Source organism: Neofelis nebulosa, chromosome 10 (assembly GCF_028018385.1).
Source record: "Neofelis nebulosa isolate mNeoNeb1 chromosome 10, mNeoNeb1.pri, whole genome shotgun sequence".
NCBI classification, from domain to species: domain Eukaryota; kingdom Metazoa; phylum Chordata; class Mammalia; order Carnivora; family Felidae; genus Neofelis; species Neofelis nebulosa.
This window is the reverse complement of record NC_080791.1, coordinates 39,325,679-39,614,036: the sequence shown is the minus strand read 5'-3', so window position 1 is coordinate 39,614,036 and position 288,358 is coordinate 39,325,679. Positions and strand designations below refer to the sequence as shown.

General features: G+C 43.2%; 3 protein-coding genes, 3 long non-coding RNA genes and 1 pseudogene across 8 annotated transcripts; 4 read left to right on the top strand and 3 right to left on the bottom strand.

The window, feature by feature from the left end:
* Nucleotides 1-16,257: 16,257 nt before the first annotated feature.
* Nucleotides 16,258-23,460, bottom strand: LOC131486548 (cardiolipin synthase (CMP-forming)-like; annotated as a pseudogene).
* Nucleotides 23,461-51,094: 27,634 nt separating this feature from the next.
* Nucleotides 51,095-132,594, top strand: HEPHL1 (hephaestin like 1). The gene is made up of 20 exons (XM_058687454.1): nt 51,095-51,300; nt 65,806-66,050; nt 73,155-73,367; nt 74,045-74,224; nt 76,769-77,023; nt 80,352-80,520; nt 83,026-83,165; nt 83,319-83,450; nt 85,288-85,499; nt 91,615-91,765; nt 94,858-95,070; nt 99,999-100,212; nt 105,200-105,339; nt 108,531-108,671; nt 112,750-112,856; nt 123,862-124,084; nt 125,628-125,767; nt 130,327-130,489; nt 131,184-131,246; nt 131,343-132,594. Exons 1-20 carry the CDS (start codon nt 51,131-51,133, stop codon nt 131,543-131,545), a joined length of 3,474 nt encoding a protein of 1,157 aa, XP_058543437.1. The 5' UTR covers nt 51,095-51,130; the 3' UTR covers nt 131,546-132,594.
* Nucleotides 132,595-137,730: 5,136 nt separating this feature from the next.
* PANX1 (pannexin 1) lies at nt 137,731-183,918 on the top strand. The gene is made up of 5 exons (XM_058687451.1): nt 137,731-138,144; nt 166,315-166,454; nt 181,158-181,381; nt 182,471-183,129; nt 183,679-183,918. The coding sequence occupies exons 1-5, from the start codon at nt 137,964-137,966 to the stop codon at nt 183,756-183,758; spliced, it is 1,284 nt and encodes a 427-aa protein (XP_058543434.1). The 5' UTR covers nt 137,731-137,963; the 3' UTR covers nt 183,759-183,918.
* A 490-nt stretch (nt 183,919-184,408) lies between these two features.
* On the bottom strand, nt 184,409-279,303 carry LOC131487135 (uncharacterized). 3 transcript variants are annotated; one of them, XR_009249625.1, is made up of 6 exons: nt 279,109-279,303; nt 224,876-225,024; nt 202,675-202,830; nt 198,209-198,503; nt 194,017-194,254; nt 184,409-184,516 (listed from the first exon to the last, which is right to left on the bottom strand). It is a non-coding gene; the product is annotated as an uncharacterized LOC131487135 (long non-coding RNA). The 3 variants fall into 3 exon arrangements; XR_009249626.1 differs by lacking the exon at nt 279,109-279,303 and adding an exon at nt 279,000-279,092; XR_009249624.1 differs by lacking the exon at nt 279,109-279,303 and adding an exon at nt 247,133-247,604.
* On the top strand, nt 185,094-187,893 carry LOC131487134 (uncharacterized). The gene is made up of 2 exons (XR_009249623.1): nt 185,094-185,829; nt 186,078-187,893. It is a non-coding gene; the product is annotated as an uncharacterized LOC131487134 (long non-coding RNA).
* LOC131487136 (uncharacterized) lies at nt 186,052-190,071 on the bottom strand. Its single transcript, XR_009249627.1, has 2 exons — nt 189,286-190,071; nt 186,052-188,671 (listed from the first exon to the last, which is right to left on the bottom strand). It is a non-coding gene; the product is annotated as an uncharacterized LOC131487136 (long non-coding RNA).
* On the top strand, nt 250,126-254,125 carry IZUMO1R (IZUMO1 receptor, JUNO). Its single transcript, XM_058687453.1, has 4 exons — nt 250,126-250,407; nt 251,409-251,597; nt 252,489-252,624; nt 252,772-254,125. Exons 1-4 carry the CDS (start codon nt 250,270-250,272, stop codon nt 253,038-253,040), a joined length of 732 nt encoding a protein of 243 aa, XP_058543436.1. The 5' UTR covers nt 250,126-250,269; the 3' UTR covers nt 253,041-254,125.
* Nucleotides 279,304-288,358: the final 9,055 nt, after the last annotated feature.

Below are 288,358 nucleotides of genomic sequence, written 5' to 3'. Positions count from 1 at the left end.
GCTTTTCTTCTGAGGCTGTATTAGCTCCCCGGTGTGCTTCCAATAAAAAGGAATTACAAAAAGTCCCAACAATGAGAACCGATGAGTTTGTGAGAGCACTTGTAAAGTAAAGACTGCTTTTGACACGGAGAAATGCTAAGTAATCTTTTAGATAGAATGCTAGCAGCTCTGCCTGGACAGATGTCTGCTTTAAAACCAAGGGGCCTTTATTGTAAAATGCTTTGGGCAAAGGAAGGCTTTGATGAAGGTGTGTTCCTTCTACAAATGACATGAAAGATGGCATGCCAGATGTGGTCTCACACCACATCACACGTAAAACAAGTCTGCAGGAAGAAGTATCAATACATGAAAACCCTATTCTCTGTCTATACACCTCTTTCATTAGGGCTCATTAGAGCCCCAGCTGTTCAGTCCTAAGCATTCACCAGCCACAGCGGAAAGTGGTGCTGGGCGCAGGCACACAGCTGTTCTGTGGAACGTACTAGCAGCTGGGGACACAAGGCCCGGGCCTGGGGCTGCTTGCATGAGAACTGTGGTGCAGAAGTCGGTGGCATCGACGAGAGCAGCAGCTAGACAGGACTTAAAGGTCCAAGGAATTAGGCAAGTGAGGGAAAGCGGGCAGGACTGACATTGCTATGGGAAATCTTTCCGGGAGAGCTGGATTTTGAGACCCATCTCCAAGGGGTAGACGCTGTAGGCCGGAGGAGTGAGGAGATTTAAGGAAGGAGTGCTCGAAAAGGAACAAAAGCATAACGACCCTGATATGAACTTGGAGAAACATTTGTTTGGCTCAAGCACAGACGGCACAGCAGGAAATGGGTACGAGATTGCAGAGGTACAGGCTGTCGGGAGGCGTGGGCTGCATGGGACTGACCCGTGGCTGGGAGCCGTGGCTACAAACCGAGAGGTTACAATCTGATGTGACAGGTAACCGGGAGGCACTCGGTGGAAAACTGCCATGTGAAAAACAGAGTTTGAGAAGGGACTTTCCAGCACAGAGAGATGATGGAGCAAAACTCGGAACCACGGGGGCGTTGGAGACTGACTAGGACACTGGACTCATTTTAGAGCTGTGCCATCCAGTAGAAATAGAATGCAGGCCACATACGGAATTGTAAATTTCCGACAGTCACGGCGAAAGAGTGAAAACGAAAAAGTCAAGTTAGTGCAAATAATATGCTTTATCCTGATGGATTGAAAATGTGACACGTCAACACGTAACCAATATACAGATTATCAATACACTATGGGACAGCTTTTGTATCCCCAGCCTTTGAATTCCAGCGTGCATTTAGGTTTATGGCACATCTCAATTTAGATCTTAAATTTTCATGGAAGTGTTTGATCCGTATTTAGATTTTATAAAAGTTACAGCTGAAAAGTTGATGGGCATACTCAAGTTGTTCCAAACACATTTAAGCGTTTCCCAGTAACTGAATTGAATATCAGTTATGAAATTAAAATGAGTTAAAAGTAAATAAAAGTAAAAAAAAAAAATTCAGTTCTTCCACTCCACCAGCCATATTTTTTTTAAGATTTATTTTGAGAGAGAAAGAAAGCATGAGTGGGGGAGGGGCAGAGACAGAGAGAGAGAGAGAGAGAGAGAGAGAGGGAGGGAGAATCCCAAGCAGGCTCTCACTGCCAGCATGGAGACTGAGACCGGCTCGAACCCATGAACCATGAGACTATGACCTGAGCAGAAATCAAGAGTCAGACGCTTAACTGACTGAGCCACCCAGGCACCCCTGTACCAGCCTTATTTTAAGTGCTCAATAGCCTTATGTGGTTTGTGGCTACCCTACTGGACAGCCGAGGTGGACAGATCAGAGGCCTGATCACTGAGAGAGGACACAGAAGCACATTCCTGCCTGCCTGTCAGGGGCTCTGAAATAGAGAACGTTAAACAGAGATTCAGAAAAGTGAGCTCAACAGAACTTGATCTGAGAACTCTCTCCCTTTTCTTCTTTTCTAGTTCTTTTTCCCTTCCGACCCCTGTTTTTTTCTTCCCTTATATAACGATTAATCTCTGAAGTAGGCACAGAAAGTTGTCCCACAGTATTATAAAAGTCGAGATTTCTGACCTTGTGCTATGATTTCTGCGGAGAGCCTTGGTCACTGCTCTGTGAGAGGGCAATGGTCAGATCAAGACCCCACAGAAGGTGCCCCTGACTCTCATCTTGGTGAAGACAGGAGTGAGGGGTGGCCTTGACACCACCTGCAAGGCCATTCCCATCACTGGTGGGCCCAATTAAATCACTGTGCCACCTGGAGCTTCCCTAACTGGTTTCCAAACAGGCTTCATGTGTGAGATACATTTTTTACACCTCTTTAAAGATCTTTTTTAAAGTACAGTTTTGGGGGATCCCGGGTGGCTCAGTTGGTTAAGCAAATGACTTTGGCTCAGGTCACGTTCTCACAGTTTGTGAGTTCGAGCCCCACGCTGGGCTCTGTGCTGACAGCTCAGAGCCTGGAGCCTGCTTGGGATTCTGTGTCTCTCTCTCTCTCTCTCTCTCTCTCTCTCTCTCTCTGCCCCTCCCCCACTCACACTCTTTCTCTCTCAAAAATAAATAAACACACACACTAAAGTACAGTTTTGGATTTACAAAGAATAATTGAATAGGTAGTACATAGAGTTCCACGCATCCACCTCCCTCACCCCGCCACACCCCAGCATAGTTTCCCCTGTTCACATCTTGCATCAGTGTGGCAAGTTTGTTAAAATTAATAAACCAATATTAATACATTTTTCTTCACGGAAGTCCATAGTTCACATCAGGGTTCTCTTGGTGTTGGACACACTATGAGTTTTGACAAATACGTAACGATGTGTAGCCACCATTATGATATTGTACAGAATAGTTTCCCTGCCCTAAAAGTTCCCTGTGCTTCACTTATTTAAGAAATCAAAGGGGCGCCTGGGTGGCTCAGTCGGTTGGGCGTCCGACTTTGGCTCAGGTCATGATCTCGCGGTCCGTGAGTTCGAGCCCCGCGTCGGGCTCTGTGCTGACAGCTCAGAGCCTGGAGCCTGTTTCAGATTCTGTGTCTCCCTCTCTCTGACCCTCCCCTGTTCATGCTCTGTCTCTCCCTGTCTCAAAAATAAATAAATGTTTTAAAAAAATTAAAAAAAAAGAAATCAAAAAGACAATAATATTTCACTACATATGAAAATTGTGTGAAACTCAAATTGCAATGTTCATGAGCAAAGTTTTATTGGGAAGCAGTCACACCCATTTGCTTACATATGATCTATGGCTGCATTGGCTCTACAGTAGAGTGGAGTAGTTATGGGGGGGGCACGTGGCCTGCAAAGCTGAAAATATTTACTATCTGGCCCTTTACAAAAAAAGTCTGCTGACCACTAATCTAGACGATAAGTTCTGGAAAGTTTGAATCGTCACCTCTCAGCACCTAGCAAGTGGATGTGAACCTAGTAGCTTTCTGCTCTAACCTGACTTTTTTAAGACAAAAATGTCCCGTCTGGAATGTTAGCAATTCTTACCACAGTCAATTTTCTCCCTAGAATCCCTTCTGCCATTTTGTTATGGGTCTTTATCACTTACGTCTAGATTTTTTTTTTTTTAAAGGTGAATCTCTGACAAGAGGTGTTCATAAGTTGATATGTTCATAAGTCATAAAATTGTGGATCAAAGAATTTATTCATTTGCTCCTGTGGTGTCCTCCCTCCTCCCAACAAACATTCAGTTAGTATTTGCTTTCTGTTGTGTGCAGTCCTGCTTCGTAAAGGTTAAAAAAAGGAGCCCCAGTCCTTAGGGAGGTCAGAAATGACTCCGGATAACAGATAAAATAACTCCACCACAGTGTGGTAAGTGCTGTAATAAGCTTCAGACACCAATAACAGAATCATAGGCCCAAGAATCAAAGAACCACCAATCATTTATTTAACAAATGTTTACCAGGTACCTGGTAAATACCAAGTACCGTGCTAAGTGTTGGGAATATTATGGGGGCAAGACATCTTAAAGAGCTCTTAGTCTACCTTATATTTATCATAAATATAGGAGGGATTTTTGAGGCCATGTGATGCAACCCTCTTATCTGATGAAAGAATCCTCGCGATAACTATCTTGGCAAGTGTCACGGACATTAATGTGGTCTATTCCAGTGATAGGAAACTCATGGACTAATTTATGTCTGATGATAGACAATTATAAATGTTGGTCATTATGCTTTATTTGAGTGAAACTGTGCCTCGGTAGAAATTGTATGTTTCAGGGCTCAAAAGCACCTGCTGAAAAAATCTATTCTTTTAAAAATATTATTTTATTTTTTCATCATGATAAGTGTACCCTTTAATCCCTTCACCTATTTCGCCCATTCCCCACTCCCCTCCCCTCTGGTAACCATCAGCTTGTTCTCTATAGTTAGTTAAGAGTATTTCAGAGTACCTGGGTGGCTCAGTCGGTTAAGAGTCTGGCTATTGATTTTGGCTCAGATCATGATCTCACGGCTCATGAGTTTGAGCTCCAGGGAGGACTCTGCGCTGACAGTGGGGAGACAGCTTGGAATTCTCTCTCTCTCTCTGCCCCTTCCCCACTTGTGCACGCCCCCCCCCCCCATCTCTCTCAAATTAAAATAAACATTAAAAAAAAAGACTGGGTGGCTCAGTTGGTTAAGCTTCCGACTTCGGCTCAGGTCATGATCTCACGGTTTGTGGGTTCAAGCCCTGCATGGGGCTCTGTGCTGACAGTTCAGAGCTCGGAACTTGCTTCAGATTCTGTGTCTTCCTCTCTCTCTGCACCTCCCCCACTTGTGCTCTGTCTCTGTCTCTCTCTTTCAAAAACAAATAAACATTAAAAATTTTAGAAAAAGACTGTTTCTTGGTATGCATATGTGTGTCTCTCCTTTTTTTCCTTTGTTTTGTTTCTTCAAATCCACATATGACTGAAATCATGGTATTTGTCTTTCTCTGACTGACTTATTTCACTTAGCATTGGACTCTCTAGCTCCATCCATGTCGCTGCAAATAGCAAGATTTCATTCTTTTCATGGAGAGTAATATTCCATTGTGTGTGTGTGTGTGTGTGTGTGTGTGTGTGTGTGTGTATTACATTTTCTTCATCCATTCTTCTGTCAATGGACACTTACACTGCTTCCATATCTTGGCTATTGTAAATAATGCTGTTGTAAACATTGGGGTGCATATATCCCTTTGGATTAGTGTTTTGTACTCTTTGGGCAAATAGTAGTACAATTGCTGGGTCAAAAAGTAGTTCTATTTTTAACTTTTTGAGAACACCCCATGCTGTTTTCCAGAGTGGCTGCACCAATTTATGCTCTCACCAACAGTGCAGGAGTGTTCTTTTTTCTTCATATACTTGCTAACAACTGTTGTTTCTTATGTTGATTTTCGCCATTCTGACAAGTGTGAGGTGGTATCTCATTGTGGTCTTGATTTGCGTTTCCCCGATAGTGAGTGATGTCGAGCATCTTTTCGTGTGTCTGTTAGCTATCTGGTTGTCTTCTTTGGAAGGATGTCTGTTCATGTCTTCTGTCCATTTTTAATTGGATTATTTGGATATGCTCTATCCAACAGACAGAGCATCCGACAGATATGTCTTTCAACAGACGGAATTTAATATAAGGAATTGGTTATAGAAAAGACGAAAGAGCTTAGAAGCCAAACATGACATGAGACAATCCCATGATTAGTAACAGGATGTTTAGCTCCATCCCTAGGCCGAGCTCGACAACAGAACAAGGCAGCCTTGTCAGAGTGCGATGCTGGAACTGTGTGGCCGGAGTCAGAAGCCATTCAGAGGTGGGACCACGAGAAGTCACAGAAGCTGGGGCTCAGAGGAGACGACTACTGCCAGAAGTGCCACCCAATGTAGACTGGAAAAGACACCATTATCTTGGTTTCTGCTCTCCTCTGCCAGGGAATCCAACTGGCCTCACCACCCAGAAGCCAGGAGACAAGGGAGTTTGTGAAATGCGGAGAACGGGTCTGAGAGCAAATCGGGAACTGGCCAGCTCCCTTAGCATTCCTCCTGCATGTTGCATGCTTACAAATGGTGCCGAGGGAGTGCCCCTGGGCTCAGTGGTGCCACAAAGCTTGTTCCACATTTGCTTGCGTGTTTCCTCAAGGTACCTTTGCCCGTCCTTATCCAGTGACCCTCCTGTGCCAAGAGAGACAAGCCTGTGGAATGCCTGCACACTCCAAAGTCTCCAGAGTACAGGCTGGAATGACAACTGGCCACAGAAGGTATGAAGAAAGCTTTAGCCCAAGTTTTACCCCAAGGTCTATTAGCTCAGCAAGTCATTTAAGCAGTTGATCTACCAGGAGGATAAAAATGAATAAACACTCTCGTCTGCTTGCAGGAAAGCAATGAGACAATCTGTGTAGAGTCTGATACGTGCTCTATGTGCAGGGTATGGTAACTATTATCATTCATTTACTTACACACACACACTTAGTGCCTATCATGTGCCAAAGTCTGTTCTAGGGTAGATGTTGTGAATAAAGTGATAACCAAAAGACAAGATTCGTGTCCTCTTGGAGCTTACATTTTAGTGAATGTTAATACCTTTTTCTTTCACTTGAAAAAGAAAATGAATTTAGATTTGCTCTTCTCATCTCGCCTTGTTCACACATCGTTCAGGTGAAAGACTTATTGACACCTAGCACAAGGTGATGCCTACTCTCTGGGCGTAGGGAGGAGGGCATATGAATACGTTCTGAACCAACCAGTCAGACCACAAAATGGCCCTCACGTCCCAGAAATTGGTGCCTGGAAGTAGCCATGGGCAGACAGGTAGTAACTGAACATTCTTTCATAGACTCCACAGATGAGGCTAAGAATTTGCCCCCCCCTACACGTTGGTGTGGTGTACCCTTTGCTGCTCAACGATCCCACCAATCAGAACCATCAGCAAGCTCTGGGAGTTGGTTAGAAATGCAGAATTTCAGGCTCCAGCCTGGCTTTACTGAATCAGAACCTGCAATTTAACAAGATCCCCAGGTGATTTGTATGCACATTAAAGTTTGGGAAGCACTAGTGTAATTCATGAAGTTAAGACTTTGTTCAGCTGGTATCACAGGCTTCTATGTGGGATTTCTGATCGTGAGGCACAGTGTGCTGTTTTCTGGCGTGGAGAAATCTTTCTGGGTTCCCATGGAGTGAGCTCATCCTGCTTTACCTCTCAGACAAGCTAAGAAATTGGACAGCTGGAACATGTTCCTGGTACTTCTAACAACAATGGAAAGAGAAAGAAAGAAAAAGAAAGAGAATGAGAGGAAGAAAGAGAGAGAAAGAAAGAGGGAAAGGGAAGAAGAAAGAAAAGAAAGAAAGGGAGAGAGAGAAGCAGGAGGAGGAAGAGGAAGGAGAGGAAGAAGAGGAGGAGGAAGGATGGAGGTAGGGAGGAAGAAAGAAGGGCCACGTTTACCTAGGAAGAGAGGGCTCTAAGCCAGAAATGCCCACACTGTCCAGGGGTGAATCTTACTGGGTAGCTGCACAGTTCTGACACCAGCCTTTCCTCTAAAGCTAATGTGGGCCCAGGATCCTATGGATAAGCAACTTAAAACTGCCTCTCTCTTGCTGTCAGATTTGGGCAGTGGGCAATGGGTCAACTCTTAACAATCTTTGAAACAGTCAAACTCTGATTTTAATTCCTTCTTGCCTTCTCTGACGGCATGGAAATTACTATTTATTCCTAAAACTGAGCTTAAGTGCCAACTCTTCTGTGATTCCCTGAATATAAAGCTTACCCCAGGCCTTCAGGACCCTTCTAGACTGACCTTCCAGGGCATGAAGCTATGGTAACTCTTCCCTTGCCAGCCTCCTCTGCTCCCTCTTATAACTCAGGCTAGCCTCTTATCCTCGCTGCTCTTCCCAAGGAGTAAGGTGCCAACTAGATCATCAGATAAATGGGTCATGCTTCGATGCTGTGGGAGAGAATTAAGGGTGGTTCAGGTGTTTATACAGAGGCCTCCTTGAGTCCTTAATGAAGTCTACTAACTACTTGGAGGAAGGCTTCTGTCCAGGTAGAGAGAAGCAGTAAAAAGAGGAGCAGAGAACTTCCTGTGTATGCTTCTGGACAGCCATGTTGCCTGCATGCAGGGCTTTGTTACATGCAAAATTAATTTGGCAAAGATGGGTTGTTTCTTAGCCTGGATCTCTGCCAGGCAACACGGGGCAATAATTCATTTATCCCATAGCTATGCGCATGAAGGGTGAAGAGATCCCTAAAAACTATAGCTTTCAAGCCAGGGATGGGTTGGGTGTTGCAGAGGGGGGCTGTGCACACATGTGGGTGTGTATTTCAAACCTTACGGGATGCACAGAAGGACAAATGGGCTTGTATATTTGGGGAAAGTTTCCTGGGTGTTTCCCAATCATTTACCCAATGATAACCACCTAAACCAATCAGTTTCTCTCATTCATTGCGTGATTCGTTCATTCATACAGCAAACATATTATGATGCACACATACAGAGGTTAATAAAACAGTCCCTGTCTTCTGAGTGCTTACAGTCCTGCTTGCTTGGACCTCACCCATTTATGAATGAATTCAATTCTTGTCTGTCCTGCCTCCATCGCAGTCCTGCCCTGGGAAGACTCCGCGGTCCCCTTCTCTTGTTTCTAAATTCGTAGACTTTATCTTATTATTTTTTTTTTTTAGCAGTTTTAAGTTTGCAAACAGTTGAGCACAAAGTATAGAGAGGCTCCCTCACTCCCCACCCAGCCTTCCTATCATTAACATCTTGTGTGCATTTGTTGCAAGGGATGAGCCAACATTGAAACATTATTACCTAAAATCCAGTTTGCATTAGGGTTCATTCCTGGCGAGCATCCTATGGGTTTGGACGAATGTATAATGACATATGTTCCCCATTACAGTATCATATAGAATAGATTCGCTACTCTAAAAATCCCATCTGCAGCCCCTTTGCTCACCCACCCTGTTCTTCTCCAGTCTGCCTCCATGCCTCCCCTGCCCACGCAATAATAAGGTAAGATTACACTCACTTGGATTGTAATCAAGGTGCAGAATATATTCAGGTTACCTTGTCCCGCCCCTGATTTACCAGCCAGACACCACTAAATCTTCCCCAAACTTGACAGGAAAGATGTGTCCTACCCAGATCTCTGCCTTTCCACCCTGCCTACCCAGTGGAAAGATCCTAAAGGAGATAGGAGGAGGCCATGTCTCTAGGCACAGAAAGTTACAAAGAATCCAGTCGGCTAACAAGACAATTTAATTTCCTGCTGAGCAGCCTCGGGGAATTTCCCAAGAAATGCCAGGATTTTAGAAATGGCTTTTCTTTAATCTGGATGACTCATTCCTCCGGAGCCAGCCCCAGTCCTTTAATGGTGCATTTTGCAGATGTAACTTTAGTGGTGCTACAACGTGTCTAATGAAGTGATAATTTATGGATGCGCAGAGTATACGAGGCAGCAGTGGGGGGGGGGGGGGGGGGGGAGGCAGTTTAGCCAGTGCAGAAAGGAAGCCAAGGAATCAGCCCCGCCGAGAAGCTGCCCATGTCCCAGGTCCCACTGGCTTTGCCGCATGTTGGGTGCTGGGAAACCTGTGGCTGGGAACGACCCTGACAATGTATTTTATCCTTTATTTTTAGAATCATTGCTCCAGGAAGGCTGCAGGGCAGACAGTGGTCATTCCAGTTTGCAAGATTATATCTGAATCTGGGGGCAACAGGTTCAGTAGGGTTGGGAACTGTGAAGTTCCTCCTTAGGACACTGATCTTTGGAAAACAATGATAAAGTGACATTCCTCATGGAGGAATGATAAATGATAAGTGGGGTTTCCAGGAGGCCAGGACTGTCCCCAGTTCTCTCCCAAGGGCTCCTGATGATGCTTCTCCTCTATTCCAGATTGCAGTGAACTGCCATCTGATCCTGTCTGGCAACCTGTCACTCCTTACAGCCGGTGGTCCCGCCATCATGGAACTCTTCATAACCCTTTGTCCCTGTCTCCTTACTTGTCCATAGGCCCCACTAGACCGTATGCTCCCTTTTTACCCACCGAGGTCCGGACAGGCCACACAACAATGTCAGCAAAGAATACAGGTTACTGGTACCAATGAATGAACTGAATGGTCGTGGTGGCTCTCCATTAATGGCACCTCTGTGCTGTAAAACAGAAGCCCCTTTGCTGTTTGAAGTTCTTGCCTTTCCAGCATGTGCTCGTTCCATTTGGTCACCAAGTCCTATCAGTGTCAATCCTGAAACATCTCTGGAATCCTCTTTCTTTGTTTCTACTGAAGTTAAGACTCAGCATCTCTTGTCAAGGTTGCCAGATAAAATGCAGAATGCCCAGCTACATTTGAATGTTAAAGAAACCATAATTTTTTTTTTAGTGTAAGTATGTCCTAAAAATTGCATATGACATACTTATGTTAACAAATTCATTGTTCATATACATCTCAAATGTAATTGGGTAGTCCTGTATTAAACTCTTTTTTGTTGTGACAAAATACCCACAAAATTTAGCCTTTTTAGCAATTTTCAAGTATACAATTCAGTGACATGAAGTGTATTCACAATGTCGTGCAGCCATCACCACTATGCATTTCCAGAACTTCTGCATCATCCCAAACAGAAACTGTACCCACTGTAAAAGAACTCCTCACCCCCCTCCCATATGCTCTAGTAACATCTACCATATTTTCTGTCTCTTATGAATCTGCCTCTTCTAGGTGCCTTATATCAGTGGAGCCATACGATATTTGTCCTTTTGTGTCTGTCTTACTTCACTTAGCATAATGTTTTTCAGGATCGGCCATGTTGTGGCATGTATCAGAATTTCATTCCTTTTCAAGGCTGAGGAATTCGATTTTATGTACCACATTTTGTTTATCCACCCTCCTACTGATGGACATCTGGGGTGTTTCACCTTCTTGTCTATTGTGAATAATGCTGCTGTGAACGTTGGAGATCATAACTACCTGGAGTAGTCTCAGCTGTAATTGTTTTTGGAATTCACTAGAAGTGGAATTACCCAGTAATTCTATGTTTAACTTTTTGGTGAACCATCAAACTGTTTCCACAGCAGCCACATTATTTTATATTTCCACCAGCAATACACAAGGATTCCAATTTCTCCACATGCTTGTCAACATTTGTTATTTTCTGTGCTTGAAAAAATTTATTTTTAGAATAGCCATCCTAATGAGCGTGAAGAAATACCCTGTTGTGTTTTTTTTTCCATTTTATTTTATTGTTATTGTTTAAATTGTAGTAAGAACATTTAACATGAGATCTATTCTCAACATTCTATAAGTGCATAGGTCAATATTGTTAACGATAGGCACAACGGGGGCGCCTGCGTGGCTCAGTCGGTTAAGTGTCCAACTCTTGATTTTGGCTCAGGTCATGATCTCACACTTCATGAAATCGAGCCCCGCATCAGGCTCTGTGCTGACAGCATGGAGCCTGCTTGGGATTTTCTCTCTACCTCTTCACTTGTACTCTCTCTCTCTCTCTCAAAAATAAACAAATAAACTTAAAAAAAAAAAAAACCCAATAGACACAATGTTGTACAGTGGATCTCTAGAACATATTCATCTTGCATAACTGAAACTTGGTATCTGTTGAATACCATCTCCCCATTTCCCCCTCCCGCCCCTGGCAACAACCATTCTACTCTCTGCTTCTGTGAGTTTGTTAATTTTAGATAACTCATCTAAGTGGAATCAGGAGGTATTAGTCCTTCTGTGACTTATCTCACCTTACATGGTGTCGTTAAGGTTCATCTATATTGTCACATTTCACACAATTTCCTTCTTTTCAAAAGACTGAATAACATTCCATTGTATGTACATTGCCATATTTTCTTTATCCATCACGGACTTTTAGGTTGTCTTGTCTATTGTGAATAATGCTGCAGTGAACATGGGAGTGCCAATATCTCTTCAAGATTCTAATTTCAATTCTTCTGGATAAATATCTAGAAGTGGGATTGCTGGATCATATGGTAGTCCTTCCTTCCTTCCATCCCTCCTTCCTTTCTTTCTTTCTTTCTTTCTTTCTTTCTTTCTTTCTTTCTTTCTTTCTTTCTTTCTTTCTTTCTTCTTTCCTTCCTTCCTTCTTTCTTTCAGAATCCCCATGCTGTTTTTCATAGCAGTCACACCATTTTATTTTCCCACTAACAGTGTGCAAGGGTTCCATTCTTATATCTTTGCCAATATGCATCTTTTTCTTTTTTTTTAAATAATGGTCATCCTAACAGGTGTGGGGTGATATCTCATTGTAGTTCTTATTTGTATTTCCCTGATGATGAATGGTTTTGAGTATCTTTTCCTGTGTCTGTTGGCTCTTTGTGTGTCTTCCTTGGAGAAATGTCTGTTCAAGTTCTTTGTCCATTTAAAAAAAAATTTAATGTTTTTTATTTATTTTTGAGACAGAGAGAGACAGAGCATGAGCAGGGGAGGGGCAGAGAGAGAGGGAGACACAGAATCTGAAGCAGGCTCCAGGCTCTGAGCTGTCAGCACAGAGCCTGATGCGGGGCTTGAACTCACGGACTGTGAGAGCATAACCTGAGCTGAAGTCAGACACTTAACTGACTGAGCCACCCAGACGCCCCTCTTTGTCCATTTTTTCTATTGTGTTATTTCTTTGCTCTTGAATTTTAGGGTTGCCTTATGTACTTTGGATATTAATCCCTTATCAGATATGTGGCTTGTAAATATTTTCTTCCATCATTTCCCCCCATGCTTCATTGTCATTTTGATTTGCATTTTCCAAATAGCTAGTGATGTTGAGCAGCTTTTCATGTGCTTTGAATGTTAGAAAAACAATAAATAAATTTATGGCCATCTATATGCCTTTTGTGGGGAACTTTAAGTCCTTTGCCCATTTTTGAATTTGTTGTTGTTGTTGTTGTTGAGTTGTAGGAATTCTCTGTATACTTTGGAAATTAATCCTTGGTACCGTATATCAGATATATGATCTGCAAATACTTTCTCCCACTTTATGGGTTGCCTTTTCAGGGCTCCTGTATTTTTATTTGCTAAATCTGGCAACTCTGTGTGTGTGAGTCCATCTACCCCAGGGTTTCTCTCCTGGGGGTGACTTTAGCCTCAGGGACAATTGGAAGTGTCTGGAGATATTTTTGGGTGCTGCAGTGGGGGAAGAAGTGCCTCTGGCTGCTAGTGGGGGGGCCAGGGATGCTGCCAAACATCTCACCATGCGCAGACAGTCCCCAGTAACAAAAAAACTATCCAATCCATAATGTCATGGTGCTGAAGCTGAGAAACTCTGTACACTTCTGCTTATCAGCTCATCACTGTCTGGGATACTTGGAGTGGCAGCGTCAGTGATGATACTGCTCTCGCTGCTTTTCTCAGGGTCCTTTGAGACTTAGTTCTGCTGCTGTGGGTAGGGAAGGAGAAATTGGGACAGCAGAAGGAACCAGATCACCATGAGGAGTGTTTAGAAAAATACCCTGCTCACATGTTCCATGGAGATATGATGGCTGTGAAACTTACTTCCTTGACTCTCAAGGACCAGATCAAGTTTTATTTCTGATAGGAAGCATCCCAGACAAAAGAAGTACAGTGCTTCCCCCTAACACATGGGGGATATGTTCCAAGACCCCCAGTGGATGCCTGAAATCAAAAATAGTACTGAACGCTACCTATTCTGTTTTTATATAGATATAGATATGATAAAGTTTAATTTATAAATTAGGCACAGTAAGAGGTTAACAATAGCTAATAATAAAATAGAACAATTATAATAACAATACGCTGGAATAAAAGTTATGTGAATGTGGTCTCTCCCTCTCTCTCGAAATATCTTATTGTCCCATACTCACCCTTCTTGTGATGATGTGAGGTGATCACATGCCTATGTGATGAGACAGAGCAAGGTGAATGTAGCGTTAGGTGACCTAACACCTGGTGACCTAGCGTTAGGCTACTATGGGCCTTCCGACAATAGTCAGAAGACGGATGGATCATCTCCTTCCAGACCACGAATGACTGCGGGTAAGTAAAACCGTGGATTACTACTACTGTATTTATTGAGCACCTGTTCTCTGCACCAGGTACTGTCATGGTCACTTTCATAAACAATTATCTAATTTAATTCTCACAATGATCTTGGGAAGTAGATATCTCTTCCCTTTTACATGTGAATAAATTTTTAGGAAGGTTATAACTTTATGTACTTAGATTGGAGTGCATTTTTTCCTACCTTTGTACCCCCGTGCATAGCTTCTAGATTGGAGAATAGTAGAAACATAATGAACATTTGTCGAATAGGTGAAAGTTACATGGAGGAACAAGGCTTTGCCTTCCCAGTTCAAGTGTAGGCTCTTCGCGAGCTGGGATCATTTGCTATAATTTTAAAACTAGTTCCTTGACTGTTTCGTGTGCTAGTAAGAATATCATGGGTGTATAAATACTTGGTTCTTTGAACTAAAATGAACTGAGTTCATTTGGGGCGCAAATTCATCTCTTTGGAACCTGAATGTTCGTCTTGTTCTATGGGCTTTCCATGGATTCATAGAATCCCAGAGCTGGAGGATACCTTGGAAGTCATTACAGCAGCCAGCCCAATGGTAGGAGATCCTCTTTAGCAGTGGTTCTCAAAGTGTGGCCCTTGGATTAGCAACACCAGCAGCACCTGCGAATTTGTTAGAAAAGCAAATTATCTGGCTCTGCCCTAAGCCTGCTGAATCAGAAGCTCTGGGATGGAGCTGAGCAATCTTGTGGCTTAAGAAGCTTTCCAGGTGTTTCTGAGGCAGAGGAGGTTTGAGAACTGCTCCATTGCAATCTTGGCGGTGTGGTCTCTTTCTTGGACACGCCTACTAATGAGTTTCACCGTATTATCAGATTGTCATTCCATTTTCATGTCATTTTAATTGCTAGAAAATTTCTTTTTATTTTGAGCCCAAGTCTGCCGCGGATCCTACACGTTGCCTGCTTCTGTATCCTGGAGCTAAACAGAATGAGGATGAATACACTAAAATTTTCTCTATCCAGATGAAGATAGGTATCATTTATGAAATACAAATCTGGCATTAGAACAATGGGGGTAGGGTGGACAGCAACAGCCTCAGTTGCAACTCATCATGAGCGATTTGGAAAATGGCCCAATCCCCTAAGGACTGCCTAGGCTCAGATCAAGGCTCCAACAGCTCGGTCAGGATTAAATTACTGGCTTCAAAGCCTTTTCTTTCTTCTCTTCCATTTGATTCAGGTGTCTCTCTCTAACAAAGCAGTTCACGGGGATCTCTCAAGGGGATTTCCCTACCACCTGCCACAAACATGAAGCAACCAACCCTCGACTTTTCATAAACCTGAGCTTCACCTTCAAGCAGCCCAGAGAAACCTGTGTTGATGTGCTTCAACTCTGTCTTGTGTGGAATCTTGTATTCTTGCTGATGGAAAGAATCCTATGGATCATCTAGTACATCTTATAAACATAAAAACAGAGGCTCAGATGACCAAACTGGCACTTGGTCCTGGGATATCCGGCTCGAATCAGTTTTATTTTCAGGCTACCACTTATGATCATGATTTCCCAAAACAGCCTTACGCAGAAAATAATTCACACACACGCAGAAAATAATTCAAAGTGTACTGCTGGGGTTGGATCCACAGCGCGAGCAGAGACCCTGGAGACCCTGGGCAGACACACAACCAGTGCCGGCCTAGTTACATTCACGCCCGCCCGGGGTGAGCCACAGGGGCCAAAGGCAGCCAGTCACCGCGGCCGCCACCACGCGCCGTAGCAGCTCACAGCCACCTGCCTGCGGGCCCCGCCCCAACCGCCTGTCGCTGCCCAGGGAGCAGCGGCCCAGAAGGGCTCACCCGGAGGCACCTACCGGGACAAGAAGGTCATTGCAAGGAAGGTTTTGGAAACAGTAAAATGGTTCGATGTAAGAAACAGACAAGGTTTCATCGACAGGAACGACACCAAGGAAGATGGATTTGTACCCCAGACGGCCACAAAGAAGAATGACTCCAGGAAGGACCTTCGCAGTGCAGCAATTGCACGGACTGTGGAGTTCGATGTTGTTGAAGAAGGGTGCAGAAGGAGTAAACGCTACAGGTCCTGGCGGAGCCCCAGGGCCAGGGAGGAAATATGCCAGGGGCGGGCCGCTCGCCACCGCGCGGGGTCCTCCCTACAATTGGCTGCGTAAGTGCCAGAACAGAGAGAGAGGGAAAGAAGGGGAGATGGGAGAGTGCTACCGAAGGCCAGATCCCTCAGCACCCGCCCTTACTTGGGCCACGGTGCCCGCCTGACCTCAAGGAGACCCTATGGGCGGGCGTCAACCGCTGTCCTCACTCCTCCCGTGCAGGGAGAAGGGATGGGGGTTGCCGACCTGGGGGGTGCAGGAGAACAAGGTAGACGCGTAAGACAGAGTATGGACGGGGGTAGAGACCGTGATTCCGTAGGAGTCCCCGCGGCAAGGACGGCCTAGAGAGGAGGGCGATGAAGAAGGTTATGGAAAATCAAGGACCTGAGACCCAAGGTCAACAGACACCTAACGCTGATAGTACTGTGCCTTCGAATACCAACACAGACACCCAGGACACCCTAAACCACAAGATGGCAAAGAGACCAAAGCCGTCCATCCACCAGCTGAGAATGCGGCCTCTCCAGAGGGCGAGACTGAATAAATGCCAGCTTACCCTTTCTACTGTCAAGTTTAACCACCCAGCAAGAAGAAATGAATATGAAATCCCAGCAATAATAAATGAAGGAGGGGTGCCTGGGTGGCTCAGTCGGTTGAGTGTCTGACTTCGGCTGGGGACGTGATCTGGCTACTCGTGGGTTCAGCCCCAAGTTGGGCTCTGTGCTGACAGCTCAGAGCCTGGAGCCTGCTTGGATTCTGTCTCCGTCTCCCTCTGCCCCTCCCCTGCTCGTGCTCTGCCTCTCTCTCTCTCTCTCTCTCTCTCAAGAATAAATAGACATTTAAAAATTATAAGAAAAAGAAAAAGAAAAAGAAAAAGAAAGAAATGAACGAAAGATTGGAGCGGAAGACCTTAAATGCTTGCTTTTTACCTGTTGACCACGTAGCTAGAACAGTCTGCATTATTTATGCAACATGGGTTTTTTTTTTTTTTTTTTTACCTCAAGATGTATCTTTTTGCTAATGACAAATGTGTGGGGTTTTTTTTGTATTTTATTTCATTTTGTTTTAATTTTAATTTAATTTTATTTATTATAAAAAATTTTTTTTAATGTTTATTTATTTTTGAGAGAGACAGAGACAGAGTCAGAATGTGAGTAGGTTGGGGGAGAGAGAGAGGGAGACACAGAATCTGAAGCAGGCTCCAGGCTCCCAGCTGTCAGCACAGTGCCTGACACGGGGCTCGAACTCACGAGCTGTGAGATCATGACCTGAGTGAAGTCGGATGCTCAACCTACTGAGCCACCCAGGTGCCCCTTAATTTTATTTTTTTTAATGTTTATTTTTGAGAGACAGAGAGAGACAGAGCATGAGTGGGGGAGGGGCAGAGAGAGAGGGAGACAGAATCTGAAGCAGGCTCCAGGCTCTGAGCTGTCAGCACAGAGCCCAAAGCAGGGCTGGAACTCACAAACTGTCAGATCATGACCTGAGCCACAAACCTTAAGGTCATGAGCCGAGCCTGAGCCCAAGTGGGAGCCACCCAGGAGCCCCAGTTTTGGGCTTTAAACCAGTTTAAAGTCTGGTTTTTCTCAATACACCTTTCAAGGTTTTAGTATTGTTTCATGTCTGGTGGAGTTGAGATTTTAAGAACCCTCATTTTTAAATTTTGTGATAAAAGCTTACAACTTGATTTTTTTTTCAAAAAAGTCAGCAAACAGCAAGCACCTGTTAATACAGGTCTTAAATAATAAACAAAAAGCCCCAAACTATTCAATGGTTTTTGACATATTACTTTATTATTCTTTAAAAAGTGGTAGTAAATAGACGTAACAAAATTTGCTATTTTAACCATTCAAAAAACATTTTTTTTGAGAAAGAGTGAGAGTGTGAGTGGTGGAGGGGCAGAGGAAGAGGGAGAGAGAGAATCCCAAGCAGGCTCCATCCCTGTGTGGAGCCGGGAGCTTGACCCCCAGGGCTTGATCTCACCAGCTGATCATGACCTGAGCTGAAATCAAGAGTCCCACGCTTAACTGACCGAGCCAGGCAGATACCCGTATTTTAACCATTTTAAAGCGTAGAGTTCAGTGGCATTAATTATATTTACAACGTATGCAACCATAACCACTCTCTCCAAAGCATTTGCATTACCCCAAACAGAAACTTGTAACCATTAAACGATAACTTCCCATTCCCCCTCCCTCAAGCTTTGATAACCTTTAGTCTAATTTTTGTTTCTATGAGTTTTCCTATTCTAGATATTTCGTATAAGTGGATCATACAGTATTTGTCCTTTTGTAACGGGCTTATTTCACTTCGCGTAATAGTTTCAAGGTTTATGCGTGTTACAGTATGTATCAAGACTTCATTTCTTTTAAATATTTCATTGTCTGCACTACCTTTTGTTTATTCATTTATTTGTTGGTGGACGCTCGGGTTGTTTATACCTCTTGGCTATTGTGAGTAAAGCTGCAATGAACATTGGTGTACAAGTATCTGTTTGAGTCTGCTTTCAATTCCTTTGGATACAAACCCAGGAATGGAGACTAAAACAAGATTTTAGTGAAACACTTTTATTTTAAATTGGGAAACATTGTTGGGGCGCCTGGGTGGCGCAGTCGGTTAAGCGTCCGACTTCAGCCAGGTCACGATCTCGCGGTCCGTGAGTTCCAGCCCCGCGTCAGGCTCTGGGCTGATGGCTCGGAGACTGGAGCCTGTTTCCGATTCTGTGTCTCCCTCTCTCTCTGCCCCTCCCCCGTTCATGCTCTGTCTCTCTCTGTCCCAAAAATAAATAAAAAACGTTGAAAAAAAAATAAAATAAAAAATAAATTGGGAAACATTGTAAACATTGAGAAAAGTAGAGAAATGATAGGGATTACCAACACCCTATGAAGATAAAAAAGATATTAATAGTCTACCATGTTTGGTTTAAATATTTTTTAAAAGAATCAAAACATTATAGAAATAGCAAAAGCCCTACCCCCTCATTCATTCCTTTTCCCTAGCATTACCACTTCTCTAACCACTGTCTCAAAGTTTCTGTGTATTCTTCCCATGCACTTTGGAAACAATTTGACTATATAAATTTTTGTGTGTAGGTATATAAATATAGAAAACAATATATGTTATAATTTGAGGTATTTAAAAATATGCATAAATGTTATAATGTTGCAATATTGTTTTACATCTTTTTCCCCCCACTCAACTTGTGTTTGGGGCTTTATCCTTGTTGACACATTTGGTGCATTAATTTTAACTGCTGTATGATATTAAACAATATTTAATTAAATTTTAAAATATTCTGGGATTTCCTTGTAACTGCTAAGTTTAACCTTCTCGTGTGTTTATTTTTATTATTGATGTATGTAGATTTCTACTATCCTGTTTTGTTCTTTCTAATTTCTGTTTATTTTGAGTTTCTTTTCTGCCCCTTTCTTGTCTCCTATTAGATAAAATTTTCTTTGTTTCTGCTCTCTCCTCTATTGCTCCTTCTATTTCTTTTATTTTAGCAATTACCCTTAAATTTTTAATATGAATGCTAAACATAAATTCTACAATTGTTCAGTATCTCTTCTTTTGTCTCGAATAACACAAGGACAGTAAGTGGCTTTAACTGATTCCTCCCTCCCATTTTGTTTTATTGTTTGCTAGTATTTTAGTGCTATATTAAAAAAATACCTCCAAATTACTTTAATTAGTATTACTGTTGTTTTATTATTATTTCATTCAAACAATGCATGTTCAAATTGATCCTTTTTCCTCTTAATTTTGCTTCTTACATCTCATTCTTTCTACCTGGATTCAGTTTTTTTATTGCCGAAGTGCATATGTTAGTAGTTCTTATTTGCCTGAAAATGTCTTTTTTTTAATGTTTTTTTTATTTATTTGAGAAAGAGAAAGAGAGAGCATGGGGAAAGGGAGAGAGAGAGAGAGGGAGAATCACAAACAGACTCCACACTGTCAGCACAGAGCCTGATGCAGGGCTTGATCTCACGACCTGCTCACATCATTACCTGAGCAGAAATCAAGAGTTGGATACTTAACCAACTGAGCCACCCAGGTAGGTGCCCCTTGTTTGAAAATGTCTTTATCCTTATGTGATAGTTTAGCTGGAGCTAATAGTCTAGGTTAACAGGTATTTTTGTCTCAGTATTTTGGAGACATTTTTCTAGCCTCTCTGTTGATGTTATTAGGAAGTATGTTGTTAGTCTAATTACCATTTGTGGTGACCTGTCTGTTCTCCCAGGCTACTTTTAGAATCTCCTTTATGTCTTTGATGTTTTATGATTTTGTTACCAATGGGAGATTCTGTGTTGTGTGAATAGAGGTCTTGGTTCTGGGATGCCCTATGCTAGAATAAAGGCATCCAGAAGGAAAGCAGCAAGCCCAAAGCAGTTTCTTTGGGACAGTATACTCTCAAGATGGGAGAGTAGGCAGGAAAAGAGGTGGCAACTTCCCTGAGGCTACAGGGGTCGTGGACAGGGTGGTAGAGGCTAGTGGAGGCTGCCTCCAATCATTTGGAGGGGGGGGGGGGGCTCCTCCCACTGACTGGGGAGGAGTTTTTGATCCTACAAGGTTTGTATCAGAACATTATGGCAGCTTTTCCCCATGCAGGGAGGGAACTATAATTCAAAAGCATTATAATGAGCCTAGGGGTTACCCTGGGGCAGAGGTATAAGAGGAGCGTGCTTGTTCTGCACCTGTGGTTCTTGATCTGTCAGCCCTGGGATACTGGAAGCCACAAGGCCAGGATGATGAGAGCCACAAAATCAGGATGTTCCCTGGGGGTTCTAATGTATAACCCATTTTTCCCCACCCTTGTCTCCAGCTCTAGTCTGACTGCCTACTCTATTAGTTTCAATACAATTGGCCAGGATATGGACTTCTAAAATTCTGTTTGGAAAGGTAATGCTCTTTTTCTGGATTTATGTCTTTCATTAATTGAGGAAAACTTCAGCTATTATAAGTCAAATGTTTTTATTTCTTTCCTTCTAGAACATCTACTAGATATATATTAGACCCTATCTTTCTATCCCAACCACTCTTTCATATTGTTCATTTCACTATCATTTTGTGCTGAATCTTGTAAATAATTTTTACTTCCAACTCTCTTATTCCTGTAAAATATTGACAAAAAGACTCTCCGAAGTTTAAAACCTTTTAAAAACATATAACTTCATATTGTTTTTATATCACTTGAGTAGAAGCTCCAGTGTAATGTCAACTGACTCTGCAAGAGACACAGTATAAAGGCGTGGTGTACATCATTGTCTCCCAAACAGCAAAGGGTAATGGACATGCTCTCAAATTCCAATACCTGTGCTAATCGTTATCCCAGTACATACACTGATAGGCACCCTAGAGTTGGAGGACTTTTCTGAGTGTAAACTTCAACAGCTTCTATTTTATGTTTCATCTTATTTATTGTTTTCAAAACTTCCTGCATTTTAAATCTCTTTACAACTTTTCTTTTTTTTTTTTTTAATTTTTTTTTTCAACTTTTTTTTTTTTTTTTTTAATTTATTTTTGGGACAGAGAGAGACAGAGCATGAACGGGGGAGGGGCAGAGAGAGAGGGAGACACAGAATCGGAAACAGGCTCCAGGCTCCGAGCCATCAGCCCAGAGCCTGACGCGGGGCTCGAACTCACGGACCGCGAGATCGTGACCTGGCTGAAGTCGGACGCTTAACCGACTGCGCCACCCAGGCGCCCCATCTTTACAACTTTTCTTTATCCATAGCTAAACTTCCTTTTTTCTCTCCTTATCCTAAGCAATTAGATAATTGAACTATCGATGTCCACAAATCTAAAAATCAAACACAGAACTCTTCAGCCAGGTTGCATGAGATATATATTTAAACACATAAAATTCCCTAGTGCTTTGCGACTAATTTAATTTAATTTAATTTAATTTTTTATTTTAGAAAGAGGGAGAGTGCAAGTGAGGGGGAAAATAAGCTTTATCGTGAGGATATGCAGAACTTCCAATGTATTTTTAAATACAAGTAGAACTTAGCATAGCATTTTTTTTATTTTGGGGTTCTTGTTTAATTTACAAAACAACAAGTATTCCAATTATTATCAATCATTTTAAAATACATTAAAAAGAACACAGAAACTGAAATCATCACCTGTTTTAAGATAGAATTTAGAGGGGCGCCTGGGTGGTTCAGTCGGTTGAGCATACAACTCTTGATTTTGGCTTAAGTCATGATCCCAGGATCGTGGGACTGAGCCCCGTGTCAATGGGGAAAGGGAGAGAGAGAGAATCCCAAACAGACTCCACACTGTCAGCACAGAGCCTGACACGCTCAGCGTGGAACCTGACACGGGGCTCAATCCCACGATCCTGGGATCGTGACCTAAGCCAAAATCAAGAGCTGTATGCTCAACCGACTGAACCACCCAGGCGCCCCTCTAAATTCTATCTTAAAACAGGTGATGATTTCAGTTTCTGTGTTCTTTTTAATGTATTTTGAAATGATTGATAATAATTGGAATACTTGTTTTGTAAATTAAACAAGAACCCCCAAATAAAAAAATGCTATGCTAAGTTCTACTTGTATTTAAAAATACACTGGAAATTCTGCATATTCTCATGATAAAGCTTATTTTCAATGCACAGTACTTCAATTTTGATGACATGGTTTTTTATGACACGTCTTTTTTTCAGGCTGAGCACTCAAATGGGAAATTCCTGTAGATTTCCAAGTGGCCTTGGTGCCAGTGACGCATATTGCTTCCCTCCTAATGATGATGGATAACTTTCCTCGACATTTTTTCACCTGATCAGCATTCGGAGCATAATGCTAGTAACTAAGCTGAGGCAGCTGTGCTGCAAAATATCAAACACCGCGTCTGAAGATGAATCCCGTCAGCATAACTGAACGGCAGAGGTGCCAAGGAAGCTGCCAAAATCAACCGGGCTGCGATGTTTACTTTGCTGACGAACGTTGGCTTTAATTTAGCAGTGACGCAGCAAGGGTTGAAAAACTTAGCAACTGTTCTCAGCATTGGAAGAATTCAGTAGCGGACATAAAAATATTGGTAGCCACCAATATTACATCTGTGACGTTATCATATAAGCAAGTGAAACTGGAGTAAGACTTGCATAGATGGAGCTAATATATAGGGTGCCATTGGGATTTTACCAGCAAGTGGACCAAGAACGTTTCCCAAATTGACTCACAATTGTCCCAATTTCAAGCAATAAATCCACCCAACAGATCAGTGAACCCAACTAACGCAAAAACTCCTCGGGCAGCACCAAAACCTTCTCCAGTAATCCAAGAGCCCCAAACCGGGGCCAAGTTGATTCTCGTCATTGACAACATACGTGGAATTGTCCGTGGGTTTTCTTACAGGCTTGGTGGTGCTTGCCAGGCCCCATCGTCTGCCTGGAGCCTCAGTGGCAGTTATGAGGACCACCTTTCTTGTGCCCAAGCAAAGGCCCCTCCCAGGGGATTAATATCTCTCATCTAGTTGACTTGTTTTCTCTTCGGGTGTCTAACACCAGGTGTCAGGTGTCTGCCTCATCCACTGTTTACAGCTTCGATGACTTTTTTTTTTTAATTTTTAGAAATTCTACTTAAAAAAAATATATACCCATTGTTTTTCACAGTGACACCTTTTTATTAGGGTTTATTTCTTCATTAATTAATTTAAATATACTTATGTCCTATCTCCTAGATTTCAATCCCATTATCTCACATTTTTAGGGCTCAAATCCTGCTATTTACTGTCTGCTGACTTGTGCACGTGGTGATGTTTTCTTCATGTGTTTTTAAAATGTTGATTCTGAGCTCATCACTGATGAGCCTTGCTTGTTTTTCCTAAGAGAAATTCTTGTGGCCTGGCTTGGCCTCCCTCCAGAATTTTCCACTTAATTTTCTCAGAATTAAGTGAGCTATCACTGGCTTGGGATCAATTATTAGAATTCCTTGGCCTGGAGTTTCTGGGACCGTGAGAATAACCAAAAAGAAATACCCAAGAGAAAATCAAATACAAATCCTCATGAAATAAAGCTCCAGACTGAAACTATTTTATTTTTTTTTTCCTCACTTAGATTCTAGGTGAAAACAGAGATATTCTTTGCTATCATTCAGTGCTGGTGGATGGATTTTGTTTTTCTAGTTCACCTTTTTACTGAGCCTTTTACTTGTAGACGATTCTGGCTGTGTGTATAGGCCTCAGTGCTAACTTCTATTCTTTGCAGGACCAATAGCTCATTTTCAGGGCTCACCAGGTGGCAAAATCTAAGTGCCCAAGTTACTGAGTTCTAGCATCTTCCTCAGGAAGCCACAGGCTTTGTTCTCACTACTTACTATTCTCACTACTCTCCTTTATACCTTTCTCTTGTTACTGACATCTATATATTTCTTCCTTTTTCTTGTGAATTCATCTATGCATTTAAAATGCTATATTTTTGGTCATAAATACATTCAACAGTTTCCAGGGTAGAAGAGTGGAGGGTTTTCAGGTAGCTTACCTTTTTCTTCATATTGCCAGACTTGTAAGCCACTAGCAAGCTCCTTAATCCTTTGAACCTCAAGTCTCTCGCCTTTGAACCTCAAGTCTCTCACCTTTGAAATGGAGATAAAGATACCTATCTCAGCACCTTGCTCTGAGAGGGAGCTAAAACACCTGAATGCCTCATCTAGATTCTGGCATGTGAGAAGTACAAAATGGTCAAATAAGGTTCCTTTGCATCCTTGAACCCTAACACACTATGACTACTCTGCACAAGTAACCCAAGGAGAGATCTAGGGTCCTAAATACCAAGACCTCTGGAGGATTTATATTGATTCTGCTGCTGATACAGGAAGTATTTTGAAAAGATGTATTTTTAGTCCATTCTGGCAAGTAACAAATCAGAAGAGTTCTAGAAAGCCATTCTATTAGGCAGAGCTCAATGGTGAGAATAGACCAGGGACTACATCCAAGTGAGAATTTTTTTCTGTTCCTCTTCAAGCATTTCCAGGCTGATTTGTTCCTTGAGCCCTCAAGGCAGAAGGAGGTGTTTCTAGGCACTCTTAATCTTATCTATATACATTCCTTTATTCAAATTCAGCATTTAGGGGAGGGGAGGAAGAGGGTAGGCAATTATTGCCTAATTATGTTAATTGACATCAAAAACATTGTGCCAACATTATTAAAATTATAAATAAAAGAAAGAAGATATTCATACATAATCCCATGGTCCTAAAATATACTTTTAATTTTCCATGATCCTTTCTAATCCTTTTTCGTTTGTGTAGATTTTAGATTCTTTTAATTATAGTATAGATATAATTTTACATCATGCTTTTTCTATCAGAAATATTTTTTATGTCATTCCTTACTCCTTATGTTTGTAATTCCTTAAATCTTTTTGTTGTGATAAAATATACATAACATAAAACTTTCCATTTTAACATTTTTAAGTGTACAATTAAGTAGCATTAGGTGTACCCATATTGTACAAACATCACCACTGCCCATTTCCAGAACCTTTTCATCATCCCAAACGGAAACTCTGTAACGCCCTGAAATGCATTACCCTTGTCCTCCGTTCAAAGTAAAACTGTAGGTCAGGTGGGGTAGCTGGTTTCTGAGGTCTGCTCTCTACCATTACGGCCATCCAAAGTCTGCAGATAGGAAAGAAAGTTAAGGTTCCCTGACCATCCTAGCTCTCATTGTTCTTACTTCTCCACTCCCGAAGGAAGAAATGAGGGCAAAACCATTTTAGATTGATAATAAGTTTCCTATTGTCCTGATAGACTGTACAGCATGTTACAAAAGTAACAGTGATTGGAAATAAACACAATAGAAACTAAAACAACAAAAAAACACATCAATGAAACCAATATCTGGTCCTTTGAAAAGATCAACCAAATAATTAAACCTTTAGTCAGACTTCTAAAAAAAAAAAAAAAAAAAAAGGAGACAGAGAGAGAGAGAGAGGGCCCAAATAATAAAATCAGAAATGAAAGAGGAGAAATAGGGGCACCCTGTGGCTCGGTCGGTTAAGCATCTGATGTGGCTCGGGTGATGATCTCCCAGTTTGCGAGTCGAGCCTTGCGTCGGGCTCTGTGCTGACAGCTCAGATCCTGGAGCCTGGTTTGGATTCAGTAACTCCTTCTCTCTCTCTCCCTCCCCTATTCACACTCTGTTTCTCTCTCTTTCTCTCAAAAAAAAAAAAATAAATAAATAAATAAATAAAACTTTTTTAAAAAAAAGAAAGAGGAGAAATAACAACCAACACCACAGAAATATAAAACATTATGAGAATATTATGAAAAATGATATGCCAACAAATTGGACAACCTAGAAGAAACAGATAAAGTCCTAGAAACATATAACCTCTCAAAACTGAATCAGGAAGAAATAGAAATTTTGAACAGACCAATTTTCAGCAGTGAAATTGAATCAGTAGTCAAAAAAACTCCAAGCAAATAAAAGTCCAGGACCGGATGGCTTCACAAGTGAATTCTACCAAACATTTAAAGAAGAGTTAATACCTATTCTTCTCAAACTGTTCCACAAAGTAGAAAAGGAAGGAAAACTTCCTAATTCATTCTGTGAAGCTAGCATTCTCCCAACACTAAAAGCAGGTAAAAGAGAACTACAAAAATGGAGAACTACAGGTCAATATCTCTGATGAACATATGCAAAAATCCTCAACAAAATATTAGCAAAGCAAATCCAATGATACATTAGAAAAAATCATTCACCATAGTCAACTGGGATTTATTCCTGGGATGCAAGGGTCGTTCCATATTTGCAAGTCAATTAATATGATATATCACATCGACAAAAGAAGGGATAAAAACCATATGATCGTTTCAATAGATGCAGACAAAGCATTTGACAAAGTACAACATCTATTCATGATGAAACCCTCAACAGAATAGGTTTAGAGGGAACATACCTCAACATAATAAAGGTCTTGTATGGGAAAACCACAGCTAACATCATACTCAATGGGGAAAAACTGAGGGCATTTACCCAGGGTCAGGAACAAGATATGGAGGTCCACTCTCACTACTATTGTTTAATGTAACATTGGAAGTCCTAGCCACAGCAATCAAACAAGAGGAAGGAATAAAAGGAATCTAAATCAGTAAAGAAGTAAAACATTCAGTATTTGCAGATGGCATGATATAATATATGGAAAACCCTAAAGACCACCAAAAAACTACTAGAACTGATAAATGAATTCAGTAAGTTACAGGAAACAAAACCAATGTACAGAAATCCATGGAATCTTTTAAAATATAATTTATTGTCAAATTGGTTTCCATACAACACCCAGTGGTCATCCCAACAAGTGCCCTCCTCAATGCCCATCGCTCACTTTCTCCTACCCCCCATCAACCCTCAGTTTGTTCTCAGTATCCAAGAGTCTCTTATGATTTGCCTTCTTCCTTCTCTGTAAATTTTTCCCCCTTCCCCTCCCCCATGGTCTTCTGTGAAGTTTCTCAAGATCCACATATGAGTGAAAACATATGGTATCTGTCTTTCTCTGCCTGACTTATTTCACTTAGCATAACACTCTCCACTTCCATCCACGTTGCTGCAAATGGCCAAATTTCATTCTTTCTCATTGCCAAGTAGTTTTCCATTGTATACATAAACCACATCTCTTTATACATATATCAGCTGATGGACATTTAGGCTCTTTCCATAATTTGGCTATTGTTGAAAGTGCTGCTATAAACATTGGGGGTACATATGCCCCTATGCATCAGTACTCCTGTATCCCTTCGGTAGATTCCTAGCAGTGCTATTTCTGGGTCATAAGGTAATTCTAGTTTTAATTTTTTGAGGAACCTCCACACTGTTTTCCAGAGCGGCTGCACGAGTTTGCATTCCCACCAACAGTATAAGAGGGTTCCCGTTTCTCCACATCCTTGCCAGCATCTATAGTCTCCTGATCTGCTCATTTTAGCCACTCTGACTGGCGTGAGGTGGTATCTCAGTGTGGTTTTGATTTGTATTCCTCTGATGAGGAGTGACATTGAGCATCTTTTCATATGCCTGTTGGTCATCTGGATGTCTTCTTTAGAAAAGGGTCTATTCATGTCTTCTGCCCATTTCTTCACTGGATTATTTGTTTTTCAGGTGTGGAGTTTGCTGAGTTCTTTATAGATTTTGGATACAAGTCCTTTATCTGATATGTCATTTGCAAATATCTTTTCCCATTCCGTCGGTTGCCTTTTAGTTTTGTTGATTGTTTCCTTTGCAGTGCAGAAGCTTTTTATCTTCATAAGGTCCCAATGGTTCATTTTTGCTTTTAATTCCCTTGCCTCTGGAGATGTGTCAAGTAAGAAATTGTTGCGGCTGAGGTCAAAGAGGTTTTTTCCTGCTTTCTCCTCTAGGGTTTGGATGGTTTCCTGTCTCACATTCAGGTCCTTTATCCATTTTGAGTTTATTTTTGTGTATGGTGTAAGAAAGTGGTCTAGTTTCATTCTTCTGAACGTTGCTGTCCGGTTCTCCCAGCACCATTTGTTAAAGAGACTGTCTTTTTTCCATTGGATATTCTTTCCTGCTTTGTCAAAGATTAGTTGGCCATACATTTGTGGGTCCAATTCTGGGGTCTCTATTCTATTCCATTGGTCTGTGTCTGTTTTTGTGCCCATACCATACTGTCTTGATGATTACAGCTTTGTAGTACAGGCTAAAGTCTGGGATTGTGATGCCTCCTGCTTTGGTTTTTTTCAATATTGCTTTGGCTATTCGGGGTCTTTTGTGGTTCCATACAAATTTTAGGATTGTTCTAGCTTTGAGAAGAATGCTGGTGCAATTTTGATTGATATTTCACTGAATGTGTGGATAGCTTTGGGTAGTATTGACATTTAACAGTATATATTCTTCCAATCCACGAGCATGGAATGTTTTTCCATTTCTTTGTATCTTCTTCAATTTCCTTCATAAGCTTTCTATAGTTTTCAGCATACAGATCTTTTACATCTTTGGTTAGGTTTATTCCTAGGTATTTTATGATTCTTGGTGCCATTGTGAACGGCATCAGTTTCTTTATTTCTCTTTCTGTTGCTTTATTATTGGTGTATAAAAATCCAACCTATTTCTGTACATTGATTTTGTATCCTGCGACTTTGCTGAATTCATGTGTCAGTTCTAGCAGGCTTCTGGTGGAGTCTGTCGGGTTTTCCATGTAGACTATCATGTCGTCTGCGAAAAGTGAAAGTTTGACTTGATCTTTGATAATTCTGATGCCTTTTATTTCATTTTGTTGTCTGATTGCTGATGCTAGGACTTCCAACACTATGTTAAACAACAGCGGTGAGAGTGGACATCCCTGTCATGTTCCTGATCTCAGGGGGAAACTCTCAGTTTTTCCCCATTGAGGATGATATTAGCCGTGGGCTTTTCATAAATGACTTTTATGATGTTTAAGTATGTTCCTTCTACCCCGACTTTCTTGAGGGTTTTTATTAAGAAAGAATGCTGAATTTTGTCAAATGCTTTTTCTGCATCGATTGACAGGATCATATGGTTCTTATCTTTTCTTTTATTAATGTGATGTATCACATTGATTGATTTGCGAATATTGAACCTGCCTATAGCCCAGGAATGAATCCCACTTGATCATGGTGAATAATTCCTTTTATATGTTTTGGAATTCGATTTGCTAGTATCTTGTTGAGAATTTTTGCATCCATATTAATCAGGGATATTGGCCTGTAGTTCTCTTTTTTTGCTGGGTCTCTGTCTAGTTTGGGAATCAAAGTAATTTTGGCTTCATAGAATTAGTCTGGAAGTTTTCCTTTCATTTCTATTTTTTGGAACAACTTGCAAGGATAGGTATTATCTCTGCTTTAAATGTCTGGTAGAATTCCCCAGAGAAGCCATCTGGTCCAGGACTCTTATTTGTTGGGAGATTTTTGATAATGTATTGAATTTCTTCACTAGTTATGGGTCTGTTCAAATTTTCTATTTCTTATTGTTTGAGTTTTGGTAGTGTATGGGTATTTAGGAATTTGTCCATTTCTTCCAGGTTGTCCAGTTTGTTGGCATATAATTTTTCATAGTATTCCCTGATAATTCTGGGAACATAATTCCCTTGTATTTCTGAGGGGTTTGTCATAATAAATCAATTCTCATTCATTATTTTATCTATTTGGATCGTCTCTCTTCTTTTTGAGGGGCTTGTCTAGAGGTTTATTAATTTTGTTTATTTTTTCAAAGAACCAACTCTTGATTTCATTGATCTGTTCTACTGTGGTTTTTGGATTCTATATTGTTTATTTCTGCTCTGATCCTTATTGTTTATTTTCTTTGGCTAGATTTGGGGTGTGTTTGCTGTTCTGCTTCTAATTCCTTTAGGTGTGCTGTTATATTTTGTACTTGGGATTTTTCTTGTTTCTTGAAATAGGCCTGGATTACAATGTATTTTCCTCTTAAGACTGCCTTTGCTGCATCCCAAAGGTTTTGGATTGTTGTATTTTCATTTTCATTTGTTTCCATATATTTTTAAATTTCTTCCCTAATTGCCTGGTTGACCCATTCATTCTTTAGTAAGATGTTTTTTAACCTCCATGCTTTTGGAGACTTTACAGACTTTTTATTGAGGTTGATTTCAAGTTTCATAGCATTGTGATCTGAAAGTGTACATGGTCTGATCTCAATCCTTTTATACTTATTGAGGGCTGTTTTGTGACCCAGTATGTGATCTATCTTGGAGAGTATTCCATGTGCAGTCGAGAAGAAAGTATATTCTGCTGCTTTGGGATGTAGAGTTCTAAATATATCTGTCAAGTCCATATGGTCCAATGTATCATTCCAGGCCATTTTTTCTTTACTGATTCTCTGTCTAGATGATCTGTCCATTGTTGTAAGTGGAGTATTAAAGTCCCCTGCAATTACCACATCTTATCAATAAGGTTGCTTATGTTTGTGATTCATTGTTTTATATATTTGGGGGCTCTCGTATTCGGCGCATAGACATTTATAATTGTTAGCTCTTCCTGATGGATAGACCCTTAATTATTATATAATGCCCTTCTTCATCTCCTGTTACAGCCTTTAATTTAAAGTCTAGTTTGTCTGATATAAGTATGGCTACTTCAGCTTTCTTTTGACTTCCAGTAGCATGATGGATAGTTCTTCATCCCCTCACTTTCAATCTGAAGGTGTCCTCAGGTCTAAAATGGGTCTTTTGTAGAGCGCAAATAGATGGGTCTTGTTTTTTTTCTTTTTTTTTTTTTTTAACGTTTATTTATTTCTGAGACAGAGAGAGAGACAGAGCATGAACGGGGGAGGGGCAGAGAGAGAGGGAGACACAGAATCGGAAGCAGGCTCCAGGCTCCGAGCCATCGGCCCAGAGCCTGACGCGGGGCTCGAACTCACGGACCGCGAGATCGTGACCTGGCTGAAGTCGGACGCTTAACCGACTGCGCCACCCAGGCGCCCCTTGTTTTTTTTTCTTTAATCCATTCTGATACCCTATGTCTTTTGGTTGGAGCATTTAGTCCATTTATATTCAGTGTTATTATTGAAACATGTGGGTTTAGAGTCATTGTGACATCTGTAGTTTTCATGCTTGTAGTGATGTCTCTGGTACTTTGTGGTCCTTGCAACATTTCACTCACAGAGTTCCCTTTAGAATCTTTTGTAGGGCTGGTTTAGTTGTGATGAATTCCTTTCAAGTTTTGTTTGGGATAACCTCTATCTCTCCTTCTTTTCTGAATGATAGGCTTGCTGGATAAAGGATTCTTGGCTGCATATTTTTCCTGTTCATCACATTGAAGATTTGCTGCCATTCCTTTCTGGCCTGCCAAGTTTCAGTAGATAGGTCTGCTACTATTCTTATGTGTCTACCTTTGTAAGTTAGAGCCTGTTTATCCTTAGCTGCTTTCAGAATTTTCTCTTTATCTTTGTATTTTGCCAGTTTATGATATATCATGCAAAAGATCAATTCAAGTTACGTTTGAAGGGAGTTCTCTGTGCCTCTTGAATTTCAATGCCTGTTTCCTTCCCCAGATCGGGGAAGTTCTCAGCTATGATTTGTTCAAGTATAACTTCAGCCCCTTTCTCTCTCTCTTCTTCTGCAATTCCTATGATATGGATATTGTTGTGTTTGATGGAATCACTTAGTTCTCTAATTCTCCCCTCATGATCCTGGATTTTTTTTTTCTCTCTTTTTTTCAGCTTCCTCTTTTTCCATAATTTTATCTTCTAATTCACCTATTCTCCCCGTGCCTCTTCAATCTGCGCTGTAGTCACCTCCATTTTATTTTGAACCTCATTTATAAAATTTTTTAATTCATCATGACTATTTTTTAGTCCCTTGATCTCTGCAGCAGTAGATGCTCTGCTGTCTTCTGTGCTTTTTTTCAAGCCCAGCGATTAATCTTATGACCATTATTCTAAATTCTTGTTTAGTAATGTTGCTTATATCTGGTTTGATCAATTCTTTCGCTGTCACTTCTTCCTGGAATTTCTTTTGAGGAGAATTCTTCCATTTCATCATTTTGGCTAGTTTTCTGTCCCTTATGAGTTCTAAAAGCTTGTTATGTGCTCTGTGTCTGAGAACACTGCTATATTAAAGGGGGGTCATACACTGTCCAGGGCCTGGCCCTTCAGGAGGTGTTTTTTTTTTTTTTTTTTGGACAGTGTTACTTGTTGTCTGTTGTTTTGACTTCAGTTACTTTATCTCCATACTCGTAGTGATGTTTTGGACCCTCCACCAGGTGTGCTTTGATTTGTTCCTTGAAGTATCCCTGGAAAGGAAAACAAACAGACAGACAAACAGGAAACCAAAACATGCAAACACACAAACCAAGAAAACAAACAAACAAAGAAAAACAAAAAACCAAAAAACTAAAAACAATCCAAAAGCAAAAACCAGAAACACCAGCTACAAGCAAAGAACAGGGTAGAGGCAGTGCTGATGGAAGAGTGCATACAAAGAGAGAAATGACAGGGGTGGGAAAAAGTAAAAAATAAACATTGACCAGGAAGAGAGGCTAAAGGCCTAACCCAGAGAGAGAGAAAGGAAAATAAGGAAGGGGGCAGGAAAAAGAAATGAAGATAAAGTTACCCAGACAGAGAAATTATATGGCTTGGTTATTCCAGAGAGAGAAGGGAATGTAAAGAAGGAGGTGTAGAACATGTATCAAGAGAATGGATTAAATATGTCTGTTTAAACAAACCAATAACCAGAGTAAATAGCCTAGAGGAGGGAAGAGATAAGAAGGAGAAATGGAAGGGAGAATATATCCAAATAATAAGAATTGTCCTACAGTTAATCCAGGCAATGCAACAGTGCTGGAATGGAGAAGGGGACTGTCTGGTTCTACAGTGTCTATCCCACTTCAGTAGATATGCAGTTACCCATGGAGAGGGGGGTGGTTTGGTGTAGGCTGGTCCCGCCTCCACTGCGGGCCCCACTGACCAATCCCTGAGGCCCTGCCTTGGTGGTGGTGGGGAGAAAAATGGCAACCCCCCAGTCTCTTCTCCACCACCCAGTGTCCCAAATCACTCCTTTGGAGCTGTCCTCACTGTGCTGCAGGCACAGATGAGGCTGTCTGTCTCACTCCACTGACTCCCTTGCCCCAGTGCTTGGCTGGGAATTAAATTCCCACTCCATATGCCCCGGTACTGGGAAAGCGCCTCCCGATATGTGGTCCCAGCTGGTTTTGTCCTGTGTTGCAGCACTTCAGGGGAGGGGACCGGTTTCTCCTGCTGTGGACTGTGCCCTTGATCTGCCACCGAACCTGGAGGTGGCTCCCCTCTTCCCCAGGTGCGCGAACAGAGCAGCGGGCCCCAGTCCGAAGATGGGATCTGCAGTTAGAGATCCTCCAACCTGCAGTTAGAGATGAGATCCCTCTCTGTCCTGGTCCAAGGTTTTTTCTCTTGCCCAGATACAGTCCAACACTTCCCCAGCCACTCTTTGTCTTCCCTTTGTCTCTCTGCAGAAGGGGATCCCTCCCTTTTGTGCCTACGAGGCCTGTTTTATCTCCCCCAGTTCGCAATCACCCACCTATGGCCCCTCAGATTGTCCCAGTTTCTCCCCGGTAGACTAGTCTCTTTTCCTCCCAGACTCTTGGGGTTCAAAGTCCTTTAGCTTCAGTCCTTCTTTGTTTGAGAGATGCGGGAAGTATGGATTCCCCTACTTCTCCCCCATGTTGACTCCAGTCCAATTACATACCAGAAATCTGTGGAATTTTTATGTACTCATAATGAAGCAAGAGAAAGAGAAATTAAGGAAGCAGTCTTGTTTACAATTGCACCAAAGATACTAAACTACCTAGGAATAAACATAACCAAGGAAGTGAAAGACCTGTACCTGAAAATTGTAAAACACTGATGAAAGATATTGACAATGATGCAAACAAGTGGAAAGATATTCCATGATCATGGATGAGAAGAATAAATATTGTTAAAATATCTGTACTATCCAAAGCAATCTACAGATTCAATGCAATCTCTCTCAAATTACCAAAACATTTTTCACAGAACTAGAACAAACAATTCTAAAATTTGTAGGGAACCACAAAAGACCCCAAATAGCCAAAAACAATCTTGAAAAAGAAAAATAAAGCTGGAGGTATCACAATTCCAGATTTCAAGTTATACTACAAAGATGTAGTAATCAAAACTAACATGGTCCTGACACAAAAATAGGCACATAGATCAATGGAACAGAATAGAAAACCCAGAAATGAAGCCACAACTATATGGTCAAGTAATCTTCAACAAAGCAGGAAAGAGTATGCAATGGGAAAAAGACAGTCTCTTCAATAAATGGTGTTGGGAGAACTGGACAGCAACATGCAAAAGAATAAAACTGGACCAATCTCTTACACCATACACAAAAAGAAACTCAAAATGGTTAAAGACCTAAATGTGAGTCCTGAAACCATAAAAACCTAGAAGGGAGCATAGGCAGTAATTTCTTTGCCATTGGCTCTAGCAATATTTTTCTAGATATATATCCTGAGGCAAAGGAAATAAAAGCAAAAATAAGCTATTGGGACTATATCAAAATAAAAAACTTCTTCACAGTGAAGCAAACAACCAAGAAAACCAAAAGATAGCCCACTGAATGGGAGAAGATATTTGCAAATGACATCTCTGATAAAGGATTAGCATCCGAAATATATAAAGAACTGATACAACTCAACACCAAAAAAACCCAAATAACCTAATTAACATATGGGCAGAAGACGTGAATAGACATTTCTCCAAAGAAGACATACAGACGGCCAACAGACTCTTGAAAAGATGCTTAACATCACTCATCGTCAGGGAAATGCAAATCAAAACCACAATGAGATATCACTTCACACCTGTCAGAATGACTAACATCAACAACACAAGAAACCACAGCGGTTAGAGAGGATGTGGAGAAATAGGAACCCTTATACACTGTTGATGAGAATGTAAACTTGTGCAGCTCCTGTGGAAAACAGTATGGGACTTCCTCAAAAATTTAAAAATGAGGCCTACCCTATGATCCAGTAATCACACTACTGGGTATTTACCTGAAGACTGAAACAAAACAAAACGAAACACTAATTCAAAGGGATTCATGCACCCTTATGTTTACTGCAATATTATTTACAACTGTCAAGATATGGAAGCAGCCAAAGTGTTCATCAATTGATGAATGGATAAAGAGGATGTGGTATATATATATATATATATATATATATATATATATATATATATTCATTCAATGGAATATTATTCAGCCATAAAAAGACTGAAATCTTGTTATTTGCAATGACAGGGTTGGAGGTAAAGAGTATGATGTTAAGTGAAATAAGTCAGTCAGAGATGGACTCATATGTGGAGTTTAAGAAACAACAAATGAGCAAAGGAAAAACAAGAGACAAACCAAGAAACAAACTCTTAACTATGGAGAACAAACTGGTGATTACCAGAGGGGAGGTGGTGGGGGGGATAGGCAAAATAGGTGATGGGGATTAAGGAGTGCACTTACCATGATGGGCACTAAGCAATGTCTAGAATTGTTGAATCACTGTATTATACACCTGCAACTAATATCACACTGTATGTTAATATACTGGAATTAAAATTAAAAACAATAAAAAAGTAACAGTGATTGAGACCATATAGCTTGCAGTTTAAGAGATTCATCAGTGCAGTAGAGTAATAGAAAATTCAGATATTCAAAATTGTATAGAACTTTATAACATAGTAGAAACAGTATGACAGCAGGGAAAAGGATCATTATTCAATATGCTTTGTAGAAACTGGATCTCAGTAAGGAAGAGAATAAACTCAGAGCTATACCATAGAATAGACACTCAATAAGTCAAAGAACAAACTATTTAAAAACAACCTGTCAAAAAAGGAGCTTGAAGTAAAAAATTCACGTAACTGAATACTATGGAAGACTGTCATGGGACAGCTTGAAGGTCCGTATCACTATGTTGCCTGACTACAGGGGCACCATTCATGTACAAATTTCTGTGATAGCAGAAGATGTTGTAAGTACATATTGGAAAGAAAAGACATAGGTTGGGGAAATTTTATATCTGAATAAGTGTAAAAATTTTATAGAAATGTATAATGTTCCCATTTGGATACTACTTTGAATGTAGTAAAAAATGAATAGATGTTTTGTTGCTGATGGAAAAGATGTTGTATCTTATCATGTGATAAAATGTCCATCCATGCTAGTGATTAAAAACAGACAAATAAAAACAACTCAGAGATACTATTATATCCCCATTAAAGTAACAAAACTAGTGATAAAATCCAATGATGACAAGGTTGGAAAGAAATAGTTTCATGAGAAATTGTATATTAGCCCGGTCTCTTTGGAGATCAGTGTGGTGATGCCCCTAAAAGGTTGTAAAGATGTTTATAAGTTTTGACCAGATAATTGCTTGCTGCCACAGGGAAGCACTTATTGTTTAAGGCCAAAGATGCTCATAAGAAAATCGATTATAAAAACATAAAGGATAATGAATAGGCATGTCTATAGCTGTTAAAAATGGCAAAAGCCTAGATGATGTAAAGTGAAAGATGAGAACGTGAACGATTGTTCTCTGCTGGCTACTATCATATAAAGCTATGTATGGACATTGATAGATATCAAGAGTTAGTTCAGTTTACAGAGTACTTGCTAGGAGGTATGCTAGGCTCTCAGAGACAGAGGAAAAAGACAGGCATAGATACCCAGGTAAGTGTGCAGATATTTTCATTGTAGTAAGCGATACCAAAATAAATGTAACAACTAGCATTTAGGGCATAGTTAATACGTCCCACGTATAATTCTAAGCACTTTACATAAACCTCAAGTAATTATCCTGATAACCCTTGAGGTGGAAACCATTCTTCTTCTTCTTTTACAGAGGAGGAAGCAAAGATAAGAGAGGTCAGGTCCTGTGCCCAAGGTCGTATAGCTCTGAGAGAGGTCAGCCTAAGGTTTTGCCAGAGCTTCAAGGTGGAACAGCTAATCCGAGCTGGGGAAGACCAGAAGTGTTTCCGGAGAAGGTGATACGTGCTCTGAGTCCGGCAGGACAGGAAGACAGATGGGGCAAGGGCATTGCCAGCAGAGAAACTGAGTGAATCAAGGCAGAGAGGAGAGGCAGTGTGGCATGGTGCATCCATGGACTGCTGGCAAGGCGTATTGCTGGAACACAAGGTTTCATGGGAAGAGGGGCAGGTATCAGATGTGGGCATGCATCAAATCAGTAGGGTTTTATATGTTGTGATGAAAACTTTGGACTTAATTTTGTCGAATTTGACTTCAATGATGGAAGAGAAAAGTACTAGCATTTATTGCTTACTACCATGTGACAAACCCTCTTTTATGTGTTTGACAAGGGTTATTTCAACAGATCACATTCTTTCTACAAAACTTTCTGTATTAATAAGAAACAGAGAGCACAGGTTATTTTCATCAGCCCAAAGGCTCTGTGACAACCTATCCCATTTCATGTTGGCACCATAAGAAAGATACTGCCAGAATTAATGTTACAAAGTACTGTTTTAAATGGGAAAGTGATAAGAATAATGTCCATGTGTTATTTATACTAGATAAAAGCTTTATAAATATTATATTATTAACCTTAAAGTGACGGGAACAATTAACCAGAAACCAATGTATCAGAACTACAAATCATCTTTTTTTTAAAAAAAGTTAATTTGTTTTGAGAGAGAGAGAGAGAGAGAGAGAGCAAGCAGGGGAGAGGCAGAGAGAGAGGGAGGGAGAGAATACCAAGCAGGTTCCATGCTGTCAGCCTCACTGAGAGGCTGGAACCCATGACTGTGAGATCATGACCTGAGACAAAATCAAGAGTTGGGTGCTCAACCAACTGAGCTACCCAAAAGCCCCACAACTCATCTTTTTTAAAGGTATTTTTTTAATTAAGTTTTTAATTCTAGCATAGTTAACAAATAGTGTTATATTAGTTTCAGGTATAGATTATATGATGATTCAATAATCTATACATTACTCAGTGCTCATCATGATAAGTGTACTCTTGAATCCCCATCACCTCTTTAGAAACATAAATCATCTTCTTCTCACCCTGTGATTCCAGTTTGGACCTTCCACCAGGTGTGTTTTAATTTGTTCATTGAAGTAACCCTGGAAAAAATGAAAAAGGGGGAGGGTGGAAGAAGGCTTACCCCATAGAAAGACAGAAATGACAGGGGCAGAAAAAAAAGACCAGGCAGAGAATCAAGGAAGCCATAGGTCCCACCAAGCTGCCTCCGTACACTCGTGGAGATGTTTCTGTCACTCTGTAGCCTGGATTCCTGAGTTCCAAGGGTTCTGATCTCAATACTGCTGTGTTCCAGGGACCATGTTAATTCTGGTTCCCCTACTTCTCCGCCATCTTGGTTCTCCCCTCTGTGATTCCACTTTAAGGAGAAATAAGCAAAAGACAAAAAAAAAAGTTGTTTTAGACATATTAAGAGAAAAACCAACTTCTGAGTCAAGTCCTAAGGTCAACGAACATTCATTCCGATTCACTGTCTCTACCCTGCAGTGTGTACAATGAGGCCTGGTGTCCAGAGCAAAGACCACTGACCCTGCAGGATGGCAATTATCAATTTAGTTCATTGTGCTATACTTAATAAAGCAGGGGAATTTAACAGACAGTATGGAATAATTTTTGTATGGGGCCTTTCCAGGAGCTGGAGTTTTCTCCAGAACAAGGGAGTTCTTGAGCTGAGACATGAGATATGGAGTTTGTCAGGTAGACAAACAGGAAGGAAGTGTATTCCAGTTTGGGGGCCCTGAAGTCCCACTGCACGTGGTGGGTTTGCAGACATATAAAGAGTTTTCCACAGTGGAGGGTAAAGTTAGCAGGAGGTGTATGAGGTGGTGAGGCTGGTTTGTCCTCAGGGACCAGATTACCAAGGGCCTTGAAGAAGGTTGAACAGGATGGATCAGGATCAGATTCATGTAATCGAAAGACAACTGCAGAGGCAGAGTGGAGCCACCATGGAGGGGACAAGAAAAGCCCCGAGACCAGTGAAGACATGAGCCATCTCCAAGTATGAGATCACAGCTGTCTCAACTGTGGCTGTTGAAGTGAAGAGGAAAGGTAACAGTTGTTTAGGGAGACGGTAGTGGTGAGTGTGGCAGAAAGTGAGAGGAGGGGGTAAAAGGAATCCAGGCTTCTGGCCTAGGTCCCTAAGTGACGGCGGGACTTGTAGCTAATATGGAAGCAGGAGGAGCACGATTGGGGGTTGAGATGTAAATCCTGGTAACACTAGTCCTAATTTCATACTTTAATAACTACAGGGACAGGTTATTCCTCCCAGGCCCTGGTGATGGAACAGCTCAAGTCAGATCAGTCCTTGACAGAACTGAAGGAGTCGTGGGCCTACCACATGGCAAGACACCATTTTCCATTTCTAAGAAGCAAAAATGGATCCCACTCACTTTTTTTCCTTTTTAAAAAATAATTATACAACTTCTATGTGACCATAGGCCTGTCGGAAAAATTCAAGTTTTGTAATTTTCCTTTGCTAGGTTTATCAGAATAAGTCAGCGGTCCTCAAACTTTTGAATTCAGGACTTCTTTATACTCTCAAAAATTATTAAAGACCCAAAAAAGCTATCATTATGTGGATTATACCTATTGATATTTACACATTAGAAATTAAAACAGAAATTTAAAAATGGTTAATTTATTTTAAATGAATAATAATAAATGTTCACATAATACCTATTAAATGTTAACATAAATAACATATTTTTTAAATGTTTATTTATTTTGAGAGAGAAAGAGCACATGCACATAAGCAGGGGCGGGGCAGAGAGACGGGGAGAGAGAATCTCAAGCAGGCTTTGTGCTAAGAGCACAGAGCCTGATGCAGGGCTCAATCTCATGAATCGTGAGATCATGACCAGAGCTGAAATCAAGAGTTGGAGGCTTAACTGACTGAGCCAGCCAGGTGCTCCTAAATAACATATTTTTAAATAAAAATATATTTCCCCCCAAAATACTTAGCGAGAACAGAGGCATAGCTATACAGTTAGGCTAACTTGTTCAGAGACAGATTGATATTCTCATATACGCTTCTGCCTTCAATCTGTTGCTATATCATACATCATGCGCCTCCATAGAACTTCCATACGTACGTGACAGGACGAGAGTTACAAAAACATAGTCTCGACCTCACAGATGCCCTGAAAGGATCTCAGGGACCCCAGAGGCCCCTGGACTACACTTTGAGGATCACTGAACTAAGCACATTAAGGGAGGCATCACAGCTGAAGTGTAGTTGGGTTTCAGTGAGGTGCCTGGCGGTCTCAAGAGAGACATCTACCTTCCGACCATTCAGCTTCTCACTAAATTTAGCTCTGCCTTGGGGCAGCTTTGGGGCATTACATGAGTCATGCAGCTCTCTGTGCCTGGCTTGCACCACCTGTGAGATGCAGTGGTAAGACTAGAACATCTCCAAGGACTCTTCGTGCTCTAAAATTCAATACATTTATGGGGCTGCCTGTAGCAGATGCTCAGTACACATATTTTGAATAAATATGTGAAAAGTTGAATAAAGAAAGACTGCATGATGTTGTTGAAAGGACTTTGCGTTGGGTGGAAACTTGTACCAGAATTCAAGGGTCGCAAACACACACACATTTTCCATCCAAGTGTCCTGAACAGATGAAGTAAACAGATGCAAGACGGTGAGGAATGGTTAGATCTGGGATTAACTGCAGGGCTCGTATCCTACTTAGATGAAATAAAGTTCAGAATTTGTAATAGGCACTATTCTAGACCAGCTACACAGGCTGGGTGTGGCCTGTGGGCTGTGGGTTACAACTTCTGAACCAGATGGTCACTTGGATTCCTTCTGATTTACTGGACCTCTTCCTGGAAGACCAGGTGCCTTGTGCCCCCTCCCTTTTTCCTCCCAATCTAAACCTATTCATGGGAAAGGATCTAATAAACTCATTCAACGAAGGCAACCTCAACCAGTGAGACCAATACCATGAGATATATTTACATGTTTACAGTGTTAGTCTTAAGCCAAAATCGGGAAGCTCTGATGGTGGAGTTGGAGCATCAATGATGAGACCAGAGCAGGGAGTCTTGGCCATGGTCCAGAATCCATGCTGCATGTGCCTACATGCCCCAACTTGGGAGCTGGAGCATTACCTATAAAGATCTTCTCTACAGAATCACTAGGTGCTTTGATCGTCAGAGACATTTCTCCTGGGAATCTATGTCCCAGGGAGGTCTCAGGTGAGGTATGCCTCACCTGGAGCCAAGGCCCTCCTTTCTAGTAGGAATTCACTTCCTGAAGCCACCCACACCCAGACATTTGCTACAGTTAACCAGCATCTTTGATGCCATATACTGGGGCTTCCTGAATAGGAATCTTCAGGTGGGGTTTTTCAGAAGTGTTGAGATGAGCCGTCTGCTACCTTCTCAGAAAACATGTTGGAAAGTCGATAAACCCCTTTCTGAGTGCCCTTCCCTGCTCCTCTGCATTCCACAGAGCCAGGTCACCAGGGGTATACTAAGGACAGCCCTACTGAACCATTACTGGAAGAACAATAGAAGGGTAGGTGAAGGTAAAGGGGCTTTTCCATCTCCTAAAAACGGGGGAATCTAGAGTCTGGATGGACTTTCAACCAGTCAATCCTATATAGCAGCTTGATTTGCCAAATGCCTTCACACAGATATCACTCTGAAACCCTCGGGCTTCAGACAAGAGAATTCTAAGTCTCTAAGACTTCTTCGGTCGCTAATGATTCAGGGAGTTGGTGTTTTCTCCACTGGTATAAATCAAGACCATCACAACCAAGATTATTATAAAATGAGCCTCAAGGCTCAGGGAGGACCCACCTATTTTAAGAGAGTATTGGACACACACAAAAATTCTAGGTCTCTCAAAAGAATCCCGAGACTTTTGTTGCAATGGAATCTGTTACCGACCACTCAGCTAACTGTCAGACCATTGTCTTCTTAGTTTATGAATTGTGCACACACAGGCAGTCTCAAGAACATTTAGAGATTAACTTACAACAGAGCTGGCCATGAGATCTGAGCATGAAGGACAGCAGGGCACAGTCATGATGTCACAGAGATGGTGAAGGATAATCCCTGACATGGAAAGAGATAGGGAGTGGGTCTCTACCAGCTCTTTGCTCTTGGTTTCCTCTTTGAATGAATTACCTTAAAGGGCCTAGAAGTGTCACTGAGATGTTATGAAAACACCCTAAGTCTAGACCACAACGCCCAGACTGTTCCACTCCACTCCCCGACACACACACACACACACACACACACACACACACCTGGAGCTGAGGGAGAACTGAACCCAGTATTTCCTTGGACCTGGCAACAGAATCCCTGCTCTGAGCCCTGGCCCTTAGGAAGTTCCTTGTTTTCGAGAGACTTCCTCAAAGGTGGTTTCCCTCTGGTGTCTGAGACTGTCTGGGCCTAGCAGTGCCATCTGGACAGGGCACCTTGAGCCCAGACAGGAACCTACATAGACTTTGGTCTGTGGTCCCATATCACCCTTTTGGGTGTCTCCAACCCTCTAGCTTGTGCATGGGGTTGACCAGATGCCACCACGGGCTCTAGGATTTGCTTTTACACAGTTATCCCATGTGGCCTGGTGGGCAGATTGCTCCTGTTGGCAGATGTGACATTTCTTTTGTGGGATTGTGTAAGATTGGCTTCCAGAAGGGTGCTAACACTCCAGTTCTTCATATTGACTTCCTCCCTACCCTGCCACACACACCCGAGGGGCAGCCCTGTGTGAACCCATCCATACATCAAAGAGGCACTAGGGGATTGAATCATCTCCTCCATCTGTGTTTGTTTGTGTGAAAAAAGGGGAAGACAGTGGAGTCTGAGGAGAGAGCAAAGGGAAGTCCATTTCCTCTGCTCTTCCTTTGACTGTATCTGTGATTGAAGGCTGGCTTTCTTGACTCTCTGACAGCAGAGGTTTGTCTCAGGCCTGTGGGAAGTGAGGTATCATATGGTACTTCCCTAGTGTAGGAACAAATGAGGCCCTGAAAGTGGAAGTTCCCACTGGGCAGGTATGTGGCCCATTAACTTTCCTCCCAGAACTCAACCAAAGTGTCTCTTAGGTCTGACGTTGGGTTTTTTATTGTTGTTGTTGTTTTGTTTTTTATGATGGCAGTGGGTGCAGCTTCTAGGGATGGGACTTCGATATGCTCTATTCCACCCTATAAAATATAAGCATGCTTCAAGAACAAGCTACTAGGCCACCTCCCCAAGCACCTCACACACCTCCTGGGTGCGGTCCTGATATGCTCCCCACACTATTTCTACTGAATTGAACTTGAACCTCACGAACTGAACACAATATTTAGTTAATATTTTGAATTAGTATTTTAAAACTTACTTCTTTTTTATATTCTGTCTCCCTCACTAGAGTATAAACTGGTTGAGGGCAGCAACCTTGCATGTCTCATTTCTAGTTGACTAGAACAGTTAACAAGGTAGATGCTCAGTAAATATTTTCAAATGGTTGAATGAGTGATGTTATCACTGGACTTTTGTGGACTAATTGTCCATGTACATTCTATACCTTATTCTGTTTAAATTCTTAGGTGGTGTCTATATATGAAGGAACTTCTTGGGGCGCCTGGGTGGCGCAGTCGGTTAAGCGTCCGACTTCAGCCAGGTCACGATCTCGCGGTCCGTGAGTTCGAGCCCCGCGTCAGGCTCTAGGCTGATGGCTCCGAGCCTGGAGCCTGTTTCCGATTCTGTGTCTCCCTCTCTCTCTGCCCCTCCCCCGTTCATGCTCTGTCTCTCTCTGTCCAAAAATAAATAAAAAACGTTGAAAAAAAAATTTTATATATGAAGGAACTTCTCATATATTGCTAATGTGTCTTTCCTTGAAATGGTCTGCTGACCTTGCCTTAACTTTCAGCCCAGTGCAGTCCCACTAACATCTATTGAGTTTGGCTGTCTGGAATGGAAGCTTCTGAAACAGGCAGACTGAGGAGGGTTTGAATCCTGGCTCTGCTATTTTCTACTTATGTGACCTTGGACAAGTTATTCGCCTTACCAAACCTTGGTTTCTCCATCTGAAATACAAGGACAAAAATATCTACCTCAGGGAGTATCATTGTAAGATAAGTACTGATCTTACTGCTCAGTAAGTGAGCACACTGCCTACCATATTGGAAATACTACAGCTGTTAATACTGTTTTCTCCTCATTGCCTACTGCTAACCACTGGTCTGTGCTAACCACTGAGGAGATGAACAAGATGCCTTTTAAAGCTCCCAATCCAGACAAGAAGAGGCCTGAGCAGCAGACCGGGGCATGAGGGTGAGGCAGGACTGGCTTTCAGGTCTCAGAGCTTGGAGCAGAGGCATGAGTGAAAGATAACACTGTGGGAGGGAGGCAGCAAAGAGAGAGGGAAGGCCAAAACCCCAGCCTAGGTGAGTCAATGGTCCAGAAAGGATGGGTGGGGTGAGACTGTGGGAAGAGTGAGTGCAGAGGCTGGGCACCCTGGGCGGGGGGCAGGTGGAGGCTGGAGCTAGTCCCTGAGCTGCAGGTTCTTTCTTTGATACCTCATGTGTAGTGTGAGAGAGGTATTAAGGGCTGGTTGGACATTGCTGTCTAGGAGTTTAGAGACTAGTAAGGAAGACCGACACGTAAGCAAACAATATTATAAACAGTGTTATTAGAATATTGTATGCGCGCCTTGTCCAGAGGAAGCGCATCGGAGGGAGTGGCTTATGCTGTGGCCTGGGAGGGAAGGCGTGGTGCTTGTGGCAGCAACCAAGGAAGGCTTCGGAGACAAAGAGCTTAGGAGGATTTGGAGGATGAGAAAGAATTCAGTGGGGGTGAGAAAAGGAGTTGCTGGAGGGTCGGGATCTAAGATGGGGGAATGAAGCAGAATGGTGTATGTCTGGGTGTTTTCAATGTTCTGTAACAAATTAGGACTTTACCTGGGCTGTCGGGGGTGCATGGATGGGGCTGGAGGCGCATCTTGGGATCCTTTTCCAATGGACAGGTCGGGCTCATGTTTCCTTACAGAGAACGGGTCCCACTCGGTATGAAGCAGGCCACCATGATCGCTGGGGCACCCCCCTCCTGTTCTCAGTCTGAGTGAACGGGGTAGGAATACTGGCCTCGGAGTCTCACAGAACTCTGCTGTTCACCAGCCGTGGGGCACTGAGCAAATCACCTCACCTTTCTAACCTTAGAGTTTCCTCATTTGGGAAACAGGGATGAAAATGGTGCACCCTTAATGGGGTTGTTTTAATAATTAAATAATTTAACATTAATTTTTAATTAATTTTTAATTTAATTTTTTTAATTTAAAATTTAAAAATTTAAAAAAAATTTTTTAATGTAATTTTTAATGAAATATTAATATTTAATAATTAAATGAGATGGTGCATGGAGAGGGCTTTGTATGGAAACCACTGCACAATACACCTGGGGTACCTATCGGTAAGCATCCAATCATTCATTCACCCATGCATTGGTTCATTTAACAGCAGACACAGGGAACACAAATACGAGCAAGGCCCAGTCCCTGCCCATAAGGAGCCCGTGCTGAGTATTTGTGTGGGAAGGCAGACGAACAAACAGGTGATTACCATGTGTGTGACAAGTGCAATGGCAGAGGCACCCACAGAGTCTTGACAGAAGCACAAATGAAGGGCACACTCGTTGCCATGATCACGATCATCATCAGAGCATGGATGAAGGGTTGAGGAGAGGTCCCAGTCCCCAGGAGTCAGATCAGGACCAGCCTTGAAAGTCAAGTCAAAGCTGCCAGCCTTATCCTGAAGGCCACAGGAGCAAACTGAAAAATCTGAAGCGGTGGGGGGATGTGCTGCTATCTGCATTCAGGAAGGTCACTCTGGCCTCAGGGAGAATGGTTAGGAAGCTATAGAATTCCAGGTGAGAAATAATGAGGTGCCGTCCAGGAACTGAGGGTCCTGATGAGGCCCGAGAGCCACAACCTGGCAGGGGAGTAAGACTGATGGGAATTTTCAATCCGAGTTTAGGATATCAAGAATCACTTAAGGAATGTTTAATGTAGTTCCCAAAACACACACAAAGCCAGAGAAGGACAGGTATCATATGTTTTCACTCATATGTGGATCTTGAGAAACTTTAACAGAAGACCATGGGGGAAGGGGAGGGGGAAAACTAGTTACAAACAGAGAGGGAGGGAGGGAGGGAGGCAAACCATGAGACTCTTAAATACAGAAAACAGACTGAGGGTGGATGGGAGGGTGGGGGAGAGGGGAAATGGGCATTGAGGAGAGCACTTGTTGGAATGAGCACTGGGTGTTGTTTGTAAGCCAATTTGACAGTAAATCATATTAATAAAAAATACATTTTCCATTGTCATATTGTAACTGGTTTATTTATAGAAATTTATAGAAAAAAATATTTATAGAAAAAAAATAAAGAGTGGGATAGCCAACTTTGTCTTTGACCCTTTATTATTTAAAATGACACCTCAGCTAAGGCTAGCTAGAATACTATTTCTCTGAATTGGTTTCTCCCATGAACGGTTTTGTTGTTTGAATATCCTGTACTCTGTTTCAGAGAAATCTGATTTGATGCAAGACTATATTTCTCTTCTATCAATGCATGCCATCAAATTGGCCGTATCTCAAACCTGGTGAATGTATTGAGGAAATAATGGACTGTCATCTCACACAGCCAATGCTCTATAAACACTGGGTTTCTCTCCTTTATTTATGTATGATTTGTGTCCAAAGGAGTTGAAAATACATGTCAGTGTTATCACTCACAGATTTCCTAATCAAACGCCAGACACTGCCCACCACGTCTTGTATTTAACTTCGGGTTCTCAGAAATGAGTGTTATAGGAACACTGCATTCACTTACACCAGTTACTTCCCTTTCTTCTAGCTCTTATGCAATTTAGTTCCTTGCTGAGCATCTTCGTTGTCCCAGGGTAAAGAAGAATTTCAGAGTGTTTTCCAGATGCGATTTCACTGCTTTCAGTAAACTGTTTCCCTGTCTCTTTTGCCCCTCAGGAACCACACTCTTAGCTCCGGACAGATTGAATGCCCCGGTCCGCTGCCGGAACTCTGGGGCTTCGGGTCTCTTGTATCCTCTGTCAAGCCTTGGTGTGAATCAGAAGTTAGGTGATGCCTTCCTCAGGGACTCAATCGCATGCATTCAGTGTCCCAGGTAGGAAAGTTAACTCTTTTGTGTTTTCGATCTGTGCCATTTTTACCTCTATTTCTTCTGCCCCCCCCCCCCCCCAATTGCGGTGGACTATATCCTAATGAATTTTTTGATGCCACATCAAGCCTGTCCTGTTTGACCTAAAATAATCTGCTTCTGGGGTGCCTGAGTGGCTCGGTTGGTTGAGCATCTGACTCTTGATTTCGGCTTGGGTTATGATCTCAGGGTTGTGAGAGCGAGTCCTGCATTGGGCTCCGAGCAGGGCATGGAGCCTGCTTGGGGTTCTCTCTCTGCCTCTACCACTTATGCCAAAGAAAGAAAGAAAGAAAGAAAGAAAGAAAGAAAGAAGGAAGGAAGGAAGGAAGGAAGGAAGGAAGGAAGGAAAGAAAGAAAGAAAGAAAGAAAGAAAGAAAGAAAGAAAGAAAGAAAGAAAGAAAGAAAAAGGAAGGAAGGAAGGAAAGAAGGAAGGAAGGAAGAAAGAAAGAAAGAAAAATAATCTGCTTCTCTAGGGTATAAGCACAAAGCTATTTGGCCCAAGACATATCCAGATTCCAAGAACTCCTGAAGCCCTATTTCTCTTGAGGCCATGCTCAGATTCACCCTCTGAGTCCTTCCTCTGTAGTAGCTATTAGTGACAAACTCACGCAAAGCTTCCAAATGCATATTGAAGAGTAGATTTCAGTTAAAGGGAAATGTGCTATGGCAATTACTCTGTAAGTGGCTTGACGTAAAAACAAATCAGTATGGCCAAGACGTTAAGAGTCTGGTTATGAAACAGAATACTCAGCATGTATTTTATCAGCTAATATGGATGTTAATTCAAAACTCATGCTGCAGCACATCTCTGAGGTATCTATAATTTAAAGAAAAGGGACTCTCTTACTTGAGGCTTGTGGGAGATATGGTGGATGGGACTCCTGGGAAGAAAGCAGAAGATTGGAGATGGCATTCTGTCATCACAGAGGCTGAGGGAGTCTCTCTTAAGGGGGTGTGGATGGGGAAGAATGAATTGAACATTTATTGCACACCTACTCTATGCTGGACCCATGATAGGAACTTTGCAGGCATCTTTTAAAATATATATATTTTTAACATAGATTGTCTTTTTTAGAGTGGTTGTAGGTTCACAGAAATGTTGAGCAGAAGGTACAGAGCTTTCCTACACATGCTTAGCTTTCCCTATTATCCACATCCCCCACCATCATGGTTCAGTTGTTATAACTGATGAATCACATTGACACATCACCCAAAGTCCATAGTTTACATTAGGGTTCACGCTGGGTGTTGTGCTTTCTATGGGTTTAGACAAATGTATAATGACATGGATCTATCATTATAATATCTTATAGAATATTTTCTTATGTTCTATAATATTATATACATAATATAGTATATAATATAAATTATATAATATAATAATTCTTATATTTTATAATATTCTTATAGAATATTAGCTTGTTTCCTTTTAATGCTGCATAATATTCCAGTGTTGGGATGTGCCATAGTTTATTTACTTACTAACCTACTGAAGGACATCTTGGTTGCTTCCAAGGTTGGACGATTATGAATAAAGCTGTTGTAAACATTCATGTGAAGGTTTTTGTATGGACATAAGTTTTCAGGTCCTTTGGGTAAATATCCAAGAGCATAACTGCTGTGTCAAATGGGAAGAGGTTTTGTTTGTTTGTTTTATTGAGGTCTAATTGACAAATAAACCTGTAAGATATTTAATGTGTGCTGTATATTTAGGTTTTTTAAAAAAGTCTTTTTGAGTTTCTTGGGATTCGTTTTGTGGCCTATTCGTGTACTCAATTCTGGAGAATGTTCCATTCGTATGTTTAGTTCCGTGAGAAAGTGCCAAAATGTCTTCCCAAGTGGCCGTATCATTCTGCATTCCCACCAGCAATGAATGAGTGTTCCTGTTGCTTCACACGCAGCATTTGGTGTAGTCAGTGTTCCAGATTTTGGCCATTCTAATAGTTGCGTAGTGGTATCTCATTGTTGCTTTAATTTGCATTTCCCTGAGAGCATGTGATGTGGAGCATCTTTTCCTATGCTTATTTTCCATCTGTATATCTTTTCTGATGGGGTGTCTCTTGAGACCTTTTAGCCGTTTTTTAAATCAGGTCGTTTGTTTTCTTGTTGCTGAGTTTTTAAAAGTTTTTGTATACGTTGGATAACAGTCCTTTATCAGATGTCTTTTGCCAAAATATTTCCTAGTCTGGAGTTTCTGTTCTCATTCACTTAGCAGCAACTTTCACAGAGCAGGAATTTTTACTTTTTGAGTCTAGCTCAGCAGTTGTTTCATGCACTATGCCTCTGGTGTTGTATTGAAAAGCTCATCATCAAACCCAAGATCATCTAGATTTGCTGCTCTGTCATTCTTTACATCTCCTTAACAGTCCCTCCATCCCTGTTTTACAGATCCAGGCTTAGAGAGGGCGAGTGATTCTTCAATGCCACTACGTGGTGGGACTGGATTCAAACACAGGTCTGCCAATCTCAAAGCCAAGCCAGAAGGCTGTCTTCTTATTCCATGGCTGCTGCCTCCAGAGCAAGTCTCCATGGCGATCAGGTTGGCGCTCCTCCAGGGTTGGACAAGGTCTCTGTCAAGATTCTAGGTCACAGATTAGAGCACACAGAAGAGTAAGCCTTTTTTGACTCAAACACCTGCTACAGAATTTTGTCTTCATGTGCCTGAACGGTACTCCTCCTGCAGCATTTTCATTCATCCTTACAAAGGCAGCTCACTGAGGGTGATGACCTCTAAAATTTTGGCTGAACTGAGTAATTGAGCTCCTCATTTTTGCTGGTAAGATTTGAGAGAATTTGGGGGAGATGGTGCATGACCGAATGGAGAATTAGTGAGGTTTTACAATGTTGTTATAAACTTTATGATGTGAGTTGATTGTTTCATGTAGCCTCATAAAACACGTTGGAGATGGCGGAGGGGGATTACATCACTCCCTCTGCCCTCCCATCAGAGATGAAGCTTTCTGTAGTGCTCAGGAACTTGCCTGATGGTCCACTCAGGCCAGCCCAGTTTTCAGATTTTAATATGTTCCTATAATAGGTGTGGAGAAAAAACGAGGAAGAAGGGAGGAAACCCATTAGCCCAACTTGTTGCACTCCCATTCCTGGCAAAGATGAATGACTAATGTCACAGCCGTGCACCAAAACTTACAGAAACAGGCCTGTTTGGCTTGGGTGCTAAATAAATAAGCCAGCTACACATTTCTCGGATGGCAGGCAAACGTTTTGTCATCATCGAACTCCCCTCATTGTTCGCGCGACTTACACAAGTTGTCAGTCTCTGTCCCAACCCCAAGCCACCTGAGGGGGAGGAGCTGGGCCTCATTCATTCCTTATTTATAATTAGCTTCAAGTGAGGGGGAGGGACAGGCAGGGCTGCCTCCTGTGCAGGCTGCTTGCCTGCGTTACATCCACAAATGCCTCGGAAGCAGCAGGCTGACTGCGTCTTTCTCTTCACATTCCTGGGTCTGTCTGGGCTGGTTGGTGCAGTTACCAGAACATACCACATTGGGATTGTGGAAGAATACTGGAACTATGTGCCCCAAGGAAAGAACGTTATTACTGGGGAAAGTTTTTCAGAAGACAAGTGAGTAAAGTTGGGGTTCCCGTAGACTCCTAGGTTTGGCTTTTTTCTTGCCTCTGCATGGAGGTTATAGTCCTTGGGTGGTTATAATGGGGAGGGGTTGATCTAAACTAAGTGAAGGGGTTTTGTGTTGGTCTGGAGGGCCCTCACAAGGGTGGGCATGTAATGTAGACATTCTTAGCCCTACCTATTTGTTGAGCTGTCTATTCACAGCCTTCTCTGTGCAGCACTCGCTACACAACCAGGTGTTTTCAATAATGGCTCACTCTATAAAAGGACCATTTTCGCTGAGCACTACTAGGGACTTCCAGGGGGTTCTGGGCTCAGTATGTTAAAAAAAAAAAATTAACAGCGACCCTTGGGATGAGCATTTGAGAACTTTTACGAATTCTTTACCGTTAAAACACAGTGTTTTCTAAGTTTTTATTTTTGGAATGAAGACTGGAGATAAGTAAAATATGCCAGAGGTAGTTATGTTTTGTTTTTCTTTTGCAACATTTAAAAGAGGGGCTGGGGCGCCTGGGTGGCTCAGTCGGTTGAGCATCCCACTTCGGCTCAGGTCACGATCTCATGGTTCGTGAGTTCGAGCCCCGCGTCGGGCTCTGGGCTGATGGCTCAGAGCCTGGAGCCTGCTTCCGATTCTGTGTCTCCCTCTCTCTCTGACCCTCCCCCGTTCATGCTCTGTCTCTCTCTGTCTCAAAAATAAATAAACTTAAAAAAAATTTTTTTTAAAGAGGGGCAGTTACAATAGATTTGGCCGGTATTTTAAGAGTTTCCCTGAGGCTTTTAGAAATGGCTTTTTCACTGGTGAAAGGTTTGTTACAGCCACCTCAGAGAAATATTCTAGTCCCCAGGCCTGTGGCATAGCTGCGTAAGATGGTAACAGAGTGTTGTATTTCTCTGGTTTTTAATTTTTTTGCAGAAAATAGCCCTCGCCCTTCCTTTCTCTCTCAGGGTCCAGTGTCTTATATCTCTTATTTGTTCCCCGGAGCTCCCTCTGAAATTAGCTCCCGGCTTTAGAAGCTGTAATTCATACTTTCAACTTCGTGGTTCTTGGAACATCTTATGAGATGTTCTGGCAACCACTGTTGGATATACAGACATACTGGCTTCTTTCTGATAGGCAGAGCTCAGTACGCTCAACATCCAAGTTCTACTTTCTAAGGATGAAGTTAGTTGCTAACATTCAGGAATACCATGGAGTCTCCCAACAAGTCTTTAAGGCTTGAGGAAAGACCTCCCAACAAGGCTCCCAACAAGGCTCCCAACAAGTCCCCCTGCCTTGAGGAAAGACCAAAGAGCCAGTTGGCTTAGACACACATCTTCCGGGTTTTCTAACAATACAAAGGTGGCCTAGTCATGTTTGGTTGGAGAAGGGTAAAACTCATGCCAGCCAGGCTGCCGAGAAAGGATCTTCCTAAAGCCTTGAACCAGGAAACTTCATGTCCAGGGGGCTGTTTCCACAGAGAGCTCTTGACTTCCTTTAATCTCATATCTGCTGACCATTGGCTGTGGTAGTGTTTACTGTGACAAATGGATATGGGAGCGAGAGGTTACCCTAACTGCCAGTAACCTTTCCCAAAATAGAGCTCTGCTGTCCTCAAAAAGAACTCAATAGGAAATCGTTATTGTGAGCGGCTATTGAACATGAGACTGTTCAAGACGTGTACAGTGAGAGTAGTGAATATAGTCTTTAAGCACGATGTGGTATTGGATTGCCTTTCCACATGGTTGAGTAAAAAGCTTAGAAGTCTATCTTTCTCCTAAAATGTCAGCAGAACTGTTTGTGAGCATTTATTCTGACAGTGGAATTTCACCAGAGACTTTCTTTCTTTCTTTCTTTCTTTCTTTCTTTCTTTCTTTCTTTCTTTCTTTCTTTCTTTCTTTCTTCTTCTTCTCTTTTAATTTATTTTTGAGAGAGAGAGAGAAACAGAGTACTAGTGGGGGAGGGGCAGAGAGAGAGAGGGAGACACAGAATCGGAAGCAGGCTCTGGGCTGGCAGCATAGAGCCCAATGCGGAGCTCGAACTCACAAACTGTGAGATCATGACCTGAGACGAAGTCGGACGCTTAACCAACTGAGCCACCCAGGTGGCCCTCACCAGAGACTTTCAATTCATTATTGCTTGCAAATGTTATTATTCCCACTTTACAAACTGAGAACTGAGGTTCCGAGGTTAAGTATTGTTGGAGTTTACAGAGTGAAGGCAGCACCAAACTCAACATTGCTCCAGAGCTCGTTTTTTTGTTTTTGTTTTTTTGTTTTTTTGTTTTTTTGTTTTTTTTACCATACAACCTGCTTCTTGGTAAAGGTAATACTCTCCCGCTGAATTAAACTCAGCTTTGATGGCAGCCGGGGATTCCAGCAGAAGGAACTTTCTAGAAAGTCCCAGTTCTTACCAAAGGTAGGCTTAGTCCCATGGGTTACTCTTCCCAGAGAGATATTGAAATGATCACTGGTCTTGGTGGCCAAACTGGTTACCTGGGTTCATTCAAAAACCCAAAGTACTTTAAATACCCAAATACTGCAATGCTATTTCCACTAGAGCGGAGTGCGGGAAGACGTTAGGGACTCTGTTGGTCATTTCAGCCAGAAGATGGTGTTTTGAAGAACATACCATAAAGCATTTGAAAATAATTATGGTGAAAAAGAAAAAAGATAAGGCATGGCTAAGTCATGGTTCGGTATCAGTTTAGAGTGGGGTGGTTTAACAAACGCTGTGGCCCCCCAGGAGAGGACTCTTGCCCTTCAGGCACAGCTGGCTTTCTAGACGTCATGCCGAAGTCCCCAGATATTTCCTTCTCATGGGTAAAGGGGTGGTGTTTGTGCAGGGCGGCTTCCTGATGCTTAAGGGGGAGCCTGGGTTACACAGTGTATACCGGCTTTTATTAGCAATCATGTCCAGAGGCCACCGGTGTGACAGGTGGCCCAGGGCAAGCCCCTGAGAGGGAACACTTGGAGTGGGCTGCTGACTCTTGCTTGAAGAACACAGGACACATGTCATGATTCACATGTGTCATAGCTGCCACAGGTGTCACGTGTGAAGATGCCACAATTGTGGGACATAGGGAGTTCAGTATGCGTATTCTATTTTGTGCCATTTCCCCAGAAGCAAGGAGTCACCTTGGATACTGTGACCATGCCTCTCACTCAGCCTCCTGCACTTCTGAGGACAGTCTGCTGTTGAAGATATTCAGATCCAGACAAATGCCTGATATTTAGGGGTCCAGGAGAGCCAGGGGTCTAGGTCCCACTTTGAGTGGAAGGATTCTGACATAGGAATCAGGAGACCTCACTTCCAGTCCTTGCTCTGCCCCCAACTTGCTGTGAAACCTTGAACATCTCACATCATCTCTCTGAACATCAATTTCCCTAATTTGTATAACCAGGTAGTTGAACTATAATCCCTAAAATCACCTGAGAAGCGTAATTGTAAGGAATCAAAAATAATTTTTGAAACCGAATGAGAAACATCTTACCTGGCTCACTGGTTCTAGAAAGATTTTCCCAATGGTGAAAGAGGGAAGATTTGCATACATTCAGTCTAGGAATCAGAGTTGGAGAAGGTCTGAGAGTGCGGATGTGTGACAAATTTTGAAATATTGTATATTTTTATTTCTCTATCTATTTTCCCCCTGTTCTTTAAGAACTATCTCCACTTTTTTATGCAAAAATATTTCCCTGCAACCCTGGCTTATTCTGATCTGTTTCCTTCCTCACCGTTCACGGAGCTTGGTGTCTTTCTTAAGCCTGGGACACAGCGTTTTCTTCTCCCTGCATTGCTGTGTGGGTGTTTGAGGTACGCTGGTCACCTCTGCAGCTGAAAGAAAAGTGCCACAATGGCTCAGAGGAAGGCCTAGAGTATATGTAATAATGCCCCTCACCCACACAGAGCTTTGCTGGTGACAGTGATTTATGGAGGACTGAACACAAGGCTATTCCTTTGGAATCATTAAAGTAAAAACTAACCCCTTTGTCAATTTAGTTATTGGGTTGCTTGATCTTTGATTACGAGGATGGGGAAAATTAGGGGGATAGAATGGTGAGTGCCAAAGTTTCAGTGATGTGAAAAAAGCTTGGAAACCAAAATTAGGCAGCGCCAAGAGCCTAATAAATCCTGATTCATAAGGATAAAATAGGAAATACACTGACATCATTTTTTCCAAGACTCCATAGAAGTCAGATGGTACAATTTCACTTCCCTTCTTGGTACTTCTGCTTAATCATAGAGTTCAGAAATACAACAGAGACTGTAAGCACTAATATTTCCTAGAAAGCACAAAATTTAGGAGTTATATTCTATTTAGAAATATTTTATCCAGATGAATATATTTCCCCTGTTCCCCTTTGGGCCTAATGGGGACACCGGGCTCCTTTGATTTGCCTGGGGATGGTGTCAGCATTTGATCCATTCATGCCCGTCCTGTTCGGGCTCATAAAGCGCTTAATTAAGGTGTACCTGTGCTTCGGTGGTAAAGCCTTGTCTTTAATGGAACCAGAGTGGGGTCACCTTATTTAAAGCTGCAATTCTCACCAAAGACCTCATTAGGCAACCAACACACATGCAGGACTTTTCTTCCCAGTAACGTGGGGGTTTTCATGGGTGCTAACTCACAGGCAGAACCCATCCTTGGCCATGAATGAGGCTGACCACTGCTCAAACCCCATCCAAGTTAGTTAGCATATAGTGCAATAATGATTTCAGGAGCAGATTTCAGTGATTCATCCTCTACATATAACACCCAGGGCTCATCCCAACAAGTGTCCTCCTTAATGCCCCTCACCCATTTAGCCCATCCCTCCACCCACAACCCCTCCAGCAACCCTGAGTTGGTTCTGTATATTGAAGAGTCTCTTATGTTTTGCCCCCTGCCTGTTTTTCTATTATTTTTGCTTCCCTTGTGTTCATCTGTTTTGTATCTTAAATTCCATGTGAGTGAAGCCATATGATATTTGTCTCTCTCTGACTGACTGATTTCGCTTAGCATAATACACTTTAGTTCCATCCACGTTGTTGTAAATGGCAAGATTTCATTCTTTTTGATTGCCGAGTAATACTCCATTGTATATAGATACCACATCTTCTTTATCCATTCATCTGTCGATGGACATTTGCGCTCCTTCCATACTTTGGCTATTGTTGATAGTGCTGCTATAAACATTTGAATGCATGTGCCCCTTCGAAACAGCACACCTGTATCCCATGGATATATATCTAGCAGTGCAATTGCTGGATCGTAGGGTAGTTCCATTTTTAACGTTCTGAGGAACCTCCATACTGTTTTCCAGAGTGGCTGCACCAGTTTGCATTCCCACCAGCAGTGCAAAAGAGATCCTCTTTCTCCACATCTTCGCCAGCATCTGTTGTTGCCTGAGTTATTAATGTTGGTCATCCTGACAGGTGTGAGGTGGTATCTCATTGCGGTTTTGATTTGTATTTCTCTGATGATGAGTGATGTCGAACATTTTTTCATGCGTCTGTTAGCCATCTGGATAACCCATGATCCTTAGCATGTGACTTGATTCCTTAAGGTAGTTCATGGTCACAGTATGGCTGCTGGAACTCCAGCCCTCATGTCTATGTTCCAGGAAGGAAGAGAGGAAGGGAAAAGGTAAAAAGGGCACAATTCCTGCTGCATTATCCTGTTAGCCCTTTAAAGGGCTCTCATGGAAACCCCAGACAGTCAGTTCTACGTACATCTCACTGGATACCCAAAGCCACAAAGGGGGGTCATAAATACAGGCTTTTAGTTTTGGGTTTTTCTTTCTGAGTGAAAGCAGACTTTGATTCTGTTACTCAGAAGGAGGGGAGCATAAAGATTGCAAGGCAGCAGGCAGTCCCTGCCAACCTTCCCTTACCCCATTTCTCCGTTTCCTTCCCATCCATCACAAACACCCTCTTGGTCCCCCTCTGCCTTTTCCCGCCTCCAGATGTGGGGGGGGGGGTGTTCCAAGGCCTGGTTAGTGGGATTTAAGAGAACTCACAGACAATATAGTTGCTAACCGTCACTGCGCCCTCACTAGGTTCCAGGCATTATTATAAAAGGTTTTTATGCCATGCAGTGGGGTGACCAATGTCCTGTCTCAGGTCAGGGGGACCAGGAGTCCCAGGGTGGGTTTCCCTAGCCAAGTGTAGTCCAGCAGTGGTCTAACAGAGATGCCAAGGCAGCCTGGCTGGCTGGGGAAATGTGCTCCGGCATCACCTGGCAAGCTTACAGTTCTTGTTTCACCAACAGAGTAAGTATCTGAATCTCTCGTTGCCTCAACATGCTCATCAGTAAAATGGGGATAATGATAGCACTTGCTTTGGGGGTATACGAGTTCCCTGTGGCTGCCGTAACAAATTATCACAAACTAGGTGGCTTAAAACAACAGAAACATGTTCTATCCTACTCTGGAGGCAGAAGTCTGAAATAAAGATGTTGGCAGGGACACACTCCCTCTGGAGGCTGAAAAGAGAATCCATTTACTGACTTTTCCAGCTTCTGGTAGGAGCTGCTGGCGATCCTTGGTTGTGCCAAGGTGCCATGGCTCCGGCTTCTGCCTCCCTTTTCCTATCACTTTCTCTATGTGTGTCTCATCTTTCTCCTCATCTCAAAATCCTTAACTTGATCACATCTGCAAAGACTCTTTTTCCAAATAAGGGAATCAGGACTGGGACTTGTCTCTGGAAGCCATTATCAGCCCACTCTGGGGAGGAGGGGATCAGGAGGCTCAGATGACATAGGATCCGTGAATGTGCTCAGAAGCGGTGCCTGGCACTGTGGGTTTGCGTGCAAGAAATGCTAGCCATCATGGTAGCTCTCCTATCTTGAGGGGTCTTTGGAGAGCAGGAGTTTTGTGGGAAAGAGACTGAAAACGGTCATGTTTCCCTCTTTCTAATTAGAGCTTTGCCATAACTCCCACCGACTGAGCACCCCCCTCTCCCAGATCCTCTGCAGGGGGCTCCATATCGCCTCCTTTTCTCCTCATGATGGCTCTGTCATGGTCACCAGTTTTCAGCCAAGGAAACCGGGGTTCAGAGAAGTTGCTTCCCCAAGATCTCACAGCATCGAGTAGGGACGCTGGGATTCAAGTCTCCTCTCTTTTCCCTTTACTGCAGAAATCTGTTTTTAGCCCACCTGGGTGTGTTCTGAGGGGCTTCTGGGGACATGAAGTGGGAGAAGGAAGAACTCAGGACTTGAGTGGTGCCAGGGGAACCAGGGTGAGAGACTGTGTAGAGGAACGCATTGATTGGATGGCTTAAAATACATTAATTAGGGAGGGCGTGGCTGCACCCAAGTGTAAATGCGCATAGTCACCATCATCACCCTTCCTTTGCCAAGTAGCACTTGCCCCAATCTGGTCCTGTTTTCTCAATGTCCCTTCTCAAGCTCAGGCAACAACGTTGCTCGTCCTTCTTGGGATCATCACGGTCTCCCGCATGTTTGCTCTGACCACACCCCCTGCTGCTGCTCTGACCACACCCCCCCCCTTCACCCCATCTCCCCTCCACACACTCACACCTGCAGGGTCTATATGGTGCAGCTGTCAATATAGAAAACTGGGGGTTGCTATTTACTCTCCTATCTACGTTTTGGCTTCCCAGCCAGATAGTAAACCTCTTGAATGCAGAGACTGACATTCACACATCTTTGCCCCAGTTTCTAGTGTAGTGTCCCATTTAAAACGGAGGTTTATGGGGCGCCTGGGTGGCTCAGTCGGTTGAGCGTCCGACTTCAGCCCGGGTCACGATCTCGCGGGCCGCGAGTTCGAGCCCCGCATCGGGCTCTGGGCTGATGGCTCAGAACCTGGAGCCTGCTTCCGATTCTGTGTCTCCCTCTCTCTCTCTGCCCCTCCCCCGTTCATGCTCTGTCTCTCTCTGTCTCAAAAATAAACAAAAAACATTAAAAAAATTAAAAAAAAATAAAATAAAACGGAGGTTTAACAATTGCTCAGTAGTTGAATGGATGGGGGAAAAATCTGACTGAAAGATCCAGGTTGTCAGGGACAGAGGTGCTGGTGAGGTGCACATATGCTGTGAGCTACCAACTCCTCAGAATCTAACCTGGAAGCCCATCTCTGCACCGGTTAGATGGTTCTCGAAGTCAGGTTCCTTCTCACAGTGGTTAATCTCACCTGCTCCTGGAAGGCGTCTCCCTTCACGGTATTACCTGTGGCCTTGGCAATGTCAATGTTCTACATGCTCATTTTGTCTTTCAAGCAGTTAATCATGAGAAATTTTCCAGCCCGACTGGATTTTTTCACAGCATAAAATACATACTTCCTCAGTTTGAGTCAAAACGTCAGAATGTTGGTTAGGGATGAGCCTGAGTGGTAGTGATTGCTCAGTCCCTCACAGTAGGGCCATCCTGCGGCTACACTGTAAATCATACAAAGTCCACGAGCACAGACGCTCCAACTAGTGCTCTCTAGCTGTGTCAGAGGCTGCTTTCTGTGGACGGCTTCCTTGAGGTCACCTTCTTCTGGGACAAGTAATAAGCGGGGCTGCATGGATCTCGAGGCTTCATTATCTTCACTGTAAGCTTTTCCTACAGCAGAGGAAGTGAGGGGGTATTGCAATGGCAATTAAAGTCCCTGGCCCAGAAATGACACATGTCACTTCCACTCACAGCCATTTGCCAAAATCTCGTGGCCCCACCTATCTGCAAAGGCTCTTTGCTCTCCCCTTCTGCTGGGAGGAAAGAAGAATCAGAATGGGTAAGCACTGGAAAGTTCCGCCGTAAGAATCGTTCAGTGAACTTAGGAAAAATAAAGATGCCACGCCAGAAAGTGTGATTCGGTTGCCCTGAAGTGGGGCCTGGGGGCCCGAGTTTTTGGCAAACGTCCCAAATAATTCTGAGACAGCTGATACTTGGCTGGACATCGGGGAACTACTGCTTTAGAAACCCTGATCCTGTCTCAGGGTGACTATCGGCTCCCTATGTGGGAAGACTGACACGTCCAGGAATGTGCAAAGCAAGTCAATACATACAAGTCAGTGCTAAAATATGCAGCATATGTAATAGGTACTGTGGGAAGTCAGCAAACATTCGCCCTCCTTCCGATATGCTTGCCTCTTGTTTGGGTGGCTCTGCCAGACACCTCGCGCCTGCTCAGGAACTCTTGCTCAGCACGCATTTGCGTGTGTGAGAGCGCGCATGCGTGCCCGCGCAGGCTGGGAGCCAAGAGTAGAGAAGCGGGGAAAATCAGACGTCCGTCTTTCCCTGCAGACCCTGCTGGAGAGACAGGGCCCTCCCTATGAACGACCTTTTTATAGCCTTTTCCCCAACAGGCTGAGCCTACAGAGGACGCCAGTGATTCCATATCTAATCCTTCCTCTGTCGTTGCCTTCCTGGGTGGTCCAGTGTAAGCTATAAAGCCAGGTAACTCTCCTTCTCTGGGGCCAATTAGCCAGCCTGAGGATGACTCAGTTCTCCCCCGCTTCTTTCCCCTCCTCCTCCTCCTCCTCCTCCTCCTCCTTCTCCTTCTGAACAGCCTATTCAATTAGGACTTATATTCAGCTGCTGGTTAACAGAAGCCCGAAAAACGCTCAAATGTATTTGTTGGTTTACTCAAGAGAAAGCCAGAGGTTGGCAATCTTCAGGGTCCCAGATGCCTTTGGCTTTTCACTTGCCCTTCTGTAGGGTGTGACCTTCTTCCCCATTCTGTCAAGATGGCTGCCGAAGCTCGTCATCGTATCTTCATTTCAGGCAGGAAAAAGGGGAAGGGCAAACAACTGCCAGGGTCTGCGCCAGAGGAGTCCAGAAGAAGTATCATAGAATGACACATGCATACATCTCATTGGCTAGAACTGTGTCACATGACCATCCAAGCTGCAAGTGAGGCTGGGAAATCTAAGGGCTCCTATCCCCAAAGCCCCAGTGTCAGGCGCCCAGACTTTTTATCCTATTCCCCTGCACAGGGAAATAGGCTTCTGCCTCACGGAACAGAAGAGGGTTGAACGCCTGCTTAGGGGCAGACACACACAGGCTCGGTAGATACACAGAAGACCGAGTGTTTACACACGGGGTCTGTGCCCAAGTTCTCAGTCTCGATGCCTGAGCGAGGACCTGTCAAGCCAGAGAGGTTGGGCAGTGACTGTCTTCCCTCCAACTCAGGCTGCAGGCGCTGTGCTCCCTGCTCAGGGCGCCAGTACCCCTCCCCCCCCCCCCCCCCAAAGTGGAGGAGAACTCACTTGAAGAACAACACCCCTTGTGGTGGCAGCTATGTTTTCGGAGGGAGAAGCCACATGAGAAGAGAAGTTTGGCTCCTCAGTTGCCTAACAGCCTGGACCCTCTCTTCTAAATAAGATGTGAGCTTGTTTTTTTAATTAAAGGTTTTTTTTTTTTTAATTTTTCTAATGTTTATTTATTCTTGAGACAGAGACAGAACGCGAACAGGGGAGGGGCAGAGAGAGAGGGAGACACAGAATCTGAAACAGGCTGCAGGCTCTGAGCTGTCAGCACAGAGCCCGACGCGGGGCTCGAACCCACGAACTGTGAGATCATGACCTGAGCCAAAGTCAGCTGCTCAACCGACTGAGCCACCCAGGCGCTCCGATGTGAGCTTGTTTGTATTATGAAAGTAAATAAAAGGTATAGAGTCAAACACGCCCAAGTACCGAAGAGGGTGAGTAAACTCATTCCTTCCCACTCCTGCCTGTGGCCTCAGCCCATGGCCCAGTGGTTACACTTTTAGGGTTTCCGTGGCTACTTTCCAAATGTTTTCTTTGCATATGTGTAAATGTGCATATTGTTTAAAAAAAACACAGAAATGAGATCATACTTTATGTGCTGATCTGCAATTTGCTTTTTTCATGTAGTATGTTGGAGACTGTGCCATATTGCCCCCTGTAGAACCTCCTCATTCTGTTGTCTGGCCATGTGGTCTGAATATGCCATAGTGTATTTAACCGGTCACCAGTTGAAGAACATTTTCGTCTTTCCAGGCTTTTGCTACCAAAATCACTGTGGTAATACTCCAGTCCTTTTGTCAGGATTCCTACCTTGTTAGTCCCATTATTTAGGTGCTGAACCTGGCAGGTTGGGGATAAAGAGCCTTTGCTGTCTCTGGGAAGACTAGTCCCCTGGTCCCTGGCTCCTCAGAGGGGAGCCTAAATCCATGGATTTCCCTTCTGTCCTAGGGACTTCCCACCTACTGACTCCACACTAAGGGCAGGGCAGGGTTGACACATGTGGGTGCCTGGCCAGGCTAGTAATCTGGTGCTCTGGGAAAATAAATAATATTGGGGCTCCTTCAACAGATACTTGCTCAACTCTTATTTGGAGGCAAGGCTGAGTGCCGAGGAGAGAGGAAGGTGGCCTGGTGGTGGCAGTTCATACCATCCCCTTGGTCACCAGAAGAAGGAACCCACTCTCCAGGTCACTGGAGCAATCCTTCTCGGAAGGGATTTTGGTGACCACCCACTACTACGTGCACCCATCCCCGGGGGGCTCCTTCCTCCCACCTCACAAACCCCATCTGAAGCAGCTGATTCTTTCTGACCGTATACAGTACTCACCACCCAGAGAAGTTCTAGAAGTTGCAATTCTCTCCACTTCCAATGTCATTTCCAGTTAATTTTATCCCTCTGGCAATGCCTTCAGCTCTACAGTGATGTGGCAATGCCCTTTAGAGCTGAGGCCTAGCTGCTCCACCCCTTAATTTGGCTTGGCTGAGAACTCTGGGAAGTTCCCTTCTTCCAAGGCCAAGACCAGTCTCTTTAAAAGGGGCTTTATTGGGGTGCCTGGGTGGTTCAGTCGGTTAATCGTCTGACTTCAGCTCAGGTCATGAACTCATGTTTCATGAGTTCAAGCCCCTTGTCAGACTCTATGCTGACAGCTCAGAGCCTGGAGCCTGCTTCAGATTCTATGCCTCCCTCATTCTCTGTCCCTCCCCTGCTCACACTCTGTCTCTGTCTCTGTCTCTCAAAAGTAAAGATTTTTAAAAATTTTATTAAAAAAACAAAAAGGAGGGCTTTATTGCTGACAGGTGTGACCATGGTCTGTGATCTGGAGTAAGCTGTATGTCCTAGCTGGTTAGAACAAGGAAGTAATGACGCTGTGAAGAAAATGCTATTTATTTATTTATTTACTTATTTGAGTCGGTGGGGTGGGGGCGGGGGAGGAGATGGGCAGAGAGAGAGAGAGAGAGAGAGAGAGAGAGAGACAATCCCATGGGGCTCAATCCCATGACCCTGAGATCATGATCTGAACTGAAATCAAGGGTCAGATGCTCAACTGACTGAGCCACCCAGACGCCCCAAGAAATTGCTTTTAATCTGACTGGAAAACCATGCTATGTTCTGTTTAAATGCTTTTGTTTTAAATTTTGTTGTGCTGTAAGGATCTGCTTATACATTACAAAAAAGTAAGATGGCTGTTTGTCAGTAGGTCCTTAGGAGAAAGAAAACAGTCTTTGGGGGGCGCCTGGGTGGCGCCGTCGGTTAAGCGTCCGACTTCAGCCAGGTCACGATCTCGCGGTCCGTGAGTTCGAGCCCCGCGTCGGGCTCTGGGCTGACGGCTCGGAGCCCGGAGCCCGTTTCCGCTTCTGTGTCTCCCTCTCTCTCTGCCCCTCCCCCGTTCATGCTCTGTCTCTCTCTGTCCCCAAAATAAATAAACATTAAAAAAAAAAAATTAAAAAAAAAAAAAGAAAACAGTCTTTGGAGGACAGGTCAGCAAACCAAATCTCATAAGGTCACAGGTTGGATTTCAGAGATATTCACTGGATATTTTCTGGTGTCCACAAACTCTTCCCTGGACCCAGCCATTATTGGATAGAATGTATTCTGTATTTTGGCCGCAAAGGGACCTGAGAAACAAACAATGAGGAGCTCATTCCCTCACTATTGCTACTACGAGAGAACAACTCGGTGTATGTTCTGCCAGTAGTGATAGAATTCTGTCATCTGGTTGTAGAGAAGGCCACACCCGAAGACCCCAAAGTATCCCGTTACCTGGCAGTCTGTGTAGAGCAAAGAGAGCAACCAAGTATGCCTCCAACCCCACATCCACGGTACACATCCCGAGGGGTTCATGCTTCCGCCTGCTTGAACTCAACCTTGACTTTTTCCCCTAAGCAGTCACTACCAATCAATCAGATTTGGTGCACAAGTTAAAACCTATTTGCCACCCCTGGCCTGGAGAATACTCAAAGTCAAGTATGGCCACATACCCTTTTCTGCAACTGTAGTTTGCAAAATTACCCCAGTTTTAATCTGCCAATCTGGGGGCAAATTCAAGGCTTTTCTTTTTCTTTATTTCAAAGCCACTAAGCACCAACGCTTCTTAGGCAATTACTAAGCATTACAATAAAAAAAGGTATTTGAAGGGTTTTTGTCTTCAATTAGCTCACAAACCGGAGATGTACGTATCTTACTGTGACACGTTTTTGGCAAGTGTGTGATTCGTGCATGAACAGAGCACTGTGCGCGTCCAGAAGGGGAAAGGAGGAAGAGTTGCGACTGATTCGGAAGGGTGCTTGACAGGTAGAGAGTAGGGAATAGCATCCAGACGCGGGGAAAGAATGTGTGCAAGTCTTGGAATGCTGGAAAGGATACAGTGCATTTTGAGGAGGCTGAACGTGAGGCCTGGCAGAAGTGTAAGGTCAGGGGAGGTAGGCAATGAGGAAATGAGGAAATGAGGCCGGGGCAGAAAGCCGGGCTGGATGTACCAAAGAACACTGCTCCTGCTTTGACTTGAGCCACTGGATCCCTGTCCCCTGCTTGACCCAGACACCCTCTCCTCCATCTACCTACACCCCTATCTGCTGCTCCATGGTGGGCTGGATGCCTGGCTGCTTGACACGCTGATATCTGGCTCCATCATCCTGAAGAGCCTGCAGGGTGGGCAAAGCTACCATTCATACCTGAGACTGCTGGACAGCTTTGTGGTAGGAGCTGCTTAGGGGCTTCGTATCTGAGTCACTGGTATGCAAACACTGGGTAATCTCTTTGAGGAAATGAGGACGGAACCCTGCAAATGTCTTGTGTCTTTGGCTTTTTGATCTATAGTGCTTTCCCCAACCTTAATGAAGCAAACAAATCCATTAGTCAATACTGAGACTCTCAGACCTGGTGTGACTCCGTCAACTCAATTGGTACTTAATCACATACTGCTGTATGTCATTACCTGATTTTTCCATTAGGTCATACACTCTTTTGTATCCCTCCCTAGCACACAGCAAGGCGCTGGGAACATGGTCAATACATACTTAGTGTTTGTTAAAAGAAAATTGAAGGGGAACGTGTTGAACCCAAAGGGGCAAATGGACAGTGTGATTTTAGAGCATTTTGGTTTAGTTTGGTTGTGAATATTATTTGTGTCTTTTGGCTTGTCACTTAGTCTCTAGCCTCAGTTTCCTCAAAAGTAACTTAAAGATAATCTCACCATCTCTACAGAGTTTAGAGGGTTGTGTCCAACACCTTATAAGAAATCATACACTCAAGTACTTTATGAACTGTTAAAATAAGCTATTAGGATTTCTCTTTTAATGTTAATTATAAAATATTTTCTTTCTTATTTTTAGACTTGCAACCTTATTTCTCGAAAGAGGGCCCAACAGGATAGGTAGTCTTTACAAAAAGGCTGTCTATAGACATTACACAGATGAGACCTATTCCACGGAGATCCTGAAACCTCCCTGGCTCGGATTCCTGGGCCCTATCTTGAGGGCTGAAGTGGGTGATGTGATTGTCATTCATTTAAAGAACTTTGCTTCCCGACCATACTCTTTGCATCCACACGGCGTTTTCTACAACAAAGATTCAGAAGGTAAATATCAATCCTGTATCATTGGTGTCTTGTCTGTATTCCATAAATAAGGGAACTGTCCATTTCAGTTAAAGGGATCTAAGAGACAATGATCACACGTGTTCATTTGTCTTTTCCCGTCTCCTCTCTCCCCATCTCCATCTGTTCCCCCTGATGTAGAAGACTTCGACAACACTATCAACCACCTTGACCTAATGGACATCTATAGAACATCTCATCCACTGACTAAAGAATGCATCTTCACAAGAGCATATGGAACACTCCTCAGGGTAGACGATAGACTTAAAAGAAATCTAAATAAGTTTTAAAGAACTGATAGAATGCAAAGTATATTCTCCGATGGAATTAAATTTGATACAATCAATAAAAGAAATTTTGCAAATTCTTACAAATATTTGGAAATAAACAGTATACTTCTAAATAATCCATAGGTCAAAGAATGAATCACAAGATGGATTGTAAAATATTTTGAAGTGAATAAAAATGGAGATAAACCCTACCAAAATTTATGGTATACAGCTAAAGAAGTATTGAAAAGGAAATTTAGAGATTTAATCACTTCTGTCAAGAGAAAAGAAAAGTCTCAAACCAATAACATAAGCTTCCACCTTAAGAAGCTAGAAAAGGAAGAGGAAACAAAACCTAAAGCCAGCAGAAAGAAGGGAATTAATAAGGATTGGAGCAGAAATTCATGGAAGAAAAAAAACCAGAAAAATAATATAAAATACATTAAGCCAGAAGTTGGTTCCAATAACATTGAGAAAACTTTATCTAGCCTGATGAAGAGAGCACAAATTACCAAAATCAGGAATGAAAGATAGGACATCACTGTGACCTTACAAAAATTAAAAGGATTGTAAAGGAGGATTATAAACAATCTAATGGCAAAATATTAGACAACTTAGATAAAATTGACAACTTCCTAGAAAGACAAGATTTACCCCAACTGACTTAAGAATAAATTAAAAATTTGAACAGACCTACAAAATGTAAAGAAATGGAATTGGCAATTAAAAATCTTCCCTCAAAGAAAAACCCAGGCTCAGATGGTTTCATTTCTAAATTCCATCAAATACTGTAATAATAGTAATAATGAGGATCCTTTACAAAATCTTTCAGGAAACAGAAGAATACTTCCAAATTCATCCTATGAGGCAAACATTATCTTGATGCTAAAGCCAGATACATACATCACAAGAAAACTACAGACCAATATTCCTCATGAATGTAGACACAAAAATTCTTAACAAAATTTTAGCAAACTGACATCAACAACATATAAAGAGAATTATACACCATGGCCAAATGGAATTTATCCTGTGATTGCAAGGTTGGTTTAATACTAAAAAATAAATGAGTGTAATACAACATATTAATAGAATAAAGAACAAAAACCATATGATCATCTCAAAAGGTGCAGAAAGGCATTTAACAAAATCTAGTACTTATCAATTAAAAACTTCCAACTAGAAACCGATAGGAACTTCCTCATCCTGTTAAAGGTTATCTAAGAAAAACCCACAGGTAACATCATGGTTAATGGAAGGGATCTTGAATGCTTTCTTCATAAGATTGTGAACAAGGTGAGAATGTCTGCTCTCACCACCATTATTAAACATTGTCCTGAAGATTCTAGCAAATGATAGACAGGTCTTCTAGCAACAAACTCAGTCTTTGTTTATCTAGAACGTCTTTACTTTCCCTTCCTTTTTTTAAAGGGATAGTTTGCTGGATAGGGTATTCTCAGCTGGCATTTCCCACCTCCTCACCCCAGCACTTTGAGTTTGTCTTCCCACTGTCTTCTCATCTCCCAATATTCAGATGGGAAGTCAACTGTTAATCATGTTGATGCTCCCCTGTATGTGATGAGTCATTTTTCTCTTGTTTTTAACGTTACATCTTTGCCTTTTTTCCCCCTAACAATTTGACAACAATGTGTCTGTGTGTGGATTCTTTGTATTTATTCTACTTGTGGTTCATTATGCTTCTTTGATGTGTAGATGAATGTTTTTCATCAAATTTGAAAAACTTCAGGCCATTATTTCTTAAGAACAGATTTTTGTTTGTTTGTTTTTTGTTTTTTGTTGTTTTGTTTTATTTTTGTTCTGTTTTGTTTTTTTCCTGTCCTCTTTTCTGTCTTTTCTCCCTTGGTGGACTACTACTATGCATATGTTAATACACTTGGTGTTGATCCACAGGCCTCTGAGGTTCTGTTTATTTTCTTCAATCTTTCCCTCCTCCTCTTTTTCAGACAGGATAATTCTGTTGATCTATCTTCCAGTTCATTGATTCTTTTGCCATATTGAATCTGTTGTTGAGCCCCTCTAGTAAACGTTTTATATCATTTATTGTACTTTTCAATTTTCTATCTCCTTGAGGATGTTTTCCATTTGTTGAATCATTTTGTCCTACTTTTCTTTAATTATTTAAACATAGTTTCTTTTAATTGCTTGAACATTTTTATAATAGCTGCTTTAAAATCTTTATCTGCTAAATTTAACATCTAGAGGCACTTAGAGATAGTTTCTATTGGCTCCTTTTTCCCCTGAGAATGGGCCACATTTTCTTGTTTCTTTTATTTTGTTGTTGCTATTGAAAACTGGAAATTTTTGAGAATATATTGAAGCAACTCTGGATTGGGATCCCTCCCTCATCCAAGGTTGTTTTTCCTGTTTGTTTGCTTTATTATTGAGTAACTTATCTGGACTAAATTTGTGATATCTGTCTTCCCTATAGCGTGAGGCCACCAAAGTTTCTGCTCTTTCTTTTTTCTTGTATTTATTTTTAAGGCTGGTTGCTAAGGGTCACCTCTACATCTGCTTAGCTTTGAAGTCAGAAAGTTATTGGACAGAGGTTGTGTTTAAGCATCAGTAAATCTTCACTTCTCTGCCATTGAAATTGTGGGTGGATAGAAAACCCATTCAAAGTTGTGATGGTTTTTGTCTGCCTTGGATTTTAGTTTTTGCTGGGCTCTTTGCTTCTCCTCTTTACAAGCACATAGCATTAGAGTCAGCCAGGAGTATGTGTATAAACATGTGCAATAATTTTTCAAGTGCAAACATTGCTGGGTACCTTGATTTGATTTCCAGAGCACTGAAATGGTCATTTTTCTCCATTTCTTTCAACTTTATGATTACTTTTGGGGGAGAGGATCAGCTATCTCACTCTCTTCTAATGAATTTTTCTCTTGGCTATAGTTGCATGCCTGCTAGTCTTTTTTTTTTTTTCTTTAAGTTTATTTATTATTTTTTTTGAGAGAGAAAGACGGAAGAGCAGAGAGAGAGAGGGAAAGAGAGGATCCCAAGCAGACTTTTTGTTGTCATCATGGAACTTGATGTGGAGCTCCAATTCATGAACTGTGAAATCATAACCTGAGCCAAAATCAAGAGTCAGACATTTAACTGATTGAGCCACCCAGGCGCCCTGCAAGCCTGGTAGTCTTGAAGTCCCTGCTCAGTTCAACTTAGTGTTTACTGTGAACTAGACCCAGTGCTGGATACTGGGGCTGTAAAAATGAGTAAATACACACTTGTTGCTTCCAAGATATTCATCTGGGGAGAGGTAGAGGATGAACTCAGAAGAAGTAGGTAGGTGGGACTAACATTGATTAAGCAATTACTAATATGCCAATGCCTATGCTAGAGCTCTTACATGCATTATCTCACTTAATAATAGAATTAACTAGTGCTTTCTTGATCTCCATACGAATATAGTTAAGTATCAGGACTATTTACAAACAAATTTTATTTTTATCTTTTTAATTCAGAGAAGAATAGAGAAGGGGAAAATATCTTACATTCTGATTTCCTACATATCCACTAAAATGAGTTCAAAATAAAAAATTAAACAAAAAGTAGTATGTGAACATGGTTAGAAAATTTTAAGAGTACAGAGAAGTATGAAAAGTAAAAATTCCTCCTACTTGTCTCTTACCTGAAAAATGATCGCTTTTAAAAATGTCTTATGGGGCACCTGGGTGGCTCAGTTGGTTAAGTGTCTGACTTGGGCTCAGGTCATGATCTCACGGTTTGTGAGTTTGAGGCTGGCATCGGGCTCTGTGCTGACAGCTCAGAGCCTGGAGCCTGCTTCAGATTCCATATCTCATTCTCTTTCGGCCCACACCCCACCCCCCCCACCCCCGCCCCAGAGTCTCTCTCTGTCTCTCAAAAATAAATAAATGTAAAAATTTCTTTTAAATTAAAAAAATTAAAATGTCTTATAAATTTATCTTAGAAAATTTTCTATATATATATATTTGTGTGTGTGTGTGTGGTTATGTGTGTATGTGTGTGGTTATGTGTTTATTTGTACAAAAGAGATTATACTATCAGGCTGCTATGTATTTCCTGTTTTTCATTTTTCACTTCATCTTGGAGAGTTTCTCATATCATCACACATAGAAAGACATCCTTTTAGCACTTGTGCAATATTCCATTGTGTGAATGGACCAGTTTGGTATTGACGATTACTTTGGTTGCTTTCCGTTTGGCGTTGATACCTGCACATTCCCCAATGAATATTCCAGTTCCAGTGTACAATATATTCCAGTGAGTTTTATTTGTTTTTTAATGTTCATTTATTTTTAAGAGAGAGACAGAGCATGAGCAAGGGAGGGGCAGACGGAGAGGGAGACACAGAATCCAAAGCAGGCTCCAGGCTCTGAACTGTCAGCACAGAGCCCAATGTAGGGCTTGAGCTCACAAACCAAGAGATCATGACCTGAGCCGAAGTCAGATGCTTAACGAATTGAGCCACCCAGGCACCCCTATTCCAGTGTATTTTCAAAAACATTTTCAAGGATATTTCAGGGGTAAATTCCTAAAAGTAAATTGCTGGTTATACTCATATTCCTTCTTTCCTTCCTTTCTGCTTTCCTTCCTTCCTTCCTTCTTTCCTTCCTTCCTTCTTTCCTTCCTTCCTTTTTCTTTCTTTCTTCCTTCCTTCCTCCCCCTTTTTTCTTTCTTTCTTTCTTTCTTTCTTTCTTTCTTTCTTTCTTTCTTTCTTTCTCTTTTTTTCTCTTGCTCTCTGTCTCTCTTTCTCTCCTTCTTTCTTTCTTTCTTTCTATGGGAACTGGCAAGTTGTCCTCCAAAAAATTGCACATTTACACTTCTACCATTTGTTTATGAGCTGGCCTGTTAACTCCTACAACTTCACCAGTCCTCAATATTCTCAAATCTGATGGGTGAAAACTTGTATATAATAATTTCTAAAAACTCACACAGTCTCAAGTGCATAAAACCAAATGAATGTTTTAAAAATACTCTTATATTGTTAATGTTACCACTGCTCAAAACCTTTGCCAAATCAAAATCCCTTCCTGGGGATAACCTTCAGAACAACTTAATAAGCTACCCCCTCCCAAATCACTTTTTACTTTATATTCATGGTTTATTTTGCATCCCAAATGATCTTCCTCATCTTGAGTGCTGACACCAAGGATTTGCTTGGGGACTCTAGCCCCTCCTTTCAATAATAGTCATCAACACCTCCCAGTGATAATAAGCAAAAAGAAAGTACGTTAAATAAATTGTGAATATACGAATCTCTGGGAAAATTTCTACTGATATTGATTTGTATCATATAATCAAAGCAAAATGGTTGCTCTCAGTTGAAGTTTCTAGACAAGTCCACCACCCTCCCATCCTCCCCCAGCTACTGACCTTCAGTAAATTCAGAAGCTTCCAAGCCATGCATTTTGTTCACAGGGCTTTGGTGTATGGTGTATACTCATGCCACTCATTCATTATTTCATTCAACAGATGTTTGATACTGAGCACCCACTATACCAAGCACTGAGGTACATCTTGAATATAAAATTATGAGCATAAATAAACTTGGTTTGCATGGAAATTACAGTCTAACATGAGAGACAAGTATCTATCAAACATTACAGACACAGTATTATCCATGTATAATTAAAAACATGGGCAAGTGCTATGAATAAATAATAGCTGATATTTACTGAATGCTTACTATATATGAGGGGCTGTGATAAATGTTTTGTAGATCATATGTCATGTAAGCCTCAACAACTCTATGCCATAAGGAGAATTATCATCCTATTACAAATAAGAAGCTAAGATTCATAGAAGAGAAGGAAATTGCCTAAATCACAGCTAAGAAGTGAGAGAGAGAAGATTTGTTTTCAGGCAGTCTAGCTTCAATGGCTGTGAACTTAATCATTGGCTATTCCGCCCTTCTCTTTATGTGAATGCATTTCAGAAAACTGACCTACTCCAGCGAGTTCAGGATTGCAAGTTTGTTGAATGAATTGGTGAACAAATGAAAGAATGAAGAATGAACCTGGAATGTGTCCGCACCCATGTCCTTCTGGGCCCTTCACCTTCCAGCCTTCTTCTCAGTGCCGTCCAGTTCCTCCCCGTCCTTCCAGGCCCCTACCTGCTATCCACGTGGTTATCAAACTAGTTTTAGCAGTGGACTTGCCTTCATTGAAAAATCTTGTGCCGTGTTAGTTTATATAACAGAGGAAGGGAATGCCATGCCCATTTGCCCCTACCCGCTCTGTGGTAGACCCCCACCCCCACCTAGCTGAGCCCAAAATTTCATTCAACACATCACTCTATTTTACTCTCCAGTTGTCCTATATGATAACGATTCCTATTCTGGTCTGCTAAACAGAACCGTAGGCTCTCTGGAGGAAAGATGAATGTCTGACTCTTCCTTCCTATCTTTTATGAGACCTCAAACAAGTGCTGAATCAGTAATAAGTGCCCAAAAATTTCATTATTTCTTCCGCCCTTTCTCCTTTCCTTCTTGAGGTGATGTTAAATGGAGTGGATTCAAATCTTCCTGACTGGTACAAGAGGACCATCAGAAGGGGTCCTTATGAACATTTATTGAGCGTCTGGTTTTGTTTTGTTGCTTTGTATACATTGTGCCATCTAGTTTTCACATTCCTATGGGGTCGATATCCCCATTCTAGCTTTCCTGATAGGAAACCGAGGCACTGAGAATTTAAGTAACTTGCCTCAATCCCACAGGAAATACATTTTTATTCATATGTGTTTGATTCCAAAGCTCCGGCCCCGTCCACTATAGCATGTGATCTCTGTATTTTAAGTACGTTTTATCTTTTCTTGGAAGGAGCTCTATACCCAGATGGAACATCTGGAAGAAATAAGGATGATGATATGGTTCCTCCTGGCAAAAACTACACCTATGTCTGGCCAGTGAGAGAAGAATATGCCCCTGCTCCAGCGGATGCCAACTGCCTGACCTGGGTGTACCATTCACACATCGACGCTCCTAAGGACATCTGCTCTGGGTTAATTGGCCCACTGCTAGTGTGCAAGGAAGGTAAAGAGAGCCCCCTCCAACGCACACACACACACACACACACACACACACACACACAGAAGTCTATTCCCAGAGGTGTTGAAAAGTGTATCTAAATTTCAGGTCTTGTTTTGCCCACCTGCCTTGCTGCGTATGGAATGTGCCTTTTCTTCCAAGGTTTCTGTAGGATTCGGGAAATTCTTCTAACATAGAAGGTCAATCTGATCCCACAGCAGGGGCAATAATTCAGACTTCAAGCATCATAGCATTCTGAAACTTGCATGCTTTTCTTTTTCAAACAACAGGGATATTCCCTATTGAGAGCCATTCAGGCCACCCTGACACCACACGTAGGCAAGTGAAAAATGCAGCCCAATGACCATGGGTGCTTTTGTTTTGTTATTTCAACGGCTTGATCATTTTGTGATTTTGTTCCCTATTGCTGTCAGTAAAGCTGACTCCCTTTAGGAGCAAGATTTTCAAGTCTGTGGTTGTGAAGACTTCCGTTTCATGACTTTTCTCTTCAGCTCTGTCATTTCTATTAAAATCCTTTGCTGCTTTCATGTTGTGGTTACTTCTGTACATGTAAATCTTGATGAACCTTTACACTTACCTGGTACCACTGGCAAGAAACAAAACTCAACTTGATCTAATCCACTTTGAACTTTTTTCTCTACTCTTTTAAATGTCCCCGATAGGTATCCTGAATAAATATTCAGGAACAAGGACAGATGTGGACCGAGAGTTCATTATAATGTTTACTCTGGTGGATGAGAACCAAAGCTGGTACCTTGATGAAAATATCAGACATTTCTGCACTGACCCTGATTCAGTTGACAAAAAAGATGCTGTTTTCCAAAGAAGTAACAAAATGCATGGTGAGTATTTCCCGTGTTGTCACGTATGTACCAAATGCCTTTTGTGTATCTGATATATGAGGGATGCAAAAACACAGAAGTGTCTAACCTGGTTTTCTAGGATTTATAGCTCAGGGATAAGAGTGATTAGAAAGTGATATGAAACACAATACATGTCAGATCCTAAAACAATCTGAGAAGGGAGAAAGCGATAGTTATAAGCTAAATTGGGTATGACAAAGCTATGATATAGAAAATGGAAGGATTAGTGTTCTAATTAAGAAAGAATCAGGAGGTGAGCCTAGAGAGGATGGATGGGTTTATACTGATGGGAGAAAGGAGAATGAATCATCATCATATAACAATCCTGTGGTTTGCAACCTTTTGCATTTATCCAGTAACCATTTTCTGAGTGGCTGCCAAGTTCAAGAACTATGCTATATGCTGTGTTTAAATACACACTGCTGAATCTGTTATGTTTCCCAGGCCTTCTTTCAGTCAACATCTATTGAGCATTCACGATGTGCCAGACCCTGTATTTGTTGAAAATAACGAATTTCTATAGTTCCCCTGTCCATTGAGACAGAACACGTACCCATTTCTGTTTTGCAGAGCAGTGGCTTAATACAGAATTTTAGGACTTGGGGATTATTAAGCAGTCTCATTCCACTGTTTTCCCAGAGAGTTCTAGTGAACGGAAAGAACATCTTCAATGTAAACAAACTCTCCATGTCATTCATTGATAAATTTCCTCCATATTTGCTTGTCTGTCTCCCAGAGTCATCCTAACCAAGGCAGCATCAATGTAGTCATAAAATCATAGGAGAGAGGGAAGGAGCTGACGACCATCTGACCTCCCCCATTTTACAGATGAAGAAACTGAGGTCAAGGGACCATCAATGACTTGCCTGAGGTCAAAGTGGTGATTAGTGCCAGAGTTGCCTGACAGAACCTGAGAGAGAAGTCCCGTAGCAAATAAATTTTAGTTTGGTTGTGTTTGATTCCAAAGTGTGCAGAAGTGTGAGTGTCCCTGTTCTGACTGTTTCCACTGCATCACACACCCTCTCTTTTCTTCCTAGTGGTATTTCAGCCACCTTGTGTGATGTGGATGTTGGGCAAATATTTTAGGAAGGAAGAAGTAATGGAGAGAAGGAGGGAGGCAGCGAAAGAAACGAAGGATGGGATAAACAAAGACTTAAATTCAAATCATTGCTGTGTCCAGTCAACTTGTACCCCTATTCCTTACGAAATGGTAGCGATGATCTCAAATCTTGCTGAAAACTACTAACCGTGATGGTTTACGACTCAGCTGTCCACATAATTCTTACTCTTTCAAATGAAAATGTCCAACAAACGAGAATGAACCGCATAAGCAAATACAGGCTATATTTAAAATAAAATCCATCCTGGGTGCAGAAGTAGGTGTTTGTAAACAAGCAGTCCTTCTTCGAGCTGGTAAAGGAGACCCAATGATAGAAAACAGAAAAATTTAAAAAACAACAAAAAAAATGCTTAACCAATATAAGATTTATTGAAACATTTATTTAAATTTACTAAAATTATTCAGAATCAATTGTGCTGCCTTAATCATCATTATCTTAGTAACAGTTGCTTCTTAACTCAGTTTGAATTTAGGAAGTGATGTTGTGAGGGACGCCTGGGTGGTTCAGTCGGTTAAGCGTCTGAATCTTGATTGTGACTCAGGTCATGATCTCACAGTTCATGGGGTTCTCTCTCTCTGCCCCTCCCCTGCTTGCTCTCTCTCGCTCTCCCTCACTCTCTTTCTCTCAGAATAAATGAATAAACCCTTAAAAAATAAAAAAATCCTAAAAAAAAAAAAAAGAAGAAGAAGAAGTGATGTTATGACTCTTTAAAACCCTGAATCAAGTTTTCTTCCGCTCTTGGTCAAGTCCTTGCTGCCATTCAGATGATTTGAAAGAGTGGATCTTGGACTTCCAGTGTCAGCTCAATCAGTAAGATTCTGCCCCAGCAAGACCTAGTAAAAACACTGGTTTTTCTCCCTCATTTTAAAGTAACAAAACTTGAAGGTAACATGTCTTATAGGTCCCTTCTAGTCAGCTCCTTTTCTTTTCCTTCTTGTTGCAAGCTTTGGTTACTCAAGTTAGGTAGCTACGAGGTGCCAGCTTTTCTGCCAGGTCCTGACAGCTGTGAAATGAGTGAGACAGAGTTTCAGGAAACAGAGCCCTGTAGGGAAGTCAGGTATGAAAAGGAAGGGTCTCGGCAGGAGATGGGGGAGCCATCCTGAAAGGCTGAGCAGCGCTCCGTTTACTCCTGACCTGGGTGCTGTGTTCACATAGCAGCTCCAAGGCTGTTTCCACGTGTGCTCATCTCCACTTTTGCTGAGCGCTTTTCTCTTGAAAAACCTAATACCTTTCATTCCTTTCTGGGACCATGTGAAAGGAGCCGTGCTTTTCTGCACAAAAACCCTGCAACCGATGACCAGTGCTAACTCTTCAGCTGTGCCGGCATATGTGTTACCATTGTTTCTGGCCCTGCTCGCCTCTACGGGGGAGTCTCTCCCACCAGTGTGCTTCTGTGTTTCAGCCCTCAATGGATACCTCTTTGGAAACTTCCCGGAGCCTGATATGTGTGTTGGTGAATCGGTGTCCTGGCACCTATTCGGGATGGGGAATGAGATCGACATCCATTCCATCTATTTTTATGGTAACACCTTCGTCAGCAGAGGGCATCGGACTGATGTCGTCAACCTGTTCCCAGCCACTTTCCTGACAACGGAAATGATAGTCGAGAATCCTGGGAAGTGGATGATAACCTGCCAAGTTAGTGATCACCTGCAAGGTAAAAAGGACAAGGACCAACGTGTAGATGCTGAGAGTTGTACAACTGCACCACACAGTCAATGGTGTTCACTCAGTGCCTGCTGCTAGACAGATGCTTGCATTACATTTAATTCAATATGGAATACATAGGAATGCACGTGCTCATTTATTTGCCATCCTGTCACCAGGTATTTAGTGATCACCTCTCTGTGAGACAGGTGGGAGGTGAACGCAAGAAATGGTAAGACTTTCAAGGAGCCTATAGTCTAGTAGCTAGACTTAGACATTTACAAAATGAAAAAATTTTTGAGGGAGAAAAATAAAGGTTCTTTGTGCACAACAGTCAATTCTCTGGAACAATCAGAGAGACTTCCTGAGGAGTCGGCTTCTAGTCTGAGTCTTGAAATATGGGCAGGAATTGAACAGACGAAGAAGGGGAGGAAGGCTTTCCAAGTAGAGGAAGCAACACGAACCAGGAAAATACATGTTCTATATGAGCAACTCTACATAAAATGATAACATTTTACCATTGGAAAGAAGTGTATAGATAATCTGGACCCATCCACCATCCAATTCTTGAATTTCTTTTGGGACTTCTCTTTTAAGTAATCATAGCAGCCCATTTCATCTCTGGGCCACTCTGTTAGAATGTTCTTCCTTACACTGAGACAAGATCCAATGATACTTGCTAAATCCTAGCATAGGTGCATGATAGAATATTTTTTTGACTTTAATGCCTGGATAATGACTTAGCCTTGGTCCCTTGGGACCACATAGAATCGGTCTCTATTCAGCTGGACCACAGGCTTATGCCAGAGGAGTGATAGGAGAGAAGCTCACGGAGGCAGAGCCCAGTGGGAGGAGCTTTGAATGGCAAACTGAAGGAAGCAAGGCTGTGTCTGGAAGGCCACAGTGAGTGCTTCCAGATCCTTTGGCACATCAGTGACATAATCAGTGCAGCAATTTAGGAAGATAAATATGATACCTGTGCACAGAAAGGATTTGGTGGAGAGATTCTGGCCCCTGGATGTTAGTTAACAAGCATGGTAACAATAGAGTTATGACATAGAAAAGGTCTGGCCTAAGATAGTGAAAACAGAATAGAAAAAAAAAGTGTCAATGGAAGAGACACAGAAGAAATAATGTGTAATTATTGACGAACTATACACAGTCACCAGCAGGTACAGGGATGAGACTCTCCAGGGCAGGCTTTGATGACATATTCTTGTTCCCGTCCACCTTATCTTGCTGCTGTCAGCCTCAAGCAGCTAATCTTAACATTAGTCAGCTGGATTATTCCAATTCAATTCAATTCAACAAATATAGAATTAATCAGTTAGTATGTGCCAGATACTGTTCTGGGAAGACACAGATTATGAAGACAAGATTGCTATTCTTATTTTCTCTCAGTTTCATTGAGGTATAATTGACACATAGGAATAGTATATATTTAAGATGTGCAACTTGATGTTTTGATATATGCATACATTGTGAACTGATCACCATACTCAAGCTAGTTAATATATCCATGACCACGCATAGTTAGCTGTGTGTGTGTGTGTGTGTGTGTGTGTGTTTGTGTGTGTGTGTGTTAGGAATACTTAAGATCTCAAAGAGTACAAAGTTTCAGTTATGCAAGATGAATGAGTTCTGGAGACCTAATGTATAGCATGGTGACTATGGTCAATACTGTACTCGAAATTTCCTAAGAAGGTAGATATTAAGAGTTCTTACCACAAGATGCCTATTCTTAAATGTTATATCTGGGGAGAAACAAATTTTAAAATCAAGGTATTAGCAGCCATTTGAGACTAATAAGATTACTAAGCTTGGCCAGTGGTTGTGGACATAAGCTGGTGTTTGTACATTACTGAAATTTGATATTTTCTAAATTGTCCAAACCCTCAAAAAAAAGTTATTGTAAAAAATTAGAAAATACATTTAATTTTTTATTTTACTTTTTATTTATCTTAAAAATTTTTTTTTAACGTTTATTTATTTTTGAGACAGAGAGAGACAGAGCATGAACGGAGGAGGGTCAGAGAGAGGGAGACACAGAATCTGAAACAGACTCCGGGCTCCGAGCTGTCAGCACAGAGCCCAACGCGGGGCTTGAACTCACAGACTGTGAGATCATGACCCGAGCTGAAGTCGGACGGTCAACCGACTGAGCCACCCAGGCGCCCCTACATTTAATTTTTTAAAAGTTTATTTACTTATTTTGATAGAGGGAGAAAGAGAGAAAGAGAAAGGGAGAGAGAGAACAGTGGGGGAGGGGCAGAGAGAGAGGAGAGAGAAAATCCTAAGCAGGAGGCTCCGTGCTGTCTGCACAGAGCCCGAGGCAAGGCTCCATCTCACAAACCAGGAGATCATGACCTGAGCTGAAATCAAGAGTCAAGCATTCAACTGACTGAGCCACCCAGGTGCTCCAGAAAATACATTTAATTTTTAATAACAGTAATCCTGTCTTAGGATAACGGTATCACATTTTGAGGAATATTCTCCCTATTTTCTAGACTTTTATACATAAATGCATGTTATTTATAAAATGAAATTAATCTATTAACACTGTCTTTTATCTTACTTTTCCCGCTTATCAATGTAACAGAAATATATTTCCATGTCAGTCAATAGAGACCTACTTCATCATTGTATATCCTCCCTGTGTCCTTTCAAGGGAGATTACAATTTACCTAACCAATACCCCAATGCTTAACATTTGAATCCCCCCTTTTTTGTTTTTATAAACTATACTAAAAACCAGGAATTTATAGGTATATTACACCTTTGTCTGACATATCTTTAGGAAAACTCTTAGACTTAGAATTCTTGGGTAAAAGTGTTTGATTTCTCTCTTAAAGCTATGGACGGACATGCATTGCCAAATTCTCTTTTATTCTTCACCCTTAGTGTGTGAAGATTCCCCTCCTCCCATTCATCTGCCAACACTGAGAATTATTAGTTTTTCTAATCTTTACCAATCTGATAAATGAACAAGAGTGACGCTTGATTACTATTAAGGTTGAACTTTTTTTTCATGTGCTTATAGTTAGATAGTATTTACAGAGATTTTGTGAATAATATGTTGATGTCCCTGGCCCACTTTCCATTAGGATATTTACTTTTTTCTTTCTCATTTGTCAAATATATTTACATATTGATCTGTCATCCTATGCATTAAAATATCTCCCAACCCACCATTTACCCTTTACTTTTAACTTTGTTAAGGTCCTATTTTCTGTACAACAGTTTTAAATGTTTATGAAGTCAAAGCTATCAGTCTTTTCCTGTCTGATTTCTTATGTGAGCATTTATAGCCCGGCTTGTGGTTTTCCTCTGTTCTGCAGCTGGCATGCTGGGGCAGTACAATGTTGGTAACTGCAAAGGTGGTATTTCTCATCCCAGGATGACGGGTCAACAGAGGCGCTACTTTATAGCAGCTGAAAAAATTCTTTGGGATTATGCTCCTCAAGGCTATAACAAATTCAGTGGTCTTCCCCTAAATGCCTCCGGCAGGTAAGCTCTCTTTGCTGGCATTTCTAAGACTCTCATAAGAGAGGCACCTGTTAGACTTTTCCCTGTGACCTCATTTATATACACAGGAGTTCTGAGCCTCGTAATGTACATATTGCTGAGAATTGGCAGAGTATTTATTGTTTCATGATTTGCTGGCTAAATCAGCACTAGGTTCATTCATTCATTCATGAAGCATTTCTTGAGCACCTACTGTGTGCAAACTGCAATGCTAAGTGCCATAAGAAGTACTAAGCTGACAGAGAGTAGAATAAGGCCTCTGCACATATGGAAGAGAGAGTTTTGAAGAGAGAAGAAGACAGGACCCTCTCTCACTGGAGGTGAACTGGCCAAGGAAAGTTATCCTTTTTGGTTCAAGGACAGCCTGATAGGTTATGACTTCTCTACCCAGAATGTGCTTGTCCTACCTATCCAGCAAAATGTTACTTTTTCTTCAAATTCTAATGTCACTTCCTAAGTGAAGCCTCTCCTGACTCCTGAGTCATTAGTAATCGTTTTCGCTCCCAGAGCAGGTAGTATTTTTCAAATTGAATCTAACAATTCATTAAGTGGATGTGGACTCCTGTGACTTGTTATTATAGAATTCTGTGTAATGGTGTCTGTGAAAGCATTTAAAATATATGGTATGATACAAGAATGATTACCCTATGATCTCTTTTATGTCCGAGGGAATGTTTTTAAAATTTTCTTTCTGATTGATAAGACACCCTTTGTTTCTTTCATTGTAAATTTCACTCATTCATTCTTCCACCAAACCAATGCACCTGACCCCAGCCTAAAGAATTTGTGTGCAGCATTTATGAACGTGTTCGATATCAAAACTCTCTTTTGACCAGTATTTCTCCATAAACAGAATGAGAATTAGCACTAAGAATTCTGTCTTAGAAGCCTTCCAGGATTCTGAAGCACCTTACAAAATATAAAATATTGAATTATATTTAACTGATATTTAATGTGATATATGAAAGCACAACATAAAAAGCTATGGGAGAGTTGCAGGGAGGTGCCTAAGACAGTGTTCCCACTCTCAGGTCGGAAAGAAACTGCATGCACAGGAGAAGAGAAGTAACTTTGCAAGTTACAAATAAGATTAAGATGAGTTGTCCAGACAAGTGAGTTCTCTGGGCACTTAGAGAGCACTAAGATAGCCAGGGAACCCTTCACAGAGTCAATGGAACTTAAGCAGGGTCCTAAAGAATAACAGAATTCATGAAAGTGAATAGTAAAGAGAGAAATTTTATTTTATTTTTAATGTTTATTTTTGATAGAGTGAGAGAGAGAGAGAGCAAGGGAGGGGCAGAGAGAGAGAGGGAGACACAGAATCCAAAGCAGGCTCTGAGCTGTCAGCACGGAGGCTGACATGGGACCCGAACCCACAAACTGTGAGATCATGACCTGAGCTGAAGTCAGAAGCTTAACTGGCTGAGCCACCCAGGCGCCCCGAAGGAGAGATATTTTAGACGCAGGGGTTAGTTAGATCAAAGTAACTGGAGCGAATATTTGCATAGAGCCATAGGAAGAGAACTGGGTAAACTGGATCTCAACATCCTTTTGAACTTGATTTGATTGGCATTTGCATGTGAGTGAAGATGCTGGGGCAGGTAAATGACTGTGAATATTACCATCTTGGGGATTAATATTATAGTCGTGTGTATGTTGAAGGGAAACTCCGAGTGAGCCAATGGAAGAGGGAGGGTGCCAAGAGCACAGTCGGAGCTCCGTGTAATGTTGCCAACACAAGGCGACGAGGGCGGGTACTGGGGTTGCAGCAGTGGGAAGAAAGGAAAGGAAAAGACGCCAAAAGGGCACAGAAAGGAAGGAAGCAGCAAAAGGCTACAAAATAAGGGTGAACAAGGTAAGGGGATGAGGCAGAGAAAGAGGACAAAGTCAGCCCGTGTGACTCCAAGAGCGAAGGCACCATTGGCAGAAATAAGGTGTCTAGGACAGTGCTAGTCAGAATGTACGTTACCGTATTTCACATTTGGAATTTGGCTTTTCATGTATGTCGTTCGTGCGATAACTCCACCAACGAAGCTATTTGATGAACTAGACACTTCATTCCTTGATCATGCCAGATATGAAAGAGCTTACTATATGCAAGACTATTCATACTGACATCAGCAAGAGGTATAGAGGGATACTTACTCTGCAAAGAAACCAGTTAGCTCTTTACTTTGTAGGACACCATTCTGGGACTCTGACGCCGGTAAGTAAGGAGTTCACCTGTGCTTTCTTCGGTTGCTGGACCTCCGGGGAAGAAAGTACAGTGGCTGAGAGAGGAATGAGCTTGACCACCATCCAGCCCCCCGGAGACTTTCAAAGCTGGCTAATTATCCCTGGGAACTTAGTTGAAGATGGTTCTGTCTTTCCTGGGGAGATACCTGGGTGGGTGGACGAGCTAAGGACAATCAAAGGGAGCTCCATAATTAAGGCATCTGGTGCATATGTAGAGACGTGCTCTCAGCCAGGTTCCTATTCTTTACACAGTGACTCCGAGCTCTACTTCACACAAGGGGACAACAGAATTGGAGGAAAATATTGGAAGGCTCAGTATATGGAGTATGTTGATGCAACTTTTACTCGAAGAAAGAGACTCTCTGAGGCAGAAGCCCATCTTGGAATTCTTGGTAGAATAAAACCATCTGTCATGTTTTGAATGGGGGGAGATGCTTTAGTGGGGCATATATGTCTACGTGGAATGACTCTTCCTCTCCTGCCTATATTCACTTCTCTCTGCCTCTTTTCATCCTCTTCTCCCTCCTCCTCTTGATATTTTTCAGGCCCCGTCATCAGGGCTGAGGTGGGTGATACTCTGTTAGTGACCTTTGCCAACAAAGCCGACAAAGTCTACAGTATTTTGCCTCATGGCGTCATCTATGACAAGGCCTCTGATGCAGCCCCAAACGTAGATGGTGAGTCTCAGCCTGGCCTCTGGGAGGAAAGAAGATGAGTAAACAGAGGACTTAGAAGTGGGTAGATTTGGTTCAAGTCCTGGTCCCTTTCCTTACCGGCCCTGTGAGCTTGTGCCATCATTTAAACTTTCTGAACTTTATTCTTCTCCCCTACTGAGGCAGGTAGTGACACTCACCTCACAGGGCTTCAGGACGAGCTGGAGAGAATTCAGGGCAGGGTCTGCCCCACAGTAGGCACTTAGGAGATGTTGATGCCTTTCCTTCTCTTTCAGCAATGTAATAAATCTCAATGTGGGCTATGTTCACAGTCACCCTAAGATGGAGAGATTTTTAGCCACGGGTTGTGGGGATTCTGTGGGTGAAGGCTGAGGAAAAAATCCAATTTCCAATGTTTGGTTGTCTTCAAAATCTTACACATGGTCTTTGTTCTGTCTCTGTTGACAAATATTTATTAAAACCAGTCTTTTATGCCTACCATCATATATGGCCTCTCCTCATTACACAGGAGATAATAGAGACTCTACATATAAGAAAGGCAGTTTCTGCCCAGTGGCTGCAGGAACTATCTTCCACTCATGATATTGCTCTTGGGAAGCTCCTGATATCTTTGGAAGCCTCCCCCATTATGGCAACAGACATCATGAGTTCGGGGATACTTCTTTGTGCCCAATGATGGGGCTAGGCCCAGTCCAGAGCAGGTGTGAGGTGATGGGGAGGGAACAGAGAAGGAAGGAATGGAGGGAGAATTCCCCCTCCTCAGACCCATCATCACTCTCCCCACCTGGAGCATCATCTCTTGTACCTGCACTTCCTTGGTCAAATGGTCACAAGCACTGTGTGTGTGTGTGTGTGTGTGTGTGTGTGTACGCGCGCACCCAGAAAGAACACCAGTGATAGCCCAAATGTCTATATTTTCTATTGTTTAACTTAGCAAACTGATTGGGCACCTTTTTGCAAAACTCTGAACAATATGCAGAGAGTTTCTGACCTCAGTCTAGCTGGAGAGACTCAACGTGTTCATTTAGCAATATAGTATACAGGTCGAGTGCAAAGTCTTGGGAACCAGACAGTGCTGAGTTTGAATCCCAGATCTGTCACTCATCAGCCTTGTCACCTTGAGTATTCACCTACCTCCTCTATCTTATGATTATGTGGGGTTATTTTCTAGTTCAACCTTCTAGATTTCAAATTCTATTTTTTTAAAGATTTTTTTTTGCATTTCCTTTTTTTAGTGTTTATTTATTTTTGAGAGAGAGAGAGGCGGGGGGCAGAGAGAGAGAGGGAGACAGAATCCCAAGCAGGCTCCCTGCTGTCAGCACAGAGCCCTATGTGCAGCTCCAGCTCACAAAGCTGTGAGATCATGACCTGAGCCGAAAGCAAGAGTCAGACGCTTAACCTACTGAGCCACCCAGGCACCTCAAGATTTCCAACTCTTTAAAGTGAGGTCTCTTGCTTAACTTTCTGGGATATCCTCGTAGTGCCAACTTTAATATATTCCACATACAAAGGCGCTCAATGATATTTTATAGATTTACATTTAATTGTGAAATAGGCAACTGTCACTCTTTTAATATTTGCTAAACCTAGTATTTGAGTAAGAAATAACATCTATGAAGGTACTAAATGTAATCTCTGAAGAAGATCACCCTTTGATCCAAACTTTTCTCTCATAAAACATCGGACCGTGGCAGTGGTCTCCCTGGTAGCATACACACGTGGGAACAACTGTCCTTCTACAAAATACATCATCAGAGAGAGACCCAGGGCTGGAAGACCCAGTCCAACAAGTTTAATGTCGTTGGCTCTGGCTTTGAGTAACTTTCATTTACCTCCTCAGGATTTCTGAAACCAGGGGCACATGTTAAGCCGGGTGAAACCTTCACGTACAAATGGACGGTGCCTGAAAGTGTAAGCCCGACAGCCAGTGATCCCCCCTGTCTGACCTACCTTTACTTCTCAGCGGTTAAGCCAATCCAGGACACCAGCTCTGGCCTTGTGGGGCCCTTGCTAGTCTGTAAAAAGGGCGTTCTCAATGCTGATGGGACACAGGTAGGCCATCAAAGATCACCAAGTTCTTCTCAGGGTTGTATGTGGGAGACACCAGGAATATGGCTAGGGATTAAATAGTAATAAAGGGTCAGGTACGAAAAGCAGTGCTTCCTCCACCCTCTTAATGTTGATTTCTACATAATGAGTAATTTATTTTATTTTTTTGTAAATTTAAGATCTGAATTTAAATTTAATGTAATCTTAATGTGAAGTTAAGATCTAAAACTTACAGATGCCCACCCAGAAACCCAGGATTTCTGCTCGTTGCAGATGGGATTCAGTGGGTCCCTTTCCCTGTGCATTGTTTTGATTCTAGAATCTTCGGAGGTCCACATGGAATGTGAATTGGGGCCCTTTCTTCTTGGACGGGGCTTCTCAGACTTGGCCACGTGGGGAACCTTTTAAACATCTTTTATTCAGGCACTCCAGACCACTTAAATCAGAATCTGCAGGGGCTCTCCAATGTGCAACCGAGGCTGAGAACCACTGTAACTCACCGCTGTAAGCCGAAAGTTAATCGCTACGGTCGAAGGCACAAGAAAGCATGTAGATAAATTCTTACAAGTCCCACCTTTGAGGCTCCCCTGGTTGCACTGACTAGTGTGGCACAGCACAGCACTTCAAGCTATGTCTACATGATATTAAACACACTGATGAGAAGAGGCAAATCTAATCATGTCACCATTGTGGTTTACTTCACCAATCAGAAATAGCAAGACTATTTATTTAAGTGGTGTATTATATGATGTTTGGCATTGTAAGAACCCACTTCTGGACTCAACGGGATTTCTAGGTAGAGGACACAAAGTGTCTTGGTCCGCCTCAGACTTGTACTTCCCTGCACAAAGTTCCAACCCTAGAAATGTCTATTGGAGGCTGTGTCCCTGGCCCTCGGAATTGGCCCTCGGTAACGCACGTGCAATAAGACTGAATACAGTTGCACTGTACAACAAGAATCATATAGGGCAAAGCAGAATGACTATCCTTATTTTTTAACTAAGATGTTTATTTATTTGGAGAGACAGAGAGAGAGCATGCTTGCGTGCACAAGCGGGGGAGGGGCAGAGAGAGAGGGAGAGAGCGAATCTCAAGCAGGCTCCGCGTTCAGCACGGAGCCCAAAACAGGGCTCGCTCTCACAACCGTGAGATCATGACCTGAGCCGAAATCAAGAGTTGGCAGTTTAACCGACTAAGCCACCCAGTGCCCTAACGATCCCTATTTTAAAGCCGAAGAAACTGAGGCTCAGAGACAGTGAGTGACATCCCAAGAGACACCCCTAGTAAGTAGTGAAACTCGGCAGTAGAACGCGGGACTTTGAGCTTCCAACTTTGTTTGTGGTTTTGTTTTTGTTTTTTTTTCCAAGACACCACCCTGCTTCCCCTAGCTCAATACCTGAGCCCAGGAAATTGAGTGCCAAAAAACTTGTGTAAGGAGGCCCTGATTTTCCCCCAACTGCATCTATTTAATGGTGGCTTGAACGCTTGCTAGAAGCACCTTATGGTACGTGGGGGGGGGGGGGGGGGGGTGTTGCCTGAGCCAAACACCATTCGTGGCGAATCCATTTCCACCAAGTTCATGAAAAAATTAACCGTAACCCGAAATACTCCCTACTTGGGATTTGGCCGAGCGAGGAATCCATTTGGCCAGACAGAAAGTTATTTTCAATGCAAAAAATACTTAGGAAACACGTACCGAACCAGGCCCTCTATAGGTAAAAGCTTACGTCTCTCCTAGGTAGGTAGGTAGAGAAGGTGTTTTCATCTCTTTCCAGTAAATTCTCCCAGAGGTGAATGGTTGTCACAGAATCTAACCAGGTGCTATAGGGCCCTTTCTAACATTTATGACCTTCTGCAACAGCCACTTAAACTCCCTGTTTGTCTATCCAGCTGTTTATACCGCCCTTATATTTTTTTATTTTGAATAATTCAGTTTCAGATTTATGTAAAAGTTGCAAAGAAAAAAACCCCACAAAGACTTCCCATATATCCTTCGCCCAGATTGCCCAAATGTAAACATTTTATCTCATTTGCTTTCTTAGCCTTCTCTTTATTTTTCTGGGTTTTGTTCCCCTAAACTATTTGAGGTAGGTTATAGATATGACGTCTCTTCAATGTGTTTCCTAAAAGCAAGGTCACTTTCGGACATAAACACAATGTAATTATCCAAGTCAGGAAATTAACCTTGATACTGTACTATTATCAAAGCTGAGTACCCTTTAAAATTTTTCTGTCTTTATCCTTTATAATAAAAGGAAAACATGTTTTTCCTCGACCAGGCTCTGGTCTACATCATGCATCATCGCTTCAAGCCCCTCTTTCTCCTGTGATCGGTTTCATCACAGGGAAGCAAGTGTGACTTTTTTTTCTTTAAAAAAAATTTTTTTTTAATGTTTATTTTTGAGAGAGAGAGAGTGTGTGAGTTGGGGAGGTACAGAGAGGGAGACACAGAACTCAAAGCAGGCCCCAGGCTCCGAACTGTCAGCACAGAGCCTGACACGGGGCTCGAACTCACAGACTCACGGACCGTGCGATCATGACCGGAGCCAAAGTCGGTCGCCCAACCGACTGAGCCACCCAGGCGCCCCACAAGTGTGACTTTTCTAAAATGCAAACAAGATCACGTAATATCCATGTTAAACACCCTCCAGTGACTTCCTATCACGCTTGGCATAAAAATCTACATTTCTTAGCCTAGACCTATGTCCCCCGGCCTCCAACTCCTTTGATGTATCTCACACACTCCCTCATGCCTACTTATACTCCATCCACATAAGCCTTCCTGTTCCTTGAACAGGCCAAGCTTATCTTTGGCTTAGGGCCTCCTTACTAGGCTCCCTCTGCCTGACATGCCTTCTTCTGACCTTTGCGTGGCTGGCTCTTCCTGTCACCTCCTTAGAAGAGTCTTCCCTGATCACCAAGCTAAAGTCATATGCTATCACATGACCCGATTTTAATATCACTTACCACCAGAGGACATTTTCTTTGTTTACTTTTGATGTGTTATAGAACGTTTCTCCTCACAAGAATGTGAGTACCATGGAGCAGGAGACTTGTCTGTCTGATCTTCCTTTCCCAGAACAATGCCTGGTGCATTGTTGACACTCGACCAATATTATGGTTGATGAATGAAATACAGGGTAAGCATTCTCATCTTCAAAGTCATTATTAAGAAGTTTAGTTAACAGAAAGGGCCACATTACACACACACTCAAACACTCCATGTGTGGCCTGCAAATAGACACTAAAAATTCCAGGACAAGCTTATTTGCCAAACTCCCCACATCCACGTTTTAAACACTCAGAGTTGTGTGAAGGACCATGGTTCAGACATCCCAGCTTCCCTACTGCTGTGGGAACCTAAAACATAGTGATGTTAAGTGCTTTTCACAGAATAGCCTTGTGCTGCAGACGCTAGCCATCACTCAGGTACCTTCCATGCACGAGTGCAGGTTGGATTAATCCAAGTTCTCCAAAGAAACAGAACCATAAGGATGTGTATGTAGACAGAAGCAGACTTATTATAAGGAGTTTGCTCACATGATTATGGGGGCTGACAAGTTCCAGGACCTGCAGGGAGAGTCGGCAAGCAAGAGACCCAGGAGACACAAAAGTCCAGAGGGCTCAAAGCCTTTGGAAGAGCCTCTGTTTGAGTTTGAGTCTGAAGGCAGAAAAAAGTCAATGTTCCACTTCAAAGACAGGAAGGATTCTCTTTTACTTGTGGGAGGGTCAGATTTTTTTGTTGTATTGAGTCTTTCAACTGATTGGATGTGGCCCACCCACATTGGAGAGGGCGATGTGCTTTGCTCGTCTACCATTTAAATGTTAGCCTCATCCAAATACACCTTCATAGAAACACCCAGAATAATACTTGACCTAATATTTGGGCACCTATGGCCCAGTCAGGTTGACACATAAAATGAACCTTCACGTGGGTTATCACCATGTGGTATCACCTACTTTCTAACCTTTTCCTGGGTTAATTTCCCACCCTCATAGACCTAGTTACCTTCCAACTGACTCTCAGGTGATGAGGTTCTTCAGCTCAATGCCTTTCAGTCATTCCTTCTTGTCTTATGGACAGTTGCAATTGCAGCTAATAGTCACAATTAACAATGAACACTTAGTATCTGCCAGATGTTGTCTTGAGTGCTTTACCTATATTATCTATTTTAACCTTCACACACACACACACACACACACACACACACACCCAGGAAGTGGAGACTACTCTTATTCTCATTTTTCAAATGAAGGAATTAGAGCTGAGAGAGAATAAATCACTTGCCCCAGTTTTCACAATGGATGTGTAGAATAACATTAGCACCCATAGCCCATAATCTTTTAAAATATCTTTGACCTCTTATTTCTCTCCAATTCTTCATATTTTCCTTTAAATATTGCAAGCCTACATCATTTCTTTTCATATCCCATGATCTTAAACTACTGCCTGCTAAAACACCATGTGATAAAAGCAGTAGGTGCATATAAGATATGGTGTGAGAATAAAGCAAAGGGCACCCACATCTCTGATGATGCATTAGGAAAGCATCACAGAGGTGGGACAGCTAAACTGGCTCTTGAAGTTGGATTGGGGTGGCATACCTTTAAGTTGAAGGGATGCATGCACGAAGGACAGAGGCCTACGGAACACAGCAAGTTCAGATCGCTGCAAGGGACTTGGCCTCACTTTGGTCAAAGTGCCGAGAGGGAAGGGCTAAGAGCAGGTAAGCAAGAACGAGATCACTGTGAGTTTAGACTGTATTGTCCAGTTTCAGAAAGAGAGAGATGTGATCTGTGGCAGTTCTGGGGATTCCTCCAGAGCAGGCAGCGGGTTAAAGGGTGAGTTGGAGGGGAGTACATTAGACATAGGAAGATGGTTGAGGGACATAAAATACAGTCACCTCTCTGGTTCAGCTTTAAAGAAAAGCATATTTCGGCAATGCAGGATGTTGTGTGTTGTGTGACATGCTCGGACAGATAGATTAGGAATATACATAGTGGGAAGTAATCCATGGTGCCCTCCATTTCAACTTACATTAACGTAATTTAGCAAAGTCTGATGGGTTATGTGAATTCATTATTTCACTCAAAAACATGTAGAGTGTCTGCTTTTCCAGACATTATTTTATTTTATTTTATTTTATTTCATTTTATTTTATTAAGTTTATTTATTTTGAGAGACAGATGATGCAGGGGAGGGGCAGAGAGAAAGGGAAACAGAGAATCCCAAGCAGGCTGCATGCTGTCAGCACAGAGCCCAACACAGGGCTTGAACTCATGAACCACGAGATCATGCCCCAAGCCAAGACCAAGAGTGGAATGCTTAACCATCTGAGCCATCCAGGCTTCTCTCTAGGCATTTTTTTAAAAGCCGGGGACACAGAGAGGAACCCAAAACTTCCCTACTCTCACAAAGCTACAATGCAATGGGACAACACTAAAAAAATGTAAGTTCACAAATGAAATATAATTTCAGGTGGAGTTAAGTACTATAAAGAAGAGTGAGTTGGGGGTAAGTGAAGTGAGTTTGCAGGCAGGGTGGGTGCTAGGTGACTGTTTTAGACAGGGTGGTCAGGAAAGGGTACTCGAGGAGGTGACATTCGTGCAGAGAACTGAATGGAGTAAGGGAGTGAGCCAGGAAAGACCTGGGAGAACCTTCTAGGCAATGGAAACAGCACATGAAAAGTCCCTGAGGCAGGAGTGAAGTTGGTGTGTTCACAGAAGAGCAAAAGGCCAGGGTGGCTGGAGTAAATGAGGGGCGAGTACAAGGAGATGAAATCAGAGAGAGAGACAGCCCAGGGCATGCAGGCCCTGGGAAGGAGAATAAGATAGTGATGACCAGACTGAAAATAGGAGTCCCACAGTGTAGGGAAGCTTCTGAGCAAGGACCCATTTCCTCTGAGCAGATCTCATGGGGAGGGATAAGGATATAAACAGAAAGATGAAACGTTAGGGTGTAAAATGAATTGATCAGAATCATGCTCAGAATCCTGATTTACAAAATGACCCAACTCACGTTGGTCCTGATTTATTTGTGTTCATGTTGAAAGTGAAATAGAGATTAGAATTCCTCCAAGCTGTACTTTTTATACAGTTATGTTCTTCTTCTCTTTAGAGAGGAATCGACAAGGAATTTTATCTACTATTTACAGTCTTTGATGAGAATCTGAGCAGGTATCTTGATGAAAACATTCAGAGGTTTACATGGCGTCCCTTCAGTGTTGACAAAGAAGACAAAGATTTTGTGAAGTCCAACCGAATGCATGGTATGAAAAGTGTCTTTCTCTTCTCTAAGGATTTGAAGTGAAAATATTTGGAATGTTTTAACTATCTTGATTTTGGTTTCTTGGACATTGTTCTTGGTCAAGAGTAAATTGTTTCATGACTTCATCTCACAAGCTCTGGTGAAACCTCCTACCTCCCGGGGACGTTGTGCAACTTAATTAATACTTCTGAAATACTTCATCAGCTTTAGATGAAGCAACACAAAACATGAACCAACAAAGACTGCAGTACTTTATAAATGTAGAAAATGACTGACAAAATGCCCTCCCTTGGGTTCATAATAACATCATTGAGGCTAATAATCCAAGTGATAATTGGAGATAATCATTAAACAACAAAGTGTCTCTTATCAAGTTGCATGAAGAACTGTCTAAACTGATAATGTGTAAAATACTAGCGAATTCCCATCCCAGATCTTATTTAAAAGGAATTACTTAATTCTCCTCCTCTTTCTTATATCAGTTGTAACAGTGGCAAACCACCTCATAATTGGCGTGACTAACACAGGAGTCTCGTTAGTCTTAGGCACACTACCCTAGATGGCAGAATAGTGAGCGAGAGCCCAATCCCAAATAACTATGAGAGCATGCAGTCAAAAAGGAGCTGAAAGCAAGCATTGTAAGATAACATGTGCTAAATTGCTTGTTTTAGGACCAAGGACAACATCTATTTATTGTTTTCAAAACATTATAGGAGAATAACAAAATAGACCCTAATCTCCTTTCCCCACAAGGAGGTCAAGAAAGTCCAAGGTTCCAAGTGACCCACAGCAACCAGCTCACAGACTCCGATGGTCCTGGATACTCCATGCCAACAGTCTCCTCTTGGACCAATGGAAAGCATAGAGTAATGCATTTTCAATACCATTTTCTACAAAATGTTTGTTATAACTGAATCATGAAATTTGTTTCCCACCCTCCTAGCAGCCAAAAAAATAAAAATAAAAAAGAAGAAGAAGAAAGTAGAATGAGGAAACATAGCAATTCCTTAGTGGAGAAGCTAAGTCGCAAAAGAAACTTATCCTAAGAGAGGCCCTTAGGATAAAGGATAAAGAGAAAAGATAAAACAACCCAACAGACCACATCACATCCAGCTCCATCCTGATTTGGCAATGTAATATACACTTTCATATTTTCGACATGGAGAGTATGTCATCTTTAAAACAAAATGCAAGGAAAACAATGTATTTTAATTTAAATTTTACATTAATTATGAATTAAATTCTATCTCCAGTCTTGCTTGCATGGAGTATGAGAGAAAATGACGGCAACAATACCAAAGAAAAAGTGCCTCTCGTGTTACCCAGTGCCTTGCATTACACCTATTATGTGGTCTATATGAAAAGATGTGGACCTCCTTTCCTAGAGGGCATCCTCAACGGCTTGTGAGCTATCCTTGGGGGTCTTTTCTGATGAAAAAGAGGCATACTTACAGTAGTTCTTGGGTTAGTCAACAAATATCATCTGGGTTAGGGGACAAGTCTACACGAGAAGGCAGAACAGTGTAACTTCTTTACCAGACCTTACCATGGGCTTTGACTACCTTTATCTGACACTATAACCAGCAATGACATCATTCTTTCAATAAATTTTTAGAGTACTGTTAAACAAGCAAACAAACAAAGGTGTTTGTTGAATGCATGAATGAATGTTCCAGAAAGAGAGAATTTAAACTAGAGTTCCAAGGCAAGAGAAGATTCTCTATGGGCCAGTCAAGGACTAAATCATTAGTACCCCAATTTACAATATCACTTTAACATTCAATGGGCAGGATTTACATAATTTATTTGCAAAGGTATTATCAAAGATTTTTTTTCAGAAAATGCAATGTTCTCAAAGCATCCTTCTTAGATTTTCTGCTAATAATCTCAGATATCTGAGTAAAATTACCAAGCACCATTGGTTCTGCAGACACAGAAATAAAAAGCAATTTTATCTGGCAATGGGATTATAACAGAAGGTCACTTATGTGTGTGATAGCTGTTCTTTCCTACTATGGGCATTAGTAAGAAGTGGGAGAGGATAGAATCTTTATCTCTCTACGGGGCATCACGCATAAGACATGTGTAGTCACCCCTCAAACAATGCTATTCAGTTAATGCATTCATCCCACACAGAGTGGGGTTCATCCCACACAGATGTGGTTTCTAAATTCTTTTCAAGACATTGCTCCAGGGAGCCACTATCAATGGATTGAGGTTGATATAAAAGAGAAAAACACTTTTCATTTCTGGAGATTCAGAAGGTCTTCATATCTAAGTAACCATTATTCAAAGTTCCTTCAGTTATTTTGCTGAGGCAGGGAAATAAAACTTACCAAAAGGCAAAATTATTTAATCAAAGGCTAGCCTCTTATAGACTTAGCGTCCTTCTCCCTCCCCCCCTCAAAACAATCCCTCTTCACTGACCAGTCGTGCAAATACAATGTCAATCAATTGCAAATCTTTCAAATGATGCCAGTTCCATGAAATCAGTAATGAGATGTCTGATAACTTCTGGAATCAAATGTAAATCCATTGGTAAATGAAGATCTGATGAAATTAAGTGAATTAATGACCGAAGAAGAGACACTTAAGGGAGATAACAGAATAAGAACCTCAAAAGAAAGTGATCTTCAAATCACGAGCTTTGGGGAAAATGGCGAAGTCCATAAATATTTTCACAAGGACGATGCTCTTTATAATCTGCAAAACCAAAATGTGAAATGAAGGATATTGTATTACGCTGTCAAACAATTTTGTCAGAAAAACTTATGCCAGAAAACAACCTGATTTATTCCTTATTGATTCTTAGGGTTTGTGCCCTTGTGTGTACATTGTTATACATAATATTTTCACAATTTTAGTATATTTTCATTATTCATTGTTCCTCTTAGTCTCCATTTTGGATTGGGTCACTGTGTGACTTTTCTCTAGTGTGTTTAGTCTCTGGTAGTAAGGATCTTCTGTAAATAGTTTGAACTTGAGCAATTGAACAGACTGCCCCCACACACTGATAATCTTGTACTAAAATGGTGTGTTTTCTGTATCTATAAAATCGTACTGGGCTCTGACTATCTTTTTCCTTTCATTTAGCTATTAATGGCTATATGTATGGCAACCAGCCAGGCCTAAGCATGTGCAAAAAGGATAGAGTTTCCTGGCATATGATTGGAATGGGCACTGACACTGATATGCACGGAGTTTATTTTCAAGGGAACACCATCCACCTACGAGGAACTCATCGTGACACCCTGGCCCTGTTTCCCCATACCTCCACAACGGTGTTCATGCAGCCAGACCATGCAGGTAAACTTGGCAGGGCCACCGCAGGTGACCAAATTACTGTCTTCAGGCATATACCCTTAGCGTCCTCCCCTGGAATAAAATGGTTGAATTTGGGCACTTCAGAGGATGTAGCAAGACATACAGTCTTGGTTACAATCAGATAATCCTAACTATTTTATTCCAAACGCACAGTACAAAGGACAGAGGAGAAGCATCTAAAACGACATAAAGCATCTAAAATGACACAAAGAAGAAGTCCCCTAAATGGCCTTGCCACACAAATCTTAGGAGAATGCTCTTGATTCATTCCTAGGAATGATTCAGCCCCAAGAAAGAGGGTATTTCTTGTTCTCCTGAAGCACAGACCTTTTAGTTGTTGCTCTGAAGCATCTACCAGGTATAGACAGCCCAGTGGATGCTTCCAGGTGATAGGCATGACTTTCTTTAGAGACTGATAAGTTACTTGGAGACTTCTGCATTTTCATTCTGTTGGGCACCATTAGTTTCCCTGGAGGGTAAGCTGCACTGGGTCAGAAGTCCACCGAGGGCCCATTGAAGGGCCAGTACTCATCCCTTCTCTTAGACATTTCCAAGCTAATTGGATAATTGGGGCATTTTTATAAAAGATTCAGAGCAACACATGGCTCGTTTGAAAAATAAGATAGCTTGGGGCGCCTGGGTGGCGCAGTCGGTTAAGCGTCCGACTTCAGCCGGGTCACGATCTCACGGTCCGTGAGTTCGAGCCCCGCGTCAGGCTCTGGGCTGATGGCTCGGAGCCTGGAGCCTGTTTCTGATTCTGTGTCTCTCTCTCTCTCTGCCCCTCCCCCGTTCATGCTCTGTCTCTCTCTGTCCCAAAAATAAATAAAAAATGTTGAAAAAATAAAAAAAATAAAAAAATAAAAATAAGATAGCCAGTGCCATGGGCATTCAAAATGTTTCTCCAACCCAACTTTTTCATTAGTCTTAAAACGAAACCAATATACTACCCAAGATGAGTACTTGTTGGCTCTGTCTTCTTTATGAATTAGTGTCTACTTTGCTTCACACTAGAAGTACGGTTTAGATGCCTCTCAGTGTCATTGGTTAAACACTTAGGGCTTGTGCTTCAAAACTTTTGCCCAAGAACTGCCTGAAATTAGGAGTTCCATAACCCGTGCATTATAGACTTTGAGTATTTAACCTTTCTACATTAGTATAATTGATCATAACTATGAATTCGTCTACATTAGTATAATTGATCATAACTATGAATTCATAACTATGAATCACCCAAACCAAGGAATGCCTTGAGCACAATGATTTTTGTTTTTGTTTTTTAAATATGCTCTTCGACACTGAAGATGGGAGAGGAGGGAAACAGCCAGATTTAATCCACAGAAATAGAAACTGGCATTCAAAGCTGCAGTTGGCTGCAATAATTTTAGAGACTTGGTTAATTATTCTAATGCTTTGGTATTACACGTGTGCCCTAGGAGCTTCCAAATTGCTTATGACAATGTTTTCCAGTTTATGTTTCGTGGTGAGTATAAATCTGTGACTGCTTAACAACTTGGTCATTTGGCCAAAATATGAGTAGACCCTAGGCTTCGACTCAAATTTTTTTGTCTTTGTTCTTTTTTCTAAAAACCACTCTACTGAGATATGACTGATACATAAAAAGTTGTTGATATTTAATATATACAAATCAATGAGTTCGTTAGGCGTTTTGTCATGTGTCTGTTGGCCATCTATATGTCTTCTTTGGAGAAATGTCTATTCATGGACATTTTTTAATTGGATCATTTGTTTTTTGAGTATTGAGTTGTATCAGTTCATTATATTTTCTGGATACTAACCCTTTATTGGATATGCCATTTGCAAATATTTCTCTCATTCAATAGGTTGCCTTTTAGTTTTGTTGATTGCGTCTTTCACTGTGCAGAAACTTTTTATTGTAATGTAGTCCCAATAGTTTATTTTTGCTTTTACTTCCCTTCCCTCAGGAGACATATCTAGAAAAATGTTGCTATGGCCGATGTCAGAAAGATTACTGCCTGTGCTCTCTCTCCAAGAATTCTAATGGGTTCAGGTTTCACATTTAAGCCTTTAATCCATTTTGAATTTATTTTTGTGTATGGTGGAAGACAGTGGCCCAGTTTCATTCTTTTGCATGTAGCTATACCAGTTTTCCCAACACCATTTGTTGAAGAGACTTTTTCCCATTGTATATTAATTCCTCCCTTGTTGAGGATTAATTGACGTGATTAATTGTTGAGGATAATTGATATAATTGATACAATTAATATAATTGTGGGTTCATTTCTGGGGTTTTCATTCAATTCCATGATCTATGTGTCTCTTTTTATGCCAGTACCATACTGTTTTAATTACTACTGGTTTGTAATACAACTTGAAATCTGCAATTGAGATCCCTCCAGTTTTTTCTTTTTCATGATTGCTTTGGCTTTTTGAGGTCTTTTGCGGTTTCATACAAATTTTAGGATCGTTCGTTCTTGTTTTGTGAAAAATGCTATTGGTATTTTGATGGAGATTACATTAAATGTGTAGATTGCTTTGGGTAGTATAGACATTTTAACAATATTTGTTCTTCCAACCCATGAGCATGGAATGTCTTTTCATCTCTTTGCATCATCTTGAATTTCTTTCATCACTGTTTTATAGTTTTCAAGTACATGTCTTTCACCTTGTTAGTTAAGTTTAGTTCTAGATAGTTACTGTTTTGGGTGCAATCGTAAATGGGATTGTTTTCTTCATTTTCCTTTCTGCTGCTTCAATATCAGTGTATAGAAATGCAACACATTTCTTCACATTGATTTTGTATCCTGCGACTTTACTGAATTCATTTATCAGTTCTAGTAGTTTTTGGGGGGGAGTCTTTACAGTTTGCAAATTAAAACCACCGTGAGATGTCACTTCACACCTGTCAGAATGGCTAAAATCAAAAACATAACAAACAATAAGTGTTGGCGAATGTATGGAGAAAAAGGAACTCTTGTGCACTGATGGTGGGATGCAAACTGGTGTAGACACTGTGGAAGACAGTCTGGAGGTTCCTCAAAAAATTAAAGCTAGAACTACTCTATGATCCAGGAATTGCACTACTGGGTGTTTCCCGCCCCCCCCCCCCCACCACAAAACACACAATTCAACGGGATACATGCACCCTGATGTTTATTGCAGCGTTATTTACAACAGCCAAACTATGGAAGCAGCCCAGGTGTTTCTGAAAAGATGAATATATAAAGAAGATGTGGTATATATGTACAATGGAATATTATTCAGTCATAAAAAGAATGAAATCTTATCATCTGTAACAACAAGGATGGAACTAGACAGTATAAGGCTAAGAGAAACAACTCAGAGAAAGACAAATACCATCTGATTTCACTCATATGTAGAACTTAAAAAACAGAACAAATAAAGGGGTTCTGGGTGGCTCGGTTAAACGTCTGACTTCGGCTCAGGTCATGATCTCACGGATTGTGAGTTCGAGCCCCGTGTCAGGCTCTGTGCTGACAGCTCAGAGCCTGGAACCTGCTTTGGATTCTGTGTCTCCCTCTCTCTCTGCCCCTCCCCCGCTTGTGCTCTGTCTCTCACTATCTCTCAAAACTGAATAAATGTAAAAAATAATAATAATAATAAAAAAAGAAAACAAATGAGCAAAGGAAATAAAGAAAAGGAAGAGAGAGAGAGAGAGAGAGAGGGACAAACCAAGAAACAGATTCTTAACTACAGAGAGCAAACTGATGGTTACGAGAGGGGATGAAAAATAAGTAAAATGATAAAAAAATAAAAGAAACATATATTTATGCATAAAAAAAACAGATTAATGGGGCGGGAGGTAAGTATATATACATCTGTGAAACCATCGCCACAACCAAGGCCTTCAATTCCTCTTTGTTCTTAGAGAAGATAATTCCTCGGCTAGTGAAGAACATAATGAACGCATGAATAGCAGGCTGCCTGCCAAACAACACGTGCAGAGGGAGCTCTTCCCATGTCTACCTTCAGAGCGTCTTCTGTGTGATTTCCCAAAGACCCTTCCTCATGAGGTCCTCGTCAGTGCTGGGGGGCTTGAGTACCCACTGAACCAATGGGTTTTGCTCATCCTCAAGGGGTAATTAATGAAACTAATCACTGATCACTCACCTCTAAGAACAGTGTCTACCAAAGGAAGGGAAGGTTTATTGATGCAGCAATTCCACTGACAGTTAATATCTTCCAATATTTTTGTTTCATATGATTTTATGGTGAATTCAATTAAGATGTATCTACCTGATGCCAATCTAGAAAATTCAGTTTATAAAGTTACATAATTCTCAGACATGCTTGTTGGCATTATGTAGGGCAATCTGGCCGATTTTTTTTTCTTTTCGTCTGGCATGATGGAGACCTGCCATTGGTCATGAGAACTTCCTTTGCTCAAAGGCCTAACGAAGTAATAATACACCTGGCTTTAATAATAGTACCTTACCTGTATATTGCACTGTATATAGTTTATGAAATATTTTAGGGCATAATACATGATTTCAGAAATGTGCCCCTATTTGAACTTTGTTTAGAATATTAATGATACAGGTTATTAGTTCATTTTAAACTGGACCAGGCTAAGATAATCGTACCCATCAGTGATTTTCCAGGGGCAACTATCTTCTAACAGGTGTATACAATAGGGAAGACCCAGAGAAATCATTTCTCGGTAGCAACTTTGCAAGTTTTAATTTTCCATTACCAATGAATTTCAGATGGTATCTTTCCCCTGGTAAGTAAATATATTCAACGTACTTTATTCCCCCTTGGAGTCTGGCTTTAAAATACCATATAAAATTGATATTTTAAGAATTCACCTTACCATTTATTTATTTGGGAATAAAATGCTGTAGCTTGTGAGCGAACCGAAATCGAAAGCATGGAGCGCCGCACACAACGCCAAGCGATTTCTGTTTCAGGTATTTTCAGGGTGTTTTGCTCCACCTTGCACCACTTCATGAGAGGCATGAATCAGATATATGAGGTCAACAGCTGTGGCAACAAGGACCCTTCTGAGCAGCCGTACGGGATGATAAGAACCTTTTACATCGCTGCTGAAGAGGTAGAATGGGATTATGCCCCTAACAAAAACTGGGAGTTCGAAAAGCAGCACTTGGACGCAGGAGGGGAAAGGTACCACGGGCGAAGCCGTCAAGTCTCTTGGGTGGGATTGCACACACTCTGTAGACGTTTAGCAAATGTGAAAACCTAAACACGCCCTGCTTCTGTCTGCACTATTTTGGCAGACAGCGGCTTTTACTAGGGGCGCAAAAGAGGAGGGAAGCTGCCAGGGCCTCATCCCGGGAGGGGAGCCTGAAGGAAGTCATTTGCACCCCCATCCCCACCCCCGCAGGCTCCGCGCATCCCCACCCACGGTGCGGTGCCGATTGCAAGCGTGGCTGTCCCAAGAATGCATGTGCCTTTGAGAGAGCGCCTAGCGTGAAAGAAGGCCTTAGGGAAAGAGGCAGATCCCAGTGACGTGGGACTGTGAAGACGAAATGGTAGGGAGGGAGGGAGGCAGAGGCGGGTGCAGAGTGGGGTGAGCAGATGGGCTGCTCTAGATTGAGGAGCGTTGGGAAAGAGCGTCCATCTGGATGGGGAGTGGGTCGGAGGCATTGCCTTGGCAGAGATCCTGGAATTGGGGGAGGGAGGAGCTGGTCTCTCTACTAGGCCCTGTACCCAGAAGGTCCCCAAGGCTGACCCTCCCGTGAGAGCACTGTCTGCGGAAGCTGAACACCAAAGAGTCGGCAAGGCTGTGAGCCCTGGCCCCCCACCCACCCTAAGTATCCTTCACTTCCCACTGGGATGTACTGGGGTAGAATCATGCAAGGTATAGAGGCATCTGCTGGGCACTGACCTGCAGACTCCACCCCAAAGTTCATACCCTCCACTAAACAACTTGCTGCTTAGGTTATTTATTCCCTGTCCCCATATACAGACCAGGAAACTCAGGGCACAGAGGTAAGACTAACCCCTAGTCATTGACACTGGAATTGAACAAAGACCAATCTGTGTTCTCACCACCAAGCATGTTAATTTCCATGTCTTTGTTCCTCTTTGTTGTTTATTATCAGACCCCCTCCCCCATACTAATTCTCTTTAGTCGTGTCCCACACAGACTCGTCTATGCCCAAATGTTCCTAATCTTAACATGTCTTTTTTCTCGTCTTACTTGTTGGCCTGTTTTGAGGGTTTAGACACCAGGAAAAGAGAGTGTAACAGCATCACCTCATGGATAAATGAAGAAACAAAATGCCTCTTCCACTTAAAAAAGATTTGCCTCAGGGACAGGGCGGTTTAAAATGTATTCCATGACTCACCAACCCACTTATTAAACCAGACACTCCTCTCCTGCAAAGCCAGTGCCGCCAATACAAGCTAAAGACTAATACTGGTGCATTGGAAAATGAAATGAACCGTAATTCAGCCTTTTCTAAAGTGATTATTTTTACTAAAAGGCTGCTATAACTGAAGAAATAGTTGTATGATAACTCTGTTGTATGTATATTGTGTGTATATTCTTAGCCCTTATACTCTTCGTCTTCCATGACTTTCTTGAGACTCAGTGTAATTTGTGTCTTCAGACCCCATCTCTCTGGGCTGGCAGGAAGCTCTAGTCTCAGTCTTCCGGGATTGTCTCCAGGTGACGTAGAGAGATAAAGCGTGCCGGGTGTGTCTGTACCCTGCCCTGCCACTCTGGATATTGCCCATAAATCACTAAAAACAAAGCCGATTGAGAGCATGTTCACATATTCAAAGTACAACAGATCTGTAGATAAAAATTCAGTAGACATTGAAATGACCGGTTCCTGTCGTGGCACGTCTGTGGCACCCCTGCGGATCGAAGGCCAGGGACAAATGGCCTTTCTGCCCCCCAGTGGCTATGCCTCTGCTCGTTGAGCCAAAGCCATGGCATGGAGACACCCAGCTTTCAAACCACCTCTCAGTATGGGTTATCCCCGAGACGTTTATTGTCCGGGTTAGACCAGACCCTCTGCCTCAGATGTCTTTCCCAGAGCTTCCTAAGAAAGCACCGAGAAGCCCTCGGGATCCCAGAAGAGCAACCAGTGGGACCATCAGCACAATGCCAGGGTTTGTGCAGTGGGAGAGAATTCGAAAACAGAGATTAAGTTGTTATAGAGAAAAAACCTTGTATTCCCAGTACTCGTGAGCTTGTGGACTGATACGCATTTAATTTAACCACCCTGGGACCTGAGATAGTGACTGCCATTTCTTGAGCACCCACCATGTGCCAGGCATTTGCTAGGGTTTTTACAAACCCTATCTGATAAAGACCCTTAGGGTATACTTGACCCATTTGCTCAGCTTTGGCCCAGCATGTCACATGACGTCCCAGCAAGATGGTGATAGAGCATGCGCTTCCCTGGTGCTCAGTATGTGTCTGGCATAGCGCTTTACAGATCCTAACCCATGTAATCCTCACAGCAATCTGGGAGACAGATGCCTTATTATCATCCCACTCCGCGGAAGAGGAAAGCCGAGAAACAGTAAAGCTACGGCTCCAGAGGCATTTCTGTCACTACCACGTGTGTTATTAGGACTTCTGGAAAATAAAAGTAGGAGAAAAATTCTCTTGCCTAGGAAAGCATATGGTCTAGGTCAAAGATATAGGTGCCTTTGTTAAGTACCTGCTGTCTGCTAGGCATTGTACAAAGTACGCGTGAAACAGTGCTGATAAGGGCAGGCCAGGTCCTTCCCCATACAGACTTCATGGTTCGTGGGGCAGACGTTAGAACAAGCATCCTGAGTGAGGCAATCACTGTGAGAGGAGAGGTGCAGGGCACAGGGGGAGCTCACGGCAGGCGCACATGGCCCCACCTGGGGGAGAGAGGGAGAGAGGTGGTCAAGGAGGGAGTAGTCTTTGTCCTGGGACTTGAGGAATAGGCCAGTCAAAGAGGTGGCAAGAGTGTTCTTGGCACAAGGAATAACACATGGAAGGCCCGGAGGTGGGGAGGGCATGTGGAGCTCAAGAGAGAATGTTTAGGATGACCAGAGCGTAGAGTGCGTGGGTGCCAGTGACGAGAAACGAGGCCTGAGAGGTTGGCAGAGGCAGACAGCAAAGGGATGTGAGAGCTAATTTGAGGAATTTGGCAGTGGGAAGCCATCATCAGGTTTTCCACAAGGACTCACTTGGTGGAATTTTTAGGTTAGGGTCACTCTGCGTGTAGAGTAGAGGATGGAGGGAAGGGGGAAGCATGGGTGGCAGGGAGAGTGATTAAGAACAACTCCAGTTAATACGGGTAAGTGACCTAGCGGGCTTAGGTTGGAGTGCAGGTAGTTTAATAGAGGGAAATGGAAGGCTGGGAGACATACTCTATTTTGTAGATAAAACTGATAGATTTTTTTTCTGTCTTTTTGTGATGATGTATCTTGGTGATGGATTAAATATATGGTTGATCCTCATTGTTTGCAGATTCCATATTTGTAAATTTGCCTAGTTACTGAAATTTATTTGTAACACCCAAACCAATTTTTGTGGTGCTGTTGTGGTCCTTCACAGGTATGCATAAAGCAGCAAAGAGTTTGTGTCTCCCAATGCGCACATTTCCAGCTGAGGTCAAACAAACAAAACATCCCTCTGTCTTCACTGTCTTGTTTCAGCTTTCACACTGTAAACAAGCATCCTCTTTGTGGTCTATTTAGTGCCTGTGTGTGTGTGTGTGTGTGTGTGTGTGTGCGCGCGCTTTTCGTTGGTGACTTAGCTGTTTAAAATGGCCCCCAGGGTAAGTGCAAGAAGGCTGCGATGTGTCTTACAGAGGAAATACATGTGTTAGATAAGCTGCCTTCAGGTGTGACTTATAGTGCTAGTGGCCATGAGTTCAAAGTTAATGAATCAGCAGTATATATTAAATAAGATGTCTTGAAACAGAAGCACACATAGAACAAGGGTATTTATCAATCTGTTGATGAAAGTATTTGGACCAGAGGTCTGAAGAAGTTTTTTTGCCGGCGAGGTGGATTTTCCTCTACCGTTCAAATTCTTCTGGCTGGCCTAAAAATTAAATTGACATGAGACAGATGAACAGGAGAAAATCAAATTTACTTACATAGGGAGAATCCACATAGACATGAGAGATTCCAAAGACAGTGAGGCCAAAGGAGATATATATGTCATTCTGAAGGAAGGAGAAGGAAGTAGGGGTCTGGGACTTCAAAGAGAAGGAAAGCAATTCATAAGAAGATGAAAAAGAGTACATGTTAGGTAAACAAATGTTGATTGGGCCACTCAGAAACAATGGGACAGAGAGAAGAATTTTAACAGGCTTTGCTAAATTCCTCTCTGTCTCCCACCCCTAGTTCATATTATAAGATAGTTACCTTCTGTAATAGCCCCTTCCTGGAGGGGGTCCTCTACCTAAATTCTTCTGGGCAGTTAGAGGGAAAGTCAGAGCTTTTTCCTGAATCTTTTGGGTCTTGATTGCTTTCAACTCAACATAATCCACATGCCAAAGTGGCACGTCTTGGGGCAATTCGTTCTGAACACCTGCAAAACGTAACCTTATGTTTCCCCTAGGGACAATGGCTTAGTGTTCATTATTTCAGTATTCAAAGTGGCTTTCTAGAACATGACTCCTGTGACTACCAAGCATCAACTATGCCTATACTTGTATATGAGTATGTGCATAATATACAACCCAGAGTCTTTCTTGAGATCTTTAAGGTGGAAAAGTAGAACAAGGTATGGAATGATATAAATGGAATCTGAAGGAATTCAGGGTAGTGGAGTGTGAGCATGTGCATGTGTGCATGCACATGCATGCGTGTGAGCTTAGTTAGCCCCAGGAAGAGGAGTACCACCTCAAGGGGCCCTTAGGAGTCTCCAACTAAGGCTGGCCGCAGTCAGCACCCAGCAAAGCTTTGGAACAATGGTTCCCAAGAAGTAAGACCTGGGCCAGTCAGAACCCCCTGCGGTGCTTTCAAATACAGATTCCTGGCTCCACTCCCAGAGAGCCTGGTGCAAAAGTTGAGCTCCACTGGGAGATTCTGATGGCAGCCAGGTATGGGAAACTGTGCTCCCGGGTACCCCTGAATCACTCAGGAGCACCCAAGGTTTTTCTACCTTCTGACAACTTTAATTTCTGCTGCTTCTGATTTATAGACATGGAGATATATTTATGAACCACACTGAAAACTGGATTGGCTCTCAGTACAAGAAAGTGGTTTACAGAGAATACACCGATGGGGAATTTGTGGAGATCAAGGCCCGGCCGCCACGAGAGAAGCACTTGGAACTGCTGGGTATGACACAGATCGCAGCCATGCGCTGCCAGCCCCAAGGCACGTGAACATGTACACATACACTGTCACACTTAGACCTGAGAAGGGACAGCAGGGACAGAGTGGCCCGAGTGCATTCACCCAAGTGTGACATCTTCCTGCCCTCCCATTGTCAGGGAGCGTGCTCTGTACTCAGCTCATTCAAAGGAGAGTCAACCGGATAACACGCAAACACGAGTCCATATCGTCAACAGTCTAACCAGCATCTGTTGCCCTGAAATTCCTTTCCCATCCCTCTGCTGAGCCAGGACGTTTTAATTGGAATAATGTGATGCCTCAGATGAGCAAGCAGAGTATTTGCATAGCTTCTTCAAGGGCCTGGATCATCTATGCACAGGGCCATACGAACACACCATAAAAACAACTCCAGCAAAGGGCGCCTGGGTGGCTCAGTCATTTGAATGTCTGACTCTTGATCTCAGCTCAGGTCATGATCTCATGGTTTGTGGGATCAAACCCTGCGTCAGGCTCTGTGCTGACAGCACGGAACCTACTTGGGATTCTCTCTCTCCCTCTCTCTTTCTCAAAATAAATAAATAAACATTAAGAAAATGATTCAAGCCAATGAGAAACTCCTTGCATAAGAGGAGTGCTAAGGGTAGAAGGCCTGGTTTGAGCTCAGGAGGCCATCTCAGAATGTGGCCATCTCAGAACCTACTGTGCCTGTCTGATACCCTGGGCTGCCTGACCTGGGGATCAGATAAGCTCTTCCTTCCTGCTTTCCTTCCCCACTTTCACCTGGGAGTCACCAAACCTGACCCCATCATGAATATGAGATCTTTAGGGAGAAGGCTAATCTAGATGGCTTTCTGAAATCGGTTCCCTTTTTTTTTTTCTGTTCTCATTTTTATTTTTTTATTTCAAAAAATTTTTAATGTTTATTTTCAAGAGAGAGAGAGAGAGAGAGAGAGAGAAACAGAGCACAAGTGGGGGAGGGGCAGAGAGAGAGGGAGACACAGAATCCGAAGCAGGCTCCAGGCTCCGAGCTGTCAGCACAGGGCCCGACACAGGGCACCTCGAGATCACCACCTGAGCTGAAGTTGGATGCTTAACCAACTGAGCCACCCAAGCGCCCCTCTGTTCCCATATTTAAATGCACAAGGTGACATGTATAAATAATGAGTTTACACAGTGCTTCTTAATATTAAAAAAGGCACCAGGACAGCTAGCTTGATAAATTATCAGATGCCCCATCCACCTTCCCTGCACCCTCCCTGCATTGACATGTAAGCTTATCACACTAAAAGAGTCAACCCAGTGGGAACATTCCTTCTTTTGAGCTGTGTTTGTCATATGAACTCCAGAAAAAAAGGTGCGGTCCTGCCAAGGGTGGGGTGGTTTGCCCCTCAAAAAGCCCCGGTTTGGGTCTACTCAGTAAAATGACACAAAGGAGGGACTCCATCAGAGGCAAGCCCAGTGGTACTTCCCCTCAGGAGAGCACAAGGCCCATCCACTCATTTTCTGCATTTTCAGGGACAGGCCTGTGCTCCTAAAGTTCCAAAGGGCACAGGGCAGGCAACAGGCACACCTTTGCTCCTTACCACTCCCTGGGACCTATCAGGCCCCGAATCAGAAGACATTCACCCTTACCAGTACAGCAAAGCAGGTGCAATTGATGGCAATGAGTCACAAATAAGGATTTTAGTACATGCGTGCACGTGCACCTATCTGTAACTATGCCCAAGTATGCTGTTTAAAAGCATGCATTCTTTTCTAGCTCTATCATAAAAATAAAAGAGCGTTTTTTCATATACTTCCTAATTCATACTCAGTATTTCCCTACAAAGATCATAATAGTCCAAGAAATTTGATTTAAATTTTTTTTTAATGTTTATTTATTTTTGAGAGAGAGAGAGAGCGAGGGAGAGTGCATGAACGGGGGAGGGGCAGAGAGAGAGGGAGACACAGAATCTGAAACAGGCTCCAGGCTCCGAGCTGTCAGCAGAGCCCAATGTGCGGGTTGAACCCACAGACCACGAGATTATGAGCTGAGTGGAAGTTGGAGGCTTAACTGACTGAGTCGTCCAGGCACCCCAGTCCAACAAATTTTAGGCTGATTTAACACTTCAGTGGCCTTTCTCAGAAAAGCAATTGTGACCATCAGTAAAGACTGGATGGGTATATTCAGACTCCCTACCATGGGTGTGTCTTTCTATGATGTGGACTGCCATGGGCACCCAAGAATGCAAATAAATCCCTCAGGGCCATAGGACCAGGTCTAAGGTGACTCCCAAATGGGAGTCTGTTCCATCCTTCTCGAAGCAGTGTCACATGACCCCGGTGTGTCTGGTGCTCTGTCAGGGGGGCGCCTGCACTGAGCAAGCTGCATTTGTGCCACTGTTGAGGCACGGAGAGGTGAGGGGCACCCGGCATGGGCGAGGGCTATCCCACGGTCATGCTGGTCCAGCAGGGTGTGGGCCGATTCCCAGTGGCACACAGGAGGGTTGCTTCTCACAGAAATGTGTGTGCATGAGTGCTGAGGAGCACACATCTCCTCAAGGTATCCAAACGCTGGGACACAGCACTGGACGTGCATTAATGAAATCACTGTATTGATCATAGATCAGCACGTGGATGTTTTAGGTTTGCTCTTGTCTTTCAGATCCCTTTTATACACAATATTTCTTTGGATCCTCATGATGGTGATGATTATTAATGTATCCATTTACCAGCAAATGAGCGATTTCAGACTTACCAAAGGTTACATACAACTGGAAAGCCACCATATCATGTGGATATGGCTTTTCCTGGAGATTATGTCTCAGCAGTAGTAAAATTGGCAGCATTTATTTATTGAGTACTTACTGTGTTTCAGTGCACTGAGATAAGCGCTTTACGTACATTATCTTATTTAATCCTTACGATAGGTGTTATTAAACCCGTTTCGTAGGTGAGGAAATTGAGAGTCAGGCAGGTTACTTGACTTACCCAAGACCTCTCTAATAAGTGAAGGAAGCAAGATTTGAACCCAGGTTGGTCCAATTGCCAAATAGTACCTGAGTATTTAATGTTACGTGTATTGCCCTCCAAAGGAAGTGCACTAATGAAGAAGGTAACCTTTGTTTTATTTGGCCAAATACCATCTACATTTATATTACATCAATGTTGGAAAGAACAACGATAATGCACACAGGCCTGTGTTTTGCCTTTAGGCCCAATGGTTCATGCCGAGGTGGGTGACTCCATCCTGGTCATATTTAAGAACAAAGCTAAGCGGCCCTACTCCATCTCAGCCCATGGTATTGAAGACATGGAGAGTGGGAAGCAACTCCAAGTGCCCATCACAAAGCCAGGTAAGTTACATCAGACATCTGCTCCATGCTGATAAGGACACTGGACTCAACTCTCTTCTGATCTTTGAAGGGTCTTGGAAAGTTCATGTTAGTGTCAATATGTTCCAGCCATCACCTAGTCACTCCCAATATGAGATCATCATTCATCTAATGACCAAGTGGTTATGGTGTTTCCAGGGCTCTATTTGGGACCTAAAAGTGTAGTAAGACATAATAATAGCTAACACGTACTGAATGTTCATCTTTGGCCAGGTGCTGTGCCTTATATATTTTTTTAAAAAACTAATAATCTCATTTTCTAGCAAGGTAGACACTAACATATGTCATGGACTCTGATACCATTGGTTGTAATATCCATCATCATTTTATCTGTTACTAAAAAAAAAGAAAAAACACACTGCCAATTAAACTTTAACGTGCCACTGATTTGAAGATGCATCTTGATTTCAGTTATGTGAAAGTGTGAAAAATGCACATTCTATAACTGAGGGAATATGCTATCGTCACGTCCACTTAACAGATGACTAAAACACAGAGGGGTGAGCTTGACCAGGTCATATGTTAGCAATGGCAGGACCTCAATCTGTTGGATTTCAGAACCTATGCGCTTAACCATATATTTCTCTTGCGATGCTTAAAATGAGTTTGGAAGAAAAACAAGACAAGCAAGATGAATTATTTCAGTAGTAATGCAGACTATACATAATGAAATTCTAACTGGGAGAGAGTTTCAAGAATGTATCTGAGAGTGTTTATAAAAATTTCAGAGAAGGAAAATCCATGAAGATCGATTGATTGATTCAGAGAAAATAGAGAAAGCCTTATAAAATAGGTAGAACTCCAGTTGAGTTTTAAAATATGCATTGAAGGGAGAGAAGATCTCATAATTAAAAGAACCATACATTTACACAGTTGGAATGTGGTTGTAGTAAATGTTAAGAGCCTCTGTGACCTTCAGTTATGAAATTGAGAGCAATCATAGGTGTAATTACAGGGGAATTATATGCCACTTTACTTATGTATATATATGAATAATACTAAATACTATAGTAATTACAATAAAAGTCATATAAGCCTTGGAAAAAATTAAAGCTGCATAGAAGAAAGAAAAGAAAACACTCTAATGCATCACCAGAAGACGTTAGCAAGATACTCTTACATGGATGGGGTTGGGGGGAGGAAATCTTCACTGGACACAATCCCAAACTCTCCTGCCTCTCTGCACCCCACCCTACTCCCCAGTTCAGGAGCCTGTGTTTTACTGCTTTAAGAAGTCTCTCATGAATGTTCTAAATGTCTATCTATAGGGAGATACTTAAATTTTGGAATCCCCTTACAGTGAACTATTCAGCCAGTAAATGGATGTGAAGGTTTTAATGACATGAGAAAAACCTGTGGTATCATATTAAGCAAAATACAAGTATGGAAAAAAGGTTAAAAAGGAAATAAGCCAAAATGTTAATAATGGTTGTACATTTTGGGTAGTATTTTAAGTAATAGTTAGGGTGATACTCTTTTCTTTTTTTTTTAAAAATTTTTTTTTCAACGTTTTTTATTTATTTTTGGGACAGAGAGAGACAGAGCATGAACGGGGGAGGGGCAGAGAGAGAGGGAGACACAGAATCAGAAACAGGCTCCAGGCTCCGAGCCATCAGCCCAGAGCCTGACGCGGGGCTCGAACTCACGGACCGCGAGATCGTGACCTGGCTGAAGTCGGACGCTTAACCGACTGCGCCACCCAGGCGCCCCAATACTCTTTTCTATTTCTTCACATTGTTTGTACTTTCTTCATTTTCTGTAATGGATGTCTTGCTTTTATGAAGAGGGCAATTGTTTTATTTATTTATTTATTTATTTATTTATTTATTTATCTATGTTAAGTTTATTTATTTTGAGAGAGAGAAAGTGCGAATGGGGGAAGGGCAGAGAGAGAGGAGACAGCGATTATCCCAAGCAGTCTCTGAGCTTTCAGCACAGAGCCCGATGTGGCGCTCGAACCCAAGAACTGTGAGATCATGACCTGAGCTAAAGTCAAATGCCAACTGAGCCACCCAAGCACCCCTGAGGGAAATGGTTTTAAATGGGTCAAAAAAGCAGTGAAAATTACTCATTTTTGATGGTTAAAAGCAACTCAGGAGGGAGGAAGAGAAGTGCCAATCAGGCATGGGTAGGCAGTCTGATAGGGCTGTTGGGCCTGCTGGGTGAGCCCTCACAGGCTGCTGTGCCCTAATGGTGAGGACTAGTAAGGGACATAGCTCTTCTGTGCTGACTAGACTTCTAAGCATCCTTGATGGGGTTATGGGGTTAGAGAGAAGAATGATTAGAACATGGCAGAGAAGCATTTTTCTCACTGAAACTCTGAGGGGAGAACCCCTATAAGGGATCCCTCTCTGATTCTATAAGGGTCTCTGACAAGCCTGAAAGTCTTGGGAGAGTCCAGAGATTAGGGGTAGGAGCAAGAAACTAATTTGGTGCACGAAATCCAGGCAAATTGGAGAAGAATGGTTATTCTAGGCATGCCTGAGATAAGGAAAGCAAACTAGTGCCTTAAGAAAAGTAAGCAGCCCCCTCTCAGATTTCTCCTCCTCCTTCTTCTTCAAGATGCCACTCAACAAACAGGCACAGAACATCCTCTTTTTGTTTAGAGCTGCACCCCCCACTGGGGCGAACAATGAATCATTCCAACTTTAATAACACCACCCCTTAGCTATTTGCATTTAGGAAGCTAAATATCAGCTGTTTATCTTACAATTAACAAGGCAGGGGGGCTATTATGAAAGGTAATGGAAACCAGACCTAAAATTATATTGCTAACCTACTGGTGTATTTGCAAATATGGAGCAGTTTCATGTAAGCATAATTTTTGTTTAACCCTGTGGCTCACATTCAGCTATAGGTTGTATGTACTGATGGGGTGGGGATGGGACCTAGATAGTTCAAAAGGAGATAATGATTTAAATGTCGTTTTTATTTGAGACTTTACAATGTGATTATCTTGCTAATTTATGTGAGTTTATTTATTACTTCTCTGCAAGGCTCTGGGTCAGCCACAGGGGATGCATAGATGTAGTCCCTGGCATACGTTTGTTATTAGTATACATACAAATAAACATTTATTAACTGCCTTCAATGTGACACACTAACCTCGGTATTTAATTTTATTTAACCTTCACAACAATCTGAAAAATGGATGACTAACCCACTTTACAAATAAGGAGACTAGGGGCGCCTGGGTGGCGCAGTCGGTTAAGCGTCCGACTTCAGCCAGGTCACGATCTCGCGGTCCGTGAGTTCGAGCCCCGCGTCAGGCTCTGGGCTGATGGCTCGGAGCCTGGAGCCTGTTTCCAATTCTGTGTCTCCCTCTCTCTCTGCCCCTCCCCCGTTCATGCTCTGTCTCTCTCTGTCCCAAAATAAATAAAAAATGTTGAAAAAAAAAAAAATTCAAATAAGGAGACTAAAGGTCAATGAAGTCAAGTAGCTTGTCAAAGGTTAGATAAATAGGAAGTGATAGGGTTGAGACTTGGAACTAAGTCTCTCTGATTCTCTCTGGTTCTAAATAGGTCCTGCTTATCTGCACATTAGAATCACCTGAGAATCTTTAAAAAAATACTGATGCCCTTGTCCTAGGCCCCGGATACTCTAATTTCATTGGTTTGTAATGAGATCTCAGCAGTTAAGAGTTTACAAAGTTCCCTGGTGATTCAATCAGAAATCAAGGCTGAGTCCTACAGTAACTCAAGTGTGCTCAAGCATAGCTCTTGTGAGGGAGATATGGAATTTGAGGAGAAAAAACAGTGAAAAATAAAATAAGTCTTTATGCCTTGAATAAACATCAGTTGATAATGTATAGGGCAAATTGGAAAGAAAGCTATAGTCTGAAATGAAAAATCTGCCATTTTGAGAATAGAGAAACTCAAGATGTGAGTTTAATTGGAGCATTTCTAATGAATGAGTAATTCTCCCCAGTAATAAATATTAACCAAAGTACATAAAGATCTCTTTGTTATTTCTTTAGGTAAAACATCTGGAACAGAAGTAACACTAGTAAATTCTTTCTATTACTTCTCATTTGTTTCAGGAGAAATAAAAACTTACAGGTGGAATGTCCCTAAAAGGTCTGGTCCAGGACCAAATGACCCAAATTGTATTCCGTGGGTTTACTATTCAACAGCAAATTTTGTGAAGGTAAGATGAAGGGGGCAACCAAAATGCTTAAAGTAATATGACTTTAAACCGATTATTCAAGTTATCACAACTCTGGTGGGTATATGTGTAATGGCCAACAGCAGGGATCTCAAACTATGGCCATGCACATTTGTGAACATTGTTTATGGTTGAGTTGAATAGTATTAAGAAAACAAAATTCAACTGAATAAATTTTAAAGATCTAATTAGCTTTATTCAACAATTCATGGGCAGCGTCACATCTAGCAGATAGAAAGGACGTTTGAAGAAGTGTACAAAAATGAGAGACTTTTACAGGCAGAAGGAGCCAAAACAAGGAAGTTGCTGGCCAAAAGGAGATTGTCTGTGGCAAGGTCACCTTCCTTTGAGGAATAGCAGGGGTCTCACTACTGCTAATCAGGTAATTCCAGATTGACTAGTTTAAGATTCTGCTCCTGGGAGAGATTGAAACTTTAGTTAACCTAGGAATTAAGCCTTAGTTTGGTGATGTGGGCTTAGCACAAGTGACTCTATTTTGGACCTGTTGTCTCTCTCTCTCCCTCTCTCTTTAACAATTCCCCCGTTTTGATCAGACTCTCATCTTAATTGAGAGATGTGATCAAAATTTAAGGCATTAGCACCTCTCCCAGCTACTGCTCTGAAGCTCCCACAATTTTTGTTCATCTTCTGTGTGGTATTCACAGGTCATGATCCTTTTTGTTGAATCTCTGTGGTATTTATGGGACACAACTTTAGGTTCACATTTCTTAAATTGGTCATTTTCTTCATTCTTTTTCTGTGTTCTTGTCTCAGTGAGATCATTTGCTTGTTTAGCAGCTATGAAAATGCATTTCAAGCTTTTGAAGGAATACAGTGCACCAGGGAGACGACTGTGATTATTATAAGCAGAATAATCCCCCATATCTGGTGTGCACTTTGGAGCCATGATCTCCAAGGCCCAAACCAATCAAAGTCAAATAAGTCAAAGAAAGACCAGGTTGAAGGAGTCACTTTCTAAAGCCAAGTGGCTTGTTCAGTGGTTTCGTGTATCTGAGTTTCAACTTCCCAGAAATGTTATCCAGGTTCAAGTGGTGTTGGCCACAGCAAAGGCACCTCCTTGTTCAGCTAAAAGATAATAAAAGCCTATCATATGATCAAGTACAACGTTGGCCTTGCAAAGATGCATACTGTTAGCGAGATCTTTTTGTGATTGGAGCAGATCTGATTTACATAATCATAAGAATGTAGGGGTGCAAATGTACTATGATTTGCATAGGTATTTGTGTTTAACTGAGCAAAGTACAGTTACAACTGGAGAAAGGTAAAAATGGGATACTGGATATTCTGGCCATAAAAGTTGGACTTTGTAAGTGCACTCCTAAGTGGTGGTGGTGGGGGGGTGTCAATAGAGAATAGAAGAAAAATTGGTTGGAGGGAGGATCACCGGGTCTTTAGCATCATGGATTTTGAGGACAAATCTAGCAGTCTGAAAGGTTTCTGTCCCCCCCCCCCCGCCCCCCCTGCCATTTAGCAAGGGCCTGAGAGATATAGATGATGGTGTTATCTTTCCAGACCAATGCCAGAGTATAGGAAGGAAAGAGAAGAAGGAAGGGTTTCATGTTTAGTTAAAGCATGCAGCTTTGGTGTGGCATCTTGGATGGAAGCAGTTCATCACAATGTAGGCTATTTCTTTTCCTAGTCAATTTGATTTGGAAATCTCTAGCATTTCTACAGGAACAGATATCAGGTGTTGGAGCCTTTTTCAGCTTTGAGATGTGTATTCGAGGTCTAGTTTTACAAAAGTGTCAATGGTCAGGAGCACTTGATAAGGCCTTTTCTATGAGTCTCACTCCTACAAAAATATCAGAGTAAATAATAACTCTCTGTGAATGATAAAAGTCTTCAAAATTGTCCATGGTTAAAGATCTGATGAGAGTTCATTATAATGGAATTCATAAGGAAGTTTGGCTATTTCATTTTAAAATAATACATGGAATTATGACTGATAAAATTATACTAGGATATATCAAATTTCTAGGAATTTAATCAATTTCTAGAACATTTATAATATATATCCATATGAATATAATATAAAAAAGGCTTAATATTACTTCTTATTTCACAATGTTTCCCATGTAATTTAACCCATCAAATATACTTAATTACTTTAACATCTCTCTTTCAATAAGGGGAGAGAACAAATTTTTTGAGATGTCCCAGGACCCTCTTAAAATATCCCCAAAGTTGGTTCAAGGTCAAAAAGTCTTAATTTAGGATTTGATTTTTGGGAGGTTTCTGAAAAATATCAAAAGATTTAAAAACACTTGGTCAAAGAGGATCATAGGTCTCTGTGAAACAATAAATAGTTATCCGCTTAACCATAGTGACAGAGACTTCACAAGGTTAAATAGTGAGGGTTAAATACACAAATACAGAAGGTTAAATAGTTCTAAAAATATCTTCGCTCTTCTAGTAGAGAAGACTCAGCTCTTTCAAGGAATTGAAGACTTGATAAAGACAACATGAAATGCAGAAAATTATTTTGATAAGATAGAATCTTTGTTTTCTAGGCAGATTATGTAATCTGGGTAAAAAGAGAAAACTATACACACACCTTTTATTATCTCTTATCAAGAGTATATCAATAATCCAAGAAAATTTTATCACTTTAACAGAGAGGAAACGAAATTCTAACTTTATACCAGTGTACTGTCTTTTAAAAGGATAATGAACATACTATTAGTTTCAGGGGTACAACATACTGATTCAACACTTCTGTATATTACTCAGTGCTCACCACAATAAATGTCAGTCACTATCTGTCACCATATAATATTATTACAATATTATTGACAATATTTCCTATGCTGTACTTTTCATCGCCTAGACGTATTTATGTTAGAACTGGAAGTCTGTACTTCATAATTCCCTTTACCTATGTCACCCATCCACCCACCCACCGCCTCTCTGGCAACCACTAGTTTAACTTGGTTTGGAGTTAACTTGGTTTTGCTTGTTCTTTGTTTCTTTATTCATTTTTTTTTTTTTTTTTGCTTTTTACATTCTACATATAAATGAAATCATATGGAATTTTAATTTCTTTTGTTGGTTGCACTCAGCGTAATACCCTCTAGGGCCATCCACGTTGTCACAAATGGCACAGTCTCCCAAATTCTTTTTATAGGCTGAGTCATAGTCCATTGTATTCCTCTTCATTTGCTTCCATATCTTAACTATTGTGAATACACTGCAATAAATATAAGGATGCATATATCTTTTCGAATTAGTTTGTATTTTCCTTGGGTATTACCTAGATGTGGAATTACTGGATCATATGGTTTGTCTATATTTAAGTTTTTGAGGGATTTCCTTACTGTTTTCCACAGAGGCTGTGGAAATTTACATTCCCACCATCAGTGCAAGAGGGTTCCTTTTTCTCCACATCCTCACCAACATTGCTATCTTTTTTATCTTTTTGATTCTAGCCATTCTGACTATTGTAAGGTGTTATCTCATTGTGTGTTTTTTTTAATGTTTATTTTATTTTTGAGAGAGAGAGAGAGAGAGAGAGAGATTCCTACCCTGTTTTCTTCTAGGGGTTTTATGGTTTCAAGTCTCACATTTAGGTCTTTAATCCATTTCAGTTAATTTTTGTGTATGGTGTAAGAAAGTGGCCCAGTTTCATTCTTTGCATGTGGCGGTCCAGTTTTCCCAGCACCAGTTATTGAAGAGACTGTCTTTTCCCCATTGTATATGCTTGCCTCCTTTGATATAGATTAACTGACCATATAATCACGGATTTATGTCAAGTATCTCTATTCTGTTCTCTTGATCTCTGTGTCTATATGTGTGCCATTACCATATTATTTTTGTTACTACAGGTTTGTAGCATATCATGAAATCTGGTATTGTTGATACCCACTGTTTTGTTCTTTTTCAACATTGCTTTGACAGTTTGCAGTCTTTCATGGTTACATACAAATTTTAGTGTTATTTATTCTAGTTCTGTAAAAAATGCTGTTGGTATTTTGATAGTGATTGCACTGAACCTGTAGATTGCGTTGGGTAATATGGACATTTTAACAATATTTGTTCCTCCAACCCACGAACATGGAATATCTTTCCCCTTGTCTGTGTCATATTCAGTTTCTTTTGTCAATGTTTTATAGTTTTCAGAGTACAGATCTTAACTTCCTTAGTTAGGTTTATTCTTAAGTATTTTACTCTTTTTGGTGCAATTGTAAATGGAATTGTTTTCTCAATTTCTCTTTCTGCTACTTCATTATTAGTGTAGAAATGCAACAGATTTATGTATGTTAATTTCATATTCTGCAATTTTGCTGAATTCATTTATCAGTTCTAATAGTTCTTTGGTGGAGTCTTTAAGGTTTCCTATATATAGATTACTCACCTTATTTCTATGGCTAGGATCTGGTACTATGTTGAATAGAAGTGGTTAGAGTGGATATTTTTGTTTTGTTCCTGATCTTAAGTGAAAACTCTCCATTTTTCACTATTAGGGATAATGTTAGCTGTGGGTTTTTCATATATCACCTTTATTATGTTGAGATACATAAAATCACTTTGTTGAGAGTTTTTATCAAAAATGAATGTTGTATCTTATCAAATGCTTTTCTCCATCTATTGAGATGATCATATGGTTTTTATCCTTTCTCTTGTAATATGATGTATCACATTGATTTCAAATATCGAATTACCCTTGTATCCCTGGAATAAATCACGCTTGATTGTGGGGAATGTTTTTAAGTGTACTGTTGAATTCTGTTTGCTAATATGTTGTTGAGGATTTTTGTATCTATGTTCATCATAGATATTGGCCTGTGGCTTTGGGACTTTGTTTTGTTTTGGTGTGGTTTGGTAGTGTCTTTGTGTGGTTTTGGTATCAGGGTGACATATTGACCTTGCCCACCTGCAAGCCCATGGCAGTCTCAGACAGGCCCCTCAATAGCCTAGGGACCAAACCCTGCCCTGTACATCCACAGCAGGTCATTGCAGCTCACTGCCCTGAAAGCAAACATGTCTCTGCCACAACAATAGGAAGCACAAAACTCACATACGAAACATCCCTGTATCACATGGTTCTGGTGATGGGAGGACAATGTGTTACAGGGCATTACAGTACATCTTTTACAAAGGCCACCATTTTCAAGAGCAGGAGATGTGGTTGACCTCTCCATTACACAGAAACACAGAGAGTTAGACAACATGAAGGGACAGAGGAATAGGTCCCAAATGAAAGAATAAGACACAATCATAGCAAAAGAGCTAAATGAAATGGAGATAAACAACATGCTTAATAAAGAATTCAAACCAATGGTCATAAAGATACTGGACTTAAGAGTGGATGAACTCAATGAACACTTCAACAAAGAGAAAATACAAAAATGAACCAGTCAGACATGAAAAATTCAATAACTTAAATAAAAAGAAATACACTACAGAGAATCAACAGCAGATTACAAGATGCAGAAGAATGGATTAGTGATCTGGAAGACAGGGTAATGGAAAGCAATCAAGCAGAAAAATAAAATAAATAAAATAGAAAGAATAATAAAAAATGAGGATAGGTTAAGGGACCTCAGCGACAACATCAAGCATAATACCATTCACATTTTAGGGATCCCAAAGAAGAAAAAGGGGAGGAGAAAACTTATTGAAAGAAATAATAGCTGAAAACTTCCCTAATCTGGGAAAGGAAACAGACATCCTGAACCAGGAAGCACAGAGGGCCTCTGATAAGATTAACCCAAGGAGGTCCACACCAAGACATATAATAATTAAAATGGCAAAAAGTAATGATAGAGAATTTTCAAAGCAGCAAGAGAAAAGAAAACAGTTACATACATGGGAAACCCTATAAGTTTAAACAAATCTTTGAAATGTAGCCATACCAGTTTTTGACAGGAAGTTTATAGCAATACCTCAAGAAATAAGAAATATCTGAAATAATCTAGCCTTACACCTAAACGAGCTAGAAAAAGAAGAACAAACAAAGCCCAACACTAGTAGAATAAAGAAAATAATAAAGATCGAAGCAGAAGTAAGTGAAATAAACACACACACACACACACACACACACACACAAAACAATAGAAAAGATCAATGAAACCTGGAGCTAGTTCTTTGAAAAGATCAACAAGATTGATAAAACTTTAACCAGACACATTAAGAAGAAAAAAAAGAGAGAGGACTCAAATAAAATCCGAAATGAAAAAGGGGAAATAACACCTAACACCACAGAAATACAAAGGATTATAGGGAGAATACTATAAAAAATTATATGCCAACAAATTGGACAACCTAGAAGAAATGGATAAATTCCTAGAAAGATAAAATCTTTCAAAACTGAATCAGGAAAAAATGGAAAAATTTAACAGACCAATTACTAGTAATGAAAGTTAATTGGTAATCTAAAAACTCCCAAGTAACAAAAGTCCAGGACCAGATGGCTTTGCAGGTGAGTTAAATGATACATTTAAAGATTTAATATGTATTTTTCTTAAACTATTCCAAAAATAGAAGAGGAAGGAAAACCTCCAAATTCATTCTACAAGGCCAGCATTATCCATATATCAGTATACTTTTGATATTAAAATGTTTTTTTTACCAAGTTTATTAGTCTTAGCCAGCTTGACTCACATAAAATTTCCTTCCCAAGATTCCCTTTTACAAACCTTCTACAACTTCCTTTTTCAAATCCAAATTTTGTCCTTTGTTTTTTCTCTTCCTTATTTTGAAATAACCAGCCTCGCTTTAGGACAAAATTAGTTTCCTTTCCCTCAACAAAAATGCATCTCCATTTCTCATATCTTCTTTTACCAAAAGCACCACAGCCTAGTTTCCTTGTGAACGGAGTTGTTGCCTTTATTGTTTCTAGTAGCTTACGCATATTGAATTTTTAAACATTAAACACCTTAATTTCTAGTGAAAGTAAATAATTGTTAGCTTTTACATTGGTATTTTGTGGTTTGGCAAATTTAAAAATACATTTCATACAACACCCAGAAACCAATTTGACAATAAATTTCATATTAAAAAAATAATAAAATAAAATACATTTCATAACTTGTAGCAATATATTCTTCCGCATAGTAAATTTGTTAACGTGGCATAAAACTTGTTTACTAATAGACCTCAATTTCTGGGCCAGTGTTTTGGTGATGGACCCCTCGGAGGGTATAGTGAGGAAGGCCTAGGTATTGTTTTAGATACCTTTTGTATCTTTGTTTTTTCATTGGCCTTTTGCAAGGAAAATTTTTTTAATGTTTTCTTTATTTTTGAGAGAGAGAGAGAGAGAGCATGAGCTGGAGAGGGCAGAGAGAGAGAGAGAGAGAGAGAGAGAGAGAATCCAAAGCAGGTTCCAGGCTCCGAGCTGTCAGCACAGAGCCCAGTGCAGGACTTGAGCTCACAAACCATGAGATCATGATCTGAGCTGAAGTCGGACACTTAAGCAATTGAGCCACCCAGGTGCCCCTTGCAAGGAAAATTTTAATGACGCTATTTTGGAATCTTAAAGCCTTTTGGAAGCTTTTACACACCAAATAAAATAAGTATCCCTTTCTGTTTGCTTGATTTGGAAACCCTTGTTTTTAAGTGAACTTCTTAAATAAATTATTTTGTCTCGTTGGAATGTTCCCCATAATGGCCATTATAATTCTAGGTTGTCTTTAGTTAGATTTTGCCATTTTGTTAATATTTATAGCTTCTGGGAAATAGTTCTAAGACATAAAATAAGCAGGTGTGCCAGAAGGTGGCATGCTCAACTCTTTGGAATTTGAGGACCCCATTTTTTTTTTTTTTTTAAATTTTTTTTTTCAACGTTTTTTATTTATTTTTGGGACAGAGAGAGACAGAGCATGAACGGGGGAGGGGCAGAGAGAGAGGGAGACACAGAATCTGAAACAGGCTCCAGGCTCCGAGCCATCAGCCCAGAGCCCGACGCGGGGCTCGAACTCACGGACCGCGAGATCGTGACCTGGCTGAAGTCGGACGCTTAACCGACTGCGCCACCCAGGCGCCCCAGGACCCCATTTTTTTTAAGCTAAGCTTTTGGGTCTCTTGGAGCCAAACTAATACCTTTGGGGGATGTGCCACTGGGTTGGGGATTATGTGGTGTTTTACAGAGTACCTCTGTGCACAGACATTTTCTTAAGTTGGTGAGTGACCTAGTGTCAATCTAACCCATTGCATGACCAACTTATCCTACCACAGGAGTCTTAGAGTTAGGTAACAGATGTTGTAACAGCTTTTACATGCTCAACCCATGCCCACCGATTTTGTAGCTTTTGGCTTCCAATTTTCCATTAGCAACAGACTTTACCTACACAAAGCAAGTAAAACAAAATTGTATTTTGGACGCCGTGCGGTTTTTAAGTTGGATCCAGTCTGATTCCAGCCAATAACCACCAGCAATTACAAATGTGGAATTTGGGGTCTGAACCAAGGGCTGGAGATTCCAATCATATGGGGAACTGTAGAAAGCTGATTAGATCGGTAACTTGACACAAAGAGAGTGGAACTCAGAACCACGAAAAACTTTCCTACAGTCCTCAGAAACGGCAATAAAGACAGAATTCAAAGGGTTTGCAGGTACCATGCCTGTGTTTCTCATTGTCCCTGATGCCAGCAGGAATGTACTTTGGATTCCATCACGGCTACCAATGCTCTTAAAAAACAAAACTCAATTGACTACATTTTAGAGTTCCTATTAGCTTTATTCAGTGTCTCACGAATCAAGCAGCATCCCATCTGGCAGATAGAAGAGAGTGCCAAAGAGCTGCACAAAATGACTTTCATAGGCAGAGGGGGGTGGGATAAAGAGGCTTCTAGTAAAGAGTGGATTGTTTGTGTCAAGGTCACCTTCATTTAGGGGGGATGGCAGAAGTCTATGAGGCAGATTACCTCACTAGTGATGACCATGTCATTCCAGATTAAGATTCCACTCCTGGGAGAGGCTGAAATTGTATGGGCTTAGCACAAGTGATTCCATTTGGAGCCTATTGTCTCTGTTAACAGTGGCTGTGACCGAAACAGTATGGCCAACAAAGTAAAAAGTATTTACCATCTGGTGCTTTACCAAAAAAGTTTGCCAACCCTTATCTAAAATATAGGTTACACACACACACACACACACACACACACACACACACACACACACGCACACATGAAATCCCAACGTTTCAGTTGCCAAATTTAGAACTTACAAGGTAGCTGGAAGCAAAAGAGAATATATAAATAGATAACTATAAAGTAAAAATATGTATTAATGGAGTTTATATCACAGATTTTGGTGTGTGAAATCTATCATTTTTAAGGCATTACCATGTTATTATCTGGACTCAGGAAGGAAAGCACACTCCAAACATAATAACCAAAACTATAAACTATTTGAATAATAAATAAACTAAAGATTCAATATTGAATTCAAGTCAAATATGTATATATAAAACAACTAGTCTCGAACTTTAGGTCGCAAGTCAAAATCCAAACTAAAGGCGTATCTGACATATAATGAAGCATTGCCCAGTATTTAAAAAAGGTGAAGGATTATCTAACCTTCCTCTAAAATATTAGATGGCTGCATTAGCATCCTTGAGTTGTACTGGACAGTGCAAGAGTTCAGGAGAGAAATACAAGACATTTGAAAAAATAAAGTTATATATTGGAATTATGGGAAACCCACATTTGTTTATTCCTTTGTGCATCCTGATAAATATTTATTGAGCACTTGTAATATGCAACCATTTGCATATTCTACCAAGTTCTACCAAGTTCTGTGAGGGATGCAAATATCCTTATCTTGAAGGAATTTATCATCTTTAGGGAAAATAATACATGTGCACACCCATGATTATAATACAACTCGGAATCTGGTGAGTTCAGTAGGAGTACAGAGCTATATAGGAGACATTGGAAAGGGAGTCTAAGAAGAGAGAACATTATGAGCAAAGTTGAAAATAGGAAAATAAGAGGTATGTTTGGAAAATGTTGAGCATCCTATTGGCTATCATATAAGGTAGGAAAGGAAAGCAGTTTGGGGATTATAAGATAGAAAAATCCATTGGTGGAGCACATGAGGGGCTTACAGCCCTGTCAAGGATTTGTATTTTATGCAGTAGGAATATCATGGGAAAATCACTGTTGACTGGTAGATATGGGGGTGATGAGAGTAAGCGATGGTGCTCAAAAAGATAGGCAGCAGGTGAGGTGAGCCAGAGACCACAGAGGAACTGATTTCTAATCCAGGGTGACACATTAAGATCCTACACTAGATGGATGGCAGATGGAATGGAAAGAAAGTCACAGAAAGGAGAAGCATTGTGAAGGGGAAAGAAACATAAGATTTGACAGCAAGCGAGATGGGACAACGTGAGAAAGAAGTAAGAATTAAACACTGAAATGAAGTTTTCTGACTTAAATGACAGGAAACAGCATAGTGCTGTCAACAGAAATAGAGAGTTCCAGAGAAGGAAATGGTCTGAGGGAAATAATAAAATCCACTATAAAAATGCTCAGCAGATTGAATTGTTGCAGGAAGTACATCCAGATGGAATATCTAAATAGGCAGTTGGACATGTGGGAGTTTTCATTGGAAAGAAAGCTTAGGGGCTGAACAATTTGACGTGGAGGTCATCCATGGTCCCATATAATTTTCTAATTATGCTGTTCACTTTTACCCATAGAAAATGGACTATAAGCATCTGCATGTAGCCTCACTTGAAAAGCAAACAAGAAAATAAAAATAAGAATTAATTTATTCAACAAATATTTGAGTATTTTCTATGTACTAGACACTGGACTATGCTCTGGAGACTCAGTGATGATGGAAGGACACAGCCTCAGCCCTCAAAGAGGTCACTCTGTAGTTCATCTTTAGGAACACTCAAGGCTTCTTAATACTTATTTTGTGGCCAATAGTCTTTTCACAATGACTCTCGTACAAGCATGCAATCTGTATTATTAAACTATGTAAAGGCTCTTCTAATTCAGTTTATTTTTCTTTCAGGATACGTATAGCGGTTTGATGGGTCCTCTGATTATTTGCAGAGAAGGGGTATTGAATGAAAAGGGAAGAAGAAGCGATGTTGATTATGAATTTGCTCTCCTGTTTTTGGTATTTAATGAGAATGAATCCTGGTATCTGGATGACAATATTAAGAAGTATCTCAATAAAGATCCACGAGATTTTAAGCACACTGACGATTTTGAAGAGAGCAACAAAATGCATGGTACACCAGAGGTTTAAAAAGAAACCCTTGCTGAGATAAACTCATAGAAATTCCTATAACTGTAGGAAGTCCCCAGCCTCCTTCTCTGAACCTTTCCCATTCCCAAGGGCACCTAGACTGAGGAAAGTCCTCCAAAACTTTCCTTCAGAGGGAATGAACTAAGCCATTGGTTGATTGCCAGCAAGGTCCAGTGAGACTCTGGACCAATTGTTTAGGGAGCTCTGTCTCTGAAGGCTGGAATCCCTAAACTATAAGCCTATAAAGTAATTCTTAAAAAATGAATCATCACTTATTGGTGTATTTCTATAAGAATACACAATGACATCTAGCTAATCAAATTTAAGGGTGTGATTTAACTGTTGCTGGGACATGAAGCACCATGATCAAGTTTCTGTTTTAAAGTGTCTATGTTATTTATTTAATTCTATGTAATTTAAGGTGTTTTTTTAATGTTTGTTTATTTGTTTATTTATTTATTTAGAGGGAGGCAGAGGGAGAGGGAGAGGGAGAGGGAGAGAGAAAGAGACAGAACGCAAGTGGAGGAGGGGCAGAGAGAGAGGGAGACAATCTGAAGCAGGTTCCAGGCTCTGAGCTGTCAGCACAGAACTCATGAACTGCAAAATCATGACCTGAGCTGAAGTCAGATGCTTAACCAACTGAGCCACCCAGGTGCCCCAGTAGTTTCGTTGTTTTTGTTTGTTTGTTTGTTTTTTAAGAGAGTAATATGTTGACACATCCACACTCTCTGTCTAAGATCTACCTCTGACCAAACATATACAAAAAGAGGGCTGGCCTGAGATCACAAAATCAGTTCATTGATAACATTGATTAGAATATAGTAGGCTGATTTCTGATTCGGCTACTCTTTCTCCGATAGTTTTGCTTCCCTTTCCCCAAAATTTCTTAGTATGCTCTCTATTTTTAATAAATGTAACTCATTTGGTTGTGCCATGGTGCACAGAATAAAAAGTTAGTAGAAAGAGTGAGAGTTTCCATCATGTCAATCCAGCTTGAGTTTGCTTTGGTCATTGTTAGGTCATGGGCTCAGCCCACGTGAAGCTTTCCTTCTTTTGGAAATTCAGGTATTCTTAGGAACTTGCCCTAAACTCGTTCTCAGAAAGCGAAGTATTAAAGAAATGGCTCTTAATTCATTCAATTTTGATTTATATAAACTTGATTCTCTGTGCTTTAGTTCACTCATCTATAGACTGGTATAAGTAATGGCTGCCTCACAAATGAGCCTCTAACCCTCTCCATAAAGAGAATATGCCAAACAAACAAGCAACCAAACAGCACACATTGCTACCCAAGACATAGCTTTTAAAAATTAACTACTACTTCCCTTTTCTATCTCTCTTCTGTAAGGATTTCTTAGTAATCTGAGTTTTGGTTCTAGAACGGTGGGGACATTGGTGTGAATGAGATTGTTACATGTTTATCAGGTAGATGAAAATATTGGTAACCTAAAGATCTTGAACCATGTCTAAAACCAGATTAAGTACTGACCACTAATTGAAGGCTATTTTGTTTTTCACCTTCCTAGCTATCAATGGAAAGATTTTTGGGAATCTCCATGGTCTTATCATGAATGAAGATACAATGACAAACTGGTATCTGTTGGGACTAGGAAATGAAGTGGACATACATACCATCCATTATCATGCTGAGAGCTTTCTTTTCAAAGTGAGTATAAGGAATATGCTTTGGGGAAGACTTTTTGAACTAAAAGATTCAATTTTTCACTGTGAACAAAGAGAGTTATTTGGCACTAAGGCTTGTGAGGTTCATATTAGAGATTGGAACAGAATAATGTGAGCCCGTCATTGGGTGAGCTCGAGCCCCACATTGGGTGAGCTCAAGGTAAGCAGGAGTCCTGCTTTGGGTAAGCTTGAGCTTCACTTCCCTTTCTCTCTCTAGCCCCCCTCCCCGCAATTTCTCTCTCTCTGCCCCTCGTGGGAGTCTCTCTGTCTCTCTGCCCCTTGCTCACCTGTGCCCCCCCGCTCTCTCTCAAAAATAAACAAACAAACAAATAAGTAAGTAAGTTATCCCAAGTGCTTAGTGAAATCTATAAGGAAATAGAATAGAAAAGAATCATCACATCCAATCTGTGGAAGTAACTGCATTGGTCCTTTTCTAGTTATACAGGAAGGAATACATAGTATATTTAATAAAACATCTATTTTTCCCCTCTGTATATTTCTTTAACATAGTTTAAGATACCAAATATTAGTCTACAGTGATTACAGTTTTACATCTTAAATGGCTATCCTGCTTTTCAGAATTTGGCTTTTTCAACTCACATGTTAAAAAATGTATGAAAATTTATAGAATTCAATAAAATTGTAAAAATTGTAAAAATTCAAAAAAATTGTAAAAATTTACAATAAAATTGTAAAAGTTGTAAAAAATGTAAAAATTATAGAATTCAATAAAATTGCAATTATTTTGTATTATGTCTGTAAACTTTTAAAATTCAGTAGAATTTACATTGAGTAAAAGTCCCTGTTTTGGAAAGCACATACAGTAGTGTCATCTTAAAATATAGGACGTCTCCATCACCCCCTAAAATGTTCGTGTTGCATTTTCTGGAGCCAGCTACTTCTGACTGATTTATTTCCATCTCTCTCGTTTTGCCTTCACGGAAATGTCATATAAATACCGCCCATAGCACTTTGAATCTGGCCTGTCGCACTTGGCGTAGGCATTTGAACTGCATCCGTCTCGTGTGCATCAATACTGTGTTCTAGTTGATTGTCGAGTAGGAGTCCAGTGGATGAATATACTGCGGTTTGCTAATTCGTTTCCCTATTTAGGGACATTTGGGTCTTTTCTGCGTTGGGGTCAGTACAAGTAAAGTCATTATAAATATTTGTGTACGTATCTTCCTGTGAACCTAAGGTTTCATTTCCCGTGAGAAAATGCCTTGGAGTTGGATTGCTAGACCATGTGATGCGTGTACACGTAACTTGATGAGAAACTGCCAAAATACTTCCACAGAGGCAGTGCCACTTTGCATTCCCACCAGAAAAGTATGAGAGCATCACCCGTGCCATATCCATGTCTGTACTTGGGGTCTTCCATTTTTATTCATTTTTTTCTTCACCATCCTATTAAGTAAATAGTGGTATCTCATTGTGTTTTATTTACATTTTCCTAATGGCTAATGATAGTGAGCATCTTTTCATGGGCTTATTTACCATCTGCCATCCGTAAACCTTCTTTGGTGAAGTGTCCACATTTTATGCCCATTTTTTAATTTCATTGTTTGTTTCCTTATCGTTGAGTTTGAGGGATTTATATGTACACATACTTTACCCGCTATGCAATTGCAAATATTTGCTCCCAGTTTGTGGCTTATCTTTTCATTTCCTTAATGTTATCTTTCAAAGAACATAAATTATTATTTTTTAATGTTTATTTATTTTTGAGAGAGAGAAAGAGAAAGAGAGTGTAAGCAGAGGAGGGGCAGAGAGAGAGAGGGAGACAGAATTAGAAGTAGGCTCCCAGTTGTCAGCACAGAGCCGGATGCGGGGCTCGAACTCACGAACCAACAGATCATGACCTGAGCCCAAGTTGGACCCTTAACCGACTGAGCCACCCAGGTGCCCCAAAGAACATAAATTCTTAATTCTGATGAAGTACAATTTATTTTTTTTCTTTTATGCATCATGCTTTTGGTGTCATATCTGAGAAGTCTTTGCTTAACTCAAGGTTACGAGGATTTTCTTCTAGCAGTTTTATAGTTTTAGGCTTTACATTTAGACCTCTGATCCATTTTAACGTTCATATACGGTCAAGGTTTAATTTTTGTATATGGATATCAGTCATTCCATCACCATTCATTGAAAAGGCCACTGTGTCAAACTCATATCGATTGTATATATGTGGGTGTGTTCGGGGACTGTCTATTCTGTTACATTGATCTACGTCTCTGTCCTTTCTTGAATACCACCCTGTCTTCATTACGTTAGAATGATAGCCAGTCTTGAAATCAGGTGGTGATTATTTTAGCTATTCTAGACCTTTGCCTTCCCATATAAATTTTAGAAACAGCCTACTGATTCCTATTAAAAAATCCCACTGCAATTTTGATTGGAATTGCATTGAATCTGTACATTGGCTTGAGAATTGATATCTTAACAATATTGAGTCTTCCAATCGTGAACGTGGCGTACCTCTCCATTTACTTAGATCTTCTTTGATTTCTTTCTTCAGTGTCTTGTAGTTTCAGCATACAGATCTTGCACATATTTTGTTGGATTATTGCCTGAGTAATATCATAGGTTTTGGTGATAGTGTAAGTGGTATTGTCTTTATTTCAATTTTTAATTGTTCATTGCCAATATACAGAAATATAATTGATTTGTATAATCGACTTTGTATCCTGCAACTTTGCTAAATAGTTCTAGTAGCTTTTTTGTAGATTTGGGGGTGATGGTTTCCTGCATAAACAATCTTCTTTTCTGTGAATAGAGATGGTTTTATTTCTTTATTTTCCATTTGTATACTTTTTATTTCTTTTCTTCCCTTATTGTACTGGCTAGGACCTGTAGGATAATGTTGCATATGATTAGTGATGGGGGGAAAGGATTCGGTCATTCATCATTAAATATAAAGTTATCTGTAGGGGTTTTTTTTTTGTCCAATAGATCCTATTAACAAGTGGAAGAAGTTTCCTTCTAATCTTAGTTTGCTGATGGTTTTTATCATGAACAGATGGTAAATTCTATCAAATGCTTTTTCTGCATCTATTGAGATGGTCACATTTTTCTTCTTTAGTCTGTGAATTATTTTCTTTAGTACATTGGTGATTTACATAGATTGATTTTCAAGTTTTGAAACAGTTTTCAATCTCAGGATTGTCATAATGCATTATGACAATATATTTTTATATATTGTTGGATTCAAGTTGCTAGTGTTTTTTTTTAAAGGATTTTACATTTATTTTCATGAAGAATATTGGTTGTAGCTTTCTCTTCTAGTAAAGTATTTGTATGATTTGGGTATCAGGGTAATGCTGGCCTCATAAAATTAGTTAGAAGTGATCTATCCTCTTCTATTTTCTGGAAGAGTTTGTTTAGAATTGGTATTATTTCTGCCTTAAATGTTTGGTAGAATTTGCTAATGAAGCCATATGGACCTGGAATTTTACCTTGTTGGAAAGTCTTAATGTAATTTCAGTTTCTTTTTTTTTTCCAACGTTTTTTTTTTTTTTTTTTTTTTTTTTATTTAGTTTTTGGGACAGAGAGAGACAGAGCATGAACGGGGGAGGGGCAGAGAGAGAGGGAGACACAGAATCGGAAACAGGCTCCAGGCTCCGAGCCATCAGCCCAGAGCCCGACGCGGGGCTCGAACTCACGGACCGCGAGATCGTGACCTGGCTGAAGTCGGACGCTTAACCGACTGCGCCACCCAGGCGCCCCTTCAGTTTCTTTAACAGATAATCTGAATAGTGACATGAGGCAGTTTTCATCTTAAGGAATTTGTTCATACCACCTAAGTTGTAGAATCACAGACAGTTATTCATAATATTCCTTTATTATCCTTTTTAATGTCTGTAAGGTCTTAGTGATGTCCCCCTCTTTCATTCCTAGTATTTGTAATCTGTGGGCTTTTTTTTCTTGGTCTGTTTGTCTACGAGTTTGTATTTGTTTTTTATTCCTGTATAACAAATTACTCCAAAACTTAGTGGCCTAAAACAACAAACACTAACTCACAATTTTTGGGGTCAGAAATCTGGGAGTAGTTTAACTAGTTGGTTCTGATTCAGCATTTCTCATGAGGCTTCAATCGAGATGTCAGCTGGAGTTGCAGTCATCAGGTTTGACTGGGACTGGAGAACCCACTTCCAAATTCACTCACAGGGCTGTTGACTGAAGGTTTCAGTTCCTCACCACGTGGGTATGGCACAGGAGCTGACTTCCCCCAGGCTGAGTGATCCAAGAGAAGGGAGCAAGAGAGAGGGTCTAAATCTTTTGGAAGTAGAATGCCATCACTTCTGGTGCACACAGCTGGTCTCACAGACCGACTCTCACACACCGTAGAAGGGGACTACAAAGGTTATGAATATCAGGACGGAGGGATCATTGGGGGCCATTGTGGAGAATGGTTACCACAAGGTTTATCACTCTTACTGACCTGTTCAAAGAACCAGCTTTTGCTTTCTTTGATTTACCTCTATTATTTTTCTATTCTCAATTTTATTGCCCTCTGCTCTTATCTTTATTACCTTCTTTCCACAGATAGATAAATCTTACCGAGAAGATGTGTATGATCTGTTTCCTGGGACATTCCAAACCATTGAGCTGTTTGCAGATCACCCAGGGACATGGCTGTTACACTGTCATGTGTCTGACCACATCCACGCTGGCATGGAAACAACTTACACGGTCCTTCGGAACATAGGTACTGTTTTCTGTCAGTGATGATGGGTGATAGCACCGGGCTTCCTGTACGCCCTGAAAATAGGGGGCACTAGACCCCCCAAGAGCTCAGAGTCAAGTAAGAGAAACAGACATATAAATAGTAACTATAAGGAGTTCCTGGGTGGTTCAGTCGGTTAACCATCTGACTTCAGCTCAGGTCATGATCTCACAGATCGTGAGTTCCAGCCCCACCTCGGGCTCTGCACCGACAGCTCAGAGCCTGAAGCCTGCTGCCGATTCTGTGTCTCCTCTCTCTCTGCCCCTCCCCCGTTTGCACTCTGTCTGTCTGTCTGTCTCTCATATATAAATAAATACATAAATAGTAACTATAATAGAATGCGATACATGCCAAAATAGAGTACAGAGGACAGGTTCAGTGGCAGCAGTAGGAGGTAATGGTTTGTAGTTTGGGGGGGGGGGATGAGCAAACATTCTAGAGGCTATAATGCTTCAGCTGGATCTTAATGGGTGGGCAGAAGCTTGAAAGGTAGATGGGGTAAGAACAGCATGTGCACTGGTGTGAAGTAGAAGAGGGAGAATTTCAGAAAGACTTGCGGATACAAATGGGATAAAATCCTCATTGGTACCATGAAATAACTCTTGAAATAACTCACGTCATGAAAAGAATCTACTTCCGTTGTTTATAAAACAATCACCTTGTCTTCTTTGTGCAGACAACAGGATCCCATACTCCACCAAGTCTCCGTCTGGAGCAGCGTCCACAGTGCCCCCCAACGGTAATGATACCCTCCCCGAATCCTGCATGTGAGTGGTCAGTGTTCCCTCCCTGGGCAAAGGCAGAGGACTGACACCTCAACTCTTCTTGTTCACAGAAGAACCTGGCAAGGAGCAGCTCTATTTCTTTGGCAAGAATCTGGGTCCTAGGGGAGCCAAAGCAGCCTTGGTCATCCTCTTCGTCATCGGCCTCCTCCTCCTGGCCTCCACAGTGGTTCTCTCCCTCAGTCTGCACTCTGCAAGGAGGCGGGCTGTGTACCAGGAAGTCCAGTCCTGCGCACTCCCCACGGATGCTCTGTGACCCAGCTGGCCTTCCTCAGCCGGGAAACTGGACAAGATATCGTTCATCGAGAAAGGTTTACATTATTCCTGGATCAGGCTCTGATCGTCCGGAACACAAAGCAATTTGCTTTTACTTATTTATTTTTTAATGGGCTGTGAATAATCCTCAGGTATGAAAAACAGAAAGGAGAATAGGTGTGACTGAGAAAACACACTCGGTCTGTTCTCTGAATGAATTTGCTGAAGTGGGGAAACCCTCTGAAAGGGATCTTTATTTTCCATTTCTCATAATTCTTAGATTAGACAGTGCTTCCTCAGCTAACCATCCCAAGTTTCTAGAAGGACGACCTTGGGAAAAGAGTTATAAGTCCTCAGACATCTAACGGGAGTAGCACTGATTTTTCAACACTGTTATGTAAGCCGCTTCTCTTAGTCGTTCCAGGGAAAATAACTTTCTGAGGAGTTCACGAAAATGTCTAACTCAGTGTCTGCTGATAGAATTTGATCAGATGAAGTTTTGGGGAGGCTTTTTGCCAGCTCTCCTGGCCTTTTCCACTTGAATATAAACAGCCTGTGCAGTTTGCCACAGAAGGCAAAGTTATCAGCATTTTAAAAAAATAATTGCTGCTGTTTTTATGCAAACCTATAGAGATACTTTAATGTTTACACCTCACTTACATGTTTTTACAATGTTTCCGTTGTAACTTTTTTTTTTTCCAAAAATCATCTAGAGAATTTGTACTTATAGTTGAGAATGTGGAGGGCTGGAAGCTGTAAAATCACAGGCTAGGTTCTCCTGTGATGAGACAGAGACTCCCTAAAAGGTGAGTGAGAGACTCTACGAGGGAGGGAAACTTTGCAGAAGGCGAGTCTTGACTTGAGCTCTGAGTCTGATTTTTCATTCACCTAGCAGGACCTTCTGCATCTTCTAGGAAATAAAAACAGCCTCATCATGTGAAAAACACCAGAAAGAATTCATCAGTGCAGCTGACTGGTTGCGAGAAGAGATCTTAAAACATTCTTGATTCCATGCCTCTTAAAGACATAGCCCTTTGCGGGAGGAGAAAACGAAAGAAAGAAAAGAAAAGGCTAGAAAAAGAGAATACCAGTGGGAAGTTTTTAATCAGTAAATCAGCTCTGAAGATATGCATTACAGTTTTCAGAAAGGCTCAAATGTAAAATTAAAATATCAGCAGCTAAAGTCAACCCATTACAAGGCAATCCATACTCTCTGTATGCCTGCCTGAACATGAGGTTAAGATTGATAAAAGCAACTTTGCTTATGACTAGACTGAGACATTGCCCTTAGCTCAAGGTGCCCTGCGATGCCAATGTCAATGCCAGATGAGTGATATCAGTATATCTGCTTTAGCAAGATCATTTGGATGTCCAGGTGAACGAGCAGGACCTAAAAAAAATACTCTGGTGGCGGGATATTTCACACTTTCTCATCTTCATCTTGGTGAGGGGAAACGGGTAATTTGATAGAAGCTATAGTCTTGTATCAGACAGGACGCGGATGCTAGTAGTTGTTTGCTTGAGTGTCGTATCGGACAGCGTACCCAAAGGATTTTGAATTCCAGCCTGCTAACCACTGACAACGTGATTTTGTAGTGTGTGCTCTGCAGTCGTCATCCGTGTGTAGGCTGTATACTTTCATAATCACAATTATGATACATGCCTTATTTATAACTCATCTAGACCACAAATTAGTTATTTTTTCCTTTTCTCTTAGTCTATTTTTTTTTAATGAAAATGAAACCACAGAGTAGTTTGATCATGCATACCATTTCTCTTTTTAATAAAGTTTTCCAGATTATAAGACGGCTATTTGCATTTTTTTTTTTCACTAAGTACTACCAATCCCTGGACTGGGCATAGGAGATTGGTTAAAAGAGAACTATCTCTTAGATGTAGCAATTATCTTAGTTATACATGCTAAAGGAAATGAAACAAAAATAACAATATATCTCCAGGAATAATAGGACTCCCCCCCCCCCCCCAACCCCAAACATTGTTACCTGAAATGTACCATACGGGGTCCTTTGACAAAATCAGTTACATTTAGATACATCTCCTCTTACAATGCAGGACGTGTCCTTGCTCCTGGCAGGGGCCCTCTCTCACTTGGCTCTGGACCTCACCATTCTTATTTGCTCAAGGACTTCATTCCCTCAATATTTTGTTTTCTCTCTGAGAGGAAGTCGTCAACGGTACCCACCACTGAAAGTAGAAAACAGAGGGCTGTTGTCCTCAATTTCATAACCTAGTTTCTCTGTTCCCTCCGTAGCAGAACTTGCAGCCTGTAACCACCTCACCGCCCGCTTTCCTCGACTTATTCCAGGGGCTTCCAATCCAGTGTGCCTTGCTCCCACATCCCAATATGCTGTTGTCAAAGCAACAACCATGATGCCATTTCCAGTGGCTTCTTCCCCATCTTTATTGCCCTCCACCTCTCCGCAACAGTCAGTCGACAGCTCCTTCCTTCTTAACACCCTCTGGTCCCTTGGCTCTTCAACATGAACCCCCACCAGCCTTCCTTCTTCAACTGTTCTTCCTTCTCAGGCTCTTGCTAGTTCCTTCTCTCCCTTATAACTTAAGTGTTAGCATGCCTCGGGGCTGGACACTGGACCCTCTTCTCTCTTTTGCCCTCTAGGGTAGGCTGAATAATGTCCTCAAAGATTTTGTGTCCTAATCCCTGAACCTGTGTTGCCTTCTATGGCAAAAAGGACTTTGCAGGTATGAATAAGTTAAGGATTCTGAGACAGACTACCTAGATTGGCCATAAATAAAATCACGGTGTCCTTCTAAAAGGGAAGCAGAGGGAGATTTGACTATAGAAGAAGGCAATGTGACAACTGGAGCAGGACACTATGCTGCTGGCATTGGAGACAGAGGAAGGGGCCACAAACCAACGAATGCTGCTCCAAAACCGGGGAAAGGCAAGGGAACAAATTCTCCTCCAGAGCCTCCAAAGGGATCTTGGCCCTGATGGCACCTTTTGTTCCAGTGAGCATGATTCTGGATTTAAGAGCTCCAGAACTCTTAGAGACTAAATGTGAGCCATCAAGTTTGTGGCAATTTGTTATAGCCTTCTCCATACCTTATTTGATGTATCTTCATGAATCTGAGAACCATCTTTATGCTAGAAAATTAAAAATGTGTTTGGGCTGCAGGCCACAAATCCTGCTCAAGCAGGATCACTGCGGCAGTCTCCTAACCAGCCTCTCCACTGTCACTCTTGTCCCTTCCAACCGCTCCAACAGCTGCAGTGGTGTTCTTCCAGATCTGATCATGTCACTTCCCTGGGGAATACCCTTTGGTGTCTTTCCATTTCACTTTTAATTATATCCAAACTCCTTACCTTGGTCTAAGGCCCAGCCTGATTCGGCCCGTGCCCACCTCTCCAACTTCATCTCCAACTCTTCCCTGATCTTTTATCAGGTCTTGTGCCCTGCTAGTTCTTTCCTGCCTCAGGACCTTTGCACAGGTTGCTTTCTATGCCTGGAATACTCTTCCATTCCCCTCCCTCTCTTTCCTAGCTCATCTGTGAGCTCCCCTGACTGCCCTCTCTAAAGCAGATCTCTCCTCTTGTTATTTCCTATCTCCACTGTTTTCCACTGGAGCAGGGGTGGGGGCAGGGCAGGCGGGGAAGAAGATGTGTCATTCAATCCCAAAATGTACCTTACACTTAGAAACAAAGCAATGTCATCAAAACTAAGGAGAGTCTAAGAAACCGTCATAGCTAAGAGGAGCTAAGGAGACAAAGAAACATAATGTGGTATCCTAGATGGGATCCTACAACAGAAAAAGGATCCTAGGTAAACATTAAGGAGATACGAATAAACTACATTTTCACTAATATTAACACGTCACACTAATATGTTCACGGGAGGGGGAAATGGATGCAGGAAGGAGTGGGGGTAGATAGGAACTCCCTGTACCATCTGTTCAATTTTTCTGTAAATCTAACACTATTCTACAAATTAAAGTCTCTTTTTTTATTGAAAAGCAGTGTTACACACACTCGTGTGACACCTTAAACAGTAAATTGATAAATGGTTAAACGAATACTGTTAAATTGTAATTGTGATTATCATCAGAAAGGAAAAATAGGGGTGCCTCGGTAGGTAGCTCAGTCGGTTAAGCGTCCAACTTCGGCTCAGGTCATGATCTCATGGTTCGTGAGTTTGAGCTCTGCCTTGGGCTGTGTGCTGATTGCTTGGAGCCTGGAGCCTGCTTTGGATTCTGTGTCTCCCTCTCTCTCTCTCTGCCCCTCCCTTGCTCGTGCTCGCTCTTTCTCTCAAAAATAAATAAAACATTTAAAACAAAGAAGGAAAAACAGAGGGCACAAATAACAGAATATTCCCATAGCATCCATCAATCGCCAGGCACTGTTCTTGGCACTTTACATGTGTTAACGCATTTGATTCTTAGCACAATCCAAAGAGGCGTAACACTTTACAGATGAGAAAACGGAGGCACAGGAGGATGGACTGACTGTCCAAGGCCCACAGCTAGCTACCAGTAGTGCCGGCATAACAAGAATATACAACAAAGGGCCTAATTCAGTTTAATTTACTCAGGGAAGACTTTCCTAAGGCAATGACATCCAGCTGAGGTGAGGAGGGTGCGTAAGGCCAAGCAAAGAGGCTACAATGGTGGTGTCTGGGGCAGGGAAAGGCTTGGAGGAGGCCAGGGGCTTGGCCAACTTGGAAGACTTTAGGGGAAAGTGTGAAGTTTGGGGAGGCAGGCAATGGCCACGCTAAGAAACAGGGATTTTATCCTAAACCCATTGTACACTTTAAGCGCGGAGGGGGGGGGGGGGGACGTGATCAGATTGGGTCTTTTAAAAGTTCCCTCTGGCAGCTGTGGGAGCAAAGTGGCTCCCACACCTAGGGGTTATACTCCTGTATGTGGTAAGGAGATAGGGTGGTGGCCTGGATTCCAGTGTTGGACATCAGATTTTCTATATTTAGGAGAGAAGCGCCCAGTGAATTCGGAAATTGGTTATGGCAGCTGGAGAAATGGAAACGTGAGAGGTGGTGCTCGAGGTTTCTGGCTCGGTGGTAGGGGTGGATGGTGGGGCATTCCGCCAGATGGGGAAGACGGGAGTTCCGGTTGAGAGGAAGGGGGGTGGGCTGCAGTCCTGGCCGTGAGGAGTCTGAGGTCCTGTGAGCCATCCAAGTGCAGAGTTGCGCAAACTGTTGGATGAGCGCTCAGAGGACAGACCAGGGTGGAGATCTGCTGGAGGGACCTGAGGGCACACGGAGGAGGCCTGCACGGACCTGCCCAGGAACAAAGGGCAGAGAAGGCAGCCCAGGCTAGCCCAGCCCAGCCCGAGGAGCCCTCTCGCTTAAAGGTCCTGTCAGCTCCTAATGTTGCCCGCTAGAGCATCTCCTCGTGTCTACTTCTGCTCCTGCTGACTTCCCGTAAGCGGTTCGGGAGCAGCCGTCCCCAGCCCCACACCCGTTCATTTGCGGACAGCCCGAAGCTGGCTCCCATCCCGAGGCTGTGACTGGGAAGGCTGGAGGCAAAGCGCGGACCGGGCAGCAATAAGGGAAGCGGGAGGCTCCGGCTCACCACGGACCTCGCGCCTCCCCTCGCGCCCAGCCCCTGGAAGGGTCCAGAGTCCCCTCTTCTCTACACCTCTTATGGAAGCCGTTGCTCTTTGAAGCCTTTGCGGCTCCTTTTAACCCGATTCCACCGTGTAGGAGTGTTGCGAGTGGGGCGTCAAGGGGGACCATCCTGTCTCCAGGGTGAGGGATCGCTTTCAGAAATGATTTCAAAACTCCCGGTCCGGGAAGAGGGGAAGGACGAGGCCGAAAGGGGCCGAGCATTTCCCGAGGTCCCGCCCCGGGGGAAGACCCCTCGGCAGAGGTGCGTCCCGGGGTCGCGCGCAGGCTGCCCGCGTCACCGCGGTTTCCGGCAACTCCACGCCCCCGGCATCTCTGGCTCCCCGGTAGTTCCGGAAGAGCGCGGCGCAGCGAGCGAGCGAGCGAGCGAGCGCGCTAGCCGGCCCGGGGCGGCTTCTACCTCCGGAGCGGGGCGGAGGGGTCGCGGGAAGGAGGAGAGAGGTTCTCGCGCCTGCGGAGGCGGGGCGGCGCGGAGCCCAGGCGGCGCGCGCATCCCGGGGGCCTGCGCGGGCCGAGCGCTCGGGGGCGGGCCTGCGCCCGAGCGAGCGCGAGAGCTCCTGCGCCCGGGCGCACGGCGCGAGCTGCGGCGGCGGCGCTGTGGCTCTCTGGGAGCCGGGCGCCTGCAGACACAAAGGCTGGTGGGTTGTATGAGCAACCGGGGAGCCGGCAAAGGGAAAGCGAAAGCCGGGGGCGCGGCAGGTGACGGTGAAGGCGCCGCGCAGTCCTCCGAACCCTCCAGACGTCGGCGGTACCGGCGCCTGCACTCCTGCGCCAGTGGGGCCGAACCCGCGCGCCTCAGCCATGGCTATCGCCCACCTGGCCACCGAGTACGTGTTCTCGGACTTCTTGCTGAAGGAGCCCTCGGAGCCCAAGTTCAAGGGGCTGCGGCTGGAGCTGGCAGTGGATAAAATGGTCACGTGCATCGCGGTGGGGCTGCCCCTGCTGCTCATTTCGCTGGCCTTCGCGCAGGAAATCTCGATCGGTAAGGCCAGAGGAGCGGGGAGGGGCGGGTCGGCCTGGCCGGCGCTCTCCGAGGTGCCGGGGTCTGGCGGAAAGTGATTTTACTGCGCGCCCCTGGCAGTCCTGGAGGCTGCGATGGATTGAACGTTGGGAAGAAAGGTAGCCCCAGTTTTATTCTTTGTCCACGTGGTTCATTTATACCCCTGTGGACCCTGCTTGCATCCCTACTGCTCACTTCTTCTCTCTGCTCCCCACTGATCCCGACAGCGGCTTAGTGTTCATGTCCCACACTTAGGACCGGCGCCCTTGCCATCAGATTTGTCGAACGGCCTCCTGTCTCCTTCCCGTACCCCTACATTTGTGCAGTTACCTAAAATTTTGTAGCAGAGAAGTTCCTGAGTGGCTGGATAGAGGATAAGTACTCCATGAAAAGTGTGTGCGCTCTTCCTTACCTGACATTTAGTTGATCCTTACTGAGACTTTGGCTCTACAGGGTTGTTGTGAATCATGGGAGAGAACTGCACTTGGCAGATGTCAGAGGGATACCAGAATTCTTCATGGTTTGGGCAGGATTACATGGCCAATGAGAGTCTGGTCTTCCTCAGATGTTCTGACTTAACACCATCGAAAAGGATGCTTATGAGTCAACAGGAAGTCAGTGTATGACAGCTAGAGACTGTTCAGTGAGGGAGAAGAGAGACCCGTGGGACTGGGCCTTGGGGAAAGCTTATGTGAGAAATTGTGCTGGTGTCCTGAGCTCTGGAGCATGGGTGGGAAATGAATAAGCAGAGGTGAGACCTTTGCCAAGATTATGAGATCGCAGAGAATGTTGCATGTTCCTGGAAGGAGAGAGGCAGGAAGGTTAGTCACAGTTCTTGGGATATGAGCATGAATATGGGTCCAGGTCAGTTAGAACAGAAGAGTACAGACTTGATGGTTTCAAAAGTGCAAAGTTACTGTTTGAGCAGAGGATGGACCCGTTGAAAACAGTCCTTAATAAGCCTGATGGTAACATGTAGGGTCTGTGAAGGGAGTTGGAGCTAGGGAGGCCGGATGCCAGAAGCTGGGGCATTGTTTGAGGTCTTGCGCTTGGGTGGGGGCCAGGACTTGAAGGGAAAGGATGGGAAGGGTGACTTAAAAGAGATCAAGGAGCAGTAAGCGGCACTTGGGTACCTAGTTTTTAATGGGCCATGAAGGGAAGAGACTGACCAGAGTTGTTGTAAAGGCTGCAGGCCCGAGTGATTGGAAATGGTGGTTGATTAGGAAAGGGTTGTGGTGAGCTTGACTTTGTGATCTACAGCACTAAGTCGTTAAACTTGGCAGGAGATTGCCAAATTCATTGTGGAAAATAAGTGTTCACCTTGTCTTTGGGCAGGCATAGTCATGGGGTATCCTTCCACCTTCCAGATGGCCAGGAGTTGGGGAATTCCAATAGAAAGGAAAACCAGCAAGTAGCTTGGGTCCTGGAGATAATCTCTCCCTTCAGCAGGTGTTCCTTGAGTACCAGCTGTGGGCTGGACCAAGGACCCAGGAGTAAAGGATGCATGGTCCCTGTCATGGAGAAGCAACAGTCTTGGGCATCTATCTGATGCCAGGACGGAAGAGTTGGTTACTCTCTGTGATCAAACTTAATGTCTACCCTGCATATTAGAGGGATTCTGAAGGCAGCTGCACTGGAAGCACTCTCGACACATCCAAGTCGATGGGCTGCCTGAGAGGCATTTGGTTGGCATTGGAAGTGGGCTTACCCAGCAGGAGCCTGACCTTATGCTATGTGCACAGCACTGCCGTGTGCTGAGTGGGACATGAAAGGACTTTGAGGCATGGTCTTCTTCCCGTCCGCCTGGGCGCTAGAACAAGAGTTTACCGTCTGCCTGGGCACTAGAACAGACATGCTGACAGGTGCCATTCAGCAGCGTGTGACTCAGTGACAGGACAGTGTCACGCTCCGAGCACCAAGCAGGTGAAGGCTGGCAGGGACTGGGGTGAAGCTGTGGAGAGACCCCCATTCTTCTCAAGGGCTTCAGGACTTCCAGGGAGAGGACAGGCATGTGGGATGAAGCCAGCAGGACTAGGGAAGACCTGTCAGTACTCATTAGATGAAGCCAGAAAGAAAGACATTAGATAGAAGAAGAGAGGTGACATAAATTAATGCATGGAGTTGGTATAGCGGGGTCATGTCAGGCAGCATTGATTTTTGGGTAATGTCGGCTTTTGTGTAAAAGCAAAAACAAGCAGAACAATTAAGGAGAACAATAACAAAGAAAGAGAGTAGTAATTTAACATGTTTATTTATTTTTTACTGTTGAGAGAAAGTGAGCGCATGGGCAGGGGAGGGGCAGAGGGAGACAGAGAGAGAGAATCCCAAGCAGGCTCTGCTCTGTCCCACAAACCATGAAGTCATGACCTGAGCCAAAACCGAGTCAGATGCTCAAGTGACTAAGCCACCCATTCTCTCAAAGAATGAATAAATAAACTTAAAAAAAATTTTTTTTAATCCTGTTTTTTTTTTTTAACATTTTATTTATTTTTGAGAGACAGAGACAGAGCGTGAGTGGGGGAGGGTCAGAGAGAGAGAGAGAGACACAGAATCCAAAGCAGGCCCCAGGCTCTGAGCTAACAGCACAGAGCCTGACACGGGGCTCGAACCCACAAACCCCAAGATCATGACCTGAGCCGAAGTCGGATGCTTAACCGACTGAGCCACCCAGGTGCCCCCCAAAAATCCTCTTAAGCATAAAATAAATTTTATTTTCCGGTTTCTGAAAACTAAATTTTCCATTAACTGATTTCTACAGAACAGGATGCAGGTTGTAACTGGGTGACAATTTTTACTTTAAGAAAACATTTTTACTTTAAAGAAAAGATTCTAATAAATCTGAAAATTTGCACACACTTTTTAGAATTAAAAAAGCGTATGCATACGGAAGCAGAGTGTTGAGGATTGGAGAATGTCCTCGTGATAAAACATATTAGGCTTTGTATTAAAGGCTTCTCCTTAGTCTTTGGCCCATTTTCTCACTAGTTCAGCCCACCGGGCTCCTCTCAGAAAAAAAGGGACAGACCCTGCCCAGGCCACAGGGACCCGCCGGTGGGGCAGTGCACGACCTTTATTTAGGCCCTGCTGGGTGCCGGCACAAGGGCTGCAGACAGAGTCCCCTCCACAGAGATTCTGGCCCCTTCACTTCCCATGGGCCCTGATGAGGGGCTGCTTGCAGGGACGAGGATTGCTGCAGGGGTGGGGAGCAACAAGGGACTCCACCTTGCTATTTGCCCACAAGGTGTGGGTCATCATAGAAGCGATGAGGTGCAGCCGCGCAGAGAGGGGCTGGTGCCCATGGTCAAGGTAAAGGGAACTCCGGTAGCGCCTGTAGTGGCCTGAGGCTGGGACTGCTTACTGATCCTGACTGCCCCGTGATGGAGAGAAGTACAAGCAGAAACATTCTGGAAGGAGTTGCTAGGGGACTTCTTAACCCCTGAGTTGTGGTTGGGAGCATTTTGAAGGCTTTTGGATAGTGAGCCACTGACTGTTGAACTGATGTAAGAATTAGATAACTCCTGGTCTGGTTGGGCCCGATGCTTCTACTCCGCTCTCCTGAAACACTCCAGGCCCTGCTCCCCAGAGGGTAAGTTGGGCATGGAGAAGAACAACCACTCAATTTTACATCACCTGGCGCGCAGCAGAAGACGGTCTAAATGTAATTGCGACCGGACTGGGACGATCACGTGGTGGGAGCCCGTCAAGGCAGAACGGACGCTCTGTTTGACCAGCCCTCACTTTTTCTCTCTCCGAGTCTGGCGTCATGTCTTGTACGCCACAGGCGCTCAGTCAAAATGTGGTGAAGGAAATGCTGGAGCACGTTCAGGATGCTCTGGGGTCCTCTCTTGGACTGCAGCTGGGCTGAGGGGGAGCAGGGGCATTCCGGGAAAGGGGAAGCATGGAAGAAGGGAAGCCAGGTTCACTCACATGCCAAGGTCAGGCCAGAGGTTGCAGTTGGCAGGTCCTACCCGGTGCCTGGAATTCACCAGCTAGAAGCGTGGGGTCCCTAGTATGGAGAGGGAGATTCCCAGTCGCCGGGATTCCCAGGTCTTTTAAAAATCCAAGTCATGCCTTGTCATGGTTTCCTTCCTGACGTCTGCCCCAGATAATAGCATTGACGGATGTGGGTTATCAAGAGACAGAGCCAAGTTGCCTCACTTGACTTAGAAGTCTAGGTTATATTCCAGGTGCCTCCAGTTCCCTTCTGAAGTGTTTTGGGGCAGGGAGGGAGCTGTGTTTGTAATGTTGAAGGGCTCTACCTCTACTGTGTAGGGCGGATGAATGTCATTCCCTGTGGCTCAGAGAACACACAGGTCACCAGTGTGGAAGCTGCAGGGAGACAAAGTTCTGGGCCACAGAAGGCCCCTCATTCTTTTTTTTTTTTCATTTTCTTAATATAATTTATTGTCAAGTTGGCTAACATACAGAGTATACGGTGTGCTCTTGGTTTTGGGGGTAGATTCCCATGATTCTTTGCTCACATACAATACCCAGCGCTCCTCCCAACAAGTGCCCTCCTCAGTGCCTAACACACCTGTTTTCAAAGAGAGTTTAGGAAACATGTGGGTGACAACTCTGTGTAGAATACAAACGTAAGTAGACTACATGGCCTTTAAGCTCAGATTCTGAGTATGTATCCAAACTATTGAAGAAAAGTGCTACCTTTCAACGTGAATGGGATTATGTTCTTGGGAGTCTTTTGACAGGGTCTGTGGTGCCCTTGGCTTAGGGCTGTTCAGGGCGTGATGCTGAGATACTCCTCCTCAGGGACCGCTCTGATTCTCTGGTGCCATAATCTGGCACGTTAGGCAGCCCTGGGAGAGGAGAGCTCCCGTCTGCTGCCAGGATTTGCTGCTTGCCCTGAGCCCGGCTGGCTGGAGCACATGAGCCGCGGGGACAGCCAGCAGGCCCTTGGGAAGGGGTGTTTTGTCTGCCCTTCCCTCCCTGCTGCCCTCCCAGTGAACACCCACGGTTCTGGACAAAGGGGTTTGGTCTCTCTGGGCTGGCTCCACTCTGTGGCTGTTTCTACAGGGCACTGCTTCCAGTAAGCAGTGGGGAGGCTGCCAACGAGTACAAATTTTTCAGGGTGAATTTTGTCTTAACTGTTGTATTTTTATTGTACGAATAGTACCTAAATACATTGTCACGGTAAATAATGCGTAAACCTCCTCCATCATGTGCCGGAGGTAATCGCCACGGACACCTGGTACAGCCATAAAGCGCTTTCTCTCATTAGTACAACAGGTGTATGCATTCTTTTGAAAACAAATTGAGTCATGTGTAGTGGTTTGCTTTTCCCCACATAGTATGTTTTGGAGAGCATTCCATGTTAGTACATAGGCATTGCCTTACTATTAGTCTTTAACTCAAGTGTAGTTAACTTACAGTGTTAATATTAGTCTCAGGTATACACTGTAATTACTCACCTCTTCCATATGTTACTCAGTGCTCATCACGACAAGTGTCCCCTTTTCCTCTTTACCTGTTTCACCCATTTCCCCCTCTTGAAACCATCAGTTTGTTGTCTGTATTTAAGAGTGTACTTTGGGGTACCCAGGTGGCTCAGTTGGTTAAGCATCTGGCTCTTGATTTCAGCTCAGGTCATGATCTCGTGGTTTATGGGATCAAGTCCTGTATCCTGCTTCGTGCTGACAGCATGGAGCCTGGTTGGGATTCTCTTCTCTCTAACCCTCCCCTGCTTGTGCAAGCACTCTCTCACAAAATAAATAAACATTTTTTTAAAAAGTATATTTGTCTCTTTTTTTTCTTTATTTCTTAACTTCTACATATGAATGAAATCATAGGGTATTTGTCTTTGCCTCCATCCATGTTCTTACAGAACATAGTATATCCTTATCATAATTCATCTGAGCACTCTCTGAATGATGCACATCTAGGTTCTTTCAAAATTTCTTCTATTAAATTTTTTTAATGTTTGTTTTTGACAGAGAGACAGAACATGAGTGGGGGGTGGGGAGGTGGGGGGAGAGAGGGAGACACAGAATCTGAAACAGGCTCCAGGCTCTGAGGTGTCAGCACAGAGCCCGACGCGGGGCTTGAACTCACAGACCGCGAGATCATGACCTGAGCCGAAGTCAGACGCTCAACCGACTGAGCCACCCAGCCACCCCAAAATTTCTTCTATTAATTAAATACAAGGTTTGTTTGTACATAAGTCTTTGTAAATATGCCCCTCCTCTCTACATTGAAAGAAGAAACCAGTGGGGCGCCTGGGTGGCGCAGTCGGTTAAGCGTCCGACTTCAGCCAGGTCACGATCTCACGGTCCGTGAGTTCGAGCCCCGCGTCAGGCTCTGGGCTGATGGCTCGGAGCCTGGAGCCTGTTTCCGATTCTGTGTCTCCCTCTCTCTCTGCCCCTCCCCCGTTCATGCTCTGTCTCTCTCTGTCCCAAAAATAAATAAAAAATGTTGAAAAAAAAATTTAAAAAAAAAAAAAAAGAAAGAAGAAACCAGTATCAATTTCCAGGATGAAATCATTTTCCAGGATAGTTGTGCATTCCTGTGTTCTTACTGCAAGTACAAAACAAACAAGAGCCTCCACCACTACCTCCCTCTAAATGTGACTCTATCAGAAGATTGAAAGAGGCATTTTGATGTGCTTCCAGCTTTAAGAAAGAAATAGCCTGTTTTAGGAGTAAAATTATAATAGTGGACTTCCTGATGTGTTCTCATAGCATCTATAAGTTTCCTTCCTAGCACTTAACCACAAATTACAGTTAGGTAATTTGTGTAAGTATTTGTTAAATACTGTCTCCCCCTAAGACTGTAAGTTCACTGAGGACAGGAACCACCTGTCCTCTCTGGTTGACTGCTCCATCCATAGCCTCCAACATAAAACTTGATACATAGCAGGTGTTTAACAGAGTGTGTGAAGGAATAGAATGAGCAGGGATGTCAGAAGGATTGAATCTCTGTAAAAATGGAATTTTATGTATCTTGGAAGAGTTAGTGTTAAAAAATTGTCATAAAAATATTTGAAAACTGTGTATATTATCATTGGAACTGACTAGAATAACAATAATAGAGCAAGGAATTGAACTGAGAGATGAAAAGCAAACATTTAGTAATGATGAGATTGGTTTTTAAAACAACTAGAACTTGCCCAGGCAGCATTTGTTCTGTTTTATGCTATTTATTTATTTATTTATTTATTTATTTTTTGAGTATAGTTGATACACAATGTTACATTAGTTTCAGGTGTACAAGCTAGTGATTCAACATCTCTATGTGTTACGTTATGCTCACCTCAAGTGTAACTCCCATCTGTCACCATACAGTGCTATCACAGTATCGCTGACTATATTGCACATGCTGTGCCTTCTCTTCCCATGACTTACTCATTCCATAAGTGGTACCCCTATCTCCCACTCCCCTTCACCAATTTGGCCAGTCCCCCCATGCCCCCATCTCTCTGGCAACCATCAGTTTGTTTTACATATTTGTAGGCATGGTTCTGCTTTTCATGTATTTGTTTTCACTTATTCATTTGTTTTGTTTATTAGATTCTGCACCTGAGTGAAATCATATGGTATTTGTCTTTCTCGGTCCGACTTATTTCACTTGGCATAATACCTTCTAGTTCCATCTATGGATTGTCATAAATGGCAAGATCTCATCCTTTTTTGTGGCTGCATAATATTCTGTGTGTGTGTGTGTGTGTGTGTGTGTGTGTGTGTGTGTGTACATTTTTATACATTCATCTATTAATGTATACTTAGGTGGCTTCCATATTTTAGCTATTATAAATCATGCTGTGATAAACATAAGGTGCCTTTATCTTTTCAAATTAGTGTTTTTGTTTTCTTTGGGTAAATACCCAGTAGTGGAATTATTGAATCATATGGTATTTCTATTTTTGGTTTTTTGAAGAACCTCCTAGTGTTTTCCACAGTGGCTATATCATTTTTACAGTGGGAAAAAGACAGTGTCTTCAATAAATGATGCTGGGAAAACTGGACAGCTACATGCAAAAGAATGAAATTGGCCCACTTTCTAATACCATACACAAAAATAAGCTCAAATTGGATTAAAGACCTAAATGTGAGACCTGAAGCCATAAAAAACCTTGAAGAGAACATAAGTAGTGATTTTTTTGACGTCAGCCATAGCAACATTTTTCTAGACAGGCCTCCTAAGGCAAGGGAAATGAAAGCAAAAATCAACTGTTGGGATTACATCAGAGTAAAAAGCTTCTGCACAGCCAAGGAAACCACCAACAAAACAAAAGGCAACCTACTGAGTTGGAGAAGATGGTTGTAAATGATATATCCAATAAGGGGTTATACTACCAAAAATACATAAAGAACTCATACAACTCAACACCAAAACAAAACAAAAAGACCAGTCTGATTAAAAATAGGCAGAAGACATGAACATTTTTCCAAAGAAAGATGTACAGACATCCAACAGACACATGAAAAGATGCCCAACATCACTCATCAGGGAAATGCAAATCAAAACTACAATGAGCACCTCACACCGGTCAGAATGGCTAAAATAAAAAAAATAAAAATAAAAATAAAAGTAAAACAAACAAGAAATAACAAGTTGGTGAGGATGCAGAGAAAAAGGAACCCTCATCTGCTTTTGGTGGGAAGGCCTTCTTTCTGTTTCTGTTTCAGTGCACAATGTTCCCTGACTTGAAGAGTCCCAGTAAATTAGATCCATATTTGATTATTTACTCCTCCCTTTCTGTGTCTCCCCATTCCTACCCCAAGAAGAAAAAGGAAGGAAAGAAAATGAAACTTGAGGTGGGGAAGTCTATTCTTTCGAAATAGATGGAACTCCCATCCCTAGCAAAAACTGAAAATACATCTTGGACCTTTGGCAGATTCCAAGTTTGGATCGGCAGCATCCTTTTTTTTTTTTTTTTTTTTTTTTTTTAATTTTTTTTTTCAACGTTTTTTATTTATTTTTGGGACAGAGAGAGACAGAGCATGAACGGGGGAGGGGCAGCGAGAGAGGGAGACACAGAATCGGAAACCGGCTCCAGGCTCCGAGCCATCAGCCCAGAGCCTGACGCGGGGCTCGAACTCACGGACCGCGAGATCGTGACCCGGCTGAAGTCGGACGCTTAACCGACTGCGCCACCCAGGCGCCCCGGCAGCATCCTTTTTAAAAACCATGCAAACACCATCTTTCCGCTGCAGATTGCTCCCTAGGATTGCTTTTGTCTCAAACCCCTAACTGAGGCAGTGAGTTTGGTCCAGAGTGGAGAAGGGTAGGCAGTTTGAGGCCCATGCCCACTGGGCCCTGGCTGAGTGAGGAGGGCAGCGTGGGGACATAGGTGGCCAGGGGTGGGGGAGGAGGGACCTACAGAGAACCCATGTGCTACCGAGGCAAGCCTGGCTCTGTGTGGGATACAACGGGCGTGTTGGGAAAGGGGTTTTCATTCTTAGGTATTTTTTTTTTTTTCCTTAGGTATTTTTTATTCATCCTCTCTAAAGCTCGTACTCCTTTATATATGTGTGTGTGTCTGATTGTAAAGATAGGGCTTACTGTAGAAAATACGGGAAGTGCAGAAGAGAAACTGGTAGTAATTCTACCACCAGTGTTAGCCACTGTTACATCTTGGTGTATTTTATGCCTTGGCTTTTTTTTTTTTTTTTTTTTTTTTTTTTAATATATGAGATTTACTGTCACCTTGGCTTTTTATATATACATAGCTGACAGCTTCTACTTAAAAAAAAAACAATCAAACACTAATTCAGAGCCATTTTGCCATATTCTTTTTTTTTTTTTTAAGTTTATTTATTTTGAGAGAGACCGAACACTTAAGCATGGGAGGGGCAGAGAAAGGGAGAGAGAGAGAATCCCAAGCAGGCTCTGCACTGTCAGCACAGAGCCCAAGACGGGGCTCAAATCCATGAACTGTGAGATCAAGACCTGAGCCGGAGTTAAGAGCTAGACACTTAACCACCTGAGCCACCCAGGTGCCCCATTTTGCCATATTCTTAAACTTGATGTTTGGTGGCTACCAAACTGGATGTTGAATAGGAATATCAAAATTTAACCCTTGCACAACATTTTTGCTAATATAAATAGCATTGTGCAGAATACACCTGAACACAAACCTCTTCACTATAAAGATTTCAGTATTTCAACAAATTGTGTACGTCTCATTATGAGGCCAAAGTGTGTGCAGACAGTTTCAGGACTGGTTGGCATGGCAGCTTGCCCTCCGGAAGGATGGTCCCTGCCGCTTCCGCCAGCAGTGAGGAGAGTACCCTCCTCATCGCCGCCAGCAGTATGTAGCGATGGTCCCTGACAGTTTAGTAGACGGATACAAGTACACCATTGTTTTAGGTCACATTTATTCAATTACTATGTTGAACATTTTTCCATAGGTATTTTTACCATTTATATAGTTCTGTGACTCGTTCTTGTCTTTTGCTTATGTTTCAAAGTGGATGTTGGTTTCTTCTTTTTTTTTTTTTTTTTTTTTAATTTTTTTGAGGTTTATTTATTTTGAGAGAGAGAGAGCGCATGTGCATGCTGGAGCAAGGGAGGTGTAGAGAGGGAGACAGAGGATCCCAGGCAGGCTCAGTGCAGAGCCTGACTCGGGGCTCAATCCCACAAACTGTGAGATCATGACCTGAGCCGAAATCAAGAGTCAGACATTTAACTGAAGGAGCCACGCAGGTGCCCCGGGATGTTGAGGTCTCAATGGATTTTATGAACTCTATGGGTAACATAGTTTCAGATATTTTTTGGCTCTCTTTTATTGCAGGTATCTTCCTTTCAGTCGTCTGTGACCTTTGAATTGTGGCTGTGGTTCATTTTGATGAGCAGCAGTTGTTTTAAGTTGTCAAACTGCCCATTTTTTAAATTTCTTTAATTCTGTAATGATGAGATTGATATAGCTCCTCCTTACAGCACTTAAATAACCATCTCCTTTTTCTTCATTATCTTCAGTGATCTTACTTATTAACCTTTACCCCTTCAGTCTGTTTTGTTCTTTTGATGGTGGAAGTCAAGACTGTAGCTAATTCCCCCATTTATTCCCCCATGTCATTTATTGAGGAACCTATTCTTTACTCATTAATCTATGGCGGTTTTCTTACTACAAACTCTTACGTAAGTGAGCCTGTTTTCGGGCTATGTGTATCGTCCCTCTGGTCTATTCTTGTAAAACACCAGACCTTTCTGTTATTGCTTTCGTACTGGCTTGTTTCTAGGTGCAAGGAGATACGTGTGTCAATTAAGTAACTGCAATCATGGAATATTAGAATCATGAGCTAAGAAACCAGTGCAAACAACAGTCTGAAGCAACAGACTTGCCTAGGGCAGATCGTTGCATCTTTAGGAGAAAAATTCTTCACACCGTATTAAATATTTAAAATGTTATTGGATTACAGGAAGAGGATCATTATCAGCTGGTCCTTATTGGGAACTTGTCAGGTTATCTCAACTATTGGACATTTTGTTTTGATAGTTGCAAGAACCAGTCTATTGCTACATTTTGGGGTGTCATCAAGGTTACTTTCCATATTTTGATCACTGCTATTCCTCTGTCTTTGGGAAACAGATTATGAATGGGCTTTGAGAAGAATTACGATTTCCAAGTTGGTTTGGAATGTGGTGAATATTCCAGGAGGAAGTATGAATAAGCTGTACATGATCTCAGTGCTTCAGCTGATGAGACAGGCTGTGGGCATGAGGCTGTCCTGAGATGCTCCCTGCCCCAGTGCCAGTAGGTCTCACCACCTGCTGCTGGTAGGATAGTGGAGGGAGTTTCCCAGATTTCCCAAATTCGAATTTGCCACGTCTGTAAGTATGTGTGTTTGTGTGTGTCTATGTTAAAGTTCAGACAGTAAGAGAAAATTAAAGCCCTGCCCTTGCTCACTCCCCAGAGGTAACTAACTACCATTACTGTGTACTGTTAGTGTTTTGTGCTGCTCTGTGTTCCCGTGGAAAAAACATGATTTTATTTGCATTTCGTTATTATTAAATTTTTAAAGTTTTTTTGAGAGAGAGTGAGTGAGGGAGGGGCAGAGAAGAGAGAGGGAGACATAGAATCTGAAGCAGGCTCCAGGCTTCGAGCTGTCAGCACAGAGTCTGATGGGGGACTCGAACTCACGGACCATGAGATCGTGACCTGAGCTGAAGTCAGATGCTTAACCGACTGAGCCACACAGGCGCTGCCGTTATTATTAAATCTTTAAGAAAATGTTATGCCACGTATTAATAGTGTGCAATTTGCTCACTTATCTGCAGTGTGTCCTGGAGATATTTTCACGTTGGTGCACGTAGATGTATCTGCCTCACTGTTTTTGGTGGGGCATCATTTTCCGTAGTCTGACTACACCCCAGTTCATTCAACCGTTCTGTTAAGGGACATGGAAGTTCATTCTGCATTTTCCTACTATACACAGTGGCTCAGTGAACATCCTTGGATGTGCTTCCTCATGCAAAATGTGTTTCTCTAGATCAGTGGTTAGTGGTTCTCAAACTTTTTGGTCTCATGACATTTCACACTCTTAAGTCTTATTGAAGATTTCAAAGAACTTTTGTTTGTGGATTGTGTCTGTCAGTATTTATCATGTTAAAAATTAAAACAAATTGTGAAAACATGAACTTAATAAGAAGCCCATTATATGTCATATTGTCATATGTTTTCATTAAAATGTGTTATTTTTTCACATATGTGTGAAACATATATATTTTCATTTAAAAAACTTCAAAAACAAAAATCTTATAAGAAGCGTAGCGTTTTCCATTTTTGCCAGATCTCCTTAATGTCTAGCTTAATGGAAGACCACTGCATTCTCACATCTGCTTTTCATTCATTATGTGGCAATATCCCATGTCCGTAGCCTCTGGAAACTCACTATCTAAACTCATAAAAGAATGAGAGTAAGAAGGCAAATAAAGCTGATTGTGAAAGCAGGCTTAACATCACAATCTTCTTGAAAGATTCTCAGGTTCCAGACCACGCTTTGAGAACCATTGCTCCAGGGTCAGACTTGAGGGTGGAGTTGGAAGTTCAAGGGTCACAGGTATGCACATTCCAAATATAAAAGCTACTTCCGGTTGCTCTCAGAAGTGTTAACTCACACACATCAGGGATGTAGGGGAGCAGCCCCCTTCCCCACTTCTTTACTGATACTTAATATTTTCGGAGTTGTATATTTGCCATTCTCTTGGAAACGGCATCTCACTGTTTCAGTGAGTAGTCCCCTATTTGCACTGGGATTTCACAAGACGTGGCTCTGGGGTCTGGCTATGACACTTAGAGGTGTGCTAGGGGCTGCTCATTGTTTCCAGCCACTTACTGTTGCGTTTTGGCCTCAGGTATTTGATCCTAGAGAGACCATCAGGTCTCAGCTCTTTATCATTGCTTTATGAAATCTCCTCCAACCCCAGTCTATCTTGACTATTTTTTTTTTTTTTAAGCGAAAGTTTCCCTGCTTAATCTTAGTCAATGAGCAAAACTAGCACATGCCTACTAGGAAATGTAAGGATGTCTTTTATTTTATTTTATTTTATTTTGTTTTATTGTATTGTATTTTATTTTTATTTATTTATTATTTTTTTAAATTTTTATTTATTTTTTTTTTAATTTTTTTTAAATTTTTTATTTTTAACGTTTATTTATTTTTGAGACAGAGAGAGACACAGCATGAACGGGGGAGGGTCAGAGAGAGAGAGAGACACAGAATCTGAAACAGGCTCCGGGCTCTGAGCTGTCAGCACAGATCCTGACGCGGGGCTCGAGCTCACAGACCGCGAGATCATGACCTGAGCTGAAGTCGAACGCTTAACTGACTGAGCCACCCAGGCGCCCCAAATTTTTATTTTTTTAAATATAATGTCAATTTGGCTAACATGCAGTGTGTACAGTGTGCTCTTGGTTTTGGGGGTAGATTACCACGATTCATCGCTTACGTGCAACACCCAGTGCTCCTCCCAACAGGTGCCTCCTCAATGCCCATCACCCATTTTCCCCTCTCCCCGTCCCCCCCGCCATCAACCCTCAGTTTGTTCTCAGTATCCAAGAGTCTCTTATGGTTTGCCTCCCTCCCTCTCAGTTTGTAACTATTTTTTCCCCTTCCCTTCCCCCATGGTCTTCTGTTAAGTTTCTCAAGTTCCACATGGGTGAAAACATAAAATATCTGTCTTTCTCTGACTTATTTCACTTAGCATAATACCCTCCAGTTCCATCCACGGTGCTGCAAATGGCAGGATTTCATTCTTTCTTTATAAACCACATCTTCTTTATCCATTCATCAGTTGATGGACATTTGGGCTCTTTCCATACTTTGGCTATTGTTGAAAGTGCTGCTATGAATTGGGGTACATGTGCCCCTATGAATCAGCACTCCTGAATCCTTTGGATAAATTCCTAACAGCGCTATTGCTGGGTCATAGAGTAGTTCTATTTTTAATTTTTTGAGGAACCTCCACACTGTTTTCCAGAGCAGCTGCACCAGTTTGCATTCCCACCAACAGCGCAAGAGGGTTCCCGTTTCTCCACATCCTCACAAGTGTCTGTTGTTTCCTGAGTTGTTAATTTTAGCCTTTCTGACAGGTGTGAAGTGTTATCTCAGTGTGGTTTTGATTTGTATTTCCCTGATGATGAATGACATTGAGCATTTTTTCATGTGTGTCGGCCATCTGGATGTCTTCTTTGGAGAAGTGTCTATTTGTGTCTTTTGCCCATTTCTTCACTGGATTATTTGTTTTTCGGGTGTTGAGTTTGGTAAGTTCTTTATAGATTGTGGATACTAACCCTTTATCTGATATGTCATTTGCAAATTTCTTTTCCCGTTCCGTCAGTTGCCTTTTAGTTTTGTTGATTGTTTCCTTTGCAGTGCAGAAGCTTTTTATCTTGATGAGGTCCCAATAGTTCATTTTTGCTTTTAATTTTCATGACTTTGGAGATGTGCGCAGCAAGAAATTGCTGCAGTTGAGGTCAAAGAGGTTGTTGCCTGCTTTCTCCTCTAGGGTTTTGATGGTTTCCTGTCTCACATTTAGGTCTTTCATTGTAAGGATGTCTTTTAAAAAAGTCTTTTGGGGGCACCTGGGTGGCTCAGTCAGTTGAGCTTCCAACTTCGGCTCAGGTCATGATCTCACGGTTTGTGGGTTCGAGCCCCGCGTCAGGCTCTGTGCTGACAGCTCAGAGCCTAGAGCCTGCTTCCGATTCTGTGTCTCCTTCTCTCTCTCTGCCCCTCCCCCGCTCATGCTCTGTCTCTTTCTGTCTCTCAAAAATAAATAAATGTTAATAAATAAATAAGTCTTTTGCATCTCCTGGGTGGCTCAGTTGGTTGAGCATATGACTCTTAATTTTGGCTTAGGTCATGATCCCAGAGTCATGAGATCAAGCCTGTGTTGGGCTCCACACTGGGCATGGAGCCTGCTTGAGAGTCTGTCTCTCCCACTCTGTCCCTCTCCCCTGCTCACGCCCTCTCTCTCTCACACTCTCTTAAAAAACAAAACAAAACAAAAAACAACAAAGCTCTTTCTTTTAAGTGTTAACATCTGCTGCACATTTGATGATCATGCATAAGGGTTCTTAAAATTTCAAAAAGCACAGAGAGAGACGTTCTGTACCCTTTCTTGGTGAGGTTCCCCTCTTCTTTGACCAGGTTGTGTTTGCAAAACAGAAAATGATATCTATCAAATGAGAGAATAGATGGAAAGAGGCCTGAAGCATGGTTTGTATTCAGTACGTGCTGGTTGACGCTGAAGCTAGTGTATGTTAAGCTTTTGCAACCTGGGCGTGCTTTGCAGTATTGTGATGAGCCAGTACAGCTGAGATGAGAGGCTTTGCTTCTTCCCAGCTCTCCCTCATACTCAGGCACCACTCAGGGGCTGGAGGCTCAACTCCGGATGAGTCTGGGTGACAGTAACTTGCCTCCTTTCCCTTCGCCAGTGTCCCTTACAGGAAGGAGAGTCTGATGATTGTGAAAATCTTCTTCCTAATAAGGCTTCATTCCTTCTAAGTCTCTGTAAACTCTCTAAGCCTTTATGCTTTCAGTTTTCTCTGCTGCACACACCAAAGTGAATAGTGGGACAGAAAACGGATGCTCTGGGGCTGTCTGGGTGGTTCAGTCGGTTAAGTGTCCGACTTCAGCTCAGGTCACGATCTCATGATTTGTGGGTTCGAGCCCTGCATTGGGCTCTGTGCTGACGGCTCAGAGCCTGGAGCCTGCTTCAGATTCTGTGTCTCAGTCTCTCTACCCCTCACTCGCACTCTGTCTCTTTCTCTCAAAAATAAACAAACATGAAAAAAGAAAAAAGCATGTGCTGTAAAGAACAGAAGGAACACTCTTGTGACACTTACTGCTTCCCACTGAGGAACAGCTGTGTGGGGCATGTGGGCCCAAAAGGCATCTCGCCTTAGAATCTGTTTCAACCCTTGTAACGTGAGGACATTGGGCTAAAATTAGTTACTGGATGCACACCAGTCCCCTTCTGATTCTGGCCTGCGGTTCCCGCTGTGCCTTACTGTTCTTTTCCACCCCTCATCTCCATTTGTTCATGTTCTTATTCATTTGGCCCTTCACTGAGCACCGCACTGTGCACTAGGACCTAGCAGTGAAGAAGGCCGGGAGCTTGCAGCCTGGCGGGGGAGACAGCGCCCCGGGAATTGCTGTGAGCAGTATTTTGGAGCAAGGGCCCTGGTGGGGAGCCTCACCCCATCCGGGACACTGGAGATGGCTTTAGGAGGAGCGGTCCATCAGCCTGTGTGGAGCCTCTTAGGGGAGAGCAGACATGGTTTCTTGAGAGAAGCAGAAGAGAGTCAGTGTTACTGGGGCCTGTTGAACAGGGGGAAGAGGCGGGGAGCAAGACCTGGGAGGGGTGGGCAGGGGCCCCATCAAGGAGCGCCTGTGGCATTCGGATTTTAGCTTATCCAGCGCAGTCAGAGGGCTCTTAGCTAAACGGGACATAATCACAGCCACGTTTTAAAACCTCACCCGGGTACGCTGCAAGAATGGATTGCAGTTGTGGAGAGACTAATTAGGGGCTCCTGCAGTGCAGTTCGGGCTGACGATCTCTGTGCACTTTGAGGATGGGGACTATTACAGGTGTCTTGGACTCCGCCACGATATTCTGTATGGGGCGGATACCTTATCACAGTTTCCCAGGAGCCATCGTGGGGAACTCCGTGAGCACATGGGAGCTCTCCTGCTCCTGGGGTGTTGGAGCTGACCTGGGAAGGACCCAAGCCAGTCCCATTGGGCAGCTCTGCTCTGGGGTTTCGTGGTCACTTCCGCAGCCTGGCCTGGCACTGGACGGTGAGGAAGGAGTGGGCCGGGCCTGGTGTGGAAGCCTGATGTCCTGGGTGGGGCTGGCAGTTGGCGCTCAGCACCAGGCCGAGCAGGCGGCCCTGTTGTGGGCCTGTGAGAAGCTGCAGCTCTGGGAGGGCCCGGAGGGGGGCAGCTGAAGGGGCTGGGGTCCTGCAGGGAAATGCCACTTCCCTCTGCGCCTGGACAGTTGCTCCCAATGCCTGCCTTCCTCTGCTGTCTTTAGGACCAGTATTAACAGCTACTGAGGTGCATGTATACACACACACACAGACACACATTTTATGAAGGCTCTACTTTTCTAGAGCATTGTTAAGTTCAGAGCAAAACTGAGGGGAGGTACAGAGATTTGCTAAATACTCCCTGCCCCTACACAGGCATGGCCTTCCCCATTATCAACATCCCCCGCAAGAGTCGTACATTCTGTGGGCTGAAACCGTGAAAATGACCTGTATCCATCATTATGGTATCATACAGAATATTTTCACTGCCCTAAAAATCCTCTGTGCTCTGCTTATTCGACCCCTACCCCCACACCCCTGGCAACCACTGATCTTTTTACAGTCTTTAGAGTTTGGTCTTTTCCACAGTGTCATAGAGTTGGAACCGTATGGTATGTAGCCTTTTCAGATTGGCTTCTTTCACTTAGTCATATACACTTATCGTTTCTCCATGACTTTTTGTAGCTTACTGGCTCATTTCGCTTTAAAATTTTTTTTAAATGTTTATTTAGTTTTGAGAGAGAGAGACAGAGACAGAGTGTGAGCAGGCAAGGGGTAGAGAGAGAGGGAGACACAGAATCAGAAGCAGGCTCCAGGCTCCAAGCTGTCAGCACAGAGCCCGACATGGGACTCGAACTCACAAACCACGAGATCATGACCTGAGGCAAAGTCCGACACTCAGCTGAGCCACCCAGGCTCCCCAGCTCATTTCTCTTTAGTGTTGAGTATCCCATTGTCTTGAGGTACCATGGTTTATCTGAAGGACGTCATGGTTGCTTCCAAATTTTGGCAATTATGAGTAAAGCTGCTGTAAACCTCCATGTGCAGGTTTTTGTGTAGACATGAGTTTTCAAGTCCTTTGGGCAAATACTAAGGAGCAGGATTACTGGATCATGTGGTAAAAGCATGTTTAGTTTCTTAAGAACCTGCCCGAACGTCTTCCAAAGTGGTTCTACTATATCGCATTCCCAGTCACAACGAATGAGTGTTCCTGTTGCCCCAAGTGTTGTCAGTGTTCCAGATTTTGGCCATTCTAACAGGCACGTACTGGTACCTTGTTTTCATCTGCATTTCTCTGATGACACATGAGACTCTCTTCATATGCTCGTTTCCCATCTGCTTGTCTTCTTTAGTGAGGTGTTTGCTAAGGTCTTTGGCCATTTTTAATTGAGTTGTTTGTTTTCTTATGTTGAGTTTTAAGAGTTCGTTGTATATTTTGAGTAACAGTTGTCTCTCACCTGAACCCAGCATATACTGACTCCACCTGTGTGTCAGGTCCTTTCAGCACCGTGTTTTCCCCGGCAGCAGTCCTTCCAGACAGTTCCATTTGTTTTTCACTTTTGAGAGACTGTGGGATAGCCATTAAGATGCGAGTTTTGGAGCCTCCGATCCCGGCAGGCGACATACCCACTGTGAGACCTGAGGCAAGTTGCATAATTTCTGTGTCCCACAGTTTCCTCATCAGTAAATTGGGTAAGAGTAGAGCCTGTCTCATGGGGTGGTGACAGTGAAAGGGACTAGCACAGCGAACACCAGACCAGGGTCTAGGACAGGGCAGGCACTCTGGAAAGACTGGCTGCCGAGCCGACAGATGAGGAACTGAGGCGGGCAGAGGTCAGATCACCAGCCCGGGGCATGCGGAGCGGGCCTGGTGAGCAGCTCCGTCCTGAAGCCTGTGTACTCTGCCCTCCCCCAGTCTTGTGAGCGGGGAGCAGTGCAGACAGAGCAGGCTAGCTCGTGCCCCAGCACAGAAGCTGCTCACTTATGCTGGGGCTTGGGTCCCGCCGCTGTGGGATCACCCTCCCCACCGCTTGCACTCTTGCTGGGGAGGCCACTTGCTCTGCTGCAGCCTTGACCAGCCCCACCCCAGCCCTGCAGGTCACCAGGGCTGCAACTGTGGGGCTGACGGCCCCAAGGACATTGAAACCCCTCCCGCCACCAAGCCCTCCCTGCCAGCACTACAGGATCGAGTCTGCAGGGCTGTCCTTTACGTGATCCCCAGATGGACCCTGTGTCCCGGGTGCCGTGGTCTGCTCCCCTTCATAATGCGCCGCAAACTCTAAAGGCTCCAGGTGTCTGCTTGGGCTGGTTCCCCAGCTGGGTCCTCCTCCCTTCAAACAGGAACACCTGCCACGGCTCAGCCATCACCCTGATGCACTTTGTCTTGTCTGTTATCACTGGTGGCTCTGTTCTTGGCCTCCTCTACTGGACTGTAAGCTCTTCGAGGACAGGGACCATGTCGTCTTTATCTTTGAGTCCCTTGTGTGCCCCATACACCATGTGCGCAGTAGATGCCCAGTGAATCTCTATTGGGTTGAGCTTAGCACCACTGAGTTCTGAGTACCTTCGGGAGAACATCTGTGCTGTGTTGCCCTGTGATAGACACAGGAAGAACAGAGCTCCTGGGGAGGGTAGGTGTCCTTGGCACCTTGGCTGTCTCTGATATGCTGCTGGCACAAAGGCCCTGTGCCATTAAATACCTAGCTCTGATGAACTTGGATGTCTCTTTTCTTTTTTGAGGCTTCTGGAGAAAAGTGTTTGCTGTGTAATCCACGATGTCTTGGAATGAGTGTCTTTGTATTTGCAAATGAGTCTGGTGACCGGTTACCTGAATAATGGTAACAGTTGTTGTGAGTTGTTTTCATTTTATTGGAGTCACTAACTTTGATTCATTACCAGATTTAGACTCTCAAAGCCTTATCCTACACAATAGAGCTCCTTTGTTGCCAGAACTCCAAAAGCTAGCTTTTACCAGCCATCATTGAGGGGGAGACGATGCAAAAGGACTTAACAAAGCTGTCTGGTCTCAGGCTGTGGCCCCATTAAATCTAAGATCCCAGTTATCCAAGGCAGGCTTTCACGGTACGTATGTTCAAGAGTTGTGGGAGATAAGACAAATGTGTAAACCGGTTAATAAAGGTGAAATTCAAATAATTATAAGTGCACTGAAGAAAATAATACAGGATGTGACCGAGGAGCCCCGTATCCCCATTGCTTACCGTGGAGTCTGATGCATAGACATAAAACTGACAGCTGCTGCTTATTGAGTTCTGACGGTATGCTGGCACTGTGGCAAGCATTTCTGTGAGGCTTTGCCAATGAGAAAAATCAGGTTCTCAGAGGTTAAGTGACTTGTTAGTAAAAGAGAAAACCCAACGGCTCTTCGATATCGTGAGATCTTTATAAAAGCAATATTCAGGAATAAAGATTCCAGAACCTTTCCCCCCCACCCTTTACCTAAGGGTGGTGGTAAAGATTCCAGAACCTTTCCCCCCCACCCTTTACCTAAGATTTACCTAACTTTTCCCTTCAGGCTAAAATGCCTTCCCCCTATCCAGTTGGATTTCCATATTTCTTTCCACACAGGTTGTCCTCTGTGTCAGGGACGACTGGCTGGATGGTAATTTTCTTCTAAGCTCTTTATACTTAAAAGTGTTAAATTGCCCCTTGGCCTTAAGTGTCTGTTCATCGGACGTTTTTTCTTAAGCTGACTTCATGCCCCTGACCTCCTTGTTTGGACAGCATCCATTTCTCGTGTTCACACAATTTTGAAATTGTGTGTCTCCCTGCTGCCCTCTTACAGTGCAGAAATCCAGGCTGCATTTCCTTTCGTGGAGGTGTGGCAGGTCTGGGACTGCTAAGGAACTTATTCCTGGCTCTTACATGTCGTATTCCTGCTGGGATGGTTTGATGACACAGTTTATTTGATCTGGCCCTTCCCTTCCATGGGTCCAGCCTCCGTCCCTACTGAGTAAACTCCACGCCAGAGATAAAGACTCATATGTGCCACCGACTGAGCCAGCCAGATGCCTGGCACTGTGGGTTTTGATGACACTTTCTTATCAGCTTGGGCCCGGAGCTCAGGACCAGACTGCTGGGGAGCTGAGGCTCGCCCTTTCCTGCTTCTTCTTGTGTCATTGGCTGGCCTGGCATTGCACAGCACCTACCCTTCTGCACTCCACCCTGCCTCCATGCCCTGCCTCCACCTTCTCTCCTCCCTGGTCACTCATTCCCAGGGTGTCATCACCCTGGGGGAAGAGCAGGGACTTGGGATCGTGTCGCATCTGCACCAAGTATTAGCCGTCTGACTTTGGAAGTTACTCTGAGCCTTATTTCTTCATCTGACAAATAGGACCAGATGACAACTAGTCCGTAGGTTCTTTCATTGGATTGAACAAGAGCATCTAATAATTCCTATTTAATTGTAGTATTTAATAAATGACCCATTTTCCTTTAGTAAGTGATTCTGTGATGGGAAGTAGCTTGTATGTGATCAGTACGTGAGGAAATACCAGTATGGGGGAGTCACATTGGTTTTCATGCCTTGGCGAGTACATGGTACCCATTCACCCCATGCTCTTCCTCTGGGCTCCGTTTGGTCACGTGCCGTGTTTCAGAAGTGCTGTCGGGCAGTTCTGTCTGGTCTTTCTCCATTTTCCTTTCTCTTCTTGTGCACATAACCCAGCAACCTTCTTCACATACCCTTTCATCGCACTAGTATGTTTTTATCAGGATTGTTACTGTTTGGTTAGTGCTCTAGGTACAGATCTTGTGTGATTTTCTAGAACGGTACTATTTTTTTTTTTAACGCGTGAATGGCATTATAGCAGAGATGCTTGTGTTGATTTCTTTGTTCTGCCTTCCATCTGGCCTTTTGCACTGCGCTTCATTTCATGGAACCAATCCTTTAGCCTGGACCTGGCTAGGACCTATAAGAAATCAAAGACAGTTCAGCCAGGGACACCTGGATGACTCAGTTGGTTAAGTGTCCGACTTCGGCTCAGGTCATGATCTCACAGCTTGTGAGTTCGAGCCCTGTGTGGGGCTCTGTGCTGACAGCCGGGAGCCTGGAGCCCGCTTCGGATTCTGGAGCCCTCTCTCTCTCTCTCTCTCTCTCTCTCTCTCTCTGCTCCTCCTCCACTCCCGCTTTGTGTCTCTCGCTCTCAAAAGTAAATAAGCATTAAAAAAATTTTTTTTTAAACAAAGACAATGCAGGCAGTTGCGTACTGTGACTGTTTTTTGTTTTTGTTTTGTTTTATTTTGTTTTTTCTTTAGAGAGAGAGAGCATGAGCAGGGGAGGGGCAGAGAGAGAGGGGGACAGAGATTCCAAAGTGGGCTCTGTGCTGACAGCAGCAAGCCCGATGAGGGACTTGAACCCACCAATTGTGAGATCATGACCTGAGCTGAAGTCAGATACTCAACCAGCTGAGCCCCCGTGTCTTTTCATGTGTGCCCCTGTGACTGTTTTTTCGTGTTGTTTTCACCTGCACTGTTGTGGTACATTCCTGACTGGTGTCCGCTTCTATTCTTGACCCTGGATGCGCAGTTGTTGACATCGCATCTAGAGTAACCCTTTAAAATGAAAATCAGAATATACGTTTGCGTTAAAAATTCTGAAAGTTATTCTGTGTGAATTTTAGGATTGAGGAAATGAATATGTGGATATATTTGGGATCTAGGGTTCTCACTGTAAGAGAAAATACAGATGTGGACTGGGGGAAGGGCAGTGGTGTTAAATTGGAATTTTCAGTATAAAGTCCGTCTCTCTCTCACACACACACATGTACAGATTGATTTCCTAGCTGTGTCTGCCAAAGGAGGCTAGGAGCAACGGCATCCCTGAGCAGTGGGCACATCTGGCTTCCATATCCTGGGTTTACAAATTCCGTTACCCACTAAAAGGAACTGGGGCTCCCTGAAGAGAGAATTCTTAAACTTATTCCCCACAGGGAGCATGGCAGAAGGACACAGGAGCTAGTTTGAAACATTTTGAGTGTCAGAATAAGTAACAGCAACCAGATCATAAACTATTGAAAAACAAAAGACCATATAAGTCCATATTGATACTAAAAAGCATACATTGGGGGAAGGGGAAGTTCCTTGTTATTGTAAAATGCTAACTGTTACAAATGCAGAGGGAAGGATAAAGTTGGAAAACTCCATCTGCGACCCCAGTTGAAGTGTCTGATTCACCCCGAAAGTTTGTTGGGGACCAAATACTTACACAGTCAGAGGACACAGACAACTTGTTTCTCAGGAAAAAAAGGCACTTTTACGGCAAAGCCCTGACAGCAGCTTAACCAAGTAACCGTCATATGTGACATCACTTGTCCTGGAGGAAACCGATGTTAGGTGCCTTCCCAGGGTGTCCTGCAAGGGACCCCCAACCCTTCTGTAGGAGACCTGCCTGTAATGCACAGTCTGGGTTGGAGCATGAAAAGACAAGCAGATGAACACACATTAGGGATCATCACACAAAACAGAGGGCCTGTGGTCTTTGCCCCCGTGAGGGTCACAAATAACAGAGGAAGGCTGTGGAACCCTTCTACGACAGGGTGACTGAAGAGACGTGACATCTGGATGCATGCTGTATGGTGCAGGATTGGATCCTGATTGGAGGAGGGGAAAGTTGCTGCATAAGATAGTTTAGAAAATCCGAACATAGATAGCAGTATTGTATTTTTTTAAAAAATGGATAATTGCACTGGGTTCTATAGGAATGTCTTGTTCTTAGAATCACCCACTCCTGAGAGGAAAGGGTCGTGACCTCTGCAACTTACTCTCAGGTGGTTCGGGAAGAAAAATAAACGTATGTATTATATATACATGTATAGATGGAGAGAGCAGAATGTTAACAATGGTTGAATCCAAATGCCAGAGTATTTGGGATTTCACTGCAATACTCTTTTTTTTTTATGCCGATACTGTATTTCCTGCACGTTTACAGATTTTATGTAATTTTTCCACTTGTATTGTACAGCTCTCTTCAGAGCTGTAACTGACATATAATATTGTGTAAATTTAAGGTACAACATAATGATTTGACATATGTATGTATTGCAAAATGATGACCACAGTACTTTTAGTTAACGTTCATCACCCTACATAGTCTTTTTTCTTACGATGAGAACTTTTAAGATTTCATTAGCAGCTTTTGAATATATGGTACAGTGTTGTAGTTTTAACTGTAGTCACTATGCCATGTATTACATCCTCGAACTTACTTATCTTCAAACTAGAAGTTTGTGCCCTTTGACCACCTTCACCCACTTCCTGTACCTGCCCCCATGTTCCACCTCTGGCAACTACCAAACTCTTCTCTGTTTCCGTGAGTTTGGTTTTGCTAGAGAAAACATAGAAGTAAGATCATACAGTACTTGTCTTTCTCTGACTTCTTTCACTTACCATAATGCCCTCAAGGTCCATCCATGGTGCAAATGGCAGGATTTCCTTCCTTTTTTTTTTTTTTTTTTTAAATACTTTATTTGTTTTTGAGAGAGAGAGAGAGAGACAGAGCAGAGTGGTGGAGGGGCAGAGAGAGGGGAAGACATAGAATCTGAAGCAGGCTCCAGGCTCTGAGCTGTCAGCACAGAGCCCGACACGGGGTTCAAACCTAGGAACCGTGAGATCATGACCTGACCCGAAGTCGGAGGCTTAACCAACTGAGCCACCCAGGCACCCTGAGGATTTCCTTCCTTTATAAGACTGAACATTATAACTTCTCCGTAGGTCTGAAAAAAAAAAAATCTAAATAAAATGCTTAATTAAAAAAAAAAAAAAAGATGAGGTAAATGCAACAAAATGTCAATATTGTTTTAAATTCCTGGGTGTCTGTTATATTATTTTCTGTAATTTTATGTATGTTTACGTTAATTAATCTCTGATGATAAAAAAGTTTTAAAATAAAATATTTAGGTACATTGAGTACTACTTGCCTCTTTACTAGAACACTGAGTTCTTTTTATGCCTTTTTTGCCCTGGTACCCAGGTTATGGGAATTTTTTTACTCACTGGACAATCGTCAGGTTTATACAAGCTCTTCTTCCCTGTGGTGTAGACTTTCGGGGTTCCCCACCACAGGAAAGAAACCCTTCTCGTTACACCCACCCTTCTGTCCCAGCTTGGCTCCTGCTGTTCCCTGACTCTTGACTTCCTGTATTTCTCATTTCTGGCCTGGGAATACCCTTCGGGGCTCGATGTGTTTCTTTTCCTGGATTTGTCTTGACCCTTCCCAGAAAGCTCTGCCCCTCTGGTCTCTCAGAAGAACCACTTGGCCCAAGTCGCTTCCATTCCAACAGAGCCCTGGCTCCTGGGACCCCCTCTAGCATGGCCTGGTTGGAGTGACTGGCCCAGAGAGGAGTGTTTTAAGAGACTGAGAGATTAAAGTTCTGGTGTTACCAGTTACTAGCTTGGATAGAGATTACTTTGAGCTTTTGGTTTTATCTACGGTAAAATGAAGATAAGATACCGTTTTCTCCCTCCCTCTCTCTTTCTCTCCGATTTGGTCATGAGGTTTAAATGAGGCAAGGGTTTAAGGACCGCCTGTATCCTGTGAATATGGGTTGTCTGTTGTCTTTTTTTCTGACCTTCCATTCCAGATGAAAAACATTTTGAGCTCAGCACATCCTCAATTTCCGTCTCTCTAGACTCAATTATATTTTCTTTCTTCCTCTTTTGCAAAAGCTTTGGTATGAAGTTTACTTATTTATGCTCTGGCAGTTTCCACCGGTGCCTTGGGGGAGGTTTTTGAGGTCCCAAGACAGGACCTGAAACACATTATCCTATAGAAAGAATGTTACTACATGCTGGCTATGTGCACTGCCAGGACCATACCTAAGAAATACAAGGAAGGACCAGACAGGTTTTCATGAAATCCTGATAGCACTGTCCTTTTGCATGAGAAAGTATCTGGAGAGAGGATACCAAGCAAGCAACGCATCAGAAACCACCCATTTATAACCCGAGATCAGTAAGCCTTGGTGGATGGGGACTTCCTAGGCAGCGTTTAGCAAAGTCATGCTAATGCAAGAGCTGTGTGACATTATCCCTACGGCCCAGCACTGTTCTGACCACTCTGTTTTTATAAAATGCAAGAACTGAAGTTCAGTGGGCTATGAGAATTGAAAGCTCCTTGAAATGCGTGACCTACCCCCAACTCATACTTAAGCCATTCCTAGCTGGCAAGAACATACCCTATCGTTGGACACTCTCTGATGGTATGTGACTTTTCACTGTGATGTCCTCCAAGGGCTCTTGCTGAAAAGTCCTTTCTTGATGTCTGTGGGTATAAAAATACCCAATGAAGTGGGGGTGCTCTGACCTCGTTGTACCTCCTCCACCACAAGATTCTGCTCCCCGGACAACATCCCCGTCACTGCCTTCTCCTGCCACAAGCGTAAAGCCCACCCTCCCCAGAGGGAGGTGACGCTTTGAGGCTTTTTATGTTTCAGGGACTAGGCAAGTCCACCCCAGTATCTTCCTGCCACTCCTTTCCCCTCTTTCCAGGGTGGTCATGCCCCTACTTTTTAAAGCAACAACAGAACCTGCTAGTTACTTCATACAGAAGAATGCAATACTTCCTGAGTAACTCCTGGGAACCAGGCAGCCTACTGAGAATATAGACATTAATGTCATCGTCCATTTGGAGAGCCTTGGCTTTGGAAGGTGAAGTGACCTGAGGTCACCCAGCTGTGAGTGGCAGAGTTGGGTTTGAATAGAACAGCATCAGAGCCCAAGCACCTAGCACCTCTCACACTGTGCAAGGTGTGGAGGACAGTGTGCCTGCTCTCGGCTTGAGATACACGCTCCCACATGTGCCAGATGGGGGCCCGGGAGTAGGACCCATGTTTCCTGCCACCCCGCCCCACACCCATCCCTCCGTTAGCGGGTTTGCTCTCTCTTCCTTGGGCTGTACTTTTACCTGTGCCTTCTTTCTTCTTGGAGGAGACGGAAAACTGCTGATTTGCCATCCAGTGACCTATCACCAAAAGTTCCTTCAGCCTTCCCTTCATCAGGGTAGAAGTCCTGGCTTCTCTGTTCTAAAGGACTCCTTTTCTAGTCCAGTTTTCTTTCTTTTTAAAAAAAAATTTTTTTAATGTTTATTTTTGAGAGAGAGACAGAGCATGAGCAGGGAGGGGCAGAGAGAGAGAGAGAGGGAGACACAGAATCTAAAGCAGGCTTCAGGCTCTGAGTGCTCAGCACAAAGCCCAAGGCGGGGCTTGAACTCACGAACCACGAGATCATGGCCTGAGCCGAAGTCAGAAGCTTAACCGGCTGAGCCACCTGGGCACCCCATCTTTTTCTTTTCTTTTTTTTTTTTAATGTTTATTTATTTTTGAGAGAGAGTGAGAGCACATGCCTGAGCAGGAGAGGGGCAGAGAGAGAGGGAGACAGAAGAACTAAAGCAGGCTCTGTGCTGTCAGCAGTGAGCCTGACACAGGGCTCGAACTCAAGAACCGGGAGATCATGACCTAAGCCGAAGTCAGGTGCTCAGCCAACTGAGGGACCCAGGCACCTTTTGCCCAGTTTTCTGATAGACCCTCCCCCCTCCCCTGTAACCCCTCCCCTTCACTCAAACCTCACCCAAATTCAGCCAGCCTTGCTATGCTTTTAGCCCTGGTTCTTTTCCTGCCCACTTTTTCTTTTTATGGTGGTTTCACTTTCAAGAGCTTTCTCCAGCTGAGCCCAAGCTGCCGTCATGACCAGCGTCGGCCAAAAATCTCTCAAATACTCAGCTTTAATATGAATCTGGTTTTGGTTCTGACCTTGTGGTGCATTGCTCTGTGACTGCTACCACTGAGAGACCTGAGGCTGGGGGGTGGGAGGTGGGGTGGTCCAGATACTGCTCACACATTTATTTAGCGCTGTCTCTTTTTGCTTCTCAGGTACCCAGATAAGCTGTTTCTCCCCAAGTTCCTTCTCCTGGCGTCAGGCTGCCTTTGTGGATTCTTACTGTTGGGCTGCCGTTCAGCAGAAGGACTCCTTGCAGGGCGATTCCGGACACCTTCCACTGTGGCTGCATAAGGTAACTGGGGATGTTTTCTCACCCGATAGCCTTGTAGACGTGGGAACCGAGGCCCGGAGAGGCTGTGCCACGCAGTCACACAGATGCTCATGGCCAGCCAGCAGCCCTGTGACTCGGATCATACAAGCCTGGCACTTTAAATTTGGTCAGAAGAACTCAAAAACCTCAGAGATTACTTGGTTCGGCACCTTCACTAGCAGATGCAGAAACTGAGGCACTTTTTGGATTCTCGCGCCATAACGGCGGGCATGTTGTGTCATGTTTCTACCCTTACTGCCCAGCGGCGTCTGATGCAGAGTAGGCTCTCGGTGCCTTTTGAATTGCCTGGGTGAGCGATGTTAGATAGGGGCAGAGCCAGGACTCAAACCTAGCCTTGGCCCGCGCCTTTTCCACTGCTCCCAGGGTCCCTTGGGGAAAGTGGCGGCCAACATACAATTTGGTTTCTTCTCTCCAGTGCGTTGCTGGAGCATCGGGAAGCCTAGTGATGACTCCTTCTGGGGGTGTTGGCTGCGACAGAGCTGCTGGGATCTATTCCTTGGCGGTTTGACAGGTCCATATTCCGCAAGGAAGGGGAGACATACTACACAGGAGACTCCAGTGTCCTATAGAGAAGAGGCCCCATCAGGAGCTCCCTGGTCAGGGAGTGATGGAGTTGGGGGGTAACATGGGGTATGGGCGGTGAGGAACCGGTGCTGGAGTCAGCGGGTTTGTGCAGAACGTTCTTTGTGTCACAACACGGCTCGAGTAGGTCTTCTCCATGCGTGTGAAAGTGGGACTGTGTATCAGCCCGTCATCATTTTCAGTCACTGGTTCTGCCATGCATCATGAAAACAAAAAGAATGTTTGTGTTTCTTCTGGTGTTCTCCTCCACTGAGGAAAGAGTGCTGCTTTAGTTTCTGAAAAGCCAAAGGCTGAAAAGTTTGACTCTGGCCTTGACCTATTGCTGAACACGCCGCATCCTTTTTTTTTTTTTTTTTTAATTTTTTTTTTTTTTCAACGTTTTTTTTTTTTTTATTTATTTTTGGGACAGAGAGAGACAGAGCATGAACGGGGGAGGTGCAGAGAGAGGGAGACACAGAATCGGAAACAGGCTCCAGGCTCCGAGCCATGAGCCCAGAGCCTGACGCGGGGCTCGAACTCACAGACCGCGAGATCGTGACCTGGCTGAAGTCGGACGCTTAACCGACTGCGCCACCCAGGCGCCCCGCCGCATCCTTTTTAAAAAAAGAACAATTTAAGTCCTTTGCTATGACTCAGGCCTCATCCCCTCGTGTTAATTTATTGTGTGCCACCAGGCAGAGTGATGCCTACAATGGCTGCTTTCTTCTTTGGGGTTGGGCTTTTCTCTTTGACTTTTAGCCTTAGCGCTAGCTGGGTCCTCGTCAACACTGTAGGTCTTACTAGCCAGGCCAGCAAATAATAAAGATATTCGATAGGAATGGGCACAGTTCCAGAAGCTGAACAGCCTTGTCTGCACGTCAGAATCCATGCTGTTTTAACGTGGGTCTCTGTGTTGTGATGCTCTTAGGGGAAGGGAGGGTGTGCCAGGCTGGGCACTGACAGAGCCGCAGAAGAAGAATGTATCATCTGGCGTGTCCAGCGTATGTTAGGGATGTTAGAGACTGTGAAACTTTGAAAGTGGGAAGAAACAAGGGTTTTGATGCAGTCTAAGGTGAAGGACACCTAGAGAGGCAAGCCGAGGACTCAGGACTAGTTGCTGACCACAGTCAGGTCCCTGGCCATCCACTGCCCCTGCCGTGTAGGAGGAGAAGCCCTGTAGAGTGGTGTAGGCAGCCAAGCCCCCGGGGTCCAATGTTAGTGAGACACTAAGGAGCTTTCTGGTGGTAGTAGGCTAGCTTGTTTGAATGGAAGTTTGGCTGAGAGACTTTTCCAGATCCACAGGGCTTGGGGCAAAAATTAAGAGTTGACACAGCCAAGTTGAAAGGAGCTTGGTCAACACACCCCAGGCTCGAGAGCCCATTGCTAGGGAGTAAGGGGTGATCCTAAATTAGACCAGGCCTCATGGGGACCAGCGTCCTGGTTTGAATCACTTTCAGTACTGACTGAATGAGGAGATACGGGGACTGTCAGCATCTCGAGTCTGCCCACCAGCCAGCAGCAAAAATAAATCTTTTCCAGAAGTAGGTAACTTCATCCAGAGCCTCAAACTCTTGTCTGGTTTTTCACGTGTAGTTTCAGCAGCTGATACACAGGAAAACCAAGAGAAAAATCAGAACTAGAAACAGACCCACAGGATATCCAGTTGATAAATTGATCAGATACCCTATTTATTTATTTATTTATTTATAATTTTTTTATTATGAAATTTATTGTCAAATTGGTTTCCATACAACACCCAGTGCTCATCCCAACAGGTGCCCTCCTCAATGTCCATCACCCACCCTCCCCCACTACGCGCCGCATCAACCCTCAGTTTATTCTCAGTTTTTAAGAGTCTCTTATGGTTTGGCTCCCTCCCTAACTTTTTTCTTTCCTTCCCCTCCTCCACAGTCTTCTGTTAAGTTTCTCAGGATCCACATAAGAGCAGATACCCCATTTGAATAATCACTAATACTATAGTATTAGTATTAATACTAATGATATGGAGAATTTCAAGAGAGTGGAAATTCTTTTTTTTAAAAATGAAATTTATTGTCAAGTTCGTTTCCATACAACACCCAGTGCTCATCCCAAAAGGTGCCCTCCTCAATACCCATCACCCCCCCTCCCCTCCCTCCCATCCCCCATCAACCCTCAGTTTGTTCTCAGTTTTAAGAGTCTCTTATGCTTTGGCTCCCTCCCTCTCTAACCTTTTTTTTTTTTTTTTCTTCCCTTTCCCCATGGACTTCTGTTAAGTTTCTCAGGATCCACATAAGAGTGAAACCATATGGTATCTGCTTCTCTCTGTATGACTTATTTCACTTAGCATAACACTCTCCAGTTCCATCCACTTTGCTACAAAAGGCCATATTTCGTTCTTTCTCATTGCCAAGTAGTATTCCATTGTATATATAAACCACAACTTCTTTATCCATTTGTCAGTTGATGGACATTTAGGCTCTTTCCATAATTTGGCTATTGTTGAAAGTGCTGCTATAAACATTGGGGTACAAGTGCCCCTCTGCATCAGCACTCCTGTATCCCTTGGGTAAATTCCTAGCAGTGCTGTTGCTGGGTCATAGGATAGTTCTATTTTTAACTTTTTGAGGAACCTCCACACTGTTTTCCAGAGCGGCTGCACCAGTTTGCATTCCCACCAACAGTGCAAGAGGGTTCCCGTTTCTCCACATCCTCGCCAGCATCTCTAGTCTCCTGATTTGTTCCTTTTAGCCAGAGAGTGAAAATTCTTGACCTGAAAACAGTAAATGACAATTGATTTTAGCTGACATTCACTGACGTCCTGCCTACCGTATACTAGAATGTATGTGTGGCATCAGAGAGCCACACATGACGCGGCCCCTTCCTCAGGAAGCTCCCTGTTTGGTGGGGAAGACAGATATGTAAGGAAGACACTGAGAAAAGGAGTATTCCAGAAGCGAGATGGGAAAAGAAGAGTGTGGTTATCACGGAAGCCTGGGGGAGAGTGTTCTTGGACAGAGCAGTGAACTCTGTTCAGTGCCCTTGCAGAGGGGACCGTGCAGTAGGAGTGAAACAGGCTTACTGGCGTGGGTGAAATCATTAGTGCCCCCGGCAGAGGTGATTTTAGTGAAGAAGTGGGTGCCAGATGGCAGTGGGTGAATGGTGAGGGTGAGGAGTTGAAGATGAATGGTGGTAGATAATTCCTTCAGATTTTTTCCCCCAGAAAATCTCTCTCTCTGGGAAAAGGAGGAGAGAGCAATAAGCTGGGTGGTAGCTGGAGGGAAGGTTTGGGAGCCTCTGGGAGATTGTGTAACATGAGAGAGTTTGGCACACATTCAGATGCCAACGGCAGTAAGAAAGTAGGCTGGCTGCACCAATGGTGCACTGGCTGGGGAGGGCCTGTGGCACCTTCTGGCAGAGGGGAGGGCGCCGGCTTGTCCTGTTGGGGGGCAGCGGGGCCTCAATTGACTCTACAGGGTAAGCCCAGGTTATAGAGGACCTTTGAAAACTTAACAGGTGTGTGTAGGCTAAGTGCTGGAAACAGTGAGAGCCACTGCAGTTCCTTGATCGGGGAATATGGTGTTTCCAGGAGACAATTGTCAGAGATGGAGTGCAGGAGGGAAAGGAGGCAGGGAGGGAGCCGCCTGGCAGGCAGACTGAGGCTTTTGATCAGGAGACAGAAAAGAAGGGGAGCTGTTGGCATGAGAAAGGGAAAGAACAGTCTAAAAGCAACATAGGTGTTTTGTTGTTGGCTGGAGGACCACAGTGAAGGACAGTCACAGGTGACATCCGTGTTTAGACCAGGGATCAGTGAGCTTTTCTGTGAAGGGCCACACGGTCCATTATCTCATCAAGGCAGGTCTGGCAGTCACTCTGCGGAGATGCAGATGCATCTGTGGCCGCATTGGGCTCGTGGGAGCATTTTGCTGTCCCGCGGGCTCAGGGGATAGCATTGGGGGTGGTGGGAAGTACAAAGATTCTGGGCATCTTGGAAGACGTGCCAATGGGACACAGAGGACAAGGGAAAGGTCAGAGTCATGGACACGGCACGCCCAAGGATTTAGGCAGTGGGTGAAGAAGGTGAGGCCATTCGCCCCTTTGAAGAAGTCTGGGGAGGGAGAAGGTTTTGGAGGAAAGCCAAACGGTTCTGCACACATGCAGTCAGAGCTGCTCGGTGAGCGGCACGATGTTAGGTGGGCCGTGGGCCGTGGTGTCCCGGGGTCCAAGGCAAGAGGGGTGTGGAGGCGCCCGCAGCAGTGTGTCAGAGGGAGGTGGTGGTCAACGCTGGGGTTTCCTAGGGCGTGCGTGCAGACAGGGCACTGTCTGAGGGGGAGGAGGAGGAGTTGGCCGAGGAGTCCCAGCCACGGCTGGTGGGGAAAACGTGAAGGCTGTGCCCTGCACGAAGGAAAGCCAGGAGGTCCTGTGAGGAAGGCCTGTGTCAACATAGTACCGTGTCAGGTGCTGCCAGGGGATGGAGATGAAGTCTTCATTTGGGTGGGGGTGTGACCTGAATTGTATCCCCTAAAAGATCTCTTGATGTCCTAACGCCTGTCCCCTCGAATGGGCCCTTTGGTGGAAATAGGCTTGTTGCAGGTGGAATCAGTCGAGGTGAGGCCGTGCCAGAGTAAGGTGGGGCCCTCGTCCAGTATGGCTGATGTCTTCCTGATTGGGGGACATTTGGACGCAGACACACACAAAGGGGAGAGATGCGAGACACCGGGGACAAGATGGCGTGTGACGCAGAGGCCTAGAGCAGAGCTATGGTGCCGTGAGCCAAGAACCCTGATTCCACTTTCTGCAAGAGACGGGCACGGGTCGTCCCCCGGAGGCTCTGGCAGGAGCAAGACCTGCCAATACTTTGATTTCAGACGTCCGGCTACCCGGACTCTGAGAGACAACGTTGTTGTCTAAACCATCCAGCCCGTGGGACGCGGTTAGGGCAGCCCTAGGGAGCTGGTGCAGGTGGTTAGAGAAATCGGGACTCCGGCCTCATTGGAAGGGAAATAAAAGCCATGTCAGATTTGAATGTCCATGTGGCTTTGTTAGCCAAGCCAGATTCTGTGATCGCAGCTGCTTTATTTTCACATTGAATTCGTCTTCAGCTTTTTTCTTTTAATTGTGGTCAAATACACACCACAGAAAATGTACCTTCCTAACCCCTGTTAGGTGTGCAGTTGGCCAGCACGGAGTACGTTCGCCATGCTGTGCAACCATTGCCAAGAGCCATCTGAACTTTCTCAGCTTCCCAAACCGGAACCCTGTGCCCCTTCGATACCGACTCCCTGCTTTTCCCTTCCGCCAGCTCCTGGCAACCACCATTCTACTTTCTGAGTCTTATCTCCTCTTCCAGGCACCTCAGATAGCCACGGTCACGCAGTGTGTACGCTTTTACATCTGGATGGTTTCACTCAGCATGTCTCCAAAGTTCACTCATATGGTAGCATGATCAGAACTCCCTGCCTTTTTAAGGCTGCATAATATTCCATCGTGTGTGTGTGTGTGTGTGTGTGTGTGTGTGTGTGTGTGTGTATGCGCCATGCTGTGTGTGTCCACGCATCCAGCCATGGGTGCTTACCTTTCTTGCACCTTGTGGCAATTGCGATGAATGCTGCCCTGAACATGGGGGTACAGACACCTGTCCGAGTCCCTGCTTGCAGCTCCTGTGAGTATATACCCAGATGTGGAGTTGCCAGATTCTTTCTCAAGTTTAGAACATCTTTCGTGGTGGCTTTCTCTTGGCTTCTCCACATTTAGCCGACTCCTGATTGCTAAGCCGGCAGGCACCCTGTGAGCCAGGCTCCCCATCTCCTGAAGGGCCAGAGCAGTCGATGCCGTGTGCAAGGCCCCATGGCCAGGTGATGGCAAAGCACAGGACCGCCTTCAGACTTCAGGTGTTTCTCACATGTGAGAAGGTGAAGGTTTAATTTGTATGGCTTCAGAGTGTGCACTCTAACCTGGGGGTGGCTACCAGTGGCTGAACTTTGGCTCGACACAGAAAGGGAGTTTCTGGCAGAAGGGCTGTCCAGCAGGGGTCCCACCCGCTGGTGGAACCAGGGAGGTCTTTGGTTCCAGGTGGGCACGAAGGTGTGTGTCTTCTCCCCATGTCTTTATTCCTTACCCCTGCTGCGCTTCCTTCATGTAAAATCCCTCCTGAGCTATTCTTGACACCTGGCTACGTCATTCCCCACCTCCCCCTCATTGCTGTCATCTTCTGTCACCCCCATTCGTTCACGACTGCGGTAGTGGCTCATAGACATTCTTGTCCCAGGAGAACTCTGTCCTCCCTGAAGGTGCATCCAGTATCCCATCCACTGCCTGATCTCCAAGGACTCTGACCCCCTCTCCATATGTCCACCTCATCCTGTGGCCGCCTCACTCATTACCTGGAACTAAAGAGGGGACCCCACTCCCTGCCCCCACTTCCTACCTTCTGAGGTCCTGCCTTTCTGACTCTGTCATTTCCCCAAACAAACCCCCCCCAGAGTCCCTACAAAATGTCTTTATTTCTTTCAAAAGACAAACTACTCTGGCTTCCAAGCTTCTCTCTGCCACTTGGCCCTGTGAACCATCCCAGCCTCACTTCTGGGCCCATCCCCACCATCCCTGGGTCCCCGGGACCCTGACTTCCTGTAGCTCTCACCTTTCCTGGCTGTTTCACACGCATCTTCCGTTGATCCATCCTCCCCTCTAATCTGGCCACCTCCTATTGTATGATTCTGCTCTCAGCTTCCACCTGGAAGTTTCCTCTGGATCTCTAGATGGAGGCTTCTTGCTTTCAGGGCCAGGCGGGTCAATGCGAAGTCTCCAGGAATAAGACCATGAGGCCACTGTGTGGACAGTAGACCGCACACCCTGCCTAAAAGCAGTCAGATCCTAAAAATGGGGTGTTAACCAACAAAACATCGGCTGCACCACACACACCCTGGTCAAGACTGTGCACTCCCAGAGCAGTCTGTGCTTTTCCTGCAGTCACCATGGGACGCGGCAATTACTTGCCTGAAGTCTACTTAATTGATTCTTTATTTCTTTTTATTTAAAATTATTTTTAACATTTATTTATTACAGAACAGGGGGAGGTGGGTAGAGAGAGGGAGACAGAGGATGCAAAGTGGGTTCCGCGCTGTGAGCACAGAGCCTGATGTGGAACTCGAACCCATGAACCGTGCGATCAGGACCCGAGCCGAAATCAAGAGTCAGTCACTTGACTGATCCACCCAGGTGCCCTGATCCTTTATTTCTAAGACTGCAGGTTCCATGCACGTAGAGACCATGCCCGTGTCCCTCATCAGTGCACTCTGGGACAGCATAGCCCGTAATGGGTGCTCAAATCACATGTGTGGAAGGGAGGAGGAGAGTGAGGCGGTTTCTATGTGTTATTCAGAACCGGAGTTCATTCTCCAGGAGCATTCTGAGTCCAGGGCGAGAGGCTTAGAGGCACCGGGTTTATGTGAACACTTCTCAATTCAGTTCTAATGCCAGACTTCAAACCAGGAGACCCAAATTCCCCCCAAAGAAATGAGTCAGTGTAATCTTTAAGTGTACATCAGTGTAGTGTGTGGTCCTGGTATAATTAATGCTGTACTTTCTTTCTCCCCAGCTGTTTATTCCCTGTCTCCTTTCCTCTTCCTCCCCCTACTCTCTCCTACTCCATTTCTTTCCGGTGGCCTCCAGTACCTCTGAGTTAATAGATTTGTGGAAATGAGTGTGCTTTCAGGGGGGACCAGCAGGTGGTGCTGTAGGACCTCCAGGACTGATAACTGGCCTTTTCTTTTTCTTTCTTTGTGCTTTCTTGCTTTCTTTTTTTCTTTCTCTCTTTCTTTCAGTGCTCTTTTCTCTTTGTTCAAGTTCATAATGTAGGCAAACCGTTAGGCAAGATTTTTTCAGAAACAGGAAAGCAGGGTTTTGACTGAAAAAAAAAAAGCAACAGAACACGAAAATAAAATTAATAGAATGGACAAATCTTTATTTCCTTTAAGTGGATTCACAGAAACTTAGTTTAGAAGGATCCTCTGAGGCTCCCAGACCAGAGGTTTCCAAGCCTTAGCATTATCTAGGAGGGGTAGAGGGGGGTGAAAATTTAGGATCCTGAGGGCCAGGAATATGGTTTTCATCAGCTTCCCAGGAGATTCAGATACTGCTGGCCCAACTTGGGCTCCCGTGTGGGTACCCCTCATCTAGACCAGTGTTTCCCAAATTCTGTGTGCATGAAAATCACCTGCAGAACTTGTTGAAATGTTGACTCAGGTTCAGTAAGTCTGACAGGGCCTGCATTTTTCCTTTCTAACAAATTCTCAGGTGATACTGACGTTGCTGGTCTGTGGACCATTCTTTGAGAAGCAAGGATCAGGAGCAAGGGATTGACAAAATGGCCTAAACGCTCCAGCCAAATCCAGCCCATCGATCACCTGTTTCTGCAAATAGTTTTATTGGAACACAGCCACGCCCATTCCTTTACACATTACCTATGTCTGGTTTCACGTATGCAACAGAGGTCATATAGCTCACAAACATTTACTGTCTGGCCCTTTGCCCGCCCCTAATCTAAAATTCTAAAGCCCTCCCAGATGATTCATTGAAAGGGAACTCCCTGCCTCACAGGACAGTTCATTCCATGTTCATACAGATCTTTAGGAAGGTTTTTCCTTGCTTCCTTGTGACTTGGTATTAATTCTGTTGTCAGGAGTCTCTTTCTACTTCCACACCTAAGTGCTTTGCTCACCATCCTGTCTTCCCTAGGTCTCTCCTGTGTTAGACCCCTCCTAGAATGTCATGAATCACGAAGCCCACTGCCTTGGGAAGAATAGAATGGTGTACCACCTCCTTCTCTGTCCTCTGTAAGCTGCTCATGGAATGCATTGCATTGGCCTTCTGGGTAGACCTTCACTCGTGACTTCCTACATTTGGGATTATCTTTAACATGGGTTTCTCTCTGGGGCGCCTGGGTGACTCAGTCGGTTAAGCCTCTGACTCTTGATTTCAGCTTCAGTCATGATCACATGGTTCATGGGATCTAGCCCTGCGCTGGGCTCTGTGCTAACAGCACAGGATTGTCTCTCTTCCTCTCTCTCTGCCCCTCCCCTTGCACACTCTCTCTCACATTCTCTCTTTCTCAAAAGAGTAAACTGAAAAAAAAAGTGGGCTATTATCTGAAAAACATGCAAACAAGAGCAGACATCTTTTGTGTCTCTTTTTACATCACTTCCCCAGTGCAATTTGTTCTTGGTTTACCTGCTTCCTACTTTCTGACCATTCCTTCCCGTGTCTTCCAGGGTTCTCTTTTTGCCCGACCCTAATGTTAGGATCCCATGTCCCTCTCTTATTCTCTTGTCTCCTTCTACACATTCTCCTTGGATGATCTCGGTCACTCTTGGCTTCAACCATCTATATGCTACAAAATCCTCAATTGTAAGGTTGGCTGGAGTTTTTTCTTTTATTTTCAGTTACTTACTCTCCACTAGGATTAGAGTTCTGGGGTGTGAGTAGCTTATGTTCATAATTTCTTATCTTCTTGGGTCTGCCTCCCACCTCACTCCCCTCTGCTTGGAATCTGTTCCTTCTTGCTTCTTTATTGCAACTAATGGTACTATCCCCCACACCCTTGCATAAGCTAGAAATGTAGAATTAGCCTCTGTTCTTCCCTCTTGCATCCCTCACTTCCAGGTAGGCACTGAAATGTCCGCCTCTTGCTTTTGATAGCTCTTAAATCTGTCTTCCCCTCTCCCCATGGCTGCTGCCTCAGTTCAGTGCGCATCACTTCCCGCCTCTCCGTCGCAGCAACCAACTGCCTTGTCTCTCTGCCCTCCAATGTGTTCCCTTCTCCACGGCTGAAGGAATCTTTCCAAAATAAATTTTCCTCATGCCCCCCACCAGTGGCTTCCCATTGTGTATGATGTGGGAAGGTGAGGGCCTTGTAATTTATTTCCTGCTTACCCTGCATATGAGTCTCCTAGGACCACTGTAACAAATTACCACAAACTCAGTAGTTTGGAACAGCGGAACTTCCTTCTCTCATATTTCTGGAGACCAGGAGTTGGAAATGAAGGTGTCAGCACCGTGGGGTCCTTCTTGGGGGCTCAGAGGGAGAGTCGTGTGCCTCTCTTCTAGTGGCTGGTGGTGGCCAGCCATCTGTGGCATTCCTTGGCTTGTAGATGCATCACTCCAGTCTCCCCTGTGTGTCTCTGTGTCTTAAAATGGTCTTCTTAGAGGGACATCGGTCACTGGATTAGTACAGCCTCATTTTAACTAATTAGATCCGCAAAGTCTCTATTTCCAAACAAGGTCACATTCTGAGTTCCGAGTGGACATGAGTTTGGCGGGGAGGGACCCCATTCAACCCTAGTACCTTCTTCCAGCCTCAGCTTTTACTGTGTCCTCACCGTGGGCTCGCTCATTTGCTTTGGTGCCCTCGACGGGTAGGAATTCACTTGGCAGAAAAAGAGACAGAATTCCATGCAGAGGAAGGAGTATGTCTGAAGGGCCACAAGAAGGTGAAATCTGAGCTGGGTCTTAATATACTTATGGAATTATTTTGGGGGTTTTTGTTGTTGTTGTTAGTGCCTCACAGTACTTGAGGATGTAGCTCAGATGTCACCTCTTTTATGAAGCCTTCCCTGAGCTCCCCAAGGACATTTCAAGTTGCTCGGTACTTAGTACCTGTGTATTTAGTGGCCTTCACTTTCATGTTTTGTTTAATCGTTAGCTTGTATTCCCATCTGGCCTATGTGGTCCTGGAGCAGACTGTGCATTTTGTCTGTAGGGGCCAAGCTTCCAGCCCAGATCTGGTTTTCCGGAGCGGGAGGTGGTTTGCCTTTTGTTTTTAAAGATTTTATTTCTTTAAGTAATCTCTACACCCAATGTGGGGCTCGAACTCATACCCGAGATCAAGAGTCACGTGCTCCACTGACTGAGCCAGCCAGGTGCCCCCAGCCCAGATGCTTTTGAAAGAAATTACCCATCTGCATTTAATCCCGTAAGAAGCGATCACATACATGTCAGGGGAGGAGATGGTCAGTCCTAACTGGATGCTTCTTCACCTTAGAGGAGGTCGGGGTGACTCGAATGTGGAAGGAGGCTGTACCAGAGCCTCTCCACACTTCCTTCCATCTGGAGCTTCTGTTGTTCTAACTACAACCCCTTCCAGAAACAACGCAAACTTTTAAGGCACACAGACTGGGCATTGTGCTTCCTTTTGGTTCCGCGTGGTTTCGAGAAGCTTCACTGTCACTGGAAGGGCTCGGTGTTAACATGAACCACATTAACGGACCCGTGGCCTTGAGAGACGCCCGGTGTCTCGGACCTCACTGGGAGCAGACAACGCTTTGGACAAAGCCATTCCCACCCAGCAGATGCACTCGTAAAGCTTGGCAGTTTTTCCATGTTCCTTACGTGGACAAAAGGATTTTAAAGACTGTAATTTAATGCTGTTTTGGATTCCTGTTTCTGTTGAATCGATTTTAATACCACCTTGTTACAGAGTCACATTTTCCTTTTTGATGAAAACGAAAAAGAGGTTTCACTGTGGGGAAAACCAAGGAGTGGGCCATTCAACTACATTCCTTACAGAGGTGATCAAGGTACAGGGATATTGGAAGAGAAAGCAAACACCCTATATGTAAATACCCTTAAACATTCATTTTTTCCAATTACAATGAGCTATGTTGATCTATTCATTGGTACTAATTCTCGTACCACCTAGGCGTGTTGGGAAAATTGCCACAGATTGTAAACAGGCACTTTTTAACTCAGAAGAACAGTTTGTGGTAAAATTCTATTAATTCAAATTGCCTAGAAACAAAAGTGACTTATAAAACTACTCCGCAGCCCCAAATTAGAGATCGTGTTCCCTCTGTAGTTTCCAAAGAAAATGCCAGGTTCTCTTGGTCTTGGGAGCAGCACTGACTCTATATCACACGGTTACCTTTTTATTCCATTTTTACCCCCCTTTGGAGTAGGCAAGGATTGAAGGAACAGAGCTTCTCACCGCAGCCAGCTACGAGTTATGTAGCCAAAATTCATGGAATCGCAGCCTGTCACGGTTGTCATTCTGTAGCGGCCCTTTGCACATGGGTGAATCATTTTGAGAAACCCCATCCCATGCCCAGTACGGACTGAAGTGCCTGTACTGGTGAAGGGGCTTTGCAGAGTTTCAGAGGCGTTGTGCCATCGCCGTCTTTCCTGTGGGGCGGGTGGTGGCAGGGAACCCGGGAACGAGGGTAGGAAGACACGTCACAGCTTTATTTTTTATGCATCTCTTGAGTAAAACTTAACCTCAGAAAACATGTACCATGGAAGCAACGATCCAAATGGTATTTGTGGACTCTGTGATTCTGTCACAGATCTCTTCACCACTTCAGAGTTGGTGGTACAGCACGGGTTAGGTCCTACTTAATGTGTTAATAAGCACACACAAATTTGTTTAATATTCTGATAACTATATCCATATCACCCATTTCTTCTGTGAACTTTTAGGTGCTACTTTATGTGTTAGTTTTAAGTGAAAAGCATGGAAAACATGAAAAACCAGGAAAGACCTGAGAAATTGTCACAGAATCAAGGAGACGAGGGAGGCACGATGCCTCAATGTCACGGATAGACCCCGAACTGGATCTCTGAACAGAAAGAAGACAATAATGGGAACACTGGAGAAATCCAAGTGAAAGTCTGAAATTTGGTCAATGATGGTTTCTTAGTGTTGACAAGTGTACCACGGAAATGTAAAGTGGTAACAGCGGGAAAACCAGATGAGTGTTACTTGAGAACGCTCCGTACATCTGATTTTACAGTGAGAGTCACGGTGTTGGGCCAGCTGCCTGCCCCTAGAGATCTGTGGGGTGGGACTTCTGTGTCACCTCAAGGCCATCACTGTCACGACTCTGAGGCAATTGGAGACCAAGCCAAAGATCGGGAGAAATTTTCCAGAGAAATAAAATAATTTGCAGCGTATTCCAGTGGGAAAGGCATGGCCGTGGGTTCACTTTGTCCTCTGTGGCTAGGAACTGTTCTGGGCTTCCTCTTCCCCTTTGAGAGTAAAGCCATCAATAAAGGCCTTATCAGGGTCCATGCGAGGACTAAAGATCACGTGCCCACCAGGTGGCCCTTCTGTTGGTTTTAGCTGGTGTGCTGTCGTGCATTTTACATGCCAGGCACCACGCTAAACACTTTTCATAAACTATCTAATTTAGTTTTCATAATACCTGTATCACACAACCATTTCATTCCGAGAGTGAGAGGCTCAGTGACCTCAGTACCCAAGAACGCTTAAGCTGGACTAAATCTCAGGTCCGTGCTAACTGCGGTACATGGTGTTGCTTTATCTTCTCTCAGGGCTAAGCCTTTCCTAAGGCTGGATGGACATGGTGACCGGGTGCTTTTTGCTTTCTCTGACTCCTGAACCCCTCTGTGTTTGTTTTGCGCGTACATCCACATCCAGATGCTCTCCGCATGTCTGTTGCCTGTCATGGTTGGCTTGTCAGGACTTGAGATTACTCCACTGTAAAATGAGGGTGTTGGGCGGTCCTCAGGCGCGTCCAGCATGGAAGGCCTATCCTGCATTCTGTGAATTTTAACGGCTTATTCCAGCTGTTTAATAGGGGTGACTATTGGATCACTGAAGCCACAATTTTTCTAATTCGTATTGGATAAAGTCTGCATTCCTGGGTCATTCTCCCAAATTCTAGAGAGAGGAGAAAGAAAAGAGCTCTAAGATTAGTGACCTCCTAACACCATGGCAATGAAAAGCAACCCAAAAACCACCAGAGACCACTGTGACATTTATCTGTTCCCTAATTGGGATTTTACTGAGGGATGACTCTAAAGGACGTGGGAGTAATTTTATTTTTTTGTTCCCTTCCGTGATTAGGGCGGAGGCACCACGCGTCACCGTGTAGTTGCCAGTTATTTCAAATTGAAGTCTTTTGGAGGGGGGGAAAGAGGTAGTTACCGCTGTTAAGTAGCTGGGCAGGTGAATTCAGCCAAAAATGGTTACTAGGTAATGAGCCCTATTTCCAAAATTGACATGCGCGTGCACATTGTCTCAAAGTGAGAAAAGTGAGCGCAGCACTGGTACACTTTGTTTACTTAAGTGGGGCACCTGTTGAACCCATGATTTGCTCTCTTGTTTTCCAGTTTTTCCCCTACATCCTGCTCCTGGTCGCCATCCTCCTGTACCTGCCCTCCCTGTTCTGGCGTTTTGCAGCAGCTCCTCATCTTTGCTCAGATTTGAAGTTTATCATGGAAGAACTTGACAAAGTATACAACCGCTCCATTAAAGCCGCAAAGAGCGTGTGTGATCAGGACATGAGAGATGGTGCTGGCCCAGTTCTGGGTGTTAATGAGAACACAGGACAAAGGTAAGTCAGGCTCCGGCTCGTTTCTCGTCAGGCTTTGGGGTGTGAGGTCTCAGCCCTTCTCCTGCCCGTCTGGGCTTAGGGTTCGCACTGTACTAGATGGGGGGCGGTCATCCACCTACAGACAGGCTGTGGGAGCCTGGAAGGCCCACTTCCCCCGAATCTCACCCCCACCTGCCTGCCTCCGCACCTGTCTTCACATCAGAAGGCTTTCCCTTTTTGCGGGCAATGCCGCTGTCTCGTGGTCTGGAAGGCAGATGTAGGTAGGGTAACAGGTTAAGGCGCTACGTACTTGCTTGCTTTGACCTGCTCCTCAGTGGAGAAGCACAGAGGATTATGGGGCTGCTGAGCTTGGAGAACCGGGGTGAGAAAAATGGGCAATGAGTAGGCAGTACATTGCCTGTTGCACAGTCTTCTCTGGTTCTTGTCATCAACAACGGTGATCATATTTATAGCTAATATTCCCGATACCACATTGAGCTCTCCTAGTACATTATCTCATTTAACCCTCAGAATGTCATTACAACTAACTGCATTTATTTACTGCCCCCCCCCCCTTTTCCCCAGATAAAAACATTCTCCCATAGCTACCAGTGGGAGAGCTGGGACCTGACCCTGGTCTTCCGTCTGGAGCCTGACCCCCCTTGCCCTAGGAGCTGGCTGCCTCCTGCCCCTCCCCTGTAGGAGGCGCGCATGTTCTGGTTGGGCTGGAAAGTCTTCTTTATTCCGCACACTTGAGAAAACTGTAGTGGGTTTTTTTTGTTGTTTTGTTTTTTTTAAAGTAGTAGAATCAGTCAACATTTAGCATTTACTGAGTGCCAGGCACTTTAAGGATTTACAATTAGAACTCATTTAATGAACCAGACCTTTAAAACGTTAAGGGGGAGAGCATTTTATTGTTTCTTTTCTTTTTTCTTTTTTTTTTTTTTTAAACAGGATTTTATTCCCTGATACCCCAGCGAAGTTATAGGTAAAGTAGGGAGGGAGGAAAGGTGTTTGAGATTTTTAGTGTGATATTGCTCTGTGTGTACGTCTTTAACATTTGATCTTCGTAAGGGTTGAAGTTTTTATTCTCCCCCCCCCCCCCTTTAGTTTGTGGGAGATATCTGAAAGCCACTTCAAGTACCCAATTGTGGAGCAGTACTTGAAGACGAAGAAACACTGTAACAATTTGATCGTCAAGTACGTCAGCTGCCGGTTGCTGACCCTCAGCATAATACTGTTAGCGTGCATCTACCTGGGCTATTACTTCAGCCTCTCCTCCCTCTCAGATGAGTTTGTCTGCAGCATCAAGTCGGGGATCCTGAGAAATGACACCACCATCCCCGATCGGTTTCAGTGCAAGCTCGTCGCCGTCGGCATCTTCCAGCTGCTCAGCTTTATCAACCTCATGGTGTACATCCTGTTGGCTCCCGTGGTTGTCTACACGCTCTGTGTTCCGTCCCGACAGAAGACGGACATTCTCAAAGTGTACGAAATCCTGCCCACTTTCGAAGTCCTGCGTTTCAAGTCTGAAGGGTACAACGACCTGAGTCTCTACAATCTTTTCCTGGAGGAGAACATAAGTGAGCTCAAGTCCTACAAGTGTCTGAAGGTGCTGGAGAACATCAAAAGCAGCAGCCAGGGTGTCGACCCAATGCTTCTCCTCACGAACCTTGGCCTGATCAAGATGGACGTTGTCGACGGCAGAGGACCCGAGACTGTGGAGATGATGGCACAGGAGGAGGAGGACCCGACAGCAGAGCTCAAAGGTAGGGTTAGCTCTCAGGGCAGAGGCTGAGGAAGCCCACGGAACACCCAGGCGGCCGGCCTCCGTGAACCGTCCCGTCTTTACCCCGGCCCGGCGTCCCTAAACCATTCTCCTGTGTGGTCTTAGGTGAGACCCCTCCCCTACTGGGTGACGGAGGGAGAGAACTGGTGCTGCCTCAGATCTCCACAGGAAGGTGTGCCTCCTCCAGACCGTTCTCTCCTCCTTTTCCTCCTCACGCTGTCTCCTGTGCTGCCTCTTGCTCAGGCATTCCTGCTTGCTGTCATGCTCGCTCATGCTTGTCCCGTTCTGCTGCTTCTGTCCCTGCACCTCTGAGCCTCTTGCCTGTTGTTCTCCACCTCCTTTCAAAGAGACTGAAAGTTCACTGATTTAGTTGTGGCGCTGACCTAGCTTCACTGTGCTCTGAAATTTGGCTCAGAAGCAAAAGCCAGTAAGGCAAAGAACGCTGAGATTTCTAGAAGGGAAAGTAATTCCTGCTGTGGCTTCCTGCTGTGTGACTTCTGCCATCAATATTTGTTTTCCATTTTGACAGATTTGAATGCACCCAGTGAAACTAAAGTAAGCAATGGAGGGAAGGATGCTCGGCAGAGACTTCTGGATTCTTCTTGCTGAAGGTTTTTTCCTTTCAACTTGAGATCGGTGACTTCTGTGAGGTGGGATTTGTAACGGCTGAAGCACTCGGTCGGGTTTCCAGCTGGTTTGCAGCCAGTGCTTCTTGGTAGAGACACTGAGCGTGTCTTATCGAGTCCCTGATGGAAATTACGGTCAAGTTCGTGGACTTCCAACGAGAGGCACCATGGAGATTAGTGAACCACAGCAAGTGTTGATGTGTAAGTCCTCATCGAATGGAAAGTGGAAAGGCTCATCAAAGAGTCATAGCCCTTTGAGTGCCTCAGAGGGACACCTTTCTGTGGAGATAGTGCAGTGAGACTCAGAGCTACCAGCAAGGACTTTGGGAGGCCTTATTTTTAATTTGTTTTAGGAAAAAATAATAAACATGTCAGGATACAATTTTAATCTGAGTCTCCTCTGTGTTAATAACTGTTGGACAAGAGAAACATCCACCGACCCACAGGCAGTCCTGCTCCCGGTGGTGTCCTAACCTGGGGACGGTGCTGGTGTCTCTTCACACTGCTGCTTGTCACCCTGGCTAACTGAAATCGCTGACCGTGGTTTGTCGCACTCTGCTGGGAAGGGCTGCGGGCCCATGCACTGCTCTGACGGGAGACTTGGTGAACGAGATGCGTGCAAAGGATACTTCCTTGTGACTTCTGTACAGGAAAAGAATGCCGCTAAAAGGGCCCCATGGGGAAATCTGCACATGCACAGCAACTCAGTTTTCCAAGGGGTTTTCTGCAGGTAACCCTCTGCTGTCAAAAGAATCGAAACAGGATGTTACTTAAACGAGCGGAACACAGAATGCTTAAAACGAGGGACATTTTGCTTATTACGATCAGAACATATAAATGACATCTGCCATATGGCGTGCTTGGAGCCAGAACAACTTAGCGGTTTGTTTTATTTACACTGGAGCATATCTTTTAAAAATTCATTTTAATTTAGAAGTGTATGGTATCAAATTTGAGGCCATTTGGGAAGGACGTTCTGGTTTTGATGGAGAATTATAGACTACATGTTAAAAACGGGTATATAACACCCAAGCATTATTTCATAAACATTTAAGTCCGATTCAGAATATGTAAAAAAAAAACTTTTCCCTTTCTAACCATGTAAGTGGGTCCTAACTATGTTTACATTTTATACAAAATTCTTTAAAACTGTATCTGTGGATCTCCCTGTGTTTGTTCTTAGGAAGTTAACACATTTCTAAAGTAAGTAATCCTCAGGAACCTAAAGTTTACGTTTGACTCTTAGCGATAGTTGTTTAATATAATTACTGTTTTTTGAAAAACAAAAGTTACATAAGCTGAGAATATTCTGAGAATATTCACAGAAGCGGATTTTAGCTGTGCCTCGTGATGGTTTCTGAGATGGAAAGCTAATAAGTATTAAGGATGCAATCAGTGCTTTAAATTATTCTTATTACATTATATTTATTACCATTGAGTTACAGTGTGATTTAGAAATGGTAGTAACCTAAATATCCCATTTTCTCTCATTTTTATATCACTGTGTGTGTGTGTGTTCACTGTTCACAGTTCTCCTCACTGGTTTCTTTTTATACTTGGAAAAGATTTCTGAGAGGTATTTTTCTATCATATACTTCCCCCGCCCCCACAAAAGCTTCATCTTCTCTATAGGCTGCCCCTTATTTGTATTTTGAAGAAGTAAACGTGGATCCATTATCTTAGGAAAACAGCAGCTCCGTAAGCCCTGGCACACGTAATCCTTTCATCAGGATTGTGGTTGGAGTCCTTGACCTCTGTTCCTTTTTGCCGTTCCTACCTGCTGAGCTCCAGTGGGGTCTGCGATGTCCCAGGCGAGTCCTGCTAGTCACTGATGGTGTGGCTGTGATGAATAAGGCACAGCTTTGAGGAGTTCAGAGTCTAGTCAAAGGCCGCAAAGGCAGAGGCAGGTACAAAAAAAGAGCAGCCACAATAAAGGCCCTTCCAGAAAACTTCCAACAAACGCTCTGTGTTCTGGGTGGATGCCATATTGTTTTCCTCTCTGCCGTAGCCTCTGTAGCCGGTGGTTTTAAGAATCTGGTTGCAGGGGCGCCTGGGTGGCGCAGTCGGTTAAGCGTCCGACTTCAGCCAGGTCACGATCTCGCGGTCCGTGAGTTCGAGCCCCGCGTCAGGCTCTGGGCTGATGGCTCGGAGCCTGGAGCCTGTTTCCGATTCTGTGTCTCCCTCTCTCTCTGCCCCTCCCCCGTTCATGCTCTGTCTCTCTCTGTCCCAAAAATAAATAAAAAACGTTGAAAAAAAATTTAAAAAAAAAAAAAAAAAAGAATCTGGTTGCAGTTTTTCCCAGAGCTTCTTTAGCCACAAGTACTCCAGTCTGAAGCTTGGACAAAACGATAAGATAGCAATTTTGAGTAGTAGGAGCTCCACTGGCCTTTTGCACCTTACCTTGCGGGGGAGGGCAAGCCTGTGGCGGACATGGAGTTGCCCGTGAACGACAGTCGTGGAGCTAAGGGGCTGATGTGGATGCCTGGTCATACATTCTGGCTTGGGAAAAAGTGTTATCAAGAAAGTTAACTCGTTCATCTCCTGTGAGTTGCTGGCTTACAGGACTACTTTTGAGGGTCCCATTTTCTGAGGGTAAGAGTCATTTAAAAGGGGACAGACCGATCCTAAATGAGTACCCCAGGGTCACTGACTTTGTTTCCGGCTCACGTCTTCCTAGTAAAGCACCAGCTGGGCCTCGAACGGATCATTCTGAAAGCAGTATCCAGCCACGTGTTTGCTTTTACCACACGGAAGGCAGAGACTTCCCATCTTAAGACGGGAATGTAGACATTCTTCAGCCTCCAGGAAGTTACAGACCCCTTGCCAATACTTTTAAAGCTACGAACCCTTTCCTCTGGGATGCACACAACACTAAATACACCTTCGGGGGCCATCGTCGTCCACGAAGCTGTGCTCTTGTGGCTGGAGACCAAGGCGGCACGGCACAGAACGGAGGCCCCTTTGCCCACGTGGAAAGCTGCTGCGTGTTTACTTAGTGAAATCGTGTTTGGCACTCTTGAGCATGCTCTACCTTTTGAGGAATGGATTTCATTTTGTAGAGTCAGGCTGAAAAAGTCAACTAAGAGAGTGCGTGTGGCTGGCAGTGGCCCGGAGCGACCCCGTCCGGCTTCTCTTAGAGTGTGGGTGAGGGTGAGCACAGCCCTTGTCAAATGCTTTGTCCTCCTTTGTAGCTGTGCTGTGAAAATGCTAGAACTTCCAGCTGTGCGGCAGGGCTTGCTGCACGTCTGTGTTTCGCTCGTAGAAGCTACCTGTTCACTGAGCATCCTCTCCTATCCAACATTGAGCGGAGGTGGGCTGGGGGCACTGCCGGCCTCCGTCCTGTGACAGGGAGTTCTGCTCCTGGGGGGTGGATTGCCGCATGCGTTTTAAACTGTGTTCGCGTTGGTTTATTTTGCTTATTGTCAGTCCCAGTTGATAGAATATCTACAATGATGGGAGTTGTTACCTAGTGCTGTATCGCAGGCTCCTACCACAGCGACTGGCTGGAGTGTAATGGACATTGTGTAAATATTTGGTGAACACATGAACACACTGTTAGGAGAAGTCCTAGTTTGTTGGCAACTGTGTTGATTTAAAAGGCAAACCGTCCTCGGCAGGAGACGAGAGGGGAGACTCAGCCTCACGGTGGAGAGAGGAATATTTCTGTAAATGACTAGGGCTCTACATGTAAGTAATGACAGTCCTTGGCTTTTTACTGTGACCTGACCACTTTCCAAGTTCAGTACAAGTTCAGTGTTGCCTTGCAGTGATGAAAATTTTTTTTTTTTTGAAATTGAAGTTGTAAAGCCCCTGATCTCTGTTATTTCCCAGAGCGACCTCTTGAAAAGGAACATTGATTGAAATGCGCAATTGCCAGTAATTGGGGGTTCTTCTGAGGGCGTGGAGATGAAGTGGCTCCTTCTGGGCGATCGTTGGCCGTTTGGTCCTGTTATTCACAAGTGATGTGAAACCTTTAAAAAAGATTGGCAAAGATGATATTGTGTCATTTGTGGAACATAATAGATGTTAATTCGTGATTGCTTTGTTCAGCCTGCTGGAAATGAAATGTATTGTTTCAGCGTTCTCTCTTTAGCTGTAAAAATACTCTGTCACTGAAAGCATGTGTTTGATCCGTGATTGTTCTTCAAGTTCTTGAAAGTGACAAGAGTTTCTAATGCTTTGAGTGCTCTCCCCTGCCCACCAGAGGAGGAAAGTCCTTGTAGAATTCGACAGTGTCACCAGTGTTCCCTACAAAGGATGAAGCCATCAATTCCTGTTTACAAGTCGGAGTTTTTTAAAAGCACCATAATTACAGCCTAATGGGGTTGTGTAAAGCGGTGCTCTAGGTGTAATTCACATTCTTTTCAACAACCAAACATCTCCAGAACTTTTAAAGAGAGACACGCATGCTCTTTTTGCTGTATCATTTGGTAAGAACGATCACTTTCTGTTCCACAAGGATCAAAGGATGACAGCGTATCATGGTTAGAAAACGGTCCTTAAAAAAAGCACAAGAACCTGGAAACTCTCCAGTTTGGTGGCTATCACTGTTACATTTTTGTATTTCCACATAAGCCGCCTGTCCAAGTTCTGCCTTCTGATCCAGCCGGCCTCCCTTTAGGGAGGGATGAAAGGTGGAAAATCAAGGCTGCTGTGTAGGGAAGGGTGAAGCACTGTTTTGGTTCTGCACTGTTATGCCCACCTAAATAAAACTTCTCTCAGCAGTGAAAAATGTGTCTTCCTGCTTCTTGCCTTCTCTTCAAGGAAGACGGGCCCTGAAATGTGTGGGGAGGCCCATATTCCTCTCTGCTGGACACATGAGATTCACTAGGTACTCTCCACAAGCCGGCTGGCAGCAACCGAAGAAGAAAGTCCTCGATTAAGGGCCCACGGATCCTGCAGTTTCCACAGCAGAAATCACACGCACTCTGTTGCCTAGAATCGAGTCCCAGGTCCTGCCCACTAAGGGGGAGGAGATTGTACAGGCGTAACCACTGGGGAGAATCATAGGGCCATCTTGGGAGGTTCTCCTAAATCCCAGGCCCTCTGTCTCTGAGCTTGCTATACAACCTCGACATCTGTCTGAGGCCTCCCTCCATTCCCAGAGCTATCTTCGAGCCTCTGACCCCCTCTTTCCTGAATTTCTCTTATAGTCTTTCCCTAAGCATCTTCTACATTCCTCTCAAGACTGTTGAGAATACAAATCCGGTCATGCCAGCCCTCCCCACCTGACCCCCACCATTTTAAATCCCTTGAGAGTCTTCACGGATTTGCGGATAAAGAACACACTTCTTCTTCAGGCTCATCTCTACCACCGTCCCTCCCGTCTCGGATGCAGCCTCATGTCCTGCTCCTTAAAGGACCCTCTTCTTCCTCAGGCGCTCTTCCCTGTCCCCACCCCCTCTTCCCTTCTGTTCAAAAGTCAGCTCTGTGTCAGTGGGAACACCAAATGGTGCAGCCACTATGGAAAACAGTATGTCAGGTCCTCAAAAAATTAAGCATAGAATTACCATCTGATCCAGCCAGCAACCCCACTTCCGGACCCGTAGTAGCTCAGGCTGCCATAACAAAACCCCAGAGGCTGGTGGCTTACACAACAGAATTACTTTCTTATGAGAAGGGACCCTCTTTCTGGAGGCTAGACATCCAAGGTGGAGGCTCCAGCCAATTCAGTGTCTGGTGAGAACTCTTCCTGGCTCGCACACAGCTGCCTTCTTGCCACGTCCACACGTGCCTTTCCTTGGTGTATGTGGTGATTGGGGTGGAGCTGGGGTGAGGGTGGGGACATATGTCTCTTTTCTAAGGCTACTAGTCCTATGGTGTTAGGACCCCACCCTTATGAGCTCATAATTATCTCCTCAAGACCTTATCTCCAAATACAGTAGCATTGGGGGGCTAGGGTTTCAACATATGAATGGGTGGGGGCGGGGGCAGAGGGAGAAGAACTGTCCAGTCTGTGCACTAACATGTTAAGGCGACAAAAGGGTCTTTGTCATGTCTGTGTGGAAATTAGGAAACCTTGATTTTTATAACCAAACTAGATCTTGTGACATGCAATTATACCTTGAGAGAGCTGCCTGTAGGCAGGTATATTCCTTCCCCTTTTTGCACATGATCCCCTGTGAGTTAACAAGCTTTGGAGTTCTTCAGAGCAATCTGGAAAACTGCCTGCTGGGCTATACAGTCCTCGGTAAGACAAGGAACAAAGCCTTTACTAGCCTACTTTGAGGTTGACTTTTTTTTCAGTCAGCAAGTCCAAAGCAGGGTATATAACTCAGAGAACTGAAATTCGGGTCTTTTTTTTTTTTTTTTTTTTTTTTTGAGAGAGAGTGAGAGCACAAACAGTAGAGGGAGAGAGAATCTTACGCAGGCACCAGATTCAGCACACAGCCCAACTCAGAGCTTGATCTCATGACCCTGAGATGATGATCTGAACCCAAGCCAAGAGACGCTTAACTGACTGAGCCACCAAGGTGCCCCTGAAATTGGGCTCTTGAAGAACCATTTGTACATCTGTGTTACAGCACCATTATTCACAATAGCCAAAATATGGAAGCAACCAAAATGTCCATCGGTGGATGAACCGATAACGGAATCATTTGTATACAGACCCTCCTTAAAAAAGGAAGCAATTTCTTTTTTTTTTTTTTTTCAACATTTTTAAATTTATTTTTGGGACAGAGAGAGACAGAGCATGAACGGGGGAGGGGCAGAGAGAGAGGGAGACACAGAACCGGAAACAGGCTCCAGGCTCCGAGCCATCAGCCCAGAGCCCGACGCGGGGCTCGAACTCACGGACCGCGAGATCGTGACCTGGCTGAAGTCGGACGCTTAACCGACTGCGCCACCCAGGCGCCCCAAAAGGAAGCAATTTCTGATACATGGTGCAACATGGATGAACCTTGAAGACATCATACTCAGTGAAACGAGTCGATCACAAAAAGACAACCTCATAGGATGCTACTTCTATGCATTACCTAGAGCAGTGAGATTCACAGAAATAGAGTAGAATGGGGTTTTCCAGGGGCTGGGGAGAGGGGACAAGAGAGTGTTGTTTAAAGGCTACAGAGTTCAGTTTTGCAAAATGGAAAGAGTTCCAGAGATTGGAGAGTGGTTATACAACAAGGGGAATGTACTTATCACTACTGAAATGTACACTTAAGAGTGGTTAAGGTGTTAAATGTTATGTTACGTGCATTTTACCGCAGTAAGAAAAATGCTCCAGCATCCACTGCAGGCATCCCTCTGTTACCCCCCACTCCTCTTAAACCGCACCGCTCCCCCTGCTGAGCTCAGATCACACATTTTGGCTTAGTGCAAGGCAGGACTGCCTGTCTCCCACTGTTGGAACAGTGCCTTCCTGTCCCTGATTCCTGGCACCTGGCCCGCAGCCTAGGAATTTTTCATACCCTCATAGCCCCCATGATGTCTCCTGGGAATGCCCAGTGCAGACAGACGAAAGCATCAAATGAGAAGGGATGCTCCCCTGGCCAATCATTGGTCTCGGCACTGCTCCCTCCAGTTTGCCCAATTCAAGGTGTCCGAGGACAAGGCATCTTCTGTTTCCTTCTCCCACTTCAGTGACTGAGGGCTTAACTGGGGCCTTTCTGAAACACTTTTTTTTTTTTTTTTTTTTAACATTTACTTTTGAGAGAGAGAGAGACAGAGAGAGAACAAGCAGGGGAGAGACAGAGAAAAAGAATCCCAAGCAGGCTCTGCACTGTCAGCGCAGAACATGACTTGAGCTGAAACCAAGAGTCGGATGCTTAACTGACTGAGCCACCCAGGAGCCCCTCTAAGGCACTTTTTTTTTTTTTAATTTTTTTTTAACGTTTATTTATTTTTGAGACAGAGAGAGACAGAGCATGAACGGGGGAGGGGCAGAGAGAGAGGGAGACACAGAATCGGAAGCAGGCTCCAGGCTCTGAGCCATCAGCCCAGAGCCCCGATGCGGGGCTCTAACACACGAACCGCGAGATCGTGACCTGAGCTGAAGTCGGATGCTTAACCGACTGAGCCACCCAGGCGCCCCCCCTCTAAGGCACTTTTAAGGAGCTTTCCTGGTTGGTGATTTCACCATCTGCACCCATGACAATTTATGTCATTTCATTTTCCAGGGGTTCTAACATACTTCGCAGGTAAAATTAAATGTCCTTCCAACCTGCAGCCCATTGACACATACTTGAGGTAAACACAGAGTGTAACATTTCTCCAGGAACTCCCTGCTGTCTTAACGTGAATGCTTTGTTGGAGGGAAAAACCACCTTAGCTCGACAATAGCTCTGCCTCCAGCTTCCTGTGAATCTTCTGTAGCATATGAAAATCTCTTTGGAAACTTCCTTTTTGCCTTTACCTCCCCAAGTCCACAGTATATAACCAGCCATTCTTCACAACCCCAGTGCAGCTCTTTCTGCCCATGGGTCCTGTCCCCATGCTTTAAGAAAATCACCTCTTTGCACCAAAGACATCTTCAAGAATTCCTTCTTGACCATCAGCTCCAAACCCCACCATCACCCCGAAACCTCATCACAGCCACCCCCACCACCCGGGGATGAGGGCAGGGGGATGGGAGAGAGGTTGGGCTGGAGACTGCCGACTTGAGTCAGCAGCTCTGTGCCCTTCCTGCTAAAACTGAATTACAGTGAACAGCAGAACGGACAATTTGTTGATTCAAATGCCACCCCTTCCCCCTTCAAATAACATCAGTGTCCTAGGTTCCCCTTCTTGAAAATGAGATGAGACAATGAGAAGGAACACGTAAATGCTCCTTTGTGGTCTAGCGACTGCGGACCCCTCAGGGAAAGGAGACGCAAGTCAAATCCACTGAATGAAAGGACTCTCGCAAGAGTCCTGTTTGATTGTTTCAACGTGGCTTTTCAGATGCGAGGGAAAGGAAAACCAGAGAAACTAAAATGTTGTCAAAAATCATTTCTAAATCCCCAGAACTGTGATTCACATTACCCTGAGGAAGCAGAGTCCCTCAGAACCAGAGCTTCCATGGAAACTTCAGGAATGTAAAAGGGACTGTTCTGATGGTGATTTCAGAGGTAAAGATTTTAACATTCCTCTCTTTTGCTCATTTTGAATATGAAAACTGCTACCAAGGAAGCACTGTTAAGCAGAGAGGCCCTGGAGGCTCTTTACCATCTTTTAAAGTACTCTATAAATAATATCATCTCTTGAGATAAGGAAGATCATTTAAGAGAAATTACCCAAAACTACGGCTGCTACAAAAGGGAGCAGAAAAAAGAGTCAGCATTAGAATAAGCATGGGCTAGATAGGCTGTCCAACAGAATATGAGAGCCACTGGGGCGCCTGGGTGGCGCAGTCGGTTAAGCGTCCGACTTCAGCCAGGTCACAATCTCGCGGTCCGTGAGTTCGAGCCCCGCGTCAGGCTCTGGGCTGATGGCTCGGAGCCTGGAGCCTGTTTCCGATTCTGTGTCTCCCTCTCTCTCTGCCCCTCCCCCGTTCATGCTCTGTCTCTCTCTGTCCCAAAAATAAATAAAAAACGTTGAAAAAAAAATTAAAAAAAAAAAAAAAAGAATATGAGAGCCACATCATTTAGAATTTTCTAGTAGCCACATAAAAAAGTAAGAGGAGGGGTGCCTGGGTGGCTCAGTCAGTGAAGCGTCCGACTTCCCTTATGTCACAGTCTCACGGGTCGTGGGTTCGAGCCCCACATTGGGCTCTGTGCTGACAGCTCAGAGTCTGGAGCCTGTTTTGGATTCTGTGTCTCCCTCTCTCTCTGTCCCTCCCCTGCTCACGCTCTGTCTCTGTCTCAAAAAAAATACCAAAAAAAAAAAAAAAAAGTAAAAGGAGACTGGTGAAATTAATGTTAATAATTATTTCAACCCAATATACCAAAAATATGATTTCAATATATAATATAAAACATATTGAGACATACATTTTTTTGTACTAAGTCTTAGAACTACCAGCCATGTATTTTACACTTACAACATATGTCATGTCAGACTAGCCTCATTTAAAGTGCTCAGTGGTCACATGTGGCCAGTGGCTACCATATTGGACAGGGTAGATCAAAACAGAATGCTGTGCCCACATCTTTGCTCCTACTCAAAGGCTTGTACTTTAAATTTAATGGTGCCTTTGCCAGTGTCTTTCTTCTGGCCTGGGGTTCTCTCTTCTTGAAGCCTAGCTCCTTTCTGAAAGATTATCTGACCTTCTCAGAAGGGCGCGTGTCCTCTGCTTGAAACTCAACAAGTCAGTGAATACTTACACCACCCGCTTGCGAAGAGTTGTGCATCAGATACCTCCCTCTGAAGCAGCTTTCATCTGGAGAGTTGGTGGCTGCTTCCCCAGCCGCTCTCGCTCTCTCTTGCCTTGTTTTGTTTGTTGCGACTTGTCCTCGTTCGCCTCAAATGAGCCATAGACCTGTTAAATTCAGGCATCTGGTCTCAGTGTCTCCACGGTGCGCCTCCCCACGCCAACCTCCGCGTAGCAAATGCCAAGCACAGCTAGAAGAAACGAGATGGGGAAAGTTAAGTCTGTGGGTGAAGAAGCGTTCCGTTCCTCTGAGAGCAAACTGCGGGTGCTCAGGGTCATTCCTTCTCCTTCAACCAAGGCCTTGATGAACCTGGGCCAAGAGATGTAATAAAAGTGCACAGCAGAGGCCCTCCAAAAATGTCTGCCCACCAGTGAGCTAAGGCATAGACTTTCACCACCCAGGTGGAAAAAAACAAATACTGCATGTGTTCCCTTGGCAGGATCAGGCACTGAAACTCTGAAGAGAGAACTTCAAAGTCAGCGAGTAGAGAACAACTTGGGACTATAATGGGCTGGCTTATGGCGGCTCCCTTTCCACACCCAAAGCCCTTGGTAGACAGAGAAGCTCACAGTTCCGAGGTCAGAGTGTTGTTGAAAACCAACTCTCATATTTTGCAGCCAAAATGGAACCCCAAGAGAGAATGTGGAATAAAGAGGAGCATTAGCTCTCTTGCTTTGCTGGGCAAAAGAGGCTGCCGCCCGCTGAGGCCTTTAAAAACTGCAAGCTGGGTGGGAGGAAGGGGCTGGTGGGTTTTATAGGGCAATAACCGGATCTTGCCACTTTCAACAGGAATTGTATACCTCCTGCCAGCCTCTTTCGTTACATTTTCCAGGTGGTACCGGGTTCCTGAAGCAAAAGGCTAAGAAGGGAGGAGGGGAGTTTTGCAGAAGAGAGGAAAAGATTACTCAGTTGCAGCTTCGTGAAGCATTAGTGCAGCCATATTGATTTTTGTTCAACTCTATGCTTTTAAGCGGTTTCAAGAGAAATGAATCAAATTTTTACTCTCCTACTAAGAGCTATCTATATGACCTCCAGGAGCTTCAGGTTTCTCTTCTGTAGAATGGGAGAATAATATCTCGTAGGCTTTCTGAACTTTTATTTGGAAGTACTTATAGACCCACAGGAAGCTGTAAAATTAGAACAGAAAGGTCTCCTTTACCCTTCACCCAGCCTTCCCCAATGGTAACATCTTACAAATTATAGTATGATATCAAAACCAGGAAATGGACATTGGTACAATCTACATGCTTTATTCGGATTTCATCAGTTTTACATGCACTCATTTGTGTGTGTGTGTGTGTGTGTGTGTGTGTGTGTGTGTGTATGTGTGTGTGCCTAGTTGGTACAATTTCTCACCTGCATAGATCTGTGTGACCACAATCAATCAAGATACAGACTGGTTTTTTAAAGTTTATTTATTTTATTTTGAGAGTGAGTGAGAGACAGCAAGTGCATGCAAACAGGGAAGGGGCAGAGAGAGAAGAGGGAGAGAGAATCCCAAGAAGGTTCCTCAATGTCAGCACAGAGCTGACTCCATCTCACAGACCATGAGATCACAGACGCAAGGCTCCATCTCACAGACCATGAGATCAAGAGTCAGACACTTAACCAACTGAGCCACCCAGGCACCCCAGAACTGTTTTATATCTACAAAAGGATTCCACGCTTCTCCTTTATAGTCAGGCCCCCACCCACACTTCCCCAATCCCTAGCAACCACTAATCTATTCTCTACCTCTATAATTTTGTCATTTCTAGAATGCTTATATAAGTAGAAACATACAGAATATAACCCTTGGAAATGGCGGTGTTTTTTTTTTTTTTCACTCAACATCATGCCCTGGAGATCCATTCCTGTGGCTGCGTGTATCAATAGCTTATTCCTTTTTTACTGTTGAAGAGTTTTCCATATAAGCTAGTTTTGAGGATCCCACAGAACTACACAAAGGCAAGTCACGAGCACAGTGCTCAGCAAACATTAGGTCTTTCCTGGAAGCTGATTCTGAGCTCTTGCTGAAGATCAACACCAGCCTGGGGCAGTGATTCACCCTGCCCATGAATTTACACTCTCCCTCAGTGCGTCTCCCCATTGTATACAGCCTGTGGTCAGAGCTCGTCTGGTCCACTCCTTCCTTGCAGGGTGGAGGGTAATATGGCGCAGAGAGAGAGGAGGCCAAGTACGAGACGCCAGGTCATGCATTCAGGGTTCCTTCCACTGTACTGTGCCTGCTCCCCAGCCTATGGCAGGTGGTTAATCCCGCACTTGGCCGGGGGCAGGCTGTGTACAGCGCATCAGCTGGGAAACTGGGCTCCTCACCAAGCCAATGAGTCACCCCTGAGCACTGATTGAGTTGGGGCAGGGAGCCAACGATTGTCAGTTTTCCCCTAGATACAAAGCTCTGGGGTGGGGGGGGGGAGCCTTCAAAACTTCAAACGCAACTTAACTGCAAGATGAGGTTGGCATTCATTCATTCAACAAAGGCTTTTCAAACTCCTACTGTAACAGATGACGGATATAAAGTTGAGCAAACCAGTAGGCTTTGGTCTTCATGGAGTCTCCTGGGAATTTGGGCGGGGGGGGGGTTGCTGGGGGAGGCTGAAAAAGACGAAGTCTTTGTTTCCGTCCATCATTTCACTTCTCCTAGCTGTCTGCTCGGTGTGGGGCTCAGACTAAATAGCCTCTGAAGTCTAACATCTTTGCTTCTGGGATCAATATTGTCACGCTCTAGATCCTTGGAACCTGGACAGAAGAAGAAAGGAATTAGTATTTGTTGAGTACCTGTATGCCAGGCATTTAAAAATATACCTTATCTTCACAATCTAGTGAGAATGTTCCCTTAGTTTGGGAATGATGGATGTAATCAAGTGGTTTAAGGGAACGGCTGCTTAAGGCAAGCTGCCCGAGTCCTGTCTGACCTCTGTATGACCTTGGCCCCTGACTCCTCTAGTCCTTTGTCTCCTCATCTATAATATCTATATCATCATGGGGTTTCGATGAGGATCAAAGGCATCTAAACAAAGGCACTCAACATTGTGCCGGCACATGGAAAACATTTAATTCTTGTTTAAAAAAAAAAAAGTCAAGTTCACAAAACCATATTTGAAAACTAGAAAACCCCCAACTCATGAAAAGGCAGGCAGCCTGGCGCACTGCAAAAGCTCAATTTGAGTTTTGATCAGAAAATCTGATTCAGTGCCTTAGCTCTAAAATTATAAGAGGTGTCTGGGAAAGTCATTTAAAATGTTCTTCCTTGTGCCAAAGTTCACCTTTCAGGACTGTTGTGAAAATTCAAGGATATTATGCACCTGGCACCGAATAGAGCTCAGAAATAATGGCTATTTGTCTTACCTCAAATAGAAACCCACTAATGACAGCTAAGGACAAGGGAAGCCCCTTGAATGTTTTCATAGAACCCAACGGCGGGGCACTTGGCTGGGAAAGTATCTGGAAAGGTCATTGCTAAGACAGGAAAACCTTCACTGTTTCCAAGAGCAGCTGGATACCTGATCCCAGGGTTTCGTGCCTGGGCCCCACACGAGTGGCAGCAGAGAGGTGGGACTGTGAGGGTGGCTTGGGGATTTTCGGAACTACTCAGGAGTGTCCCTGAGTCAGCAAGCCAGATGGGCCCTGTGGGTGTGAACCTGCCAGCATTTGGAGCAGATGCTGGAGAAGCTTCCCCGGGAACCCCCAGCCCCCTGCCTTTGTGCTGACAGGCCAGCGTGGGTGTCAGCGCCCCTGTTCCCACGGGAGGGCACCGGGCACCCCTTCCCAGCCTGGAGCAGCGAGGAGTGAGGCCCCAGGCTGGCCGGCCCCTCCTCCCGTTCCTCCCCATTTCTTCCTTTTGTTTCCAGCCCCCGCCCAGGGCCTTGCTCTGCCCACTTAATGCTTTTAGGACTGAATCATTCAGGAAGAGGAAGAGTGTCATAATTTTCTGACACGTATTTTTCTAGCAACCTGTAACATTTCAGTCAAGCATTACTGGCTTGGGAGGAATTCTTTTTCAAGTGCATTTAAAGAGGGCTCAGAGGGTGGGCTCTCCAGCTGGCAGGCTGGCTCCCAGTGTGGTTTTGGTGCTTGACTTCAGGGCTCCTCAGCCTCCTGATGATTCCATATTCAGCTGAAAACTGGGGATAGTATCACCTACCTCAGAAGACCCTTGTGAGGTTTAAATGAGGGAAGACATACAAAGAGCCACGGTGCCTGGCACAAGTGAAGTCCGTTAGCTCTCCTTCCTTGATTTGACTCCCTTTGCTCGCTGTACAATGTAACCCTCCGCCAGCCGGTACTACGTTTTCAGGCTCTTGGTGGTTGCCTCACAATGGGAATCTATCCAGTTTACGGACGCTGAAAGGAGTCTGGTGAATTTAGGCTTCTGATGCTTCTAGAATCCATACTCAAAGAAGTCTCGGCTTATCCTGTCAGACCCTCAGCTTCCTCATCTATAAAATGGGGACCATAATAGAATTGTTGAGAAGACCTATTGAGTAACATAGGTAGAGCACAGAGGCCCCGCAGAAACCCACACCCTATGGCAGATGTAATTATTCCCAATGTCATGGCTAAATCAGATAACATATACAAAGTGCTTGGGCCAGCGGATGCGCAGGATAGATTAGCCATTGCTCCCATAATCAGTATTACGTCCATCCTTAAGAAACCAACTTTGGATTTGAGTGTGCCCAAATCCCATACCCCCAAAAAGAATCGTTTTTGTTGTGGATAGCTTCATGTGCATTTTTGCCTTGTACAAGAACTGAAGGTACTCAGGAGAGTGTTTGCCTCACAGCCCACTGTCAATTCCAGAAGGTTCTATTTGGACGAACTGCTTGGCTTCAGAAAGACACACGGATTGCAGGCAGGCACCCCATGTGCACAGTTAACGCGGCCTATTAAAACAGTGAACCACTAAAACGTAATGCAAAAGGTCTGCTGGGATTCACCCAGAGTTGTATAGGGCCTTCAAGTCCGAACTTCCCGTAGAAATCACTTTTGGTGACCCCAACATGACCCATTGGAAGGACGTGATGAAGATAAAATTCAGGCAGTTCTGAAACAGAGCCAGGGGACACTGGGTGCTACAAGCTATTGTCTCAGCTTTTAAAACATATGTTGCCATAAAATGAACATAACATCCAGAAACAATCTTGCCAGAAGTCGGGAATTATCCACAGGGGGAGAAACTTGCAAGTTGTTTGACAAGAGAAGATATTGTAAATCTCTTTCGTTGTCAGAATCACTGTGTGGCCCCAGGCCAGACCCCAGTTTCTGTAGTGCCAGGGGCAGAGCAGGTAGAAACTGATGGTGGAGGAAACCCTGTATGGACCTGGAGCCAACCTGGGGTCACGTGCGCTCATAATTCAGAGGCTGAGGTTCAGGGTGAGGCATGTAGGCAATAATCAGGAGGACCCAAGCTCTCCAGCGGTGGTCAGAAGCAACCATCCTAAACCAGATGGCATGGCAACTTCTCATCTAGGAATTTTCTAGAGCTGTCCTCTTCCTCTCAATTCACAGAAACGTGACAGCATCTCAACACGTCCTGGCCTGAGCTGAGCACAGTCTTCCATTTGTAGTAGGAAAGAACAGAGGTCCAGTAGGGTTATTAATTCTCATGATCTGAAAACCAATGAGCTTGTAACCTTTAAAGTTTGTCCCTTTCTCAGTCTCATCAACAGTTTTGCGTTTAACACTGTGAAATAACACAGCCATGCGTCCATTCACTCAACAAATATGTGTTACTACTAAATGCCTTCCTTCTTTAAATGTCACCACTTCGTCTCCATTCCCATGTGGCGACACCCTCCTCTTCCATTCGTCTTGTAACTACTTTTTTTGCTGCCCAGGAAATTTACAGCAAGAGCTATGGTATAATTTGCACAATATCTACGATCCGCAAGGTGGGCTATGTGGGTTTTTACATCTTCATTTCCTTTTACACGAGGTGATAAACCAGAGAGCTGAATTTGAAGGTTTGGTGATGGCGTGCTGAATACAAATTAACAGCCTGTGTCCAGAGCCTGGAGGTTGGATCCCCATTAGACACTTCAAACCAATATCAGAAACAGGCTGCTCCATCCGCCACCTCCTTTACCCCAGCTATTCTTCCCCACTTCCCAACAGGCATAAGCTCTTTTAATTCTCTCTATATCCCCTTCAATCCCTTGTCTGCCTGGAGTGAGTAAAAAGAACGGGGAAAATGTGGACAGTTGAAGCTGTGGTTCTCAAAGTGTAATCCCCGGATCAGCAGCAGCATCAGGGAGCCGGTAGAAATGCAAACCCCCAATCCCCACACCAGACCTACTGAATCAGAAACTCAGTGGGGGTGGAGGGGCAGCTATTTTAACCAACTATCTTTTTAATGTTTATTTTTGAGAGAGAGAGAGAGAGAGAGAGAGAGAGAGAGCGCACACACACACAGGAGAGGGGCAGAGAGAGACACACACACAGAATCCAAAGCAGGCTCCAGGCTCTGAACTGTCTGATGTGGGGCTTGAACTCAACAAACCATGAGATCATGACCTGAGCCGACGTCTGAAGCTTAATCGACTGAGCCACCCAGGTGCCCCTTAACCAACTTTTTTTTTTAAAGTTTATTTATTTATTTTGGGAGAGAGAGACAGAAAGTGGGAGAGGGGCAGAGAGAGGGCTGGAGGGAGGGGGGGAGAGAGAGAGAGAGAGAGAGAGAGAGAGAGAGAGAGAGAATGAATGAATATCCCAAGCAGGCTCTGCACCATCAGTGTAGAGCCCGATGTGGGGCTCAAATTCACGAATCATGAGATTATGACGTGAGCCAAAAGCAAGAACTATACTGAACCACCCAGGCGCCCCATAACCAACTATTTTAACAACCATCAAGATGATCCCAAAGCTTGAGAACAACTGATTCAAACCATCACATAGAATGAAAGGCATCAACTTTGGGTCATAAACTAAGCACCTATATGAAGTATCTTTTAACCCAGCCTAAGCTGATAAGGATTCCTTGAGAGCACTCCCAGCCGCTTACCACTGCCTTTGTTCTGCCTTCTCGCTTTTCAGGGGCTCCCAGAAAAGGGAATTCCTACAAAGAGAGAATATCAGTCCTGTTGTCCATATTCTCACTCCTCCCACTTAGCAGTGTCTTTGGAGACACCAAGATCAAGGCTCTCCGTGTGTGCCTCTTCAGTGTTTCTACATCTCTGGTGAAATGAAAATGTTTCTTCCCACAAAAAGATTAGGATACATTTCATATTAAGAGTGAAGCCTGTAAGAGGTGCTTGGGTGGCTCAGTCAGTTAAGCACCAACTTCGGCTTGGGTCATGATCTCACCGTTCCCAAGTTCGAGCCCTGCTTCTGGCTGTGCTGACAGCTCAAAGCCTGCTGTGGATTCTGGGTCTCCCTCTCTTTCTCTGCCCCTTCCCCATTCATGCTCTGTCTCTCTCAAAAATAAAGATTAAAAAAAAAATTTTTTAAAGAGTGTAGTTTTAAAAAAAATTTGCTTGGAGGGGCACCTGGGTGGCTCAGTCAGTTGAGTGTCCATCTTCAGTTCAGGTCATGATCTTGAGGTTCGTGGGTTCAAACCCCACATGGGGCTCACTGCTGTCAGCATGGAGCCTGCTTCGGATCCTCTGTCCCCCTCTCTCTCTGCCCCTCCCCTGCTCACAATTGATCAAAAATGAGTGAACATTTAAAAATTTTTTTAAAATATTTAAAAATCTACTTGGAATGGTTACAATTAACAACTCAGGCAATGACAGATATTGGCAAGGATGCAGAGAAAGAGGAATGCTTTTGCACTGCTGGTGGGAATGAAAACTGGTGCAGCCACTCTGGAAAACAGTATGAAGTTTCCTCAAAAAATTAAAAATAAAACTACCCTATGACCCAGTAATTGCACTACTAGGTATTTATCCAAGGGATACAGGTATGCTGTTTTGAAGGGGAACATGAACCCCAATATAGCAGCACTATTGACAATAGCCAAAGTATGGAAAGAGCCCAATGTCCATCAATGGATGAATGGATAAAGAAGAAGTGGTGTATGTATGTGTGTGTGTATGTGTGTGTGTGCGTGTGTGTGTGTATACACACACACACACACACACACACAAATGGAGTATCACTCGGCAATCGAGAAGAATGAAATCTTGCCATTTGCAATGACATGGATTGGACTAGAGTGTATTATGCTAAGCAAAAGTGGTCAGATAAAGACAAATATATGACTTCACTCATATGAGGAATTTAAGATACAAAACAGATGAACATAAGGGAAAGGAAGCAAAAACAATAGAAAAGAGGGAGGGGGACAAAACACAAGAGACTCTTAAATATAGAGAACTGAGGGTTGCTGGAGGGGTTGTTGGGGGGGACGGACTACATGAGCAAGAGGCATTAAGAAGTACACTCACTGGGATGAGTACTGGGTGTTATATGTTGGGGAGGAGTCACTGGCATCTACTCCTGAAATCATTATTATACTATATCCTAACTAACTCGGATGTAAATTAAAAAGTAAATTTAAAAAATCTGCTTGGAGATATTGCATGATCATGTCATGAGAAATTAATTGAGGGGGAAGGAATGAGACACAATATAAACACAAGGCAGCTGAATGGTTAAATGTACACCCACCTGTGTCTTTGCCAGGGGTCCACTACATCCTGGGAGATCTCAAAGTTCAGTCCAGGTCAGGCCCTTACATGGCCCCACTTGTCTAACTTTCTTCTCCACATGATTTCAGAAGCAAAACCAGTTCAGGGGCAGGGCCTGGAGGTTGAGTCTGGCTGCCTGCAACCACCGGAGGGTCAACAGAAGCGAGAATCCAGGAAGTGAGGCAGAGAGCTCTTCAGGCAACAACAAAGCTTGTTCTCAAATACATGCTCAAATAACTGCAACTGCATGAAACCACAGGGGTTGTTTATCTCGTTTGTTTGTTTGTTTGTTTGTTTGTTTGAAACATAAAAATAACCACAAGTTGGGGGGCGCCTGGGTGGCTCAGTCGGTTAAGCACCCGACTTCGGCTCAGGTCATGATTTCACAGCTGGTAAGTTCGAGCCCCGCGTCACGCTCTGAGCTGTCAGCACAGAGCCTGGAACCTGCTTCAGATTCTGTGTCTCCCTCTCTCTCTCTGCCCCTCCCCTGCTCGTACTCTGTCTCTTTCTTTCTCTCTCAAAAATAAGTAAACGTGAAAAAATTTGTTTTAATAACCACAATTTTTAAATGTCAAGAGGGAGAGAAACAAATCTATCATTTCAAAAGCCTAACCTAATGGCTACTGTAGGTTTTTGCATGAGATTTTCAGTCTTGGGCCGTTTGCACTCTGTGCTGAAGTATGCCTTGTGTTTTGCGGGTGGTCTTTTTTCTTAATGTCATCATTAATGCATTTTCTCCAGGTTGTTGCCAGGCAAACACTGCAATCTAACCAGAAGGTTGCCTAGAACCATAGAACATCAGAGCTATATAGGACTCTGGAGGTCGTCTTCTCCAGGAATTCTTAGTTAGTTCTTCATAGATGCTTTGTGCCACACCTGAAATTATTTGCAGAATTTTACCATAAACATGTATACCTTGCTAGGGATAATAATATCTGTTTTTCATCTGATCCTCCGTGGCTTAGACCCCCCAAATGTGATCCATTCTTTCCACAAGGGTCACTGTGTACAGCCCTTCAGGCTGTTCCTTGCACAACTCTGGGTGGGAGATTCACCCACTCAGGGTATAACACCCTGTAGAAATGTGCAGTGCACAATCTGTATGCACATGGATGATGGGCCTGCATTCTATTCTATATTCATTTTATGCTTGGCACCAAAGAGCAGAGACGTGATTTGCCCTTTCCTTCCTTCCATAGCTCCTTGCGGATAATTCTTTCATCACTGAGATTATACTGAAATGACTTTAGGAAGTATGTTTAATTCTAGGATTCAGTATTAAGAAATCCACTGCTGCACCTGTTGTCATGTTTTCCAATGTCAGTTTTATTACTAATAAAACCAACATTTTATTCTACCTGAGCCTGACTCCTTTTTAAAAAAACTTTTTTAAATGTTTATTTATTTTTGAGAGAGAGAGAGAGAGAGAGAGAGAGAGAGAGAGAGCGAACAGAGGAGGGGCAGAGAGAGAGGGAGACACAGAATCTGAAGTGGGCTCCAGGCTCTGAGCTGTCAGCACAGAGCCTGATGCGGGTCTCGAACTCACCGACTGTGAGATCATGACCTGAGCCGAAGTCAGAGGCTTAACTGACTAAGCCACCCAGGTGCCCCCTGACTACTTTTTATTTTGCAGCTGTTTCCCAAACTCTGGTAGACAAGAAGGATGCTATTTATTGTCCCCTAAATCTTCTTTTTAAGTTATTTTTTTCTCGTGGAAATAATTCTTTTTTTTTTATTTTATTTTAGACAGAGAGTGAGTGAGCAGGGGAGAGGAGCAGAGGGAGAGAATCAAGGAGACTCCACTTTCAGCTCAGAGCCTGACATGGGGCTTGATCCCATGAACCTGGGATCATGACCTGAGCTCAAATCAAGAGTTGGACGCTCAGCCAACTGAGCCACCCAAGACCCTGTCCCTTAAATCTTAAGCATGTTCATGAAGAGTCAATCAACAATTCATGAATAAAAGAAGTAAAAAAAATAGCTGTACAAGGCAGTGAGGACTAAGGACCCAATGAAAAATTAATTCCTTCTGTAATTCTAGCTGCTAGAAAGAGTTCCCTTAAGGGTATTTTCATACTTTGCTGTTTCTCTATTTAGAAGCCTCAGTTCCCTCTTCTATTAAATTTTGCAAGGGATTCTATGAATTTTAATGATCAATAGCTGATCCTCATGGTTCTCAAAACACTTACAATTACATGAGTTGACGTATCAACAGGAAGAACAGGTGTCATCTCCATTTTACACAAAGAGAAAAAAATAAGACTGGAGAGACGGTATGACTACACTTTGTGAGTGGCACAGCTGGGCCTCAGCCAAGGTATGTCTGGCTTGGAATTCATCACACTAAGACCCCATTCCAGGCAGTGTGATAGACAACACAAATGATCACCAACATCTAGTTCTCCTCTACTTCTAGGCAAACAGAGGACTGTGCTTCCCTTAGAGTTGGACATGGTTGTTTATATTGGCTAGTTATGACCAGTAATGAGAAAAGGGATTGGTGTCACTTTTGCACCAAAGCATTTAATTCTTGGTGGCCAACTCATCAGCTCTCCTTCTTTCCCTGTTACAACTTCCAAGGCATAGAAGCAAGTTGTTATATGGAGGTGCCATATGATCAAAGCAGCCTAGAATGATAAGACAACAAATGGAAGACATTTGCTCTGGTGAGCCACATGATCCTGTAGCTGACTTTTCAGGAGCAAGAACTTGTACTGTGGGTAGTCAAGAAGATTTGGGGATTGTTTGTTATCACAGCATAACCTAGCCTACCCTAATTAATACCAACAGACTCCCTATGGGACTGGTCTTCTCTCCGTTACAGCTCAGGCTGGTGCTCTGAGAGACACGTGAAACCATGCTCAAATGTACTTCCCTCCTCAAATTCAGCAATCTCATTTGTATCTGGAGCCTTCAGCTACCACGTTTTAAACCATGGATGTGGCAGAAGATACAGCCCAGAGGAGGAGAATTGGGAAGGGGCAGATTCCTGCATGGTTGAGGGGAGACATCCCCTCAGGTGTAGTACATGCTGTGGGCTGGGTCGTATATGAGTTTCCCATGATTGACTGTAGTGGCCTAATGAGATGAGGTCAAGATCATCATCCCAAGACCACAAGGAAAGGAAAAGATCAAAGTAGCAAATGAGGGTCAAGTAAGAGAAAAGGGTCAACCTGGCTGGGAGCTGATTCAGCACCACAGACAGATCCCGTGGGCCTATTCTGATTATTTTTCCCAGGCAGCTCAGTCTTCAGTTAGCCCTGCCTTTGAAGTGTCCTTGTAGGTTCCAAATGCCCAGCTCTTCCCAAGTAAGAGCTTGTCATGCCCTAGACCAGTGACCATGTCCTTATTCATCCAACACAGTGCTCCCAACTTATTTTTCTCCATTGTATATGATGCATGAGAATATTTACTTGGCATCCTGGGATAAATGCTTGGGGCTGCTTCTGGCTGAGGTGGCAAACCTGTGAGCTCCAGCTATCCTAGGCCCTGCCTTATGGTATCCTACCACACTTGTAATATCCTCCTGCGAAGTTCTGATCCAGTGATCCCTCCTTACCCTCTCCTTGTCAGGGACTTGGCTAGGTCTTCTAGGTGACCTTTGGACCAAGCTAGGTCTGGGTCTTCCATCACTAGATCCTGGCTCCTTTGGACCCTCTTCCCAAATCTCACTATGCTCATAGCCAGGCCAGAGGTCCAGAAGACTAAGGCAAAGCACCTGGGACTCCCCACTCCTTCCTACACTCATTTATTCATTTGGCACATGTCCAGCACCTGCCATATATTAGGTTGATAATTACCTCTGAGAATACAGTGGAGAACAAGATGGATATGGTCCTGCTCTCCCATAGCTTACAGTCCATTAGGGGAATCTATTAACCAGCACTTATAAGAAAGTCTGATCAGTATTATGATGGGACATACACAGATGCTATGGATTGCCCAGCTGAGGAAACTAACTTGGAGGATGGGTGAGTTCAGGGAGGACTTTCGACAAGTTTTAGTCCCCTTTTGAACGATGCCTTAATATGTATCTAACTATATGTAACTGTGGGGATCTAATGGACGGCAGGAAGTATGGATTTCCCATGACTTTAAATTCCGCAAACATTTTCCAGGCACTATGTTGGATGTTCACCCTTGAATTACCTAACAACAACACTGAGGGAAGGGTTTTGTCTTTCTAATTTTCTGTGCAGCCTAGAGAGGCCCCACGGCTAGTTTACAACGGACTCACATGCTGGACTCTTCCATGCTACACTGAGCCTATGGGAGCTCCACTTGCCCTCTGTCCTGCTTCTGAGAACACATACCTCAGCATTCTGAGAGCTCAGGTCCTTCTGCCCTTGAAGTCTTCTGTGGAGAAGCAGTATTCAAGTTAGCTACAACTTCCTCAAGGTGTTTGGTTGCTTCAAAGAAGTGTTCACTGCGTGTGTGAGCGGTAATAGGACTGCTCTCGTGGCCCCTTGACGTAAGAAGGTGGCAAATGTCCCTGCAACCCGTCACCAAGGATTTCCTTCCACCAGGTGAAAGTGTCCTTGTGGAAACAGAACAGTGATCCTCACATCACTCCAGCCAGAGGCGCAGACAGGAGCAGAGGCAGCATGAAATCCCCGGGACACACCCCTGTCCTGTCTTATTGTGAAGGAGATTTGGCTCTTTCTTATTGTGATTTTCACTCCAGACTTGATGGCTCTAGCTGTGTTCCTGCCAGAGTTGCCCATCTTCCTCTACATTTAAAAATGAGATACCTGGGGCGCCTGGGTGGCTCAGTCGGTTGAGCATCCGACTTCAGCTCAGGTCACGATCTCTTGGTCCGTGAGTTTGAGCCCCATGTCGGGCTCTGGGCTGATGGCTCAGAGCCTGGAGCCTGCTTCCGATTCTGTGTCTCCCTCTCTCTCTGCCCCTCCCCCGTTCATGCTCGGTCTCTGTCTCAAAAATAAATAAACGTTAAAAAAATGAAATAAAAATAAAAAATAAAAGAAAAATGAGATACCTGTTTACCTCTTTTTTTTTTTTATGGGTTACTGTCAGGCAACGATTCTCAAACTCAGGGACCACAAGTGTCCAGAGGAGCACCCACAGATAGACCTCAGCAAGTTTTACTGCATATAATGTGAAAAGGTCTGTGCTTTCCTTGAAGGCAGAACTTCAGTTAGTCTTTCTCTTCTCACCTCAAGTGAACATGACCTCAGGCCTTTGCTCCCACTATTTTCTCAACCCATGATGTCTTCTCTCTTGCTGACTGCCTGGCCAACAGTAGCATGTTTTCCAAATCTCTGCTCTACCTCCTTTATGAGTCCCTCCTTGACCACGCTCCTCTGCAAGGTAGAACTTATCTTCTTACTCTATGACTCTACTGTGTGCTGCACACACATCTATTATAGCATCCATGATGTTCTGTCACAACTCATTCTTCATAGGGTGCAGGTTGGCCACCCAGCAAATACTTGTTGGATGAGCTCAGGTGTTCCTGTGGAAAGAGCCCTGAAGCCAGAAGGCCTGGACTTTGGTAAGTGTGTGAGTTTGACTAAGTCATCGCACAGCCCTACGTCTCATTTTTATCTTCTCTAAAATGCACAAGTTGGAGCTGATAAGGTGGAAGGCAACTTCTTGCTCTAAATTTCTATTTAGAAGTAAAAATGGAAAGACCACTGTGATGGTCTTTTGTAGGGTTGACTTGGCTAGTCTACAGCCCCTACTTACTCAAACACAAATCAAGGTATTGCTGTGATGGTATTTTGGAGATGTGATTAATGTCCATAATCAGTTGATTATCACAGATAATAGGTGGGCCTGGTTCAATCATTTGAAAGGCCTTAAGAGCAGAGCTGAAGCTCTCTTAAAAAAGTAATTCTGCCTGTGGACTCCAGTATCAGCTCATGCCTGAGAATGCCAGCCTGCCTTTTCTGATGACCTACCCTCCACATTTCTAACTTGCTTATGCAGTCCTCACAGTTGTTTAAGCTAATTCCTTGCAGTAACTCTTACTATGTATCTCTTATTGGTTCTGTTACTCTGGTTGAACTCTGACCGACATAGCTTTATACTCATGGAAACCCCAGTCAAAACCCCAGCTCTACTACTTATTAGTTGTGTGATCTTAGGAAAGATACTAAATGGCTCTGGGCCTCTGCTTTCTTATCTATAAAATGAGAGAAATAACTACTTCATAGCTAATAATAAAAGCTATTCTTATTTATGTGTTTTAGAGCACTACAATGTTTGGTACTTTCTATGTTTCAGCTTCTCTGAGAAGCACTTAACATATATGATCTCATTTAATCATCTATAAACCCTTATATGATTAAATGACATAATGCATGTAAATGATGATAAACACAGCCATACCATATACATTTAAGATGCTTAAAAAGAGTTAATTCTGACTTTTCCTTTCCTTTACAAACATTTTTTTTTCATTTCAGAGAGCATTCCAGGAGAGGGGGGCAGAGGGACAGAGAGAGAGAATCTTAAGCAGGCTCTACACTCAGCACAGAGCCCAACATGTGGATCAATCCCACAACCCTGGGATCATGACCTGAGCTGAAATGAAGAGTCAGACACTCAAGCGACTGAGCCACCCAGGCGTCCCTATGTATATAATATTTCTAAATGGTAAGCTGTCATAAGGCGGATCCATTCTTTGTATCTATTCTCATGAGGCTTTACAGTGATGGGGAAGGGGATGAGAGTGGGAAGACAGATCTGAACTGGGCAATTGGTAAAAATAAATACGCTGTAATTGTATGGGATTTTTTTTTTTTTTTTTTTTTACCCCACTGGTCTGTACCATTAAAAAGTTCTGGAAACAATGGTTTTGACTGTGTATATGACTTAAAGAAAACAAGCTATGGGATTAAAAGACAATTAACTTCGTTGACCCACTCTCATCTCCAGATTGGTTTGCAGATACATCCCTCTGAACATTAAATTGCCCTGGAATTCTAGTACTTTTTGTATGAGGATTTATGAAGATGGTCTATATGCATCAGAGAGGAAGAGGAGATCACCCCTCACTCCATGGAAAAAAGTGAGGTGACCAGAAATGTCATGAAGTCAAATTAGAAAATATCAGCTCTCTGGATTAATCACAGACTTGTTTCACTCTGTAAATCAGATTAAAAAGTACGGTACCTAAAACACTACCTGGATGCAAAGGGCTGGATTAGGATTTGTGAAGATATAGGTATATAGACATAGAAGTCCCTGTGTGCCAGAAAGAAGTTTCCTCACTTCTAGGAACTCCATGCCATTTAATACAATCAACCTCACTTATTCATCCTGGCCCAGTCATTGAGCAGATACAGGCCTACCCACCGCCTCATCTTCATGCTCAAGCATAAAGGAAGAGGAAGAAGCAAAGTCGGTAGTAAATGGGGCACTTGTGAGTGGGGAAGAAGGTGCTTAGATACATAGCCTCGGAAGGTAGTGCCTGGAATAAGGGGTGGATTGTTAAGTAGGTGCATGGGAGAAAATGTGTAAGCACAGAAGCGAAGGATTAGACAATCATCCATGGATGCAAGTTTCCACGCTAAGTCCCAGTTTCCATGTTGCCCTGGCTCTTGCCCCAGGTCTACAACCCCTTGTAATAGGCCATACTGATGTCCATTCCACCAGTATGCAGCCTCTGTTGTGCCCTTTTCCCAAGCCAGTCCTGACTGATGTGGGAATATATTTTTTAATTGTTTACTACAGAAAACAAACATATAGATAGAAGTAGAGAGAATAGTATTACGGATCCACGTACCCACTCCCCAGCTTCAACAATTTTCAATTCATGGCTGATCTTGTTTCATTTATATTCCCACATACTTCTTTCTCATTCCATGAATAATTTTGAAGAAAATGCCAGACGACATATCATTTCATTCACAAATATTTCAGTATGTATCTCTAAAACATAAGGACTCTAAAAAATAACTAATATATTTATCACGCCTAAATATTCATCATAATTCCTTAATAACAGTAAGTATTCTGCCAATGAATCATCTTTTTGTTAATTTGGCATGCTTGAGTCAGATTCCAACTAAGACCCGTTCGTGGTTATTTAATTTTATATCTTACAAGTGTCCTTGACTCAGCAATACCCTCCCACCTCCTTTTTCCCTCCACTTGCAATTATTTGTTGAAGAGAACAAACTGCTCATCCTGTAGAGTTTCTCACAGTCTTGATTTTGCTGATTGCATCCGTATGGTGTCATTTACAGAAATGGTATTTACAGAACACAGGCTGGGTACTAGGGTATTCAGTTCCTACTGATGGACATTTGGTCCTTCTAGTCTTAGTGCAGGAGGGTTCCTCTGACCTCACGTGTGGCATATAGCATTAGTTCCCCCCCTTAACAGCCATGAAACCAATATGGTTTTCCTATTTTTCCTTTTCTGCCACTCATTCACTCTGTGGAAAAATCAGTAACTACCTGATATTTAAGAAGCAAAATAGAATAGCTGTTAAGAACACATATTCTGGAGCCAGCCTTCCTGGTTTTAGATCCTAGCTTTGTTATTTACTAGTTCTCTGGACTCTCTATACCTCTGTTTTCTAATCCCTAAAAGAGTAGTGGCCATAACACAACTTAAATGGCATTATTTTTGAATGAATTAATATACATAAAGCATTTCAATAATGGCAGGTACATATTAAGCATGTATAAACACTTGCCATTAATATTTGCAGTGGGCATTGTACATGTGCAAACACGGGTACTTCAGCATGTAATTCAACTCAAACTAACTTAACAAAAAAAAAATAGGACTTACTGAATTACAAAGCTTGCAGTAGTCATGGGGAAGTGATAGAATAGAGGGGTGAGGTGTAAGAGCTAAGGACTTACTCAGAAACTGGAGTAGAGGACACAAGCCTCCTTACCCTACATATCACTGTTCAATTCTCCTTCTGTCTTGTTCTCACTCTTTTTCCTTCAGATAGGTTGGTATCAGGGAATTAGGCTGCTGCAGCCGAAAATCAATGTTCTTTCAGCTCAGAATCCAAGAAAAAATGGCTACCCTTTCCCTTCCAATCCAGAGAATTTAATGAAGCACTCTGATGGCTGACCTTGAATCATATGTTCATCTTTGGGCTAATCCAGGGCTTTGAAGGAGTATCGAATTATGGTTTGCCCTGGGTGGGTCACATGCCTACCCCTGTGAATGGGGGAAATCATGAGTAAAGCCTACCAGGACCACACAGAGTGAGGAAGAGATCCCCAAAGAAAAAGACACCCCCTTAAGAAGGGAGAAATGAAAGCATACTGGAGATATAAAAACAATAACCGCCAGAGCTAACTGCAAAGAAAATACAATATGGTGCCCACTTTCAACGAACTTGGATCCTAGTAGAAGAGGCATAACAGATAAATTAATCATGCCATTATTAAGCAACTATTCCATGTCAGGGACCAAGTGGTGGCGGTACAGGAAGGAGTGAGAGACACCCTTTTTCTCAGCAGCTGGTCTAATGGAAGTATCTTGCTTTCCCTATTGTGTTCCTGAATGCCTAATGCTCACTCTAGTATTTGAAATGCAGCAAGCAAACTGGGCGCAGAGATTTCATGCCAGACTCCAGAGGAATGAAACACAGGTACTCATTTCTAATTTGGGAAGGAGCTTGTCTGGGCAGTCTTTCTTCTTCTTTTTACAAACCCTTTAATTATATCATAGAAGTCACATTTACTGGGGGGAGGGGCTAGGACTTCCTATCGTTTGGGAGAGACATGCAACTTGTAACAAGCTTCATCTCATTTCGAAGAGATTTGAAGTAACTTACAACAGTGAATGAAAGTGGAATGTCCCACGCATCTCATCAGCTTGATAGCATGAGGAGGTTATGTGCACACCAGCATTAATCTCCTATCTACAACGGCAGCCTCTCCCTACCTGATTATGGGCAACTTCCAAAACCAGACCAGACAACAATAAACCTAAGAGCGCTTTCTGAGAGGTTTGCCCAACAGGAAGGAGGACCATGTTCTCACTCTTGAGCCGCATCTTATTGTCTCTGTGGCCAGTGACACCCTGAGAGTACTGGCCACTGGTACACTCCCTGCATTTCTATGGCCAATGCTGTGGTTTGTGGCCATGGAAAGGATTTAGGTCCTTGTCCTAAATGGTTGCACCTTTTTACAAAGTTGTCCTGAGCCCATCCCAGCAGACTGGGGCCCTGCGTATTTCCACAGAGGCTTCTATCGAGGCTGGGGTCAGACTACACCACTCCCTCCATGGGTATCATTTCTGACTGTCGTCCTTACACCAGGGCACACAGCTCTCTCATCCATTGTTGCCCCTTTCTCCTCCGAACCACACAGAACTGCAAAATCCTTTTCTATCATTTTATGAAATTAGATCCCCAAAGATCCCAGAACAAATCTGTAAGAGCCTGAACAAACAACCAGACTTTGAACCTTGGGGTGAGCTTACCCCGAAAGTGGGAGCCCAAAAGCATCTGCTTCATATGCAAATCCATCTTTCCAAAATAAATAAAGAAACCCAAGAAAGGGGGAAATAAATGTAGATTTATTACAAAAAAATAAATAGAAGGCCAGAAGAAAAAGATTATACGTAGAAGCACACACTGTACAGTTGTGTAGCTGAGCTTTGGAGTAGCTAAAGTGAAGACAGAAAAAGAATCCACGAAAAGGTTCAGAATTTCATCGGAAATAAATAAAACCAGTAGTTCAGGAGGAGTATGGCTTGGTCTGGCGGTATTCTGGAGTCTTTACTTCAGTTAACTTTACGTTTTGGTTTGCTGCTTTGTCCTATCAAGTCCGCTTCCCTTTCCTCTGGGGACACAGTTAGACCACATTCCCCAGCTCTCTTGCTGTCAGGTGTGGCTGTGTGACTGAGCTCCAGCCAAGGAAATATGGCCAGAAGTGCTGTGTGTCATTTCTGGGCAGACTCTGATAAGAAGCAGGTCTACTACCTCTCCTATAGTTTCTGTCCCCATCTACCAGTTGAACAGGAAAAACTCTGCCCCCCATGAGGAGAGTGAATCATGAGCTGGATAGAGACTGGCTCCCCAAGTGCTGGTGTGGAAGGCTGCTAAGCCATGCCACTCACAGCAGACTGAGCCATAGGGAGAGGTAACACAGTCAGTATTAAGCCACTGAGACTGCAGCGCTTATCTGTTAGAGCAGCTGATGTCACCATGCCCCAAATATAAGGGCTAACACTGGCCTCCCTTGTCTTAAACTTCTCTTCCACCCACTCTCCCCGATGCCCCAAGAAACATTCCAAAATTTCATCTGCAACCTCTCCCAGCACAATAGAAGATATTCTATCAGGGGAGGGCTCAAAGCCACTTAGATTGACTCTGAGCCCTCGGATGATCTTTCTTCTCCTGGATCTCTATGCCCTCTAGCTAATATCACCCTGTCCCTTGCAATCTGACAACTGTCCATTCTTCATACCAGAAGAGACCAAAGGAGGTAGGATTTGGGAAATTCTGCATTCTCTCTGCACTGACCGCACTGCAACATCTGAGAGTTGTTGTTTCCTGTGATGACAAAACACCAAGCATGCGTCTCTCCTGCTGAGTCACAGAACAGGCCATGTGGCACACTGTCCAGAACTGCAGGTCCCCACAGCCCTCTTAGAAGAGCCAGGGGGCATGAAGGGTGGAGAGGGGTCAACCCCAGCCAGTCAGGTCTTTCAGTAAGTTAGGCATTGGCCTGGAAGGAGGTCCACAGGCATGCTGATACAGCTGATGGAGTCCTGACTGTCACACCATTAGTACTCTGAAGGACTCAGGTACTATCATTTTCTTGGAGGTCATGTTGACATAACATTCCCATGGTAATTGGCCTTGCAAAATTCACTGGTCAAAATGTTCATTTCCTGAGCAGAGATTGCAATTAGTAGCCAATCAGTGAAGCCAATCACTCAGCACATCTACGTCAAAATTTGGAAGAGTTCTGAGTAGCTCTGTCACTTGGGCACTTGCTAAAATCTAGAAGAAATATTGGTCTGGACGACATAATGCCTGGGTTTCAGCTGATCCAACAATAGCCACCACTTACAGGGTACTTGCTGTGTCCCAGATCATTCTGGGCACTCTGTATGCAGCATTTCAAACATCTCCTTTGAAACAGGGTATCATTTGCATGCCCATGTATTTGAGAGATAACCTCATTTCACAGAAAAATACAACTGTCTACTGTACACACAACTGTAGGCTAGTCCCTCCTGGAAATAGATCGGGACTTTGATTTTGAGTTTAAAATCTTTTTGTGGAAGTGAAATTTTTCGGAAATAATTTGAGAATCCTATAAAATAGCATACGCAGCTAGCCTTTTTTCTGCTCAAAGCTAGATGGGGACTGAAGGTTCTGTAGAGAAAAAGGGGTGTGTGGGGGGTGGGGAGAGTCATGTCAGCCTGAGACGTAAGGCCAGGGTTGCAGGGTAAAACCAACTCTGTTACCAGGGGTCTGGATGGACAAACACCAGTTGCTGAGGGGGAGGACGGCCAGCACTGAGGTGTGGGTGGGGAGGTAGAGTACAGAGCACCTTGGGAGAGAAAAGACGAGGCGCTCAAGAAGAAGCTGAGGACGGCCTGTTTTCATTCTGTTGGGCAGCTGCCCCAGAGATGCCCTCAGAGCAGTGACTCTGACCCACAAACCGTGGCAATAAGCCTGGGAAGCCAAACCATCAGCTAGCAACCAGTCAATGAAATCAAATCACAACCTCTGTAGCAATAGGTCCCGATCAGATTTGATCAGTAACTGATGGCTTCGCTAAGTTTTGCCCTCACTTCCGACTCAGGATCACCCAGACATGGCCAGCTATGTTCCCCTCACCAATTACGCAGGACGCTCAGCTCTGGTTATCCCACCTCCTGCTTCCCCATGCAAACTGCCTCCAATAGGCACACACCTGACGCTTGCCCTTTTTTCCTCACTATAAAGCTTTTTCACTCCCTCGCTGCCTTTGAGTCTCTGCCCAAATGCAAGTGATGGGGGCTGACTCTACCGTTAGAGCAAGTCCTGAATAAATAGCCTTTACCTGTCCTCATGTGGGTGGTCTTTGTTTATTTCCATGCAACTAAGCAAGGAGGAAAGACCAGGAATTAAAAATCAGACTGAATGACTGAATGACGAAGTCCACCAGCAGAAAAATGAATCCATGGTGATGGAAATAAGAAAGCGGTTGTCAGGATGTGTGTGTGTGGGGGGGGGGGGATGGCAGGAGTGGGGTGAATTCACTAAAAAGGGTCATCAGACACTTTCTAAGATGATGGAAATGGTCTGTCTTATTTTGAGTGATGGTTACATGGTGTATTAAGTTGTCAAAACTCATTGACTTAAATCCTTAAGATTTAAAGTGCATTAAACTGTACTAACATTATTACTTGTGGCAGGCTGCCTTTAGAAGGGTCCTCAATTCCTGGTATTCACACCCTTGTGCAGTGCCCTCCCCTGGTGTGTGGGCCAGACCTAATGACCAACTTCCCACAAACAGGTACAGCACAAGTGACAGTTTATCACTTCTGAGGTTGGGTTATGAGAAACTGTGGCTTTCAGGATACTCTGTCTTTCTCTTGCTCTCACTCTGGGAGAGGCTGGCTGGTCTGCTGTGAACTTACCCTAAGGAGAGGGCAACATGGCAAGGAACTTAGCTTCCGACACACAGCCAATAAGGACCCCGGGGCCTGGCAACAGCCAATAAACTTGAAGCAGATCCTTCTCTGGTAAGCCTTGCTGTTATCTTGATTGCAGCCTTGGAAAAGACCCTGAATCAGAACCACCCATCTACACTGTGCCTGGATTCCTTGGCCACAGAAACTGTGAGATCATAAATATTTATAATTTTAAGCTACTAAGTTTTGGGGTAATTTGTTATGCAATAATAGATAATGAATACAAAGATGGAATCTGTTCTATATCAATTAAAAAAAAACCAAGCACTTGTTAAAAAGGAAGGGAATGGGGGCGCCTGGGTGGCTCAGTCGTTTGAGCATCCGACTTCGGCTCAAGTCATGATCTCATGATTCGTGGGTTCAAGCCCCACATCAGGTTCTGTGCTGACAGATCAGAGCCTGGAGCCTGCTTCAGATTCTGTGTCTCCCTCTCTCTCTATGCCCATCCCTCGCTCGTGCTGTCTCAAAAACAAATAAACATAAAAAAAATTTAAAAGGAAGGGAAGCACAGTACCTGGTAATACATGCCTCTGTTCTTTTCCTAGCTCAGTGACTCTGCTCTGTCCACCATGATCTACCCAAGTCTTTCCCCGGAAAGCCTTCTTCCAGAAGATAAGTTTCCTCAGTATAAAAATAAGTAGGACATACAGACACATCCATGGAAGATCTCCTCTAAGGCACAGGGAGAGAGATTCTCCACATGCTGTTACAGGAACATTCCTAGCTCTGAGGTGCACATGGAATTCAAACATGCTGATACCCAGACAGGTTCATGGAGGGAAGGAGGTGACAGAAGGGGCTGTCTCTTCCCTCAGATGCACGGTCTTCACCATGCAGCTCCTCCTCACATCTTCCCCTCTCTTAGAGAGCCTCCCTGGCCAGGACTGCCTCTGTCAGGGGGATAGCAGAGGGAGCGTGGGCTCTGACAGCACACAGATCTGGACTCAGGTCCAGCCCCATGAGCGGGGGAGGGGGGGAGCTTTAGTGCACTGAGGAAGCTCAGGACGTGCCACTTGGTATAGTGATTATTTTGAGCTCAAGGCACTTGAAAAATAATACGTGCAGAGAGATACTTTTCTCTGTACACCCTTATCTGCCTAAAGACAGAGCCTCCAACAGGAACTCAACTGTTATAAATCCCCTCCCCTGGGGTTCCATCAACCAGAGGAGATGGACCCCTTTCACAGGAAAGGAGATTAGAAGTAGATGCCACATCCAGGCCAACTTTGTCACAAACCGTCATATCTCCCCCACCTATTTTGCTCGGTGGCCCATTCATCTTCCCTAAAAACCACTCACTCACCTCCCACTTCCCTTATTCAGATGGCATGTCAATTCTGAAATCTCACCACGTCTGGGGGCATTCACTTTTCTGTGTATGACATCCCTCTGCACATAATACTGAAAATGAATAATTGTATATTCCTTTTCTCCCAGACCTAGACGAGGACAGTAGAGGGAAAGTCTTTCCTTCCCTGCAACACCATGACTCCTTTCTGGCCTCAAGAACCTCATCTATAAAATTAAGATAACTCCTACCTTGAGGAATGATCGTAAAAATTAGTGACAGACACCAACATGGATGAACCTCAAATGTACTGGCCTGAGAGAAAACAGCCAGATTCAAAGGCTACATAATACGACATGCTGGAAAGTGCAAAACCATAAGGGCAGAAAACAGATCAGAGGTGAGAGGGTGGGAAGAGGGGAGGGCCACAAAGTGGCACCAGAGAATTCAAGGGGGGCGGTGACACCGCTGTTCTATATCTCCATTATACTGACGGCTGCATGACTGTATGTGTCAAAATGCACAGAACTGCACATAAAATTGATGAATTTTATTGTATGTAAATTGTACCTCAATACACCTGCTTTGAAAAATAGGGGCAAAGTAAAAGGCACAGACACAATAATTCTCTCGTTCTAGCCCACTGCCCAGGCTGGGGTCACAGCCTCTAAGACTGCCCACTGACTCCTCTCTGCCTTGGGGAGTTTGTCATTTTGGGGCACACAGACTTAGCCCTGGGAAGAGTGGTATCAGGACCACTCAAAGATGGCACCCTGTCCTGTTCCATGAGCTAACAGGGGAACATTAAGAGTCAGCCATTTTCATCTATCATTAGCCTCTATACAAATTCATGTATGTTTTTTACTCCAAACCAGCAAACAGGATGTTGACACAACCATAGAGCAATGCCTACAAATCAGACATATATGTTATATGTAAGCTGCTAACAAACTATTGAATTCACCCACCCTCCTTTGCACCAGCAAGGTAAAGAGCAGAAATGTGAGTTTTTAATCAAATCAGAAAATGAGAACCAAAATATGGCAATGGTGCCTGTTAATCTCCTCTAAGTTTCCACAAGGATGGGCCCAGCCAGAAGCCTTCATTTCAATGGAAGATACAAATGGTTAGTTTGGATAAAAGAAAACGAAACCAGGGCAGGGAAGGGAGTGGCTACATCCTGAGCAAGACTGAATTCCGAGGTTGGTCAGTCGAAGGGCAGCTTGAGAGCTCGGAAGGCAAAGCCTTGGGTTACCAAGCCCTGGCAAAAGGATCTTACAGTCTGGAGGGCTGGTAAGAAACCTGGATGTCCAACTTCTTTAGGCCTCAGGGATTCCAGAGAAATCCAGAGAGACTCGTGTGGGTGGGCCAAGGCAAAAGCACAGGCAGGAGAAAATAGGGAGGGGATTCCACGCCCAGCAGGAAGTGGTTCCTGATACCCCGGAAGTACACTCTCCTCTGCAGGCATCTGTCTCCACTGTACCACAGATCAGGATATAGTAATAGGCCGTTACTTGCTGTCTCCACCACTGGATTCCTTGTTAAGAGGAAGGGTGTATGGAACTCATCATTGTATTAACAGCTTCTAGCTCTGTGCCCAGCCCTTCTGGCAGCAAGTAAAACAGGAACAGCTAACTCTCATATAATAACAACTAACACACATTGCACTCTGAGTGTGTCATGTGTACTCTAAATTCTTCACATCTATTAACTTAATTTTTTTTAATGTTTATTTGTTTTTGAGAGAGACACAGACAGAGACTGAGTGGGGGAAGGGCAGAGAGAAAGGGGGACACAGAATCTGAAGCAGGCTCCAGGCTCTGAGCTGTCAGCACAGAGTCCAATGTGGGGCTTGAACCCCTGAACCGCAAGCTCATGACCTGAGCCAAAGCTGGACGCTTAACCAACTGAGCCACCCAGGCACCCCACATCTATTCACTTTTAAAATTCTCAGTGTTGGAGAAACTTAACAGAAGACCATGGGGGAGGGGAAGGGGGAAAAAAAGTTACAGAGAGGGAAGGAGGCAAACCATAAGAGACTCTTAAAAACTGAGAATAAACTGAGGGTTGATGGGGGGTGGGAGGGAGGGGAAAGTGGGTGATGGGCATTGAGGAGGGCACCTGTTGGGATGAGCACTGGGTGTTGTATGGAAACCAATTTGACAATAAATTTCATGTTAAAAAAAAATAAGGAAAATAACAAATGACACAAGAGAAAAACAATTCTCAGTGTTAATATTATATTTTATAGATAAGGAAACTAAGGCACAGAGAGTTCAAGATGCTTGTCCTAGGCTATACCACTGGTAAATGGCAGAGCTGGGCTGTCTACTCCAGAGTGTATTTTTGGCCTTCTAATAATGTACTTGGTATAGATCTGCTGACTGAACAGGCCAAGGCTCTGTCCTTGCCCTCTTCTCTCGGACTCTTTCTCCGTGGCCTCATCTACCTCTTCAGTTCCTAATATTACATCTCTGCAGCCTAATCTCTCTCTTCAGCCTACTTCCGAACACTAAAGACATCTCTGCCTTTAAATGTTTATGGTTTAGTCAAGAGACAGATACATAATCAATACCAGTAAATCATTCACCTACCGGTACCCACCCTACCTCTCTACCTCCTCTCTCTCTCTCTTTTTACATGTGCACACACATGAATCCCCAAAGTCCATCCCCTACTGCCTTCTCCTCGGTAGGATATAACTGACCAGAAGGGGTATGTCTTACAGTTAACCTACTGAATAGCTGAGTTGGTTACTCAACACCAGTTTTCTGTTTCTACTAGCAGCTCCTCAGCACACAGAACAATGGGTAGGTAGCAGCATTTTCCACCAGCGTGAAACCTGAGACCTGCTCTACAAGGAAGAGTCTGCATGGGGAGGCCAGGGCTCTCGGGTGGGAGTCTGCTGCCCACCTCAGGGTAAATTTCTCTTCATTTATCTGCAAAGATGGAGATGGGGGTGAGGGGCGACCCTGCCTGTCTGCTTCCAACAAACATAGTAATTCACTCAATGTACTCTACACAAGTACACAGAGCTCACAGACAACCCTTTTCACTTGGGAACATATGCACTGGAGAAATGGCAGAGGAAGCCTCTGCCAGCATCTCTGTTAACTGACCCGATCTTTCCTAAATACAAAAGGAAACCCAGGATCGTAAGCTTTATGAAAAAAAAAAAAAAATCAATAGGTTAAAAGCGGAGTAGATGAGAAAACAAAACAAGAAACTCGTTCAAAACAAATTCTAAAAAAGAAAAAATCGGACTTTAGAGGAAACAGAATACTCAAGAAAAGAGGGAAAATGTAAAAGTTTTTATTAATATGATCAGATATTTGAGAAGCTATTACATCAATGGAACATGAATAGGCTGCTAATACAGAGGACATTGAGAAAATAATTGATTGGAAATTAAAAATGTGATTTCTGCAATAAAAATTTAAAAGTAGGGGCTCAATGATAAAATTAAGGAAACTGTCAAGAACATGGAACAACAGGGACACCTGGGTGGCTCATTTGTTGGGCATCTGACTCTTGATTTCGGCTCAGGTCATGATCTCAAAGTTCGTGAGTTTGATTCCCATGTCTGGCTGTGCACTGACGGTGCAGAGTCTGCTTGGGATTCTTTCTCTCTCCCCCCCCCCCCGCCCCTTCTCTCTCTTTCTAAACAAACAAACAAACAAACAAACATAAAAAAGACATGGAATGAAAGAAAAAGGATACAAAACATGAGAGAAAAGACACAAAACATCAAACCAGGCATCCAGGTGTCTAACATCCATCCCAGAAAAACTGAATCCAGTACATGAAAGAGGACATAATTGAGAAATAAAAAAATATATAAATTTTCCAGAGTCCCCCCCAAAACTTCACACCTTCAGAATGAAACGTGTTCCCCCAAAGCTAGAAGAAGAATGAAAAAAGATATGTACACAAATACATCAGTATAAAATTTCACTAAGAATAGATACTCTTAAAAGCCACCACTAAAAAAAAGTAAAGCACACATAAAGTTGGTCAACTACAAAGGGACAAAAATTAGATTGACTGCCGACATTGTAGCATTGATATTGGAAATTACAATATGATCTAGCAGTACCTGGGAAATATTGAGAAAATGACACTATGCCCACTGGCTTGGCTGTCCCAAAGGATGGATGGAGAGAGGCAAGAGACACAGGCAGACATCCGGATCCTTCCGTGTAGTTAGAAGATACAATTACAGCCATACAGAGCACAGAGCAGCAGCACACCCAGTCAGAGTGCAAAACCTCTGGCTTTCACATCTCCCTGAAGGCTCACAGCCGCTGCTGTCCTACCTGGCTCAGGTAAGCATTCCATTCAAGAAGCTGTTTGGGGTGTGTGTGCATGTGTGTGCGTTTAATGTTTATTTATTTATTTTTGAGAGAGAAAGAGAGAGAGAGGGAGACAGAAAATCTGAAGGACAGAGCCTATTATGGGGTTTGAACTCATGAACTATGAGAACCTGAGCCGAAACTGAGAGTCAGACGCATAACCAACTGATCCACCCAGCTGCCCCCGGTGTATTTTTGTATTGAATCCCTATCCACACTCTGCCAGCCCAATAGGAGCAAGTAACTGATTACAACTCCAGCCTGTTCCAGAACGTTCACTGCGAGACAGGATGAATCCGAGGTTAGTCTCCCAAAGTCAGTCTCCTAGGCATCTTGCCCTCCAGCAGATCTACATGTGAGGGTCCCTTGAAGCCATTTCCTGCGCAGTCACCATGGGGACCAAATTCATTTCAGAACTACAAGAGGTCAAAGAGTTTATCTCCCATAGTCTTGCTGAGAAAATAATGACTTGGGAATTTATTCGGAAATTGAAAAATGAAGCTAAAAAAAGAAGAATTTAAGAAGAATGTGGATTGGAGGATTGTCTACAATAACAGAAAGATTTATTCCATGGAAACAACGAAAAGGCGAATCAGATGACAATTGTACAGGGAGTTTATAAAACAATTGGCCCAAATTAGAAACTGAAGTCAAAGGACTTAAGATGAATATCTCCAAGAAAAAAAAAAAAAAGATTTCGCTCATCAGATAGTATTAAAAACCTAGAAACATCCAGGAATTAAAAAGGCATTTATTTCTCTCAACAAGAAACAAGGAAACAATTAGAAACTCCAAGGAAAGCAAACAAGCAAATGTGAGAAAAATCCCAGTGCAAAGACAGAGAGCAAACTAAAATGGCATGGTTTTGAGCAAGGCTGGAACATGAGAGAATTTAATTGCTCCATGGGCTCGAATATTCTTTGAACCGAGCAGGATTAGTGACATAGGATTTCACTGTATTTGGTTCTACAGTAAGTGAAAAATATATAACTATCATACAGGTGGTGATGTTTTATTTTTTAGAGTCAATCTGTAGACAAAACATGAGATATAATTATAGGCACACAAAAGAATTCAAACAGCTGAACTTTGCAAAAATGGTAGTCTGCAACTGATAAGGAAAAAGTGGAAGATGTTGCATCAGCTCTGACTGTTCCTCCTGCAGGGACCATCTCAAGTTTACTGAACTGAAATTTGAGTATATTGTGTAGTTCACTCTACAGTGACTTACCACACACCCTCCACACACTACACATTGCCCTGGGTCTTGAGAGACGATGCTGAGCATGTCTACAGTGCTGACAGGCAAGGTTTCCTGCCCTTGGGGAGCAGGTCATGGGACACTGTGGAGGGAGAGTGCAAGTGACAGAAAGTCGCCATCTTTGACGGCAGGCAAAGAACGTAAGACTCCTTGACAATTATGGTAAAAGCCAAACAAAAAATAAAGTTAGAAATGGTTAAAAGCACTTGCCTCTAGAAAGTAAGACTGGTCGGTGGGGCAGCGGAGTTTAAGAAATGAGTTTTTTTACTTGACTCAATTTGCACTACTTTGAACCTTGCCTTATAAGTATAAGGTTTATCTTAATCATAATTTTTTTTTAAAAAACTGTAATAATGCTACTTCTAACCGGCACGGTCAGAGTGGCTCACACTAAGTGCAAATGTTGCATAAAAGACCTGATGTCAGGGCTTCGGGATCCTGAATTTTGTGCAAAGAGTGTGAAATGGTGCAGCTGGGAGCCATTTTCTTCAATATACACTGTGAAGATTTTGGTCCTATAATTGTGCATCTGGATATTTTAATAGCGGTATGATATAAAATAAGCCTCTAGAAATATACTGTGTTGCCCTTTCTGCTTTTTTTATTGCTGTAAGTTGAGTTTTAATTTTTTAAGTAGTATATAAATATTTTAGAAGGTGCTGTGAAAAAGTGCTTAAGAAAGTACATACTTGGGGCACCTAGGTGGCTCTGTTGGTTAAACAACCAGCTTTGGCTCAGGTCACGATCTCGTAGTTCATGAGTTCAAGCCCTGCATGGGCTCTCTGTTATCAGCTCAGAGCCCACCTCTGATCCTGTCTCCCTCTCTCTCTGCCCCTGCCCCACTTGCTCTCCCTCTCTCTCTGAAAATAAACATTAAAAAAAAAAAGTGCATACTTGTCTATACACAAAAAACATGTTTGAGTGGTTCAACCCCTCTTATAGCCCATATCTAATAGTATGTTGGGATCTAACCATCGTGGGCAACAATGATCCCTGAAAAGATGTGTCCAGAGGTCTGTTTTGCCTGATCCCTTCCAATCTCTTTCGTCATTCTCTCCCAGACTACCTGAAGCTGCCCCTCCATAGCTCTAGAACTCTGGGAGCAGGAACAGTCATGGGGAAAGATGGAGGGTGGAAGGGGGTCCACTTCAGAATGGGGTGGGGTGAGAAAGAACGAGGGGCACTGTGAAAGATCAGCTCTGATCTGGGAGGGACTCTGAGGAGGCATTAGGTTAGAGGTGGGCAGTGAGGGGCAGAGAAGAACAGATCTGCCTGTAAGGCAGGAGAGGGTGTGGGAGCAGTAGGAGAGCTGGTGTGGAGTTTAGGGCAGTGAACAGAGTGGCTCCAAATGGACTGGAAGGAAGGCCTGCAAGGCAGGGATGTGGTGAAGGAAAAGTGAGGGCAACACAGCCAAGCCCTTGTGGTGAGAAATGAACTGCCATAGACATTGCTCAGGAAAGGTGGGCATCCCAGGGCCTGCCTGGGAAGGACACGTGGTCTATCTTAGGTGCTTTGGCCGTGTGGTCTCGGGTCCAAGCCCACCCAGGGACTCGGTGACATAGAATGGAGAATTTGTTTAATGACCCCAGAGCCATAAAGAATCTGATCAACAAAGCATAAAAAATCACTCAGGGACTACCCCTACCTCAGTTGTGTCCAGTTGGGGGTCTGTTCTGTGGCCTACTTCCCATCAACCCCTGCTCTCATCCTTAGAGGAGGTGTACGTGAGCACTCATTTCTGCCTCCACCTCCAGTCTGTCCTGGGACGCGGGTCTGGGTCACAGCTCCTGGACACTGAAGAAACACAGAGGGAGAATGTGTCTGTACTTGACCATCTGAATCAGAGCCCTATGCTCTCAGAAAAAGGCAGTGCCTCCCCCTGACCTACATTTTCAGGGCTCGCGTTCTTAACCCGCCATCGAGGGTGGTGACAGCTGCCAAGCACAGTTAATTCTAGACTGTCCGTGCAGGGCTCGGACACAAAGAACCATGAGTCATTATTGCCTTCTTTCTGCTGTGTAGGAAGAAACTACGACTGATTCCTTTCACCCTGAGCTTCCTGAGAGTCAGAGTCACATGCCATGGGCTTTGGAAACACTGACCTAGGCTTGAGTTCCAACGTCACCATTTTCTAGCTGTGCAGCTTGCAAATTTTAACTCGTCTGAGCTATAATTTTTTTAAATTAACAACTCGATATTAATAATTACCTCATTGTATTATATGGAGGATTAAGTGAAATAATATGCATAAAGTACCTAATTCAGAGTCTGGCACGTTGTACTCATCTTTGTTCTCCCATGTCTAGACATAGGTGGTGTTGAAAGTATCCTTGCCCTCATTTCCTGGCAAAAAAGTGGGACTGCAGGACCCAGCTGTCTCCCATACCCCCCGAGTCAGGTCCACACCCCGTTGTCACTGCCTGCACGTTCTCAGGTATGGTTTTCAGGCAGATCCTCCCTTCTTTCTGTTTATATATCATATAAGCATGCTGCAAACAAGAGGCTGTCTCTGGTTCTTGTCACATCCGTGTTGAGTTGCCATGCTCCCCGACTCTGTGCAGAGGGTGTAGCTGGCTGTCCAATGCCCACTAAGTCAGCATTAAGGCTGGGTCTCAGTCCAGTCCCTGGGCTAGTTTCCCAGGGCTACTCTAGGCAGCCAACCCAGCAGACCTTGCACACCAAAACCTCAATCCCAGCTTCTCCTTCTCTGAGTTCATCCCATGTGGGCAACTGTCTCCTTCAGCTGCGGGAAAAACTCCCAGATACGAGAACAAATGAGTCTGCAGGGTCATTCTGGCCTCTTACTGGATATCAGCAGCCCAGATTCAGAAAGACCTGGGCTTTCCCAGCAAAGGTTCTGGGAAGCCTGCTTTTTCCTCTTTTCTTCTCTTTTCTTGTGTTACTCTATTTTTTAGAGATCCTAGCTGTTGAAAAACATACTTTCTATCAACCACGCTGACAATTTCAACACAAGATAGTGGTTGAGAAGACAGGCTTTAAATTTGGATAGAACTAGAGGTGAATTTCATACCACAATTTATGAGCTGTGTGACCTTGAGCTAGTTACTTTAATCTATCTTCTCATCCCAAACTGAAAATGATAGTATCTATATCATGTATTTCATCATTTGGTTGCAAGTGAAGAAATCGGACTCAGTGGTTTAAAAAAAAAAAAAGGAATAGTTTCTCTCACCTAGCAAGAGCTCTGGAAGTTGTGACTGTGTAGTTTCAGCACCTCAATAACATCTCCAAGATTCTTTTGGCATTTCATCCTTATTGCCTCATGTTTATAAAATGGCTGTTGTGGCTTCAGATATCACATTTATATCAAGGTACCTATATCTTTCCTTTTAACAGGAAAATAGAAGCCTTCGCAGTAGTCTTCGTTCTGGATTTTTCTTTAGATCCTATTAGCCAGAACTGGGAAATATGGCAATTCATAGCAAGGGAGCTGGGAAATTGGGGAATATTATTGGCTTAGACCAAACAGAATTCATATATTGGAGCTGGGCACATTGCAGCTCAGGGGGAAAAAAGTCAGGGTTTAGTTACCTAATGTGATACTGTGATTTATTATAAGAAATACATATTTGGTCTTTGTCCCCATTTCTGGCACACAACTCAAAACCCTTGGAATTTCCTGTGTTGAGAGTTTATCACTCTTTGTTATGTTAATGAGGCAACTTTTGGAAAACACCTCAGGATGGGGGCTGGCCAATGGAGCCTATCTTGCCATGGTTGTTCCATGGTTGCCAATGGGGCCTGATTTTGATTAAAGGGTTAGAACTTTCACTCCTCACCCCCCTCCCAGTCCCCACCTCCCTGCCCCCCACCCTGACCTCAGGGGAGGGGAGACAGGCTGAAGGTGGCATCAATCGCAATGGCCAATAATTTAATCAGCCATGCCTATGTAATGAAGCCTCCATAAAAACCCAAGAGTACAGGGTTCAGAGACTTTCAGGGTTGATGAACATGTGGACATCGGGAGACACCGGGAGAATGGTGTGCCTGGGGAGGACACGGGAGTTCTGCACTCTGCTCACACACCTTGCTCTATGCATCTCTCCCACCTGGCTTTTCCGGAGTTATATCCTTTCATAATAAAGTGGTAATACAGTAAATAAAATGTTTCTCTGAGTTCTGTTAGCCAATCTGGCAAATCCACCAAACCCAAGAAGAGAGTCCTAGGAATCACTGATTTATAGCCAGTTGGTCAGAAGCACAGGTAACCTGGCCATGTAACTGGCATCTGAAGTTGGGGGGGGGGTGAGTGGGAGGGGGGGACTCATGGTGAGGGGGGGGCTCATGGTGAAGGGTAGTCATATGAGACTGAACACTTAACCTGTGAGATCCAATACTATATCCAGGCAGATGGTGATAGAACTGAGTTGAATTGTTGGACGCCCAGTTGGTGTCCCCAGAGAAGTGCAGGTGCAGGTAACCCACACTGGAATGGAGTCTCAGAACCATTTTCCCAAGCAAGAGGTAGGTATGGCTAAAGGGCAAGTAACCAGAGAAGTCTGACTTGACACAGGCTTGTGGTATTAAATTTAAGAATATTTGTAGGGTCGCCTGGGTGGCTTAGTCATTTGAGTATCTGACTCTTGGTTTCAACTCAAATCATGATCTAACAGTTCATGGGTTCGAGCCCCGTGTTGGGCTCCATGCCAACAGTGCGGAGCCTGCTTGGAATTCTGTCCTTCTCTGACCCTCCCCCACTTGTGTGTGCCTGCGCGTGCTCTCTCTCTCTCTCAAAATAAATAAATAAGCCTAAAAAATTGTTTAAAAAAAGAATATTTATAAAGTGCCTAGTGCAGTGTCAGACTTATAAGTAGTGTTTAATACATTATACCCATCATTATCAATAAAATATAAATTGTTGGGGGACCTGGGCGGCTCAGTCAGTTGAGCGTCCAACTCTTGGTTTCAGCTCAGGTCATGATCTCAAGGTTCATGAGTTTGAGTCCCGCATCAGACTCTGCGCTGACAGTGCAGAGGCTGCTTGGGATTCTCTCTCTCTCTCTTTCTCTCTCTCTCTCTCTCTCCCTCCCTCCCTCCCTCCCTCTTTCTCTGCCCCTCCCTAGCTTGTTCTCACTCTCTTAAAATAAATCAATAAAAACTTTAAATATATATATATATATATATATATATATATATATATATATATATATTTTGCCAAAGTTGGTTGATCATGCCCTATAGATAATTAAATATAGTAGTTAGAAAGTGATAAAATTGATAGCACAACTCAGCTGTACTGATTTCTGAGTGTCCCCCACCCCCACCAGCATAGGACTTATTCTCATTCATTCTTTCAGGCACAAATATCAAGTACCAACTTTGCATCAGGTGCAAGGCCAGGTACAGGCAATAATCCCTCTCCCTGACTCCCTAGGCCTCAGAAATTTAATTCCCATACCTTTTGTGCTCGTGTTCTCTGGCTGGAACCCCAGGTCCAAGCTCCTGCAGACCCCTGGATCTTCCCTTTCCCCGCCAAAGTCAGAAACCACAAGAATGGTTTCAACTTAAGGGCAGCACGGTAATTCGTGCCACATCCACACCTTCTTTTTTGGATTTTGAGATTCCCCAGAACACAAATGCGAATGAAGCAGACACCCAAAGAACTAGCAGGGAACTCTTCACAAAGCGCACACTTTTCACGAGCACCAAAACCGGGAGCTTCCCCAGATTCTGTCGACGCCTTATGACTGAATTCAAACGTTTGTCCAGCAAGGGCTGTTCATAAGCAGACCTTCTGTGCTGGACCCCAAGAACACATTCCAGAGCACATCCTCAGTTTCATCAGCAGTGAGGTCCTCAAAGCGGGCCTCATCCTCCATTAATAATGGGGTTAGAACCCATAACGCGGCTGTTCACAGTGCCAGGCCCTGTTCTAGGCACTTTATATACATTCTCTCATTTAATCTTCCTGCACTGCCAGATGGGTACTATTATCTCTAGTTTACAGTTGAGCAAACTGAGGCCCAGAAAGGGTAATTTACCTGAGGTCACACAGCGAGTTGATGGCAAAGCCACAGCTGAAACCTGAGCCTCCAATATCTAATCCCAAATACTGCCTCTGGGGCTATGTGGCCCCTCATTACATGCATTCTCTGGAATAATGTTCCTGCTTCGAATCTTTTTTTTTGCCGTCGGAGTGGAAGTTTTCTAGAGAAAGATAGTATTCCTTAAGCTAGGAGTGTGGATTTTGGCCGCCTGTATTTTCTATAATCGCATTTCTAGAAATGACCAAATTGCTTTTTCTTTCCCTTCCTGTACCTCACCACCAGCACCACCATTTTGCTCTCCTTTTTTGCCACAGAAGAAGCTATGGGAGGTAGCGTTAGAATGAGCTTGACGACGGAATTGCAAAGAATCACTGAAGTGCTGTCCACCCCATCTAAACCGTCTCTACAGGAAGAGACCCTGCCAGTACCAAGGACGCATCTGGGAGAGTATTGTGGAGAGAGAGGTAAGAATAAGGATGGGAATTGCCAATAGGCTGAAAAACGACCTATTTAAATCTGGTAAATATTGGGAGGAAGAGAAATGAAACACATCCTGAAATGGAGATGGGGCAGACCCCTGTTTCCCTTTACTTCGTTCCTGATGCAGAGATTACACAACAGCAGCATGACCTCGCTTGGAGCCTGGGCCAGTGCCACGTGGAGAGAGGGAGGGGAACCAATTCACTGTGTCCTATGCTCAGCTGAACCATTGCTACCTACTTGGTCTGACCAAACTTCAAGCACAGCCTCCTTCCCCTTCCAGTGCACTAGGAAACTGAAGGGAAGCCCCTATACCAGGTGACTCCTGAAAGATTTCTGAAATTGTACCCTGCACACTGTCTCATCCTGTTGTGCTTTACGCCAATGCTGTGTCAGAAAACCAGGGCTCACCTCAGGGTCAACACAGAACAGAAATACCCAGCAGATATGCTAACACTCTCTAGCCTCACGCAGAAGTTCGCTCTGTCATGAAATTTGAATCCAAGAGTTCTTGCAAGAAAATTTGGCCCTGCTGCTCCTGCAGGTCTCAGTGTTCCTGTGACAGTCCTTCAGTCTTTCTGGAAATCAGGGCCATCGTTGTTTCTTATCAGGACATTGCCAGAACCTGCTGGTGTAACATCAGCTTTCTCTAAGACAGACAGATGGGTTCCTGCTGTTCCCTCCTGGAGAAGGGAAGTGAAAGGGCAGATCTATGAAGTGCAGCGTATTTTGGACAGAATCACAAAGCCCAAAAAGCACAGTCACAAGTGGATAATTCTCTTTCTGGTGGGTGGAGGAGGGAGGAAGGGGCAGTGTACAATGACTGCCCATATTCTTCATTTGGAAGAGACTAAAATAAGTAGACATAGGTGTTCGGGTGAAGTAGGATAAACTGAGTGCCAAAGACAGAAAACATGACTGGTTCATTCCATTATCAATGATTCACTTATACAGTCATTCACTTCTCATCCATTCATGTATTCATTTCACATTCATGATTATGTACTGGACATAGCCCTAGAGAGAAGGCAGAGAAAGACCCAAGGATGTAATTCCCCTGCTTTGTGGTAAGGGCTAAAGGAGTCCACGAAGGGTTCACCATCAAGTTGCTCTTTCCTCTTTTTCTCTTACTCACATCCTGCAAAGGTTTGATTTTTAATAATTTGCCTAAGCTTTACTGATCCACTCTCCAGAGCTCTAGAAACACTATCTAGAGTACCATTGAAACAAAAATGATGAAAATGATAATAGACAACACTTACCGAGTACTTTTTGTATGTGAAGTAATGTTCTAAGCATTTTAAGTAGATTACCTTATTTATACATTATAAGAGTATGACAAGCTGGGTACTATTAATATGCTTGTTTTCCAGATAAGAAAGCTGAGGTATAAAGAAATTCATCAACTTGTCAATGCCACACGACAAATAAGAGGAAGAACTGGGATTTGGATGAAGGCAGTCTAGCTCCAAAGCTTCCCTTTTAGCCATTACTCTATCCGTATAATGGATGAAGTGTTTGACCTCAGAGAAAATTTCAAGTATATGTAGTTTTCTTTGCTGACTTGAATCATATAATTTTAAACATCCAATAGTGGTTGCTAGTGGAAACTATTGGAAGCCTGTTCAGTACTAAACCCAGTCATTAACTAGCCACTCTTGAAGCCAGGCTGTGTTTAGCCCTCCCCCAGCAGGGAAGAAACAAATTTTACTGAGAAGGTGTCAAAGTCACACAGCTAGTGAACCATGGGGCCAAGGTTCAAGCCTGTGCCTAGCACGTGGCCTTCAACAAATATTTATTGAGCAATGAATAAATGAATGCATAAAGAAAATGAAAACGCGAGCAAGAAGGCAGGCAGGCAGGCAGGGCTGTGTAGCCCAAAAGTTCATGCTCCATCCTTTGTACTGGTGGTTTTAAATTGTGTGCCACAAAGGCCTCAGGTAATGTGAGGAGGGGTAGTGTGGAATAGCTAGCTACCTGTGAGACTGGAGCCCCAGGCCTCCTATCCCTGCTCCAATCAGAGAATCTCTGCCTCTATATGTGTTAGGTACTGGAGGGCAGGTGTCACCAAAAATAGTAGGGAGACCCAAGTTTCTATCCCTCCACTGAAGAAAACATTAAGCTGGCAAAAATAATCAGAATGAGGAATGTAATTAAAAAAAAAAGATTTGCAAAAACCAGGGAAGTGCTTAATGAAGCAGCTGCTGCTAATTTTAGTAAAAGCATGTGGCATTTTTCTTGCCCACCTACGATCCCCCCCATTCCCTAGCTTGGCCCATGGACATGTTGATGGTTAACTCCCATTCCTCGTGGTTTGGTTTGCTGATGCCAGAGGGGCAATTTAAACTTTGTTATCAAAGAACTGTAGTTGTGCATTTTGACCTGTCGGTTCCCTGACTCACTTGCTCAGAGGCTGCCTTTGTTTTGACCCTCTCAGAATTTTCTCAGGGATGGAATGGCCTTCTGGGCAGCATTCGTTGAAAGGATGTAAAGGCATTTTACTACTGATAGTCACCTGGGGCAAAGGATGGAGAATGGGACAAGCAGCTGACAGACCAAAAATTTGGGAAAGAGTAGCCTGAGGAGGAAGATAACTGAAGGTAAAAGGCTTGGAAGGGTTTCCAGGTAAGCCAGGGAATCTGGAGGTCAATATGCATGCCCAAGTCTGAATATATATACTCAGAAAAAGTGAGGTGATCTGATCTTTGGGTTCTTTGTGAGAGTTAAGACAGTTGTAGATGGTCTGGCTAAGCACTGAAGGACTGTAGTTCACAAACAATCTGCAAAGACTGCAAATATCACAAAGTCTTTTCTGTTTTGTTTTCTTTTTGGTTCCAAACACTTAAGGAAATATCTCTCAGGTTCCTGGATGAATGCTGAGATAATGGAAGTGAGACTTGCATGACCACAGATGACAAGAAATGTATGCAAAATCATTTGGAAAAGTCACTAAATAAGTAGATGATTGTAACTCACAATAAGAAACAATAGCACATCATGGGAAGGGGAAAGAATATGATTTCTGGAGTTATCACTTTATAATACTCAAAATGTCAAGTTTTCAACAAAAATTTAGCAGCACGCCAAGAAACAGGAAACTATGGTGCATTCACAGGAAAAAGAAAATAAAGTGACAGAAATGGTCTCTGAGGAAGCCCAGACAGACAGATTATCTTGAAGATGCTCAAGTCAACTATCTTGAAGATGTTCAAAGAACTAAAGGAAACCAGGAGAATGATGTCTCAACAAATAGAGAATATCAATCAATAATAAAATGAACCAAATAAAAATTCTGGAGCTTGAAAGTACAATAGCTAAAATGAAAAATTCACTAGAGATGTTCAGCAGAAGATCCGACAGGAAGGAGAATCGGGTAACTTGGAGATTGGTCCATTAAAATTATCCAGTCTGAAAAGCATAAAGAAAAAAGAAAGAAGAAAAGTGAACAGACCTAAAGGGACATGTGGGACATCATCAAAAGTACCAACGTGCACACTATGGGAATCTCAGACAGGAGAGGAAAGAGAGAAAGAGGCAAAAAATAAAAATAAAAAAAATAAAAAAAATTGAAGAATTAATGTCCCGAGAGTCCCAAACTGATAAAAAAAACATGAATCGACACCTCCAAAACGTTCAATGAGGCTCAGGTAGGATAAAATCAAAGGCATCCACACTGAGATACATTGTTAATCCAATTGTCAAAAGACAAACATAGTCTTGAAAGCAGCAACAGAGAAGCAACTAGTCATGTGCAAAGGATCCTCAATATAATAACAGCTCGTTTCTCATCAGAAACCACAGAGGCCAGAGGACAATGGGGTAACATATTTAAAGTAGTGAGAAAAAGAAAAAGAAACCCTCTCACCCAATAATTCTATACCTGGCAAAAGTATCCTCCAAAAGTGAAAGAGAAATTAAGATATTCACAGATGAACAAAAACTGAGGGAGTTTATTGCTAGTTGACCTGCCTTAGAGGGTATACCAAAGGGAGTCTTTCAGAATGAAATGAAAGGACACTAGACAGTAACTCAAAACCATATGAAGAAATGAAGAACATCAGCAAAGGTAACTACCTAGGCAAATATGAAACCAGTATTACTGTATTTTTTGGTTTGTAATTCCTCTTTCCTTTCCTATGTGATTTAAAATACAAATGCTGTGGATATTATTTCATTTTATGGAATCACTAAGTTCTTTGTCTCCCCTCATTGTCTAATAATTTCCTCTCCCTCTTTTTTTTAAGCTTCATTATTTTCCACAATTTTATGTTCCATATCACCTATTCTCTCTTCTTCTTCTTCAATTCCCATTGTGACGGTATCCAGTCAGTATTACATCTTAGTTATAGCATTTTTTAAAATTTCAGCCTGACTATTTTAGGTCTTTGACCTCTGAAGCAATGTTTCTCTGGTGTCTTCTATACTTTTTTCAAGGCCAACTATTAGTCTTATGACTGCTGTTCTAAATTCTTGTTCATATATATTGCTTATAACTGTTTTGATCAAGTCCCTTGGCTGTGATTTCTTCTTGACCTTTCTTTTGGGGAGAATTCCTTGGTCTTGTCATATTGGCTAAGTTTCTGTCCTTTGCATGTTTTAAAATCTTGTTATGTTTCCTGCATCTGAGAGTACTACTATATTAAAAAGGGCCATACACTGTCCAGGGCTGGCACTTTAGGAAGTGTTTCTGGTGTGTGCTGTGTGCACTCTGCTGTTGAGTTTTGAATATTCTTTCTCACTGGTCAGTGCTCTGCAGAGCTCCTCTTGCAGTGGGGAGTGTTTAGACCTTTAACTAACCAGATATAAATAACATAACTGATCAAGAATTTAGAATAATAGTCATAAAATTAATCACTGGGCCTGAAAAAAGCATAGAAGACAGCAGAGAATCTATTGCTGCAGAGATCAAGGGACTAAACAATAGTCGTGATGAATTAAAAAATGTTATAAATGAAGTGCAAAATAAAATGGAGGTGACCACAGTGCAGATTGAAGAGGCAGAGGGGAGATTAGGTCAATTAGAAGATAAAATTATGGAAAAAGAGAAAGCTGGAAAAAATAGAGATAAAACAATCCATGATCACGAGGGGGAGAATTAGAGAACTAAGTGATTCAAACAGAACACTATCTGTTATCATAGGAATTCCAGAAGAAGAGAGAGAGAGAGAAAGGGGCTGAAGGTGTTCTTGAACAAATCATAGCTGAGAAAACTTCCCTGATCTGGGGAAGGAAACAGGCATTGAAATCCAAGAGACACAGAGAACTCCCTTTAGACGTAACTTGAATCGATCTTCTGCATATCAGAGAAATTGGCAAAATACAAGGATAAAGAGAGAATTCTGAAAGCAGCTAGGGATAAACAAGCCTTAACATACAAAGGTAGACACATAAGGGTAGTAGCAGACCTATCTACTGAAACTTGGCATGACAAAAAGGAATGGCAGGAAATCGTCAATGTGATGAAGAGAAAAAATATGCAGCCGAGAATCCTTTATCCAGCAAGACTGTCATTCAGAATAGGAGAGATAAAGATTTTCCCAAAGAAACAAAAACTGAAGGAATTCATCACCACTAAACCAGCCCTACAAAAGATCCTAAGGGGGATTCTGTGAGTGAAATGTTGCAAGGACCACAAAATACCAGAGACATCACTACAAGCATGAAACCTACAGATAACACAATGACTCTAAACCCATATCTTTCGATAATAACACTGAATGTAAATGGACTAAATGCTCCAACCAAAAGACATAGGGTATCAGAATGGATTAAAAAAAAAATAAGACCCATCTATTTGCTGTCTATAAGAGACTCATTTTAGACCTGAGGACACCTTCAGATGGAAAGTGAGGGGATGGAGAACTATCTATCATGCTACTGGAAGTCACAAGAAAGCTGGAGTAGCCATACTTATATCAGACAAACTAGACTTTAAATTAAAAGCTGTAACAAGAGATGAAGAAGGGCATTATATAATAATTACAGGGTCTATCCATCAGGAAGAGCCAACAATTATAAATGTCTATGCACCGAATACAGGAGCCCCCAAATATATAAAACAATGAATCACAAACATAAGCAACCTTATTGATAAGAATGTGGTAATTGCAGTGGACTTTAATATTCCACTTACAACAATGGATAGATCATCTAGACAGAGAATCAGTAAAGAAACAATGGCCCTGAATGATACATTGGATCAGATGGACTTGACACATATATTTAGAACTCTTCATCCCAAAGCAACAGAATACACTTTCTTCTCAAGTGTGCATGGAACATTCTCCAAGATAGATCACATACTGGGTCACAAAACAGCCCTTAATAAGTATAAAAGAATTGAGATCATACCATGTACACTTTCAGATAACAATGTTATGAAACTTGAAAGCAACCACAGGAAAAAGTCTGGAAAATCTCCAAAAGCATGGAGGTTAAAGAACATCTTACTAAAGAATTAATGGGTCAACCAGGCAATTACAGAAGAAATTAAAAAATATATGGCAACAAATGAAAATGAAAATACAACAATCCAAACACTTTGGGATGCAGCGAAGGCAGTCCTGAGAGGAAAATACATTGCAATCCAGGCCTATCTCAAGAAACAAGAAAAATCCCAAATGCAAAATCTAACAGCACACCTAAAGGAACTAGAAGCAGAACAGCAAAGACACCCCAAACCCAGGAGAAGAAGAAGGATAAATAATAAAAATCAGAGCAGAAATAAACAATATAGTATCCAAAAAACAGTAGAGCATATCAATGAAACCAAGAGTTGGTTTTTTGAAAACAAAAAACAAAAAACAAAATTGATAAACCTCTAGTCAGGCTTCTCAAAAAGAAAAGGGAGATGACCCAAATAGATAAAATCATGAATGAAAGTGGAATTATTACAACCAATCCCTTAGAAATATAAGCAATTATCAGGGAATACTATGAAAAATTATATGCCAACAAACTGGACAACCTGGAAGAAATGGACAAATTCCTAAGCACCCACACACTTCCAAAACTCAAACAGGAAGAAATAGAAAACTTGAACAGACCATAACCAGTGAAGAAATTGAGTCAGTTATCAAAAATCTCCCAACAAAGAAGAGTCCAGGACCAGATGGCTTCCCTGGGGAATTCTACCAGACACTTAAAGCAGAGATAATACCTATCTTTCTCAAGCTGTTCCAAAAAATAGAAAGGGAAGGAAAACTTCCAGACTCATTCTATGAAGCCAGCATTACTTTGATTCCCAAACCAGACAGAGACCCAGCAAAAAAAGAGAACTACAGGCCAATATCCCTGATGAATATGGATGCAAAAATCTTCAACAAGATATTAGCAAATCAAATTTAACAGCATATAAAAAGAATTATTCACCATGATCAAGTGGGATTCATTCCTGCACTTCAGGGCTGGTTCAATATTCACAAATCAATCAATGTGATACATCACATTAATAAAAGAAGAGATAAGAACCATATGATCCTGTCAATAGATACAGAAAAAACATTTGACAAAATTCAGCGTCCTTTCTTAATCAAAACCCTCAAGAAAGTCGGGATAGAAGGAAAATACTTAAACAGCATAAAAGCCATTTATGAAAAGCCCACAGCTGGGGCACCTGGGTGGCTTAGTCGGTTGAGCGTCTAACTTTGGCTCAGGTCATGGTCTCATGGTTCGTGAGTTTGAGCCCCACATCAGGCTCTGTGCTGTTAGCTCAGAGCCTGGAGCCTGCTTTAGATTCTGTGTCTCCCTCTCTCTCTGCCTCTGTTCTGCTCACACTCTGTCTCTGTCTCTCAAAAAAAGTGAATAAACATTTAAAAAATATTAAAAAAAAAAAAAAGCCCATAGCTAATATCATCTTCAATGGGGAAAAACTGAGAGCTTTCCCCTGAGATCAGGAACACAAGAGCGATGCCCACTCTCAGCACTGTTGTTTAACATAGTGTTGGAAGTCCAAGCATCAGCAATCAGACAACAAAATGAAATCAAAAGCATCAAAATTGGCAAAGATGAAGTCAAACTTTCACTTTTCGCAGACAATATGATATTCTACATGGAAAACCAGACAGACTCCACCAAAAGTCTACTAGAGCTGATACATGAATTCAGCAAATTTGCAGGGTACAAAATTAATGTACGGAAATTGGTTGCATTTTTATATACCAATAATGAAACAACAGAAAGAAAAATAAAGAAACTAATCCCATTCACAATTGCACCAAGAATCACAAAATACCTAGGAATAAACCTAACCAAAGATGTAAAAGATCTTTATGCTGAAAACTATATAAAGCTTATGAAGGAAATTGAAGAAGATACAAAGAAATGGAAAAACATTCCATGCTCATGGATTGGAAGAATAAATATTGTTAAAATGTCAATACTACCCAAGGCAATCTACACATTCAATGCAATCCCAATCAAAATTGCACGAGCATTCTTCTCAAAGCTAGAACAAATAATCCTAAAATTTGTATGGAACCACAAAAGACCCCGAATAGCCAAAGTAATATTGAAGAAGAAAACCAAAGCGGGAAGCATCACAATCCCAGACTTTAGCCTTTACTACAAAGCTGTAATCATCAAGACAGTATGGTATGGGCACAAAAACAGACACATAGGCCAATGGAATAGAATAGAGACTCCAGAATTGAACCCACAAACGTATGGCCAACTAATCTTTGACAAAGCAGGAAAGAGTATCCAATGGAAAAAAGACAGTCTCTTTAACAAATGGTGCTGGGAGAACCGGACAGCAACGTTCAGAAGAATGAAACTAGACCACTTTCTTACACCATACACAAAAATAAACTCAAAATGGATAAAGGACCTGAATGTGAGACAGGAAACCATCCAAACCCTAGAGGAGAAGCAGGCAAAGACCTCTTTGACCTCAGCTGCAGCAATTTCTTGCTGGACCCATCTCCAAAGGCAAGGAATTAAAAGCAAAAATGAACTATTGGGACCTCATCAAGATAAAAAGCTTCTGCACTGCAAAGGAAACAATCAACAAAACTAAAAGGCAACGAATGGATTGGCAAAGTTATTTGCAAATGACATATTAGATAAAGGGCTAGTATCCAAAATCTATAAAGAACTCACCAAACTCCACACCCAAAAAACAAATAATCCAGTGAAGAAATGGGAAGAAGACATGAATAGACACTTTTCTAAAGAAGACATCCAGATGACCAACAGGCACATGAAAAGATGCTCAATGTCACTCCTCATCAGGGAAATACAAATCAAAACCACACTGAGATGCCACCTCATGCCAGTCAGAGTAGCTAAAATGAACAAATCAGGAGACTATAGAAGGCTGGCAAGGATATGGAGAAATGGGAACCCTCTTGCACTGTTGGTAGGAATGCAAACTGGTGCAGCTGCTCTGGAAAACAGTGTGGAGCTTCCTCAAAAAATTAAAAATAGATCTACCCTATGACCCAGCAATAGCACTGCTAGGAATTTACCCAAGAGATACAGGAGTGCATAGGGGTACATGTACCTCAATGTTTATAGCAGCACTCTCAACAATAGCCAAATTATGGAAAGAGCCTAAATGTCCATCAACCGACAAATGGATAAAGAAGGTGTGGTTTATATATACAATGGAATACTACTCGGCAATGAGAAAGAATGAAATCTGGCCATTTATAGCAATGTTGGTGGAACTGGAGGGTATTACACTAAGTGAAATAAGTCAGGCAGAGAAAGACAGATACCATATGTTTTCACTCATATGTGGATCCTGAGAAACTTAACAGAAGACCATGGGGGAGGGGAAGGGGGAAAAAAAGTTACAGAGAGGCAGGGAGGCAAACCATAAGAGACTCTTAAATACTGAGAACAAACTGAGGGTTGGTGGGGGGTGGGGGAGAGGAGAAAGTGGGTGATGGGCATTAAGGAGGGCACTTGTTGGGATGAGCACTGGGTGTTGTATGGAAACCAATTTGACAATAAATTACATTTAATATAAAAAAAAAAAGAAATGAGAGGAAATCAAAATGGCACACAAGAGAAAAAACGAAAGAAGAATTTAGAGGTTCTCTGGCTCATCCTGCCAAAAGAAGCAAAGATTGTCTTTCACTGGATCTGACATGTAGCCCATGGGCAAAATGAGGCTACTCCAAACAGAAATTCAGCCCATATAAGGCTTTTACCCAAAATATAATATAAATGTGAAGCATTATCTAAGTAATAGGTATGACCCAGGAGCTTGATATGGTCTGAGCACCTTCCCCACTATTGCTACTGTGAAACTGATGCCTGTTGCCACATAGCAGCCCAGGACTTCCCTATGTGTGATCAGCAAAGCACTCATGCCACGATGTTTGTGGTTATAACACACACAAGGACTGCTGTGGTCAAATATGTTTAGAAATACTGGGTTAAGAGGAGTTCAAGAAATGTCTTTATTGCAGGGCACCTTGTTGTTATATATCATGCATATAGACTGAGTCCTCAGGAGGTGGTGATAGCATGAATACTTCCCCAATTTTTTATGAAAGAATCTGTTATTTGGGAGACGGGGGCTTCAGGGAACATCCTTTAGGAAAGAGTTAAACATAGTATGGAGGTTTTCTATACCTCACGTTCTTCATGACCACAGATGGGGCGATGGCATTTAGGGTTGCTGTGTAATAACCTGAGTGACATACCTGGCCCAGTGCCTGAGCAAGCACTTAATACTTTGCAGATTTGATTATAAGATCTAAGTGCCAAGGAATAATTCAATAGACTTTTTTGTCCTGTTTAATGTCAAACAGGAGAACACAGATTTTGAAGCTAGATAGACCTAGACTCAAATCCTTATTTCTCACCGCTAATTATGGATTTTAATAAGTTCTACAAAACACCTGCACAGCCACATCTAGGTTAGTGTTACTGAATAACAGGGGATACTAACCCAGACAAGATGACATATAGAATTGACTATCACAGTCTTCTCTTGTCAGCTTGGCACTCACACACATCTTAAACCATACTTAATCTCCAAGTAAAGACAATAAAGTCATACTACCATATGATACAGTTATCTCAAATACAACCAGTAAAGTGCTAATCCATTCCAAGGAGAGTTAAGATCCTTGGGTGATATTTACTCTTCTCCTTTGATATCCTATAATTTAAATACTGTGGTATAAAATTAACTATTACAGGGCACCTGGATGGCTCAGTCGGTTAAGTGTCTGACTTCGGCTCAGGTCATAAGCTTGCTGTTTGGGAGTTTGAGCCCCACATCGGTCTCTCTGCTGTCAGCACACAGCCTGCTTTGGATCCTCTGTCCCCCTCTATCTCTGCCCCTCCCCTGCTTGTGCTGTCTCTCCCAAAATAAATAAACTTTAAATAAATAAAATTAACTATTACTAATATATCTTAGGTTAGATGATAAGGAGATAAGAGCTTAAACAACTTGTATAACCTGAGGTCATCTGTAAAATGGGTTTATAATACCTATGCAGGGTTATTTGCTAATTCATTCAGCAATCATTTGGACTAATCAGTACAAACTGTGTAGTATACAGTATTGAACTACACATGGTTTTTGCCCCTGACTAGCACATAAGACAATGAGATAAGGTCTATCAAGAGTTTGGGCCTAGACCAGAGTAATACTTGAGAAACTTTAGCTGACTTCCCCTTTCTCCAGGAATGGGAAAGGCACAGTTCTCAGAATAACCAATGGTAGATGGTGTCTCCTCACTCCACCTAAAGGGACCATTCATCCTGCAGTAGAAAACCCAGGAAACTTCTTCTGAATCCAAAGAAATCACCATGCCAGGGAATTTGGAGGAGATCGAGAGTTTCCACATTTCTGTGGATATGTGCAGTGCTCTGTGTTTAAGGACAATGCACTAAGATGACTCAGTAGTTCCTCTTAAGCCCCAGTGTCCATAGCAACCAGACATTCCACAGGCTTTGATTAAAAACAAAAACAAACAAAAAAACAGAATCATCAACTCAGGTATGAGGAGACGTTTAGCAATTAAAATCTAGTTTCATAAACTATTTGAATATTTACAATCATTAACATTTTTCCAGAGTATTAAGTCTTCAGTAAACATCATACATTTAAGAGCTCCTCATAATGTTATATCATAATGGTTTAGAATAGAGGTCATGGAAGAATCAGAAAATTCACTTTTCTAGAAATGCCAACTGCTTCATCATTGTTTTACCGGAAGGCAATTTACCCACAGTCTCTTGCAAAATTGATTTTTCCCATCTCTACCTTGTCATTTGTAGGCACAAGGGCATGAGGAGTCAAATATTTGCCAACTTCAAATGATCCATTTTCTACCACTTTCTTTCCAATAAACAACAGAACACATGATGGACCTTCCAATCCTTCTGTGCATTTTCTCAGACATTTTCAACGTAAGACCAAGACATACAGACCAAAACAAACCTAGAATATTTATATTTGTTTGTGTATTTCCTTTAGTCTGTGAAATACAAGCTGATCCAATTCCATTCTTTGAACTTGAAATTATGTACATGCCTTAGAGAAAAACAATTCACCAGCCACAATAGCCAAAGCTTATGGTTAACAGAGCTGTGGGGAGTCAAGAAGATGAGTAAGACAAGACCAAAACAATTTTAAAAAAAGATGGACATCCACAAGCTTGTACACCACATACACATAACTCTTATAACTCTTACCACAAAAATTCTGAGGCTTCCTAGAATTTGTCCTGGTACACTTCTTAGTAAAAATGAATCATGGAAGAGAATCCTTCTTACCAAAAAGAATTACTTGTTCATTCAATAAATACCTAGTGAGTGTCTACTCTGTACCAGGCACTCAGTTACAGCTGTGAAACTGACAGACACAGTCCCCACTGGTCTAGGAGCTTTCAGGCCACTAGGGAACATGTAAGTGGGCAGGCGATTCTGGGATAGTTGTGGCATCATAATAGAGGCCACCCACAGGTTGTGAGAGTACCAGGAGGGACACCTAACTTAGACTTGGACTTCCTTGAATGTGGGCCACTCCAATCTGAGACCTAAAAAATAAGGTGTCTGATAAGTACTAAGAGTGTTGAGGACAGGGGTAAGGTCCCAAGTAAAAGGGGACAGCATGTGTAGAGACCTGAGAAAGAGTGACCACAGAATGTTGAAAGTTTTAAAGATCAGTTTAGCTGGGGCTTGGGACCCCTGTCTCTTTTAAGGCTAACACCAGCATTGGCTCACGTCCCATAGATTGTTGGCGGGCGGGGGGGGGGGGGGAGCTGGAGGGAGAGTACAGTGGTGCTAAGTGTCATGATCTAAGCAGCCATGCCTGGACAGGACCTCAAAACCATCTAAACCATACGTATTATAACCATGTAAATTTGTCCCAATCTAAACGAACATATTTAGGAATGTTTCAAGATCCTCTGAGAGGAGCTACACATAGGTCTGTGCTTTCCCAGACAAATTTTCAATTTTAAATACAGTAGGCAGGTGGGATGAAACATCCAAGGGACGGGTGCTGGAAATTGGACCTGAGGAAACAGCACTGTCCCCAGGCTCAAAAAGACTGGGTTCTACATACAAGTTCAGGCCCCTGTGGATCGTCAGATGTGGCACATACCACTCACTCATTTATTCAAATGTTTGGGGGCTCTTACATACACCATAAACTGTGCTGGAGGCTAGTAGCCAAAGGAGGAAACAAAGTCCTCACCCTCAGGGAACTCCAAATCTACATAGGGAGGCAAGCAATGCAGAAGATTATGCTACCTTGTAATCCCCTTCTTGGATAGTGTGGCGTCATAATAGAGGTATTTTTAGACCAATACTAAAAAAATAGTATGGAAACCTATGGGAGTCCACAGAAGGGACCCTAACCTAGGGAGGGGCAAAGGCAGGCTTCCTAGAGGTGATGCTGCTTGAGTGGAGCCCTAAGAGAAGAGTACTTGGGTGAAGAAGCCGGGAAAGGTCATTCCTGGCAGATGGAGCTGTAGGTGCTAAGGTACAGGGCAGGAGCAAATTCAGATAGCAGCAAGGATTTCAGCATGGCAAGTGTGTCCGGTGAGGATGGGATTGGGAGGAAGAGGAACTTCCGCAGTAGCCAATTGCCAGGCCATGAAGAATTCTGTGTGTCATGTTAAAGGATTCGCATGAGGTGGGAGAGGAAAAATAGTCCAGGATAACTCCAGGACCATGACCTGGATGACTAGAGGGAGAGGGTCCCAGTAACCAAGAAAGAAAAGCAGATTGAATGAAGAGCTAAGAACAACCAGGTTATATTGAGTATAAGGCGCCTGTTGGAAATCCAAGTAAAATACTCCTGGAGATAGATCAGTAGACACCCTCACATATCTGCCATTCTACAGGTCAGGACTGGAGAGAGATTTAAGAGTCACCTGCAGAGAGGAGACAGATCACTGAAGTTACACTGGGGGTAAGGTTGCACAGAGAGAGTATGGACAGTAGAAAGAAAAGAGGCCCAAGGAGAGCGTTCAAAAAAACCCACTTAAATGGCAGATGGAGGAAATAGAGCCTACCAAGGAGACGGAGAAGGGACAAGTTGAAATCTTGGAGGGAAACCAGGACACAGAGGAGCCCTGGGAATCAAGGAGGAGATGAGTTTTAAGAAGGTAGGAGGGATTCTGTTGGCCAAAGGCAGCTGAGAGGTCAACTAGGATAGAACAATTTGGAGGTTGTTAGTGAAGTTGGCAAGAGTGGATGCCATGGGATGGCAAGCAGAAGCTGAACACCAATGGTTCATAAATGAATGTGAGGTGACACAAAGAAGCCACAATGAACACACACAGGTGTGTTTTTAGGAAGCAAGCCTGGGAAGAGAGAGAGAGAGAGAGAGAGAGAGAGAGAGAGGTTTGTAGCTGGGGTGAAAGTTCAGGTCAAGAGATATTTGCGGGGAGGGATGCCAGGAGGATTGAGAGAGACAATGCATTGATTTCAGCTGCACATTTTAAACTGCAAACCTTAGTTATTTCTTAAAACCCATCTCCCAGCCGCCCGGCAGCAACCTGGTTTGGATGTCACAGTGAGACGCTGGCACTGGGGAAACCGTGTTGAAGGGAAAAGAATCCAGCAGCCTGAGAAGAGAAGTAGGCGAGTAAAGACATTTGTTCTTTGTGACATACCTTTCTTCCAACTCCGATTTTCAGCTAATCACTTTCTGGTGGGACTTTGATGTTTTTCTGTTTCAACCTACTTGGACTCTCTTCAACACTGACAGGCTTCACACTCATTTCCTTTTGTGGTGGCTAGACCTAGAAAGTGGTCTCTTCACATGGTGACGAAAGGGCACTGACACACTGAGATCTCACAGAACTCACCAGAAACTGTAGATGTTCCCAGGTGGAAGTCGGAGGGGGAGGGAGGCCAGAAGGGGGAGAGAAGGGAGAGAAAGAGGATGGTGAGGAGAGAAGATAGGGAACAGAAAATGAGAGGTCATTTTAAACTCCAGGTGAGGATGGAATAAAGGAAGGGAGGGAAGATGGAAGGGCAAGGAGAGAGGATAGGTCAGGTTAACCTAGGGAAGCGCGTGGATAGTTTTATTCTATGCAGGTATTTTCTGCCCATTTCCTCAGCAAACATGTATTGACTAGTCACTCTGGGCCAGGCACTGTGTTTGGCACTGTGAGTACTCCTGTGGTAAATTCCACGTCGGTGACAAGCATAAAACCCCAAGAGAACAATTCACCAATCCTGGGGGGAACCACACAAGTTCCCTGAGTAGCCATCTGTCCTCTGAGCTAAAGGGCCAGTAGGAGTTACCAGTCACAGAGAGTGAGCTCTGAGAGAACAGCCAGGCAAAGGAGAGTGATGGGAAGTTAGGGATGTTGAGGGGTGAGGATTGCCTGCAAGGCAGGTGAGAGAAAGGACCACAGGTTAGCATGGAAAAGTAAATAGGGACCAAATTAAACAGGGTTCTTGTGACATGTTAAGGTTGGGACTTACCTTAAGCCTAGAAGGGTTTTAAACATGGGAGTAGCTTAATCTTTACCTTCTTTAAAAAAAAAAAAAAAAGTTTATTTATTTATTTTGTGTGTGTGTGTGTGTGTGTGTGTGTGTGAGAGAGAGAGAGAGAGAGAGAGAGAGAGAGCGCACCAGCAAGAGAGGGAAAAAGAATCCCAAGTAGGCTCCAAGGTATCAGCACAGAGCTGGACACAGGGCTCAAACTCACAAACCCAGATGACCTGAACCTAAGAGTCAGACACTTAACCAACTGAACCAACCAGGTGCCCCTAATCATCTTTACATTTAAAAAAAATAATTTGAAGCGAAAAAACCTGCAGGCAAATATTGAACTCTGGTTAATGATAAGGATGCACAAATTATTTAGGAGGATGTTGGTGACTAAAAGGAAGACTGATGGATGACCAGAAGGCTAGGTAGATGTGGGAAAAATATAGCAAAAGGGTAATGGCAAAATCAAAGTTGTGGTTATATGGGGGTTCACTGTAAAATTCTCTCAACTTTCCTTATGTCTGAAAACTTTCATAGTAAAATACTGGGAAATTAGATCACTCTGGCCGCTGCTTGGATAAAGGTTTTGGAAAGGGGCAAGGGAGCCAGTTAGTAATTGAGGCAAGGCGTGGCCACAGCCCAGGAATTGGGAAGAACCAGGGATAAAAGAATTCGAATTGAAGAGATCCTTTGGGAGGGGGGCGCTTGGGTGGCTCAGTAGGTTAAGTGTTCAACTCTTGATTTTGACTCAGATCATGATCTCACGGTTAGTGGGATGGAGCCCATGCTCTGCGCTGATATCACAGAGCCTGCTTAGCATTCTCTCTCTCTCCTTGTCTCTCTGCCCTTCCCCTGCTCATGCTCTCCCTTTCTCTCTTCCTCGCTCTCTGTTTTAATTAAAGAAAAAATTTTTTTAAATTTTTTTCAACGTTTTTTATTTATTTTGGGGACAGAGAGAGACAGAGCATGAACGGGGGAGGGGCAGAGAGAGAGGGAGACACAGAATCGGAAACAGGCTCCAGGCTCTGAGCCATCAGCCCAGAGCCCGACGCGGGGCTCGAACTCACGGACCGTGAGATCGTGACCTGGCTGAAGTCGGACGCTTAACCGACTGCGCCACCCAGGCGCCCCATGAAAAAATTTTTTAAGATACTCAGGAAGCTAAATCAACAGTTTGGTGATGGAAAGGATGTGGAGGGAAGGAGGACTAGAGGTAAACAAACCTGCCTTAGCCACACACCAATTAAGCGTCAAGTCAAAGATGGCCAATAGATTTTGGGGTGAAAAGAAGAACTCATGAGGCCCATTAAGAACTCTGAATCACCAATGTCCCCTTCAGCTGGCCTCTGACTTCAGATTCTCACCAGGAGATTCCTGGCATGAATTCTTGCCTTCTTAGTCTGCTCTCAGAACTCAGTGGGGCTGGGCACCTTGGGCGACCTCACAAGCAGTTGGGTGGGGGGCGGGGGGGGGACCCGGAGAGGGGCTCCTACCGTGCATGCGTGGTGGCCTGCTCGGGGCTGGGCTCTCCTGCCCAGCTCTCCCTCTCGTCAGACCTCTCTGAGAGCTGCTTTCTGAGAGCTGCTCTGCTCTCATCAATTTAAGTGTTCTGTTTTGTTTCTTTAGAGCAAAATTGTTTGGGGTCAGCAGCTTTCAATGGCTTCATCCACAGCCAGCTTTAATTTACCAGCTTTCAGTTACAAAACAGATTTGTCTGGAAGACTCAATCACAATAGAGCAAAAATGAGTTTTCTTCAAGGGCTGCTAACTGCCTCTTTGCTGGAGCAGATGTTGGCCTGATGGTTCTCCGAGAGGCAGCCTCCATAATCCCTCCCTCCCCCGGAACCCGCACAGACTGTAATTTTAGCTCATTTCCTACAGCCTTGTCCTAGAGACTGTTAGCGAGCCCCTCCTCGTCCTCCTTCCCTCCACGTGAAGAATGTTTACCAGAGGACCTGTTTTACATTTCAGTAATTACTCCTGCGCTTCATTCCTGGATTCTTGTCCCTGGCACATCCACAGTTTGCAGCAAACTCAGTGTTAAACCCCAACGCTCTTTCCTCCTCAAGGCTTACTGCCCGTGAGTGTTTGTCAGGACTTGAACAGGACAGGCCTGTCTGCTCTGCCCCTGCTGAGTGGACGCTGGTGGAAAGAGACCCAGGCTTCAGAAATGCAGTTCCTATTTGGTATCGGACCCTGAAAGGGGGACTCCTAACTCTGCTTAAGGCAGGGACTTGGGAGGCTGGGCCGGTAACCATCACTGTTCCCAAATAAAGCTGGCACAGGTCTCCCAACACACAATCTGATGGTGGCATTTGACTCTTTAAAACACAGACTTCGCTTGAGACCTGGATGGCACCTACCCCTTCAGTCTTGGAGGCTGCCCCCGTCAGCTGGTCCTTAGGCATCAGATATGGGGTGTTGACCTGAGTTCAGATCCTAGCTCTCCCACTCCCCAGCTGAGCCTCAGCCTCCCCACAGTTAAATCAAGGAGGGCATTCAGCTTGGGGGTCGTTTCTAGGGGCTTTGTTTCCCTCAAAGATAAAAACGCTTTTATTGTTCTCATTTCCTATGTGTTGGTAACATGTCAGTCACTTTGGCTGCTTGTCCCTTGGAGAGGGGACTGGGTTCAAGAAACAGGCAAGGAGAGGGGCTCCTTTTCCAGCATTTTCATTACCTTTGGGACTCTCCCAAGAGTCCTGTCCCAGTTTCCCAGCCTCTCCTTGTTAAGAAGGACTTCCTTGTGTGCATCATCACTGCTGAGGCCAGTTGCAGAATATTTCACAGGACAGGGTCTCTGCATGCTAAGGGAGACAGTTCTGTGGGCTGTGGAGGGACTTTTTTGGTTTTGTTGGTTTGGGCTTTGGTCACACCTTTAAATTCTTGGGTCTCCAAGGCCCCACTTTATCTCTGGGTCACTGTGCTGCCGTGCCTATTCCCTGGCAGGAGCCTTAGCTCCTGTGGGCTGACAGAGGTCACTGTTACTCAAGCCACCAGAGGGTGCATCCCAGGTACCTGAGCTGACAAAGGGGCAGGCGGAGCTGCGGAACAGGGCGAGAAACACTACACAGGAGAAAGGAAAAGAATTAAAGCCGCTAAGACTTACTCTGTGCCAGGCACGATGCCAAGTCCGTATGGTGTATTTTCTCTTTCACTGCGTTCCCCCAGCAATCTCTGTTATAAAACGGCCCTCTATACAGATAGGAAAACTTAGAGAGTTTGGCATTTCCTCCAGGTCATCCAGCTGGCAAGGAGCAGAGCCAAGAGCGGAAGTCAGTAGCCGACCAGAGCCCGGGATCCTACCCACTACCTTGTCTCTGCTTCTCTGAGTAAGTGAAAGCCTCAGGCTCCAACCACAGAAGACCCCTTCACCTCGGTGAGGTGGATGTGTTTAACCGGAGCCACCTGGAACTCTGTATTTGCACCTGGGCTGGTAGGAAGTGGAGTGGGTGATAAATGAGCAAGATGGCAGCCTCCAGTCTCTGGAGGTGGGAGGGAGCGGCTCCTGCTATGAAAGTAAGTATGAAGAAAGCACTGGAAGGAGGAGCATCTTTCCTCTAATTCCCCTGATGCACCAGATTCTTTAAAGATACGGGATGGCTGCAGCTATGCCTGAGACTGGAGGGGGGTAGCCGCAGATTTGGACTTGAGGGTAGGCTTGGAAAGCGGGACGGGGTCTCCATCCCCAGCCTGCTTGATGCTCTAAACTCAGGTGAGGCCAGAGGTTTTCAATTTCACTCTGATGGGTCCGTGGTCCCTCTTGCAAGGCCTGGGGGACTGTGGGAGCCAAGGGGTCCTGGGTGGGTGAAGGCTGAGGGAGCCCTGTTTCCCAAAGTGTTGGGCACTTGAGACAGGGTGCTCTTCTGCCTTTCTCCTTTTTGTCTCTCACTTCCTTCCCTCACATTACCAGCACTGCCCAGAACAGAGTAGAAAACACAGTGCTCAACAAACACCAAGGGAAAAGTCAGCCTTCTCACTCCTGTGGTGAGGACCTGACTTTGGGTGCACAAGGCCGGCACATCTGACTGCCTGGGCATGCTCCCTGGCTCTGAGGTGCCCGCAAGTCTGCTGGGTGTCCAGGCTCCTGCTCAGGAGGGTTGGTGATGGGTTGGAGCTGGTGGAGGGAGAGGGGCTGCCATCATGGCTGGCTCTCAATGGTGTAAGGATTGCACTTGTCCCACTACCATGTCCCACCATGCCCTCTGTCCCCTGTAGAATCTGGTGATTTGCTCTGTTCTTCACCCAGAATTAAAGCTCTGAATTCCAGCCCGTATGTCATGGAGTTGGAAAGTCTGCCTTGGAAGGGGAGGGACCAAGAAAAGCTCCCCCAGAGCAGGCTGGAGCCATTTCACCAGACCCTCCCTTACCTCAGGGCTGGCCTCTTCCTGGTATTTCACTCACGTGTCTGTGCATCCGTTGGGGGTGGGTGTCAGAACTCTCAGGTTTGTTTCACCTGCCCTGACGTTTTATGATGCTGCCTCAGATAGAGGTCCTAGGGGCAGCCAGAGTGTCATGATCACTTGAGGGAGGGAGCCTTGAAACCCATACTCACTCCCTGGGAGAGTAGAGAGAATGGAGCGGGCGTCCTGTCTATCACACAAGCAGGTGGGTCTCCTCTCTGCAGTAGGCCATGGGACGGTGGTGGCAGCTCGTGTTACGGCTGTGGACAGTCGTGCCCATCTGGGCTGGGGACGAGCTGCTCGATGTCTGCATGAACACCAAACACCACAAGCGAGAGCCTGGCCCAGAAGACCAGCTCTACGATGAGGTACAAAGACCAGACCTTGCCTGGGGACGGGAGTGAGGCTGCTTTGGCAGATCAGGGAAAAGACACAAATGCCAAGATGGCTTTTGAACTATCACCAACCCTCACTCACTTGCTTCCTTATGTTAGGATTTGGGCAAAGACCACTGGAGGGACACTTTGGCCTTTTGAGATCATAACTGTTTTTTTTTTTTTTTAATTTTTTTTTTTAACGTTTATTTTTTTTTTAGACAGAGACAGAGCATGAACGGGGGAGGGTCAGAGAGTGAGGGAGACACAGAATCTGAAACAGGCTCCAGGCTCTGAGCTGTCAGCACAGAGCCCGATGCGGGGCTCAAACTCACGGACCGTGAGATCATGACCTGAGCCGAAGTCGGACGCTTAACGGACTGAGCCACCCAGGCGCCCCGAGATCATAACTGTTGAGTATTTCCACGTCCCCATACCTGAGCTGCCCGGCCACTTGGGGGACAGGGGCAGGGGCAGCTCATGATCCAAGAGGTCCATCACTGGTTCAGCATACATTCAAACAAACCAGGTCCCCCTTCTTTAGCCTTCCTACCCATAGGCACCGGGGAGACCTATGACTCAGATGACTCCTCCCCAGACCCCTAGAGGCAACTGACAGGGGCACGGGAGGAGTCGTGGAGCTGATTTTTACCTATAAGCTCTTCTCAACTCTGGTGCCCTCCCATCCAGGGCAGCCGCACACTCCTCTGGGTCTCGTGGGGTTCCTCTGCTGCCTTTAGGAGCTGAGATCCTGGAAACCCTGTTTCTAGGGAATGGCAGCAGCCTGTGGCAGGGAGATTGGTGTGCAGGAGCCCTTTGGCTACAAATATTGACATATTATCACCATTCCTTCTAGATGGGCATTGCTGGCCTGAAGTCCTCCCATTTGCCCAGGCCCTCTTCTAGGGGACATTTTTACCTCTCTGCCCTGGACACTCCTCCATCTCCTGCCTCTTATCCAACCCCCTGCCTTTTGCTTCTTCTTCCACCTTCAGTGCACCCCCTGGAAAGACAATGCCTGCTGCACGGCCAGCACAAGCTGGGAAGCCCACCTCGATGTGTCCCTCCTTTACAACTTCAGCTTGATTCACTGTGGGTTGATGATGCCAGGCTGTGAGAAGCACTTCATCCAGGCTATCTGCTTCTATGAGTGCTCCCCAAACCTGGGACCTTGGATCCGGAAGGTCAGAAGGCTGGGCTGGGGAGGCAGGAGGCACATCCACACAGTGCCCTGTTACTAAGAGCCTGAGGTCCACGATGCTAGCAGGAGCAGGACACGCTGTCCCCCTACGGACCAGAGCAGAGTCAGAAGCCGGGTTGGGGAAAAAAGTGGAGAGAAAGCCACCTCTGGGTCCCAAAGAGCAGCATAGGGGAGCACAAATGAGAACTTTAGGATAAGGGACAACACTAAAACCTTGGGATGCGAGCATAATTCATTCTGGAAACTTGCTTGCCATCCAAAGCACTTGTATATCAAAGTGAATTTCAAGAACCATTGGCTCAGCTGTGATCATGTGACATTCTGTGTCATGTACTACTCATATTGCAAGGCATCACTCGTTTATCAAGTTAAAATTTATTAGAAACGTTTCCTTGTCTCGCGGAACACTCGCAGAACAAGTTACTCGCAATCCAAAGTTTTGCTGCCTTTGAATCCCATCTCCTATATGTAGGAAGCTGTGTAGCTGGGGCCAAACCATTTAGTCTCCTTAGCTTCATTGTTCTCATTGGTTTTCTTTTTTTTTTTTTTTTTAAGTTTATTTATTTATTTAGAGGTGGGGGGAGAGGCAGAGAGAAGCCCAAGCAGGCTCCGTGCTGTCAGTGCAGAGTCCAATGCAGGGCTCTCTCCCATGAACCGTGAGATCATGACCTGAGCCAAAATCATGAGTTGGACGCTTAACCGATGAGCCACCCAGGCACCCCTCATTGTGCTCATTTGTAAAGGAATGCTTACAGACTTCCTAGGAGTCTGTACCGTATCTTCCAACGGTAACCGGCAGAGTACCATTGTAGCTACTGATCATCTCTGGATCCTGGCTATTAGCATTCTTGTCTCTTGCTATGCCTGCACCCAGATGGACTTGGCTGGGCCAGGAGAGCGAATCCTGGATGTGCCACTCTGCCAGGAGGACTGCGAGCAGTGGTGGGAAGACTGTCGCACATCTTACACGTGCAAGTCCAACTGGCACAGCGACTGGGACTGGAGTCGGGGTGAGTGGTGCTTGACAGGGCCCCCACCTGGCAGCAAGCGCCAGCTCCCTATGCTCCCCTAGGGCAAAGGATGGGGACGTGAGGGTGGGAATCTTGGGAGGTAACTTTGTGCCTCGATTTCCCCCCTCCCACCCGGCCCCCTCCCAGGGAAGAACCGCTGCCCTGCGAGGGCTGTCTGCCACCCCTTCCCCCATTACTTCCCCACCCCCGCTGACCTGTGCGAGAAGATTTGGAGCAACTCATTCAAGGCAAGCCCTGAGGGCAGGAACAGTGGGCGGTGCCTGCAGAAGTGGTTTGAGCCCACCCAGGACAACCCCAATGTGGCCGTGGCCCGCCTCTTTGCCAGCACTGCCCCACCCTGGGAAGTCTCCTGCAGTCTCCTGGCCTTCTCTCTGTACCTGTCATTCCTATCCTAAAAGCCCCTTCTCCCTCCCACACTCCTATGCCCTCCCCAACCCCCCCAGCTATGGGTCAGGCCAGCCGTGGCAGCCTCCTTCCTTGGGTCCTTCCTTTAAGGGAGCGGCACAGGCCACGGGTTTGGTAGGGACGCTGAGGCTGCCGGAGCTGGTGCCCAAGCCGTGAACACTCGGAGCTAGGCACCCCCTTCACCTCTCTGCTCTGCTTTCAGGGGCTGGGAGAGTCAATGTGACCTGCCCCCTCCCGCCTTTATGGCTGGCTGGAGTCGGGGTCTCTGAGGTGGGACTCCAGGCCTCTCTCCTCCAGTGCATGCCCACCCCCTTCCCTGGCAGAGCTAATGATGCTCCCAATAGAACAGCAGCTGCCCTTTCTCTCTGTGGGACCCACTCTCTCCTAGCTCTACAGTCAGGGAGTCAATGTCCAAAGAGGGAGTCCGTTTGCCTCCTGCACTGAAGTCTCAACGTTGGTTGCTACTTAACTAATAACCATTAGCTGCTTGATATGTGCTTGGCCCTCTCCAATCCTCGCAACACCTCCTGGGGGGGAAGACTCACAACCTCTTTTGCTTTTGGAGCAGTACAGCCTACAAAAGACCCAAAGCCAGGGTAAGGACTACCCAGACCATCGTCTTTACTGTGGATGCAAGGCTGAAGCCACTGCCTCCATTGCTTTAGGCGTCTCCTGTCCTGATGAACCCCAGAATCACAACAGGCTGCTCTGGAAATTCAGAAGCCAGAGCTCTAATCCAGTTCTACAACTTTCTATGTGACTTTTGGCAGGTCCTTTGGCCTTTAAGACTGTCTCTGCTTCCCTCTCCCCTGAGACAAATGAGGGAATTGGACCCCCTTGATTTTAACTTACAAAAAGAAAGAGGAAAAAGCCAATGCCGGGGTGCCTGGGTGGCTTAGTCGGTTAAGCGGCAGACTCTGGATTGCAGCTCAGGTCCTGATCTCACGGTTCGTGGGATCAAGCCCCGTGTCAGGCCCTGCAATGACCGTGCAGAGCCTGCTTGGATTTCTCCCTCTCCATCTCTCTCTGCCCCTCCCCTGCTTGCTTGCCATCTCTCAAAATAAATTAAAAAAAAAAAAAACAAAAACCAGTGCCATTGTTTGTGGGGATCTAGTCTGTGCCTCTCAGGCAGTGCCAGCCCCTAAAGAATAAGAGTCAGAACTTAACTCAAGAAGGGGCACCGGGGCAGCCTTCATGTCCTCTCTGGAAGTGGACTGGCGGCCAACTTGCCCACTTGGCACCTTCTGGAGCCTGAAGCCCAGCAGCTTCTCAGCACAGATGGTGCCTTCCCTACAACCTTTTCTTTGACAAAGGTTTCTAATAGGTCTGCATCTGAGGTAGTTGATTTTGCTGACAATTACTCATTCTCACCACACACCAGCAAGCCCTGCTGGTCCATTAAACTCTACCCCCATTCCTCCCACGCCTCCCCTGACTGTGCTCCTTCACTGAGCAGAACCTCTTACAGGCAGGGCACTCGTGTTCTAACACCAATGAGGACGGTCCTCCTACGTGAGGTGCTCAGAGTCTGGAGTAGGAGACTGATGCTAGCAATGGAGACCAAGCAAGAACAGGGCCTGGGCTGGGGGTCCTCACGAAGGGGGTGCTGTCTGAGCCCCAGTGAAAAGGGTCACTTCGTTAAGAGCAGGAAATAAAAGGGGCGCCTGGGTGGCTCAGTCCATTGAGCCTCTGACTCTGGTTCAGGTCATGGTCTTGCTGTTCATTGGTTCAAACCCCATTCGGGCTCTACGCTGACAGCTCAGAGCCTGGAGCCTGCTTCCGATTCTGTTTCCCTCTCTCTCTGCCCCTCCCCCATTTGTGCGCGCGCTCTCTCTCTCTCTCTCTCTCTCTGACTCTCTCAAAAATAAATAAGCATTAAAAAGAAAAAAACCTAGGAAAAAATTGCTGAATGAAAATCAGGCGGTCCCTAAAGCACTTAACTATCTGAAGCAGGAATTTCACTTGCTCTGAAATGAGTCAATGAATTGTGGCTTCAAAAACACATCTAGGTAAAGTTTCTTAAGAACTGAGGACTGGGGGCACCTGGGTGGCTCCATCGGTTAAGCGTCCAACTTTGCCTCATGTCATCTCATGGTTTGTGAGTTCGAGCCTGCATCAGGGTCTCTGCTGTCAGCATGGAGCCTGCTTCGGATCCTCTGCTCCCCTCTCTCTGCCCCTCCCTTGCTCACTCTCTCAAAAATGAATAAACATCTAAAGAAAAAACCTGAGGACTGAATGAAGTGTCTGAGGGTATGTGTGTGGTAATAAAGCTGAGAGTTTAATGACTTTTTATTTTTAACGTTTATTCATTTCTGAGAGACAGAGATAGAGCGCAAGCAGGAGAGGGGCAGAGAGAGAGGGAGACACAGAATCTGAAGCAGGCTGCAGGCTCTGAGCTGTCAGCACAGAGCACAATGCAGGTTCGAACCCACAAACTGTGAGATCATGACCTGAGCCAAAGTTGGCCACTTAACCAACTTAGCCACCCAGGCACCCCAAGTTTAATGACTTCTTAAAAAGGATTTTTAGGTAAAAATATAAAAATAAAGTAGGGTTAAAACAGACAGCCAAAACAAGACTAGTCCTGGGAACCCTAATAACTGTTAGTATATATTGATCACTTACTCTGTGCCTGGGGCTCTGTTAAGCTACTAACATGTATTAGCTGATCTGATGGCTCCAAAAGCTTTGAGAGCCACACTCATACCCATCTTTCTTTCCTTTTTTTAAATGTTTATTTATTTTGAGAGAGGGAGAGACAGAATATGAGCAGGGGAGGGGCTGAGAGTGAGGGAAACACACAATCCAAAGCAGGCTCCAGGTTCTGAGCTGTCAGCACAGAGCCCGTCTCAGGGCTTGAACCCATGAATCATAAGATCACGACCCTGCCAAAATCGAATGCTCAACAGACTGAGCCACCCAGGTGCCCCCCATCTTTCAAATTAGGTCAGACATATGTGGGTTTGAAACCAGGTAAGTCTGACGCCACAATCTCAGCTCATGAGGCTTATACAGAATACCCTGGCAAGTGGGGCTGGAGCAAATGTGGGGAATGGAGGGAGAGGGGAAGGGCACAGGCTATGGCAGGTTATGAGCAGGAAATGGGGACTAAGCTTTCTCCCCATAAGTGGTTAGAAGAGTAATAGTTTTCAGTAGTGGAATGGAATGATCAGATTTGCAGTTAACTGATTTGCTTTAATCAGAGTGATCTATGCATGTGGCTAAAACACAGGTCAAAGGATCTCTAACACAGAACCACACAGCCCCAGCCAGCCAGTCCCTTGGTACCCACTTTGGAACCATTTCTGGATTTAAGCCTATGAAGAAGTTCCAAATGTGGCTTATCTTTTCTGCCACACAGGCTACCTTTTTGCTGTGTGGTTAGTTTCTTAATCCTCCAATCTTTTTAATTTTGGAAATTCACTTTTAATTTCCAGGAGATTTTTTTTTTTATTCCCTTGTTCTTCATAGCCTGCTGTTTTTGGTTTTATGGATGTAATATCTTCTCAACTCTCACTGAAGATTTAATCAGAATTTTTGTTAAGTCTTTTTTTTTTTTTTTTTTCCCCTAGTGTCTGAATGACCTATTTCCTCCAAGGGCAATCTGTTCTGTTTATCTTAATCTTCCCCTGTGTGCTGCTGGTTCTCTCTATGTCTGGTGACCTTGGCTGTGTATCCATATTTAAGAATGAGAGGCTGGGTTCATTTTTCTAGCTGGCTGGTATAGGTGTCCTGTGGTTATATCTGTGCCTCTTCTTGCCCCTGAAGAGCAAAGCTGATGGGGAGTTCTGGGTATATGGGGGAAGGCTTATTGGCTAGCAGGCACCTTCTGAATATGGAAGTAAATGAGAACAAGCAAATCTATTTGGTCAGAGCTTGCTGTAATGAGGCAGTCAGTCACCATCACTTGAGTTCTGGCAGACACCCAAAAGCTTTGAAGGGGAAAACTTCAGGTATGCCCTAATGGAGGCTGTTGGCATGGGGAAGCTGTAGGCAGGCTAACTGGAAGTGGGGCATCCTAGGTGGTTGGTTAATAATGTGTATTTGGCTTTCTCTGGTTGATCCTCCATTGGAAACAGGGATAAAAAGTAGGAAAGCTGTCACTCATTAATCAAATCCTGCCTGTTGGGGCCAAGTGTTAATTGGGTAATTGGTTGGCTTCCTGGGCTGGTTGTTAAAATAGCAGCCTAACTTCCTGTAAGTTTAATTTAGATAGCAGGTTGGCTTTCTGAGCTGCTTGCTGCAGATAATGGGTTGAAACTCTATATACACCCAACCGTTGTCCATTTATATATGTAGTCTATCAAGAGTGAGTTGGCAGGAGCTATATTGGAGCGCAGACCCCTCAAATACTGGAATAAAGATGGTTCTCTTTGGGATGTCAATACCATGTATTTCATGATACATGAAATCTCAGCATTATCCAGAATCTAACTTTTCAGGGAAGACTCCCTCCGGGGGTTAAAGTTAGGTTACCTTAGCTCCAGAACTGAGCAGAAGACAGAAGGCTTTTTCTCACTGCCCGCTATGCCTGCCAGCTCTGCCCATAAGAGCTCATCTTCCTTCCAGAAATGAGCTCCTCTTTCCACTTCAGCTGCCTCTTCCATTTCTTCTGGCCACCACTGTGCCCTTTGTGTGTTTCCATATGTTCTTTAGCTTCTAAATATTTATTTATTTATAAAAATTTATTTGAGAGGGAGAGAGAGAGAGAGAGAGAGAGAGCACTAGCAGGGGAGAGGGACAGAGGGAGAAAGAGAGAGTCTTAAGCAAGCTCCATACTCAGCATCCCATGATGCTGGGATCATGACCTGAGCCAAAATCAAGAGCCGAACACTCAACCGACTGAACCACCAGGTGCCTCTATCTTCTAAATATTTTTTGAAATCTCTTGTTCACTGATGGTCTCCTTCACACTCTTTAGCAAAGGAACACTTAGAAACAAATATCTTTGTGAGATCCTAGTAATTCATTCTACCTTCTGTAATGAGAAACTGCAGATTAAAAAAAGATCTCATTATATAAAGAGAAGATTAAAAGGGGGCCAAACTGGAGACAAAGAGGCTGGGGACAACATATAGGATGAAATTTATAGGAGGGGAATGACATAAGAAATGCATATGGTAAGAACTTAATTGTGAGTAGAGCTCTAGGAGGCATTAAGTCAGGCTATAGGAGAGACCAGTGAATCAGAATATGGCAGAATCAGAAACAATTAGGAAAATAGAACCTATGGAAATTTGGATCACACTTTTGTATACAGTGCCACAAAATACATAAAAGATGAAGGGTGGGGGAGAGGGAACTATCACAAAGGAAGCAACAGCCTTTGAAAACTCAACTCTGATGCTCCCATTTGTAAGAGGTACTTTCCCTAGTCTAGATTATACCAGGTCTTGGGTGGAGGACATTCCTTCTACCGGATGCAACCCATTCACTTTTTCCACATGGAAACATTAAATCTTGTTCAAGTCCTTTCTCAGAGAATGCTGGGAAGTTCTGGGTAGCCAGTGAAAAACAATGTGTATGCTTCCCTTACGTTAAGATTCCTTTTTGAATAACTTTCCTGAATAGGACTTCATACAGAAGTGTGGAATTCACAGCAGCCTGACATGAATACACTGGGATCAGACCACCTCTGCTGCCAATAAAAGAATGCTGAGCACCCCTTCTGTTCCTCTTCAACCATGTCCTTGTCCACTCCTTTTCCCACCCCATCCTCACTGACACCCTCCACAAAAATTACTGTTTTCTTAGGTATTTCCCACTGTCCCATTGCTTTTTTTGTGGGGAAAGCCAGGAGGATACAGATTTGGAGATTATTCTGGTGTCCAAGGCAGGTGTCTCTCACATTAGATCACATTCCCCAGCTCCAGCCCGTGAGACAGCTTGAGTGTCCAGTCTCTTCTTGCACCTCAGAGGGGCAGTATTCCTGCCAACAAAACCAATCACTTGTTTGCATTTTCCACCTTTCCTTCTGTTCTGCTCACATCCATCCTCAGATTTACCCTCCCACAGAACCAGAAAGCACTTTTAGTAGTGCTTTTGCTACAAACGGACCAAACAGAAAACTCTGGAGGAAGAGAGAGGACTTCCCAGACAGGAGAGGCTGATGATAGGCTTGAAGATGCTGGTGAGATGTCAGCATAGAGCTGTTTATCAGACAATGACTTGGGGTACATAAGAGAGGTCAGAGCTAGAGAAAAGAATTTTGGAATCACTTCTCTGGAAGTGTTATTTGACACTTTGGAAGTAGACACGTTTTCTAAGAAAAAATGTAGACAAAAAAACAAAAAGCTTGCAGAGAATCTCTAACTTACCTACAGTTTGGAGGTGACTGGGAAAATGGAGCTAGTCAAGTTGCAGGAAAGCAGAAACTAGGGGTAGAAGAGAAATGAAAAGAACTATATCTCAAAGGGGCAATATAAAATTCTGAGTTGCCATCCAAATGCAAATTAATTCATAAAAAAACTATTGAGTTATTACTCTATGCTGGACACTGTGCTGGTCCTGGGGACTGAGGGACTGAGTAACAATGAATAATAACTAGACTATAAATATAGGGCTCTGCCCCATAACCTGTAACAATCAGCCCAGGAAGCCAGCTACTTCCTGCAGGAAGCAGTCAAAGAAGTCAAACTACTATCCATAACAACCAGTCCAGGAAGCCAAATAATAACCCCTCTAATAATCATCCCCAAATGGCCAGGACTTAATTAATTACTGACAACTTCTCTATTTTTGCTCCCCATTTCCAACTTAGGACCAATTGGAGAAAGCCAAATGTGTATTCCTAACCAATCTCATGCAATGCCTCATTTCTGCTTGGCCACTTAAGCTTCCCCATGCCAATAGCATCAAATCAGGACATACCCAAATCCTTTTCTTGTTTCCATTCTTCTGCCTGTCTTTGAGTCTGTCTTTGAGTTTGTCTTTGTCTTCTGCCAAAATCCAACTGATGGTGACTGACACTCTTGCAAGTTTGAATAAATAGTCTGTGCTTGTACTCATTTGGTTGGTCTTCACTGATTTTCATGGATAAAATAATGAGTGAGGCAAACATGATTCCTGTCCTCATGGAAATGATATAGTAGTGAGGAATACAGTAAAAATATGAGTAAACAATAATAAATAAATACAAATGAGATAATCATTTGGAAGGAACCATACAAGGGACTCAGAGAGGATTGATTGAGGTGGCTAATTTGGATAAGGTAGCTATTTTATTTTTATTATTTTTTTCATGTGTTAACTTATTTAACTTTAATTAATTAAGAGATAGCTACGATTATTATCCAGAATTTACATATGAATAAATGGAGGCAAGGAGAGATCAAGAAACTTGTCCAAGTTTACACAGTCAGTGACAGGTGCAAATCCAGGCAATTTACTTCCAGAATCCATGCATTAATCATTAAATTCCATTGACAATGTATAAGACAGATAAGATAGCTATTTTAAAGGAGTAGGCAGCTTAAGGAACATTTTAAGGATTGAGGTGCATGTTTGTAGAATAAATGAAAAGTGTTATGGGTGGTAAAGTTAAAAGAGAGCTGAAGAGCTGAGGGAATGAGTTCAAAGATGGGTGGGTGATCCATGGCATAAATGCAAAGGTTGACCTTGGCAAGGAGTTGAGATACTTTTTTCATTGAGACAGAAAAAGGGAGAAAATATGAAAAAGTGACTTCAGAATTAAAATATTTCAAATATAAACCACTGACTCAATTAACATTAAGACTTTGCCATCTGTTGGGAGTTTAGAAACCCAGACTACTGGGCTAGTGGGAGCATTCTGGCCAAAGCATGGAGCCTGGGCAGCTGCTCCTTACAGCCAGCTTTCCAAATTCACAGCCCAGGCAGTTTGTCTATCTTAGCCATATTGTTATTGTAAATTTTCCAGAGGATTAATATCTCCCCAAGGGTGATATTCAAAAAACTGAAACAGGATTATTTTCAGGGTGAGGACATTTTATGAATAAAGTGACTAAGAGTTAGTACCAGCAATGAAAAATAAAAAAAAAAAAATTAATTCATCCTGGCCTTTTCTGAGCTCTACATTGTGTCTGCAGAGACAGAAGCTGTTTCTGATCCCAGAACAGTTTCTGATTGTGAAGCTGCTGGTCTCGGGTCCTTTGTTTCCCGCTTCACAGAGGAGAACTCTAGAACTTAATGGGCTCTGATTACTTTGAATTAAAGGTGAGCTTTAAAAGGAAGGAGTATTTTTCCCTGGGGTGGATCCTGGTGCCTTAGCAGAGAACTCCCAAAAGCTGGATCATAGGGTCCCTAGGTGGCTCAGTTGGTTAAGTGTCTGATTTCGGCTCAGGTCATGATCTCAGTTTGTGAGTTCAAGCCCCACATCAGGTTCTTTGTGACAGTGCAGAGCCCCCTTGGGATTCTCTCTCTCTCCCTCTCTCTCTGCCCCTTCCTCATGCTCTCTTCTTCTAAACAAATAAACTTAAAATCTGGATCATAGATGAGAACAAAAGAAGGCAATGAGAAGGGGACCATTTCTCCCCAATGGTTAGGTTTAGAGTTTAACCTCCATGAACACCAGCTAAATGTGGTTTTTGGCCCTCTAAGATCATCAAAATAGCCATAGCAAAACATTAAATAATATATGTTGCTATGTTTTCATTATTAAGTAAAAGGTATAATATCACCCAGTTCTTAATCCATTGGTCTTAGTCCCTCCAGGGAGACTCAGAGGTGGGGTAGAAATATTTGTCTTACACATTACTTAATTTTAAACAGTTCTTTTTTTTTTTTAACGTTTATTTATTTTTGAGACAAAGAGAGACAGAGCATGAATGGGGGAGGGTCAGAGAGAGGGAGACACAGAATCTGAAACAGGCTCCGGGCTCTGAGCTGTCAGCACAGGGGCCCGATGCGGGGCTCGAACTCACAGACCGCGAGATCGTGACCTGAGCCGAAGTCGGCGCTCAACCGACTGAGCCACCCAGGCGCCCCACATTACTTAATTTTAAAAACTAATGGAAAAATTGATGATGTGTGAAAGTAATGAGTGAGATGGAAATATGGGTGAATATTTTTATAATTTTGGTAGAAGAACTTTCTCAAGCCTAGAGCTATGAAAGATTAATAATAGAGTTACTATAATTTTTTAGAAGGCACAATAGAAAGGAAAGGAAAAGGGATTTTTAAAACACTGTAAACAAAGGTAAAAGACAAATGAAAAATAGAGGGAAACATCTACAATACACATATGTATAGATGTTAATAATTTTAATACAATGATAGTTTTAAAAAATCAATATAAAAATATGACTACTCCAATTGAAATATGGGCAAATGATTTGTATAAGCAATTCACATTTAGAATAAAATCTCAACTCCTTACAGGAGTTTACAGGCCTCCTTTGGCCTTATAGGTTCCATGGATCTGTCACTGCCTACCTCTCTGACCTCAGCTCCTGACTTTCTCTCCTACTTACTATTCTCTAGCCACATGGGATTTCTTCGAGTCTTGAAATAGACTAAACTCCTTCCTGCCTCAGAATATTTGCACTTATTGTTTCCTATTCCTCTTATGAGTTTGCCCCATATCTTTGCATACCTAAATCTTTCTCATAATTGGGTATTCAAATATCACATCTTCAGAGAAGCCTTCTGCAATGACCCAGTATATACTGCAACACATCATCTTATTTTTGTATAGCTTGTGTCACCATCTGAAGTTGCATGTGTGTGCTGTCTTCTCCAACTCCCATTTGAAGGCAAGCTCCCTGAGAGGAGAGCCCCCTATCTCTTGTTTGTTGCACTATCCCTAGCATATAGAATGCTCCCTGGTGCATAGCAGGTGCTATGTAGAGCAGGAGCTAAAATGACTAACACAATTAAGAAAAATAAGAACACATGATCCATTAACATGAACAAAGGCTTGATTCCATAGGTAATCAAAGAAATGCAAATGAAAACAATAGGAACTTTTATCACCATTTAGATTGACAATAATCAAAAAGAATATGCTACTGTCTCCTGATGGAAATGTAAATTGGTAGACATTTTGTGGAAGGTAAATTGGTAAAATCCAATAAGTTTAAATTTTTAAATCTTTTGAGCCACAATTCTATGAAGAGTCCTAGGAAAAGATCACTTCTGCTTCAGACCCAAATGATAAAACCTTGAATCTAAGATGCTCATTGAAACTCCAGCACAAGAAACATGAAGATAGAACCAAAACAAATAATACTAAAATTGCTCAAAACTTGGATACAGAGAAAATCTTAAAACAGCCAGAAATAAAAGAGTAAATATATTCAGAGGAACAAAATGAAAGATGACAGCATATTTCTTATGGTAAACAATGCAAGTGAGGTGATAATGGAGAACATCTTCAAAGTGCTGAAAGAAACTGTCAACCTATAATTCTATACCTGGAAAAAGTATCTGTTTGGGGCTGAACTGTGCCCACCTCCAAATTTGTATGTTGAAATCCTAACTTCCCAGTAGCTCAGAATGTCACTGTATTTGGAGATAGGACTTTTAAGAGGTAATTAAAATAAAATAAAGTCGTATGTGTGGGCCCTAATCCAGTATGACTGGCATCCTTGTAACACCTTATAATAAGAGATTAAGGGGGTGCCTGGGTGGCTCAGTTTGTAAAGTGTCCAACACTTGATCTCAGCTCAGGTCATGATCTCTCAGTTTGTGAGACTGAGCCTTACTTAGTATTCTCTCTCCCTTGCTCTGACACTCCCCCACTCACACATTCTCTCTCTCTCTCTCTCTCTCTCTCTCTCTCTCTCTCTATATATATATATATATATATATATATATATATATCTCAAAATAAAAAAAAATAAACTTAAAAAAAATAAGAGAATAGGACACAGATGCAGTCTGAGAGCTAACAATGTGAGGACATAGAAGGCAGCCATCCACAAGCCAAACAGAGAGGCTTCAGAAGAAACCTAACCTGTGAATACCCTCATCTTTAATTTTTGGCCTCCAGAACTCAAGGGAAATACATTTCTGTTGTTTAAGAAACCCAGTCTGGGTATTTTGTTATGGCAACCCTAGAAAGCTAATACGATATCTTTTAAAAATGAAAACAGGGGCGCCTGGGTGGCTCAGTCGGTTGAGCGTCCGACTTCGGCTCAGGTCACGATCTTGCGGTCCGTGAGTTCGAGCCCCGCGTCAGGCTCTGGGCTGATGCTCAGAGCCTGGAGCCTGCTTCCGATTCTGTGTCTCCCTCTCTCTCTGCCCCTCTCCCGTTCATGCTCTGTCTCTCTCTCTGTCTCAAAAATAAATAAATGTTAAAAAAAAAAATTAAAAATATTTAAAACTATCTTCTAAAAAAAAATGAAAACAAAATACTTTTACAAAATATTTTTTAGAAAAATCTGAAATTCATTACTAGCAGACCCATACAATAAGAAATATTAAATAAGCAGAAGAAAATGAGGATAGATCAAAATATAGATCTTCACAAAGGAGTGAGGAACATTGGAAAGATTTACTACATGAGTAGATATGTAAGAGCTTTAAAAATTATTTAAATCTCCTTAAAATATTATGTAGTGGGGGAGAAATGGCAGTGTGTTACTGTAAGGTTCTTATACCATAGTAAAGTGGTATAATATGACTTTAATGATTCTGAACCCAATTTCAATGTGTTTGTGTGGAGTTTTCCCCATATCACTAAGAAATTCTACAACACCAGCTGGATGTCCTATAATCAACTCAATTCTGACGCTATCTACCTGGAGATAGTCCTACAAAACTGCCCCCAACATACATACATTTGAGATGCCATTCACAAGCCTAGGTTATCACCTACACTTCTGTTCAGCTGGTCATAGATTGGAGGTTCCAATGACTCCCTTCTTCAGTTCCACTAATTTGCTATTGTGGCTCACAGGATTCAGAGAAATATTTACTTACCAGATTACCAGTTTATTATAAAGGGATATAATTTAGGAACAACCGGATGGAAGAAATGCACAGGCAAGGTATGGAGAAAGGGTGAGTTTCCTTCCCACTCTCCCTGAATCTCTACATGTTCACCAACCTAGAAATTCGCCAAATCCTGTCCTTTTTTTTTTTTTAATGCAGGTTTCATTATATACGCGTGATTAATTAAATAATTGGCCATTGGTGACTTAATTCAATCTCCAGCCCCTCTCCCCTCCCTGGAAGTAAGGTGGTGAGATTCAAAGTTCCAACCAGCTAATCACCTGGGTGACTCAACTGGCAACCAGCCTGTATTCTTAGATGACTTATGGGCTTTCTAAAAGTCAACCTAATTAACATACCAAAAACACCTTTATCACTCTCATCAGTTAGGGTATTCCAAGGGTTTTAGGAGCTCTATACCAGAAATGAGGATGAAACCAACTATATATTTCTTTCTTTTTAATTCAACAATTAATAAACATAAAAATAAATAACATTAATAAAATATCAATTGAAGTAACCTGATCATCTTATTACATAACACTTGGAAAGTTCTTAATTCTGATTTTTATGTCATATTATATATTCAAACATAGAAGAAAAAAAACCTCAAAAATCACTTTAATAACTTAAAACAATATTAACACAAAAAATCATGTTAAACCTTTGAGTTATTTTCAATAACTTTCTTCTTCTTTCATAAAATGTGTATATGTTTTCATTATGGTAGACCTAAAAAAAGAACTAAGAATTCAAGCAATACCTCATTTTAGAGCTAGCTGAATAATTTCAAAAAGGTTTAATAATTCCTACTCATTATATCAAGGCATATGGGAATAACGAGCAGTGCTAGACATCTAAATTCCTTCGACTTTGCTCCATCCAAATATTCTCAGTTTATTTACTTTCCTTTTCCCTGATGGTTATAGATTTCCTTGCTTTCTCAACTAAAAAGCTTACCCAGCGCTAACTTTTCTAGCTTGTGTTTTTAATCATATTCTTTTTTAGCTGTTCTATTAGGCTTCAAAAAGTTCAAACCTCCCATAATTTAAAACCACCACCAAATACTACCATTAATAATAAATCTGCACCCCCCATTTTTCCTTTGTCCTCTAAAGGCAGTGCTCTCAAAGCCAGCCCTTTATTTAGGATATCTTTCTACCTGGAATGTCTTCCATACTGCCACTCATCAAGGCTCATCCTAAATATAACCTTCTCTCTTATTTGGTCATATATTCTTTCATAAAGGATGTTCACACTAATCATAGCAACCTAAAAATTCATGTTTAGCTCATTTTTTGGTACTTTTCCCTTTTTTAAATTTAAATTTTAGGGGCACCTGGGTGGCTCAGTCCGTTAAGCATCTGACTTTGGCTCAGGTCATGATCTCATGGCTCATGAGTTTAAGCCCCACTTCAGGCTCTGTGCTGACAGCTCAGAGCCTGGAGCCTGCTTCGGATTCTGTGTCTCCTTCTCACTCTCTGCCCCTCTCCCACTCACACTCTGTTTCTCTCTCAAAAAAAAAATAAACATTAAAATTTTTTTAAAATAAAATAAAAATTTAATTTTAGTTAGCTAACATGCAGTGCAATATTGGCTTCAGGAATAGAATTCAGTGATTCATCACTTACATACAACACCCAGTGCTCATCACAAGTGCCCTCCATAGTACCCATCACCCATCTAGCCCATGTCTCACCACCTCCCTCCATCAACCCATAATTTGTTCTCTATCATTAAGAGTCTCTTGTGGTTTGTTTCCCTCTCTTCTCTTTTTTCACCATTCCCATATGGTCACCTGTTTTGCTTCTTAAATTCCACATATGAGTGAAATCATATGGTATTTCTCTTTCTCTGATTGAGTTATATTGCTTAGCATGATACATCCTAGCTCCATCTACATCATTGCAAATGGCAAGATTTCATTCTGTTCGATAGCTGAATAATATTCTATTGTGTATGTATGCCACATCTTCTTTATCCATTCATCAGTCAATGGACATTTGGGCTCTCTCCATAGTTTGGGTATTGTTGATCATGCTGCAATAAACATTGGGGTGCATGTAACCCCTTCAAAAGGTACTTTTGTATCCTTTGAGTAAGTACCTAATAGTGCAATTGCTGGATCATAGGGTAGTTCTATTTTTAAATTTTGAGGAACCTCCATGCTGTTCTCCAGAGCGGCTGCATCAGTTTGCATTCCCACCAACAGTGCAAGAGGGTTCCCCTTTCTCCACATCCTTGCCAACACCTGTTGTTTCTTGTGTTGTTGATTTTAGCCATCTGACAGGTGTGAGATGGTATCTCATTGTGGTTTTGATTTGTATTTCCCTGATGATTAGTGATATTGAGCATCTTTTCATGTGTCTGTTGGCCATCTTGATGTCTTCTTTGGACAAGACCAACTATAAATTTCTTATTTAAAAATCACAATATCACAGACTTTAAGGTAATCTGTGATAAGTTAAATATATATAATACAAACACTAAAACAACCACCAAAATAACACATAAAAAAACAGTTCTAGCTATTTACAAAGTAAATAAATGGGATCATAAAAAATAATCCAAAATATGGCACACAAAAGGAAAAAAGAAACAAAGTACAGATGGCACAAATAGAAAACAGTAAGATGGTAGACTTAAATCTCATCATATAACTAATCATATTAAATATAAATGATCAAACATTCTAGTTGAAAGGCAGAGATTGTCTGGTTTTGATTAAAAAAAGAAAGAAGAGGGGCGCTTGGGTGGCGCAGTCGGTTAAGCGTCCGACTTCAGCCAGGTCACGATCTCGCGGTCTGTGAGTTCGAGCCCCGCGTCAGGCTCTGGGCTGATGGCTCGGAGCCTGGAGCCTGTTTCTGATTCTGTGTCTCCCTCTCTCTCTGCCCCTCCCCTGTTCATGCTCTGTCTCTCTCTGTCCCAAAAATAAATAAAAAACGTTGAAAAAAAAAATTAAAAAAAAAAAAAAAGAAGACCCAACCATATACAAGAAATATACTTTAAATGTAAATACACAAATAAATAAAAAGTAAAATAAAGGTATATCATGTTAATGCTATGCAAAAGAAATCTGTATGATATATTAATATCAGACAAAGTAGATTTCACAACAGAGTATTACCAGGGACAAAGGAGTTCATTTTATAATGGTAAAGGTTTAATTCATCATAAGGACATAACAATCCACACAAATGCTTGTATACAGAATAACAGAGCTATAAAACACATTAAGCAAAAACTGATAGAACTGCAAGAAGTAGACAAATTCATAACCTTAGTCAAAGATGTCAATCACCTATCTCAATAATTATTGCAACATGTAGATAGAAAATGAATAAAGATATAGAAGACTTGAAGATATTGAGAAGTCTCAATATATTTAAAAGTATTATTAATACCATATTTTTTCTAAGATCACAATAGAATTAAACTGGAAATCAATTATGATCTCTGGAAAAATTCCAAATATTAGGAAACTAACCGGTGCGTTTTTAAATAATGGATCAAAGAAGAAATCAAAATGGAAATTAGACATTACTTTAAACTGAATGAAAATAAACACAACATACTAAAAATTCATAAGATGCTGGTAAAGCAATACCTAGGGTGATAGTCATAACACCAAATATTTATACTAAAAAACACTAAAAGTCTCAAATCAATAACTTCAGCTTCCATATTAAGAAACTATTTTTTAAAAGATCAAATTAAACTCGAAGTAAGCAGATGAAAGGAAATAATAAAGAGCAAATGCAGAGATCAATGAAATAGAAAACAAAAGAATAACAGAGAAAAATCAATGAAATAAAAAGCTGGTTCTTTCAGATGATCAATAAATTGAAACTCTCTAGCCAGATTTATAAGGGAAAAAAATACACAAATTGCCAATATCAGGAATTAGAGAAGTAACATCACTCTAGAATCTATAGATATTAAAAGCATAATAAAGGACAAGCATAGTAAGTAAACAACATTATGCTAGTAAAGTCAACAACTTAGATAAAATAAAATTCCTTGAAAGACACAAACTATCAAGAAGATACAAAACATGAGAAGAAATAATCTAAGTAGTCCTATATCCATCAGAAAAATAAACTTATAGTTAAAAAACATTCCCATAAAGAAAACTCTAGGTCCAAATGGCTTGGCTGATGAATCATACCAAACATTTAAAGAAGTCATACCACCTCTACACAAACTCTTTCAGAAATTTAAAGAAAAAATATTTTAAAACATATCCATTTTGTTATTATTTTATTTTAAAGAGAGAGAGTGAGCAAGAGGGGGAGAGGGGCAAAGTGAGAGAGAGAGAGAATCCTAAGCAGTGTGGATCCCACAACCCTGGGATCATGACCTGAGCTGAAATCAAGAGTCAGATGTTCAACTGAGCCATCCATATACCCCAACACATCCATTTACCTTAATAATATATTATGTATAATTGTAATCAATACCCTTTCATTAACACATAACATGTACATGGGGGTAATAGAGCTCTGAAGAGACAACAAAGAAAAGTGGAGTTTGATGAAGAAGAAACGGGAGAAGATCCCAGACAAAGAGCTCTGCTACACAGGATAGAAGAGGATGCTCATAAGGGAGAGTTCCTCTCTCCAGATGCTCTCAACAACCCAGGAGCAAGAAACATTGCCTATGTTTCACTGAGGTTATACTAATATTTCCAGAGCACTACTGAGTAACAATTGTAGCCAATAGCAATGTTTCACTCTATATCAGCAACTACTACCATTTATTGAGGATCATCCATATGCTGGGTTCTATGCTGGAAATCTCTGTGAGTGATATTTCTTCCTATCCTTACAACCACCCTCTGTTTTAGGAACACCATCAAGTACAGCACACTCCTGCCAGGGTTCTGAGTTTTTTCACCAGTCAGGAGAAGCACAAGATGAAATAATGGAAGGCAAAGAAACCATGAGAAGAATCAGGTTAGATTTATCCATTGATGTAACCCATATGGCAAGCTCCTCCTTTCTTTCTTCCACAAATGATGTCTCTAACAACCTTTCTGGAAGGGAGAAATAGGCAGCAGTGAGGGGCGGGGAACAGGGATAGAATCCATCTTACTATGTCTCCAACTGGGCCATCATCCTCAGGGCATATCCTCATCACTTTGTGGTCTATAATGAAGTTGTTTCCTCAGCCTAGTAGATGAGCTCTGGTAATAACTCTTTTTCTATATTCCCACCTTCCTTTCATTGAATTCTGATGAAAAGTTATGCCAATCTTTATTGCTAAATCCACATGGGGTTGGAAAGGAATGATGAAAAAAATCGATTGCCTTTTCCCTGATCCAAGTTTCAGTTCTTTGAATAAAAGAATAAAGCTTTCTTGTCCAGAGCTTCTAAATATATGCCAATTTCCAACTTTTCCTTCTCTTTTCTTCTCATAGACCTTTCTCTTTTAAGCCACAAATACCTCTGTCTGACTCTCCCTTCAGAATAACCAATCCCTAGTACCCTTGTTGGGCATTAGAAATCCATAACTGCAGGCATTTGATAAGTGAAAATGGCTTTATCTGATTTAGCAGAACTGTTGGCTGAACTCTGGTCTTACCATCTTCTGGCTCTGCTAGGAAGTAAGGAAGTGGGAGAGGGAGCTTTGGGGCAGTGGAATGTTGGAAAGATAGAAAAACAGGGGGGAATTTTTCCACTCTGAGTGCAGCTATTTTTTCCCCTCAAAGCCATCTGAAATGAAACATTTTACCACCGCGAGGACTCATTTCCTTCTTCAGACTTTCCTATCTCCCATTAGAGAAGTTCAAATTCCTTCTTTTGGCCTATGTCTTAGAAAACAGTAACACAGCTGTGAATAGAGACTGCCCCTTTCCACCCTGGTTAAAGCTGTTCCGCAGCGTTCTCACACTGTCTGAGAATTAGGGCTCCATAACTTCATTTTGAACCCATGTTTCTCTTTTGAGTACTGGAGTGAGAAAGAAAGTACAGTTTTGATTCTCAATCAATACTACCTCTCAATTTGGATAAATTAAAGGCTCCAGCCAACAAGCAATTAATCACAAGATAACCTACAGTGAATGCTAACATATAGAGTGGAGAAGGGAGAAGATAACTGGTTATTAGCCACCTGTGTTACTGCTCCTACTGTTTCTGCAGGAACATTTAGAACATCTTGGTCCTATAGGTAGGAGGGAATGGAACACATATGAATGGAGGAAAAGGTTGCATGGAAATAAATGAAGATTACCTAAATGAGAACAAACAGAAGCTATTTATTCAGAGCTTGCTATAACAGAGGAGTCAGCCACCATCATTTGCCATTTGGTAGAGATTCAAAGGCAAGCAGGAAGCTTTACAGTAAAAAAAAAAAAAGGCATGAGGATCGCCTCATAAGCTCTGCTTGGAGTTTGTTAGCATAAGGAGCTGGATGCCAGCTAATTAGAAGTGGAACATGTTATATAATTGATTTGGAAAGCATATTTGGCTTTTAAGCTTGGTCTTGAGTTGAAAATAGGGGCAAAAAATCAGGAAACTGGCAAGGTCAGTTGGGAAATGGTGGAGTGGAAAGACCCTATGCTCACCTCATCCCATGGATACAACTAAATAACATTCGCATAAGCATAAACAACCCAGAAAATGACCTGAAGACTGGCAGAACAAATTCCACAACTAAAGGTAGAGAAGAAGCCACACTGAAGAAGGTGGAAAGAGTGAAGATGTGGTCTGGGAGTGAAAGGGACCATGGCCAACCATGGGGGGATGGAGCTGGTGGTGCAGAGAAGGGTGAAAAACAGACTTTCACACCAGGGAGTCCACAGATGAATAGGGAGGATGAACCCCCATAATATTTGCCTTTGAAAGTGAGAGGGGCCAAATCTCATGAGTTCTTACAATCAGCAGGACATAAAGCCTGGAATTTTAAAAATCAGTGGCTCTGCTCTGGGAGAACCTAGTAGGTGTTAGGAAGCAGAATCCCCCTGCCCTTAAAGAACCAGCATGACAAACAGCTCTTGCAGATATAGTGTAGAACCAGTACTTTGAAGAATGCCAGGGGCAGACAGGAGGGAAAAAGACTTGCCCATCTCAGAGCATGGCCTGGAGAGGCAAGGATCATGGGAGAGCCCTCCAGGAACAACGGAGCTAACAGGCGCAATTTCCCTCCCCACGCCCCATCTGTGGAACCAACACTGCCCCAACATTTGTTACCTAACTTGCTTACACCAAGTCCCAACCCCTGCAAGTTGAGAATAGTCTTAGGGAACTCAGTGAATCCATCAAGGTTAATACATTCCCATTATAGAGGTCTCAGAAGAAGAAGAGAGAAAAAGGAACAGAAAATTTATGTGAAGAAATAATAGCTGAAAACTTCCCTAATCTGGAGAAGGAAATAGATAGCCAGATCCAGGATGCACAGAGATCCCCACAAAAACTCAATACACCAAGACACATAGTAATCAAAATGGCAAAAAAGTAGTGATAAAAAAATTTTTTTAGGAGCGCCTGGCTGGCTCAGTTGGAAGAGCTTGTGACTCTCAATATTGGGGTTGTGAGTTCAAGCCCCACACTGGGTGTAGATACTACTTAAACAAAACAAAATGGCACCTGGGTGGCCCAGTCAGTTGGGCATCTGACTTTGGCTCAGGTCATGATCTCGCAGTTCATGAGTTTAAGCCCCACATGGGGTTCTGTGCTGACAGCTCAGAGCCTGGAGCTTGTTTTGGATTCTGTATCTCACTCTCTGCCTCTGCACCACTCACACTCTATCTGTCTCTCCCTCTCTCAAAAAATGAATAAACATTAAAAAGAAAAAAAAGTAAAAGTAGCCACAGAAAAGACAGTTGCATACAAGGGAAACCCCATAAGTCTGTCATCAGATTTTCCAACAGAAACTTTGCAGGCCAGGAGGGATTGGCAAGATACATTCAAAGTGCTGAAACAAAAGTCCAGGACCAGATGGCTTCACAGGTGAATTCTACTAAACATTTAAAGAAGAGATAATTCCTATTCTCAAGCTTTTCCAAAGAATACAAGAGAATGGAAAACTTCCGAATTTATTCTATGAAGCCAGTATCACCCTGATACCAAAACCAGATAAAGACACCACAAAAAAAGAAAACTACAGGCTAATATCTCTCATGAACATAGAAGCAAAATCCTCAACAAAATATTAGGAAACCAAATCCAACAATACATTACAAAAAATATACCAGCGTCAAGTGGGATTTATTCCCAGGATGCAAGCGTGGTTCAATATTCACAAAACAGTCAACACGATACATCACATCAATACTAGAGAGGATAAAAACCATATGATCATTTCATTAGATGCAGAAAAAGCATTTGACAAAGTACAACATTCATTCATGATAAAAACCCTCAAAAAGGAGGTCTAGAGGGGAAATACCTCAACATAATAAAGGTTATATATGAAAAAACCCACAGCCAACATTACACTCAATGGTGAAAAACTGAGAGCTTTTTTCCCTAAGGTCAGGAACAAGACAAGGATGTCCAATCTCACCACTTTTATTCAACATAGCACTGGATGTCCTAGCCACAGTCATCAGACACCATAATGAAATAAAGGGCATCCAAATTGGTAAGGAAGATGTAAAACTGCCATTATTTGCAGATGACATAATACTATATATAGAAAACCCAAAAGACTCCATCAAAAACTACTAGAACTGATAAATGAATTCAGTAAAGTTGCAGGATATAAAATAAATGTACAGAAATCTGTTGCATTCCTATACACTAATAATGAAGCAGCAGAAAGAGAAATTAAAAAACAATCCCATTTACAATTGCACCAAAACCAATAAATTATCTAGGAATAAACTTAACCAAAGAAGTCAAAGACCTGTACTCTGAAAACCATAAAACACTGATGAAAAAAATTCAAGACAATGCAAAGAACTAGAAAAATATTTCATGCTCATGAGTTGGAAGAAAAAATATTATTAAAATGTTTATACCGTCCAAAGAAATCTACAGATTTAATGCAATCTCTATCAAAATACCATCAGCATTTGTCACAGAACTAGAATGATCCTAAAATTTGTATGAAACCAATAAGGCCCCAAACAGCCAAAGCAATCTTGAAAAAGAAAAAACTGGGGGTATCACAGTACCAGATTTTAAGTTATATTACAAGGTAGTAGTAATTAAAACAGTATGGTATTGACATAAAAATAGACATAGAGAGCAATGACATAGAACATAAAACCCATAAATAAACCCACAAGTATGTGGCCAATCAATCTTCAACAAAAGAAGAATGAATATACAGTGGGGAAAAGACAGTCTCTTCAACAAGTGGTGCTGGGACAACTGGACAGCCGTTTGCAAAGGAATGAAACTGGACCACTATCTTTCACCATACCCCAAGATAAATTCAAAATAGATTAAAGACCTACATGTGAGATCTGAACCAAAAAAAAATCCTTGAAGAGAGCACTATTGGCCATAATAACATTTTTCTAGATATGTCTCCTGAGGCAAGGGAAATAAGAGCAAAAATAAACTACTGGGGCTACATAAAAATAAAATGTTTCTGCACAGTGATGGAAACAATAAAACTGAAAGGCAACCTACTGAATGGAAGAAGATATTTGCAAATGACCATATCTGATAAAGGGTTAGTATAGAAAACATATAAAGAACTGATACAACTCAATACCCAAAAACAAATAATTCAAAAAAAAAAAAAATAAGCAGAAGACATGAAAGACATTTGTCCAAAGAAGACATCCAGATGGCCAAGGAACACATGAAAAGATGCTTAACATCACTCATCATCAGGGAAATGCAAGTAAAAACTACAACAAGAAATCACCTTACACCTGTCAGAATGGTTAAAATCAACAACACAAGAAACAACAGATGTTGGCGAGGATGCGGAGAAAAAGGAACCCTCCTGCACTGTTGGTAGGAATGCAAAGTGATGCAGCCACTGTGGAAAAGAGTGTGGAGGTTCCTCAAAAAGTTAAAAATAGAACTACCCTATGATCCAGCCATCGACTACTGGGTATTTACCCAAAGAATGTGAAAACATGAATTCAAAGGGATACATGCACTCCTATGTTTATAGCAGCATTATTCACAATAGCCAAACTATGGAAGCAGCCCAAGTGTACATCAATTTGATGAATGAATAAAGAAGATGTAATATATTACTCAGAAAAATATTACTAAGCCATAAAAAAGAATGAAATCTTGCCATTTGCAATGATATGGATGGAGTTACAGAGTATAATGCTAAGTGAAGTAAGCCAGCCAAAGAAAGACCAATACCATATGATTTCACTCATATGTGAAATTTATGAAACAAAACAACTGAGCGAAGAAAAAAGAGGGAAATAGACCAAGAGACAAACCCAACCATAGAGAACAAACCGATGGTTACCAGACAGGCAGTGAGTTGGGGGATGGGTGCGATAGGGATGGGGATTAAGTACACTTACCATGATGAAATGAAATGAAGTGAAGTGAAGTGAAATGAAATGAAATGAAATGAAATGAAATGAAATGAAATGAAATGAAATGAAATGAAAAAAAATCAGGAAGCTGACAATTATTGACCAGGTCCTGACCATTCTGGGACAATTGCTGCAGAGGTTGTGGTTTAGCTTCTAGGCTGGTTATTACAGACTTGTTTTGTAATATATGGTCTGGTCATTGTCCATGTATGTATTTAGTCTCTCCATGCTTAACCACCATTTTTGGTCTGATCTTCCTATAGATACTCAGGAGACAGACTTTATGTCCTCAGGTCCTGGACCTCTGTGGAGGATTCCTATCATCAACTTTGTGTAGTTATTTACTGCTGTGTAATAAATTACCCCCCAAAAATTGTGGCTTAAAACAATATTCATTATCACAGTTTCTTTGGGTCAAGAATCCAGGTGTGGCTTAGCTGGTCCTCTGGTTTAGGGTCTCTTACAAGTATGCAATTAAGGTATCACCTGTGTCTTAGTCTATTAGGGTTGCTATATCAGGATACCACGGACTGTATGGCTTATAAACAACAGGAATTTATTTTTCACAGTTCCAGAGGCTGAGAAGCCCAAGATCAAGGTACAAACCCAAGATCATTTGATGTCTGGTAAGAATGTGCTCTCTGAGACAAATATCATATGACTTCACTCATAGGAGGAATTTAAGACACAAAACAGATGAACATAAGGGAAGGGAAGCAAAACTAATATAAAAACAAGGAGGGGGAAAACAAAGAGACTCTTAAATAGAACAAACTGAGGAGTGCTGGAGGGATTGTGGTGGTGGGGATGGGCCAAATGGGTAAGGGGCATTAAGGAAGACATTTGTTGAGATGAGCACTGTGTGTTATACATAGGGGATGAATCACTGGAATCTACTCCTGAAATCATTATGGCACTATATGCTAACTAACTTGGATGTAAATTAAAAATACATTAAAAAAAAAAAAAGAAAGAATGTGCTTTCTGGTTCATAGACTTAAGTCTTTTTGCTGTAACTTCACGTGGCAGAAGGGGTGAAGGATCTTTCTGGAGTCTCTTTTATAAGGGTACTAATCCCATTCATGAGTGGTCCATGATCTAATTACCTCCCAGAATCCCCACCTACTAATACCATTGCATTGGAGGTTTAGATTTCAACATATAAATTTGGAGGGGAGAGGATACAAATATTCAATCCTTAGCATCCCAGTTCTGTAGTCATCTTAAGCATCAACTAGGGAAAGATCCACTTCCAAGTCCACTCTCAACAATCCTGCTCACTTGGTTGTTGGCAGGATTCAGTTTTTTTGAGGCCTTATTGGACTGAGGGCTTCAGTTCCTCACCAGCTGTGGGCCAGCGGCGACTTTCAGTTCCTTGCCCCTTGTTTCTCTCCATGGGTCTCTGTAGCCCACAACATGGCAGTTTCTTTCATCAGAGCCAGGAAACCAAAAAGAGCCAGAGATAGAGAATGTGAGCAAGACAGAAGTCAGAGTCTTTTGCAACCTAATCTTAGAAGTGACATCCAACTTCTTTTGCCATATATTCTATTCATTAGAAGTGTCAACCTTAAATTGTCGGGAGGCAACAGTTAAGCAAAAGCATTTATTTGGGATCAAAGAATTGCAGTTCAGGATTTGGGTAGCAACCCAAACAGCAAAAGTCAGGGGCTTTTAAAGACAAAAAAAGGGAATGCTTGTATAAGTTGTTTACAAAGACTTTTGATTGGTGTTGGCAGCAGAAAACTAATCTTGGCCAAATATAATTGGTTGCTAAGGCTATCACTAAGCAAAAGTACAAAGACTTTTGATTGGTGTTGGCAGCAGAAAACTAATCTTGGCCAAATATAATTGGTTGCTAAGGCTATCACTAAGCAAAAGTTTGCTACTGTAGCAAGTGGCAAGCCTTCTTGCCTGCAGAGTTCTTGGAGTATTTGCACTTTGGCCCTGTTCAAAAGTTCATGGTTCCACCGGTAAGGATATGCATAAGGCCACCTCCTTAATGGCCTCCCAGCTCCACTTTAAACTCTCTTGACATAGGGGTGCCTGGGTGGCTCGGTTGGTTTTGTCCAACTCTTGATTTCCACTTAGGTCATGATCCTGTAGTTGGTGAGTTGAGCCCCTAGTCGGGCTCTGTGCTGATGGTGCAGAGCCTGAGTGGGATTCTCTGTCTCCCTCTCTCTCTGCCCCTCCCTCACGCACTCTCTTTCTCTCTCAAAAATAAACATTTAAAAAAATTAAAAATAAAATCCCTTGACATAAATGACTCCCATTTTATTTGACCTTTCTCAGAAGTAAAGTACGAGGTCCAGCTTACACTCAAGGATGGGGATGATGCAAGAGAGTGAGTATCAGGAGTGGGGATCATTGAGGGCCATCTTGCAAGCTATCACAAAACTCTGTCAAATCAAAATCAGATCCAGACTAGTAAGAGACTTCATTAGTAGGGATCATTGCAAGAGTGGGGAAGGATTATTGCAGTAAGGAGAACATTGATGGAAAGATCAGCAAGCATCTCAAGTTTGGGAAAAGTTTTCTTCTATAAAGTAGAGAATACAAGGCTATGGGATGAAAGGAACCAATATATGCATGGTTGTGTGGCAGTTCAGAGAATGTCTTACCCTGAGGCTGGCCTCTTTTCCAAGAGGACCCTTAAGGAAAGGCTATATGCTGGCCAAAGCTGAGGGTGGGCCCAGGTTCAATCCCCTGAGAGAACCAGAGAACTGTATCCTGGATTCAGTTAACAGCATTTTGTTCCTATTGATCAGTGGGGACAAAAACAGTTCATCCAATCATTGATGAGGCCAAGAATGGGAATTTGGATAATGAAAAGGCTACCCAGGAGCCTTATCTAACCCATATGGGAAGGGTACTTCTTTGCAGTAAGCCATTTCTTGGAACACAAAGGGCAAGGAGATTCCTTAAGCTTCCCTGTTTTCCCTGCTCAGCTCAAATTCAACAACATCATTTTCATTCCCATCCCTCTTGCTTCCAGCATGGGGGCGCTTCCACAGAAGCTGACCATCCTTGGTTTGGCTCTGCACCCCAGTTTTTCACCCAGTGGGCTGCCTTGGGCAGGATGAGGAAGAAGAGGGGCAAGAAGAGGAAAGGAAAGAATAGAAAACATTTACTAAGCAGTTGGAAGTGTCAGCAGTGTCCTAAATGCTTTCTCCACATTATCTCATAAACTTTCCATTTAGCCACTTCTGGTTCCTTCCCATTCCTTCCCTCAGGCCCCACCCTTGACACCCCCTCCCCCCCACCCACCCTCCAGTCATGAACTCAAATTGCCCCACACTACTCAAGATGCACTTGCCATTCACATGTTTCACTGCATTACTATTATTTATAAATAATTCCTAGACTGCAGGCTGAGTGACCCCTTCACTTTTGTGAGTTCCCTGGCCTTCCATTTTTTATCTGTAAAAACTGGGACTGGAGAAGTGAACACTGTGTTGGGTTTACAGAATCTTAGATTTTGTGTTTCTCAGGTGACCACAAACCACTGGAAAACAGCCAAGCAAAGTCTCAAATCCACCTCAGAGAAGGAAACTTTCCCAACAATAGTACTTACCAGGATCTTCTCTTTGTAACAGAATCTTCTGCAACATTCCGCCAAGGCCACACCTCCTCTGATCCCACCACAAATAGAGCTCCCTCCATCCCACAAACCCTTCTAATACCTGGCTGCTTAAGGAACGTCTTATCTTCTTTCCACAGAATTCTAGAACTCCTTGACATTCAAATAACTTCCTAGCTTCTCCAGCCATTCCCAATTTCCTGGCATCTACCATAGTATTTCGAATTCAACGTATCCAACAATGGAAGCCATTTCCTATAAGGAGGCCCAGAAAACACTGCGGATTAGAGGAAATACTGATTTGCCACAAAGGAAGGTAATTATATAAACAAAGCTAAGAGCTGCTTGGCCTTGAGGAGAATGACTCACACAACCTACAAAATCACTTGTTAGAATACAGAAGTGGAAAGTAAGCATACACTAAACCCTTCTGTTTTTTAGAGCAGTAAAAATCTATTGTGTTAGGAAATAGGCTTCTATAAAGATTAGCCCTTAGCTTCTACAACATCGGTATAGGCAAACCTTTTTTCATTGTGCTTTGCAAATAAACTGCGTTCTTTACAAACTGAAGGTTTGTGGCAACCCTGTGTCAAGTCAAGTCTATTGGCACCATTTTTCTAACGGCATTTCCTTACTTTGTGCCTCTGTGTCACATTTTGGTAATTCTCATAATTTTTCAAATTTTTTCATTATTATATTTGTAATGGTGATCTGTGATCAGTGATCTTGGGTATGTTGGAATTATTTGGGGGCACCACAAACCTTGCCCATATAAGACGGTGAATTTAACTGATAAGTGTCGGGAGTGTTCTGAAAGCCCCACCAACCAGTCCTTCCCTGCTTATACCTCACCTCTCTCCCCTCTCCTTGGGCTTCCCTATTCCCTGAGACACAACAATGTTGATTTAGGCCAGTTAATAACCTCACAATGGCCTCTCAGTATTCGAGTGAAAGGAAGAGTCGATTGATAATGGCAGATTTCATTGTTGTCTTATTTTAAGAAATTGCCACCGCCACCCCAGCCTTCAAAAACAACCACCTGATCAGTCAGCAGCCATCAACAATGAGGCAAGATCTTCTACCAGCAAAAAGATTATAACTCACTGAAAGCTCAGATGATTGTTAGCATTTTATAGCAATAAGGGTATTTTTATTTTATTTTATTTTTTATTTTATTTTATTTTATCTTATTTTATTTTATTGAGAGCAAATGAAAATGTATGAGTGGGCAAGAGGGAGAGAGAGAGAGAATCCCAAGCAGGTTTCACACTCAGTGTGGAGCCCAATGTGAGGTTTGATCCCACGACTCTGGAATCATGATCTGAGCCAAAATCAAGAGCTGGACGCTCAACAGAATGAGCTACCCAGGAGCCCCACAATAAAGGTGTTTTTAAAAATTTTTTAAATTTTTTTAAAGTTTATTATTTTTAAGAGAGAAAGACAGACAGAGAGCAAGCAGGGAAGGGGCAGAGAGAGAGGGAAACACAGAATCAGAAGCAGGCTTCAGGCTCTGAGCTCTCAGCACAGAGCCCAAAGTGGGGGTCAAACTCACAGACCACAAGATCATGACCTGAGCTGCAGTCAGCCACCCAACCGACTGAGCCACTCAGACGCCCCAAGTTGTTTTTAAATTAAGGTATGTACATTGTTTTTTTTTAAGACATAATGCTATTGCACACTAAATAGACTATAATATGGTGTCAACATTAACTTTTATATACACCAGGAAACCAAAAAATGCATTCCACTCACTTTATTGTAATAATTGCTTTTTTGTGGTGGTCTGGAACCAAACCTGCAATATCTCAAAGGTATGCCTGTACACAGTAACAAATGTATTATTGTCTCCATTTTTGTGAATGAGATTACCAAGTCGGGGAGCATGCTGAAGTTTACAGAGCATGCAGAGCGGCAGAGTGGTTTACAAATAAGCCCCATTCCAAAAAGTATGCAATGAGCTCACATGCCCTGAGTTCTTCTACTTACCCTCCCCTACCCCCGGAGTCCTGGAAGGCATGACTATATTTAACAATTATTTGTGCAACTTACACAGTGCTTTGTACATTATCAGTCTTCAGTAAGTATTTAGAATTCTGAACCTATGAAAACGTAGTTGAAAATGGCTTCAAATGCACATAACAGAAAATCCTAGTAACAGGAGCTCGGGTAAATAGGGCCTTGTTTTACTCACATAACAGTGTCTTACATAGAGGTAGCTGGCTTGCTTAGGTCAGCAGTTTAGGTCAGCATCTCTAGAATTCTCTTAAACTTCCAGAATGGGTGTTGGGATAGCCAACATGCAGTGTTGGACACAGGCCTTTAGAGGGCATCTGGTCCCAAACCTACATGTTATAGGGAGGGACTGCAGCCCAGAGAGGTTGCCCGAGATCTCACAGCTAAGTGACCAAGCTCAGGTTTAAACCCAGAACTCCCAAAGCCATGGCCTTTTCTCTTTCTAAGAATTGATCCTTCTGGGATCCTGATATCTACTAGAAATAACCTGATAATGTATTATGAATTATTCTTTGATCACCCATATGTTCACCAGATTAAGAGATGTATTTATAACATAACCTGAGATTTCAGTGACTTATTCCCAAGCAGTGGTCATAATGGTGGAAATTACAGTTTCCATGTCACTCAGAGTGAGGAGAGATGATTTCGAGGTTGGGGTTGGCAGTGCCTCCTCAGTCATATAGAAAACTAGTGACTCGCTTAGGTTGTTTGTCTGCTACTACCAACTTGTATTCAACCTTCTAAACCCAAGCATGCTATAGTAATTTGTCTTGTCTATGTTAGGGATTCCTGGCATGGAGCTCCCAAAGCCCTTGGAATTCCCTGAATGATAGTAATGTTTTCTTATGCTCCTGAAGTGATTTATGGTGTACCCCTAGATAGCTTCAGCCTGGGGCTGATCACCAGGAAGTCCAACTACATGATTAGAGGGTTGGAACTTTGGGCCAGCCTAACCTCTGGGGAAGGGAAGGGGGCTAGAGATTGAGTTCAATCACGTGCCAATGATGTAATCAACCATGCCTATTTAGTAAAACCTCAATAAAAACTCTGGACACCAAAGTTCAGCGGAGCTTCCTTGTTGGTGAATACATTGATATGACACTGATATACACTCTAACTCCATGGGGAGAGGGCACAGAAGCCCTGCATCCCTCCCATACCTCACCCTATGCATGTCCTTTATATTAAAACTGTAATTGTAAGTAGAGTACCTTTCTGGGTTCTGTGAGTCTTTCTAGTGAATTATCCCACCTGAGGGAGCTGTGGGAAACCCTGAATCTGCAGACAGATAGTCAGAAGTGTGGCTGACATCTGGAGTGAGGGCAGTCTTATAGAGGAGTTCACCCTGAACTTGCAAAATCTGTAATAGCTCTGGGTAGTTAACATCAGAACTGAATGGTAGCATACCCAGTTGGTGTTAGACAAGTTGGGGTGGAAATGAAACACCAACTCAGATTCACCCCCTCCTGGATGCCTTTCCCTCTCCAGATAGAATAAACCCTCCCTCTCCTGTGCTACCTTAAAAATACACTGTATTTATCACACTTTATAATGTTATATTTATATAATTTTTAATGTCCTCCAACTAGATCATTAGCTCCTAGAAGAAAAAGATTCTACCATATCAATTCTACACGCGTTTCCATAGTGCTTGGCAAATGTGCTCAGGGCATTTTTAATGAGCTAATGGATAAATGAGTGATTGTGTGACAATCTCTCTATTCATCACCTCCATCTCTCTGCGCTTGCTTTCTTCCTCATGCTGTCCTTCTGCTTCACTCTTTCTTGCACAGAGCAGGGTAATTATTTCTACACAAGCACCACTCTACCATAGCTACTCTTTATTTTCTGATTTAGAACAGACGCTGCCTGCTGCACAGGAGTTTAATTTGTTTGTGTCTCCGAGTCCAGTACCCAAATGATGAGTGACTGGTAGGACATGGCTAGAGGACGAGCTGATGGGTTCACATGTTCTGAGCATCCCTCAGGTACTGTTCCCTGCTCAATTCCACCCTCAACCCCTGAAAATGCAATGGCATTATTTGTAATATCATGTACTGTAAGAAGTAGATACCACCAATAAAACATCTGTTGTGCAATAAGAAATAATTAAATAATCATATCCTAATCTCACAGAGACCCCCTCACTCCAGCTTGGCTGCTCTTCTGCTCCCTTGCCATGTTTGACTTGGCACATGCCTCTATATGAAGCTCCAAGGCTCCTCAACCCACATCTGAGAAAGCAGGATGCCAGGCTAGATATTTCTCAGTCCCTTGATGTTTCTAGCATCAGATGCTTCAAGGCTTGGGGAGAGAAGCATGGGTTGGGAGAAATCTTGCTCCTCTCTCTCCCCTTCTCCCTTCCATCTTCCCAGTACCACAGAGGCTTCCTTCTTCCTCTTTCTATGTGACAGGAGCTCGCTTTTGTGTCATTTTTTCCTTCTTCCTTGCTCTGTGTGTTTCTTTCTTCTAGGTGATGTTTACAACCCCTTCTCTGAAACACTAAGTCTTATGGCCAAGTCTTACACTCTTAAGGGCTATTGGGGATGGAAAGGAAAATCTCTAAGAGGAGAAATACTGAAGTCTTTGTAAAGTATTGTGTGTGTTACACAGACATCTAGCCAACATTTATTCCTAGTTATTCTGTGCCAGTGAAAATCTAACTGAAAGGTAAGGCATAACTTCTTCCCTCAGGCAGCAACCAAGTTAACGGGAGAGGCAGACAAGCAAAGAAGCAATTACAAACCAAAGAGCTCAAGGAAGGTCAGAGTTCTGAGCTTTCATAGAAGAGGGGCTCCTTAACCCAGATGTGGGCATCTTGATGAGAGGGACATGATCCTGAGCTGATACCTGAAAGACACATAGGAGTTAAAGAAGAAACCTTGGGTAAATAATGGATAACAGCAGGAGGATCTTCCTGTGCAAAGGTCCAGAACATCAGGAACTTCAAGTCAGTAGTTCAGCTTAGTGGAAGTTGAAGCAGGAAGAGTGGGAAGAGGTGAGGCTCTGTGGGCAGATAGGCTTTTGTAGGCAATAAGGGCCCAGTGAAGTGTTCTAGTTAGGACATGACAGGCTTGACTTTGAGTTACTTTAACCCATGGCATGAAGAATTAATTGGATGGGGCAAGACTGGCACTTGGAGGCCAGTTTGGAGACCACTGCTTTACCCAGCATGAGGCAAACAAGGTACTGAGGGTGCAAAACTTAAGAAGGCATTCACTCTCAGAGCTGTGCAACTGCTTTGTTATACCTGTGACTTCAGCCCCTCCCTTGCCTCGCCCTCTTCCAAGCTCTAGCTGAGAATATGAACTCATGCACTGATAACTGATCATTTACATGTTCACTGAGGTATTTGCTTTTGTCAAAAGAACCCTTGAGCTAGAGGAATAATTCCTAAAAATGAGATCCTATGAAATTCTAATGTACCCAACACACAACAGCATGCATAAACATGTCCATGAATGTGACAAAAAGAGCCCCTGTGAGTTTGACTTCTCAGGATGAGGCTCTTGAGAAAGGGTCATAACAAGGAGAGGAATTTTTTTTTCCTCTAATGTGGGGGCAACTTTATCACAAAAGAAGTGGGGGCTGCTCAATGTCAGGGTAGCTTAGTTTCAAGAGCCAAGGTAATGTTGAAGAGGATGGGGTCCATCCATGTCCAAGGCAGCCTCACTACAGAGTCTAAATCCCTTGGTACCCACGTAGGGCTCCAAGGCAATGGCCTTCAAACATATTTAGGCAGATGCCCCCTAAACAAATCAATCACAAACCAAAACAAAAGCCTTAAGAATGGGAACAAACAGGGATGAAGAATGCAAAGAATAAAGTCTCACAAGCTAGTTGTAAAATCAGATGAGAGAGTGAATAGAAAGTCCTGGTAGCATAGTATCATCCAGAGACTTTGTTCCATCAGTGTTAATTCACTTCACCTTCCCTTCTGAGTTATGTACAGAAGCTTATAGATGATAACTAGAGTTGTCGTTGATCAAACAATTACAAAAGAATAAGCACTTTCCATGCATTATTTCATCCTTACAACAGCCCCATTTTACAGATAATGAATTTGAGGCTCAGAGAAGTTAATTTAGTTGCCCGAGAGCACACAAGGGTGAGATGGATTTAAGCCCCAGTTTGTCTAGCCCTAGCAGAGCTGAGGCATGAACTACACCCTCCTGCCCTTCCTGGCGTCAGAGTCACAGAATGGGGCAAATACCCAGCAAACGATGATTCACTGAGCCCTCCTTCCCAGACGAGCACCTCCCAGGAAAGAGATTCCTCAGCCTTCCTGGGGAAACAATTCCATGTCCTAAAGCATCACACTCAGACTGCTCAGAGAATTCTCCTCTGTCAAAACCTCATTTGCTTTTTGCTGTAATTTCAACTCATCACTTCTTTAGTTTAGTAGGTAAGACTTAGAATAAAATGAAATTGAAGTTTTATTTCAAAACACTTATGTCTCCATCCTTCATAAAAAAGACTGTTCCACATTTTTTTTTGGACTTGTGGCAACAGTGATTTATTTCTTACTTTCAAGACCAAGCTCTAGCTAGTAAAAATAAAATGAGGGGGGGTAGCAAAAATAAAAATTATTCAGTCCCTTTGCCAAGGGACTGAAGCTCAAAACTTATTTTTCTTTGAAGAGAATTTGAAAAAAAAAAAGTCTAGCATGCTGTCCAAGCTATTGGCTTCCTCTTCTTTGTACTTTTTTTTCTCAAGCTGAGGTTTGATGGCAACCTTATATCCTACAAATCCTCAGTTTAGCCTATTTTTAGCTCCATACAGTTCTTTTTTTTTTAATGTTTATTTATTTTTGAGACAATGCAAGAGACAGAGTGAAAGCAGCAGAGGGGCAGATAGAGGGAGACACAGAATCTGAAGCAGGCTCCAGGCTCTGAGCTGTCAGCCCAGAGCTGGACGTGGGGCTCAAACTCACTAACCACGAGATCATGACCTGAGCTGAAGTCAGATGCTCAACCGACTGAGCCACTCAGGCTCCCCTGTCTCCATACAGTTCTAATGACAAATATTCACCAAACAATATATACTGAATTTTCATTATTTTACCTGAAAAAGAAGAAAGGAGCTGCCAGGGTCTCTTTGACACAGGACAGCAGATCCTCGACATTTTCAAGGGGTTTTCCCAAGACTTTGGCAAACTCCTAAGAATAACTTTTGTAAAAATGTTTAGATCGGCACTTAATCGCCCTTCAAATTACATTTTAGTCCAAAGTCACATGTTTCCTCTACACAACCTCACAATCTAAGTTAATTTTTATTTTTCATTCCAGTTTTATCTTCCACTTAATAAACAAATTAGGGCTGACTGGACAGTCAGTGAAAGTGCCCCAAAATCCCCTTTGCCTTTTTTGTATGGATTGATCCTGTTCACATTAAAGACTTGAGTCCTTCCTAAGGCATCCCTCTTTCAAGTAGCCTAAACTCCTAATCTCTGGACAATCAGAACTACTTTCTCTTGGAAGTAAGTGTAAGAAACCACTTTGGTCATATTTCAAGATGAGTAATCAAAATAAGTGGTATAGGTGTAAGAGAACAAGAAAGAGATGTTTAGGCAAATCATTCATAATGATACTAGTTATGGACTGAATTGTGTCTCCCCAATCCCTATGTTGAAGCCATAATCCCCACTGTGATTGTAGTTGGAAACAGGGCCCTGGGGGAGGTAATTCAGGTTAAATGAGTCATAAGGGTGGGGTGCTAATCCAATAGGACTGGTATGTTTATAAGAAGAAGAGGAGGGGTGCCTGAGTGGCTCAGTGGTTGAGTGTCCAACTTTGGCTCAGGTCATGGTCTCATGGTTCATGGGTTCAAGCCCCACATTGGGCTCCGTGCTGATGGTGTGAAGCCAGCTTGGGATTCTCTCTCTCTCCCTCTCTCTCTGCCCCTCCTGCACTCACGCTTTCTCTCTCTTATAAACAAACAAACAAACAAACTTTTTTAAAAATTAAAAAAGACAAGAGACACCAGAGAGTGTTCTCATCCCTCATCCCTAGCTTGAGCATACAAAAGAAAGGTCTTGTGAGGATGTAGTGGGAAGGGGGCTATCTGTAAGCCAGGAGGAGAGGCCTCACTAGTACTTTGGTGGCACCTTGACCTTGGACATGTGACCTCCAGAAAATTTCCTGTCAGGAAATAAACTTCTGCCTTTTAGTCCACCCAGTCTGTGGTATTTTATTATGAAAGTCCTAGCAGACTTAGACAATACCACTAGATGGAATTAAAAGGATTATTTAACCAACAAAAGTAGGAAGCAGTGAGGGTCTGGGAAAGAGTCCAGGAGAAGTGAGGAAGTAGGGAAGTTTAAGTGAGCTGATCACTCAGGTTCTATGACAGGGAACCAATAGATATTAGAGAGAATTGATAAGTCAAGAAAGGGGAATTTTGAATACATTATTTAAAGTTACAGAGGTGAACCCTTTAAGAATGCTTCCACTCCAATTACTAGAACATCTGACTACAGTGGACTGAAGAAATAGTTATTTTTTCTCCTCATCCCTCATAACAAGCAGTGCAGGAGGAAGCAGCTGCTGGCATTAATTCAGAAACACGCCCAACATCACTGTAATTCTCTTGGCTTTCTCTTCATGATCACAAGTTGGACCTTGCATCTCTAGCCATTGAGACCTCATTCCAGACAGGAATAAGAAGTAAGGGAGAAGGGATAGCACCAGCAGACTAGGAGGAAAAGAAATCATGCCTCAGGTTTGTAAATTACTACATGTCGTGGACACCTTGGGGTGTGACTGTTGAAGCCACAATTTTAAATCAGTGACTGCTAAGAATCTACCTGATGTGATGTTTCCTGGGGTAGCCCAGGGAGGTTCTGAATTCATGTAGCATCTCTAAGAGTCTCATAGCTAGGTATTAAAGCCATCCTCCTTGAGCTATCTACTCTAGACCTCAATGATGGCTACTAGATGATTTGGCAAGACATACAACTGCACAGAGTAATGGTCAAAAGCATGGCCAATGGAGGGGCACCTGGGTGGTTCAGTTGGTTAAGCGTCTGATTCTTGATCCCAGCTCAGGTATTGATCTCAGGATTGTGAGTTCAAAACCTGCGTTCAGCATTGGGTGTGAAACCTATTAAAAAAAATCATTACCAGTGGAGTTGGAAAGACTTGGGTCTGACACTCACTACATACTTCTTACCAATTGTGTCAAATTGGACAGATTACTTTAGCTCACTTTCCTGATTCTCAGTTTCCTTGCTTATAAAATAGAGATAGTGGGGCACCTAAGTGGCTCAGTTGGTCGAGTGACCGACTCTTGATTTCAGCTTGTCATGATCTTTCGGTTCATGGGCCCCAGCTCCATGT

What these genes read in the sequence shown, in the direction of transcription:
- HEPHL1 (XM_058687454.1), top strand. Translation starts at nt 51,131, where the DNA reads ATGCCTCGGAAGCAGCAGGCTGACTGCGTCTTTCTCTTCACATTCCTG. An exon ending in AGCCCATCTTGGAATTCTTG is followed by an intron (nt 83,166 to 83,318) that starts GTAGAATAAAAC and finishes GATATTTTTCAG; the next exon opens with GCCCCGTCATCAGGGCTGAG. An exon ending in AGTGCCCATCACAAAGCCAG is followed by an intron (nt 108,672 to 112,749) that starts GTAAGTTACATC and finishes CATTTGTTTCAG; the next exon opens with GAGAAATAAAAACTTACAGG.
- IZUMO1R (XM_058687453.1), top strand. Translation starts at nt 250,270, where the DNA reads ATGGGACGGTGGTGGCAGCTCGTGTTACGGCTGTGGACAGTCGTGCCC. An exon ending in AAGACCAGCTCTACGATGAG is followed by an intron (nt 250,408 to 251,408) that starts GTACAAAGACCA and finishes TTCCACCTTCAG; the next exon opens with TGCACCCCCTGGAAAGACAA. An exon ending in CGACTGGGACTGGAGTCGGG is followed by an intron (nt 252,625 to 252,771) that starts GTGAGTGGTGCT and finishes GCCCCCTCCCAG; the next exon opens with GGAAGAACCGCTGCCCTGCG.
- PANX1 (XM_058687451.1), top strand. Translation starts at nt 137,964, where the DNA reads ATGGCTATCGCCCACCTGGCCACCGAGTACGTGTTCTCGGACTTCTTG. An exon ending in TTCCACTGTGGCTGCATAAG is followed by an intron (nt 166,455 to 181,157) that starts GTAACTGGGGAT and finishes CTTGTTTTCCAG; the next exon opens with TTTTTCCCCTACATCCTGCT. An exon ending in AATGAGAACACAGGACAAAG is followed by an intron (nt 181,382 to 182,470) that starts GTAAGTCAGGCT and finishes CCCCCCCTTTAG; the next exon opens with TTTGTGGGAGATATCTGAAA.